General features: G+C 43.8%; 1 protein-coding gene across 11 annotated transcripts; it reads left to right on the top strand.

Moving 5' to 3' along the window:
- The first annotated feature begins 78076 nt into the window (after positions 1–78076).
- Positions 78077–267644, top strand: LOC122936250 (saxiphilin-like). 11 transcript variants are annotated; one of them, XM_044292356.1, is made up of 32 exons: positions 78077–78181; positions 78343–78506; positions 82763–82871; positions 90763–90993; positions 93088–93303; positions 97161–97379; positions 97725–97949; positions 109543–109761; positions 115815–116039; positions 119032–119250; positions 119596–119820; positions 132735–132959; positions 142534–142758; positions 144349–144564; positions 154426–154638; positions 155791–156006; positions 157297–157521; positions 185211–185426; positions 209523–209714; positions 211064–211199; positions 211972–212027; positions 213262–213425; positions 219032–219179; positions 219284–219432; positions 219538–219634; positions 222035–222076; positions 223011–223175; positions 225436–225586; positions 240307–240371; positions 247923–248107; positions 266785–266986; positions 267478–267644. In XM_044292356.1, the coding sequence occupies exons 1-32, from the start codon at positions 78100–78102 to the stop codon at positions 267510–267512; spliced, it is 5457 nt and encodes a 1818-aa protein (XP_044148291.1). In that variant the 5' UTR covers positions 78077–78099; the 3' UTR covers positions 267513–267644. The 11 variants fall into 11 exon arrangements, with proteins under 11 accessions (XP_044148291.1, XP_044148297.1, XP_044148293.1 ...); XM_044292362.1 differs by having other exon boundaries at positions 154417–154638; positions 155791–155999; positions 157515–157521; XM_044292358.1 differs by having other exon boundaries at positions 154417–154638; positions 157306–157521.
- The last annotated feature ends 8460 nt before the right edge of the window (positions 267645–276104 follow it).

Raw genomic sequence — 276104 nt, 5'->3', positions numbered from 1 at the left:
AATTACATTGTTATCTTCTATCCACAGGATAAGGGATAACTATTAGATAGTAAGGGGTCCTACCGCTAGGACCTCCACTGGTCACAAAAACAGGGGCCCTGGACCCCCTGCAGCCCTCTGAAATGAACGGTGCAGCCGGTCAGCTTGCGCAAGCTTCTCCATTCATTTATACTAAATGTACCCGGAACAACCCTTTAATGGAGTATTGTTTATGGTCTTAAAGAACCTATTTAGCTTTTGAGCTTCCTTAGATGCTACCTTTGTATCAAATTATGGTTTGTGGCAGGGATGCTCTAGTTGTAAGCCCTGTAACGGGGTAGGCTCCCCAAGATACAGCGAAGTCACGAACGAGGAAAAGCAACTCCAACACCAGCTTTTGCCAAAACACGTGGTAATAAACATAACCACAAATGTTAAGAGCATAAAATAAATTTACACACACCCAGCCCAAAGGCTGAGACCCCTGTGTTGCACAGCACGGCACCCTCTAATGGATGCCAGAGGAAATTTTGCAGTAATTTACCTACTGGCAGGCACAACTAAAACTGCCTCGCCGTACCTATTATTACCCTGAAGCAAACACAAACAATTGTTTGGGTGCTCAGTATGGGCTAGCCTGTGGTGCAACACAACAGTTTACAATCTTACTGTGCTCTATAGTATTCCCCCTCCCATAACTAGTCTGGTAGCATGTGCCTGATTATTACTAGTGTTGGTCGAGCACCAAAGTGCTCGGGTGCTCAAGTAGAACACCTCGACTTGCGAAAATGGACACACACACGGCACACCTTCACCAGTAGCTCAGGCAAATTGGGGTAGGTTTTGAGAAACCACTAGGTTTAAAACGTGGGCTAGGCATGGTATATGTGTGAGCTTGCTGAGCTCCTAAGCTGCCACCAAGTTACGGCCATTATCAGACACAACCATGACTGGTTGTAGGCTGAGTGGCGAGAGCCACAGCTCAGTCTGGTCCCTTATCCCCTGCCACAGCTCTGCTGCGGTGTGCTGTTTGTCACCTAAGCAGATCAGTTTAAGCGTGGCCTGTTGCCGCTTCCCCACTGCAGTGCTACACTGCTTCCAGCTACTGACTGATATCTGACTGGTGCTGCAAGATGATTATTCAGAGGTAGAAGTGGAGTAGGAGGTGGAGAAGGAGGTGGAGAAGGGGGGGGGTTAAAGCCACTAATGTAGGTGGTGGCGGAAACCCTGATGGAAGTAGGGCCCGGTAGCACCTGTGCCATCACAGGGTACGACTCGCTCCCGGCCTCCACAACGTTCACCCAGTGTGCCATCCGGGAAATGTAGCGTCCCTGGAAATGAGCACTTGTCCATGTGTCAGTCGTTAAGTGGACCGCCCCAATAACTGCATTGGTCAGGGCACGGGTGATGTTACGGGTCACATGCTAGTATAAGGCTGGGACTGCACACTGTGAAAAATATTGGCGGCTGGGGACAGAGTAACACAGGACGGCCACCACCACCTCCAGGCTGTGAAAAGGCTCAGTGTGCATAAGCCTAAATGGCAACATTTCCAGGGCCAGCACTTTGGAAATGTGCGCACTTAGTGCTATGGCCTGTGGGTGAGTGGCTGGGTATTTGCGCTTTCGTTCAAAGGCCTGGGTATAGACATCTGTACGGTGCGCTGTGACACAGAAGTGGATATGCTAGCTAATGGTGCTTGCAAAGGTCCAGGTGCATGGCGGGAAGCATCCGGGCCTGCGTCTTGGACAGGGGATTGGCCGGCACAGGGGAAGAGGAGGCAGTGGTGTGACCCACAGACACTGATTGTGGACCTAGGCGTTTGGCCCACCTATTAGGGTGCTTTGATGCCATGTGGCAGATAATGCTGGTGGTGGCGAGGGTGTTAGTGATCATGCCCCTGCTCATTTTGGTACGGCACAGGTTGCAAATGACAATTCTTTTGTCGTCCGCACTTTCCTCAAAAAAGCCCCAGACTATCAAACACCTACCCGTTGGCAAGGGAGATTGCTGCAGGGGGGTGCTCCGGGGGACAGTTACAGGCCTGTTTGGTGTGGCCACCTTCTTTCTTTTGCCACCCCACTGTCTCTTCCAGCCTGTTGCGGTGCTGCAGATCCCTCCCCCTCTGTACTGCTGTCCTCACTCGGCTTGCCACGTTCCCAGGTTGGGTCAGTGGCTTCATCGTCCACCACCTCCTCTTCCACTTCCTCACTCTGGTTATCCTCCTGACTTGTTGACCTGACAACAACCTCAGTTATTGACAACTGTGTCTCATCCTCATCATCCACCTCTTGAGACACTAATTGTGGTTGACTTATTGGCAACTGTGTCTCATCAACATCCACCTCGTGAAACACTAATTTGCACTCCCCACCGTCATCTTCTTGTGACTGTGGATGCTCAAGAGTTTGGGAATCAGGGCACAATATCTCCTCATGTCCCTCTTCAAGTGGGCTTGTCGAGAGGCTCAAATCAAGGAATGGCGATGAAAAGAGCTCCTCGGAAAATCCGAGTGTGGGATCACTTGCTTGCCAAGACTCTCTATGGTGGGAGGAAGGAGTATCAGGGTAAGGATTCTGTTGACCAGACTCTTGGCTACTGAGACTGGACTTTGTTGAAGTCCTTAACCGACTGGAAGCATTATCTGCTGCAACCCAACCAACCACCTGGTCGCACTGGTCTGACTTTGAGAGTTGTGTACTGACACCCTGCAAACTGGGACATGAAGCTAGGTATCGTAGATGTGTGTTTGGACATTTCCCTGTCCCTTACTGCTCGCCTTGCAGATATTAAATGGTATATATGCTTGCAAGTTAGCCACACGTACAGTAGAGCAGGTTTGCACAAATAAAGTACACAGAATGTTGCAGATATTTTTAGGATGCGCACACGTTAAACAGGAGATGTAGCACAGATAATGTCGCTGTCCGCAGTGTCTATGAAAAAAGTACACTGAATGTCACAGATAATTTTAGGATGCGCAAACGTTATACAGGAGGTATAGCGCAAGTAATGTCGCTGTCACCACCGCCTAATAAAAAATTACACTAAATGAATGTCACTGATATTTAGGATGCACAAATGTTATACAGGAGGTATAGTGCAAGTAATGTAGATGTCACCACCGGCTAGCAAAAAATTACACTGAATTAATGTTACTGTTATTTAGGATGCACAAACGTTATACAGGAGGTATAGCACAAGTAGTGTTGCTGTCACCACCGCCTAATAAAAAATTGCACTGAATAAATGTCACTGATATGTAGGTTGCACAAACATTATACAGAAGATATAGCGCAAGTAATGTCGCTGTCACCACCGCCTAATAACAAGTTACTCTGAATGAATGTCACTGATATTTATGATGCACAAACGTTATACAGGAGGTATAGCGCATGTAATGTCGCTGTCACGAGCGGCTAATAAAAAATGACACTGAATTATTGTCACGGATATTTAGGATGGGCAAACATTATACAGGAGATGTAGCGTAGGTTAAAATTTTTTGACTGAATGTCACTGATATTTCGGATACACAAACGTTATACAGGAGATGTAGCGCAATTAATGTTGTCCGTAGCGGACACCATCTACAGAAAAATTACACTGGATGTCACAGATACTTTTAGGCTGTGCACACGTTACACAGGAGATGTAGCGCAGATAATGTCGCTGTCTGCAGCGGCCAAACAATTCCAAGCTATTTAGCACAGGTTGCGCTAATAATTATATTGCTGCCAGATACAACAATAGTCTTTAAAAGAACTTTTGGGTCTCTAACAAGTTTAAAAAAATATATATATTAGTATTTCACTTCCGACACTATCTGTCCCTTCTTCAGCACAGCTCTCCCTGACTAAGACTGAGCCGAACACGTGTCATCGGGTGCTATATAGCACCTGATGACGCGTTCCGGCCAGCCAATCACTGTAATGCCAGTAGCTAACATGGCTACGGCATTACAGTGAATAGCAGTACTTACCTGCATGCTTATTGGCTGCGTAGCATCCAGCAAACGTGCGGGGAGGAGACTCTACCATGGCGCTCGAGCACACGCGGTGATCGACCAAACACTGTGATGTGCCAAGCATAGCGATGCTTGAGCCGAACGGGTGTTCGACCGATCATGCTCGCCCAACATTAATTATTACTCCTGAGCAAAACGCTGAACTGGATGGAGTTCCTTGGGGTGTTTATCAGCTCTGGAATGTGCAATGTCCTTTAAGTAATGGAGCCCTTGTAGTAACAATAGCAACACTTTAGGCCTTACACAAAGCAGAGACCCTAACTAGCTAACTACAGGCCTGGTCTCAGTCTCTAGGTGCCAATTCTGCAAAGAGGTGAGTGCACAATCTTACCGACCTGGGTCTGCTCTTCATCAGCTGATGACTCTGAACCAACCAGTCTCTCCAGCAAACATGAGGTCCCCCCAGGGTATGCAGCTTTGTTCCTCAGCTCTTATCAGTCTTCTAGGAAAAATTCCTCTTTTTCCTGGACAGGATTTGGGTCTTGGACAATGATCAGCTTCACTCAGCTGCAGCTGTGATCACTGAGAGGTCCTCTCACTCCTGGATCCAACAGATTCTCTGCTCACACATAGCTCCTCAGTCTCAGCTAGCTTCTAAGATGGCTGCTGTTTCTTTTCTAGCAATTTCTCAAACCCCACCTCCTTTGAATATTCAAATATCTGCAGTCTGTTAGCTATCTTTAAGAAACAGCGGCATCTTGTGGCCAAACAGCAGAATGCCAGTCCAGAATATTCAATTTAATACACTCAAACAATGTTCAAACAATGAGAGCTGTTTCCCATCTCACATAGTCCTGACCAGCCCTTAACCCTTAGGACACCAGAGTTTTTTTTGTTTTCACGTTTTCATTTTTTTTCCTTATCTTCCTTGAGCCATAACTTTTTTATATTTCCATTTAAAGTTGTACTTTGTAAGGCTACTTTCACACTTGCGTTTGATCGGATCCGTTCTGAACGGATCCGATCATATTAATGCAGACAGAGGCTCCGTTCAGTACGGATCCGTCTGCATTAATAACTTAGAAAAATTTCTAAGTGCGGAAGATACCTGAGCGGATCCGTTCAGACTTTCAATGTAAAGTCAATGGGGGACGGATCCGCTTGAAGATTGAGCCATATGGTGTCATCTTCAAGCGGATCCGTTCCCATTGACTTACATTGTAAGTCTGGACGGATCCGCACGCCTCCGCACGGCCAGGCGGACAGCTGAACGCTGCAAGCAGCGTTCAGCTGTCCGCCTGGCCGTGCGGAGGCGAGCGGAGCGGAGGCTGAACGCCGCCAGACTGATGCAGTCTGAGCAGATCCGCATCCATTCAGACTGCATCAGGGCTGGACGGAAGCGTTCTGCTCCGCTCGTGAGCTCCTTCAAACGGAGCTCACGAGCGGACAGCAGAACGCTAGTGTGAAAGTAGCCTAATGCCACCATTAATTACAATGTAGTGAGAAGCGGTAACAAAATTCTAAATGGGGTTGAATTGGAAAAAAAACTCAATTCCTCCACCATTTTAAGGGTTTTGTTCCCACTGCGTTCCATTAGCGGCAAAACTGACCCATGTCCTTCATTCTTTGGGTCAGTCTGATTACAACGATACCCCATATGTATAGTTTTTTTATGGGTAAGAGAAGCAAAAGAAAATAATGTCAAATTGGCAGTTTTTACCATTTTTTCCATTACTCCATTCGCCGTATTGTAAGAATATTTTTATATTTTATTAGTACGGGTGTTTTCGATCACGGTCATACCCATGATGTTTATATTTTTTATTTATTATTATTTTTTATTATTATTATTCTACTAAAGGGGGGTTGATTCAAACTTTTATATTTTTAATATATATATTTTTTACTTTTTTCTAATGATTTTGAAGCTTGGATTTGAACTTATAAAATCCACTTTTTAGTTTTAATTTTGAACAATCATGGATTTTTTTAATGCATTTATTACTGACTATTGCTTATTTCTTATGTTGGCCTGCCACCTGGTGGGGAAAATAAGAACTGCAGCATAAATGCCCTCAGCTTCTTCTGCGAGGCTGAGCGCATTCCAATCAATTACCGGCATCCTCACTGACCATTTGGATACCATGATCTCGCATGATCAGGGCATCTAAAGGCTTTAATTACTGAGATCAGCATTACTGCCGGTCATGGTAATTAGCCGCAGGTCTCTGTAGTTTGAAACAGCAGAGATCTGCCAGCCATGACACCCACTGCACATGCTGGTAGCAAAAGGGTTGAAGGTGCATTCTAGGAAAAGATTAATGCTAGGACTTGATACAGATAGCACAGTGTGGTAATCGTACAGGTAATGTAAAAGATGGTTTAATAAACATCAACATGGGCATACAGAAATGCTGATTACTTTGTGTGTAACCCTGACTTGGGTACCACGCATTCTGTTTAGATGTTTCAGCATAGTTCAAGGTCTTGAAATAAGAGCAGAGATTAAAGAGCTCTGTCACCTGGATCAACCCTATTAAACCAGACAAACGGCTGGTAGGGCTTATCATGCTGTTTAAAACAATACCTTTTTTTTTCTGTATGCTAAACAGCGGAAGAGAAATCTGTGCTTTATTCATATGCAAATGAGAATTTCGAGTACCAGGGGGCAGGACTGAACCCTTTGAGCACTGCTTTCAGGCCCGTCGCTAACAGACAGGCAAAACAAGCAATTGCTTGGGGCCCCGAGCTGGCCTGGGGCCCCAAGCAGAGCCGGTGCTTGTTTTGCTTCCTTTAAGGCTGCAGCCGCCTGAGCTCTCTATAGAGAGCCTCAGGCGGCTGCAGCACTCCTGGTTACCTCCCGAGTTCCTCCTCTGCTGTGCTGACTGCTGCTCTGTAGCGTGGCCGAGCTCTCCTCCTCGACCTCCTGGCTGTCACTCAGTCCGGCCGGGTACCGCGCGGTACAGGAACAGGGGATTCAGTTTCCTGTTCCCGGCCGGACTGACAGGAAGTGTAGACTGAGTGAGTGCTCACTCCCTTTTAGTCCGGCCGCGGCCGGGAACAGGAAACTGCATCTCCTGACCTGTAACACGCGGTTCCCGGCCGGACTGAGTGACAGCCAGGAGGTAGAGGAGGAGAGCTCAGTAGAGGAGGTAGAGAAGGACACAGGGAGGGGGAGAGGGGACTAAGAAGGACATGGGGTAGTGGAATAAGAAGTGAGGGGGGAGTAAGAAGCACACGGGGAGGGGAATAAGAAGGACACAGGGAGGGGGAGGGGGAGTAAGAAGGACAAACCCTCCATGACATTGATGCTGATGACTTGGCGCTTGAGATCAATTCATCTGTCTACACTTTTCCAGACCATGTAGCCACTTCCCCATTTGACATGCTTAAAGGGGTTCTGCACTTTCAATTAACTGATGATCTATCCTCTGGATAGATCATCAGCTTCTGATCGGCGGGGGTCCGACACCCGGGACCCCCGCCGATCAGCTGTTTGAGAAGGCAGCGGCGCTCCAGCAGCGCCGCGGCCTTCTCACTGTTTACCGCCGGGCTGCCCGCCCACTGACGTCATGACTTGTATCAATTAGAGTGGGTGCGGCTAAGCTCCATTCAAGTGAACAGAGCTTAGCCGCGCCCACTCTAGTTTATACAAGTCGTGACATCAGTGGGCGGGCGGCCCGGCGGTAAACAGTGAGAAGGCCGCGGCGCTGCTGGAGCGCCGCTGCCTTCTCAAACAGCTGATCGGCGGGGGTCCCGGGTGTCGGACCCCCGCCGATCAGAAGCTGATGATCTATCCAGAGGATAGATCATCAGTTAATTGAAAGTGCAGAACCCCTTTAATTACATATACAGTGAGAAGCTACTGGATTTGTACAGTAATTTAAGCATTGCTTTGCGTCTACTTCTGACTCTCCCTGTGTCAGTGGCCTCTGGTGAGAGGAGCTTTTGAGCTTTGAAGCTGATAAAAAATTACATGAGGTCCACCATGGGCCAAGAAAGGCTCACAGGACTGGCACTTACATCAATTGAGCGTGATGTTCGCCAGTCTTTGGACATGAAGGACATTGTGATTGCCTTTGCAGAAAACAAGGTTCGCAAACAGCAGTTTTAGATCATTTGCACATGTTTGTAAGAACTGAAAAATGTTAATGTGTGTGTTTTAAGTATGTTGGATTTAGTTATTGTGCACTTTTTTTTAATGTATATTGGATTGTATGGTACAGTGGTGTTTTTTGAAAATGTTCATTTGTTGAAAATGTTCAAATTTCATGCACATTAAATGCAACAGCAGTATTTGCACTGTAAACCTACTTTTTTATTTATATAAAGTGTGGGTGAACTTAAACTGTATGGCTATACTGTGGTTCCTGTAGGCTTTGCGTGCGTAAGGTGGGGAGGGCGTGGAGGGGGGGGCCTCCATTTCTATTTTGCTTGGGGCCCCCAAATTCCTTCAAACGGCCCTGACTGCTTTGTAACACATCCTGTGTTTTGCACACTCCCCCTTCCCCTTGATTGACAGGGCAAGACACGATGAGGGCAAAGCTGTTTCCTAGCATCTACATATTATATACTGTATGCACTATAGCTTCACCACATTGAGTAATATGTGTTAACTTATATACATAGAAAAAGCATGCATCTTTATTGTAATGACCGGTGTCACGCAAAGGGAGGGAAAAGGGAAGGCCCTGCCCAAGGGAGAGAGAAAGGTGGTGACTCCTGACTCACCTTGCGGCTGGCACCTGACTGCCCTGACGTCCCTAGACGGGTTCCTCACCCGTACGCCGATCACGTGCCTAAACCCTGGCTTTCCCTAAGATGAGCCCTAGATAGTGAACGGGGCGGTGGGATCACTAGTCCGCACCACTGACACTAACAGGAAAACACCAAGGAGAGGACAGACAATACAGACAAACATATAATCCCAGGTGGGCGACAACAGCAGACCACAAAGGCCCAACAGGGATCCGGAGGGTAACATTCTGGAACAACAACCAGGGAACGCAGCAACACAGCTCCAGTGGGTCAGTATAGAAGTCCAGGCAGGAAGCTCTATATCTGGCAACCAGAGAAGTGGGAGAGGGGAATATAAGGAGGTTGGGAGTGCTGGACAAGGAACAGGAGGAGAAGGAGCTACGGATCCCTGAGTGAGCCAAAAAGGGTTGCAAAGCAAACCCAGAAGGCTACCATAAAGAAACAGCCCTATCTTTCTACATAGAGCGCGCAGCCAACTGCTGCGATTTCCTGATCCCGGGTATAACGGAGTCAGGCGTGGTTCTTGACACTCTCGTGACAGTACCCCCCTCTCTACGAGGGGCCTCCGGACACTCAGGACCAGGTCTCTCAGGATGAGAGGCATGAAAAGCCCAAACTAGCCTGTCGGCGTTTACCTCAGACGCAGGAACCCACATTCTTTCCTCGGGACCGTAACCTCTCCAATGCACCAGATATTGAAAAGAGCGGCGGACCCGACGAGAATTAACAATTTTGGATATCTGAAACTCTAGATTACCATCCACAACAACAGGAGGGGGTGGCAGCGGTGATGGTTCTAGAGGTGGAACATATTTTTTGAGTACTGACTTATGAAAGACGTTATGAATTTTAAAAGTCTGAGGTAGCTCCAGGCGAAAAGCCATGGGGTTAATGATGGCTACAATTTTGTAAGAGCCAATGAACCTAGGACCCAGTTTCCAGAATGGAACCTTTAATTTAATATTCCTAGTAGACAACCACACATAGTCATTCACTCCTAGGTCCGGACCTGGCGACCGTCTCTTATCAGCCATGCATTTGTATTTACCTCCCATATTTTTCAAGTTAGCTTGCACCTTTTGCCATACCAATGAAAGAGATGACGAAAACCGTTCCTCTTCGGGAACCCCAGAAGACCCCCCCCCTCTTTGAAAGTACAGAATTGGGGATGAAAACCATATGCACCAAGAAATGGTGACTTGCCAGTGTATTCCTGACGACGATTATTTATGGCAAACTCAGCTAACGGTAAATATGATGACCACAACTCTTGGTTTTCAGACACAAAACATCTTAAATATGTCTCAAGGTTTTGGTTGGTACGCTCAGTCTGTCCATTCGACTGAGGATGGAAAGCTGAGGAAAATGACAAGTGTACCCCCAAACGGGAACAAAAAGCTTTCCAAAATTTAGAAATAAACTGGGTACCCCCGATCCGAAACAACATCGGAAGGGACCCCGTGAAGCTTCACGATTTCACTAATGAATACCTGAGCAAGAGTCTTAGCATTAGGTAGTGCGGATAACGCAATGAAGTGTACCATTTTACTAAACCTGTCCACTACTACCAAAATAACTGTTTTACCCGCAGACAAAGGTAAGTCAGTGATAAAATCCATTGACAGATGTGTCCATGGCCTATTGGGAATGACAAGTGGCAATAAAGATCCTGCAGGACGTGTATGAGAGACTTTCGCGCGTGCACAAGTAGAACAAGAAGACACAAAATCCATTACTTGGCCACCAAAAATGACGAGACAATAACTCCAAGGTTGCTTTACTACGCAGGTTCAACGGTACAAACAATTTCTCTGAGGGGCAAGAGACCGGGGTGTCCCCCTGGGCCTCTAACACCTTCCCCTCCAGAGCAGAGTGTACCGCAGAGACAACCACTCCTCTTTGTAGAATGGGTACCGGATCACTCACATTACCCCCTCCAGGAAAACAACGAGATAATGCATCAGTCTTGGTATTTTTTGCCCCAGGACGATAGGTAAAAACAAAGTTAAACCTGGTAAAAAATAGCGACCACCTAGCTTGTCTAGGGGTGAGACGCTTAGCTGATTCGAGGTACAGAAGGTTTTTGTGGTCCGTAATCACAGTGATGGGGTGGATTGCCCCCTCTAAAAAGTGACGCCATTCTTCAAACGCTAGTTTAATAGCTAATAGTTCCCTATTGCCAATATCATAGTTCTTTTCTGCTGCAGATAGTTTTTTTAGAAAAGAAAGCACAAGGACGCCATTTGCCAGGAGACGGACCCTGAGACAGCACAGCCCCCACTCCCACCTCTGACACATCTACTTCAACAATAAAAGGCTGGGAGACATCAGGTTGAATTAGTACAGGTGCCGAGGTAAACCTCTCTTTTAGAGAGGAAAAGGCAATTTTAGTGGCGTCAGACCATTTACAAAAATCAGTCCCCTTCCTAGTCATGTCAGTAAGGGGTTTTACAATAACTGAGTAATTTTTTATGAATTTCCTATAGAAATTTGCGAAGTCCAAGAACCGTTGCAGTGCCTTGAGGTTCTCAGGAAGATCCCAATCTAAAATTGCCTGGACCTTCCTAGGATCCATACGGAAACCTGAAGCAGATAATAAATAACCTAGGAATTGTATTTCCTGAACGGCGAAGACACACTTTTCAATTTTAGCATATAATTTATTAGTCCGTAGGACCTGCAGTACTTGTCTGACATGCACCTCATGTGTTTTCAGATCAGACGAATAAATTAAAATATCATCTAGGTATATTACCACAAACCTGCCGATAAGATGATTAAAAATGTAATTAACGAAATGTTGGAAGACAGCAGGAGCATTGGTCAGACCGAAAGGCATGACTAGATTTTCATAATGCCCCTCAGAGGTGTTAAAAGCTGTCTTCCACTCATCCCCCTCCTTGATACGAATAAAGCTGTCTTCCACTCATTCCCCCTAAGATCAAGTTTGGAGAACCACCTAGCACCCGCAATCTGGATAAACAGGTCAGGAATGAGAGGAAGAGGGTATGGGTCTCGGATGGTTATCCGGTTTAATTCGCGAAAATCTAGGCAAGGACGCAGGCCCCCCATCTTTCTTTTTAACAAAGAAAAACCCTGCAGCCACGGGTGAAGAAGAGGGTCTGATGTGTCCCTTAGCCAAGCTCTCGGAGATATAATCTTTCATGGCTTGTCTCTCCGGACCTGAAAGATTATATAACCTGGTCTTGGGTAATTTTGCGCCGGGAATAAGGTTAACCGGGTAATCATAAGGACGGTGAGGTGGTAACTTCTGACAACCTTTTTCAGAAAAAACGTCCTCAAAGTCCGAAACAAATGTAGGTAGGGTAGCTATGGAGGCGACTGAGCAATTGCTATTTAAGCAATTTTCTCTGCAATGCTCACTCCACTCCAATATCTCCCTGGCCTACCAATCCACCACTGGATTGTGCGCTACCAACCAGGGAAGGCCCAGCACCACCGGAGTGGGAAGCCCCTCCAGAACATAACATGAAAGCATCTCGTTATGGTGGTCCCCTACCCGAAGGTGTAAGTTATGGACAACGTGGGTGAGGTTTCTCTGAGACTGAGGAGCAGAATCAATAGCGAAAATGGGAATAGGTCTCTGTAGCGTACAGAGAGACAAACCCATAGTGTGGGCAAAATGGGCATCTATCAAATTTACTCCTGCTCCACTGTCTAGAAAAAAAGAAATAGTCTCCGTCTTAAGCCAAAAACAACAACCGCTGGCAACACAAATTGAGATGTTCGTATGGAGGAAACATATACCCCCCGGCTGACATCCTCCACACAGCCTGGGGTTAGTAGTTTTCCGACGGTCTTTTGATTTTGAGGAAAGAAGGACAGACATTAATGAAATGACCCCTCTCCCCACAGAAAAAACAAGCCCCACGCCTACGGCGAACCTCAGGAGGATGGACCAGACGAGTAGTACCTCCTAGCTGCATAGGCTCGTCTAAGTCCGTACAGACTAACTGCTGCTTGGGAGGAGTTACCAATTGCTCCGGGTCTTTCAATCTGTCCCTAAGACGTCTATCTATTCGGATAGAAAGGGACATAACCGCATCAAGGAAAAAGGGGGTCTCGTACAGCACAAGCGCATCCTTAACCCTTTCGGATAACCCAGAGCAGAACTGACTCCTGAGAGCCGGGTCGTTCCACTGGGTATCCGTAGCCCACCTACGGAACTCAGAGCAATACTCCTCTACTGGCCGCTCTCCCTGTAGGAGTCTCCGTAATTTTGATTCAGCCAGTGCGACTCGGTCAGGGTCGTCATATATGAGACCCAAGGCCCCAAAAAATTCATCCACTGACCGGAGAGCCTGGGAATCAGTGGGTAAAGAGAACGCCCAGGATTGCGGGTCCCCCTGCAGCAGGGAAATAACAACCCCCACCCGCTGTTCTTCATTACCAGAGGAGTAAGGGCACAGCTTAAAATATAATTTACAGGCCTCACGGAATGTCACAAACTTGTCCCTTCCCCCAGAAAATCTGTCAGGGAGAGCAACCTTGGGTTCCACAACAACCTGGTTACCTGTAGCAACCGCTGGGCTTGTGGTCAGTTGTAATTGCTGCTGTTGCTGAAGAACCCACTCCTTCAATCCTGCCACCTCCAAAGACAGGCCATTTTTTTTTTTTTACCTACACAAAATAAGGGCCAGATATAATGTAATGACCGGCGTAACGCAGAGGGAGGGAAAAGGGAAGGCCCTGCCCAAGGGAGATCGAAAGGTGGTGACCCCTGACTCACCTTGCGGCTGGCACCTGACTGCCCTGACGTCCCTAGACGGGTTCCTCACCCGTACGCCGATCACGTGCCTAAGCCCTGGCTTTCCCTAAGATGAGCCCTAGGTAGTGAACGGGGCGGTGGGATCACTAGTCCGCACCACTGACACTAAGAGGAAAACACCAAGGAGAGGACAGACAATACAGACAAACATATAATCCCAGGTGGGCGACAACAGCAGACCACAAAGGCCCAACAGGGATCCGGGGGGTAACGTTCTGGAACAACAACCAGGAAACGCAGCAACACAGCTCCAGTGGGTCAGTATAGAAGTCCAGGCAGGAAGCTCTATATCTGGCAACCAGAGAAGTGGGAGAGGGGAATATAAGGAGGTTGGGAGTGCTGGACAAGGAACAGCTGAGGAGAAGGCGCTACGGATCCCTGAGTGAGCCAAAAAGGGTTGCAAAGCAAACACAGAAAGCTACCATAAAGAAACAGCCCTATCTTTCTACATAGAGCGCGCAGCCAACCGCTGCGATTTCCTGACCCCGGGTATAACGGAGTCAGGTGTGGTTCTTGACACCCTCGTGACATTTATGTGGTTATGCTATAGCTTTGAATCCTGGGAGAGACTTCCAGGTTTTTCTCTTCAGATATTTTTTTTCTTCCCTATTTAACCCCTAATAAAAGTCTATTGGGGTCATTTATCAAACTGCTATAAAGTAGAACTGTCTTAGTTTCCCATAGCAACCAATCAGATTCCACCTTTCATTTTCCAAAGGAGCTGTCCAAAATGAAAGGTGGAATCTGATTGGTTGCTATGGGCAACTAAGATAGTTCTACTTTACACCATTTTGATAAATTACCCCTTATATCCATGTCATATTGTTTTTAGACTTAAAAATCTAATAAATATTGCTGGTTTGTTTAAAATCATATATTGTGCTAGTGAATAAGCCAGTAATAGTTTTCAGGTTTCTAAGCAAAAAAATAAATATATATATTCTCAATATATCCTTTCATTGTTATTGTATGATTATATATTTATTATAGTAAAGCCTTTTATTATGGGTTAAATAAGAGGGGAAAAAATTACAGAAAAAAGGGTGATATAATTTTGTCCTAGGATTCAAACCTTGGATCTCTACATGCAAAACCAAGCACTTATCATCAAGCTATAGCATTACCACATAGAGATATATGCTTTTTCTATACTTATAAGCTAACACATTACTGGTGTCTTTCTAATTAATGATGAGCGGCAGGGGCAATATTTGAATTTGCGATATTTCGCAAATATTTTGTGGAATATTCGTCATATATTCGTATTATATTCTTGATTGCGAAAATCGGCAATGTATTATTCACGTTATGCGCGCGAAAATACCGGCGTGGGGTAGGAAACTCTTCTATTGGTTGCTAGGGATGTTGCTAAGCTGTGACAAAGCCTTCTCATTTGTCCCACAAGCTAGAAGAAGGGAGGGATGATCACCTAATGTGTACTGTGTTAAAAAAAACAAATGCATATTCTTCATTACGAATATAAAGCACTAAATTCTAAATTTTCTCGAGTTCTCGAAGAGCCGATATTCATGAAAAAAAAATATAGCTTCTCGAATATTCGCGCTCAACACTATTTCTAATCATATATTGTGCCTGTGAATAAAGCAGTAATACGCATATTAGCTTTCTGAGCAGATCTTAGTGTGGTGAAGCTATAGTACATAGAGTATATGATATATAGATGCTAGGTCACATCTGTGCCCTCACCATGTCTATCCCTGTCAATTAAGGGGAGGGGGGAGTGTGCAAAGCACAGGGGGTGTTACAAAGCAGTCTTCAAAGGATTCAGCCCCGCCTCCTGGTGCTCAAACTTCTCATTTGCATATGAATAAAAACACTGATTTCTCTGCAGCTGTTTAGCATACAGACAAAAGAAAGGTATTGTTTTAGCATGAGTGTCTGGTTTGATAGGGTTGATCCTAATGACAGAGCTGCTATAAAAGTGAAGGCCACAATTGCACTTTTTTATTGCTCCAATGTATTTAGACTGGACAGTTAACATAGACGGTTACAGTCTATTTAGAAAAGATCATAAAAACCAGATAGAAAGAGGGGTTTGCCTATGTAAAGTCCTGTGTAAAGCCCACACTCCGTGAAGATATAAGTGAGGGACATGAGCATGTGGAGTCACTGTGGGTAAAAAATACATTAAGGCAAAAACAATAATAAAATACTGATAGGAATTTGTTATAAGCCACCTAATATAACTAGAGAATCTACTTCTCTGTCCACAGAAAATCTACTTCTAAGGGCTCATGCACATGGCCATAGCCATTTTGGCGGTCCACAAATTGTGGATCCTCAAAACACAGATAACGGTCGTGTGCATTCTGGAGCATCTGTAATGTCCTGGAGTGCCATTACCACTCCTTGGCACCGTGCTACCACTTCCTATAGGCTAATATAAAGTGTCATCTAATGCAGTAGTGTATTTATCCTCACCGTGCATATTTATTACTGCAACTGATATGTTCATGTCATTGCCTAGTCTACCACTAGGTGGCAGCAACACTTGGCAATGCAAGTTCCAGGGAATGGACTGGGAGAAGAAGGAGAGGAGGAGTTAGTTAGAGTATGTCAGTTCCAGCTTATCCCTCCTGGGGAGAGGTTGTGTGAGAGAGTCTAGATGTACCCCCTCATAGGGAATACCATTTATGCCAAGTAAAAGCAACTAATCAACTGGTTACCAAGTCTGGACTCAACATTGTTTTACACCATCCAAGTTAACTACCCCCTTTGCACCTGCTTCGGACCACTTCACGTCTGGGATACATGGATATCCAGGTAGGAACACCTTGACACGTGTACATAACATCTACAAAGACTGTAGGCCATCCCTGCACCACTCTGGCAATCCTACCCTCGGTACCAACACTACCATCTACAAAGGGGACTCCAAGTCCTCACTGCTTAACAGGCAGCTGGCATCATGTTTACTTGCTCTATAAGAGGGACACATTTCGTAGAAACCTCCCAAGGGGCAAAGGGATACCCCAGAGACCCTTGTGGTAGGCTGCTGCACATCCAGCCCATAATAGAATAGTCCTATCCAGGGTTTAGCTAAAGGCTTGTGGGCCCTGGTGCAAGAGTTAAGCATGGGTCCCCCTTTCCTTAGTGCTTTGTGTGTATTGTTATGCGGCACAAGGGTCTTTGGGCCCCCTCAGACTCCTGGGCCCAGTAGCGACTGCTACCTCTGCACCCCTATAGCTACAGTATGCCCCTGGTCCTATCCTTTTCCGTAATGCGGATAAGAATAGGAAATTTTTATCGCGAATATCGGAACTTCGAGAATTCGCAAATATTTGCAATATAGTGCTATATATTCATAATGACGAATATTATATATTTTTTTTAACACAGTACACATCAGGTGATCATTCCTCCCTTCTTCTAGCTTGTGGGCCAATGACAAGGCTTTGTCACAGCTTAGCAACATCCCTAGCAACCAATAGAAAAGTTGCCTGCCCCTTAAAAGTTGCACGTATTGCGAAAAAATATGCATATCATTAATTGCCAAAAATTTGCAAGCGCAAATATATTGGAACACTCTATATGCATATAAAGCTATTCTAAATGTTCTGCCATGCCAACCATTTTCTCAGTCTCCGGAAACTTCTACCAGCTTGAAAAATTTAGCATAAGTGAACCTTGCTGGTATTTCACGCGCATTACGCAAATAATACATTGCCTATTTTCACAGTCAAGAATATAATCTCGAATTCTCGAATTTGCGAATATATGATGAATATTCTACAAAATATTCGCAAAATGTCACAAATTTGAATATTTCCCCTGCTGCTAATCACTAATACAGATGTGTTGTCCGCATCTTTTGCAGCCCCATTGAAGTGAATAGGTCCGCATCCAACCTACAAAAAATGCGGATCGGATGCAGACAAAAAATACATTCATGTGCATAAGCCCTAAGGGAAATAGATGAGGTGGCAAATCATAATGAGGTTGTTATTATGAAACCTGTCGATCTCCTAAAGGAAAAAGGTTCTTGGTAATAATCAAAGGCAATTACCTTTCCCATCTGATTCAGGGACGGCAATACTGGACTTTGTAGTAACCAATAAACTTGACTTGAGTAACAGATATGCTGGTTCGGGGATACCTGGGAAATAGTGACCATAAAATATTAACCTTCCAATTGTTATTCAAAATAATGTTTCTTCTGGGAGGCACAAAAATGCAGAACTACTGATGCAGCTACTTTCACATTAGCATTCGGGGCTCCGCTTGTGAGTTCCGTTTGAAGGCTCTCACAAGCGGCCCCCAACAGATCCGTACTGCCCTAATGCATTCTGAGTGGATGCGGATCCGCTCAGAATGCATCAGTCTGGCACCGTTTGTCCTCCGCTCAGCAAGCGGACACCCGAACGCTGCTTGCAGCATTCGGGTGTCCACCTGGCCGTGCGGAGGCAAATGGATCCATCCAGACTTACAATGTAAGTCAATGTGGAGGGATCCGTTTGAAGTTGACACAATATGGCTCCATTTTCAAACGGATCCGTCCCCCATTGACTTTCAATTTAAAGTCTGGACGGATCCGTCTGAGCAACTTTCACACTTAGAATTTTTTCTAAACTATAATGCAGACGGATCCGTTCTGAACGGATCCCATCGTCTGCATTATAGGAGCGGATACGTCTGTGCAGACACCAGACGGATCCGCTCTGAACGCAAGTGTGAAAGTAGCCTTACAGAGGCTATTAGTCTCACTAACTGGGAACTGGGACAAAAACCTCAAAAAAAAATACAGCCACATAATGGAATATTTTTAAAAGCATCCTTAACTTTCATTTGTGAGAGGTACATACTAGAGATGAGCGAACCACTTGATATTCTTTCGGGTTTCCGAATTTTTGAAAAAGTTCAGTTGAGGCCGAACCAAAATTGCTCCAATGGCTTTGAAAGTTGGTATATAACACCCTCTCGCCTACTAGGACTCAGAATTTTTGGGAAAATGTATCTCTTTTTTCCCCCCTCCCCTCTCCCCAAGCTCTGAAACGCAGTGACAGCAATAGCAAATGATGTCTGAGTTATTACGACATACATCCAGTAGCTATGGGTAAATGCACATTTGACGACATTAACATACAAAGTGTTTAACCCCAGATGTGTCACTTTATGTGGTGATAACTTTAAAACGCTTTTACTTATCCAAGCCATGTTTTCTCGTCACATATTGTACTTCATGACAGTGGTAAATTTAAATCAAAATATTTTTATTTATAAAAAAATACAAAATTTACAAAAAATTTGGTAAAATTTGCAACTTTAAAATTTCAATTTCTCTGCTTTTAACTCCTTAAGGACACAGCCTTATTTCACCTTAAGGACCAGGCAATTTTTTTTGCAAATCTGACCAGTGTCACTTTAAGTAGTGATAACTTTAAAACTCTTTGACTTATCAAGGCCATTCTGAGACAGTTTTTTTCGTCACATATTGTACTTCATGACACTGGTAAAATGAAGTAAAATAAATAAAATAATTTTATTTTTTTTAAATACCAAATTTCCAAGTTTCAATTTCTTTACTTCTATAATACATAGTAATACCTCCAAAATTAGTTATTACTTTACATTCCCCATATATCTACTTCATTTTTGGATCATTTTGGGAATGATATTTAATTTTTTGGGGATGTTACAAGGCTTAGAAGTTTAGAAGCAAATCTTGGCATTTTTCAGAAATTTTCAAAAACACAATTTTTAGGGACCAGTTCAGGTCTGAAGTCACTTTGTGAGGCTTATATAATAGAAACCACCCAAAAATGACCCCATTTTAGAAACGACACCCCTCAAGGTATTCAAAACTGATTTTACAAATGTCGTTACCCTTTAGGTGTTCCACAAGAGTTATTGGCAAATGGAGATAAAATTTAGAATTTAAATTTTTTGGGCCAATTTTCCATTTTAATAAATTTTTTCCAGTAACAAAGCAAGGGTTAACAGACAAACAAAACTCTATATTTATTTCACCGATTCAGTAGTTTGCATAAATATCCCATATGTGGCTGTAAACTACTGTACGGGCACACAGTAGGGCGTAGAGGGAAAGGTGCGCCGTATGGTTTTTGGAAGGCAGATTTTGCTGGACTGGTTTATTTACACCATGTCCCATTTGAAGCCCCCCTGATGCACTCTAGAGTAGAAACTCCATAAAAGTGACCCCATCTATGAAACTACACCCCTCAAGATATTCCAAACTGATTTTACAAACTTTGTTAACCCTTTAGGTGTTGCACAAGAGTTATTGGCAAATGGGGATGAAATTTGAGAATTACAATTTTTTGACAAATTTTACATTTGAATCCATTTTTTCCAGTAACAAAGCAAGGGTTAACAGCCAAAAAAAATACTATATTTATTGCCCCGATTCTGTAGTTTGTAGAAACAGCCATATGTGGCCGTAAACTACTGTACAGGCACACAGTAGGGCGTAGAGGGAAAGGCGTGCCGTGTGGTTTTTTGAAGGCAGATTTTGCTGGACTGGTTTATTTACACCATGTCCCATTTGAAGCCCCCCTGATGCAGTAGAAACTCCATAAAAGTGACCGTATCTAAGAAACTACACCCCTCAAGGTTTCCAAAACTGATTTTACAAACGTTGTTAACCCTTTAGGTGTTCCACAAGAATTAATGGAAAATAGAGATACAATTTCAAAATTTTACTTTTTTGGCAGATTTTCCATTTTAAACATTTTTTTCCGTTACAAAGCAAGGGTTAACAGCCAAACCAAACTCAATATTTATGGCCCTGATTCTGTAGTTTACAGAAACACCATATATATAGGCGTAAACTACTGTACGGGCACATGGCAGGGCGCAGAAGGAAAGGAATGCCATACGGTTTTTGGAAGGCAGATTTTTCTGGACTGTTTTTTTTGACACCATGTCCCATTTGAAGCCCCCCTGATGCAACCCTAGAGTAGAAACTCCATAAAAGTGACCCCATCTAAGAAACTGCACCCATCAAGGTATTCAAAACAGATTTTACAAATGTTTACCCTTTAGGTGTTCCACAAGAGTTATTGGCAAATGGAGATGAAATGTCAGAATTTCTATTTTTGGTCAAATTTTCCATTTTAATCCATTTTTCCCAGTAACAAAGCAAGGGTTAACAGCCAAACAAAACTCAATATTTATGGCCCTGATTCTGTAGTTTACAGAAACACCCCATATGTGGTCGTAAACAGCTGTACCGGCACACGGCAGGGTGCAGAAGGAAAGGAATGCCATACGGTTTTTGGAAGGCAGATTTTGCTGGAGTAGAAATTCCCAAAAAAGTGGCCCCATTTTAGAAACTACGGGATAGGGTGGCAGTATTGTTGGTACTAGTTTAGGGTACATATGATTTTTGGTTGCTCTATATTACACTTTTTGTGAGGCAAGATAACAAGAAATAGCTGTTTTGGCACCGTTTTTACTTTTTTGTTATTTACAACATTCATCTGACAGATTAGATCCTGTGATATTTTTATAGACCAGGTTGTCACGGATGTGGCAATACCTAATATCTATACTTTTTTTTATTTATGTAAGTTTTACACAATTATTTCTTTTTTGAAGCAAAAAAAAATTGTTTTAGTGTTTCCATAGTCTGAGAGCCATAATTTTTTTCAGTTTTTGGTCGATTACCTTGGGTAGGTTATGATTTTTGCAGGATGAGATGACGGTTTTATTGGCACTATTTTGGGGTGCGTATGACTTTTTGATCACTTGCTATTGCACTTTTTTATTTTAAATTTTTTACGGTGTTTATCTGAGGGGTTAGGTCATGTGATATTTTTATAGAGCCGGTCGATACGAACGCGGCGATACCAAATATGTATACTTTTTTAAAATTTATGTAAGTTTTACACAATGACAGCTTTTTTAAAACAAAAAAATGATGATTTAGTGTTTTCATATTCTGAGCCATAGTTTATTTATTTTTTGGGCGATTTTCTCAGGTAGGGGCTCATTTTTTGCGGGATCAGGTGACAGTTAGATTGGTACTATTTTGGTGGGCAAATGCCTTTTTGATCACTTGCTGTTGTACTTTTTGTGATGTAAGGTGACAAAAAAATGGTTTATTTAGCACAGTTTTTATTTTTATTTTTTACGGTGTTCATCTGAGGGGTTAGGTCATGTGATATGTTTATAGAGACAGTTGATACAGACGCGGCAATGCCTAATATGCATACTTTTTTCCCCCCCTATTTTTTGCCAATTTTTTTTACCTTTAGTTGGGGAAAATGAAGTTTTTGTTTATTTTTACTGGAAACTTTTAATTTTTTAGGGGGAAAACTGAATTTTTTTTCAACTTTATTTTTTCACTTGAACTTTTGGGGGTCTAATCCTTTACAATGCATTCCAATACTTCTGTATTGGAATGCATTGGCTGTATGAGTAATACTGTGTGTATTACTCATAAAGCTTCAGGGGGCTGGATCTCACAGGCTCGTCACCGGAAGGCAGTGCCATGCCTTCCTATGGCATGGAGCTGCCTTCCATGCCATCGGGTTCCCCCCCACAGCCGCATGGGGACCCGATGGCACCACCCGCCACCGCTGCAACTGCAGGTAAAAGTCGCAAACCGCAGGTCTGAATTGACCTGCGGTTTGCGACAATCGCCGATACAGGAGGGGGGTCACATGACCCCCCCCGGAGTTGTGACAGGATGCCCGCTGAATGATTTCAGCTGGCATCCTGTTCCTATTAAATCCCGCCGTGCCGCAATGTACTTTTAAACTTAGGACATACCGGTACGTCCTGAGTCCTTAAGGACTCGGCAAACATGGTGCATCGGTACGTCCTAAGTCCTTAAGGGGTTAATACTGAGGCACAGTAATTCTATATAAGCTAATAGATTAACTGGGATTGTGACAGCAGTCCAACAAGATTCACATGGAGATTATACTAAACCTACAGGATCTTCAGCATAATCTATCATAAGTCAGTGTGAAAATGGACATGAGTTACACTCAGATTTTGACACAGATTTTATCATGGATTTGTAATGGATTTCACCCTGTGCCTTAAACTCAGTGCAAATCCACAGCATTAACTGGTTAAGAACCCAGGAGGAGAATGCTCGTCAGAAATTGCCGATACTTGGAGCCCCAGGATGAGCATTCTCGTCCTGCGGTCCTTCTGTTTCCTCATGTGCGGTTCCACGATCAGAGTCAGGGGTCCAGCTGTTACTGACAGCCAGACCCCTACTGCATCTATCAGCATTGGTGATAACACTGACCACGGCATATGGGAGGTTCATGCTCCTTCTTCTGATCCATCGGGTCCCCACGCTGCAGTAACGGGGACCTGATGGTTGCCATGGCAGCCCTTCAAGCCATTCAAAGGCCTTGGGGTCGGGCAGATATGGAGGCCTTTAAAGGTCCAGCCCCCAGGCTGGGTCTAATAGGCAAACTGTTAGTGTAATACACTGAGTCAATACAGTAAAATACAGATGTATTAAAAAGGGATCAGAACCTGTAATGTTGGGCCAAAAATTTAAAATTAAAAAAACGGATATAAAAGTGTTTTTAACAAAATAAAAAAAATTACAAAATAAAAAATGAAAGCTGCAAGTAAAAATAAAGCCCTTTTCCCATAAAAAGAGACATATAAAATTATAAAAAATTTTTTTTTTGAAAAAAGCCAGACAGATATCACCACGTCCATAACAACCTGCTCTACAGAAATATCACATGATCCACACCATCTGGTCAACACTGTAAAAAAATCTAATAAAAACTGTGCCAAAAAAAAAATCATATGTACCCAAAAATAATACCAATCAAACCAACATCTCATCCCACAAAAAAGACAATCGCTTTCAGAAAATGGAGACACTAAAACATCATTTTCTTGTTTCAAAAATGCTCTTATTGTGCAAAACCAAAGTGTATAAAAAAACAGACATATTAGGTATCGCTGCATCTGTAACAACCTGTATCTAATGATCTAACCTGAAAAAAATAAAATAAAAACCATGCCAAAAAGCCATTTTTTTTATCACCTTACATCACAAAAAGTGTAATACCATGTGATTAAAAAGTCATATGTAAACCAAAATGGTACCAATCAAACCGTCATCTCGCAAATAATTTGACCCTAACTAAGACAATTTCCCAAAAAATAAAAAAGATAAGGCTTTCAGTAAAAACAGAGACATAAAAACATGATTTCTTTTAAAAATGCTTTAATTGTGCAAAATAAAAAAAAATAGACAAACTATGTATTACTGCATGCTCTATAAAAATATCACATGGTTCAGCCTATCAGGTGAAAACCATTAAAAAAAAATTGAAAACCTGGCAAAAAAATCTCATGTTTGTCATCTTACATCACACAAAATGTAATACCAATTGATTAAAAAGTAGTATGTACCCCAAAATAGTGTTAATCAAACTGTCACCTCATGCCTTAAAAACTGAGCTAAATATAATTGCCCGAAAATAAAAAATTATATGGCTTTTAGAAAAAGGAGAAACAAAAACATGATTTTTCTTTTCAAAAATGCTTTATTATGTAAAACTGAAACAAAATAAAAATAGACATACCTCGTATTTGACATTGTTGCCTCCATAACAACATGCACTATAAAAATAGCACATGATCTAACCTGTCATCTGAACCAGAGTATATAAAAATCAAGCACAGTCATGGTGGGAGGTACAGACACTAGAAATATATATTAAAAACAAAATAGTGCCACGAGGTCTGAGGAGTTCGGTTTTACCCATTGCCAGAGTGAGATCAGAGGAGTTCATGAAAAAGTGGGAAAAGGAATCTATAGACTCTTGAGGGGAAATACTAGCAAAAAACACAATTGAGCTTCAGGAGTGTTTTGAGGCGGCAAAAAAGTTCTCTTCTATCTCAGACTTTGATAGAAAAGAACCTGCAGTAGATAGGTTCACTTGTTTTTTTAAAGAAAGAAAGCATTATCAGTTCATCAGGGACACTAAGGATTTCAGAGAAGGCAACATCTTTGACTTTATTAGGACTAGACAATAAAAAATTAGACTATAAAACGCATGAACACATGAAAAAAACGCATGAAAACCGCATAAGAACTGCATTGCTATAAGACAAAGTAATTTGCATCCTTAAATCTATTCCACTTTTTCCAACTAAACTAAAGACCAAGGATATAAATCTTCCACATATGCTAAGCAATAAAGAATTATGGACATTATTAGGACCAAATACGGATTTGATATACAATTCTCTACCTAAAGATTGGTGAAGCACTTCACAGAAATGTATCACATACAAGATATGTGGTTTTGAGAAACTTATATCTGGATGCTAAAGTGGACAATTGTGTTTATAAAAAAGGTCTCCAAGTGGTCCCAATTGTATGAGTGCCCATCTATGTTATTCTTTGATTAAATTTATTGATTAGGGTGCATCAAAAGATCCAGTAGTCCTATATATATATCTTCTTTTCTTTATTAGGACTAGAACAAAAGTAAATATTGAAAGTAAGACGGACCTATATTCCTCAGAGTACAAAACTGATCAAGAGAGCAGAACAGGGACTGGTGCTAGAACAAGAGGGAGAGGCAGAGCTAGGGGCCGGAGACAGGACAGTAATCGAGGCTGGGGTAGGGGGGAAAAAGTGAATAAGGAAGGTTTTTTATGGTCAGTTCAGCCCATGTCAGAGTACCAACTGAGAAACAGAAAAGTAACAAAACATACTGACAGTGTTGATGAGATGCAAAATATTAACCTAATTAATAGTCTAAACATTTCCTTAACATGGCAGACATTGACCTATTATGTAAGGGTCTTTCCTTTGTCCCTGACTGCAAATATAATCCCTTCAACTGAGTTAAGGACATTAACCTATTTGTCCACAAGCTAAAATGGTGCAAGTTATTCCTGACACACGACGAAGAACAAAGTCTGAAATTGGATATAGAACAGGAGGAACTACAAGACGTAAGGTTATTAGCGGATCTCTTTGAAGAGGGACAAAGGGACATAGGGCAGCACTATTCACTGACTTACGATTCCTATCCGGAAAGAATCCCCCTGCAAATTAATACACAGCCCTTGATGCATTCCTAATAGCGACCACAGAAAAACTGAGGTCGCTTCAGATTAAGGGCCCAAATATACCTAACCTGACTACTGAAGAACGTCATGCCCTGAACTCCCTAGAAACGGATCAATCGATCATAATCAAACCATCGGATATGGGTGGGATTATTGTTGTCTTGGATGTTACGGGATACACAGAGATGTGTATGCGTATCCTGGGCGATGAAACATGCTATAAAATACTGGAGTATAATCCCACTGAGAAGTTATGAAAAGAGCCAGACAGCAACATCTCATAAGCAAAGCAGAACACACATATATGCTACCACAATAGCATCATTCTATAGTCTACCCAAAATTCACAAGGAGATTGGGTATTGGCAGCCTTGCAGAGAAAATTGGTGTCTATGTAGATAAGATACTGAGACCCATTGTAGTGAATCTACCATCCTACATAAGGGACTACATGGATGTGTTAAGGCATCCTAATGACGTATACTGTAAGGGGGACATTCTATTGGCCAGTTTAGAAGTGGAAGCCCTTTAAAGCTCTATCCCCCATGACAGAGGATGAGAAGCTGTGAAAACATTCCTTGCAGAAAGAGGATCACATCTCTCCCTGCATAATCAGATTGTGGGGGAACTACTCCAAACTATATCACCAGGGGGGTCGCAATGGGGAGCCCTTGTGCCCCAACATTTGCCAACTTCTACTTGGGCTGGTGGGAAAAAGAAGTGTGTTCGGTAAAAGGATGCAAAAATGGACCTCGTCCATTGTTCTGTGGATGAGGTTCATAGATGATATTTTCATCCCTTGGAAAGGCAAAAAAAATAACAGTTTTGAGATCTTTGTCAGGCTACTCAATAATAATGACTTAGGTCTATTTTTCACATGTGAGATTAATGAGACCCATCTCACATTTCTTGACCTCTCTATTAGCATTGATCGGTCCAGGAAGATAGTGACAAAGGTATTTTGTAATCCTACAGCTACAAATACCTTACTGAAATGGGACAGTAGCCACCAAATGATGTTAAAACAGGGGATTCCCAAGGGCCAGTATTTAAGGAGCCGGCGTAACTTTTCCAAATGGATATATTTTAAGTTAGCTGCAAATGATCTCCAGAGGAGTTTCATACAGAGAGGCTACCACAATTTTCTCTGAAAAGAGCATATCAACATGCAGCGCTATGTGAAAGGGAGGGTCTGTTACATCCAAAAACACATGAGATGGAAGATACAAAGATAAGGAGTATTGGGACATATGACTTGGCGTACTGACCCTAAGAAGTGGGTCAGGTTCTAAAAGATTACTGGGGTATCTGAAAATCGGATTCAGATGTAGGAAGTCTTGTTGGGGAGTCTCCTTCAATCACTTACTGATGTGGAGGCAACCTGAGAGATAGGTTAGTGCATAGCACTTTCAATGCCCCTGTTCAAAATGTTCTTAAAAATCATGCGGGCATAAAGGAGCGCATACGATTTCAGGGGATAGAGCATGTACGGATGTCCCCCAAAAGAGGGGACAATGATAATCTGCTGCTATGTAAAGAAGCGCAGTGGATGTTCATGCAATGAGCCGGACCGTGGTATGGTTACACGGATGCCAAATTATGCAGTGGGTCAGGATATGGGTATAGTAGTCTATAGTTTTGTTTGTGACGCCAATTCCAGCATGCGCAGGGTACTAACACAGGGCCCTTTCAGGTGTTGTAACTCACGTACCAGGTTAGGAATGCCAGAGTGGTGTAATGTCTCTGTATGGTAGTAGTAATAGTGTTAACGGTGTCTCCTACCTGGGTATGGCTGGACTCCCGGATCCTGGTGTCACGGACGGTGTACAGGAAACAAGACAATGCAACATGCATATATGACTCACTGGATCCAAAGCTAAGGAACCAAAAGGGAGACCCCTGCACAAGACCTGGCACTTTCCCTGGCTGCTCAGCCTATGCAAAAATCCCAAAGGTGGATGGTTGCATATCCACGTACCTCGACTATATAACCCCTGAACACCCTACAATAGTGAGGGGACACGACCACCGGCTCCCTACACCAGACACGGAGGGAGTCAGGGTCACCTGGGATCCAGCAAACAGAAAATAACAGATAAATGTACAGCACTTAACTTTGTAGCAGACTGGGAAACAGGATCAGCATGCACGCACACTCCAGGAAGTAGTATAAGCCGCCCAGTAATGCATTATGGGGCGGAATTTAAAGGGATGCAATCAGTCCAACTACATGACAGCTGAGAGAGGCTAACGAGATGAGGAACTGAACACCACAACAAAGAAAACTCAAGGAGGAGGTTCTGAAAGGCTTCTGTCAGAGCTTCTCAGCTGTCTGGTTGTGGCAGTACCCCTCCCTCTACGAGTGGACTCCGGACACTCAGAGCCCACCTTCTCAGGATAGGACCTATGGAAAGCCCTGATGAGACGAGAGGCCTTAATGTCCGTCACTGGGACCCACATCCTCTCCTCAGGACCATAACCCTCCCAATGAACAAGGTACTGGAGAGAACCGCGGACAACACGAGAATCCACAATCCTAGAGACCTGAAATTCAAGATTCCCATCAACCATAATCGGAGGAGGAGGCAAAGGCGAGGGTACAATGGGTTGAACATAAGGTTTCAATAAAGACTTCTGAAAAACATTATGGATTTTCCAAGTCTAAAGAAGTCTAAAGAAGATCAAGACGGTAGGCAACAGGATTGATGACAGACAGGATTTTGTAAGGCCCAATAAACCTAGGACCCAACTTCCAGGAGGGAACCTTCAATTTGATATTCTTGGTAGACAACCACACCAGATGACCAACATTCAGGTCCGGACCAGGCACACGTCTCTTATCTGCCACCTGCTTATATCTCTCACTCATGCTCTTTAGATTATCCTGAATCTTTTGCCAAATAGATGACAAAGACTAGGAGAATCTGTCCTCATCAGGTAAACCAGAAGACCCCTCTCCCGAGGAAGTCCCAAACTGCGGATGAAACCCATATGCACCAAACAATGGTGACTTATCAGAGGACTCCTGACGACGGTTATTTAAAGCAAACTCAGCAAGGGACAAAAAAGAACACCAATCCTCCTGATTCTCCGCCACAAAACAGTGCAGATATGTCTCCAGATTCTGATTGACGCGCTCCATCTGGCAATCCGACTGCGGGTGGAAAGCAGAAGAGAATGACAACCGAACCCCCAAGCGAGAACAGAAAGCCTTCCAGAATCTGGAAACAAACTGCGTGCCCTATCAGAGACTATGTCTGAAGGAATACCGTGCAATTTGACAATGTGATCAATAAATGCCTGCGCCAGCTTCTTAGCATTGGGCAAACCAGGAAAAGGGATGAAATGCACCATTTTGCTAAAACGGTCCACCACCACCAGAATCACAGTCTTCCCCGAGGAATGAGGCAGGTCCGTTATGAAGTCCATGGACAGATGTGTTTAAGGACGGGAAGGAATGGGTAAGGGAAGGAGAGGACCTGACGGCCGTGAATGAGGGACTTTGGCACGAGCGCAAGTCTCGCAGGCTGCCACAAAACCCTCAACCGACTTACGAAGCGCAGGCCACCAGAATCTCCGAGCGATGAGATCCAGTGTGGCTCTTGCCCCCGGGTTCACAGCAAGGACCGTATCGTAGTGTTCCTTAAAAATCTTGTGTCTTAAAGCGAGAGGCACAAACAACCTCCCAGGAGGACAAAGATCAGGAGCCTCTGACTGGGCTGCCTGCACCTCTGCCTCCAATTCAGAAAAAAGAGCAGAGACCACCACACCTTCGGCCAAAATGGGACGTGGGTCTTCAAAATTCCCGCCTCCCGGAAAATAACGTGACAGGGCATCTGCCTTCACATTCTTAACCTCAGGGCGGAACGTGACAACAAAATTAAATCTTGAAAAGAACAAAGACCATCTGGCCTGTCTCGGGTTCAGACGCTTGGCTGACTCCTAGTAGGCCAGATTTTTATGGTCAGTAAACACGGTAATAGGGTGTCTGGCTCCCTCTAGCCAATGGCGCCATTCCTCAAAAGCCAACTTGATGGCCAACAATTCCCTATCTCCCACATCGTAATTTCTCTCTGCGGAAGAGAGTTTTTTCGAGAAAAAGGCACACGGACGCCATTTGGCAGGAGAGGAACCTTGAGACAAGACCGCACCCACACCCACCTCAGAAGCATCAACCTCAACTATGAAGGGTAAAGAAATATCAGGTTGCACCAAGATGGGAGCGGAAGCAAAACTCTCCTTGATATTAGAAAAAGCCTTACGCGCCTCTACCGACCAAGAAGAAAAATCTACCCCCTTTCTGGTCATATCAGTGAGTGGTTTAACAATAGAGGAATAATTCAAAATAAACTTCCTGTAATAATTGGCAAAGCCCAAAAAAACGCATCAGCGCCTTCTGATTCTCAGGAAGCTCCCCCTCAAGCACAGCGCGGACCTTCTCGGGGTCCATGCGAAAACCAGAAGCGGAGAGAGGAAACCCCAGAAATTGAATTTCTGGAACCGCAAACACACATTTTTCCAGTTTCGCATATAATTTATTCTCCTGCAGGATGAGCAAGACCTGACATAAATGTTCCTTATGAGTTTTGAAATCAGGAGAAAAAATCTAAATGTCATCCAAATACACTAATACAAATTTTCCCATCAAATGATAAAAAATGCTGTTCACGAAATGCTGAAAAACGGCTGGGGCATTCATCAAACCAAAAGGCATAACCAAATTTTCAAAATGGCCCTCAGGGGTATTGAAGGCCGTCTTCCATTCGTCTCCTTCTCTGACCCTGACCAGGTTGTATGCCCCTCTTAGATCTAATTTGGAAAAGACTTTAGCCCCAACAATCTGGTTAAACAGGTCCGGGATCAGAGGAAGCGGATAAGGGTCACGAATAGTGATACTGTTCAGCTCCCTGAAATCCAGACAAGGTCTTAAAGAACCATTTTTTTTCTTAACAAAGAAAAAAACAGCGGCAACAGGTGACTTCGAGGGTCGTATGTGTCCTTTTCTCAGACTCTCAGAGATATAAGCACGCATAGCGATCCTTTCAGGTTGGGAAAGATTGTATAAACGAGATTTAGGCAGCTTGGCACCTGGGATGAGATTAATAGGGCAATCGTACTCCCTGTGCGGGGGCAAATCCTGAACTCCACTCTCAGAGAAGACATCCGAAAATTCAGAGAGAAAAGATGGTACAGTCTTAGTAGCAACCTCAGAAACAGATGTCGTGAGGCAATTCTCTCTGCAAAAGTCACTCCAACCATTTATTTGCCTCGCTTGCCAATCAATGGTGGGGTTATGTTTAGTGAGCCAGGGTAGCCCCAACACTAGAGGAGTAGGCAAACCGCTAAGGACGAAACATGACACATCCTCAACATGAGCATCACTCACAATTAAACGGATATGGTGAACTATGCCCTTTAATGATTTCTGAGAAAGTGGAGCGGAATCAATAGCAAAAACAGGAATATCCTTTCCCAAAGTGCACACCTGGAAACCATGAGTTATTGCAAATTGATTATCAATGAGATTAACTGCTGCTCCACTATCCACAAAAATCTCACAACAAAATGCTCTTGCTCTCTAGCGCCACCCTAGCAGGCAGGACAAAACGGGAACTACAAGCAAACGGAAAACCTTCAATTTCCGCCTCAACCCTGCCAATAGTAACAGATGGAACATTTTTAAAAGATTTTTTCCTCTTTGTTTCTTTATTACTCCCAGAGAACTGCCTGCATCTCCTAGAGGGACAAACATTTGCCAAATGATTTATACCTCCACAACAAAAACAAACCCTCCCATGCGGGCTGAATCTTCTATTGTCAGAAGCAATCAACCCCAGCTGCATGGGCTCCTGCTCAGGGGGCTGACAGCGACTGAGACCCCTGCGCACAGAATGGAACCGCTGCACTGTCCTGGGACTGAGTATGACAGGAAGGAGAGATCTCTCCTCTCTCTCTAAGACGCCTGTCAATACGAACGGCCTGAGACATAGCAGAGTCCAAGGAAATAGGCCTTTCATGAAAGGCAAATGCATCTTTTAATCCCTCTGAAAGACCATGGCAAAATTGACTTCGGAGTGCAGCATCATTCCAACCAGTATCAGCTGCCCATCTCTGAAATTCTGAGCAGTATTTCTCTGCGGATTGTTTACCCTGGCATAATAGACGTAGTCTAGACTCAGCCAGAGCAATACGATCCGGATCATCATATATCTGACCCAGGGCTAAAAATAATTCATCCACTGAACGGAGGGGCCGTGCCCCCTCCGGCAGCGAAAAGGCCCAGGACTAAGCGTTACCCCTGAGCAGCGATATAATGATCCCCACCCTCCGTTCCTCATCACCACAGGAATGGGGAAGAAGGTGAAAATGGAGTTTGCAAGCCTCTCTAAAACGCACAAAATTCTCCCTACCCCTGGAAAACGTATCCGGGAGCGAGATCTTAGGCTCAGAACAAACTCCATGAACGCCAGCTGAACCGGTCACTTGAAGCTGAGAAAAAGTCCTGCGGAGATCAGCTACCTCCAATGAAAGACCCTGAAGGTGTTCAGCCAAAAGTGAAACCGGATCCATGCTTGAGACGGTTTTGGCGGCTTATAATGTCACGGTCGGTGTACAGGAAACAAGACAATGCAACATGCATATATGACTCACTGGATCCAAAGCTAAGGGACCAAAAGGAGACCCCTGCACAAGACCTGGCACTTTCCCTGGCTGGTCAGCCTATGCAAAGATCCCAAAGGTGGATGGTTGCATATCCACGTACCTCGACTATATAACCCCTGAACACTCTACAATAGTGAGGGGACACGACCATCGGCTCCCTACACCAGACACGGAGGGAGTCAGGGTCACCTGGGATCCAGCAAACAGAAAATAACAGATAAATGTACAGCACTTAACTTTGTAGCAGACTGGGAAACAGGATCAGCATGCACACACACTATAGGAAGTAGTATAAGCCGTCCAGTAATGCATTATAGGGCGGATTTTAAAGGGATGCAATCAGTCCAACTACATGACAGCTGAGAGAGGCTAACGAGATGAGTAACTGAACACCACAACAAAGAAAACTCAAGGAGGAGGTTCTGAAAGGCTTCTGTCAGAGCTTCTCAGCTGTCTGGTTGTGACACCTGGCTCACTTGCAATAAAATGAGTATTGTGCTAGTAGGAGTAATAGAGGAAATTGCAGCAGTAATTGAGATCCAGACCTTGGGTAAAGTTTAAACTTGTCTTTACTGAGAGTAGCTTTCATCCAAATAAAATACAGCTTTGTCTTTGGTCCCAGCAGGTATTGGCAATGGTTGGCAGGGATTTATCTTCTGCTCTATTATATACCTGGAGCTTTTCAGGAAAGAACGTCTGCTTAATAGCTCTAAACTGTGGCAGGAATTTGGCTTCTGCACTGTCTATCTTCTGCTGTCTGGGGACTGACTAGCTGGGGAGGTAATTGGCTTCTCCTGGGGTCTCTGGTCTCTACTCACAGTTATCTTCACAGGGTATGGTTTCTTCCTGGAACTGGAGTTGTCTGCTTGCTTCTACCAGCTGAGGCCGCAAGGCTCAAGCTGGGCATGATGATCAATGTCTCAGCCGAGACAAGATCCTGGCTTTGGATTCCTATATCTGGAAGCTCTTACACGCACAGCCTTCTCCATGCAGGGAGAGCTAGAACTGGCTTTAACAGTTTTTTTCTCCCTTGCTGCAGGATGTGAGAAATTCCACTTCCCTTAAGCAGGGGGGCAGAACAGAACAGGATCATTCCATTCTGAACGGCCATAACATAAAACTATTCCTACCAGGGATGCTGCCACCTGCTGGTAGACCTGAAACATTACAAGGAAAAATTACATTTAAAATGGTTTTATATGCACAGTTGCAAATGACATAATCAAGATCACATTAAATGACAATGCAAAGGCCCTTAACAGATGGTAGTGGGGTAAAAGCATTTTGTAACACAACTCTGGGGTGTTGCATCCCCCTTACTTTGAATCAAGCAGTCCTCGGCTTGTGCTTGGGATTAGAGGAATAAGCTCTGGGATACCCAAGTTAATACAAAGGGCTGCCTGAAATACACATAAGACAAACAAATACAAACATAAAACGGCTACCCTAAGGTTCCTGCCTGCATGAGTAGGGTGTCCTAATTAACAGTTTCCCTCTCGGTATAACCAGTGAACCAAGGTTTGCACTAAGCAATCACTACTGACTAACTTTAAAGTATTGTCCATCGATACCAAAGAAAGCATGGGGGTGTCCTTACTCTGTAGTCCCACTATGGTGTAATAAAATACTGGCAAATGGAAGGGTGGTGTTATACTGTATTCCCTTTCCTGCACCAAAGGAAAAAAAAAATGGTTTATAGCATGATCACTATGGTGACTATAGGTAGCTAAAAGGCTCTAAGGCTTGAGGTACCATATCTCAGGCAAAGGCTCAGAAGGGTAGATATTAGCGTCTATATGCACTTCTGGCAGTCACAGGAGGAGGGTATAGTAATCCCATGTAACTCCTGGAAGACACACCAGGATGGGGGTTTAGTAGTCCCATTACCAATCCTGGCACATATAACAAACAAGAAGGAGGGGTACCTTATTCCCCTAGCCGTTCCCGAAGCAGCGGGGATACCCTTGCTGGACCTGCCTGGGACTTACCACTTGGTCCTACCTTGGGTACCTAGGATATATAACACTGGGTGTAGGCCATTAGTATTAAGCATCCAGATAGGCAGTCAGTGTAAAGAGAACAGAGCTGTAAGGCAAGACACACAAAAGTAAGGTGCTGCTGCTCTAGCTAAAGGCAAAAGTTAGTGCAGTTTCACAAATAGTGCATAAATTCACATTGCAGCATCTGTAAAAGAGTCCATACAATGGGCATGAGTACTTGAACATTGCTCAACCTGTAAACATTTAAGCAAAATTAGTGCAAAATTAGAACAGTATAAGTCACAAAGAGCTCAGATACACGTTTGAGTCCTTTCTTTGGGTGCAAGCTTGTAACATTGCATAACTTGTAACAACACTATTCCACTAAATAGGGCACCTTTAGAGGTCGGGCGCCTAGTGTGTAGGGCCTCCTGTCGGGCAAATCGGGAGTAGAATATTGGCATCTCCGCATCTTCCCACTGATCATCGGTAGAAATTGGTTCTTTCTGGGCAGGTAGTCTAGACAAAGCGTCAGCATTGTCATTAGATTTCTAAGTCTGGTACTTAATGGTGAAGTTGAAGTTCATCAGTCTAGAGGCCCATCTTTGTTCTAGAGCTCCCAGACGTGCAGTGTTCAAGTGAGCTAGTGGATTATTGACGGTGTAGACCGTGAAAGGTGTAGCAGCTAGGTAGTCCTTGAATTTCTCAGTTACAGCCCAGACCAAGGCTAGAAACTCCAGTTTGAACGAGCTGTAGTTATGGTCATTCCGCTCTGGCTCTCGTAAAGATCTGCTGTCATAGGCGATGACTCTTTCAGTTCCAGCTTGTGTCTGAGATAGTACAGCTCCTAAACCTTTCTTACTTGCATCAGTATAGAGGCAAAATGGTAGGCTGTAGTCAGGGTAAGCCAGGACTGGAGGTTTGGTAAGTTTTTCTTTCAACAGTCGGAAAGCAGCCTCTCTCTCTTCATTCCACTCCACCGGTATTTTGGAATTCTGACATCCTTTAGGGTGACCTTTCACAAGCTCCTCGATAGGTTTTGCAATCTGAGCGAAGTGCTGGATAAATCTCCGATAGTAACTTGCAAATCCGAGGAAGCTCTTGACCTCTTTGACTGTTTTGGGAGCCGGCCAGCTTTGTACTGCAGCTATCTTGTCAGGGTCCGCTCTCACGCCTTTCACACTCGTAACATGCCCCAGATATTTCACTTGGGGCTTCAGTGACACTTTGAAGATTTCACTTTCAGTCCATGTTGGGTCAGAGTCTGGAACACTTCCGCCAGGTGCTGTAAATGCTCTTCGTAGGTCTTGGAGTAGATGATCACATCATTCAGGTACAACAACACAGTCTCAAAGTTTTTGTGTCCAAGACATCTTTCCATGAGTCTTTGAAATGTCCCAGGGGCGTTACATAACCTGAATGGCATGTTGTTGAACTCAAACAGACCCATGGGGGTGGCAAAAGCTGTTTTTGCTATATCTTATGGTGCCATGGGAACTTGCCAATAGCCACCGGTTAGATCCAGAGTTGAAAAGTAAGCAGCGGATCCCAGAGCTGCCAGGGATTCTTCAATTCGTGGCAGGGGGTATGCATCCTTGTGTGCAATGTTGTTGATCTTACGGTAGTCCACACAAAAAACGTATTGGTTCCATCCTTCTTCTTTACCAGGACTAAGGGGGTAGCCCAGGGGCTGTGACTATCCTGAATGACATTAGCTGTCTTCATATCCTGCACCATCTTCTTCCGCTGCTGGTACATGGCAGGAGGGATTGGTCGGTATCTCTCTTTGATTGGAGGATGAGTGCCGGTTGGAATGGTGTGCTGTATTAAGCGAGTCTGACCATAGTCCAGAGAATGTTTGCTGAAGACTTGATGGTGTTGTTTGACTAAGTCCAGCACACCACTGATCTGTTCTGCAGGGGTTATGGTATCCCCAATGTGTAATTCGGCCCACCAGGGCTGTTCTGGCAGGTCTTTGGCTTCCTCCACTGTTTGGAGTGATTGTTGAGCCGCAGCAGTGGGATAATCCAGGATATTCTGCTGACGGAGGTGACAAAGGCAGGCCACTGGATAGTGCTTTTTTAATTTCACAGTTTCATCACCCAGATTGACTAAGCGTATGGGTACCTTTCCTTGGGACATGGTGACCACGCTCCTAGCAGCTAGGACGAGGGGGTGATATTGAAGATGTATTGGTTCCACAAGGGCCTGATAATCTTGACTTTGGATATTGACGCAAGCTTTGCACCATATCAGAGTCTCTGCTCCAGGCTGGAGTTTGATAGGGTGAGCATCCTTGATGCGGACACGGCAGATTTCGCCCTGTTGATTGCTGAATTTTTGTTGGGCGGCTAGCACTCGAATGGTCTGGTGTATAACCCATTAAGTTTCATAGGGTGTAGTCAGTAGGGTTTTCTTTAAGGCTTTCAGCACTTCAGGGTAACAGTTGCAGAGTACATTCATTCCCAGGACCACAGGGCAATTGTCATCATCTGGGACCTGAATCACAACTACCCCTTGGCATAGAAGTTCAGTATCTTCAATCTGTAAGGTAAGTTCCCAATAACCTAGTATAGGCACTGGTTTGCCATTGGTAGCTATGATGCAGAGCCAAGATTCAGGAGGTTGCATCAGTTGGGCTCCGTTTCAGCATTTGTCAAATGCTGCTTGGCGGATGGTAGTTACTTGAGATTCAGTATCAATTAAAGCAGGAAACTTCACTCCGTTGATGTCAACTTCCACCCCGGGGCGGGCGCCCACATACCTAGGCATAAAGGCTGGATCTTTGAGACCTAGCATTCTTCCTCCCGAGGGGTGGTCCTCGACCTCAAGGGATACCCGTTTGACTGACGGCAGTCCTTTTCAGTGTGTCCATACCTCTGACAATGCAGGCATCGCTGTTTCCTAATGTTTTGATAACCGGGGTCTGACAACCTACTGACCGACTAGCGCCAATATTCTTGGGGACCGGGTGTAGAGCGGTCTCTGTTTGCAGCAGTCCCTTTCCCCACCTTGGGTTGCTGTTCGATGCGCTCTAGCTTTTTCCTCATCCTCTCCATATTCTCAGCTAAAAGGAAGACTTGAGTGGTCAGAGCTGCTACGGCATCTGGAACGGGTGCATGAGGCCCATGCTCAGCTATTTGTCTGTGATTAGCAGGTCATAGTGTGGGTCCTGCCTTCTTGTTTTCAGGAGGTTCAGCTTGGTGACTGTTCCCTAGAATGCCAATAGCAAGTTCCTTAAAGTCCAAGAAAGGGGTATCTGGGTGCTGAGCTGAAAGCATCTTCAGCTGACGTTTTAGGGATTCATAAGGACACCTTCAATAAACTGTTCCCTAAGGGTTTGATCCTGTCCCTCAGCTTCATCGGGATCAATCTGAATAACAGCCCGCAGGGCTTTCTCCAGAGACAGGGCAAAGTCTCTCAAGGTCTCCTTTGACTGCTGCCGCTTTCCAAAGAAGCTCAGAGGTGGTCCTAGTCTCAAAGGTGGTACTGAATCGGTCTAGGATCTGCTCAGCGGTTTTCCGCTCTGACTGGGGCCAGGACTTGACCTCTCGGAGCTCAGCTCCCTGTAACTGGCCAATCAGGATTTTTACTTTCTGATCCTGTGATACTGGATATAGCATAAACGTGGCTAGCATTTTATCACGGAATTCCCTGAGTGAATGGGGTTCTCCTGAGTAACTTGGGAGCCAGGGTGCCCCAAAATAGTATGGCATAGTGGGAGGCATAATGCAGGTGGCTGCTCCTGCTGCTGGTGGATTGCTGCGGTCCAAGTGGGTGCTATCTTCATTGTCAGACATGTCCCTTGATGCCCAGTACCAAATTAGAGGAATTAGTACTGGCTACAATGCAATTTTAGATGCAGGTTGCTATGGGTGACTGAAGCAGAATTGGTGCGTGGCTCCTTTAATAGGCACTGCAATTGCTCAATTTCGGGAAGTATGGTGCTCTGGCAGACATATTATAACTATTAACAGTCTTTAGCAAGGTTATTTGCACAATAGTACTCACTCAGATCCAAGGACAGACGCTTCTCCAACATTCAATGCAGAAAATGCTGTATTTTCCATTTTTTTTAAAGGCCACCACTTTATTTCCTTCTTCCTGTATGGGCAGTGATCTCTTTGTCCTCCTGGGAAATTGTATTCAGCACTTTTGTTCCTGCTGCTGTAGGACTGCTTTCTCTGTGGAGGCAGGCTGTTTGGTTCCCTCCCCTCTGCTGGGTGGAGATATCTGGGATAGTTTCTTAACCCCTGCGCTGCCACTGTGCTGCAGCTGATGCAAGCCAACACTCTTTGGCAATAAGTACATGCAGTAAGGCACAAAAGTAAATCCTGTTGAGGAACACAATTGTATCAGGTTCTGTTGGCACACAGTTGGATCCATTTATGCAGGGATAGGCACACAATTCAATCCGATCCTGTTCGTGATGCCACTTTATGCAATGAGCTGGACCGTGGTACGGTTACACGGACGCCAAAAATATGCAGTGGGTCAGGATATGGGTATAGTAGTCTATAGTTTTGTTTGTGATGCCAATTGCAGGGTGTGCAGGGTACTAACACAGGGCCCTTTAAGGTGTTGTAACTCACGTACCAGGTTAGGAATGCCAGAGTGGTGCAATGTCTCTGTATGGTAGTAGTAATAGTGTTAACGGTGTCTCCTACCTGGGTATGACTGGACTCCTGGATCCTGGCTCACTTGCAATAAAATTAGTGTTATGCTAGTAGGAGTAATAGAACAAATTGCAGCAGTAATTTAGATCCAGACTTTGGGTAAAGTTCAAACTTGTCTTTACTGAGAGTAGCTTTTATCCAAACAAGATACAGATTTGTCTTTGGTCCCAGCAGGTATTGGCAATGGTTGTCACGGATTTATCTTCTGCTCTATCATATACCTGGAGCTTTGCAGAAAAGGACGTCTGCTTAATAGCTCTAAACTGTGGCAGGAATTTGGCTTCTGCACTGTCTATCTTCTGCTGTCTGGGGACTGACTAGCTGGGGAGGAATATGGCTTCTCCTGGGGTCTCTGGTCTCTACTCACAGTTATCTTCACAGGGTATGGTTTCTTCTTGGAACTGGAGTTGTCTGCTTGCTTCTACCAACCGAGGCTGCAAGGCTCAGGCTAGGGATGATGATCAATGTCTCAGCCGAGACAAGATCCTGGCTTTGGATCTCTATATCTGGGAGCTCCAACACGCACAGCCTTCTCCATGCAGGGAGAGCTAGAACTGGCTCTAACTGTTTTTTTCCTCCCTTGCGGCAGGATGTGGGAAACTCCACTTCCCTTAAGCAGGGGGGCAGAACAGAACAGGATCGTTCCATTCTGAATGGCCATAACATAAAACTATTCCTACCAGGGATGCTGCCACCTGCTGGTAGACCTGAAACATTACAAGGAAAAATTACATTTAAAATGGTTTTATATGCTGTGAATGACATAATCACGATCACATTAACCACTTCAGCCCCGCTAGCTAAAACCCCCTTCATGACCAGAGCACTTTTTACACTTCGGCACTACACTACTTTCACTGTTTATCGCTCGGTCATGCAACTTACCACCCAAATGAATTTTACCTCCTTTTCTTCTCACTAATAGAGCTTTCATTTGGGGGTATTTCATTGCTGCTGACATTTTAACTTTTTTTGTTATTAATCGAAATGTAACGATTTTTTTGCAAAAAAAAGAAATTTTTCACTTTCAGCTGTAAAATTTTGCAAAAAAAACGACATCCATATATAAATTTTTCGCTAAATTTATTGTTCTACATGTCTTTGATAAAAAAAAATGTTTGGGCAAAAAAAAAAAATGGTTTGGGTAAAAGTTATAGCGTTCACAAACTATGGTACAAAAATGTGAATTTCCGCTTTTTGAAGCAGCTCTGACTTTCTGAGCACCTGTCATGTTTCCTGAGGTTCTACAATGCCTAGACAGTAGAAAAACCCCACAAATGACCCCATTTCGGAAATTAGACACCCTAAGGTATTCGCTGATGGGCATAGTGAGTAATCGAACTTTTTATTTTTTGTCACAAGTTAGCGGAAAATGATGATGATTTTTTATTTTTATTTTTTCCTTACAAAGTCTCATATTCCACTAACTTGCGACAAAAAATAAAAAATTCTAGGAACTCGCCATGCCCCTCACGGAATACCTTGGGGTGTCTTCTTTCCAAAATGGGGTCACTTGTGGGGTAGTTATACTGCCCTGGCAATTTAGGGGCCCATATGTGTGAGAAGTACTTTGCAATCAAAATGTGTAAAAAATGGCCTGCGAAATCCGAAAGGTGCTCTTTGGAATATGGGTCCCTTTGCCCACATTGGCTGCAAAAAAGTGTCACACATCTGGTATCGCCGTACTCAGGAGAAGTTGGGGAATGTGTTTTGGGGTGTCATTTTACATATACCCATGCTGGGTGAGAGAAATATCTTGGCAAAAGACAACTTTTCCAATTTTTTTTATACAAAGTTGGCATTTGACCAAGATATTTTTCTCACCCAGCATGGGTATATGTAAAATGACACCCCAAAACACATTCCCCAACTTCTCCTGAGTACGGCGATACCACATGTGTGACCCTTATTTTTTGCAGCCTAGGTGGGCAAAGGGGCACATATTCCAAAGTGCACCTTTCGGATTTCGCAGGCCATATTTTACACATTTTGATTGCAAAGTTCTTCTCATACATTTGGGCCCCTAAATTGCCAGGGCAGTATAACTATGCCACAAGTGACCCCATTTTGGAAAGAAGACACCCCAAGGTATTCAATGAGGGGCATGGCGAGTTCATAGAAATATTTTTTTTTTTTGCATAAGTTAGCGGAAATTGATTTTTTTTTTGTTTTTTTCTCACAAAGTCTCACTTTCCGCTAACTTAGGACAAAAATTTCAATCTTTCATGGACTCAATATGCCCCTCATTGAATACCTTGGGGTGTCTTCTTTCCAAAATGGGGTCACATGTGGGGTATTTATACTGCCCTGTCTTTTTAGGGGCCCTAATACGTGAGAAGAAGTCTGGAATATAAATGTCTAAAAATGTTTATTTATTTGGATTCCGTGAGGGGTATGGCGAGTTCATGGGAGATTTTATTTTTTGACACAAGTTAGTGGAATATGAGACTTAGTAAGAAAAATCAAACAAAAAAATATATATATTTCCGCTAACTTGGGCCAAAAAAATGTCTGAAAGGAGCCTTACAGCGGGGGGGGGGGGGGGGGGGGGTGATCAATGACAGGGGAGTGATCAATGACAGGGGGGGTGATCACCCATATAGACTCCCTGATCACCCCCCTGTCATTGATCACCCCCCTGGTAAGGCTACATTCAGACGTCCGTATGATTTTTACGGATCCATGGATACATGGATCGGATCCGCAAAACACATGCGGACGTCTGAATGGAACCTTACAGGGGGGTGATCAATGACAGGGGTGATCAGGGAGTGTATATGGGTGATCACCCGCCTGTCATTGATCACCCCCCTGTAAGGCTCCATTCAGACGTCCGCATGTGTTTTGCGGATCCGATCCATGTATCCGTGGATCCGTAAAAGTCATACGGACGTCTGAACGGAGCCTGACAGGGGGGTGATCAATGACAGGGGGGTGATCAGGGAGTTTATATGGGGTGATCATGGGTGATCAGGGGTTTATAAGGGGTTAATAAGTGACGGGGGGGTGTAGTGTAGTGTGGTGTTTGGTGCGACTGTACTGAGCTGCCTGTGTCCTCTGGTGGTCGATCCTAACAAAAGGGACCACCAGAGGACCAGGTAGCAGGTATATTAGACGCTGTTATCAAAACAGCGTCTAATATACCTGTTAGGGGTTAAAAAAAATCAGATCTCCAGCCTACCAGCGAGCGATCGCCGCTGGCAGGCTGGAGATCCACTCGCTTACCTTCCGTTCCTGTGAGCGCGCGCCTGTGTGCGCGCGTTCACAGGAAATCCCGGCCCTCGCGAGATGACGCATATATATGCGTGGTCGTGCGCAGGGCTGCCGCCTCCGGACCGCACATCTGCGTTAGGCGGTCCGGAGGCGGTTAAATGACAATGTAAAGGCCCTTAACAGATGGTAACGGGGTAAAAGCGTTTTAGTAACACAACTCTGGGGTGTTACATTCATGCTGTCAAACCCCTGGGACTCAGTGATTACATCTCTTATACCTGCTTTTCATAGATGATTACGTGTGTAAAAAACAGGCCCCTCTTGACAATCCTTTTTCAATATTATCCCTCATATTATGCTATTTTAAATACCTTATATTGTGACACTTTATATGGGTGTCTTATTAAGTAAGAGAAGTTAAACCTCTCTTCTCTGATTTTCCATAAAAAAAAACAGCTTGCTGTACTGATTACACCTACTAAGGAAACTGAATAAGAAACTATGTTGCCCAAGATTTGACAATAATTCAAACTGCCTTTGATCACTATATAAACACACAACCCATGGTATATATTGCTATAGAAGCGGCGGCAGTGTGGGAGGAGAGCAGAGGCACCTCCACTACGATAGGATAACTGCTGTGAAGGCCCGACCTAGGGAACGTGGCATGAGGCGGCCGCATTACGACCGACATAGTGCCGGAGGCTCTGGCTGCATGCACTCCATCAGAAGCATGCAGCATTCTTGCTACTTTGTTATTTTGATGATAAGCATCTATAGCTTAAATCGCTCCTGAGGAAACACGGGTGTGATCCCGTAGTAGAAACTCATCGAGCAGAGCAAAAGCAATGAATATGTATCAAATGTCATATAGCAACTTAAAATTATCCTAGTGAAATCTGCCCTCCAAAATCCATATACATATATTCCTTCTGCGTCCTGCTGTTTGCCCATACAGCAGTTTACAATCAAAAATATAGTGTTTCTGTAAACTGCAGAATTGGGGTAATAAATATTAAGTTTTATTGGGCAGTTAACTTTTGATCTGGTACAGGAAAAAATTAATTAAAATTGAGAATCTGCCAAAAAAGTTAAGTTTAAAAATGTCATTTCCTTTTTCCTTTAATTCTTGTGAAACACCTAGAGGGTTAACATAGTTTGTAAAATAAATATTGAATAACTTGAGGGGTGTAGTTTTTATAATGGGGTCCTTTATGGGTGGTTTCCACTATGTAAGCTCCACAAAGTGAATTTATAACTGAAGTAGTTTTGGAAATTTTCTTACAAAAAAAAATAAAAAAATTGCTGCTACAATTCTAAGCTTTATAAGATCCTAAAAAATAAAATTACATTTACAAAATAATGCAAACATGAACGTGGACATATGGGGAATGTAAGGTAATAACTCTCTTATGATGTATCACTATCTGCCTATCAGTAAATTTGGGATTTTTTAATAAATAAAGGTGAATTATATCGACAACATTTTTTCACTATCAGGAAGTACAATGTATCGAAAGAAAACAATCTCAGAATGGTTCGGATAAGTAAAGGATTTCTAAGCTATTACTACATAAAGTGAAACTTTTAACTCAAATTTACAAAAAACTGGGCTTATTTTCACCTTAAGGACCAGGCCGTTTTTTGCAAATCTGACCAGTGTCACTTTATGTGTGAATAACTTGAAAACGCTTTTACTTATCCAGGCCATTCTGAGATTGTTTTTTGTCACATATTGTACTTCATTACACTGGCAAAATAGAGTCAAAAAATGTAATTTTAATTTATAAAAAAAATAAACAAATGTACCCCAAATTTGGAAAAATTAGCAAATTTCCAAGTTTTAATTTCTCTATTTCTATAATACATAGTAATACCTCTAAAAATAGTTATTACTTTACATTTCTCATATGTCTACATGTTTGGATCATTTTGGGAATGCCATAAAAATTTTTGGGGATGTTACAAGGCTGAGAAGTTTAAAAGCAAATCTTGAACTTTTTTAGAAATTTTCAAAAATCCACTTTTTAAGGACTAGTTCAGGTCTGAAGTCACTTTGTGAGGCTTACATAATAGAAACCACCCCATTCTAGAAACTACACCCCTCAAGGTATTCAAAACTGATTTTACACATGTAATTAACCCTTTAGGTGTTCCACAACAGTTAATGGCAAATGGAGATAAAATTTCCGAATTTCAATTTTTGGGCAAATTTTCAATTTAAATCAATTTTTTCCAGTAACAAAGCAAGGGTTAACAGCCAACCAAAACTCAATATTTTTTACCCTGATTCTGTAGTTTACAGAAACACCCCATATGTGGTTGTAAATTGCTGTACGGGCACACGGCAGGGTGCAGAAGGAAAGGAATGCCATACGGTTTTTGGAAGGCAAATTTTGCTGAAATGGTTTTTTAACACCATGTCCCATTTGAAACCCCCCTGATGCACCCCTAGAGTAGAAACTCCAAAAAAGTGACCCCATTTTGCAAACTATGGGATAGAACACCAAAAAACAACTATCTCATAAATATCTCGCATGGAGTTATACGTATTATCGCCTACAAAGCTCAAAGAGCAGCCACACAGAGAGCAATTTTAATTAATTATTTCCTTTATTGGATATCCAAAAACATTGAATGGTATATCAGTTAAAACATATACAAAAACAGCACATAATGGGAACACTACGGTGTTACAAATAATTTGTATAAAAACAGAGTAAGCTCCAAACCAATAGGGGACTAATATCCCCCCATACACAAATATAGAGCAGTATCAGCCCAGTGGGGCACCTATAGTGGTAATAGCATCCAGGACATAAATACATAAACACTCCAAACATTAAAGGAGTGTGAGCCTGGGTGCAGCCAACACTGGGCAGGGACTGCAAAAGGAACGGGGGAAAAAGATCACAATTTAAAGTGCAAGTGCAATTTATACCTACTGACCCTGGTCTGAAGCAGCCGCCCGACGATCGTTTCGCTGAATTGCTTCCCCCAAGAGGAATTTTATATTTGTCTTACTGTGGGACTTCACCTTTTCAGGGTTTAATCTCTGTTTCAATTCAGTACAATACATTATATATGAATTGAACTATCAGCGTCTTACACAGATGCTGACAGTTGCCTAGAAAACCCAGCCTGCTGGCTGGATCTCATGCGCTTCTGTAGCTAGCAGGCTCCGATGCCTCTGGAAGGCATCAGGGCTGCCATGACAACCATCGGCCCCCTGTCAGCACAGTGCGGGGGGGGGGGGGGGTGATGGAATCAGAGGGAGCCCCCTCCCTCTGTAAACCCTGCACGTGCCGCGGTCAGCGCTGACCGCGGCATGTGAAAGGGTTAATCCGCTGCCATCACCACATACAGCAATGCCAGTGGATGCAGCAGGGGCCCGGCTATCAGTAACAGCCAGGCCCAGGCTGCGGATCATGTAATACATGGATGGTCCAAGTTCACAAGAGTGGGAGCTACTGCTTGTTGGTAGCTTTCTGCTCTGTCTCATAACGTATGTCGTGATTAGTGGAAGCCCCTATATGATGCCTAAATGGATAGTGGCTGACCAGATGAGAGAACCCTGTTAACATGTCAATAATTTATATGTAAAATAAGACATACATCACCTGTTAACTACAAAAGAAAAACACATTTAAAGGGTCTTTGAGACATATCAAATGTTTTGATCAGTGTGGGTGTGAGTACTGAGATTCCCACTGATTGCTTGAACGAGATGAGAGAAGTGCTCACATAGGCCTCTTTCACACGGGCGAGTTTTCCGCCGGGTGCAATGCGTGAGGTGAACGCATTGCACCCGCACTGAATCCGGACCCATTTATTTCTATGGTGCTGCGCACATGAGTGGTGATCTTCACGCATCACTTATGCGTTGCGTGAAAATCGCAGCATGCTCTATATTGTGCGTTTATCGCGCAATGCAGGCCCCATAGAAGTGAATAGGGCTGTGTGAAAATCGCAAGCATCCGCAAGCAAGTGCGGATGTGGTGCGATTTTCACGCACGGTTCCTAGGAGACGATCGGGATGGAGACCCTATCATTATTATTTTCCCTTATAACATGGTTATAAGGGAAAATAATAGCATTCTTAATACAGAATGCTTAGTACAATAGCGCTGGAGGGGTTAAAAAAAACAAAATATAATTTAACCCACCTTAATCAACTTGCTCACGCAGCCTGGCTTCTCTTCTGTCTTCTTTGTTGCTGTGTACAGGAAAAGGACCTGTGGTGACGTCACTCCGGTCATCACATGGTCCATCACATAAACTTTTACCATCATATGATGGACCATGTGATGACCGGAGTGACGTCACCCCAGGTCCTTTTCCTGAACACAGCAAAGAAGAAGACAGAAAAGAAGCCGGGCTGCGTGATCAAGTGGATTAAGGTGAGTTACATTTATTTTTATTTATTTTTAACCCCTCCAGCCCTATTTTACTAAGCATTCTGTATTAAGAATGCTATTATTTTCCATTATAACCATGTTATAAGGGAAAATAATACAATCTACAGAACACCTAACCCAAACCCGCGTGGAAAAATCGTGCATGTTCCCGCAACGCACCCGCACCTTTTCCCGCAACGCCCATGTGAAACCAGCCATACTGTATCACGCCTTTTCTCCTCGCTGTAGGAGTCTCAATTCCATCCTCTGCAGTGAGGACTTCTCTCGTCTTGTTCTAGCGAGGTCTCGGCACTCACACCTCACTGATCAAAACTAACTAATGACATATCAAAGTTTTTTCCAAACTTATTGACCATTTAACCTTCAAACAGAAGATAATATGCTGGTATTTTTACACAAAGGGCAATGTTATAAAATACCTGGGTCCTTCAACTGGATTGCAAACACTATCTTTTACACAAGACTATGTATGTGCAAAATACCTAATAGGTACTTTGATACCAAGGGTAATCTGAACAAATATTGACGATGTTGCTGACCGTTCACCTGCACACAGATACCACACAGCAGAGGATTTATTCAGTCCTAACACGTTTCTTCTAAAGACTTATATTAACACCTAAGCTGATAATAGAAAGAAACATTTTTAAGACAAGGATTCATAATTAGACTACAGTACGATGGAGCTGAGCAGAATTTAGTGATGCCCAAGCAGAACATTATTTTATGATAACCACTGACTTCCAGCAGGATGGCACCCATGTGACTTTTCACAGATGTGATGCTCATTGTTGTGCAGAGTTATGTCCCCTGATAGTAGTATTCAGCCATTATGAGTTGGAGACAGACTAAGGCCTCATGCACAAGGCCAATGTCCAGCCTTTCCGTGCACTGGGGACCGCAATTTGCAGTCCCCAATGCACATACGGCAGCTGCAGATGGATCCAGACTTATTCAACTTAAATTTGAATATATACACACCGCAAAAAAAAAATCTTCAGTAAAGTCCTTTACTCACCTGTTCGATGTTTCTGTCCCCTTACTGGGACTTTTCTCAAGCAATGCAAAAATGCAACGGTGCATTGTGTGTATGTACACAGTTGAACCGTAATTGAATAATAATTAACTATCAATAAAAAATGGATTTGTGCATAGATAAAAAATCAATACATGCCATGATTTTAGATCTATATACAGTACAGACCAAGGGCCAGATTTATCATGACTCTGACAGCTCACTCCACTTTCACATATGGCTAAAGTCAGTTTTAGCCAAGTCAGATTTATGAACGGCCCTTTAAGACTGTAATAAATGTGGTTTGACGGTAGCAGTTTATCCATGAGTAAGCAGCTTTACAAAAGTCGCACATCTTTACGAAAAAGTCGCACGTCTTTACGAAAAAGTTGCATGTTCTATTAAAAAGTCTCATAAGATAAGCATGGTCCTCACTGGAGTGAAATTGCGCAATTTTTTGCGACTTTTTAAATAGTCTCAATAGTAGATCTGTCTAGAGATTAATTTACATAAGAAAACACGCCCACTTTCAGAAAACTGGCGAGCATAGTGCAGAGCAGAAAAAAGTCGCAAATTTTTGCGCAGTTTTAGTGATTGCGCAAAAATGTGTGACTTTTTCACTCCATTATTCTGACTTGAGCTAATGATAAATCTGGCCCCAAATGTTTGGACACACCTTCTCATTCAAAGAGTTTTCTTTATTTTCATGACTATGAAAATTGTAGATTCACACTGAAGGCATCAAAACTATGAATTAACACATGTGGAATTATATACATAACAAAAAAGTGTGAAACAACTGAAAATATGTCATATTCTAGGGTCTTCAAAGTAGCCACCTTTTGCTTTCATTACTGCTTTGCACACTCTTGGCATTCTCTTGATGAGCTTCAAGAGGTAGTCACCTGAAATGGTCTTCCAACAGTCTTGAAGGAGTTCCCATAGATGCTTAGCACTTGTTGGCCCTTTTGCCTTCACTCTGCGGTCCAGCTCACCCCAAACCATCTCGATTGGGTTCAGGTCCGGTGACTGTGGAGGCCAGGTCATCTGGCGCAGCACCCTATCACTCTCCTTCATGGTCAAATAGCCCTTACACAGCCTGGAGGTGCGTTTGGGGTCATTGTCCTGTTGAAAAATAAATGATGGTCCAACTAAACGCAAACCGGATGGAATAGCATGCCGCTGCAAGATGCTGTGGTAGCCATGCTGGTTCAGTATGCCTTCAATTTTGAATAAATCTCCAACAGTGTCACCAGCAAGGCACCCCCCACACCATCACACCTCCTCCTCCATGCTTCACGGTGGGAACCAGGCATGTAGAGTCCATCCGTTCACCTTTTCTGCGTCGCACAAAGACACGGTGGTTGGAACCAAAGATTTCAAATTTGGACTCATCAGACCAAAGCACAGATTTCCACTGGTCTAATGTCCATTCCTTGTGTTCTTTAGCCCAAACAAGTCTCTTCTGCTTGTTGCCTGTCCTTAGCAGTGGTTTCCTAGCAGATATTCTACCATGAAGGCTTGATTCACACAGTCTCCTCTTAACAGTTGTTCTAGAGATGTGTCTGCTGCTAGAACTCTGTGTGGCATTGACCTGGTCTCTAATCTGAGCTGCTGTTAACCTGCGATTTCTGAGGCTGGTGACTCGGATGAACTTATCCTCCGCAGCAGAGGTGACTCTTGGTCTTCCTTTCCTGGGGCGGTCTGCATGTGAGCCAGTTTCTTTGTAGCGCTCGATGGTTTTTGTGACTGCACTTGGGGACACTTTCAAAGTTTTCCCAATTTTTCGGACTGACTGACCTTCATTTCTTAAAGTAATGATGGCCACTCGTTTTTCTTTACTTAGCTGCTATTTTCTTGCCACAATACAAATTCTAACAGTCTATTCAGTAGGACTATCAGCTGTGTATCCACCTGACTTCTCCACAACCAAACTGATGGTCCCAACCCCATTTATAAGGCAAGAAATCCCACTTATTAAACCTGACAGAGCACACCTGTGAAGTGAAAACCATTTCAGATGACTACCTCTTGAAGCTCATCAAGAGAATGCCAAGAGTGTGCAAAGCAGTAATCAAAGCAAAAGGTGGCTACTTTGAAGAACCTAGAATATGACATATTTTAAGTTGCTTCACACTTTTTTGTTATGTATATAATTCCACATGTGTTAATTCATAGTTTTGATGCCTTCAGTGTGAATCTACAATTTTCATAGTCATGAAAATAAAGAAAACTCTTTGAATGAGAAGGTGTGTCCAAACTTTTGGTCTGTACTATACAGTATACAATAAGATGTGACACATAATCATAATTAATATATCTTTCATGACATCCAATATACTAAATCTATAACAGTTTCCCCATAATTGATAATTTAAAAGAAATTAAAAAGAGCTGTGCACGAAATAAAACACATGAGGAATGTCTAACCAGTAATGATGAGAATTTTTTTTTTTTTAATTCGATTTGGCCGATTTGCCGAAGTTCACAAAGAAATTTGATTTGTTCAGAATTTCTCCCGAATTACTATAAATCAGATATAGCAAGGCCACTCTGCCTAATCATATTCTTCCTACTAGGTGGCCCAATCTCAGTGTGAAGGCTTGGAATTTAACTCTTTCCCGACCAAAACAGTTAATTTACTTCAGCAGCCAGCGGTATTTAAAAATGACACCAGCTGGCGCATGCAGCAGGCACCATGGCCACCGGGTATCTTCTGTTTTAAAGAGCAGATACCCGGCACTAATATTTGCAATCAGCAGTAATGCAGGTAGTGGACTTTGAACCCTCTTCAGTTGCCATGGTCATCTGGGTGTACTCCGATTCCTACTGGTGGGGATCGGGGGAGGCGGAGCATGTATGCAGCAGCCTTTGTCCTCCTGTGTGATGGTACACAGCATTGAAGTGGAAAAGCAATAAAATTGAGGGGTCAACAGGGATGACCATAATTCCATGTGGATCCCTCCACAAGGTCTGGGATGCCTCTCTACTATGAATCTAATGGTATTTAGTTTTTAAAATTATTAGGGTTAAAACCAGGTGCCGCACATGGTGGATGGATCAAACATGGCTACTGGATTATTGCAGCAACACTGTCCCTAGCACGTGAGCGCTTATCATGTCTGTCCCTATGCTCAGCTCACAGGACAATGACGGAGACCATACGGAATGAGGGTTTTAAAGGGCTGTGACATCACAGAGGATGGCTGTCTGCGGATTGGCTTGGCTGCACAGCATTATGGGTGATCTCTCATTCCCGGGCTTCTTACTTTCACCTTTTAACAAGTGCAGCTGCCATTTTAGGAAAACCAGATTTGTTATCATTAAGTGCAAGTATATTCAGCTTGGTTACGAATCAAAGTTTTCCTAAACTTTGAATGCTTCTCTCTACACTACTAACCCACATCATACACAAGTGTCATGGCACAATGGCGTCTTGTTTGATCTACTGCGCATGTCAGAACTACAAGAGATCGCAGCATGAACGTCATTGATCACATGGTACCTAGATGTCACCTGACCAATCATGTGATACTGAGAGCGCACTAGCCCTACCACAGGGATCGTATCAACAGAGAGCTTTAATGTTAATGTGGAAGACACATTACATTAATTGTAATTTTAATTATCAATTATGGGGGCACTATTAAGAATTTACTATATTGGATAAGAAATTATTCTGTGCCACAGACAATTGTATACTGTATATTGATATAAAATCATGCCATGTATTATTTTTTCATCTATACACCAATTTTTTGTCATTTTTAATTATTATTCAAGCATGGTTTGGAAATGTTCTGTCACGGAAGGTGTATAGAAAACTAGAAGACACAAAATGAAGATCCGACTAACTGGATCCAAAACTATGGAACCAAAAGGTAAGCCCTGTAACAGCCATAGCTCTCTCCTATACTGCTCAGCCTATGCAAAAATCTCTATGGTAGATGATTGCATACCCTCGTTCCTCGACTGTATGACACCTGAACACCCTACAATAGTGAGAGGACACGACCACCGGCTCCCTACACTTAATACGGAGGGAGTCAGGGTCACCTAGGATCCAGCAAACAGGAAAACACAAATGAATGAACAAACTTATCTGTAGAAGAATCAGTAGTAGCATCCAGCATGCACACACTCCAGGAAGTTGTATAAACTGCAAAGTGATGCAGTATGGGAGGGTATTTAAAGGGATGCAATCAGTGCAACTAGATGACAGCTGAGAGAGGGAAACGAGATGACAAAACGAAAGCAAAACAAAAGAACCTCAAGCAGGAGGTTCTGAAGAACGTCTGACAGAGCTTCTCAGATGTCTGGTGGTGACATGTTCAGACTGAAATGTCGAAGTGGTGAAAAAATAAGTATTGCACTCACCAGTAATCCGGCTTTCTGGAAGTCTATGACAGCACAATCGAGATTGCCTTCCACTGATAGGACAGGAAAAACACAGAGCTTTAAAACCCCTCCCCTTCATTTAAATGGACCACCAAAGATAGGATAACAAGGAAAATAAAAATAAAAACTTTTTAGAGTGGGGAATATGTGATGACATGGATAGAGATGAGCAAATCGAATCAGACAAAGTGGAATTCGATCCGAATTTCAGGAAAATTTTTATTCACAACTAATGCGAATTTCCTCATGCTTTGTGGTAATGAATCGCAATTTGTTCCTGAAATGGCGACTAGAATGGTGACTACATGTGTAAGGGCATGGGGCAAGGAACTCTGGGAAGGCGGGCTGACCCATAATGCCATGCATTCAGCCAATCAGAATCCAGCCAACCCTCTGATGTCACAGCCCTATAAATGCGGCGGCAATCTTAGAGTCAGACATTTTCAATCGTTCTGAGTGCACGGACAGTGGTGAGAAGGCGCTAGGGACAGCAATTGGAAAAACCTCATAGTGAAAAAAAGCTGAAAAAAATGATTTATAAGTGCAGGGAAAGGATATGGAGGAATCATTTCACAGCATCTTAGTGCAAGGAGAGACGTCAGAAGGCGTTTTACAAGTGCAGGGAAAGATAATTTGGGGATTCAAATAGCCATTATACAGCTCTGTCATTCCAGCAATTTGTTCTTGTGGTGCAAGTGCTACGTTGAAAATCCTTTAGCGGCTTATATCTTTTCAAGCAAGTAAAATATATTCTCAGTTCACGTCAGCGGTTATATGTGTTGAAAGCGTACAGAAAGAAAAAAGTATACCCACTTCACTGGTGCACTTATTTGTGGCAAAAGCATTTAGCGGCCTATTTCATTATAGAAAGAAAAAATATACGCACTTCACTGGTGCACTTATTTGTGGCAAAAGCGTTTGATGGCCTATTTCAGTACAGAAAGAAAAAAAATACGCACTTCACTGGCGCATTTATTTCTGCTGAAAGTGTTTACTGGCCTATTTCAGTACAAAAAGAATAATATATTCTCAGTTCATGTCGGCGGTTATACCGTGTTTCCCCGAAAATAAGACATCCCCCGAAAATAAGACCTACTTCTAGTTTTGCTTTGCGCTGTAATATAAGGCATCCCCCCGAAAATAAGGCCTCCCCGATAATAAGACATCCCCCGAAAATAAGGCCTCCCCGATAATAAAGCCATCCCAGTATAAGGCCCCTGAAGCTACGGTACCGTAAGGCGTCTGACTCCTCTGGACCCTACGGGCGCCGCCACACAGCTCACTGATTGGCCGCAGCACAGGCGGTGCGAGGTCTCTTTAAATCAGAGAGCCCCCGCCGCCGCAAGAGCAAGCTGGCGCCTTCTTCCGCCCGCTGCTTGCTCTGCCCTGACGGAGTCTGGCTGAATGACAACTTGGCTGGCAAGGACACACAGGGGTGACAGGTGGGGGGGGAATATTTGATGGAAGGTGGGGGATGTCTGGTGAAGGGGGGGACTAAATACCTGACACAGGAGAGGGGGATCACTTAAAATGGCGCAGGGGTATCAGGGTGGGTAGGGGGATCATTTAAAATGACACAGGGGGATCAGGGGGGAATCAAAATGACACAGGAGGATCAGAAGGGGGTACTAAAATGGTACGGTAATCCCCCCTCTGATTCTCCTGTGCCATTTGGATTCCCCCCCGATCCCCCTGTGTCATTTTAAGTGATCCCCCTCCCCACCCTGATACCCCTGTGCCATTTTAAGTGATCCTCCTCCCCACCCTGATTATTTTTGTTCAACAATAAAGGTATACCGTATTTTTCTTCATGGAAAAATAAGACATCCCTGAAAATAAGACCTAGCGAATGTTTGGGCGCAAAAATTTATATAAGACACTGTCTTATTTTCGGGGAAACAGGGAATGTGTTGAAAGCATGGCTAGGAGTCAGCAGGGTGGCTGCAGTGGGAGGTCAGGACTCAAACGTGCCCGGGGTAGACCACCCGGAAGTAGCAGCGGCATCAGTCAGTCAGTGCGGCGGTTACATGTGTTAGTTTGTATTTCAGTACAAAAAGAAAAATATATTCTCAGTTCACTTTGGTGGTTATTTGTGTTGAAAGCGTTTAGTGGCCTATTTCAGTACAAAAAAAAAATACATTCTCAGTTCACGTCATTGGTGGTTATATGTCTTGAAAGCGTTTAGTGGCCTATTTCAGTACAAAAAGAAAAAAACATTCTCAATTTACGGCGGTGGCGGTTATATGTCTTGAAAGCGTTTAGTTGCCTATTTCAGTATAAAAAGGAAAAAAATATACGCACTTCACTGGTGCATTTATTTCTGCTAAAAGTGTTTACTGGCCTTATTCAGTACAAAAAGAAAAATATATACGAATTTTAACTTCTTTAGTTATTATTATTTCAGTACAAAAACAAAATATATTCAGCTTTCACTTTTGTAGTTATATGTGTTAAAACTGCAGTAATATTTGTGGTAAAACCTTTATTTACTTATTTCGGTGGAAAAACTAATTTTATTCAGCGTTCAGCGCTGCGATTATATGCGGTAAAATCTTTATTGAAGTATTTCGGTTGAAAAACTACATTTATTCAGCGGTCAGCGCTGCAGTTATATGCGGTAAAATCTCCATGATGTCTCCATGATAAATCTGCAGCGTAGGGGCCCCGTTTGGCTTCTACACACTTTCACAATAATCCTTCAGCAGGGCGAATAGATGCCGGATGCCCGGGACGCTCCATGACCTTCCCAGGAGCTGCTGTCCCAGGAGCTGAGATGTCCGTATAGTGCAGGGGGGAATCCGAAAAACCTCTTCATCTCTGTGGTAAAATCTTTATTGACGTATTTCGGTCGAAGTTATATGTGGTAAAACCTTTTGGGACGTATTTTGGTGGAAAAACAAATCCTACTCAGTGTTCAGCACTGCAGTTATATGTGGTAAAATCTTTTGTGACGTATTTCGGTGGAAAAACAAATCTTATTCAGCATTCAGCGCTGTAGTAATATACGGTAAAATCTTTTGTGATGTATTTCGGTGGAAAAACATATTGTATTCAGCGTTCAACGCTGTAGTTATATGCGGTAAAATCTCCATGATGTCTCCATGATAAATCTGCAGTGTGGGGCCCTGTGTGGCTTCTATACACTTTCAAAATAATCCTTCAGCATATCGAATAGATGCCGGTTGACTGGGACGCTCCATGACCTTCCCAGGAGTTGTTGTCGGGAGCAGCGGTTCATTTTTGAGACATCCGTATAATGTGTGGGGAATCCGAAGACCCTCTCCACCTCTGTGCTCCATTATATGCGATCAAATCTTTTGTGACTTATTTCGGTGAAAAATCAAATTGTATTCAGCGTTCAGCACTGTACTAATATGCGGTAAAATCTTTATTGAAGTATGTCAGTCGAAAAACAAAATTTATTCTGCGGTCAGCTCTGCGGTTATATGCAATAAAATCTTTAGTGACGTATCTTGATGAACTTCGCAACTCTTCTGGGCTCAAAGCTATTTTACGCTTTGTCTTCTCATTGTCTGTAGCTACTAGAGGCCTGTTCATGCCAGACAGGTTCCCCCAGAAGTATCTTGGTTGATCAACACTCTGTCATTGTGCCATTCTGTGGCTTCCTCATGCTGCTGCTACCTCCAGACTCTGTCGTTGTGTCACTCAGTGGCCTACTCATGTTGCTGCCACCTTCAGACTCTGCTGTTGTGCCGTTCTGTGGTCTCCTCATGCTGCCGCCACCTGCAGACTCGGTCATTGTGCCATTCGGTGGCCTCCTCATACTGCCACCACCTACAGACTCTGTCACTGTGTCACTCGGTGGCCTTCTCCTAATGCTACTGCTGCTGCCGCCACCTACAGACTCTGTCATTGTGCCACTCAGTGGCCTCTTCATACTGCTTCCACCTCCAGACCCTGTCATTGGGCCACTCTGTGATCTCCTCATGCTGCTTCCACCTCACCACTATGTTATAGGTCCATTCTGTGGACTTCTCATGCTGTTTTCACCCTTCTCCACTTCATGACTGGTCCACTATTTTGGCTTTCGACCTGGCTGACATCATCATTTATTTGACACTTCTGATCTGTCAGAAGGAAGGAAAAATAAGACGCACAACGGATCCTGTCTGTGTAGCTGCTTTAAGGCCTGTATGGTCCCATCAGAATTGGCTTATGATTTGGTAGTCAAAAGCAGGGGTGGGTAGAAAACACAGAAGACATGCAAATATTCGGTTCACGTGTCATCTCTGTTTTAAATCCACTCCTGTTTTTTTTTTGGCATTAGCAATACTGATGTATTACTGACCAAATGCTGACCCAGTGAAGGCAAATGCTCAACAGAAAGAAGCCGTTTTTTGAGGGGTTATTGTTGTAAAGGATCAGGGGAATGGCAAAATAATCAGTGACGTCAACACAAACTTACTGCTGACACACTCTCCACTCTGTCGGGGGTCTATACTTGTATAAGCGTTTAATAGAACAGGTTCTGTTGACATCTATATGGAATCAGCTGACAAGGGTATAAAAGGAGTGCTCTTCTTCTTGGCGCTAACATCTACCTGTAAGGCCGAGTTGATACTTGAGTTATTTGGTGAGTTTTGGCCCCGTTACTGCCCAAATAAGTGAAGTATGCAGTGATTCTAAGAGCGACGCCTGTCATCTGCATGTCATACTGACTCACAGTATTGTTTCACTACCACAGCAGACTCCCTATGCGTGTTACTGCAAGGCACAGTGTTCTACACCCCAATAAAGACTCTCTGCAGCCCATAAATAGCCATTTTTTAACGCGATTCGCCGTGAATAAATTTGGATCGAAGATCATTTTTCGAAAAACTCGGCGAACAGGCCGAATCAATTTTTTTTCAAATTCTCTCATGTCTAGTCATGGAGATTTCCAGGAACCCGGATTACTTGTAAGTGTAAAAATAATTTTTCCCTTCGTCTCCATGACAGCACATCCGAGAACTAACAAAGAAAATAACCTAGGGAGGAGAATAGCACAAAGAACTTTGCATCCAAAAGCCATATCCTGGTTTGAAAACTATCTTTCCTCTAGCCTTATAACCTTCTAAAATAGCAGACTTTATCCACCTGGTGATGGAACTTTTCGCTGCCTTCTTGTCCACAAAATTGTACAAAGAGATTCTTGTCCACTCTCCACTGTCACCTCTAGGTATTGTAACACTGCTCTTCTTACGTCTCGTGTATGAAAATGAATCTCTTGAGTAGAGTTGAGCGAACACCTGGATGTTCGGGTTCGAGAAGTCCGGCCGAACTTCCCGAAAATGTTCAGGTTCGGGATCCGAACCCGATCCGAACTTCGTCCCGAACCCGAACCCCATTGAAGTCAATGGGGACCCGAACTTTTCGGCACTAAAACGGCTGTAAAACAGCCCAGGAAAGGGCTAGAGGGCTGCAAAAGGCAGCAACATGTAGGTAAATCCCCTGCAAACAAATGTGGATAGGGAAATGAATTAAAATAAAAATTTAATAAATAAAAATTAACCAAAATCAATTGGAGAGAGGTCCCATAGCAGAGAATCTGGCTTCCCGTCACCCACCACTGGAACAGTCCATTCTCAGATATTTAGGCCCCGGCACCCAGGCAGAGGAGAGAGGTCCCGTAACAGACAATCTGGCTTCATGTCAGCAGAGAATCAGTCTTCATGTCATAGCAGAGAATCAGGCTTCACGTCACCCACCACTGCAACAGTCCATTTTCATAAATTTAGGCCCAGCACCCAGGCAGAGGAGAGAGGTCCCGTAACAGACAATCTGGCTTCATGTCAGCAGAGAATTAGTCTGCATGTCATAGCAGAGAATCAGGCTTCACGTCAGCCACCAATGCAACAGTCCATTGTCAGATATTTAGGCCCAGCACCCAGGCAGAGGAGAGAGGTCCCGTAACAGAGGATCTGGCTTCATGTCAGCAGAGAATCAGTCTTCATATCATAGCAGAGAATCAGGCTTCACGTCACCCACCACTGCAACAGTCCATTTTCATAAATTTAGGCCCAGCACCCAGGCAGAGGAGAGAGGTCCCGTAACAGACAATCTGGCTTCATGTCAGCAGAGAATCAGTCTTCATGTCATAGCAGAGAATCAGGCTTCACGTCACCCACCACTGTAAGAGTCCATTTTCATAAATTTAGGCCCAGCACCCAGGCAGAGGAGAGAGGTCCCGTAACAGAGGATCTGGCTTCATGTCAGCAGAGAATTAGTCTGCATGTCATAGCAGAGAATCAGGCTTCACGTCACCCAACATTGGAACAGTCCATTGGCATATATTTAGGCCCTGGCACCCAGACAGAGGAGAGGTTCATTCTACTTTGGGTAGCCTCGCAATATAATGGTAAAATTAAAATAAAAATGGGATTGAATGAGGAAGTGCCCTGGAGTCCAATAATATATGGTTAAGGGGAGGTAGTTAATGTCTAATCTGGACAAGGGACGGACAGGTCCTGTGGGATCCATGCCTGGTTCATTTTTATGAACGTCAGCTTGTCCACATTGGCTGTAGACAGGCGGCTGCGTTTGTCTGTAATGACGCCCCCTGCCGTGCTGAATACACGTTCAGACAAAACGCTGGCCGCCGGGCAGGCCAGCACCTCCAAGGCATAAAAGGCTAGCTCTGGCCACGTGGACAATTTAGAGACCCAGAAGTTGAATGGGTCCGAACCATCAGTCAGTACGTGGAGGCGTGTGCACATGTACTGTTCCACCATGTTAGTGAAATGTTGCCTCCTGCTAACACGTTGCGTATCAGGTGGTGGTGCAGTTAGCTGTGGCGTGTTGACAAAAGTTTTCCACATCTCTGCCATGCTAACCCTGCCCTCAGAGGAGCTGGCCGTGACACAGCTGCCTTGGCGACCTCTTGCTCCTCCTCTGCCTTGGCCTTGGGCTTCCACTTGTTCCCCTGTGACATTTGGGAATGCTCTCAGTAGCGCGTCTACCAACGTGCGCTTGTACTCGCGCATCTTCCTATCACGCTCCAGTGCAGGAAGTAAGGTGGGCACATTGTCTTTGTAGCGTGGATCCAGCAGGGTGGCAACCCAGTAGTCCGCACAGGTTAAAATGTGGGCAACTCTGCTGTCGTTGCGCAGGCACTGCAGCATGTAGTCGCTCATGTGTGCCAGGCTGCCCAGGGGTAAGGACAAGCTGTCCTCTGTGGGAGGCGTATCGTCATCGTCCTGCCTTTCCCCCCAGCCACGCACCAGTGATGGACCCGAGCTGCGTTGGGTGCCACCCCGCTGTGACCATGCTTCATCCTCATCCTCCTCCACCTCCTCCTCATCCTCGTCCTCCTCGTCCTCCAGTAGTGGGCCCTGGCTGGCCACATTTGTACCTGGCCTCTGCTGTTGCCAAAAACCTCCCTCTGAGTCACTTCGAAGAGACTGGCCTGAAAGTGCTAAAAATGACCCCTCTTCCTCCTCCTCCTCCTCCTCCTGGGCCACTTCCTCTTCCATCATCGCCCTAAGTGTTTTCTCAAGGAGACATAGAAGTGGTATTGTAACGCTGATAACGGCGTCATCGCCACTGGCCATGTTGGTGGAGTACTCGAAACAGCGCAACAGGGCACACAGGTCTCGCATGGAGGCCCAGTCATTGGTGGTGAAGTGGTGCTGTTCTGTAGTGCGACTGACCCGTGCGTGCTGCAGCTGAAACTCCACTATGGCCTGCTGCTGCTCGCACAGTCTGTCCAGCATGTGCAAGGTGGAGTTCCACCTGGTGGGCACGTCGCATATGAGGCGGTGAGCGGGAAGGCCGAAGTTACGCTGTAGCGCAGACAGGCGAGCAGCAGCAGGATGTGAACGCCGGAAGCGCGAACAGACGGCCCGCACTTTATGCAGCAGCTCTGACATGTCGGGGTAGTTGTGAATGAACTTCTGCACCACCAAATTCAGCACATGCGCCAAGCAAGGGATGTGCGTCAAATTGGCTAGTCCCAGAGCTGCAACGAGATTTCACCCATTATCACACACCACCAGGCCGGGCTTGAGGCTCACCGGCAGCAACCACTCGTCGGTCTGTTGTTCTATACCCCGCCACAACTCCTGTGCGGTGTGGGGCCTGTCCCCCAAACATATGAGTTTCAGAATGGCCTGCTGACGTTTACCCCAGGCTGTGCTGAAGTTGGTGGTGAAGGTGTGTGGCTGACTGGATGAGCAGGTGGAAGAAGAGGAGGAGGAGGTGGCAACAGGAGGCAAAGAATGTTGCCCTGCGATCCTTGGCGGCGGAAGGACGTGCGCCAAACAGCTCTCCGCCTGGGGCCCAGCTGCCACTTCATTTACCCAGTGTGCAGTTAGGGAGATATAGCGTCCCTGGCCGTGCTTACTGGTCCACGTATCTGTGGTTAGGTGGACCTTGCTACAGATGGCGTTGCGCAGTGCACACTTGATTTTATCGGATACTTGGTTGTGCAGGGAAGGCACGGCTCTCTTGGAGAAGTAGTGGCGGCTGGGAACAACATACTGTGGGACAGCAAGCGACATGAGCTGTTTGAAGCTGTCTGTGTCCACCAGCCTAAATGACAGCATTTCATAGGCCAGTAGTTTAGAAATGCTGGCATTCAGGGCCAGGGATCGAGGGTGGCTAGGTGGGAATTTACGCTTTCTATCAAATGTTTGTGAGATGGAGAGCTGAACGCTGGCGTGTGACATGGTTGAGACGCTTGGTGACGGAGGTGGTGGTGGTGGTGTTGGTGGTACATCCCCTGTTTGCTGGGCGGCAGGTGCCATCGTTCCTCCAGAGGCGGAGGAAGAGGCCGAGGCGGCAGCAGCAGAAGAGGCCGAGGCGGCAGCAGCAGAAGAGGTAGCAGGGGGAGCCTGAGTGACTTCCTTGGTTTTAAGGTGTTTACTCCACTGCAGTTCATGCTTTGCATGCAGGTGCCTGGTCATGCAGGTTGTGCTCAGGTTCAGAACGTTAATGCCTCGCTTCAGGCTCTGATGGCACAGCGTGCAAACCACTCGGGTCTTGTCGTCAGCACATTGTTTGAAGAAGTGCCATGCCAGGGAACTCCTTGAAGCTGCCTTTGGGGTGCTCGGTCCCAGATGGCGGCGGTCAGTAGCAGGCGGAGTCTCTTGGCGGCGGGTGTTCTGCTTTTGCCCACTGCTCCCTCTTTTGCTACGCTGTTGGCTCGGTCTCACCACTGCCTCTTCCTCCGAACTGTGAAAGTCAGTGGCACGACCTTCATTCCATGTGGGGTCTAGGACCTCATCGTCCCCTGCATCGTCTTCCACCCAGTCTTGATCCCTGACCTCCTGTTCAGTCTGCACACTGCAGAAAGACGCAGCAGTTGGCACCTGTGTTTCGTCATCATCAGAGACATGCTGAGGTGGTATTCCCATGTCCTCATTATCAGGAAACATAAGTGGTTGTGCGTCAGTGCAGTCTATGTCTTCCACCGCTGGGGAAGGGCTAGGTGGATGCCCTTGGGAAACCCTGCCAGCAGAGTCTTCAAACAGCATAAGAGACTGCTGCATAACTTGAGGCTGAGACAGTTTCCCTGGTATGCATGGGGGTGATGTGACAGACTGATGGGGTTGGTTTTCAGGCGCCATCTGTGCGCTTTCTGCAGAAGACTGGGTGGGAGATAATGTGAACGTGCTGGATCCACTGTCGGCCACCCAATTGACTAATGCCTGTACCTGCTCAGGCCTTACCATCCTTAGAACGGCATTGGGCCCCACCATATATCGCTGTAAATTCTGGCGGCTACTGGGACCTGAGGTAGTTGGTACACTAGGACGTGTGGATGTGGCAGAACGGCCACGTCCTCTCCCAGCACCAGAGGGTCCACTAACACCACCACGACCATGTCCACGTCCGCGTCCCTTACTAGATGTTTTTCTCATTGTTATGGTTCACCACAACAACAAATATATTCTTTGGCCCAATGTATTGTATTCAAATTCAGCGGGATATAAATTTGAGGCCTAGTATTTAGGCGCTGGGTGACCGGTATGGATTTAGTGACAGAATTAGACTTGGAAATGCACAGTAGCGTGTGTGTGAAGTTATTCTGAATGACCCTATGTGCACCTTGAATATTATATACCCTTTTAGGGATAGATTTCAAATAGCTCTGATATAGCAGAAACCACTAAATTATGAAATTGCTAAATTGGGAATTGTATTTCAACCCAGAACAAAAAATGTGCTTTGACGGACACTAAATAACTTGCCCATCCACAACAGGACAGCGGTAACGACAGATTTAGCGGGATATAAATTTGAGGCCTAGTATTTAGGCGCTGGGTGACCGGTATGGATTTAGTGACAGAATTAGACTTGGAAATGCACAGTAGCGTGTGTGTGAAGTTATTCTGAATGACCCTATGTGCACCTTGAATATTATATACCCTTTTAGGGATAGATTTCAAATAGCTCTGATATAGCAGAAACCACTAAATTATGAAATTGCTAAATTGGGAATTGTATTTCAACCCAGAACAAAAAATGTGCTTTGACGGACACTAAATAACTTGCCCATCCACAACAGGACAGCGGTAACGACAGATTTAGCGGGATATAAATTTGAGGCCTAGTATTTAGGCGCTGGGTGACCGGTATGGATTTAGTGACAGAATTAGACTTGGAAATGCACAGTAGCGTGTGTGTGAAGTTATTCTGAATGACCCTATGTGCACCTTGAATATTATATACCCTTTTAGGGATAGATTTCAAATAGCTCTGATATAGCAGAAACCACTAAATTATGAAATTGCTAAATTGGGAATTGTATTTCAACCCAGAACAAAAAATGTGCTTTGACGGACACTAAATAACTTGCCCATCCACAACAGGACAGCGGTAACGACAGATTTAGCGGGATATAAATTTGAGGCCTAGTATTTAGGCGCTGGGTGACCGGTATGGATTTAGTGACAGAATTAGACTTGGAAATGCACAGTAGCGTGTGTGTGAAGTTATTCTGAATGACCCTATGTGCACCTTGAATATTATATACCCTTTTAGGGATAGATTTCAAATAGCTCTGATATAGCAGAAACCACTAAATTATGAAATTGCTAAATTGGGAATTGTATTTCAACCCAGAACAAAAAATGTGCTATGACGGACACTAAATAACTTGCCCATCCACAACAGGACAGCGGTAACGACAGATTTAGCGGGATATAAATTTGAGGCCTAGTATTTAGGCGCTAGGTGACCGGTATGGATTTAGTGACAGAATTAGACTTGGAAATGCACAGTAGCGTGTGTGTGAAGTTATTCTGAATGACCCTATGTGCACCTTAATTATTATATACCCTTTTAGGGATAGATTTCAAATAGCTCTGATATAGCAGAAACCACTAAATTATGAAATTGCTAAATTGGGAATTGTATTTCAACCCTGAACAAAAAATGTGCTTTAACGGACACTAAATAACTTGCTCAGCCACAACAGTACAGCGGTAACGACAGATTTAGCGGGATATAAATTTGAGGCCTAGTATTTAGGCGCTGGGTGACCGGTATGGATTTACTAACAGAATTACACTTGGAAATGCACAGTAGCGTGTGTGTGTGAAGTTATTCTGAATGACCCTATGTGCACCTTGAATATTATATACCCTTTTAGGGATAGATTTCAAATAGCTCTGATATAGCAGAAACCACTAAATTATGAAATTGCTAAATTGGGAATTGTATTTCAACCCAGAACAAAAAATGTGCTTTGACGGACACTAAATAACTTGCCCAGCCACAACAGTACAGCGGTAACGACAGATTTAGCGGGATATAAATTTGAGGCCTAGTATTTAGGCGCTGGGTGACCGGTATGGATTTAGTGACAGAATTAGACTGGGATATGGCCAAAAAATAACCACACTATTGCTGGTTAAATGCACTTGGTGTGACAGCTTGACCAACCACACTACTGAGGGTTAAATGCACTTGGTGACGGGCGCAGCTTGCCCCTGATGTAGTATTTGGCCAAAAAATGAACAGACTATTGCTGGTTAAATGCACTTGGTGTGACAGCTTGACCAACCACACTACTGAGGGTTAAATGCACTTGGTGACGGGCGCAGCTTGCCCCTGATTTAGTATATGGCCAAAAAATTTACAGACTATTGCTGGTTAAATGCACTTGGTGTGACAGCTTCACCCTGGTGTAGGCTTTAGCCAAAAAACAACCACACCATTGAGGGTTAAATGCACTTGGTCGCAGCTTGGATGCACTTGGTCGCAGCACCGCACAAGACACAAAATGGCCGCCGATCACCCCAGAAAAAAGTGACTGACAAACGGTCTGGGCAGCCTAAAAACAGTGAGCAATTGAATTTCAGCAGCTCAATGATGCACAGCTGCAGATCGATCGATTAATCAAGTCCTTTGGAGGAGTTAATCTGCCTAATCTCGCCCTATTGTCGCAGCCGCAACCTCTCCCTACGCTAATCAGAGCAGAGTGACGGGCGGCGCTATGTGACTCCAGCTTAAATAGAGGCTGGGTCACATGGTGCTCTGGCCAATCACAGCCATGCCAATAGTAGGCATGGCTGTGACGGCCTCTTGGGGCAAGTAGTATGACGCTTGTTGATTGGCTGCTTTGCAGCCTTTCAAAAAGCGCCAAGAAAGCGTCACAAAAGCGCCAAGAAAGCGACGAACACCGAACCCGAACCCGGACTTTTACGAAAATGTCCGGGTTCGGGTCCGTGTCACGGACACCCCAAAATTCGGTACGAACCCGAACTATACAGTTCGAGTTCGCTCATCCCTACTCTTGAGCGTTCACTGGATTGGCATAGAAGGAGGGTATTATTATGTCTTGAGACCTGTGAAAAGATGACACCACCTTTGGCAGGAAACTTGGATCTAAATTGAATACCCGTTTGTCTTCCAGAATTCTAAGAAAGGGCTCCTGAACAGATAATGCTTGAGGCTCACTAACCCTTTTTGCTGATATAATAGCTACTAAAAAGATTGCTTTTACGGTAAGCCACCTGATGGAAACCGTTTCTATGTGTTCAAAGGGAGAATCGGTTAGACCTAATAGGACCCCATTTAAATTCCAAGGAGGAGCTAATTTTTTTCATTATAGGTCTAATTCTGCTGCTTTGAATATTCTTGAGACCCAAGATACTGTACTTCCGCTAAACTCGCATTATAGAGGGCGCTTAATGCCGAAACTTGTACTCTGAGGGTGTTAGAAGAAAGACCTAAATTTAGACCACCCTGCTAAAAGTCCAAAATTGACGTTATATCTGGAGTGGTTTCATTAAATCTATCACCAGACCATGATGCAAATCTTTTCCACCTCTTGAGGTGGATTTTAGTGGTAGTAGATTTTATGCTGGGCAGTATTGTCTGTAGTTTTATAGTATGCTGTCCAGATTGGACCCAAAGGCATACTGGCCATGAAAGTAAAGAGAAATCGGCAAGTAATGTCACCAGACCATGCCTTTAACCATAACACTCTCCTAGCTGAATTAAAGAGAAATGCAGTGCAAACTAAAAGTCTAACAGACTCAGCAGAGGCATCTGCCAAAAGTGGCCATTTTCAGGAGGGGGCTTTTCTGATTCGATTCGCTCATCTCTAATAATGACATTTGTCTACCAATGAAATTTACTAAACTGTACAAAGAAATCAACTAACCTTTCCTGCACAGTTCAAGTGTTGGTGCGTGGGGAGGGATTAACCTCTATACAAGTGTGCAATCCAGAGAGTACCTTTTTAAAGGGAACCTGTCACCAGGATTGTGTGTATAGACCTGAGGACATGGGTTGCTAGATGGCCGCTAGCACATCCGCAATACCCAGTCCCCATAGCTCTGTGTGCTTTTATTGTGTAATTAAAATGATTTGATACATATGCAAATTAACCTGAGATGAGTCCTGTCCCTGACTCATCTCACGTACAGGACTCATCTCAGGTTAATTTGCATATGTATCAAATCGGTTTTTTTACACAATAAAAGCACACAGAGCTATGGGGACTGGGTATTGCGGATGTACTAGCGGCCATCTATCAACCCATGTCCTCAGCTCTATACACAAAATCCAGACAACAGGTTCCCTTTAAATCTCTGGATGAAAACACCTGAACTAGTTGGCCAAAATCTGTGACAGGGCAAATCCAGACAGTTTAAGTGTTGGTCTGAATTGCAAAAATAGCAATGCAAGTGTACAATGCACATTTTACAATCCAGAGGGTAATGTTTTAAATGTCTGGCTGAAAACACCTGAAAAAGTAGTCTGAAATCTGTGAAAGGTACCACAAGTGTTACTGGTGCTATACAGCCTGAGATATAGCCATTATTAGCAAGGAGGTATTTAATTCCTCCTCTGCCACCAAAAATCACCAACACTTCTATGTGCCAGTAAAAATAAAATAGCGGTAACAGCCTGCTGGTGGTAATACTGGCTGGCCAGGTGGAAACCTAAAGTATATGTTTCCCCACTCTCCTTGATTGCACAAATTTGTCGAAGAGAAAGATAGAGCATCTTTGATATCAACATGATGGATTGTTTTATTCCCAGATAAGCAGCTGAAAGCTGTCTTTCTCCATTCTTCCTATTCTGATCAAATATCCAGACATGCACTTGTATGTGGCAGTCAAGAGAGATCGCATGTGTATGGCCGGCTTTAGAATATTAGCAGTTCCACTCAAACATTTCCTGTTTTTTCAAAAACTCCCCTATAGTAAGACTAGGCTAAGAAAGAACAGTCTTTGCTTGGTTAGGTGGGACCTGGGTGAGTTGTCTTGTGTAGGACAGTGCCTATTTTAATGAATGCACTGGCGATTGGATGGCTTCCTGCAGTGCATAAGGTGCAGAAAGAGATAAATGAGCAGTGTGAGGAGTGCTCATGCAGGCTAACACTCAGACACAAATGGCCTTTTCATTTTACTAATAGGCCCACCCTCCTAAGTGTCCACCCTATTTTTTTTTAAACATGAAACATGAATAGAGATAATCGAATTTATTCAAAAATTAGATAGAAACATAGAAACATAGAATGTGTCGGCAGATAAGAACCATTTGGCCCATCTAGTCTGCCCAATATATCTGAATCCTATGAATAGTCCCTGGCCCTATCTTTTATGAAGGATAGCCTTATGCCTATCCCATGCATGCTTAAACTCCTTCACTGTATTTGCAGCTACCACTTCTGCAGGAAGGTTATTCCATGCATCCACTACTCTCTCAGTAAAGTAATACTTCCTGATATTACTTTTAAACCTTTGCCCCTCTAATTTAAAACTGTGTCCTCTTGTGGTAGTTTTTCTTCTTTTAAATATGCTCTCCTCCTTTACCGAGTTGATTCCCTTTATGTATTTAAAAGTTTCTATCATATCCCCTGTTTCTATCATATCCTATCATATCCCCTAATTCGGCTGGTTTGCCAAATTTTCCAAAACGATTTGATCCAAATTTATTTGTGGTGACTCGCATTTAAAAGCAGCTATTTCCTGGGTGCAAAGAGCATGTATAGTGGTGTAGAACACTGTGCCTTGCAGTAACATGTATAGGGAGTTTGCTGTGGTAGTGAAACGATACTGTGAGCTATGATAGCTATGACTGGGCAGTTAATGTACAAGGTTACAGTCTGTTTAGAAAGGATCATCAAAACCAGAGAGGGGGAGGGGTCTGCCTTTATGTAAAGTCTGGTCTACAGCCCACACTTCGGGAAGATATAAGTGAGGGACATGAACATGTGGAGTCAATGTGGGTAACAACAGTCGTTCAAGTTGGGGGACACCTGGGAAATAGTGACCATAAAGTAATAACCTTCCAATTATCATTCAAAAGAGCGTTTCTACAGGGAGGAACAAAAATACCAAGCTTCAAAAAAGCTAAATTTAGCCAACTAAGAGAGACCATAGGCCTAACTAACTGGGACAAAGTCCTCAAAAATAAAAATACAGCCACAAAATGGGATATCTTTAAAAGCATCCTAAAATCTCATTGTGAGAGGTACATACCGTATGGGAATGAAAGGTTAAGGAACAAAAAGAAACCAATGTGGATAAATAGAACTGTAAAGAAAGAAATGACAAAAAGAAAGCACATACAGACGTGGACAAAATTGTTGGTACCCTTTGGTCAATGAAAGAAAAAGTCACAATGGTCACAGAAATAACTTTAATCTGACAAAAGTAATAATAAATTAAAATTCTATAAATGTTAACCAATGAAAGTCAGACATTGTTTTTCAACCATGCTTCAACAGAATTATGTAAAAAAATAAACTCATGAAACAGGCATGGACAAAAATGATGGTACCCCTAACTTAATATTTTGTTGCGCAACCTTTTGAGGCAATCACTGCAATCAAACGCTTCCTGTAACTGTCAATGAGACATCTGCACCTCTCAGCAGGTATTTTGGCCCACTCCTCATGAGCAAACTGCTCCAGTTGTGTCCGGTTTGAAGGGTGCCTTTTCCAGACTGCATGTTTCAGCTCCTTCCAAAGATGCTCAATAGGATTGAGGTCAGGGCTCATAGAAGGCCACTTTAGAATAGTCCAATTTTTTCCTCTTTGCCATTCTTGGGTGTTTTTAGCGGTGTGTTTTGGGTCATTGTCCTGTTGCAAGACCCATGACCTGCGACTGAGACCAAGCTTTCTGACACTGGCTAGTACATTTCTCTCTAGAATTCCTTGATAGTCTTGAGATTTCATTGTACCCTGCACAGATTCAAGACACCCTGTGCCAGACGCAGCAAAGCAGCCCCAGAACATAACAGAGCCTCCTCCATGTTTCACAGTAGGGACAGTGTTCTTTTCTTGATATGCTTCATTTTTTCGTCTGTGAACATACAGCTGATGTGCCTTGGCAAAAACTTCGATTTTTGTCTCATCTGTCCACAGGACATTCTCCCAGAAGCTTTGTGGCTTGTCAACATGTAGTTTGGCATATTCCAGTCTTGCTTTTTTATGATTCGTTTTCAACAATGGTGTCCTCCTTGGTCGTCTCCCATGTAGTCCACTTTGGCTCAAACAACGACGGATGGTGCGATCTGACACTGATGTTCCTTGAGCATGAAGTTCACCTTGAATCTCTTTAGAAGTCTTTCTAGGCTCTTTTGTTACCATTCGGATTATCCGTCTCTTAGATTTGTCATCAATTTTCCTCCTGCGGCCACGTCCAGGGAGGTTGGCTACAGTCCCATGGATCTTAAACTTATGAATAATATGTGCAACTGTACTCACAGGAACATCTAGTTGCTTGGAGATGGTCTTATAGCCTTTACCTTTAACATGCTTGTCTATAATTTTCTTTCTGATCTCTTGAGACAGCTCTTTCCTTTGCTTCCTCTGGTCCATGTCGAGTGTGGTACACACCATATCACCAAACAACACAGTGATTACCTGGAGCCATATATAGGCCCAATGGCTGATTACAAGGTTGTAGACACCTGTGATGCTAATTAGTGGACACACCTTGAATTAACATGTCCCTTTGGTCACATTATGTTCTGTGTTTTCTAGGGGTACCATCATTTTTGTCCATGCCTGTTTCATGAGTTTATTTTTTTACATAATTCTGTTGAAGCATGGTTGAAAAACAATGTCTGACTTTCATTGGTTAACATTTATAGAATTTTAATTTATTATTACTTTTGTCAGATTAAAGTTATTTCTGTGACCATTGTGACTTTTTCTTTCATTGACCAAAGGGTACCAACAATTTTGTCCACGTCTGTAAATCACTAAAACAGGAGGGTAGCGCGGAAGCACTGAAAAACTATAAGGAAAAAAAAAGAACATGTAAAAAACAAATAAAAGTGGCCAAACTAGAGACCAAGAGATTAATTGCCAAAAAGAGTAAAACTAACCCTAAAATGTTCTTCAATTATATAAATGTTAAAAAGTATAAATCTGAAGGTGTCGGCCCTTTAAAGATTAATGAGGGGGGAGTCGCAGAGAGCAATGAGGAGAAAGCAAAGCTGTTAAATATTTTTTCTCTCCAATGTATTCACTGAGGAAAATAAACTGTCAGATGAAATGCTGAATGTAAAAATAAATTCCCCATCAAAAGTGTCCTGTCTGACCCAGGAAGAAGTACAACAGCAACTTAAAAAGATTAAAATAGACAAATCGCCAGGACAGCCCCGTATCCTAAGGGAATGAAGTTATGTCATAGCCAGACCCTGATTTCTGATATTTGCGGACTCTATACTGACAGGGAGTGTTCTACAGGATTGGCGCATAGCAAATGTGGTGCCAATATTCAAAAAGGGTCCAAAAACAGAGCCTGAAAACTATAGGCCGGTAAGTTTAACATCTGTTGTGGGTAAACTGTTTGAAGGTTTTCTAAGAGATGCTATCTTAGAGCATCTCAATGGAAATAAGAAAATAACGCCATATCAGCATGGCTTCGTGAGGGATCGGTCATGCCAAAACTAATTTAATCAGTTTCTTTGAGGAGGTAGGATCTAGACTTGACAGCGGCGAATCAATGGATGTCGTATATCTGGACTTCTCCAAAGCATTTGACACTGTACCACATAAAAGGTTAGTATATAAAATGAGAATGCTCGGACTGGGAGAAAATGTCTGTATGTGGGTAAGTAACTGGCTGAGTGATAGAAAACAGAGGTTAATAACGGTACACACTCAGATTGGGTCACAGTCACTAGTGGAGTACCTCAGGGGTCAGTATTGGGCCCTATTCTCTTTAATATATTTATTCATGATCTTGTAGAAGGCTTGCATAGTAAAATATCAATTTTCGCAGATGAAACTAAACTTTGTAAAGTAATTTACACTGAAAAGGACAGTATACTGCTACAGAGGGATCTGGATAGATTGGAAGCTTGGGCAGATAAGTGGCAGATGAGGTTTAACACTGGCAAATGTAAAGTTATACACATGGGAAGGAATAATGCAAGGCACCCGTTTATACTAAATGGTAAAACACTGGGTAAGGCTAGTTTCACACTAGCGTTCGTCGGTCCGCTCGTGAGCTCCGTTTGAAGGAGCTCACGAGCGGACCCGAACGCCTCCGTCCAGCCCTGATGCAGTCTGAATGGAGCGGATCCGCTCAGACTGCATCAGTCTGGCGGCGTTCAGCCTCCGCTCTGCTCGCCTCCGCACGGACAGGCGGACAGCTGAACGCTGCTTGCAGCGTTCAGCTGTCCGCCTGGCCGTGCGGAGGCGAGCGGATCCGTTCAGACTTACAATGTAAGTCAATGGGAACGGATCCGCTTGAAGAGGTTACCATATGGCTCAATCTTCAAGCGGATCCGTCCCCCATTGACTTTACATTGAAAGTCTGAACGGATCAGCTCAGGCATCTTGCGCACTTAGAAAATTTTCTAAGTTATTAATGCAGACGGATCCGTACTGAACGGAGCCTCCGTCTGCATTAATATGATCGGATCCGTTCAGAACGGATCCGATCAAGCGCTAGTGTGAAAGTAGCCTAACACTGACATGGAAAAGGATCTAGGAATTTTAATAAACAGCAAACTAAGCTGCAAAAACCAGTGTCAGGCAACTGCCGCCAAGGCCAATAAGATAATGGGTTGCATCAAAAGGGGCATAGATGCCCGTGATAAGAACATAGTCCTGCCACTTTACAAATCACTAGTCAGACCACACATGGAGTACTGTGTACAGTTCTGGGCTCCTGTAAACAAGGCAGACATAGCAGAGCTGGAGAGGGTCCAGAGGAAGGCAACAAAAGTAATAACTGGAATGGGGCAACTACAGTACCCTAAAAGATTATCAAAATTAGGGTTTTTCACTTTAGAAAAAAGGCGACTGAGGGGGGATCTAATTACTATGTATAAATATAATAGGGGTTAGTACAGAGATTTATCCCATCATCTATTTATTCGCAGGACTGTGACTGTGACGAGGGGACATCCTCTGCGTCTGGAAGGAAAGAAGGTTTGTACACAAACATAGAAGAGGATTCTTTACGGTAAGAGCAGTGAGACTATGGAACTCTCTGCCTGAGGAGGAGGTGATGGTGAGTACAATAAAGGAATTCAAGAAGGGCCTGGATGTATTTCTGGAGCGTAATAATATTACAGGCTATAGCTACTAGAGAGAGATCGTTGATCCAGGGAGTTATTCTGATTGCCTGACTGGAGTTGGAAAGGATTTTTTTATTCCCCTAAAGTGGGGAAAATTGGCTTCTACCTCACAGGGGTTTTTTGCCTTCCTCTGGATCATCTTGCAGGATGACAGGCTGAACTGGATGGACAAATGTCTTTTTTCGGCCTTATGTACTATGTTACTATGTAGTATGACACGCAGATGACAGGCGTCGCTCTTAGAATCACTGCACACTTCACATATTTGGGCAGTTACGGAGAAAAACTGACCAAATAACTCAAGTATGAACTCAGCCTTACAGGTCGATCTTAGCATCAAGAAGAAGCGCACTCCTTTTACACCATTATCAGCTGATTCCACATAGATTTCTACAGAACCTGTTCTATTAAACGCTTATACAAGTAGAGCCCCCGACAGAGTGGAGAGGGTGTCAGCAGTAAGTTTGTGTTGACGTCACTGATTATTTTGCCCTTCCCCTGGTCCGTCAAAACAACAACCGTCAAAAAATGGATCCTGTCTGTTGAGCATTTTCCTTCACTCGGTTAGCATTTGGTCAGTAATCCATTAGTAAAAAATAGAAAAAAGGATTGCGCTGCAAGAAAAGAATCTTCTCTGTATGTTACAGTTCTCTTTGTAAGATCTTCAGCTAATAGGACCACGTGCACACCTCACATCCCAACAATGGTATGGAAACCTGTAATGTGATAAGAAAACGCACTATGGTGTAGTAAGCCCCCAAACACCTATCGCACCGTGTGAATGAGCTATACTCACAAAACTCCGCCAGTGAACACGTGTGTAAAATCTTGACAGTGTCTCCTTTCGAAACTCTGTTATAAAGAAGAACACTATAGTGTAGTATGTTACAACACTTAAACGCCTTGCGAACAGATTGTACTCACAAAATTTCACTGGTGAGGTGCGTAGATAGAGATCTCACGGAGTCTTCTGAAAGGAGCTTAGTAGATGAAGCAGGCGTGGGTCAGAAGCCGTCGGTTCAAGGCATCTCATACCAAAAACCGGTCCAACAGGTTGAATGCCGCTACACCTGAATAACACCAGACTCCTGCTTCCAAGGATAAAAATACAGCTATAAAAACGTATTAAAATATCTCTGTAGTGCCCGACCCGGGTTTCGCCGTGATGCTTCGTCTAGGGCGTTAATTACTAATTACAGACGAAGCATCACGGTGAAACCCGGGTCGGGCACTACAGAGATATTTTAATACGTTTTTATAGCTGTATTTTTATCCTTGGAAGCAGGAGTCTGGTGTTATTCAGGTGTAGCGGCATTCAACCTGTTGGACCGGTTTTTGGTATGAGATCCCTTGAACTGACGGCTTCTGACCCACGCCTGCTTCATCTACTAAGCTCCTTTCAGAAGACTCCATGAGATCTCTATCTACGCACCTCACCAGTGAAATTTTGTGAGTACAATCTGTTCGCAAGGCGTTTAAGTGTTGTAACATACTACACTATAGTGTTCTTCTTTATAACAGAGTTTTCGAAAGGAGACACTATCAAGATTTTACACACGTGTTCACTGGCGGAGTTTTGTGAGTATAGCTCATTCACACGATGCGATAGGTGTTTGGGGCTTACTACACCATAGTGCGTTTTCTTATCACATTACAGGTTTCCATACCATTGTTGGGATGTGAGGTGTGCACGTGGTCCTATTAGCTGAAGATCTTACAAAGAGAACTGTAACATACAGAGAAGATTCTTCTCTTGCAGTGCAATCCTTTTTTCTATTTTTTTCATTGAGCGGACTTTTTACCCACATTGTCTTTGTATTTGCAGCACTCGAGGGGACAAGTATTATAAACAGAGACTTTATTTATTTTAGTAATCCATTAGTATTGCTAATGCCCAAAAAAACAGGAGCGGATCCAAAACAGAGATGACACGTGAATGGAATATCTGACAGATCAGAAGAAGGGTCAAATAAATGGTGATGTCATCCAGGCCGAAAAGACAAAATAGTGGCCCAGTCATGGAGGGTGGGAGAACAGCTTGGCCCAATGACATAGTGGTGAGGTGGAAGCAGAATGAGGAGACCACAGAGTGGCCCAGTGACATAGTGGTGAGGTGGCAGCAGCATGAGGAAGCTACAGAGTGGCACAATGACAGTGTGTGGAGGTGGCAGCAGCAGCATGAAGAGGCCACAGAGTGGCCTAGTGACATAGTGTTCAGGTAGCAGCAGCAGCAGCATGAGGAGGCCACAGAGTGGCACAATAACAGAGTGTGGAGGTGGCAGCAGCAGCATGAGGAGGCCACAGAGTGGCAAAGTTACATAGTGTGGAGGTGGCAGCAGTATGAGGAGACCGCAGAGTGGCAAGGTGACATAGTGGGAGGGTGGGTGGCAATAACAGAACCTGCTGATGATGGTTGGTGCAAGAAGTAGCACTTGGCATCAGATGTGTGGCATGAGGCAGGTCGCAGCATCATAATAGTAGCTGAGGCAGGTAGGCAGAAGAAACCGGTCTCTTTTGTCAAGGTTTGGGTGAGGCAGCATGAATGATCTAATCTGATGCATCAGGCATTGATGGGTGGAAATCCTGGCTGATCCACGCCTGATTCATCTTGACAAATGTCAGTCTCTCCACATTTTGGGTGGACTGGTAAGTCCACTCCGCTCGGATGACGCACTACAGGCCGGGAAGGACAGCTTTTCCAGGGCGAATTTGACCAGTTGTGGCCACAAATCCAGTTTGGCTGCCCAATAGTCCAGCGGATCTTCGATAACGGGTGGCAGGGTGCACTTCAAGTATGCCACCACCTGCTGGTTCAGGTTTTGCTCTATATCTAGCTGCTGGTGAGTAGTTTCTTCACTATGCGGGTTAAGAAAGAAGCTCATCAGCGACTCTAGACTCAGGCTGCTGCTGATGGAGCTGGTACTGCTCCTGCCCCCCCCCCCCCACAGTAGCCATGGCAGTGGAACATGAGTGCAGTGGGCCCCCTGGTCAGATCTGTGAGATGATAGACGATGTGGCAGATAGGCAGCTGCCCACTGACTACATAGGGTGTCTCTATAGTAGTTCAGTTTGTCCTCCCTCTCAGCGGGTGTAAAAAAGGACCCCATTTAGGACCGGTAGCAAGGGTCTAATATGATGGAGAGCCAGTAGTCATCCCTCTGGCAAATGGTGACAATTCAGCTGTCACTACACAAGCAAGTGAGCATGCATCGGGACATTTGCTCAAGTGACTCAGAGGGACTTCCTGCCTCCATCTCCACTGTATACTGCCACGGTGTACTTGGGCCATCTGCCTCGTCTTCCTCATCTTCCTCTTGCTCCTGCTCCTCCTCTCCTGTCACCTATGTAGAAAAACCACCCATTTCACTACACATTGTTTGTGCTCCAATGTCCTCCTCCTCCAGTTCAGCCCCCACAGGGCTCATGTGGCCGTGTCCCCTGATGAGCCAGATTTACCAGTATCTTATCCAGGATATGAATCAGTAGAATGACGTTGTTCATCCTGTAGTCCTGGCGAATTACAAATAAAGTGGCCTCCTCAAATGGCCTGAGTAAACGGCAGGTGTCACGCATGAGCTGGCACTGGCTAACATCAAAGTTACACAGGAGAGTACCTTTGTCCTCTTGGCTCATCAAAAAATCGTTTATGGCCTTTCTTTGTATGTATAGTCGGTCCAACATATGGAGGGTGGAATTCCAATGGGTGGAAACATAACGTATCAGCCTATGTTGGGGGATGCCGTTCTGCCGCTGCAGCTCAAGGAGGGTGTGCTTGGTAGTGTACGAGTGGCTTAAGTGCATGCAAAGTTTCCTGGCCATTTTTAGGATGTTTTGAGATGGGTGGAAGACTTCAGGAATTGCTTTACAACCAGATTGAACACGTGCACCATGCAGGGTGCATGGCTCAGCCCTCCTTGATGCAGCGCCGACACCATGTTCTTCTTGTTGTCGATCACCATGGTTCCGACATGGAGCAGCTCCTTCCCTGTGTGACTCAGTTCGCCCAGGCAAACGAGGTGTAGAACAGCGTAACACTGCCATGCCCTGCACATGTGGTATGCTGGAGGAGCACTGTGAATTGTCCCTGCAGTGGAGGCTGAGGACACGATGGAGGATGAGGAGGCAGAGGCGGACATTGTCGTAGGACCAATGGTGTGGAGGCGGAAGCGGCATCACCTGGCCAAGTTGCTGTTGTGGCTGGGCAGGAACCACATTTACCCAGTGCGCTGTAAAGGACATATATTTATAGACAAATATATATATTTAAGGACATATATATATATATATTGTCCTTGACTGTAGCTATACTCAGTCCCTACAGAAGAAAGTCTACATTCACCGACCAATTTTCCTAAAAAATGCTGTATCACAAACAAATTTCACCACTGAATGGCTAATCGACAAATTGTTAGTCCCTACGGAAGATACTCTACAATCACCCATCAATTTTCCCAAAAAAGGCTGTTTCACAAAAAATTCACCACTGAATGGCTAATCGACGCAATTACTCAGTCCCTACAGAAGAAAGTCTACATTTACCGACTACTTTTCCCATAAAAGGCTGTGTCACGAAAAAATTTCACCACTGAATGTCAATGCAAATTCACAGCAGAACGGCTAATAAGAAGTACTTATTTTTCCTAATAATAAGCACCAACAATGTAAATTCACAGCAGAACGGCTAATAACACATACTTATTTTTGCTATTAATACAGCGCAACAATGTCTGTATGACTATGTAAATTCACCACAGAACGGCTAATAACATATACTTATTTTTCCCATTAATACACCCCAACAATGGCTGTATAACAATGTCGGATCACTGCAGACCGGCTAATAAGACGTATTATTTTTCCTATTAATACACCCCAATCACAATTCATTGCAGAACGGCTAATAGGACGTACGTATTTATCCTATGAATGGCTGTAATACAATGGAACTTCACAGCTGAACGGCAAATAATATATATTTTTTGCCACTAATACACGCCAAAAAGGGCTGTAATTTTCCCACTTCACCACAAAACGGCAAATAAGCCCTTTTTTCTTTTCCCCCACTAATACACGCCAAAAAAAGGCTTTAGAACATATAACTGCGGCCGTGAACAGCAAATAAAGTTTTTTTTTTGCCACTAATACACGCCAAAAAGGGCTATAATTTTCTCACAATGCACAACGGCTAATAAGCCCCTTTTTATCCCCACTACTGCACGACAAAAAAGGCTTTAGAACATACATATAACTGCTCCGCACAATGGTTAATAAGCTGGAATTACAGGGGTATTGCAAACCTGAAATGAGCAGCAGTATAATGGCAATTTGGATCCGCAGTCAGTGCAGCAAGGTGTAATATGATTGTTCCTATTACCCAGGCTGTAAACACCCCTATTGAACCCTGTCCTGCTTCAATACTGTGGAATAATCCCTCCCTATCCTTTCCCTACACTTCTAATGCTCTTTCCCTAAACTTCTATTGAACAAAATATAAGTTTTCAAGTCATTCCTAGCACTGTCCCTAGCGCCTGCTTATGTCTCTCCCTGCACTAAGTACACTCGAAAATGGCTGAAGCCAAGATGGCTGAGGGCCTGAGGCTATTTATAGGGCTGTGACATCACAGGGCTGGCTGGCTGCGGATTGGCTGCATGCATGGCATTGTGGGTGATCCCTCATTCCCAGAGTGCCTTGCTTGATGTGCTAACATGTGCAGCAGCCATTTTAGGAAAAAATGTGATTCGTTACCACGAAGCGTGAGGAAATTCGGATTCAGTGCGAATCAAATAATTCCTAAAATTTGGATCAAATTCCACTTCGTCAACTTCGGTTTGCTCATCTCTAGATATGAACTCATTTCCAGTTTCTTTACATACAAGGATGAACTGGTGACACGGTATCACATTTCTCCAGATCTGATCATTCTGAGAAGCATGTTCCCATATAAAGAAGCTGAATGCTGCACACCACAAATAATACTCTAGTAGCTAATATTCCAAGTTGCAAAAACAAAAACTGTCTGCGTGCCCAAAACCAGAGTCTATCAATCACAGTGAGAAGGCAGTGAACAGGTTTTATTGAGAAATAGTTCTACAAACAAGATAAGGACAACTGATCTGCTCACTCAGCCACCCCCTCCTCTTATAAATAGGACACACGAAATGAGATGGGACGAGCAGCCACATTGCATGAAGCACTCTTCATCTAGTGCCCAGAAAGAAGTGAGGATGACTCCTGCTTTCCAAGTCTTACTATGTCTCTGCCTGTTGGGTAAGCACAGACATCCTTTACTACATGTTCATACAATGGCGCCAGTTAAAACAACTTTTTCAGAAAACCCCAAATTCTTGCCACAGTTAAACATTCCTGAATTAATTGGATAGTTTTCTATAAGAATATTATATTATTTTCTTGATTGATCCTAATCATAGGGATGAGCTATGCAGCACCCCAAGCAAGAAATGTACGCTGGTGTGTGACGTCAAATGCAGAAGAAAAAAAGTGCAATGATCTGGTGAACTCGTGCACTGTCAAGGAAATTGTCCTAATATGTGTGAAGAAATCCAGCACTGAGGACTGTATGAGAGCTATCAGTGTGAGTATGTCCTCAAGGAAGTCCATGAAAATTTACAGTATAGTGGCCATGAAGAGGTTGTACTTTTTGAGCAATGTCTTTTTAAAGAGAATTTGTACTGAGTAGTACTGCAGATTCCGAGTCCGGGTCACTATTTTTTATTTTTCTACTGCCCCCCATATCCCCACTGTCAAAACTGCCCCCCATATCCCCACTGACAAAAAAAGGGTCCTTTCACAATAAGCTGATCATAAATTGCCCCTTTCCTGCTGGGAACCCAAGATGCAAAATGCTTGTTCATAGGGTGAAGCAAACGTTTATGCAGCCACCTAAATCATTGTTTGTGCTGTCTAAACAGCGATCTGCTGCCCAGAAACAATGAATCTGTATGGAGTTGAGCAATGGCAGTAGCAATCAGTCATCCCCATACAGTGGAGGGAATCGCTGCACATAAATGCAGTGCTCATATCCACTGCGAGCAGGCAGATGTTGGGAAGGAAGCTCCTTCGAACTCCCATAGCAGTGAATGGAGAGTGCACCTCACAAGCGAGCGCAACTCTCAATTCACCCATAGAAAAAAAATTGAGGGTGCTCACAATTGTGTGGTGTACCTTCGTTCACTTGGGGGCCCCATTATAGAGATAGGTGCAGGTCCCAAAGGTGGAACCCGCAGCTATCGGACAATGGTGGCATATCCTAGCAATATGCCACCAAAGCATGAGATGAGACAACCTCTTTAAAACAAAGGTATAAAGAAAGCTCAACTCAAAACAGACTTGTACTGTAGAGGAAGTTATCTCAAATAGGACACAGGAAATATCAATGGGATTACATCTATTTAGAAATAGAGAAGAGAATTCTACAGTTCCAGCAAATAAAAGGATCTGGGTTAGGTTCAGTGGTATAATAATGATGTGACATTATGGATAGTATAGAAATATTATGGGATTACTCCAGTGTTGGACCAGGGGAGCACCCAGGAATTTTGCTTAGGGGGGGGTCCGAAAGGTAAAAAAATGTGGCATGTGTAGTGCGCTGTGCTAATAAAAATTTTCAAAGCCCCCTTTATATTTAAAAATGCGGGGGAAGGGGTGTAGTGTGTTGCGCTGATTCTTTTACTTGGCGATTCTAAAAGCTCTGTAGGAATAGAACAATGCGGTGACATCACTGGATGTAAGAGGTATCTGGCGGTATGTAGGAGAGGAGATGCTACGGCTCCCCCCCTGCCATTTGCAGAAGGAGGATTCAGAGCTGGGTGAGGACGGTCAAGGGGGGCAGCAGGCCACGGGCGGGTGGCAGATGGTGGGGGGAACCACAGGCCTTGAGCAGGATCTGGGGAGGGAGGAGAGCGGAGGAGATTCCTGGCTGTAGCCGGCTGTTTATTGTATGATGTGAAGCAGGCAGTGCAGCCAGGACAGACCTCCCCCTCTCTCCGTATGATGTGTAGAGACAGGCCGCAACTATAGAATGTCAGCTGTACAGTGTTTGTTGGGAGTGGCCTATTATATGTAGGAGGGGCTTTTAATAATGGGCAGGGCCCCATCCATTATTAAAAGCCCCTCCTACATATAATAGGCCACTCCCAACAAACACTGTACAGCTGACATTCTATAGTTGAGGCCTGTCTCTACACATCATACGGAGAGGGGAGGCCTGTCCTGGCTGCACTGCCTGCTTCACATCATACAATAAACAGCAGGCTACAGCCAGAAAGCTCCTCCGCTCTCCTCCCTCACCAGATCCTGCTCAAGGCCTGTGGTTCCCCCCACCAGCTGCCCCCCTTGACCGTCCTCACCCAGCTCTGAATCCTCCTTCTGCAAATGGCAGGGGGAGGAGCCGTAGCATCTCCTCTCCTACATAGCGCCAGATACCTCTTACATCCAGTGATGTCACCTTTGTTGTAGACGTTCTCTTTCTTTATCTTCTCCATTCACACCAGACCGCCATGATGATTTTTCAGCCATCTCCCATCTCTGCAGAGATTAACAAACAGACATTAGTTTCCCACATTTCCATCATCTTCACATCTTCTGAACACCCTTTCCTGCCACCCCCAATACTATACTGCAGAAACAGTCCCTCTGGAAATACTACTACCACACAGATAGTGCCCCCTTCAGCAATTATTGGCACACAGTGCTCTAAAAAATACCTGCGCCCAGACAATAATATTATAAAGATAATGTCCCCCAAAAATGATTGTGCTAAGCTGATACTGTGGCAGGGTGCCCCCCAAAGTAACAGGGCTCCCCAAAATAGAAATAATTCTCTGCCAGAGCACACTTAGTAGTAATAATGCCCCTATAGTGCCCATACTAGTAATCATGTTCCTCATAGCCCCCCCAGTAGTAGCAAAGCTACGCATAATACCTCCTAGTACTAATAATTCTCCCTACAATATGACAGTACATGAAATACCCCTGCTTAGCGCCCGCTGTTGAGATAATGTCCCCACAATGTATGCCAATATAAAATACCCCTATATAGTGCCCGAGTAAATGCCCTCATCGTGCTCCTCTCCCCCTTCCCCATAGTGTCCCCCATAATATGTCAGTAAAAAATGCCCCTTCTAAGTGCCACCATATGCCCCAATAGTGCTCCTCTCCCCCATAGTGCCCCCAAATAATGCCCCATAGTGCCGCTCTCCCCTATAGTGCCTCCCATAATGTGCCAGTAAAAAAATGCCCCCTTAGTGCCACCAGATGCCATAATGCCCCCCATAATGTTCCAATAAGAATAAAGGCCCCTTTAGAGCCCCCACTTCCCCTTAGTGCCCCCAAATAATGCCCCTATAGTGCCACCAGATGCCCCATAGTGCCATTATCCCCTATAGTGCCCCCATTATGTGTCAATAAAAAAAAAGCCCCTTTAGACCCCCAGATGCCCCCATAGTGCTCCTCTCCCCCATGGTGCCGCCCCATAATGTGCCAGTAAAAAATGCCCCTTCGAAGTGCCACCATATGCCCCAATAGTGCTCCACTCCTCCATAGTGCCGCCCTCCCCTATAGTGCCTCCCATAATGTGCCAGTAAAAAATGCCCCCTTAGTGCCACCAGATGCCATAATGCCCCCCATGTGCCAATAAGAAAAAAAGGCCTCTTTAGAACCCCCACTTCCCCATAGTGCCCCCAAATAATGCCCCTATAGTGCCACCAGATGCCCCATAGTGCCGTTCTCCCTTATAGTGCCCCCCATAATGTGTAAAAAAGCCCCTTTAGAGCCCCCATAGTGCTCCTCTCCCCCATGGTGCCCCCCAAATAATGCCCCTATAGTGCCATCAGATGCATCATAGTGCCGTTCTCCCCTATAGTGCCCCCCATAGTGTGTAAAAAAAAAAGCCCCTTTAGAGCCCCCATAGTGCTCCTTTCTCTCATGCCCCCCCCCCATAATGTGCCAGTAACAAGTGCCACCCCAAAAAAATGGGGCTGTAAGAATTGTCAGATGCCCCCATAGTGCTCCTCTCCCCCATGGTGCCCCCCCATAATGTGCCAGTAATAAGTGCCACCCCAAAAAAATGGGGGGGTTGTAAGAACTGTCAGATGCCCCCATAGTGCCAGCTCCCCCTCTCCAAAAAAAAATAATACACTGATACTTACCTCCTTCAGCAGCAATGTGAAGCAGGCCTCTTGCGGGCTGTGTCCCTGCTGTGTGCTGCCCGGCTCAGGCATGCACAGACCCGAGAGCCGGATCCGTTTTGCCGGAACACCTAGTTCCGGCAAACAACGCTAGTGTGAAAGTACCCTTACCAACATGCAAAGCATTGTGAGAGCTCTTATGGTAGAGCAAAGGTTTAGGTCAGATGTTTATTTGCTCTGACAACCAACAGAACATTCAAATATGTTGTGGAAGAAACAGAAACAAATAGAGACGTACTGTACCTTCAAACAGATGAGCAGCTAGGAGTCGAACCCCCACCTATCTGATATTGATGACCTGTCCTGATGCCATAGCAGTGAAATTGGTATTCTGGTGTAAAATAAATATTTTTAAATACCTTTAGGATATTTCAGTAGAGTAGATCCATTTTAGCTAAAGCGGAGACAGGCAATACTGAGATTCTCTTGCTTTTGACTGTTTACATGGGTAGTCCATTAATTTAACAGTGTCATTCTCAATCTATCCTGCTGAGGCACGACAGGGAAATTAAACATTTGTTGTTGGATTTACCCATAGATTCAGCTGATCACTGAGGGCTGCTGTGATCGACTGATTTTTGGGAAAACACTCTTAAAAATAATAGAAAAGTTCAATATCAACAATGAAAGTATTGTTTTTCAGGCTGGAGAAGCAGATGCTATTTCTCTGGATAGTGAAAATATTTACAAAGCTTCATTAAATCCTTTTGATTTGAAGCCCATCATGACCGAAACATATCCTTCCCAGAAAGGTAAGTAGTAACTGCATATGTCTGGATTTTTTTTTTTCATTACTGTGAAAAAAATTACTTAAAGTTAAAAAGTATAAAAACCAGCCTAAGTCTACAGCCTGAAGGTGCCTATATATGTTAGATTTCTACCTAATGTGTATGGTGGTCACCCAACTTTCTCTTGATGGCAGATGTCGGCAGAAAAAAGGATATTTCTACCTAATCCTTTATTTTCTCTCTCGCCATTGAAAACACTTTCATGCTGAGCTGAACATCTGAGCGTCTATTTATATGGGGGAGTCAGGTGGAAAATTTGTTCTGCTAAAAGAAAAGAAGTAGATAAGTAGATAACTGATGAACCCGCTCCACACAGGGGTCAGATCATAATAAAGGTCATTAGTGACCAAAACGTTGGGACTTCTTTTGACGGCCTCATATACTGTTACATATTCTGGATGAAAATTAAACACAAATTGATGTAACTACACAAATATGCATTAAAGCATCACTTGAAAAAGAGTCCTTGGTGTGCCATAGATCTTCCTTTCTATAACGGACTGACTTTTGTCCTCTATGAGCACCCACCACTAGAGGCTGTGCAGATCAAATTCTTATGAAAAAGGGGACAGTCTACTGGACATTGCTAGAACCTTGCACAAGCCAGCTTACTTTTTTAAAAAGCATTTCACGACTCAGTAAATGATGTGCGCCATGGAGGGAGTATTTGTTATTTCCCCCAGGTTCAGGATGACCACGATGTTGCGGCCATTGTCTTTGATCACCTTGCCCAGTTGGAGTCGGTGAGGTGACAGCCAGCAGGATGTTTGCTGCTTCATGTACTTTAGCAACTGCTCGCCTGTTTAGTTACCCTTTCCCAGCTTGATCAGCTTCAACACTGCATGGCAACGCTTGACTTGACATATGTGTTAGGAAGGAGGGGGAGCGGGAGCGATGATGTGCTCTGTAGTGTTGAGATCGAATATTTGAATCGCATATTTGAATCGTGAATATCGCACTTCGAGAATTTGCAAATATTTAGAATATAGTGCTATAGATTCGTATTCGCGAATAGTGTTAAATAATCGCGAGTTTATCGCAAATTTATCATGAAAATATTACATTGCAAATTTGAATATTGCCTATGCCACTCATCACTAGTGCTCTGCTCCTGTTGGGGATGGGAGTGTGTCCATGAAGGAGGAAGTGGAGGAGGCAGATAAGTTCCTGGTGTGGAAGCCAGCCAGATGCAATCATTGTGGGGGGGGGTTCAAAAGGACCCGGCCATGTTGCTATGGTGCTGCCTTGCCGCTACCACAAAAAAACATTGACCCAGTTGGCCATGAAAGACATGTACTATTGCTGTCCATAACAGCTGCCCTAGGTGTCATCCTGGAGCATCAGAATCAGAAGGAGTGACCCGCTTTCTTTGCCACGTGAGAGTACAATGCACTATTAAATGGTACGGCAGCGACTACACCAAAAGCAACTTGGCCAGGTTAGGGTTCAGCTTGTAGGAAAATTAATTGCTGGTCAAGAAAAGTTTTTTATATCATTCCGTTATAGATGTCTCACAATGGAGCAGAAAACAAGGAGGAGGAGGAGACTTAGGCTACTTTCACACTAGAGTTAATATTTTCCAGTATCGAGATCCGTCATAGGGTCTTAATTAGAGATGAGTGAATTGAATCCCACGAAGTGGAATTTGATCCGAATTTCAGGATAAATTCGATTTGCCTCGAAGCCGAATTTTCTTGTGCTTTGTGTTAGCGAATCGATTTAACCTGAAATAGTGCAAAAAATAAAAAAAATTATACTTACCTCCTCCATTTGCTCGCAACGGGCCACCAGCCGCCATCTTGATTGAAGATCTGTGCCAAAATCCTGTGCATGGTGACGTGTGATGTCACCATGCTGGCTGGCGTGATGACATAATCTGGCGCCGTGCGAGATTTCGCTCCAGATCTTCAAGCAAGATGGCGGCGGCCAGTCCCTCACGAGCAAATGGAGGCGGTCAGTTTGATTACATTTTTTAAATGTTAATTTCACACTGTTTTTACACTCATGTATGAACACGGCATCTGAGGTGTAAAATGACGGGGGGCGGGGGGGGGGGCGCTATTGCAGCTCCCTGTCATTGCACCCACTACTTACCAAAAAATGCTCTTCATGACAAAGTAATTCGTAACGGAGCAAATTTTTTTGTAAAATTCAGCGAATAAGCTGAATCGAACTTTTCATAAATTCACTCATCTTTAGTCTCAATACGGGAAAAAAAAACGCTTCCGTTTTGTCCCCATTCATAATTCAGTATCTGCACCACTATCAGATTTGGGCCTAATGTATTTTGTGTGTTAAAATATGCAGATTCAGAAAAAAAAGCTTTCTGTAGTGTAAAACACAAGTTGTCAACCTACTATGAGATTATTCCCCCCCGTAATAGAAATATTTGTAGTAGAAATTCACTTGCATCAGACTTTGTGTAAGGAAAGGTAAATCTCTTCACCACTCAGACAAAGGTGTTATTATGTTCAGTTCTGCTGAGCACTGCCTCCTCCTGCCCAGTCTGCTCACCTTTTATTTCTCACTCACAAAAGGATGTAACAATAGAAAAGGGGCCGGCCCGTCACCCGACCACTTACTTCATGTAATAAGGATACAGGAAGTGATGACATACAGGAAGTAATGATACCGGAAGATGAGAAACCACCATCATTTAAAATAAAATAACAAGGGACAACTTCCAGCCATTGCCAAAGCGTTTAGAGGATCTGTTGGGTTCTTGGGATATTCCATTTATTTCATGGTTCGGGCAAAGAACACTGATTAAAACAATACTGCTGCCCACTGTTCTTTACTATCTGCAAGCATTGCCGATCCCAATCCCAAAGGCTTATTTTGTAAAAATGCAAGGAATCTTATCTAAATTCCTATGGGGTGGTAAGAGATCTAGGCTACCTCTCACTCTTATGGTGCAACACCCTAGAAATGGGGGGCTTGGTATTCCAGATCGATATACCTATAATAAGGCAGTAATTGCACTTAGATGCCTAGAATGGTTGAGACCCTACTCAGAACGGTTAGCCCTAACTACAGAAGATAATATGTTAAATCTCCCACTTCATTCCCTCATTTTCTTAGACCAATCCCCAAAACACGCTAAATTACAAACATATACCATCATCACTAAGTATGCTTTGGACATGTGGAAAGACTCTAAATGGAAAAAGCATCTATTAACTAATTATCTCGCCTTGATGCAGGTTCGAGATGTACTTTGCCACTCCTCAACCCAGTTCTGGGAAACCATATCGGACAGAGCGAAAGCTATTGCCACTCCGGTTTCTTCGCTATGTCCAGATAATGATGTCCCAACTTTCGAAGACCTGGAGAAACACCCTACGGTAGCATGCCTTTCAAATTTCCAAAAAGCTCATTTTATTCACTCTATGAAGTCCCACCTCATAAATGTTAGTGTACCTTTAGAAAAATCAGTTTTTGAGAAAATGGCTCTGCAACTAAAAGACTCAAAGGGAAAGGTATCTAAATTATACAGCCTTCTATTGGCCCTATCATACCCGGACTACTTTCATATCAAAATAGGAGAGTGAGCTAAATATCCAGTTTTCAGCGAAGGAAATACATAGTGTCCTGAAAGCTCCTCATGGGGTGTCCAGGTGTGTCAAACTACAAGAGAATAGCTATAAGGTACTTACTCAATGGTACTATACGCCACAAAGAATTAACTGCATGTTTCCTGAATGCAGCCCCAACTGCTGGAGATGTGAGCGGGACATAGGCACCCACAGCCATTTATGGTGGAATTGCACTAGGATTGCTTCCTACTGGCGTGAGATATGTAAAGTCATTTCTGAGATCTGTAAGATGCCGTTTCCGGCCTCTCCGAAGGTGTGTCTCTTTGGGGTGTTCGGGGATCTCAGGTGCCCTAGAGATACACAAAGGTTGAGTCAGATTCTATTGGCAGCTTCCAGAATACTCATCGCAGTTTACTGGAAAAAGACTGAGATGCCCCTAATAAAACAATGGATTAATAGATGTGATCAATTGTACCGCCTTGAGCAGATAGCTCACTGGGAAGCCCAAACACCACACAGATTTGAGGCGATTTGGAAACCTTGGAAGAATTATAGAGGTTTTTCAAACTGATTTGCATAGCAATATGGTTTCGTGAACATCAATGATATCGCTGCACTAATTACTCTGGAACAAGTCCTACCTGTCTGCAATATTATTGATGCTTCCCCTCCCCTTCCCTTTCCTTCCCTCGGACCTTCCTACATCCCACCCTGTTTCTGTTTGTTATTCTTTGATTTGATTTTTCCCATTTGATTGTACTGTATCAGATGTATTCTTATATTGGCGCCCTTGCAGGGCAAGCAACGAGTGTACGTCCTAACTGTTGTAAAACCAATAAAAATAATTTTAAAACAAACATAAAATAAAATAACAAACACAGGTATACTATATCCTCCCATTACCACTGGAGTTAACTTTATCCAGCCTTGCTCAGTGATCAATGCCAATTAAAGTTACTATGATCCTCATGCATGTTTATTTACAGGACAGCGTCATTATCTCCAGCGGCTGATCAGGCGCACTAGAGACAACAAACGCACATTCCTTTCATATATAGTTCTCTTAACAAATGCATCCATGAAAAACCAATAAATCCGTGTCTTGCGCGGGGCGTTAGCCGGCGTCCATACATTCGGCAAGAAAACACTGATCTGCTGAACACACATTAGTCTCCCCCGGCCCACAGCCCAGCGCATAGTACATTGGACCATTCGCCGACGGAGACCACTGCGCCCAGCAGCCGTGTCTCCACATACACAAGAAGATATCCACTCCAATGGTTTACCCTGACACTGAGAGACATTATGACAATACACAATATATTAGAAACAAATCCTAATAAAATTTCCACAACACCACACACACACACACACACACACACACAAACCAACACAACAATTGTCTGGAGATGCACCAACACAGATTTCAGCCTAGTATTTAACATTATCACTCGGAGATATAAACCGCTACTCTTTTTTTTTATAAGACACACATAATGTATACTTTTTTTTTACCCAAACCCAAACAAAAAAATTAACTGTCTGGAGAGGGATCGACACAGATTTAGGCATAGTATTTAATGTTATCATTCAGAGATATAAACTGCTACCCTCTGTATAGTAAGACAAACGTATACACTATTTTCCCAAACCCAAAAAAATAAAAAAATAAATTTGAACTGTTTGCAGCTGCCCTGACACAGATTTCAGACTGGTAGTTCACCTTTTCACTGAGAGTTCAAATGCTATCTATACTTTGGATGGTAAAACACATGTTGTACAGTTATGAGCTTATTCCACTCCTCCCCTTCTGTTAAAAAGTCTTTGCAGGTAAGTTCTTTTTGAGGTTCTGCGGCAGCTGCAATTGTGTTAGAAGGCAGTAATTGCAGTTAGAAGGCCTTGCCAGGCATACCCAGCATCAGCTCTTCATGTCTAGCTCCCTGGCTGACAGCTTTCCCTGACTTTCCCTATTATATGCAATTCTTCTTCTTTCTAGCCTTTCCCTTCACTGTCCCTCACACTAAAATGCATACTTGATTGTACACTGTGCCTAAGGTCATTTTCTGTCAGACACTGCAAGACCAATGCACAGCCCAACACAGAATGACATTCTGCTTGTTCTGCAAGGGCATCACTGCCTTCTGTTGCACTAATTGGCTCATCCAGGCCATCTGTCAGCCTGTGAGCCAATCAGGGCAAGCCCCCACCCCCACTTCCTCTTATGGTCATGTGGGCATCCTTGTTCTTCTTTCCTAGTGCCTTTTCTCGCTGACTGTGTGCCATTTTACTGGATTTCTCTGAAACTAACCTGAAAAGCTTTGGGGTTGCCTGCTGGACTACATTTTGGGAAGTTACTAACTGTTCGCTCATCTCTATTTAAAAACAAACACTACAAGTAGCAGCAAAAGGTATAGACATATGTAAACACTGAAAACATGGATTATCATGAATTGTATTACTGGTATACTTACTATACATGAAAAGTTGAGATTATTTGCACACAAAAAAAAATGTGTGGGTTCAATGACAGTGACTCAATTATTTAATTTTTTTTTCCCAAAGTGAATAGAGAAAGACACGCATGCATGGCCACCTCTCCATTCCTAGAGATGCACATCAGCGCTTCTTTCTTGTAACAAGTGCAAGTCCCTGAGGTGTAGATATTACAAAAATTTACAGATGGCACAGCCTCTTTAAGAGATTTTTTGAAACTATCGGTGTAATTAAAACCTCTGGAGCAGTGTTAGCAAAAATAGGACAGCTATTTATGTCAAATTATAGATAGCAAGATTGAAACGAGGTGGAGGAGTGTGACCTATATTGTCTTCCACTTACAATGCTGTTCTAACACCTCTCCTGAGGCAGTTTAATCACATCTTCATCTATGCAAGTTGAAATCAACATCTTACTTCCATAAGGTTCTTGACCTCGTGTTGATCATGATAAACAGATTATGCAGACTAATTATATATCGCCAGAGAAAAGTCATTCAGATAACTAGTGAAACATCTTCAACAGAAAATTTAAGTCCAATTACTCTGACTTATTAATACTGACATATCATGACCGGGATGAATGGGATCCTCCATAAAATGAATACAATTTTTTGATTTAACAGCTAAAATCACAAATGTTAGAATCAACATAACAAATGAAAAGGAAGAAAAATGCTGCAATAGTTGACATTGCTTTTGACTTGTCCCCTAAAGAACCATAACTAATGTTGGGACATTGCTAGGAATGGACTCTGTCCTTGTGGTTCTTTATGTAATTTCTCTTGTACACCAGTGGATTGACATTGGGGGATGGGAGACTGGTTTTGCTATCTTTGTTGTCATTTCAGCTGGGTACTGATAATGGCAAGGCAGTGATTAGCATGCAGACTCTGAAGAGATTGAATGAAGCAATAGAAAAAAAATAGATAATCTTTCTATTGTGTCATGGGAAATAGGAAAGAAGTCAGTGGAATTATATTGTATTATGTTCTTTATTAAAGGGGTTGTCCAAGATATATTTATTGATGACCTATCCTCAGGATAGGTCATCAATATCAGATCGGCTGGGGTCACCCGGCACCCCCGCCGATCAGCTGTTTGAAGAGAAGGCACGCACCGTGCCAGCGCTGCCTCCTCTTCACTGTTTACCTTCTAGCCGTTGCATCTGCCGCGGTGAGCAGGTGTAATTACACCCAAGACGTTCCATTTATTACAATGGTACAGATCGCTTCTATACAGCGATCCGTACCATTGAAATGAATGGGACGGCATGGGTGTAATTACACCTGCTCACCGCGGCAGATGCAACGGCTAGAAGGTAAACAGTGAAGAGGAGGCAGCGCTGGCACGGCGCGTGCCTTCTCTTCAAACAGCTGATCGGCGGGGGTGCCGGGTGACCCCAGCCGATATGATATTGATGACCTATCCTGAGGATAGGTCATCAATAAATATAACTTGGACAACCCCTTTAACTCTTCATAACTCTTTATGAACTGCTTTTTTATTTTGAATGGTTTTATGCATTTTTTTTTTTACTTTTCCAGTCCAGGTTTTTGAGATCTCTTGGGTATGTGTTTTAAATAATGCCCCCTGTTCTATACTTTTGTTGTAACCCGAAGGAGGTGGTTCGTCCTCCAAAACGCATTGTACGTTAGAAGCAACTTCATGTCAATTGTTATTCATTTATTTAAATACAAGTTTTAAGATCCTGTGTCCAGAAACCTGCATTTTTCCTTTCTTGTACAGGTACAGGTGGTCCTGATTATATGGCACCTAACCAAATTTAGTTTATTTTAACAGAACTTTTAATTTTTTTCAATATAGAAATCAAGGTAAATCAGGGGCCTTGTCAAAAGGAACGCCAGCGGCAACGTGAACGAGGACGACCCCTACTGGGTGCTTTTGAACCCAAGTGTGATGAAAAAGGAAACTATCAACCAAAGCAATGTCATGGCAGCACCGGCTACTGCTGGTGTGTTAATGAAGAAGGTAAAACGATTGATGGTACAAAAACTCCACCAGGACAGAAGTCTGTAACCTGTGAAGACCATCAACGTAAGACACAGTTTTTAATTTTATTTAGTAATCTGCTGTACACATGCATAGAAAATATATATTACATGCCAATCTAATTGATTATTGAGGATCCTACCTCTGGGAATCCCACTGATCACAAGGATGGACACCCCATACTCATCAGGGACCTTTGAAATAAATGAATAAGCATGTAGAACATGCAGACTGCCACTCCATTCATCTCTACTGGAGTTCCAAAGACAGCTGAGTACAGTGCTCAGCTATTTCAGGAACTCCCACAGAGGTGAGTGGAGAGGCAGTGCACACGCTCATCCTGGTGCTCCATTCATTTTGGGAGACCCCTTGAAGTACAGAGTCCTGTTTCTGTGATCTATCTGGGTCTCAGTGGTAATACCCCCACCAATCTGATAGTTATCCCCTATCCATAATGTGTCACAACCAGAATATACCTTTAGGGCAGGCCTCTTAAACTGCGGCCCTCCAGCTGTTGCAAAACTCCAACTCCCACAATGCCCTGCTGTAGGCTGATACCTGTAGGCTGTCCGGGCATGCTGGGAGTTGTAGTTTTGCAACAGCTGGAGGGCCGCAGTTTGAGATCCCTGCTTTAGGGGACAGTGACACAACAGCTTTTTCAATGGCTATAGGCTGTCACTCACTGTGGCCGGACAGTTTGATGACATGTTGACACGTCAGAGGGCGTGAGATTTGGCACGTTTTCTTCAATGAAGATGGCCGCGTCGGCCTCTCTGCGAGCAAATGGATCAGGTATGTATTTTTTTGTTTTTTGCCGCCATTTCAGAAAAATAATTATTTGATACCATGAAGTACAAGGAAATTCGACTTTGTGACGACTCAAATTTTTTCACTCAACACTAGTTGTGAGTCATACTCTAGTCATCCCAATTTTTAAGAATAGCTATTTACTACTGTATGCGGTTCATTTACAATATATGGATTTGTATGTCTATTAAGGGTACTTTCACAGTAGCGTTAAAGTTTTCTGGTATTGAGTCCTAGGGGCTCAATACCGGAAGAAAAATGCTTCCGTTTTATCCTAATGCATTCTATATGGAGTGCAATCTGTTCAGTATGTATCAGGATGTCTTCAGTTCAGTCACTTTTACAGTATTTGGCTGGAGAAAATACTGCAGCATGCTGTGGTATTTTCTCCGGCCAAAATTCGGGAACACTTGCTAGAATGCCGGATCCGGCATTAATTTCCATTGAAATGTATTAATGCTGGATCCGGTACCAAGTGTTCCGGAAAAACGGATGCCGTTTGCCTGTCTGCGCATTTGAAGACTTTTAAAAATGCGGAAAAAATAAATACCGGATCCGTTTTCCGGATGACATCGGAGAGACGGATACGGTATTTCAATGCATTTGTCAGACGGATCCGCATCCGGCTCGGGAAAAAAATGCTATCCGTTTGCACATAGATTTCCGGATCTGGCAGGCAGTTCCGGCAACGGAACTGCCTGCCGGAATCCTCTAACGCTAGTGTGAAAGTATCCTAAGGCTAATGCACACAAACTTATTTTTTTCCTGTGTTGATTCCGGATTTTTTTCCGTCCATATGGGGAACCATGCACTTAAAAGAAAAAAGAAATTACCCAGTGTGCATTCTGTGTCCGTATGTCCGCATGGCCGTTCCGCCAAAATTAGAACATGTCCTATTATTGCCCACATTACAGTCAAGGATAGTACTGTTCTACTAGGGACCGGACATTCTGTTCTGCAAAATGCAGAATGCACATGAGCGGTATCCGTGCTTGGTAGATCCGTAGTCATATGCATGAGCCCTCATGGGATCCTTCTGTTACTGTATATGTGATTTTCTGTCTTAAATTTTTTTTTTAATGCATTGTAAAATAAAATTTATATTTATATATTTATAAAATATTTTAAATATAATATATTTTATATTGAGATACTGTGTGGTTGTATGTATAGGGGAATATCAAATTCAAGATTAGATAAGGGTAGACACATCTGTACTATGCAGGTCATAGGATACTGCAATCCACCATGAAACATTACATCTCTATCATATGAATAGTTCTTCCTGATTGTCCTTCTTGATTGTTCATTGTGTTTTTATATCTCATACAGAAAGTACCCCTTGTTTGAGGCATCGCCAGAGCGTGCTCGGAGCAAATAAACCCCAAATAGGGGCATTTGTGCCAGATTGTGATGAAAAAGGCAACTACAGTCCAAAGCAGTGTTTTGGCAGCACTGGTTACTGTTGGTGTGTGGACGAACATGGTGATGAAATAGAAGGTGTAAGAGCCAAACAGGGCAAGGTTAACATAACGTGTGAATATACAGGTACAGTATTAGACTGTTCAATACATGTTGCTGTAATTTCCATTGCTACATTGGGCTATGTAGGTTTCCTTATCTGATCTAATGCTACTTTTGATAACCACTTGTGCTGCTGCATTTTTTTTTCTTGCTTATTGTGAAAGATGCTTAAATATTACTTTATACTAGAGGACACACATACAGGGAGTGCAGAATTATTAGGCAAGTTGTATTTTTGAGGATTAATTTTATTATTGAACAACAACCATGTTCTTCATGAACCCAAAAAACTCATTAATATCAAAGCTGAATATTTTTGGAAGTAGTTTTTAGTTTGTTTTTAGTTTTAGCTATTTTAGGGGGATATCTGTGTGTGCAGGTGACTATTACTGTGCATAATTATTAGGCAACTTAACAAAAAACTAATATATACCAATTTCAATTATTTATTTTTACCAGTGAAACCAATTTAACATCTCAACATTCACAAATATACATTTCTGACATTCAAAAACAAAAACAAATCAGTGACCAATATAGCCACCTTTCTTTGCAAGGACACTCAAAAGCCTGCCATCCATGGATTCTGTCAGTGTTTTGATCTGTTCACCATCAACATTGCGTGCAGCAGCAACCACAGCCTCCCAGACACTGTTCAGAGGGTTGTACTGTTTTCCCTCCTTGTAAATCTCACATTTGATGATGGACCTCAGGTTCTCAATGGGGTTCAGATCAGGTGAACAAGGAGGCCATGTCATTAGATTTTCTTCTTTTATACCCTTTCTTGCCAGCCACGCTGTGGAGTACTTGGACGCGTGTGATGGAGCATTGTCCTGCATGAAAATCATGTTTTTCTTGAAGGATGCAGACTTCTTCCTGTACCACTGCTTGAAGAAGGTGTCTTCCAGAAACTGGCAGTAGGACTGGGAGTTGAGCTTGACTCCATCCTCAACCCGAAAAGGCCCCACAAGCTCATCTTTGATGATACCAGCCCAAACCAGTACTCCACCTTGCTGGCGTCTGAGTCGGACTGGAGCTCTCTGCCCTTTACCAATCCAGCCACGGGCCCATCCATCTGGCCCATCAAGACTCACTCTCATTTCATCAGTCCATAAAACCTTAGAAAAAACAGTCTTGAGATATTTCTTGGCCCAGTCTTGACGTTTCAGCTTGTGTGTCTTGTTCAGTGGTGGTCGTCTTTCAGCCTTTCTTACCTTGGCCATGTCTCTGAGTATTGCACACCTTGTGCTTTTGGGCACTCCAGTGATGTTGCAGCTCTGAAATATGGCCAAACTGGTGGCAAGTGGCATCTTGGCAGCTGCACGCTTGACTTTTCTCAGTTCATGGGCAGTTATTTTGCGCCTTGGTTTTTCCACACGCTTCTTGCGACCCTGTTGACTATTTTGAATGAAACGCTTGATTGTTCGATGATCACGCTTCAGAAGCTTTGCAATTTTAAGAGTGCTGCATCCCTCTGCAAGATATCTCACTATTTTTGGCTTTTCTGAGCCTGTCAAGTCCTTCTTTTGACCCATTTTGCCAAAGGAAAGGAAGTTGCCTAATAATTATGCACACCTGATATAGGGTGTTGATGTCATTAGACCACACCCCTTCTCATTACAGAGATGCACATCACCTAATATGCTTAATTGGTAGTAGGCTTTCGAGCCTATACAGCTTGGAGTAAGACAACATACATAAAGAGGATGATGTGGTCAAAATACTAATTTGCCTAATAATTCTGCACTCCCTGTAGTTCTCAACATGAAGTAGCCATTAACATAGTAAGATTTAACAAAAAAAAAGAGTCAAGTTCAACCTATTATCCAGCAATGTTGATCTAGAAGAAAGCAAGCTAGTTTTCTTCAGCTTGAGGGAAGGGGGGGAAAAAGACAAGAACTTCATTTTCTTCACAATCACTGAGTTCAATTCACATCAAAGACCCAGAACAGGTGATGGTTACAGGAACACACTTGATAGCAGGAACAGTTACTGACTGTGGACAGTGTTGTAGTCCAACAGGTTCACCACTAGTAATGAGCAGCATAGGCAATATTTGAAGTTCCGATATTTAGCAAATTTTTGGTCGAATATTCGCCATAAATTTGCAAATTTGAGAATTTGTTATCTCTGGTCATTATTTACTTGATTACGATTAGAATATTCATGAATACGAATATATAGCACTGTATTCTAAATATTCACGAAATTCTTGAAGTGGCGATATTCGCTATTAAAATTTGCGATTCGAATATTCGCGCTCTAAACTATTCACCACAGATGAAGTGTGCCTGAAGTGACTGCTGCCTTCCATCTGTTCAAATGTGCAACTCCCAGGTACAGCTTGCCTTGCCGATGCGTTCATTGTAGTGTTGCAACAGTTGTCACACTGCTACCTTTCATGGGTTTGCCAATCCACAGTTGTGTGAAAGGTGCACATCTCCAAAACACTCTGTGCAACAGGAGTTTAGTTCCAGACCACAGAGTGGTCCACACAATCATAGTGCAATAGTTGAACCTTTATTGTACCCTGGTGGATTTTTGAAAGCACCACTTGGGATTATTCCTGTCTCTCTTATCCCTGCCAGCACACTCACTTCACTTCACTAAATTTAAGGGCTTCTCACTGGGCCTCACAGCTTAGGTATATGTGACTCTTACACACTTAGTTTATCTTCCCCAAGCGAATTGGTGAAACTGTCCCTCTATCTTCCACCAGCGCACTTATTTCACAAGACAGCATAAATAGGTCCAAAGGCTTCAGAGCAGCTATGTTGGCTACTTGGAGGCCTCATGTCACGGTACCCAGCTTCTACTTGGGTACTCAGTCATTTGCTTCTATCCCCAGTCCACTGGCTGGCCTCTTAAGAAGCTGAATGTGGCCTAAGTCTTCTCACACACCCTGAGCAGACTCCTCTAGCACCTCATATGGCTGCAGCCACACACTGACTCTACTTATTGCTACCAGCATCTTATATCCCCTCCACTTGGTCTCTGTGATAACAGAGCCAAATAGTAGTAACAGCTAATTAGTAAAAGCTACTTGCAGTATACATTCTATACATTGGATGACATGACTACAATAACAAGGGTGGAACAATGGGAGAACATTAACCAAAAGTCATATTCATAAGGGTAAGAACTACCCTACCTACAAGTAGGTCCATCCCTTTTGCTGCTATTGTCAAGAACACATGCTGGAATTATCTCTTACCAATTAAAGGGAAGGAAAAAATTCCAAGGGTTATGAAAAGACTATGGAAGGAGAAAAGATGGAAGGTGAACCAAACAGTAGTTTCTTTTGCCCTGGTAGTCAAAATCCAGCAAGAAAATGGTAGTGGATCCATGTTCATCTTTACTATGGGGCCTTATTTCTTCCCTGAACATAATTAGTTGTATATAATTGTATTATGAAAAAAATAACTCCTACGTGGAACAATCTACCGGACCTCAAAACCTCTTACGTAGAAGAGTCTACCAGACCTCCAAATTCATGAAGAGATCTTTCTCTTTTGTATTCCATACAAAGCACTGCTTTTAGGTAAGAATATCTCCATACACAAGGACTACAATGGAGCCTGCACAGTAGTGCATACATAGTATACACTTCTGTACTAAATCTTTGTGTTGTGTTAAAATGTCCCATCAAAATTTAAGTATTAAAAAGAGGAAAGAATTAAACTGAATTCAACTGCAATCACTTAGCTAATTTAGAGGGGGAAAAACATGTGCATCACATTGGGACCCAATGTAAGCTGGAGGATACCAAATTCTTGTGAATAAACTATACTATTTGAAGATAAAACTGTAATGCATTTATATGATTAGTCAAAAAATAGAATGGACAATATGACTGTTGGTTATTATGTATCCATTTTTAGGAGGTGAAAAGCCCTGCATGAAAGAACGCCGAAAATCGCTCAGTGGAGGGCAACCTTTACCAGGGGCTTTTATGCCTGATTGTGATGAAAAAGGAAACTACAGTCCAAAGCAGTGTCATGGCAGCACCGGTTACTGTTGGTGTGTTAACGAAAATGGTAAAGAGATTTCTGGTTCAAGAACTCCACCTGGACAACAGGTTCCAACATGTGGAGCTTCTGGTAAGAATGTACTTTATCCTGCCTTACTCTCACAACCTCCACCCCCTGCATCTCCATTATTACTGGTAGTTATTACTGTTAAAAAAATACCACTACAATAACACAACAATATAATGATTTGTCACTAGTAAGACATTGTCTAGCTTTGGTTGTTATCGCATTTTAAAGTAACGAAGAGGGAGGCAGTCACTAGTTTTGGATCCATCTTTAAGACAAAAAAGAAAGTTGGTGTTAAAGCGGCTTCTGCAGATTGAAGAATATATTTATTTATATTAAATCAGTGGATGGACTGCATACCAGTTCTACATTATTCACACATGATTATTATTTGTCTTTCTACATTAGTCTTATCAGCTGAAACATCCTGCATAAAAGAACGACAGAAAGTGCTCGGTGCAGCGACACCAATATTAGGAGCGTTTGTACCGGATTGTGATGCAAAAGGAGACTACAGACCAAAGCAGTGTCATGGCAGCACCGGACACTGTTGGTGTGTTTCCAAAGATGGTAAAGAGATACAGGGTACAAGAACGGCACCTGGGCAGACACCCCCTACATGTGAGATTCCAGGTGAGAAACTATAGTCAATAAAGACTGTGTAATTCTTCCTTTCCCATGTCTGGATGATGTAAGGAAACTGAACAGTTGGTGTGGGTTCTGCCATAAATGACAACTAAAGCAGAGGGCTCCAACAACAGGAGACCTTGTGAGCAGCTTGTCATTAGGGATACTAATAACAAAAAAACTTCCAGAGCAGACATCCACTTTAAGTACGAGTGCAAGGAAAAATAATAACTATTTCTTTAGAAAAAACTTAGGGCCTTAAATTCATAAGATCCTTTTCTTCCTTTAATGATATCTACTGCTAAATTTTCACTTTCTTTCCCAAATATTCAATGCCCCCATTGTATATAAATTAAAGCAAGGCTTGGCCTTCAGAAAAGCTGTGTCTTTTTCCAGAGCCTTCTGTAGTGCCCTTAAAGGCAGTGTGGGCAGGAAAATAACACAGTCCTCCAAGGTCGAAATATGGTTGAAAAAAGCATAAGAGCTGCTGAAAACCCTTCAAGAATGCCAGAAATTTCTTGGGAATAGAAACCCCTATTGGAAGAGTTTGTACCACAGTGTGATGAAAAGGATCACTTCACGCCCAGCAATGTCATGGTAGCACTGATCACTTTTAGTGTGTTTATGAAAATAGTGAAGAAATTCCTTGTACAAAAACACCACTTGGACAACCAAACATAACAAGTGGAGCTCTAGATAAGAATAGTGAAGAATTAGCTTCAGCTCATATTTAACTTCAGTCCTGGAATGTTCACCATTCCACTGCTTATTTTAACACCATGACAAGTACTAAAGAGAATGTGTCATCAGAAAATGACATATTATTTAGATAAAAGTTTTTATGTCAAACATATTTTTTATTTTGTTTTGCCAATCTTACTTTTATTTTTCCATGTCGTTATCTAAATAAAAAATCCTAAAATCCTGCATTTTTCGCACTGGCTGCTAAGTCTAACAATAGTCACTACTTCTTGGTCTGTACAGATCCCTTTTCAGCAGTCATCTTGTTATCACAGACAGGATGATTACTAGTGTTGAGCGAATCGAAGTATCCGAAGTGGACTTCCATCCAAATTTCCGAGAAAATTCAATTTGCTGCGAAGCCAAATTTCCTTGTGCTTCATTGTAACAAATCAATTTTCCCTGAAATGCCGGTAAAAGAAAAAAAAAATCATACTCACCTCATCCATTCGAGGGCAAAGAGGCCGCCACAGCCATCTTGCTTGAAGATCCCGCACAAAAACTCATGGCCGGTGACGTCATCACGCACCGTACGTGATTTTGCACTAGATCTTCAAGCAAGATGGCTGCGACGGCCTCTTCTACGTAGCTCAAATGGATAAGGTAGCACATTTTTCATTTCATAACACGAACTGTTACCCCCAAAAGTGGGGGGGGGGAATGGCTGTGCGTCGTATAAAGTGAATACTATTGAGTGCTTCCATAATGGAATAGCTAGTCCACTGTGGTAATGAAACTGTGTGTGTCAGTATGACAGTATTACAGGCATCACTGGGTTCACGTCACATTTTATTCCTACGTTTGACGTATATTACAAAAAAAAGGTATAAAAAAGCAGCACACCAGGTTCTTGTAACCTGCACAGTCCAGCAAAAAAAAGTATACTTTTTTTTTATAATGGTAAAACAAAAGTATAAGTTGCACACCTAATGAGTTGACACTGGTGTGGTTGGGCGGTTTATATTCTTTATTTAACATTCATCTGCAATAGTAAGGGACATGCATCAGACATGGAGATTAGGACCTCCCTTTTTCTTGTTACCTGAGTGCACTCCAATAAGTGTCTTTTCATACTACATAGTAGTTGCACATTACCATCAAATCCTCAGTCATTACTTAACCACCTCCCGTCTGCCCGTTGACTATAAACATCCGGGGTGGATCTCTGAATGGACATTCTGAACGTCCATTAAGAGATGGCAGCTGCACGCTAATCGTGCAGCTGCAGAGCGGGTTGCCCGCTGTCAGTGACAGCAGGGCAACCCAGAGAGAAGGCAGGGACATTTCCCAGGTGTCCCTGCCTTTTAGATCGCTGTATACACGCTATAAGCTTCCTGTCCCGTTGTGTGAAAGGTGCACATCTCCAAAACACTCTGTGCAACAGGAGTTTAGTCCCAGACCACAGAGTGGTCCACACAATCATAGTGCAACAGTTGAACCTTTATTGTACCCTGGTGGATTTTTGAAAGCACCACTTGGATTATTCCTGTCTCTCTTATCCCTGCCAGCACACTCACTTCACTTCACTAAATTTAAGGGCTTCTCACTGGGCCTCACAGCTTAGGTATATGTTACTCTTACACACTTGGTTTATCTTCCCCAAGCGAATTGCTGAAACTGTCCCTCTATCTTCCACCAGCGCACTTATTTCACAAGACAGCATAAATGGGTCCAAAGGCTTCAGAGCAGCTATGTTGGCTACTTGGAGGCCTCATGTCACAGCTTCCACTTGGGTACTCAGTCATTTGCTTCTATCCCCAGTCCACTGGCTGGCCTCTTACCCTGGGTTCACACCTGAGCGTTCTGAAAGGAGCGCTCTGTATGCGCGATTGTACCGGCGTTTGCAATCGCGCATACAGAGACAAGCAAACGCCCATTGTCGCGCGTTCCTGCATGTCTATGTACGGGAACGCACGTCAAAACGCCCCAAAGAAGCTCATGTACTTTTTTGAGCGTAGGGCGTTTTGCAGCACGATCGTACGCGCCGTAAAAACGTGAAAATGTGAACCAGTCCCATAGGGAAGCATTGGTTTGCATCGGTTATGCGTTTTACAGCGCGTTCGAACGATGTAAAACGCGCAAGTGTGAACTTAGGGTTAAGAAGCTGAATGTGGCCTAAGTCTTCTCACACACCCTGAGCAGACTCCTCTAGCACCTCATATGGCTGCAGCCACACACTGACTCTACTTATTGCTACTAGCATCTTATATCCCCTCCACTTGGTCTCTGCGATAACAGAGCCAAATAGTAGTAACAGCTAATTAGTAAAAGCTACTTGGAGTATAAATTCTATACATTGGATGACATGACTACAATAACAAGGTGGAACAATGGGAGAACATTAACCAAAAGTCGTATTCATAAGGGTAAGACCTGCCCTACCTACAAGTAGGTCCATCCCTTTTGCTACTATTGTCAAGAACACATGCTGGAATTATCTCTTACCAATTAAAGGGAAGGAAAAAATTCCAAGGGTTATGAAAAGACTATGGAAGGAGAAAAGATGGAAGGTGAACCAAACAGTGGTTTCTTTTGCCCTGGTAGTCAAAATCCAGCAAGAAAATGGTAGTGGACCCATGTTCATCTTTACTATGGGGCCTTATTTCTTCCCTGAACATAATTTGTTGTATATAATTATATTATGAAAAAAAAAAACTCCTACGTGGAACAGTCTACCGGACCTCAAAACCTCTTACGTAGAAGAGTCTACCAGACCTCCAAATTCATGAAGAGATCTTTCTCTTTTGTATTCCATACAAAGCACTGCTTTTAGGTAAGAATATCTCCATACACAATTATTACAATGGAGCCTGCACAGTAGTGCATACATAGTATACACTTCTGTACTAATGCTTTGTGTTGTGTTAAAATGTCCCATCAAAATTTAAGTATTGAAAAGAGGAAAGAATTAATCTGAATTCAACTGCAATCACTTAGCTAATTTAGAGTGGGAAAAAACATGTGCATCACATTGGGACTAGGGATGAGCGAACTCGAACTGTATAGTTCGGGTTCGTACCGAATTTTGGGGTGTCCGTGACACGGACCCGAACCCGGACATTTTCGTAAAAGTCCGGGTTCGGGTTCGGTGTTCGTCGCTTTCTTGGCGCTTTTGTGACGCTTTCTTGGCGCTTTTTGAAAGGCTGCAAAGCAGCCAATCAACAAGCGTCATACTACTTGCCCCAAGAGGCCATCACAGCCATGCCTACTATTGGCATGGCTGTGATTGGCCAGAGCACCATGTGACCCAGCCTCTATTTAAGCTGGAGTCACATAGCGCCGCCCGTCACTCTGCTCTGATTAGCGTAGGGAGAGGTTGCGGCTGCGACAGTAGGGCGAGATTAGGCAGATTAACTCCTCCAAAGGACTTGATTAACTGATCGATCTGCAGCTGTGGATCATTGAGCTGCTGATCCTCAATTGCTCACTGTTTTTAGGCTGCACAGACCGTTTGTCAGTCTCATTTTTCTGGGGTGATCGGCGGCCATTTTGTGTCTTGTGGTGCGCCAGCACAAGCTGCGACCAAGTGCATTTAACCCTCAATGGTGTGGTTGTTTTTTGGCTAAAGCCTACATCAGGGTGAAGCTGTCACACCAAGTGCATTTAACCAGCAATAGTCTGTTCATTTTTTGGCCATATACAAAATCAGGGGCAAGCTGCGCCTGTCACCAAGTGCATTTAACCCTCAATGGTGTGGTTGTTTTTTGGCTAAAGCCTACATCAGGGTGAAGCTGTGACACCAAGTGCATTTAACCAGCAATAGTCTGTTCATTTTTTGGCCATATACAAAATCAGGGGCAAGCTGCGCCTGTCACCAAGTGCATTTAACCCTCAATGGTGTGGTTGTTTTTTGGCTAAAGCCTACATCAGGGTGAAGCTGTCACACCAAGTGCATTTAACCAGCAATAGTCTGTTCATTTTTTGGCCATATACAAAATCAGGGGCAAGCTGCGCCTGTCACCAAGTGCATTTAACCCTCAATGGTGTGGTTGTTTTTTGGCTAAAGCCTACATCAGGGTGAAGCTGTCACACCAAGTGCATTTAACCAGCAATAGTCTGTTTATTTTTTGGCCATATCCCAGTCTAATTCTGTCACTAAATCCATACCGGTCACCCAGCGCCTAAATACTAGGCCTCAAATTTATATCCAGCTAAATCTGTCCCTAGTGCTGTAGCTGGGCGAGTTATTTAGTGTCCGTTCAAGCACATTTCTTGTTCTGGGTTGAAATACAATTCCCAATTTAGCAATTTCATAATTTAGTGGTTCCTGCTATATCAGAGCTATTTGAAATCTATCCCAAAAAGGGTATATAATATTGAAGGTGCACATTGGGTCATTCAGAATAACTTCACACACACCCGCTACTGTGTATTTCCAAGTCTAATTCTGTCACTAAACCCATACCTGTCACCCAGCGCCTAAATACTAGGCCTCAAATTTAAATCCCTCTAAATCTCTCGTTACCGCTGTACTGTTGTTGCTGGGCAAGATATTTAGTGTCCGTCAAAGCACATTTTTTGTTCTGGGTTGAAGTACAATTCCCAATTTAGCAATTTCATAATTTAGTGGTTCCTGCTATATCAGAGCTATTTGGAATCTATCCCTAAAAGGGTATATAATATTGAAGGTGCACATTGGGTCATTCAGAATAACTTCACACACACCCGCTACTGTGTATTTCCAAGTCTAATTCTGTCACTAAACCCATACCTGTCACCCAGCGCCTAAATACTAGGCCTCAAATTTAAATCCCTCTAAATCTCTCGTTACCGCTGTACTGTTGTTGCTGGGCAAGATATTTAGTGTCCGTCAAAGCACATTTTTTGTTCTGGGTTGAAGTACAATTCCCAATTTAGCAATTTCATAATTTAGTGGTTTCTGCTATATCAGAGCTATTTGAAATCTATCCCTAAAAGGGTATATAATATTGAAGGTGCACATTGGGTCATTCAGAATAACTTCACACACACGCTTCTGTGCATTTCCAAGTCTAATTCTGTCACTAAATCCATACCGGTGACCCAGCGCCTAAATACTAGGCCTCAAATTTAAATCCCTCTAAATCTCTCGTTACCCACCGCTGTACTGTTGTTGCTGGGCAAGATATTTAGTGTCCGTCAAAGCACATTTTTTGTTCTGGGTTGAAGTACAATTCCCAATTTAGCAATTTCATAATTTAGTGGTTTCTGCTATATCAGAGCTATTTGAAATCTATCCCTAAAAGGGTATATAATATTGAAGGTGCACATAGGGTCATTCAGAATAACTTCACACACACGCTTCTGTGCATTTCCAAGTCTAATTCTGTCACTAAATCCATACCGGTGACCCAGCGCCTAAATACTAGGCCTCAAATTTAAATCCCTCTAAATCTCTCGTTACCCACCGCTGTACTGTTGTTGCTGGGCAAGATATTTAGTGTCCGTCAAAGCACATTTTTTGTTCTGGGTTGAAGTACAATTCCCAATTTAGCAATTTCATAATTTAGTGGTTTCTGCTATATCAGAGCTATTTGAAATCTATCCCTAAAAGGGTATATAATATTGAAGGTGCACATAGGGTCATTCAGAATAACTTCACACACACGCTTCTGTGCATTTCCAAGTCTAATTCTGTCACTAAATCCATACCGGTGACCCAGCGCCTAAATACTAGGCCTCAAATTTAAATCCCTCTAAATCTCTCGTTACCGCTGTCCTGTTGTAGCTGGGAAAGTTATTTAGTGCCCGTCAAAGCACATTTTTTGTTCTGGGTTGAAGTACAATTCCCAATTTAGCAATTTCATAATTTAGTGGTTTCTGCTATATCAGAGCTATTTGAAATCTATCCCTAAAAGGGTATATAATATTGAAGGTGCACATAGGGTCATTCAGAATAACTTCACACACACGCTTCTGTGCATTTCCAAGTCTAATTCTGTCACTAAATCCATACCGGTGACCCAGCGCCTAAATACTAGGCCTCAAATTTAAATCCCTCTAAATCTCTCGTTACCGCTGTCCTGTTGTAGCTGGGAAAGTTATTTAGTGCCCGTCAAAGCACATTTTTTGTTCTGGGTTGAAGTACAATTCCCAATTTAGCAATTTCATAATTTAGTGGTTCCTGCTATATCAGAGCTATTTGAAATCTATCCCAAAAAGGGTATATAATATTCAAGGTGCACATTGGGTCATTCAGAATAACTTCACACACACGCTTCTGTGCATTTCCAAGTCTAATTCTGTCACTAAATCCATACCGGTCACCCAGCGCCTAAATACTAGGCCTCAAATTTATATCCCGCTGAATTTGAATACAATACATTGGGCCAAATAATATATTTGTTGTTGTGGTGAACCATAACAATGAGAAAAACATCTAGTAAGGGACGCGGACGTGGACATGGTCGTGGTGGTGTTAGTGGACCCTCTGGTGCTGGGAGAGGACGTGGCCGTTCTGCCACATCCACACGTCCTAGTGTACCAACTACCTCAGGTCCCAGTAGCCGCCAGAATTTACAGCGATATATGGTGGGGCCCAATGCCGTTCTAAGGATGGTAAGGCCTGAGCAGGTACAGGCATTAGTCAATTGGGTGGCCGACAGTGGATCCAGCACGTTCACATTATCTCCCACCCAGTCTTCTGCAGAAAGCGCACAGATGGCGCCTGAAAACCAACCCCATCAGTCTGTCACATCACCCCCATGCATACCAGGGAAACTGTCTCAGCCTCAAGTTATGCAGCAGTCTCTTATGCTGTTTGAAGACTCCGCTGGCAGGGTTTCCCAAGGGCATCCACCTAGCCCTTCCCCAGCGGTGAAAGACATAGAATGCACTGACGCACAACCACTTATGTTTCCTGATGATGAGGACATGGGAATACCACCTCAGCATGTCTCTGATGATGACGAAACACAGGTGCCAACTGCTGCGTCTTTCTGCAGTGTGCAGACTGAACAGGAGGTCAGGGATCAAGACTGGGTGGAAGACGATGCAGGGGACGATGAGGTCCTAGACCCCACATGGAATGAAGGTCGTGCCACTGACTTTCACAGTTCGGAGGAAGAGGCAGTGGTGAGACCGAGCCAACAGCGTAGCAAAAGAGGGAGCAGTGGGCAAAAGCAGAACACCCGCCGCCAAGAGACTCCGCCTGCTACTGACCGCCGCCATCTGGGACCGAGCACCCCAAAGGCAGCTTCAAGGAGTTCCCTGGCATGGCACTTCTTCAAACAATGTGCTGACGACAAGACCCGAGTGGTTTGCACGCTGTGCCATCAGAGCCTGAAGCGAGGCATTAACGTTCTGAACCTGAGCACAACCTGCATGACCAGGCACCTGCATGCAAAGCATGAACTGCAGTGGAGTAAACACCTTAAAACCAAGGAAGTCACTCAGGCTCCCCCTGCTACCTCTTCTGCTGCTGCCGCCTCGGCCTATTCTGCTGCTGCCGCCTCGGCCTCTTCCTCCGCCTCTGGAGGAACGTTGGCACCTGCCGCCCAGCAAACAGGGGATGTACCACCAACACCACCACCACCACCTCCGTCACCAAGCGTCTCAACCATGTCACACGCCAGCGTTCAGCTCTCCATCTCACAAACATTTGATAGAAAGCGTAAATTCCCACCTAGCCACCCTCGATCCCTGGCCCTGAATGCCAGCATTTCTAAACTACTGGCCTATGAAATGCTGTCATTTAGGCTGGTGGACACAGACAGCTTCAAACAGCTCATGTCGCTTGCTGTCCCACAGTATGTTGTTCCCAGCCGGCACTACTTCTCCAAGAGAGCCGTGCCTTCCCTGCACAACCAAGTATCCGATAAAATCAAGTGTGCACTGCGCAACGCCATCTGTAGCAAGGTCCACCTAACCACAGATACGTGGACCAGTAAGCACGGCCAGGGACGCTATATCTCCCTAACTGCACACTGGGTAAATGTAGTGGCAGCTGGGCCCCAGGCGGAGAGCTGTTTGGCGCACGTCCTGCCGCCGCCAAGGATCGCAGGGCAACATTCTTTGCCTCCTGTTGCCACCTCCTCCTTCTCGGCTTCCTCCTCCTCTTCTTCCACCTGCTCATCCAGTCAGCCACACACCTTCACCACCAACTTCAGCACAGCCCGGGGTAAACGTCAGCAGGCCATTCTGAAACTCATATGTTTGGGGGACAGGCCCCACACCGCACAGGAGTTGTGGCGGGGTATTGAACAACAGACCGACGAGTGGTTGCTGCCGGTGAGCCTCAAGCCCGGCCTGGTGGTGTGTGATAATGGGCGAAATCTCGTTGCAGCTCTGGGACTAGCCAATTTGACGCACATCCCTTGCTTGGCGCATGTGCTGAATTTGGTGGTGCAGAAGTTCATTCACAACTACCCCGACATGTCAGAGCTGCTGCATAAAGTGCGGGCCGTCTGTTCGCGCTTCCGGCGTTCACATCCTGCCGCTGCTCGCCTGTCTGCGCTACAGCGTAACTTCGGCCTTCCCGCTCACCGCCTCATATGCGACGTGCCCACCAGGTGGAACTCCACCTTGCACATGCTGGACAGACTGTGCGAGCAGCAGCAGGCCATAGTGGAGTTTCAGCTGCAGCACGCACGGGTCAGTCGCACTACAGAACAGCACCACTTCACCACCAATGACTGGGCCTCCATGCGAGACCTGTGTGCCCTGTTGCGCTGTTTCGAGTACTCCACCAACATGGCCAGTGGCGATGACACCGTTATCAGCGTTACAATACCACTTCTATGTCTCCTTGAGAAAACACTTAGGGCGATGATGGAACAGGAGGTGGCCCAGGAGGAGGAGGAGGAGGATGAGGAAGAGGGGTCATTTTTAGCACTTTCAGGCCAGTCTCTTCGAAGTGACTCAGAGGGAGGTTTTTTGCAACAGCAGAGGCCAGGTACAAATGTGGCCAGCCAGGGCCCACTACTGGAGGACGAGGAGGACGAGGATGAGGAGGAGGTGGAGGAGGATGAGGATGAAGCATGGTCACAGCGGGGTGGCACCCAACGCAGCTCGGGTCCATCACTGGTGCGTGGCTGGGGGGAAAGGCAGGACGATGACGATACGCCTCCCACAGAGGACAGCTTGTCCTTACCCCTGGGCAGCCTGGCACACATGAGCGACTACATGCTGCAGTGCCTGCGCAACGACAGCAGAGTTGCCCACATTTTAACCTGTGCGGACTACTGGGTTGCCACCCTGCTGGATCCACGCTACAAAGACAATGTGCCCACCTTACTTCCTGCACTGGAGCGTGATAGGAAGATGCGCGAGTACAAGCGCACGTTGGTAGACGCGCTACTGAGAGCATTCCCAAATGTCACAGGGGAACAAGTGGAAGCCCAAGGCCAAGGCAGAGGAGGAGCAAGAGGTCGCCAAGGCAGCTGTGTCACGGCCAGCTCCTCTGAGGGCAGGGTTAGCATGGCAGAGATGTGGAAAACTTTTGTCAACACGCCACAGCTAACTGCACCACCACCTGATACGCAACGTGTTAGCAGGAGGCAACATTTCACTAACATGGTGGAACAGTACGTGTGCACACCCCTCCACGTACTGACTGATGGTTCGGCCCCATTCAACTTCTGGGTCTCTAAATTGTCCACGTGGCCAGAGCTAGCCTTTTATGCCTTGGAGGTGCTGGCCTGCCCGGCAGCCAGCGTTTTGTCTGAACGTGTATTCAGCACGGCAGGGGGCGTCATTACAGACAAACGCAGCCGCCTGTCTACAGCCAATGTGGACAAGCTGACGTTCATAAAAATGAACCAGGCATGGATCCCACAGGACCTGTCCGTCCCTTGTCCAGATTAGACATTAACTACCTCCCCATAACCATATATTATTGGACTCCAGGGCACTTCCTCATTCAATCCTATTTTTATTTTCATTTTACCATTATATTGCGATGCTACCCAAAGTTGAATGAACCTCTCCTCTGCCTGTGTGCTAGGCCTAAATATATGCCAATGGACTGTTGCAGTGGTGGCTGACATGAAGCCTGATTCTCTGCTATGACATGCAGACTAATTCTCTGCTGACATGAAGCCAGATTGTCTGTTACGGGACCTCTCTCCTCTGCCTGGGTGCTGGGCCTAAATTTATGACAATGGACTGTTGCAGTGGTGGCTGACGTGAAGCCTGATTCTCTGCTATGACATGCAGACTGATTCTCTGCTGACATGAAGCCAGATTCTCTGTTACGGGACCTCTCTCCTCTGCCTGTGTGTGTGCTGGGCCTAAATATATGCCAATGGACTGTTGCAGTGGTGGCTGACGTGAAGCCTCATTCTCTGCTATGACATGCAGACTAATTCTCTGCTGACATGAAGACAGATTCTCTGTTACGGGACCTCTCTCCTCTGCCTGGGTGCCGGGGCCTAAATATCTGAGAATGGACTGTTCCAGTGGTGGGTGACGGGAAGCCAGATTCTCTGCTATGGAACCTCTCTCCAATTGATTTTGGTTAATTTTTATTTATTTAATTTTTATTTTAATTCATTTCCCTATCCACATTTGTTTGCAGGGGATTTACCTACATGTTGCTGCCTTTTGCAGCCCTCTAGCTCTTTCCTGGGCTGTTTTACAGCCTTTTTAGTGCCGAAAAGTTCGGGTCCCCATTGACTTCAATGGGGTTCGGGTTCGGGACGAAGTTCGGATCGGGTTCGGATCCCGAACCCGAACATTTCCGGGATGTTCGGCCGAACTTCTCGAACCCGAACATCCAGGTGTTCGCTCAACTCTAATTGGGACCCAATGTAAGCTGGAGGATACCAAATTCTTGTGAATAAACTATACTATTTGAAGATAAAACTGTAATGCATTTATATGATTAGTCAAAAAATTGAATGGACAATATGACTGTTGGTTATTATATATCCATTTTTAGGAGGTGAAAAGCCCTGCATGAAAGAACGCCGAAAATCGCTCAGTGGAGGGCAACCTTTACCAGGGGCTTTTATGCCTGATTGTGATGAAAAAGGAAACTACAGTCCAAAGCAGTGTCATGGCAGCACCGGTTACTGTTGGTGTGTTAACGAAAATGGTAAAGAGATTTCTGGTTCAAGAACTCCACCTGGACAACAGGTTCCAACATGTGGAGCTTCTGGTAAGATTGTACTTTATCCTGCCTTACTCTCACAACCTCCACCCCCTGCATCTCCATTATTACAGGTAGTTATTACTGTTAAAAAAATACCACTACAATAACACAACAATATAATGATTTGTCACTAGTAAGACATTGTCTAGCTTTGGTTGTTGTCGCATTTTAACAACTTCAACCCCCCTAGCTGAAACCCCCTTAATGACCAGGCCACTTTTTACACTTCTGCACTACACTATTTTCACCGTTTATTGCTCGGTCATGCAACTTACCACCCAAATGAATTTTACCTCCTTTTCTTCTCGCTAATAGAGCTTTCATTTGGTGGTATTTCATTGCTGCTGACATTTTTACTTTTTTTGTCATTAATTGAAATATAACAATTTTTTTGCAAAAAAATGACATTTTTCACTTTCAGTTGTAAAATTTAGCAAAAAAAACGACATCCATATATAAATTTTTTGCTAAATTTATTGTTCTACATGTCTTTGATAAAAAAAAAATGTTTGGGCAAAAAAAAATGGTTTGGGTAAAAGTTATAGCGTTTACAAACTATGGTACAAAAATGTGAATTTCCGCTTTTTGAAGCAGCTCTGACTTTCTGAGCACCTGTCATGTTTCCTGAGGTTCTACAATGCCCAGACAGTAGAAAACCCCCACAAATGACCCCATTTCGGAAAGTAGACACCCTAAGGTATTCGCTGATGGGCATAGTGAGTTCATAGAACTTTTTATTTTTGTCACAAGTTAGCGGAAAATGATGATTTATTTATTTATTTAGTTTTTTCTTACAAAGTCTCATATTCCACTAACTTGTGACAAAAAATAAAAACTTCCATGAACTCACTATGCCCATCACAAAATACCTTGGGGTGTCTTCTTTTCAAAATGGGGTCACTTGTGCGGTAGTTATACTGCCCTGGCATTTTAGGGGCCCATATGTGTGAGAAGTAGTTTGCAATCAAAATCTGTAAAAAAAATGACCGGTGAAATCCGAAAGGTGCACTTTGGAATGTGTGCCCCTTTGCCCACCTAGGCTGCAAAAAAGTGTCACACATCTGGTATCGCTGTACTGAGGAGAAGATGGGGAATGTTTTGTGTTGTCATTTTACATATACCCATGCTGGGTGAGAGAAATATCTTGGCAAAAGACAACTTTTCCCATTTTTTTTATACAAAGTTGGCATTTGACCAAGATATTTATCTCACCCAGCATGGGTATATGTAAAATGACACCCCAAAACACATTCCCCAACTTCTCCTGAGTACGGCGATACCACATGTGTGACATTTTTTTGCAGCCAAGGTGGGCAAAGGGGCACACATTCCAAAGAGCACCTTTCGGATTTCACAGGCCATTTTTTACACATTTTCATTTTGATTGCAAACTACTTCTCACACATATGGGCCCCTAAAATGCCAGGGCAGTATAACTACGCCACAAGTGACCCCATTTTGGAAAGAAGACACCCCAAGGTATTCCGTGAGGGGCATGGTGAGTTCCTAGAATGTTTTATTTTTTGTCACAAGTTAGCGGAAAATGATGATTTTTTATTAATTTTTTTCCTTACAAAGTCTCATATTCCACTAACTTGCGACAAAAAAAAAATATTCTAGGAACTCACCATGCCCCTCACGGAATAACTTGGGGTGTCTTCTTTCCAAAATGGGGTCACTTGTGGGGTAGTTATGCTGCCCTGGCATTTTAGGGGCCCATATGCTTGAGAAGTAGTTTGCGATCAAAATCTGTAAAAAATTACCGGTGAAATCCGAAAGGTGCTCTTTGAAATGTGTGCCCCTTTGCCCACCTAAGCTGCAATAAAGTGTGCCCAAATTCCTTTAAGGAGGGCATTTTTAGACATTTGGATCCCAGACTTCTTCTCACGCTTTAGGGCCCCTAAAAAGCCAGGGCAGTATAAATACCCCACATGTGACCCCACTTTAGAAAGAAGACACCCCAAGGTATTCAATGAGGGGTATGGCGAGTTCATCGAAAAAATATTTGGGGCATAAGTTAGCGGAAATTGATATTTTTTTTTTTTCTCACAAAGTCTCACTTTCCGCTAACTCAGGACAAAAATTTCAATCTTTCATGGACTCAATATGCCCCTCAGCGAATACCTTGTGTGTTTTCTTTCCAAAATGGGGTCAGTTGTGGGGTGTTTGTACTGCCCTGGCATTTGAGGGTCTCCGCAATCATTACATGTATGGCCAGCATTAGGAGTTTCTGCTATTCTCCTTATATTGAGCATACAGGTAATGAGTATATATTTTTTTCCGTTCAGCCTCTGGGCTGAAAGAAAAAAATGAACGGCACAGATTTCTTCATTCGCATCGATCAATGTGGATGAGAAAATCTCTGCCAAAAAAAAAAGGAGGGGAAAGGCGTCTGCCAGGACATAGGAGCTCCGCCCAACATCCATACCCACTTAGATCGTATGCCCTGGCAAACCAGATTTCTCCATTCACATCAATCGATGTGGATGAATAAATCATTGCCGAGATTTTTATTTATTTTTTATATACAAAGTGTTTGCCAAAGCATAGGAACACCGCCTCCTCCTCAGCTCATATGCCTCGGCAAGCGTATCTTTTACTGCAGAGGAGAAATCTCGTCTTGCAGCGCCGCATACACTGACTTGTGTGTAATCTGACAGCAGCGCAATGCTTCTGTCAGAATGCATATCAGTGCTGCAGCTATTCGATCGGTTGGTCCACCTGGAAGGTAAAAAAAAAAAAAAAGAAAAAACCAGGCTGCAACGCAATCATTTTATTAACTTAGGAACAGAACATATAAACTTTAACTTTTTGAACTGAACATTAACCTTTTTGCTTACTGGTGATTTATTATTATTTTTTTTACCTTTATAGGACAAACCTCTCCTTCCCCATGGGACAATGTGCAAAGCACAAAGCGCCCAAAGATGTGGCGAAGTGCGTTATGCACTTTGTCCCAGGTGAAAGGAGACGTTTGCAGCAGCTCTGTGTGAATGGGCCCTAATATCCCTGTGTGCCTGTCCTGGTGAGATGTGATCCCTATGCTAGGTGTACCTGTGTGTGGTACTTCCGGAAACACTCCCCTAAGCATAGGGCAGGGTGGCCAGGGCAGTCAGGACAGAAATAGCGGGTGTCACGCCTTATTCCACTCCTGCTACAGACACGACATCTTTTTCGGGGTGATGGTTGGGTTGAGGTACCGGCAATGACATTGGGGAAATGTCGCTCGTGTAGACGGCTAACTACACTGGTGGATGGGGCCACGGAACCTCCTGGGTACAGGAGGTTCTCGATGATCTCTTCCTGAAATTTGAGGAAGGATCCTGTTCTCCCAGCCTTACTGTAGAGAACAAAACTACTATACAGAGCCAATTGAATCAAATATACAGACACCTTCTTATACCAGCGTCTGGTTCTGCGGGAAACTAAATACGGAGACAACATCTGGTCATTGAAGTCCACCCCTCCCATGTGAAGGTTATAGTCGTGGACTGAGAGGGGCTTTTCAAGGACACGGGTTGCTCGCTCAATTTGTATTGTCGTGTCTGTGTGAATGGAGGAGAGCATGTAAACGTCACGCTTGTCTATCCATTTCACCGCAAGCAGTTCTTCGTTACACAAGGCAGCCCTCTCCCCCCTTGCACTAGTTCGCGCGGTGCCATAGCAGCCAATCTGTTCTAGAAACAAATGCCTGAAGAGGGCCACACTTGTGTAGAAATTGTCCACATAAAGATGGTACCCCTTGCCGAATAAGGGTGACACCAAGTCCCAGACTGTCTTCCCACTGCTCCCCAGGTAGTCAGGGCAACCGACCGGCTCCAGAGTCTGATCTTTTCCCTCATAGACACGAAATTTGTGGGTATAGCCTATGGCCATTCACAATACACAATACAATTTGACCCCATACCGGGCGCGCTTGCTTGGGATGTATTGTTTGAAGCCAAGGCGCCCGGTAAAATGTATGAGGGACTCGTCTACGCAGATGTTTTGCTCTGGGGTATACAAATCTACAAATTTCTGGTTGAAATGGTCTATGAGAGGCCGAATTTTGAGGAGCCGGTCAAAAGCTGGGTGGCCTCTGGGACGGGAGGTGGTGTTGTCACTAAAGTGCAGGAAACGCAGGATGGCCTCAAAACGTGCCCTGGACATAGCAGCAGAGAACATGGGCATGTGATGAATTGGGTTTGTGGACCAATATGACCGCAATTCATGCTTTTTGGTTAGACCCATGTTGAGGAGAAGGCCCAGAAAAGTTTTAATTTCGGAAACTTGGACTGGTTTCCACCAGAAAGGCTGGGCATAATAGCTTCCCGGGTTGGCGGTTATAAATTGTGTGGCATACCGGTTTGTTTCGGCCACGACTATGTCCAAGAGCTCCGCAGTCAAGAACAGCTCAAAAAATCCCAGGGCCGAACCGATCTGAGCTGTCTCAACCCGAATTTTCAGACTGGGCGGTGAAAGGGGGAACTACAGGTGCGGCTTAAGTTGGGGACTGCCAATCAGGCTTTGCCAGCACCTCAGGGATTCTATGGGGTCTACGGGCCCGTCTTTGCGGTGGCTGCGACGGGGTAACTAATGCACGTGCCACGTACCAGCTTCAACTGCCTTTCTGGTGCTCGCCACTTCACCATGTTGTACGGCAGTGCTGGTACTAGGTCCAGGATGGGCTGCGCTGCTGGTTTATGCCTCACCACGTAATCCGACAGCGCCAGCCCCACTCTGCTGCTCTTGAAGCGGATCCTGCGCAACCTGTGGTCTAGCGACACGGGGCCGGGTACGCCTGGTGCTATCAGGGACCTCAACCTCCTCATCCGAACTTTGAGTCAGACTGCCACTGCTTTCTACAGGTTCATATTCTGACCCGCTAGATTCATCAGATGAGGGTTCCCATTCCTCATATGACTGGGTCAGAAGCCTGTAGGCCTCTTCAGAAGAATTCCCCCTGTTTGACATTTGGGCAACTAAATTTAGGGGTATTCCCTGAGACTACCCAAGAAAAAAAGCAAGCCTGTCTTACAAATGGGAGGCTAGCGAAGTACCGGAGGCCGCTGCGGTTGATAAAAAATATCAAAACAGATTTTTTTTATCGCCGCAGCGCATGTAAAGTGAATGTGCAGTGATCAAAAAATAATAATTTTTTGTCACTGCGGCGGGGCGGGTGTGGGCGAACGCACGTGTGGGCGACCGATCAGGCCTGATCGGGCAAACACTGCGTTTTGGGTGGAGGGCGAACCTAAAGTGACACTAATACTATTATAGATCTGACTGTGATCAGTTTTGATCACTTACAGATACTATAAAAGTACAAATGCTGATTAGCGATACGCTAATCAGCGAATAAGGGACTGCGGTGCGGTGGGCTGGGAGTTAACTGATCAATAAACTACCTAACCAAGGGGCCTAAACTATCCTAAAACCTAACGGTCAATACCAGTGAAAAAGAAAGTGACAGTTTACACTGATCACTTTTTTCCTTTCACTAGTGATTGACAGGGGCGATCAAAGGGGTGATCAAAGGGTTAATTGGGGTGCAGGGGGTGATCTGGGGCTAAAGTGTAGTGTTGGTGCTACTCACTGTGAAGCCTGCTCCTCTGCTGGATCCAACCGACCAAAAGGACCAGAAGGGGAGCAGGGCAGCCATATAACAGATCATATTTACTAATATGATCTGTTATCTGGCTTTTGATTGGATTTTTTAAAAATCATCAGCTTGCCAGCCACGATCATTGGCTGGCAAGCTGATGACGCGACCCCCCTTGAAGAAATGACGGCCCGCATTGCGCATGCGCGGGCCGGCTAAGCACGTTATCTCGCGTCACTCTGCCTGCAGCTGCCGCCTCCAGACCGCGGATCTGCGTTAGGCGGTCCGGAGGCGGTTAAAGTAACGAAGAGGGAGGCAGTCACTAGTTTTGGATCCATCTTTAAGACAAAAAAGAAAGTTGGGGTTAAAGCGGCTTCTGCAGATTGAAGAATATATTTATTTATATTAAATCAGTGGATGGACTACATACCAGTTCTACATTATTCACACATGATTATTATTTGTTTTTCTACATTAGTCTTATCAGCTGAAACATCCTGCATAAAAGAACGACAGAAAGTGCTCGGTGCAGAGAAACCAATATTAGGAGCGTTTGTACCGGATTGTGATGAAAAAGGAGACTACCGACCAAAGCAGTGTCATAGCAGCACCGGGCACTGTTGGTGTGTTTCCAAAGATGGTAAAGAGATACAGGGTACAAGAACGGCACCTGGGCAGACACCCCCTACATGTGAGATTCCAGGTGAGGAAACTATAGTCAATAAAGACTGTATAATTCTTCCTTTCCCATGTCTGGGTGATGTAAGGAAACTGAACAGTTGGTGTGGGTTCTGCCATAAATGACAACTAAAGCAGAGGGCTCCAACAACAGGACACCTTGTGAGCAGCTTGTCATTAGGGACACTAATAACAAAAAAACTTCCAGAGCAGACATCCACTTTAAGTACGAGTGCAAGGAAAAATAATAACTATTTCTTTAGAAAAAACTTAGGGCCTTAAATTCATAAGATCCATTTCTTCCTTTAATGATATCTACTGCTAAATTTTCACTTTCTTTCCCAAATATTCAATGCCCCCATTGTATATAAATTAAAGCAAGGCTTGGCCTTCAGAAAAGCTGCGTCTTTTTCCAGATCCTTCTGTAGTGCCCTTAAAGGCAGTGTGGGCAGGAAAATAACACAGTCCTCCAAGGTCGAAATATGGTTGAAAAAAGCATAAGAGCTGCTGAAAACCCTTCAAGAATGCCAGAAATTTCTTGGGAATAGAAACCCCTATTGGCAGAGTTTGTACCACAGTGTGATGAAAAGGATCACTTCACGCCCAGCAATGTCATGGTAGCACTGATCACTTTTAGTGTGTTTATGAAAATAGTGAAGAAATTCCTTGTACAAAAACACCACTTGGACAACCAAACATAACAAGTGGAGCTCTAGATAAGAATAGTGAAGAATTAGCTTCAGCTCATATTTAACTTCAGTCCTGGAATGTTCACCATTCCACTGCTTATTTTAACACCATGACAAGTACTAAAGAGAATGTGTCATCAGAAAATGACCTATTATTTAGATCACATTTTTATTTGAAACATATTTTTCATTTTGTTTTGCCAATGTTACTTTTATTTTTCCATGTCGTTATCTAAAAAATCCTAAAATCCTGCAATTTAGCAACTGGCTGCTATGTCTAACAATAGTCACTACTTCTTGGTCTGTACATATCCCTTTTCAGCAGTCATCTTGTTATCACAGACAGGATGATTACTAGTGTTGAGCGAATCGAATTATCCGAAGTGGACTTCCATCCAAATTTCCGAGAAAATTCAATTTGCTGCGAAGCCAAATTTCCTTGTGCTTCATTGTAACAAATCAATTTTCCCTGAAATGGGCGGTTTATATTCTTTATTTAACATTCATCTGCAATAGTAAGGGACATGCATCAGACATGGAGATTAGGACCTCCCTTTTTCTTGTTACCTGAGTGCACTCCAATAAGTGTCTTTTCATACTACATAGTAGTTGCACATTACCATCAAATCCTCAGTCATTACTTAACCACCTCCCGTCTGCCCGTTGACTATAAAAATCCGGGGTGGATCTCTGAATGGATCTCTGAATGGACATTCTGAACGTCCATTAAGAGATGGCAGCTGCACGCTAATCGTGCAGCTGCAGAGCGGGTTGCCCTCTGTCAGTGACAGCAGGGCAACCCAGAGAGAAGGCAGGGACAGTTCCCAGGTGTCCCTGCCTTTTAGATCGCTGTATACACGCTATAAGCTTCCTGTCCCGTTGTGTGAAAGGTGCACATCTCCAAAACACTCTGTGCAACAGGAGTTTAGTCCCAGACCACAGAGTGGTCCACACAATCATAGTGCAACAGTTGAACCTTTATTGTACCCTGGTGGATTTTTGAAAGCACCACTTGGGATTATTCCTGTCTCTTTTATCCCTGCCAGCACACTCACTTCACTTCACTAAATTTAAGGGCTTCTCACTGGGCCTCACAGCTTAGGTATATGTTACTCTTACACACTTGGTTTATCTTCCCCAAGCGAATTGCTGAAACTGTCCCTCTATCTTTCACAAGACAGCGTAAATGGGTCCAAAGGCCTCAGAGCAGCTATGTTGGCTACTTGGAGGCCTCATGTCACGGTACCCAGCTTCCACTTGGGTACTCAGTCATTTGCTTCTATCCCCAGTCCACTGGCTGGCCTCTTAAGAAGCTGAATGTGGCCTAAGTCTTCTCACACACCCTGAGCAGACTCCTCTAGCACCTCATATGGCTGCAGCCACACACTGACTCTACCCTTTTGCTACCAGCATCTTATATCACCTCCACTTGGTCTCTGTGATAACAGAGCCAAATAGTAGTATCAGCTAATTAGTAAAAGCTACTTGGAGTATAAATTCTATACATTGGATGACATGACTACAATAACAAGGGTGGAACAATGGGAGAACATTAACCAAAAGTCATATTCATAAGGGTAAGACCTACCCTACCTACAAGTAGGTCCATCCCTTTTGCTACTATTGTCAAGAACACCTGCTGGAATTATCTCTTACCAATTAAAGGGAAGGAAAAAATTCCAAGGGTTATGAAAAGACTATGGAAGGAGAAAAGATTGAAGGTGAACCAAACAGTGGTTTCTTTTGCCCTGGTAGTCAAAATCCAGCAAGAAAATGGTAGTGGATCCATGTTCATCTTTACTATGGGGCCTTATTTCTTCCCTGAACATAATGAGTTGTATATAATTGTATTATGAAAAAAAAAAAATAATCCTACGTGGAACAGTCTACCGGACCTCAAAACCTCTTACGTAGAAGAGTCTACCAGACCTCCAAATTCATGAAGAGATCTTTCTCTTTTGTATTCCATACAAAGCACTGCTTTTAGGTAAGAATATCTCCATACACAAGGACTACAATGGAGCCTGCACAGTAGTGCATACATAGTATACATTTCTGTACTAAAGCTTTGTGTTGTATTAAAATGTCCCATCAAAATTTAAGTATTGAAAAGAGGAAATAATTAAACTGAATTCAACTGCAATAAATTAGCTAATTTAGAGTGGGAAAAAACATGTGCATCACATTGGGACCCAATGTAAGCTGGAGGATACCAAATTCTTGTGAATAAACTATACTATTTGAAGATAAAACTGTAATGCATTTATATGATTAGTCAAAAAATAGAATGGACAATATGACTGTTGGTTATTATGTATCCATTTTTAGGAGGTGAAAAGCCCTGCATGAAAGAACGCCAAAAATCGCTCAGTGGAGGGCAACCTTTACCAGGGGCTTTTATGCCTGATTGTGATGAAAAAGGAAACTACAGTCCAAAGCAGTGTCATGGCAGCACCGGTTACTGTTGGTGTGTTAACGAAAATGGTAAAGAGATTTCTGGTTCAAGAACTCCACCTGGACAACAGGTTCCAACATGTGGAGCTTCTGGTAAGAATGTACTTTATCCTGCCTTACTCTCATAACCTCCACCCCCTGCATCTCCATTATTACAGGTAGTTATTACTGTTAAAAAAATACCACTACAATAACACAACAATATAATGATTTGTCACTAGTAAGACATTGTCTAGCTTTGGTTGTTATCGCATTTTAAAGTAACGAAGAGGGAGGCAGTCACTAGTTTTGGATCCATCTTTAAGACAAAAAAGTAAGTTATGGTTAAAGCGGCTTCTGCAGATTGAAGAATATATTTATTTATATTAAATGAGTGTATGGACTGCATACCAGTTCTACATTATTCACACATGATTATTATTTGTCTTTCTACATTAGTCTTATCAGCTGATACATCCTGCATAAAAGAACGACAGAAAGTGCTCGGTGCAGAGAAACCAATATTAGGAGCGTTTGAACCGGATTGTGATGAAAAAGGAGACTACAGACCAAAGCAGTGTCATGGCAGCACCGGGCACTGTTGGTGTGTTTCCAAAGATGGTAAAGAGATACAGGGTACAAGAACTGCACGTGGGCAGTCACCCCCTACATGTGAGATTCCAGGTGAGAAACTATAGTCAATAAAGACTGTGTAATTCTTCCTTTCCCATGTCTGGGTGATGTAAGGAAACTGAATAGTTGGTGTGGGTTCTGCTATAAATGACAACTAAAGCAGAGGGCTCCAACAACAGGACACCTTGTGAGCAGCTTGTCATTAGGGATACTAATAACAAAAAAACTTCCAGAGCAGACATCCACTTTAAGTACGAGTGCAAGGAAAAAAAATAACATTTTCTTTAGAAGAAACTTAGGGCCTTAAATTCATAAGATCCATTTCTTCCTTTAATGATATCTACTGCTAAATTTTCACTTTCTATCCCAAATATTCAATGCCCCCATTGTATATAAATTAAAGCAAGGCTTGGCCTTCAGAAAAGCTGCGTCTTTTTCCAGATCCTTCTGTAGTGCACTTAAAGGCAGTGTGGGCAGGTAAATAACACAGTCCTCCAGGGACGAAATATGGTTGAAAAAAGCATAAGAGCTGCTGAAAACCCTTCAAGAATGCCAGAAATTTCTTGAAACCCCTATTGAAAGAGTTTGTACTACAGTGTGATGAAAAGGATCACTTCACGCCCAGCAATGTCATGGTAGCACTGATCACTTTTAGTGTGTTTATGAAAATAGTGAAGAAATTCCTTGTACAAAAACACCACTTGGACAACCAAACATAACAAGTGGAGCTCTAGATAAGAATAGTGAAGAATTAGCTTCAGCTCATATTTAACTTCAGTCCTGGAATGTTCACCATTCCACTGCTTATTTTAACACCATGACAAGTACTAAAGAGAATGTGTCATCAGAAAAGGACCTATTATTTAGATCACATTTTTATGTCAAACATATGTTTTTATTTTGTTTTGCCAATCTTACTTTTATTTTTCCATGTCGTTATCTAAATAAAAAATTCTAAAATCCTGCAATTTAAATAACATTAGTCACTACTTCTTGGTCTGTATAGATCACTTTTCAGCAGTCATCTTGTTATCACAGACAGGATGATTAGTAGTGTTAAGCAAATCGAAGTATCCGAAGTGGACTTCCATCCAAATTTCCGAGAAAATTCAATTTGCTGCGAAGCCAAAATTCTCTGTGCTTCATTGCAATAAATTAATTTTCCCTGAAATGCCGGTAAAAAAAAAATAATAATCATACTCACCTCATCCAGTCGAGGGCAAAGAGGCCGCCGCAGCCATCTTGCTTGAAGATCTCGCACAAAATCTCATGTCGGTGACATCATCACGCACCGCACTTGATTTTGCACTAGATCTTCAAGCAAGATGGCTGCGGCAGCCTCTTCTAGCTCAAATGGATAAGGTACCAAATTTAACACAAACTGTTACCCCAAAAAGTGGGGGGGAAATGGCTGTGCGTTTTATGAAGTGAATACTATTGAGTGCTTCCATTATGGAATAGCTAGTCCGCTGTGGTAATGAAACTGTGTGCATGACAGTATTACAGGAATCACTCTTAGGGTAGGTTCACGTCACATTTTATTCCTACGTTTGAAGTATATATTACAAAAAAAAAGGTACAAAAAAGCAGCACACCATGTTCTTGTAAACTGCACAGTCAAGTAAAAAAAAGTATAAATTTTTTTTATAATGGTAAAAAAAAAAAGTATAAGTTGCACACCTAATGAGTTGACACTGGTGTGGTTGGGCGGTTTATATTTTTTATTTAACATTCATCTGCAATAGTAAGGGACATGCATCAGACATGGAGATTAGGACCTCCCTTTTTCTTGTTACCTGAGTGCACTCCAATAAGTGTCTTTTCATACTACATAGTAGTTGTACATTACCATCAAATCCTCAGTCATTACTTAACCACCTCCGTCTGCCCGTTGACTATAAATGTCCGGGGTGGATCTCTGAATGGACATTCTGAACGTCCATTAAGAGATGGCAGCTGCAGAGTGTCAGTGACAGCAGGGCAACCCAGAGAGAAGGCAGGGACAGTTCTCAGGTGTCCCTGCCTTCTAGATTGCTGTATACACGCTATGTGCTTACTGTCCCTGGCCGGGAGAGTGCAGGAGCTGTCGGGTCTTCTACAGTCCTCAATCAGCCCTGCACTGAGGCTGTACAGCATTGTATAGTGCTCTATAGCCTCTATGGGGGGTGTATTTCCCCTGTAATTGGGGCTACTATGTCAGCCCCAGTTACAGGAAAAATCAATAGTGGGAAAAAAAAGTGAAGTTAATTGTACTCCAGAGGTCTTGTATGAGCTTATGGGGGACACAAAGTGTAAAATAAAAATAAAGTGTTAAAATAAAAAAGAAAAAAAGGTTTCACATGTAAAAAAGAAAAATTCCCCAAGTAAGGAAAAAAAAAATTAAAATAGAAAAAATAAATAAAATAGACATATTTGGTATTGCCGCATCCGTGACGGTTGGCTTTATAAATATATCACATGATTCACCCAGTCCGACAAACACCATAAGAAGAAAGAAATTATAAACTGTGTCAAAAAATGCTATTTTTGTCACCTTACATCACAAAAAGTGCAACACCAAGTGATCAAAAAGGCGTATTAAACTGTCACCTCATCCCACAAAAAATAAGACCCTAACTAAGACAATTGGTCAAAAAATAAAAAAGACTATGGCTCTCAGACTATAGAGACACTAAAACATCATTTTATTGGTTTCAAAAATGCTATTATTGTGTAAAACTTAAATAAATAAAAAAAAGTATACATATTAGGTATCGCCACATCCGTAACGATCTGCTCTATAAAAATGTCACATGACCTAACTCCTCAGTTGAACGCTATAAAAATAAATAAATAAAAAAGTGTGCTAAAACAACCAATTTTTTGGTCACCTTGCCACATAAAGTGTTATAATGAATGATCAAAAAAATCATATGTCCCCAAAAATGGTACCAATAAAAACTTAATCTCTTCCTGCAAAAAACGAGCCCCTGAACGGCATAAAAAAATAAATAAAAATATGGCGTTCAGAATATGGAGACACAAAAATGCTTTATTATGCTTTTATTATGCTTTATTATGTAAAATATGCTTTATTATGTAAAAATTAATCAAAGAGAGTAGACATATTTGATATCATTGCGTCCGTAACCTGCTCTAAAAAAAAAATAGCACATGATCTACCCTGTCAGATGAATGTTGTAAAAAATAAAAACAGTGCCAAAAAATCAATTTTTTGGGTTACCTTGCCTCACAAAAAATTTAATAAATGTAAGAGCAATTAAAAATCATATATACCCCAAAATAGTACCAATAAAACTGGCACGTTATCCCCTAGTTTCCAAAATTGGGTAACTTTTTGGGAGTTTCTACTGTAAGGGTGCATCAGGGGGGCTTAAAATGGGACATAGCATCTAAAAAGCAGCACAGCAAAATCTAGAGTTTCTACTCTAGGGGTGCATCAGGGGGGCTTCAAATGGGACATGGTGTAAATAAACCAGTCCAGCAAAATCTGTCTTCCAAAATCCAAATGGCGCACCTTTCACTCTACGCCCCGCTGTGTGGCCGTACAGTAGTTTACGGCCACATATGGGGTGTTTTTGTAAACGGCAGAGTCAGGGCAATTTAGATACAGTCCTGTTTGGTGGTTAACCCTTGCTTTGTTGGTGGAAAAAATGTGTTAAAAGGGAAAATTAGGCAAAAAAATGAAATTCTCAAATTTCATCCCCATTTGCCAATAACTCTTGTGCAACACCTAAAGGGTTAACGAAGTTTGTAAAATCAGTTTTGAATACCTTGAGGGGTGTAGTTTATAGAATGGGGTCATTTTTGGGTGGTTTCTATTATGTAAGCCTTGCAAAGTGACTTCAGACCTGTAGTGGTCCCTAAAAATTGGATTTCTGAAAAATTTCAAGATTTGCTTCTAAACTTCCAAGCCTTGTAACATCCTTAAAAAATTAAATATCATTCCCAAAATAATTCAAACATGAAGTAGACATATGGGGAATGTAAAGTCATCACAATTTTTGGGGGTATTACTATGTATTACAGAAGGACAGAAACTGAAACTTTGAAATGTGCAAATTTTTCCAAATGTTTTGTAAATTAGGTATTTTTTTATGCAAAAAATAATAATTTTGGACTTCATTTTTCCAGTGTCATGAAGTACAATATGTGACGAAAAAACAATCTCAGAACGGCCTGGATAAGTCCAAGCGTTTTAAAGTTATCACCACTTAAAGTGACACTGGTCAGATTTGCAAAAAATGGCCTGGTCCTTAAGGTGAAATAAGGCTGAGTCCCTATGGGGTTAAAATAATTCCTCTGTATAATAAACAATATACATTCCCCTATATATTCTATCTGCTGTTTTGGCATCTCTCCTATTTTTATAGAAAAACTGTTGGGCAGCTTTGTTTATAGTTATCAATTACAGTATACAGTGATTTTACATCTAATGTGCTTATTATATATCCTGATTTCCATTCTATACTGCTTAGTATTTGCAACGTCTGTTTGGTGTCTTTTAAATATGTTGGAAGGGATTGGGCACATGGTTGTAAATATTGGTCAAATGACTTTTATTTAGAGTTTACACCAAGTTATAGTAAAGTTATAGTGATTAAACAGGTCTAACTTTTACTAAATATGACCCTCTGACCATGTAACATCACATTTTCTATACGTAAACAACTAGAAAAATTGCCATATTAACAGAAAAAAGTTAACAGCACAATTGCTTTGAATGTAAATAGTCTTTACATCAGCTCACAGTTCTCCACGAAACATGTGGATGGTAGGTACCATTCAGGTTGTTTCTCTTGGCCAATAGTTGTCACTACCTGTTTAGCATGAAAACTTCTTGGTACCATACTTGGTTCTCCTACGGTATCATAAGTAAGTGTAACAAGCCTTTGCCTTTCTCTCACAACAGAAGATCTTTCAACGGCTTTTGGTTTGAAGTTCCTGTTTCTTCATCTCTTACTGGATCTGTTGGTTCAGATTTCTTAATCAATTCTTAGTCATTGCAGATTCCTTTGATGACTTCTCTGAATCTGACAGTAGACCTTCAGGTGATGCCAAGATCTCTGATGAATTTTGTGATTCAAAATCCGCTGCTTCAGGATTAAGTTTACTGCTTTGTGCTGTACAGTTATCTTTCGAAGGTGAACTTAATGAATACATATCATCTTCTTCATCAGTTTCATATTCTACATGTGATGTTGGTTTTGGTCACGTTGGTTTGGAGGATCTTTCTTGCTTAATAATTCAGCAGTCTGCTGTTCATCTGGAAGATAGTCACAAGATAACAGATTATGGTGCAAAATCCTTGATCTGTTGCCACATGACTTCTGGTTTTGCCTCATACACTGTTTTCATGTTTTCGTCTCACAAAAACATAAATCTTATGTTCCCAATAAGAGAAAAGTTTTCCTGGTCCCCCTTTCTCATTTAAGTTCTTCACTAGATCTCTACTTCCTGGAGTAAGTTCAGCGCAATGACTTTTCTGGTCATAGTATTCCTTGCTTTTACCTGCTGACTTCTTTGCTGTTTCTGAAGCTATTTTATAAGCTTCTGTCATACTCTTTTTCCTGATAGTAACATAATCTGCGTAAGTTTTGTACTTCTCTGAAACTGTACTATACTATATCAATTGGAAGTCTTGGTGATTGACCATACAATAGGTAGAAAGGTGACTACCCTGTTGCCTTTTATACAATTGCAAGTGTAAACAACTTTTGACAAAGAGTTCTTCCAGTCTTCCTTTTCTTCTTCTGTAAGAGTCCTCAACATTGACAACAATGTACGATTGAAACATTCAACCTGTCCATTACCCTCTGGGTGATATGGAGTTGAATGAGAATTCCGAATTCTGCAGTATTTTCCAAGTCTTATCCAAGTCTTGACAAATAACTGATTCTCAGATTCTGTTCCCAGAGCATAGTGTAATTTTGTTGGAAACCCAAACTTTAGAGCAAAATCATGAAATATTTTGTCTGATGCAGTCTTACCAGACTTGTTTGTGGTAGCATATGCCTGTGCAAATCTTGTAAAATGATCCATTACAGCAAGGATGTACTCATATCCTCCTTTGAACTTTTCCAGATGCCAAAAAAATCTATGGATACCAGTTCAAAGGGATAAGTGGAGACAATGTTGTTCAATGGTGCTCTGGTTGGTTTATTGGGACGTTTATCTTTCATACATCTTTTAAGCACCATTCTCTGGTGACTTAATGGTCAATATCCTTCTGCATGTATGGCCAGAAGAAGCTTTCTCTCACAAGATTGACAGTTCTTTCTACTCCCAAGTACCCCATTTGTTTATGGAGTTCTTTGAATACTGTCCTGTGGTAGACTTTTGTCATGACTAATTGTACGTTATGGCTAGTCTTCCTATAAAAAATACCATCTGAGTTGAGGTATAATTTAGGCCATGCTCTGAATAAGGCAGTTACAGCTGGTGGCTCTGCTTTTCTCTTCCTCTTAGCTGAAAATCTATTTTGATGTTTTTAGTGTAGCAGTGTCCCAATGATCTTGTCTTCTTGTGCTTTTCTGATTGTTTCTTTTGGGAGCTGGTTAACGCTTGCTATGGGGCTTTGTTCAGCTTCCCCAACCGCACTTTCTAAAGTTACAGGACACCACCATGGCGTATGTTTCTTCTCTTGTATATGAACTGCTTGTACAGTGCTACCAATAGCTTGCAACTGATTTCTTGAGAGCATTCCTTAATGTATTGGTCAGGATATAGTGGCATTCTAGACAATCAATCAGCATCTGCATTTGCTTTCCCTGGATGGTATTTAATGCTAAAATTGAAGTCTGCCAGTTCTGATACCCACCTATGGCCAGTCACATTTAATTTTGCTGTAGTGAGAACATACCGTAGGTAAGTGGATTAGTGTCTGTTTATACCACAAATGATGGACTGTAGTAAAATTAGCCTCTAAAACGGTTGCATATTACCCATTTCATTGCCAAAAACTCAAGTTTACCAGAGTGCAAATGGTAGTTTTCTCTGCTGTAGTAAGAGTTCTTGAACCATAACTGATAACTCTCAACTTGCAATTTAGTTTTTCATATAGGACAGCACAAAGGCCTTCCTGAGATGCATCACAGTGCAGCATAAATGGGTTGTTAAAGTCCAGATATCCCATCATTTCTTGATGATGGCCAGTCAAATTGATTGGCTTTTTGATTTCTTTTCTGTGGTTGATGGGGAACTTGGCCCTGCAGACAGTAGATCATACAGTGGAGCGGCAATCTGGGAGAAATTCTGAATATATGTCCGGTAGTAGGACAGAAAACCTAGTCTTTTTCTAAGCTCTTCCACTGTAAATTGAGGCTTGTTTTTCACAGCCATTACTGGAGCAATTTCTGCTGCATCCATAGTATAACCATCACCAGAAACAATCTTACCAAGAAACCGGACTTGTCTTTTGAACAGCTCGCATTTTTTTGGTGTTAGCTTGTATGACGAATACCACACCTCGTGCCAGCTTGACGTCACCTATGTTGAGCTCACGAGCCGCGGTATGGTCACGGGTTACCAAAAAAATGTTACGCCCTCCAGAGGAGCAGGTAAGGTCAGCTTAGTAAAGTTTACACATACACCTCCTGTCCACGTTGGCACAGAGAGGCAACAAGCTGAGAGAGCCTTTTCACTGCGTCAGTGAAAACAGCGCTGTCTCAGCCCGGGTATCTGCCACCAGCTCTCGTTTTATATAAGCTCAGTCTGCTAACGGGATTATATAGGGTGAGAAACCAACCCACGGTAACTTATAACTAGGCACAAAACACAGACGTGGGGATTCGTGATCAAGATACAAGATAGCACAAGATTAAATTATATATTTAATCGTCGTAAGGGCACACTAGATATAACACAATATACACAAAGAATATATACAGTGGTCTTAGGTTACAGATACAGGTTATATGGGTACAACAGAGTTAAGCAGAGTAAAAGTCAGTTACCGGGTAAGATGAAAGTTCCTTTTGGTTGTGCTGTGTTCTTTGCTGCAGTCCACATGAAGGGCTGTGATTTCAGCTAGTTCCTGGGTCCCTCTAAACACATTTCATGATGTGACTTTTCTACAGAGGAAGACCCCGCCCTCTGGCTTGCATGGGATTATGACCTGTAGCCGGACGCTCCCCTCCTCGCCTATAGGTAGGGTCCACACCTCCTTCTCTGGTGCTGGGAGCAAATGACCCATAGGGCTCATAGCCGAAGACCAGAATGTCGCAGGAAGATGGTTCCAGGCCCAATTGATCCACCTGGGTTCCGGCTACAACTAGAGTCCAAACATGGTACCGGTATTGGGTTTCTGTAGGGAGATAGTGATATCTCCTTTCCCTGGCATCCCCCCATCAAACAAAGACCATGGGCACCTACATCGTGGCCACCGGGACATAAATATGTATCCGGTTAGCGCCTGCAATAGCCGGGCAAATTATAATTCCTTATGAAATGTAGGTGCCAACATGTCTGGAAGGTATCCTTGATCCTGGCAAGGGCTGATACCTCCTGCTGGGGGGGTTTCCTGCAGGATTTAGCTTGCCTCCAAACTGGCTGATAGAGGTTTGACATTCTCCACCTGAGGCCTCCTTGAAGCCTGGACCCCTGAGGTTTTCTTCCTTGCAACCTGACAATCAAATGGCTGGGGGGGTGGGAACTTATTTTGCATGTACACTGATGTACATGCCAAAAGGTGAATCAAGTGACAATCAGGGCTGCCAGTAAATAATAATCCATTTTCCTCACAGCTTGATTCCATGCTGTTGATAGCGCTGAAGCACAGTCCATAAATGTTCCACATGTTCAGTGAAAGACTTACTGTGAACCAGGTTATCATTAAGATATGGTTGATAGATACTATCTCTCAGTCCTTCTAAGCATTCTTCCATGCTTCTCTGAAATTCTGCAGGAGCTGAGCCGAAACATTTCTGGCAACATTTTCTGTGGTTAGTCTCTTTTTCTGACACTTTTTGCTTTGCTTGACTTGATGTCTCAGAAACTAGAGCTTTTTCTAACAGCTTGCTAGATTCCTGGAATGTTTTTTGCAATGCGAAGTATTGTGCCTTTAAATCTTCCAATTGAGTCTGTTCTGTCAGGGTCTCATTCTCTTTTGCCTGTGCCGCCGCCTTTGCCTCTGAATGCAGATCTGTAATGCACTTTTGGATGACCAGACAGGTAACATCTTTATCCTCTGTTTCTCCCACTTCATCAAGCAGCCTGTTGAGGTGCCTGCGGGTTCTGCCTTTGGAGATTTGCTCCCCTGGCCCTTTAATATATTTGCTAACAGCAACCAGTTCATCAAATGTTAACTGCAGGAAGCACTCACTAATGTCATTAATGCATCTCTCCACATCCATTGTCAGTCTGCTGTGCAGGACCTCACTGAGGGGACACTCACAGGATATCACTAAGATGGCTGCACTTTACAGTCGGTTCTTTTCTATCTCTGAGTTCTGCTCTGTATCGTCTATGAATTGTCACTCAATCCCATCCTCGCCGACATTTTTGTTGCACGCCTAATGAGTTGAGACTGGTGTGGTTGTTTTTTTTCGTTCATCTGCAATAATTAGGAACATGCATCAGACATGGAGATCAGGACCTTCCTTCTTCTTGTTATCTGAGGTACAATAAGTGTCTTTTCATACTACATAGTAGTTGTACATTACCATCAAATCCTCAGTCATTACTTACCGTATTTTTCGTTTTATAAGACACACTCTTTTCCCCCCAAAGTGGGGGAAAAGGTCAGTGTGTCTTATAAAGCGAATGTGCCTCAAATCAAGATGGCCGGCCCTATTGAAGGACAGTAGGAGCTATTACTAAGGCTGCTCCTGAGCGAGCTCATTAAGTGTGGGGCGGGCGGCGGCAGTTAGGCATTCACTGATGCTAAATGCTGCCAGCCCATACGTCCTTACCACAGATCTGCCAGCCGGGTCCGCTCCATACCAGAGGAGGAGAAGAGGGGAGAGCAGTTCCTCTCCTCTGCATTGCCGCCCGCATGCATGTAACGCTGATTGGTGGTGTGTGCCAGAGAGAACTACTGCTGCTCCCCTGCCTCTACCAATCAGCTTACTCCCTCCCATTGCCGTACCATGAGCGCCGCTGTTACAGAGCTCCGTCGCTTCTGCTGTGAGTGAGAAAGCAATAGAGTTTTACTGGCTCTCTGTTGCCCTGTGCTATTCCCTGGCCTGTCACCTAAAGTCCTGGGTGAGTGACAGCTCAGGGGCCGGTCTAAAAATTAAATGTGTGTTAAATATGACTATATCTATAGGAATCCGCCGATGTACTATGCATGAGGGAGCTTATAGTCATATTTAATATAAACACAGGCCAATAATGGCACAGTCCCTGGACAGTGTTTATATTTAATGTGACTATAATCCCCCTCATCCTTAAAAATACACCAATGTACAGTACTGAAGTACATGGGTGAATTCTTTAGGATGATGAGGGTTATAGTCACATACCAGTGCATCATCCACAGATTCCCCCATAACAGTATGTCATTCACAGATCCCCCATAACAGTGCTGCATTCACAGGTCCCCCATAACAGTGTGTCATCCACAGATCCTCTATAACAGTGCGTCATCCACAGATCCTCTATAACAGTGTGTCATCCACAGATCCTCTATAACAGTGTGTCATCCACAGATCCCCCATAACAGTGTGTCATCCACAGATCCCCCATAACAGTGTATCATCCATAGATCCCCCATAACAGTGTCATCCACAGATCCCCCATAACAGTGTGTCATCCACAGATCCCCCATAACAGTGTGTCATCCACAGATCCCCCATAACAGTGTGGTGTGTCATCCACAGATCCCCCATAACAGTGTATCATCCATAGATCCCCCATAACAGTGTCATCCACAGATCCCCCATAACAGTGTGTCATCCACAGATCCCCCATAACAGTGTGTCATCCACAGATCCCCCATAACAGTGTGTCATCCACAGATCCCCTATAATAGTGTGTCATCCACAGATCCCCTATAATAGTGTGTCATCCACAGATCCCCCATAACAGTGTGTCATCCACAGATCCCCCATAACAGTGTCATCCACAGATTGCATATAACAGTGTGTCACCCACAGATCCCTCTATAACAGTGTGTCATCCACAGACCCCCATTAGTTCAAAACTCACCAAAAGCACACTATTTGGTTCAAACTATTTATTTCCTTATCTTCCTCCTCAAAAACCTAGGTGTGTCTTATCATCACTGTACCTGCAATAGTAAGGGACATGCATCAGACATGGAGATTAGGACCTCCCTTTTTTATTGTTATCTGAGGTGCACTACAATAAGTGTCCCACCAGAAACATTCCCCTGAGATAGATGGTCCACTCTAGTGTCATATTATTCTGGCAAATGTTAACATAACATTTTTTATGGGGGTGGATCATTCTCTTTACATATATAACATATACCTTTTTTTTCTACAATGGAACTCTATGGTCAACGTGTGCCACTATACAGAATCAGTCTGAGGCATCCATTTAACCTATACGTTTTTTTGTATACGTTAAAAGGATGGAAAAAACATCATGTGAATCCAGCCTTAGAATCAATTCACACTTAACTTATTTGGTCAGTTACGGGGGCCAAAACTGACCAAATAGCTGAAGTGTGAACTTAGCCTTACAGGTCAATGTTAGCGTCAGGTATACAGAACCGTGCAGTGGCCCAAGAGTCTACTATAGAGAGAAGGAGTGCACTCCTTTTACATCATCTGCTGACTCCACATAGACTTTTTACAGAACCTGTTCTTTTACACCCTGATACAAGTAGTGTCCCCCTGACACAGTGGGGAGGGTGTTAGCAATAAGTTTGTGTTGACGTTACTGTTTATTTTTCCCTTCTTCTGATCCATCACAAGAACAACCCCAAAAAAATGAATACTTTCTTTTGAGCATCCGCCCTTACATGGTCAGCATTTGGTCAGTAATCCATCAGTATTGGTAAGGTAAAAAAAAAAAAAACAGGAGTGGATTCAAACCAGAGATGACACGTGATTGGAAAGTTTGCATGTCTTCTGTGTTTTGTACCCACTCCTGCTTTTGGCTTCCAAATCAAGAGCATATCCTGATACAAAATAGGGACCATGTGATAGAGGTCTTACGGATGCGCCAAAGACAGGATCTGTTGTGTTTTTAATTTTGCCATCCTTCTGACAGATCAGAAGAAAGATAAAATACATGGTGATGTCAACAAGGCCAAATAGGGACACTATTGGCCCCATCGCAGAGGGTGGCAACAACGAGAGAAGTCAACACATTGGTCCCGTCACATAGTGGGGAGGTGGTTGGCAACAGCAGTGGCAGTAACAGCACAAGATAGTGGCAGTAGGAGAATATGGCTGCAGGTGTGTGGTATCAGGCGGGTGGCAGCATCAGAATAGTGGCTGAAGCAGGTGGACAGAAGAAAATTGTCTTTTTTTTTAACAAAGTTTTGGGGTGGCACCCAGAATTCTCTAGTCTGATGCATCAGGCACTGGTGAGTTAAAATCCTGACTGATCCATGCCTGATTCATCTTTACAAAGGTTAGTCTCTCAACATTTTGGGTGGAAAGGTGAGTTCTCTTTGGGGTAACTATGCCCCCGCCGCACTAATTACTTGCCCTGATGCTACACTACTGTCTGGGCAGGAAAGTTTGTCCAGGGCAAACTTGGCCAGTTGCAGCAATAAATCACGTTTGGCTGCCCAATAGTCTAGGGGATCTTGGATCTGGGGTGGCAGGGTGCAGTCCAAGTATTCCACCACCTAGCTTTAGTTGTGGTTGCATTTTAAAGTAATGAAGAAGGAGGCAGTCACTGGTTTTGGATCCCTCTTTACAACAAAGGAGAAAGTTGGGGCTAAAGCGGCTTCTGCATATTAAGGAATATGCAATTAAATCAGTGGATGGACTACATACCAGTTCTACATCATTCACACGTGATTATTATTTGTTTTTCTACATTAGTCTTATCAGCTGAAACATCCTGCATAAAAGAACGACAGAAAGTGCTCGGTGCAGCGACACCAATATTAGGAGCGTTTGTACCGGATTGTGATGAAAAAGGAGACTACAGACCAAAGCAGTGTCATGGCAGCACCGGACACTGTTGGTGTGTTTCCAAAGATGGTAAAGAGATACAGGGTACAAGAGCTGCACCTGGGCAGACACCCCCTACATGCGAGGACCGAGGTGAGAAACTATAGTCAATGAGGAGTGTGTAATTTTTCCTTTCCCATATTGGATTGCTCTGAGGAATCTGAACACTTGTTCTGGGGTTCTGCCATAAATTACAACTAAAGCAGAGGGCTCAAAACACAGGACACTTTGTGATCAGCTTGTCATTAGGGACACTAATAACAAAAAAACTTCCAGAGCAGACATCCACTTTAACCCCTTAATGACTGGACCATTTTGCACCTTTGTGACCAGTAGTAATGGCCGAACATCGGCTGGGACAATTCGCGAATGCGCGTTTGCGTTTAAATGTTCGCAAACCATGCGTTCTTGGCGGGCCCCATTCACTTTAATGGCAAGCGAACCTGAAAAACCTTCAGGTCATATTTGCAGCCAGAAAACACTTACTAGAAGTACACAAATAGTCCCACAACATGGACAGTAATAAATTCATTGGCAAAAATTCCCACAAAAAATATGTATTTTAATCAGGGGCCATTTTTATGCGTCTTAAAGGGAAACTCTCAAAAATGTGCCCTGCTGGAGCCTAATTTTTTTTTATTTCCTCGGTTTGATGTATACAAATGTGCAGCACTCCACGTTTTTGTATCCTGCAGAGTCCATTTAAAAAATGCATTCGTTAACGTACATTTTTTTTTCTACCATGGAACTCTATGGTGAATGGACACCACTGTTTAGCATCAGTCTGAGGCATCTGTTAACGCATACATTTTTGGAATGCATTAAATGGATGGCAAAAATAGGATGTGAACCCATCCCTAGTGTCAGAATAAGGACCAGTACACAGCGGAGCAGCGTGGTGGAGAGGGGAGGCCGCCATGTACTGACAGAGCGCTAACTGGTCCTGGTGGTCAGGGATGAGGACTGTGTTTACCAAGGATCATTTTCTACTGAGAAATACAGGGCACAGTATAATACACTAGAATCTATATAATATAAAGATATTAGCCCTACCCCCAAATAGTAATACAATTAGGTGGTCATTTTTTATATATAAATACGTCTATGTTAGGCGTATTTCTGACACAGATTGTGGCGCAAAGGTACATAGCACTGCAATCTGCATATTTTTCATGCTCATGCCAGGTATAAAAAGGATGGCGTGGGCAGGGAAAGGGATATAGTTATGGCCATCCAGTTATTGGATACCACCACCATACATTGAGCAGATAATACCTCTGTACGGTGACCGGATAACACCACCATACCGTGACCGGAAAAAAGGGTATAAGAGGGCACAGGACAGCAAATGACTCGGGGCACTGCACTGGGTGTGGTAAGAGGTCACAATGCAGGGTATAAGGGGGCACAGTACGGGGTGAGGGGCACAGTACAGGGTGGGGGGCACAGTCACATGACCCTGCGACATTAGAAGGTCCTTTTGGTGAATGCGGTTCATACGCCACCATAATGAGAGGCAGAAGAGTGAGATAAGTGTGTGATTATGTGGCCAGTACAGGCCCCAAAAATTAGGCAATAGGCATTCATCTTACAGCAAAAAACTTTGAATTCTGTGGCTGGAGGTACATTAGGCAGTCACAGGATAAATATGTAACTGTTGGCCAGTGCAGGCCCCAAAAATTAGGCATTCACCTGACATAAAAGGCCTTTTATGCGACTGTATATACAAGGCAAGGACCATTCTTTGTTCTGGGTGGTGGCGGATATGTGTGGGCTGGCATGAGGAAATTCAATTACACGTAGTCACTAGTGATGAGCGGCAGGGGCAATATTCGAATTCGCGATATTTCGAGAATATTTTGGCGAATATTCGCCATATATTCGAGAATTCGCGAATTTGTGATCTGCAGGCATTATTTATTTTTTTTATTGCGAAAATTCGCATAAAAAATTGCATACACTGTTATTTCACAAAAAAAAACTAATATTCGCGATTACGAATATATTTTGCCATATTCAAAATATTCGCGAATTCTCGAAATGTCGATATTCGTGATTAAAATTCGCAATTCGAATATTCGTGATCAACACTGGTGGTCATCACAGGTGTTGAATTCCTCCCAGATCCATGCCTCATTCATTTTTTTAAATGTGAGATAGTCCACACTTTAGTGAGCTAGGCAAGTGCGCTTATCGGTCATGAACCCCCCTGCTGCGCTGAATGTTCTTTAGAACAGGACACTCGACAAGGGGCAAGCCAAGAGTTCCATGGCAAATTGTTCCAGCTCTAGCCACAGGTCAAGCCTGCACAGCCAGTCGACCAGGGGTTCCTCGCTTCTCAAAGCGTCCACATCGGCCATTAACCCGATGTAGTCAGACACCTGTTGGACTAGGCTTTCCCTGAGGCTGGATCCGGAAGGCGGCTGTCGATGGGTTGGCTGGAAGAATGATCTCATATCTGAAGTGACCAACACATCTTCAAACCGCCCTCTTTTTCCAGGCGCGGTAGGATTGGTACCCGCACCTGTTTCGCTGTGGGTGGAAATTCCTCTGCCAGTGCCCGCAACAACAGAATGCAGCATCTCTTGTCAGCAAGGCCTGGAAATGCTGCATTCTGACAGCCCTCTGTGATGTTGGTAACATGTCCGCCATTTTGTGTTTGTACCGGGGGTCTAAGTACGTTGCCACCCAGTACAGGTCCTTGCCCCTTATGCTTTTTATACGGGGGTCCCTCTTCAAACACTGGAGCATTAAGGCCTCCATTTGCACTAAATTGGAAGCAGTGGAGACCCATGGCTCCTTCTCATCACCCAGGAGAATGTCGTTCTCGGTCTCCTCCCCCCAGCAACGGACAACACCACGGATCCCCAATAAGTTTAAAGCCTGCTCTTTTTGCTCCGCCTCCTCCCCCCAGGCACCATCCTCCTCTCACTCCTCTTCAGACTCCTGCTGACTTGTCTCAGATGGAGTAGCTTCCCCCCGGGAATTCATTCAGCATTGCGACTTCCTCATCTTCCTCATCTTCCTCGACGGCTTGATCAATGACACGATGCAATGCACGCTCCAGAAATAAGGCGTAAGGTACGATGTCACTGATGGCGCCCTGGCCGCGACTGACCAGTTTGGTGATCTCATGAAATGGCCGCAGAAGTCTGCATCCGTCGGGCATGAGCAGCCACTGGTGTGGTGAAAAGAAACCAAGCTCCCCAGAACCTGTCCTGCCACAGAGTTCATAAAGGTAGTCATTAACGGCACATTTCTGCTGGAGCAGCCTATCAAGCATATACAAGGTGGAGTTCCATTGCGTTGGGCAGTCACAAATCAGACGTCGGACGGGCAAGTAGTGTCGCCACTGAATGTCAGCAAAATGAGCCATGGCCATGTAAGATCTTCTAAAATGGCCAGAAATTTTCCTGGCCTGCCTCAAGATGTACTGGACCCCGGGGTATTTGGCAATGAATCACTGCAAGTTCAGGACGTGTGCCATGCACAGCACGTGTGTCATTTTGCCCTCTTTTAGCCCGCTCAGCATATTGGCACCATTGTCGCACACCACTTTACCAACTGTCAAATTGAGTGGGGTTAGCCACTGATCGGCCTGTGGCCGCAGAGCTGAAAGGAGTGCAGGACCGGTGTGGATCTAGGCTTCCAGGTACAACAGCCACAGCACAGCATGGCAACGTCTCACCTGGCACGTCGAATAGGTTCTGGGGAGCCTGGGGGGTGCAGTGGAAGAGACGGTAGCAGTGGAAAAGGAGTCAGCCGAGGAACAGGTTTCCTGCATGCAACCTGTTGCAGTAACACCAAATCCACACGGGTGTCACGGGGTACATGCTTGATTGCTGTCGAGGTTCACCCAGTGGGCAGTAAAAATAATGTAACTTCCCTAATCAGGCTCCTGACAGAAACCTTTCAGGCTTACATACCATGGCAAGCCTGGATGCCACCGCAGAGTAGCGGCCCGATCGGAGGAGGAAGGAGGGAGCTCCCTCCCTCTGTTAAAATTAATCGGGACGTTGCCACAGCAGCGCAATGCCCGATAGGGGAGGGAGGGAGCTTACTCCCTGTTAACCCCTTCCATACAGCGGTCCCTATGGACCACGGCATGGAAAGGTTTAAAGAGTTGACATCAGTGCCAGCTCTGATGTTGGCTGTTACACTAGATTGTCAGCTGTCTGTTACAGCTGACAATCTACTTCCGCTCTGCCATACTGAATAATTGTGGGGGCGGGGAGGGGTGGGGGGTCGGCCCCCTCAGTGTTACCTGGTCCTGCTCGGCCATCCTAAAGGGGGTGTGATAGGGCACAGTAAACACAGCAGCGCAGCCCCAATCTCCTCAACACTCACTAAGGAGATTGGAGCTGAACTGCTGAATGCTGCTATTGGTCAGTCAGATCTGACTGACCAATCGCAGTGATCCAAAGGCAGGGGCCGCTGTGATTGGTCTCCTGCCGTTTGCCCAGACAGCTCAGCTGTCCGTATGAGCCGTCTAGATGCCGGTGTAACTGTGTGCGTCATGATGCGGTAACTAACACCACATGATGACGTACAAAGTACGTCATTAGTCACTAAGGGGATAAAGTAGAAGTGCAAGGAAAAATAATAACATTATTCTTTAGAAGAAACTTAGGGCCTTTGAGTGCAATCTTACTCCCACCACAGCTCCCGATTAGATAAAAGAATATACGAGCTCGGGAGAAAACACATAAGACCCAGCTATGTTCTCAAACAATTTCCCAACTTTATTATGAAAACATACAGTCTTATAGGTAATGAAAACAAAGGAGGCACATCGCCAAGGGGGTGGAAATCGAAACTAGTACCGTAATTTGAGTAGTTATTCATATAAGACAATACTTCCTGACCATACTAACAGCATTTTAGTAATTAAAAAGCATGTGCAGCATCTTATCTCAAGGTTAGCATTCTTTAGCAACATCATATGAAAGACAGAAAGAACAGGACCTGTCCAGCCTTAAAGCTACAGTTTACCATAAATAATACCATTTCCATCACAGACCTTAACCCCTTAGGGACCCATGACGTACCGGTACGGCATGGATCCCGAGTCCTTAAGGACCCATGACGTACCGGTACGTCATGAGTTTAAAGTGAGATTGTGGCTCCCCAGGGGTTAATCCGCACAGGATGACGGCTGAAATCATTCAGCCGGCATCCTGTCACAACGCTTGGGGGGGTCATGTGACCCCCCGTATCGGCGATCGCAGCAAACCGCTGGTCAATTCAGACCTGCAGTTTGTAGCGATTTCTGCTGTTTCTGACCGCGGCAATCAGAAGCTTTAGTGTGCCGAAAATATATATGTATCACCCCCCCCCCCCCTGCACCCCTGCATGATTTTAGCCTGGTGGAAGGTGCAGGGGGCGTGTTGCGGGCGGTGCGGGAGGCGGGCGGTGCGGCAGGCGGGATCGCGATCCCCCGCCCGCCTCCCGCCGAATAATCGTTGGCTTCTAGTGGGTATACCAGGGTGTTAGCACATTGCTGACACCCTGGTATAAACGGCTGACATCTGTGAATGGATGTCAGCCGTTTCACCCTTTCCATACAGCGGTCCGTACGGACCGCTGTATGGAAAGAGTTAACAGTAAGATGCGGCTCCCTCCCTCTCCCATCGGGGGGCTGCTGTGCCTTTGCAGCCCCCCGACAGGATGGGGTAACAGAGGGAGGGAGCCCCAGTCCTTACCCTTCCCCGTCTGCGAAGTTGTGGCCACAACTTCACAGCGGGGGAAGGTTCCCATGGCAACAGGACGCCGCTGTCCATGGTGCTGAACAGATCTATGCTAATATCATAGATCTGTTCAGACAAAGTGTAAGTAAAATACAGTACAGTACAATATATATTGTACTGTACTGTATTATACAAACATCAGACCCACTGGATCTTCAAGAACCAAGTGGGTCTGGTTAAAAAAAAAGTAAGAAAAGGTGAAAAAAAAGTGAAAATCAAAAAACACATTTATCACAAATTAAAAATGAAAAAAAAAAAAAATTCCCTACACATGTTTGGTATCGCCACGTCCGTAACGACCTGATCTATAAAACAGTCATGTTACTTTCCCCGCACGGTGAACGCCATAAAAATAAAAAAATAAAAACTATGAGAAAATTGAAATTTTGCCCACCTTACTTCCCAAAAAAGGTAATAAAAGTGATCAAAAAAGTCGCATGTATGCCAAAATAGTGCCAATCAAACCGTCATCTCATCCCGCAAAAAATGAGACCCTACCCAAGATAATCGCCGAAAAACTGAAAAAACTATGGCTCTTAGACTATGGAAACACTAAAACATGATTTTTTTGTTTCAAAAATGAAATCATTGTGTAAAACTTACATACATTTTAAAAAAGGTATACATATTAGGTATCGCCGTGTCCGAATCGACCGGCTCTATAAAAATATCACATGAGTTAACCCCTCAGGTGACCACCGTAAAAATATAAATGAAAAAAAACGGTTTAAAAAAGCAATTTTTGTCATCTTACGTCACAAAAAGTGCAATAGCAAGCGATCAAAAAGTCATATGAACCCCAGAATAGTGCCAATAAAACAGCCATCTCATCCCGCAAAAAATGAGACCCTACATAAGATAATCGCCCAAAAACGGAAAAAACTATTGCTCTTAGGCTATGGAGACACTAAAACATTTTTTGTTTTAAAAATGAAATCATTATGTAAAACTTACATAAATAAAAAAAATTGTATACATATTAGGTATCGCCGCGTCCGTGACAACCTGCTCTATAAAATGACCACATGATCTAACCTTTCAGATGAATGTTGTAAATAACAAAAAAAAAACTGTGCCCAAAAACTTATTTCTTGTTACCTTGCCGCACAAAAAGTGTAATATAGAGCAACCAAAAATCATATGTACCGTAAACTAGTACCAACAAAACTGCCACCTTATCCCGTAGTTTCTAAAATGGGGTCACTTTTGTGGAGTTTCTACTCTAGGGGTGCATCAGGGGGGCTTCAAATGGGACACGGTGTCAAAAAAAACAGTCCAGCAAAATCTGCCCTCCAAAAACCGTATGGCATTCCTTTCCTTCTGCGCCCTGCCGTGTGCCCGTACAGTGGTTTACAACCACATATGAGGTGTTTCTGTAAACTACAGAATCAGGGCCATAAATATTGAGTTTTGTTTGGCTGTTAACCCTTGCTTTGTTACTTGAAAAAAAATATTAAAATGGAAAATCTGCCAAAAAAGTGAAATTTTGAAATTGTATCTCTATTTTCCATTAAATCTTGTGCAACACCTAAAGGGTTAACAAAGTTTGTAACATCAGTTTTGCATACCTTGAGGGGTGTAGTTTCTTAGATGGGGTCACTTTTAGGGAGTTTCTACTCTAGGGGTGCATCAGGGGGCTTCAAATGGGACATGGTGTAAATAAACCAGTCCAGCAAAATCTGCCTTCCAAAAACCAAACGGTGCACCTTTCACTCTACGCCCCGCTGTGTGGCCGTACAGTAGTTTATGGCCACATATGGGGTGTTTCTGTAAACGGCAGAGTCAGGGCAATAAAGATACAGTCTTGTTTGGCTGTTAACCCTTGCTTTGTTAGTGGAAAAAATGGGTTAAAATGGAAAATTAGGCAAAAAAATGAAATTCTCAAATTTAATCCCCATTTGCCAATAACTCTTGTGCAACACCTAAAGGGTTAACGAAGTTTGTAAAATCAGTTTTGAATACCTTGAGGGGTGTAGTTTATAGAATGGGGTCATTTTTGGGTGGTTTCTATTATGTAAGCCTCGCAAAGTGACTTCAGAGCTGTAGTGGTCCCTAAAAATTGGGTTTTTGTAAATTTCTGAAAAATTTCAATATTTGCTTCTAAAGTTCTAAACCCTGTAACATCCCCAAAAAATCAAATATCATTCCCAAAATAATTCAAACATGAAGTAGACATATGGGGAATGTAAAGTCATCACAATTTTGGGGGGTATTACTATGCATTACAGAAAGAGAAACTGAAACTTTGAAATTTGCAAATTTTTCAAAATTTTGAGTAAATTAGGTATTTTTTTATGCAAAAAAAAAAAATTTTGACTTCATTTTACCAGTGTCATGAAGTACAATATGTGACAAAAAAACTATCTCAGAATGGCCTGGATAAGTCAAAGCATTTTAAAGTTATGAGCACTTAAAGTGACACTGGTCAGATACGCAAAAAATGGCCAAGTCCTTAAGGTGAAATAGGGCTGAGTCCTTAAGGGGTTAAATTCATAATATCCATTTCTATCTTTAATGATATCTATAGCCCAATTTTCAGTTCCTATCCCAATTATTCAATGCCCCCATTTAATATAAATTGAAGCAGGACTTGGCCTTCAGAAAAGCTGCGTCTTTTTCCAGGTCCTTCTGTAGTGCACTTAAAGGCAGTGTGGGCAGGAAAATAACACATTCCTCCAAGGGCGAAATATGGTTGAAAAAAAGCATAAGAGCTGCTGAAAACCCTTCAAAGAATACCAGAAATGTCTTAGGGATAGAAACCCCTATTGGAAGAGTTTGTACCTTAATGTGATGAAAAAGGTACCACAGAATCTACCATTCACAGTAGGTCATATCTACTCCATAATGACCTTTGCACACATCACTCCCTTTCCAATAGAAGTCAATAAGTCCCTTCCTGCTCATTGTGTCTATGGCCAATGGTGGCCGCTGTGATGGGGCATTACTACTGTTAGGGCTTTTATGCCCGATTGTAATGAAAAGGCAAGTACAGTCCAAAGCAGTGTCATGGCAGCACCGGTTACTATTGGTGTGCTAACGGAAATGGTAAAGAGAGTTCTGGTTCAGAGACTCCACATGGACAACAGGATCCAACATGTGTAGCTTCTGGGAAGATTGTACTTTACCCTGACTTACTCCTCTACCCCCCTGCATATACACTATTACCGGTAGTTATAAGTGTTAAAAAATACCACTACAAAAATATTACATAAAATGATTTGTCGCTAGTAAGACATTGTCTAGCTTTGGTTGTTGCATTTTAAAGTAATAAAGAAGGAGGCAGTCACTAGTTTTGGATCCCTCTTTATAACAAAGGAAAAAGTTGGGGCTTAGGCTACTTTAACACCTGCGTTAGGTGCGGATCCGTCTGGTATCTGCACAGACGGATCCGCACCTATAATGAAAACACTTGTATCCGTTCAGAATGCATCCGTTTGCATTACCGTTTTTGTTCATGATAATGCAAAGGGACCCGTTTTGACTTACACTGAAAGTCAATGGGAGGCGGATCCATTTGAAATTGCACCATATTGTGTCAGTGAAAACGGATCCGTCCCCATTAACTTACAGTGTAAGTCAGGACGGATCCGTTTGGTTCAGTTTCATCAGATGGACATCAAAACGCTGCAAGCAGCGTTTTGGTGTCCGCCTCCAGAGCGGAATGGAGACTGATCAGAGGCAAACTGATGCATTGTGAACGGATCCTTATCCATTCAGAATGCATTGGGGCAAAACTGATCCGTTTTGGGTTGCTTGTGAGATCCCTGAAACTGATCTAACAAGCTGACCCAGAAACGCCAGTGTGAAAGTAGCCTTAAGAGGCTTCTGTAGATTGAAGAATATGCCATTAAATCAGTGGATGGACTACATACCAGTTCTACATCATTCACACATGATTATTATTTGTTTTTCTACATTAGTCTTATCAGCTGAAACATCCTGCATAAAAGAACGACAGAAAGTGCTCGGTGCAGCGACACCAATATTAGGAGCGTTTGTACCGGATTGTGATGAAAAAGGAGAATACAGACCAAAGCAGTGTCATGGCAGCACCGGGCACTGTTGGTGTGTTTCCAAAGATGGTAAAGAGATACAGGGTACAAGAGCCGGACCTGGGCAGACACCCCCTACATGCGAGGACACAGGTGAGAAACTATAGTCAATAAGGACTGTATAATTCTTTACTTCCCATGTGGAGATGATGTAAGGAAACTGAACACTTGTTGTGGGTTCTGCCATAAATTACAACTAAAGCAGAGGGCTCCAAGTTACAACAGGAGACCTTGTTATCAGCTTGTCATAAGGGATACTAAGGCCCCTGTCAGATGAACGGGTGTCACGCTGCGGACTCGCAGCGCAGGATTAGGCCTGAACTCCCAGCACTGCCGGGGTCACATAGCATTATATTGATTTATGATCCTATGTAACCCTTACAGTTTTGAAATGTATTAGATAACACTGGCATAATGCTGGCATAATGCAGTACATTCCAGACATCTAACACTGGGTTCACACCTGAGCGTTTTACAGCACGTTCCTACACGCTGTAAAACGCTCAACAAGGAGAAACCAATGCTTCCCTATGGGAATGGTTCACACTTGGGAGTTTTACAGCGCGTACGATCGTGCTGTAAAACGCCCGACCCCCCAAGAAATACATGAGCTTCTTTGGGGCGTCTTGTCGCGCGTTCCCGTACATAGACTTTCGGGAACGCGCGACAATGGGCGTTTGCTTGTCTCTGTATGCGCGATTGTAAACGCCGGTACAATCGCGCATACAGAGCGCTCCTTTCAGAACTCTCAGGTGTGAACCCAGCCTAAGGGTTACGTAAATCAATACAATGCTATGTGACCCCAGCAGTTCAGGCCAGGTGCTGGGCTCTGAGTCCTCAGCGTGACACTCGCTCGTCTGAAAGTGGCTTAATAACAAAAAAACTTCCAGAGCAGACATCCCCTAAGCAGGAGTCCAAGGAAAAATAATAGCATTATTCTTTAGAAGAAACCTAGGGCCTTATTTTCATAACATTCATTTCACGAAGTGATGTCAACAATACCAAACAAGGACACTAGTGGCCCTGTCACAGAGGGTGGCAACAGCTAGAGGAGTCAACATAGTGGTCCCGTCACAGAGTGGGGAGGTGGGGGAGGGAGAGCAATGGCAGTGACAGCACAAGATAGTGGCAGTAGGAGAACATGGCAGTAGATGTGTGGCATCAGGCAGGTGGCAGCATCAGAATAGTGGCTGAAGCAGGTGGCCAGAAGAAAAGGGTGTTTTTTCAAAATGTTTTGGGGTGGCAGCCAGAATGATCTAGTCTGATGCATCAGGCTCGGCCATGTGGAAATCCTGGCTGATCCACACCAAGGTTAGTCTCTCAACATTTTGGGTGGAAAGGCGAGTTTTCTTTGGGTAACTATGCCCCCCACTCTGATGCCACACTACTGGCTGGGCAAACTTGTCCAGATGCAGCCACAAATTAAGTTTGGCTGCCCAGTAGTCCAGGGGATCTTGGATCTGGGGTGGCAGGGTGCAGTCCAAGTATTCCACCACCTAGCTTTAGTTGTGATTGCATTTCTAAAGTGATGAAGAAGGAGGCAGTCACTGGTTTTGGATCCCTCTTTACAACAAAGGAGAAAGTTGGGGCTAAAGCGGCTTCTGCAGATTGAAGAATATGCAATTAAATAGTGGATGGACTACATACCAGTTTACATTATTCACACATGATTATTATTATCAGCTGAAACATCCTGCATAAAAGAACGACAGAAAGTGCTCGGTGCAGCGAAACCAATATTAGGAGCGTTTGTACCTGATTGTGATGAAAAAGGAGAATACAGACCAAAGCAGTGTCATGGCAGCACCGGGCACTGTTGGTGTGTTTCCAAAGATGGTAAAGAGATACAGGGTACAAGAGCTGCACCTAGGCAGTCACCCCCTACATGTGAGATTCCAGGTGAGAAACTGTAGTCAAAGAGGACTGTGTAATTCTTCCTTTCCCATGTGGAGATGATGTAAGGAAACTGAACAGTTGGCGAGGGTTCTGCCATAAATTACAACTAAAGCAGAGGGTTTCAACAACAGGAGACCTTGTTATCAGATTGTCATTAGGGATACTAAGGCCCCTTTCAGATGAGCGGGTGTCACACTGCAGACGAGCAGCACAGCACCTGGCATTAACTTCCAGCACTGCCGGTGTCACATTTATGATTAGAGTTGAGCGGACACCTGGATGTTCGGATTCTACGGGTTCGGACGAACTTCACAAAAAAGTTAGAGTTCGGGACCTGAACTTGACCCGAACTTGACCCCGAACCTGAACCCCATTGAAGTCAATGGGGACCCGGACTTTGGAGCACTAAAATGGCTGTAAAATTGTTATGGAAAGGGCTAGAGGGCTGCAAATAGCATCAACATGTGGTTAAGAGCATGGCAAGTGCTCTGCAAACAAATGTGGATAGGGAAATTACTTTAAATAACATAACATACGTAAAAATAAAAAATAATAATCTTGATCTAGGCGGACGAGGTCCATATGGAGTAGGAGGTTGAGGAGGCAGTGGATGTGGCGGTGTAGGTGGAAGCGGCAGTGGAGGAGGAGGAGGTAGCCTACACTGCTTTTTGGTTTTAAATTTATTTTAATTTTTTAAAATTAGGGTACACCCCAAAACATTGGGAAATATAACCTGTGGTAACCCCCTCCAGTCATGCTAAACACACGTTCAGACAATACACTGGCTGCAGGGCAGGCCAGCACCTCCAAGGCGTAAAGGGCAAGCTCAGGCCATGTGCCCAATTTGGAGACCCAGAAGTTGCAGGGGGCAGACCCATCAGTCAGTTCGTGTAGGCGTGTGCAAACATACTCTTAAGATGCCCTGTTATTGGAATGATTAATAAAAAATTATAGGGAATTATTTTGGATTTGAAAGCATTAGACAGGTGATGCCCTGCTGCCGCTTTGCTGACTATAGATAACTTCTGCCCGATCACACATCCCCCTGATGTCCACGATCCATTTGGATATCTTCTCTATCAACTTTCGATGTTCTTTTCTTTGCCTACCATGTTGATCACGGTTATTGTCGAATCAGGGTTCCACGTCGGAGAGGGAGCGTAAGAAAGGGAGACCACATCCAAGGGAGGTCAAGGGCTGTAATGTGATCCAGCTGAAAATGTGGTACAAGTTATTAAAGCAGAAGGATCGAATGAAAGAGCCAATTAAGGACGAATTTAACAAATATAATATCCTGTCACCTATGCAGAGCAGGGGGTTTTCATCACCAGAAATGGGTTAATGTCACCCACCAATGGAACAGATGATTTTTTTTACATTTCGGTCCCTGTCACCTCTGCAGAGCAGGGGTTTATTCACTGCAAAAATAGTAAAATGTCACCCAAGAATGTAACAGAAAAATTTGTGAAATTTATTAGCCTGTCTACTGGGTAGAGCAGGGGTATATCACAGCCAAAAATTTGTGAATTTCACCCGAATATGTAACAGACAAATTAATGTGTTTTTTTTTTACCTGTCTGCTAGGTACAGCCGGGGTATATCACACCCAAAAATTGGTGAATTACACCCGAATATGTAACCGACAAATTAGTGAAATGTTACCTGTCTACTAGATAGAGCAGGGGTATATCACACCCAAAAATTTGTGAATTTCACCAGAAAATGTTACAGACAAATTAGTGAAATGTTTTTATCTGTCTACTAGGTTCAGCGGGGGTATATCACAGCCAAAAAGTGGGGAATTTCACCCAAATATCTAACAGACAAATTAGTGAAATGTTACCTGTCCACTAGGTAGAGCATGGGTATATCACACCCAAAAATTGGTGAATTTCACCCGAAAATGTAACAGACAAATTAGTGAAATGTTTTTACCTGTCTACTAGGTACAGCCGGGGTATATCACACCCAAAAAAAATTGGTGAATTGCACGCAAAAAATTAACAGACAAATTAGTGAAATTACATAAAATAAAATACGTACAAATAAAAAAAAATTTGATTTATGAGGTGGAGGTCCATATGGAGTAGGAGTTTGAGGAGGCGGTGGATGTAGTGGTGTAGGTGGAAGCGGCGGTGAAGGAGGACGAGGTAGCCAACGCTGGTTTTTGTTTTTAATTTTTAATTTTTTTTATTAGGGTACACTCCAAAAGAGTGTGAAATTTCCAAAATACAACAATGAGCAATTGCGCTGTAGTATAACAATGGCTGGTTAAGGCTGGTATACATGTCTATTTTGCACAAGGTACGGGCAAGTCCAGTGGGATCCATGCATGGTTCATTTTGATGAACGTGAGCTTGTCCACAATGGCTATGGACAGGCGGCTGCGCTTGTCTGTGATGATGCCCCCTGCCGTGCTAAACACACGTTCAGACATTACACTGGCTGCAGGGCAGGCCAGCACTTCCAAGGCGTAAAGGGCAGGCTCAGGCCATGTGCCCAATTTGGAGACCCAGAAGTTGAAGGGGGAAAACCCGTCATTCAGTACGTGTAGGCGTGTACACACATACTGCTCCACCATGTTGGTGAAATGCTGCCTCCTGCTGAGATGTTCCATATCAGCTGGTGGTGCTGGTTGTTGTGGTGTGCTGACAAAGCTTTTCCACATTTCGGCCATGCTAACCCTGCCTTCTGAGGTGCTGGTGGTGCCCCAGCTGTGTTGGCAACCTCTTCCTCCTCCTCTGTCTTCGCTCTGTGCTTCCACTGTGCCCCAGCTGTCAGGTGGAAATGCCACCAGCAGTGTGTCTACCAGCGTGTGCTCTTACGATTACGCTCCAGTGACGGAATTAAGGACGGTACATTGTCCTTGTAATGGGGATCCAGCAGCGTGGCCACCCAGTAATCAGCACAAGTTAGAATGTTGGCAACTCGGCGGTCATTGCAGAGACACTGCAGCAAGTAATCGCTCATGTGTGCCAGGCTGCCCAGAGGTAACGAAAAGCTGTCCTCTGTGGGAGGTGTATCGTCTGTGTCCTCTGTATCCCACCAGCATGCACCAGTGATGGCCATGAGCTGTTTTGGGTGCCACCCTGCTGTGAACACGGTTCCTCCTCCTCCATCTCCTCCTCCTCATACTCCACCTCGTCATCCTCCAGAACTGTGCCCTGGCTGGACAATTGTGTACCTGGCATTTATGGGTGCAGGAACCCACCCTCAGAGCCACTTGGGCAAGACTGGCCAGAAACCCTATGAAATGATCCCTCTTCCTCATCCTCCTGTGCCACATCCTCTTCTATCATCGCCAGAAGCGTTTTTTCAAGGAGGCATAGAAGTGGAATAGTAACGCTGAGAACAGCGTTATTGGCACTGGCCATGTTGGTGGAGTACTTGAAACAGCACAACAAGGAACACAAGTCTCGCATGGAGGCCCAGTCATTGGTGGTGAAGCGGTGCTGTTCCGCAGAGCGACTCACCCGTGCGTGCTGCAGCTGAAACTCCACTATCGCCTGCTGCTTGCACAATCTGGCCAACATGTGCAAGGTGGAGTTCCACCTTGTGGGCACGTTGCATATGAGACAGTGGAGCTGGAAGGCCGAAGTTACGCTGCACGCTGACAGGCGAGCAGCAGCAGGGTGAGAACGCCAAAAGCGCGCACAGACGGCCCACACTTTATGCAGCAGCTCTGACATATCGGGGTAATTTTTAAGGAACCTCTGCAGCGCCAAATTCAGCACATGCGCCAGGCAAGGGATGTGTGTGAAACCGGCTAGTCCCAGAGCTGCTACGAGATTTCGCCCATTATCGCACACCACCAGGCCGGGCTTGAGGCTTACTGGCACCAACCACTCATCGGTCTGTTGTTCAAGACCCGTCCACAGCTCTGCGCGGTGTGGGGTTTGTCCCCTAAACAGATACGTTTTAAAACTGCCTGCTGTCGTTTACCCCTGGCTGTGCTGAAGTTAGTGGTGAAGGTGTTACGCTGACCGGATGAGGAGGCGGTAGAGGATGAGGAAGCGGAGTAGGAGCAGGAAGCAACAGGAGGCAAACTGAAGTGCCCTGCAATCCTCGGTGGTGGAAGGACATGCGCCAAACTGCTATCCGTCTCAGGCCCAGTCGCAACTGCATTTACTCAGTGTGCTGTTATGGAGATATAATGTCCCTGACCTTGCCTACTGGTCCACGTATCCGTAGTTAGGTGGACCTTGCCACAGATGGCGTTGGCAGGGAAAAACCTGATTTTGTCCCCTACTTGGTTGTGCAGGGAAGGGATGGCACGCCTGGAAAAGTAGTGGCGGCTGGGCACGACGTACTGTGGGACAGTCACCAAGATAAGGCTTTTAAAACTCTCCGTCTCCACCAGATGGAATGACATCATTTCAAAGGACAGTAATTTTGAAATGCTGGCATTCAGGGTGAGGGATCGCGTTGGGTAGGGGGGTACTTCCTCTTCCGCTCCAGTGTTTGGGAGATGGAGAGCTGAACGCTTTAGTGGGACATTGTGGAGATGCTTGGTGACCCAGGTGGTGGTTTTGCTGGCAGATCCTCTGTTTGCAGGGTGCCAGGTGGCACTGTCACTCCAGAGGTGGATGAAGAGGCCGAGACTGCAGCAGAAGAGGAAGCAGGAGGAGCCAGAAACCTTTCTTAGTTTTTGAGGTGTCTACTCCACTGCAGCTCGTGCTTTGCACTTAGATACCTGGTCGTGCTCAGGTTGAGAACGTTTATGCCTCGCTTCAGGCTCTGATTGCATAGCATACAAACCACTTTTGTCTTGTCGTCAGCACATTGTCTGATGAACTGCCACGCCAGGGAATGCCTTGGAGCTGGCTTTGGTGTGCTCGGTGGGCAGTAGCAGGCGTAATGTCTAGGGGATGGCTGCTCCGCTTTTGCACCCTGCTCCCTCTTCTGCTGTGCTGGTGGCTCTGTGCGACCACCGCCTCTTCCTCTGAACTACACAGGTAACTCGCATGACCTTGATTCCATGTGGGGTCGAGGACCTCATCGTCCTCCACATAATCTTCCTCCCAGTCTTCACCCCTGCCCTCCTTGTCGGTCTGCACACTTTCGAAAGCCACAGCAGTTGGCACCTGTGTTTCGTCACCATCCGAGACGTGCTGCGATGGTCCTCCCATGTACTCATCTTGAAACATAAGTGGTTGGGCATCGGTGCACTCAATCTCTTCCACTTCTGGGGCAGGGCTATGTGGATGGCCCTGGGAAACCCTGCTAACAGAGTCATCAAAAAGCAGAAGAGACTGCTGCATGACTTGGGGCTCAGACTGCTTGGCTGATTTGCAAGGGCGTGAGGTGAAAGACTGATGGACATCGGCTGCAGGTGCCAACTCTGATCTTTCATCAGGAGACTGGGTGGGAGACAATGTGAAGGAACTGGAGGCACTGTCAGCAACCCAATCTACTATCGCCTGTACTTGTTCTGGCCTCACCATTCGTAGAGCCGCATTAGCCCTGACCAAATACCGCTGAAGGTTCTGTCGCCTACTCGCACCTGAGGAAGGTGTTTCACTTGTGCGTGTAGCTGGCACAGATTGACCACGTCCTCTCCCTGCAACAGGAGCTGCACAGCAGCACCACGACTGGGGCCAAGTCCCTTATTTGACGCTCTCCTCTTGTTTCTCAAATTTAGGATCTTGCCCAGAATAGAACAACAGTATCTAACGTGTGTATCTCACAATGACAGGTGCAGCAAAGGCTTCAAAATTTAGTTTTTTGCCCTAAATGGGTGTTTTTTTAATAGCAGAATAAAACCAGAGTAGCTAAAGTGTGTATCTCACACGTACAGATGCAGACAAGGCCGTAAATTAAGATTTTTGCCCAAATGGGGTGTTTTTTTAATACCAGAATAGCACAGCAGTATATAAAGGGTGTATCTCACAATGAGAGATGCAGCAAAGGCTGCAAAATTAAGATTTTTGCCTAAAATGGGTGTTTTTTAAAATACCAGAATAGCACATTGGTATCTAAAGCGTGTATCTCACACTGACAGATGCAGACAAGGCCGCAAATTAAGTATTTTTCCCAAAATGAGTGTTTTTAAAAACCCAGAAATTTATTGAAATATTTCAAGCTTGTTTTAACAATAATAGATGCAGCAAAGGCTGCAATATTAAGTACTTTTCCCCCCAATTTTTTTTTTAGAACAGAATATGACAACAGTATATAACGCTTGAATTTCACATGTACAGAAGCAGACAAGGCCGCAAATTAAGAATTTTGCCCAAAATCTGTGTTTTTTTTTTATACCAGATTAGCACAGCAGTAAGTAAAGCATGTATCTCACACTGAAAAATGCAGACAAGGCCGAAAATTAAGTATTTTTCTCAAAATGGGTGTTTTTTCAATAACAGAATAGCACAGCAGTATATAACACTTGAATTTCACACGTACAGATGCAGCAAGGGCTGTAAAACCCAGAAAATTATTGCTGGATTTCTAGCTTAAATTGCAGACTGACTAATGCGGCAGAGGCCCCAGATGGAGGGTATTGCCAAAAATTGGTGTTTTTTAAAACCCAGTAAATTATTGAAGTATTCCAAGCTTGTTTTAACAATAACAGATGCTGCAAAGGCTGCAATATTAAGTATTTTTCCCAAAAAAGGTGTTTTTTTAATACCAGAATATGATAGCAGTATATAACGCTTGAATCTTACACTGACAGCTGCAGACAAGGCTGCAAATTAAGAATTTTGCCCAAAATGGGTGTTTTTTTATTAACAGAGTAGCACTGCAGTATCTAAAGTGTGTATTTCATAATAAAAAATTATCTGATTTAAAAAAAAAAGTGTGTATTTCACACTGACAGATGCAGATAAGACTGCTAATTAAATATTTTGCCCAAAATGGGTGTTTTTTAAAACCCAGAAAATTATAGCTGTATTAATAGCTTAAATTGCACACTGACTAATACGGCAGAGGCCCCAGATGTAATATATTGCCAAAAATGGGTGTTTTTTAAAACCCAGAAAATTATTGAAGTATTTCAAGTTTGTTTTAACAATAACAGATGCAGCAAAGGCTGCAATATTAAGCACTTTGCCCATAAAGGGTGTTTTTTTTATAACAGAATATGACAGCAGTATATAACGCTTGAATTTCACACTGATAGATACACAGAATAGCACAGCAGTATCTGAAGCGTGTATCTCACACTGACAGATGCAGACAAGGCCGCAAATTAAGTATTTTGCTACAAATGGGTGTATTTTGAAACCAAGAAAATTATAGCTGTATATCTAGCTTAAATTGCACACTGACTAATGCGGCAAAGGCCCCAGATGGAGGGTATTGCCAAAAATTGGTGTTTTTTAAAACCCAGAAAATTATTGAAGTATTTCAAGCTTGTTTTAACAATAAGAGATGCAGCAAAAGCTGCAATAATAAGTACTTTGCCCAAAAAGAGGGATTTTTTAATAACAGAATATGACAGCAGTATATAAAGCTTGAATTTCACACTGACAGCTGCAGACAAGGCTGCAAATTAAGTATTTTGCCCAAAAAGAATGTTTTTTTAATACCAGAATATGATAGCAGTATATAATGCTTGAATTTCAAACTGACGGATGCAGACAAGGCCGCAAATTAAGAATTTTGCCCAAAATGGGTGTTTTTTTTATTAACAGAGTAGCACAGCAGTATCTAAAGCGTGTATCTCACACTGACAGATGCAGGCAAGGCCGCAAATTAAGTATTTTGCCCAAAATGGGTGTTTTTTAAAACTCATAAAATTATTGAAGTATTTCAAGTTTGTTTTAACAATAACAGATGCAGCAAAGGCTGCAATATTAAGTACTTTTCCCAAAAAGGGTGATTTTTTAATACCAGAATATGACAGCAGTATATAACGCTTAAATTTCACACGTACAGATGCAGACAAGGCCGCAAATTATGGAGGGTATTGCCAAAAATGGGTGTTTTTTAAAACCCAGAAAATTATTGAAATATTTCAAGCTTATTTTAGCAATAAGAGATGCAGCAAAGCCTGCAATATTAAGTACTTTGCCCAAAATGTTTTTTTTTTTTTACTAACCGAATATGACAGCAGCATATAACGCTTGAATTTCACACGTACAGATGCAGCAAGGGCTGTAAAATGTTGTATTTTGCCCAAAAAGGGTGTTTTTTAAAACCCTGAAAATTATTGCTGTATTTCTAGCTTAAATTGCACACTGACAAATGCTGCAAAGGCACCAGATATAAGATATTGCCAAAAATGGGTGTTTTTTTTAAACCCAGATTATTATTGCAGTATTTCAAGCTTGGATTTGAATGTCACAAAAGCACATATGCTGCGCTGGTGCACTGAGCTTGCATAAAATGGCCGCCACCGCGTACCTAACTAACAGACGGATAAAAGTTTTTTTTCTCTGTCACTGGGCTCAAGGCAGGGTAAAAAGATTGTGCACTGCACCCACAAAACTAAATGCACTTCTGAATAAATATTCTTTCCTATTCACTCCCTCACAGCAGCAACATCCTCTCCCTACACTAGTAACAGCAGAGTGACGTGCGGCGCTACGTGACTCCAGCTTATATAGATGCTGGGTCACATGCTGCACTGGCCAATCACAGCCATGCCATTAGTAGGGATGTCTGTGATGGATACTAAGGGCACAGAGTTAAACGCTTGTTGATTAGCTGCTCTGCAGCCTTTCAAAAAGCGCCAATAAATCGCCGAACACAGAACCCGAACCCAAACTTTTACTGAAATGTTTGGGTTCGGGTCCAGGGTTCAAAAATTCTAAAGTTTGGTACAAACCTGAACTTTACAGTTCGGGTTCGCTCAACCCTATTTATGATCCCATGTAACCCTTACAGTTCTGGAATGTATTGGATAACACTGACATAATGCCGGCATAATGCAGTACATTCCAGATCTCTAAGGTTACATAGCATTATAAATCATTATGATGCTTTGTGACCCCGGCAGTGCTCGGAGTTCAGGCCGGGTGCTGGGCTGTGATTCTGCAGCGTGACACCCGCTCGTCTGAAAGCGACTTAATAACAAAAAAACTTCCAGAGCAGACATCCCCTAAGTAGGAGTCCAAGGAAAAATAAGAACATTATTCTTTAAAAGAAACCTAGGCCTTTATTTTCATAAAATCCATTTCACGAAGTGATGGAAAACCACACAAGGACACTAGTGGCCTTGTCAAAGAGGGTGACAACAGCTAAAGGAGTTAACACAGTGGTCCCGTCACAGAGTGGGGAGGTGGGAGGCAACAGCAATGGCAGTGACAGCACAAGATAGTGGCAGTAGGAGAACATGGCAACAGGTGTGTGGCATCAGGCAGGTGGAAGCATCAGAATAGTGGCTGAAGCAGGTGGCCAGAAGAAAAGGGTCTTTTTTCACAATGTTTTGGTGTGGCACCCAGAATGATCTAGTCTGATGCATCAGGCACTGGCATGTGGAAATCCTGGCTGATCCACACCTAATTCATCTTTACAGAGGTTAGTTTGTCAACATTTTGGGTGGAAAGGCGAGTTCTCTTTGGGGTAACTATGCCCCCCACTCTGATGCCACACTACTGGCTGAGCAGGAAAGCTTGTCCAGGGCAAATTGGCCACAAATCAAGTTTGGCTGCCCAGTAGTCCAGGGGATCTTGGATCTGGGATGGCAGGGTGCAGTCCAAGTATTCCACAACCTAGCTTTAGTTGTGATTGCATTTTAAAGTAATGAAGAAGGAGGCAGTTACTAGTTTTGGATCCCTCTTTACAACAAAGGAGAAAGTTGAGGTTAAAGCGGCTTCTACACATTGAAAAATATGCAATTAAATCAGTGGATGGACTACATAATAGTTCTACATTATTCACACATGATTATTATTAGTTTTTCTACATTAGTCTTATCAGCTGAAACATCCTGCATAAAAGAACAACAGAAAGTTCGTGCAGGGAAACCAATATTAGGAGCGTTTGTACCGGATTGTGATGAAAAAGGAGACTACAGACCAAAGCAGTGTCATGGCAGCACCGGGCACTGTTGGTGTGTTTCCAAAGATGGTAAAGAGATACAGGGTACAAGAGCTGCATGTGGGCAGTCACCTCCTACATGTGAGATTCCAGGTGAGAAACTGTAGTCAAAGAGGACTGTGTAATTCTTTACTTCCCATCTGAAGATGATGTAAGGAAACGGAACGCTTGTTGTGAGGTTCTGCCATAAAATACAACTAAAACAGAGGGCTCCAACAACAGGAGACTCGCAGCACAGCATCTGGCCTTAACTCCCAGCACTGCCGGGGTCACATAGCATTATATTGATTTATGATCCTATGTAAACCTTACAGTTATGGAATGTATTAGATAACACCGACATAATGAGGGCATAATGTAGTACATTCCAGACCTCTAAGGGTTACATAGCATCATAAATCAATATGATGCAATGTGACCCCAGCAGTGCTGGGAATTCAGGCTGGGTGCTGGGCTGCGAGACCACAGCGTGACACCCGCTCGTCTGAAAGCGGCTTAATAACAAAAAAACTTACAGAGCAGACATGCACTAAGTAGAAGTCCAAGGAAAAACAAAAACATTATTCTTTAGAAGAAACCTAGGGCCTTATTTTCATAACATCCATTTCACAAATTGATGTCAACAAGAAGAAACAAGGACACTAGTGGCCCTGTCTAAGAGGGTGGCAACAGCTAGAAGAATCAACATAGTGGTCCTGTCACAGAGTGGGGAGGTGAGGGGCAACAGCAGTGGCAGTGACAGCACAAGATAGTGGCAGTAGGTGTGTGGCAACAGGCAGGTGGAAGCAGCAGAATAGTTGCTGAAGCAGGTGGCCAGAAGAAAAAGGTCTTTTTTCACAATGTTTTGGTGTGGCACCCAGAATGATCTAGTCTGATGCATCAGGCACCCCCCACTCTGATGCCACACTACTGGCTGGGCAGGAAAGCTTGTCCAGGGCAAACTTGGCCAGATGCAGCAATAAATCACGTTTGGCTGCCCAATAGTCTAGGGGATCTTGTATCTGGGGTGGCAGGGTGCAGTCCAAGTATTCCACCACCTAGCTTTAGTTGTGGTTGCATTTTAAAGTAATGAAGAAGGAGGCAGTCACTGGTTTTGGATCCCTCTTTACAACAAAGGAGAAAGTTGGGGCTAAAGCGGCTTCTGCAGATTGAAGAATATGCAATTAAATCAGTGGATGGACTACATACCAGTTCTACATCATTCACACGTGATTATTATTAGTTTTTCTACATTTGTCTTATCAGCTGAAACATCCTGCATAAAAGAACGACAGAAAGTGCTCGGTGCAGAGAAACCAATATTAGGAGCGTTTGTACCTGATTGTGATGAAAAAGGAGAATACAGACCAAAGCAGTGTCATGGCAGCACCGGGCACTGTTGGTGTGTTTCCAAAGATGGTAAAGAGATACAGGGTACAAGAGCCGGACCTGGGCAGTCACCCCCTACATGTGAGGACACAGGTGAGAAACTATAATCAAAGAGGACTGTGTAATTCTTTATTTCCCATGTGGAGATGATGTAAGGAAACTGAACGCTTGTTGTGGGTTCTGCCATAAATTACAACTAAAGCAGAGGGCTCCAACAACAGGAGACCTTGTTATCAGATTGTCATTAGGGATACTAAGGCCCCTTTCAGATGAACGGGTGTCACGCTGTGGACTCGCAGCGCAGCACCTGGCATTAACTCCCAGCACTGCCGGGGTCACATAGTAATATATTGATTTATGATCCTATGTAAACCTTACTGTTCTGGAATGTATTGGATAACACTGACATAATGCTGGCATAATGCAGTACATTCCAGACCTCTAAGGGTTGCATAGCATCATAAATCAATATGATGCTATGTGACCCCGGCAGTGCTGTGAGCTCAGGCCGGGTGCTGGGCTGGGAGTCCTCAGCGTGACACCCACTCGTCATCCACTAAGTAGGAGTCCAAGAAAAAATAATAACATTATTCTTTAGAAGAAACCTAGGGCTTTATTTTCATAACATCCATTTCATGAAGTGATGTCAACAAGACCAAACAAGGACACTAGTGGCCCTGTCACAGAGGGTGGCAAGAGCTAGAGGAGTCAACATAGTGGTCCAGTCACAGAGTAAGGAGGTGAGGGGCAACAGCAGTGGCAGTGACAGCACAAGATAGTGGCAGTAGGAGAACATGGCAGCAGGTGTGTGGCATCAGGCTGGTGGCAGCATCAGAATAGTGGCTGAAGCAGGTGGCTAGAAGAAAAGGGTATTTTTTCACAATGTTTTGGTGTGGCACCCAGAATGATCTAGTCTGATGCATCAGGCACTGGCATGTAGAAATCTTGACTGATCCACACCTGATTCATCTTTATAAAAGTTAGTCTTTCAACATTTTGGGTGGAAAAGCGAGTTCTCTTTGGGGTAACTATGCCCCCCACTCTTATGCCACACTACTAGCTGAGCAGGAAAGCTTGTCCTGGGCAAACTTGTCCAGATGCGGCCACAAATCAAGTTCCACTGCCCAGTAGTCCAGGGGATCTTGTATCTGGGGTGACAGGGTGCAGTCCAAGTATTCCACCACCTAGCTTTAGTTGTGGTTGCATTTTAAAGTAATGAAGAAGGAGGCAGTCACTAGTTTTGGATCCCTCTTTACACCAAAGGAGCAAGTTGGGACTAAAGCGGCTTCTGCATATTGAAGAATATGCAATTAAATCAGTGGATGGACTGCATACCAGTTCTACATTATTCACACGTGATTATTATTTATTTTTCTACATTAGTCTTATCAGCTGAAACATCCTGCATAAAAGAACGACAGAAAGTGCTCGGTGCAGCGACACCAATATTAGGAGCGTTTGTACCGGATTGTGATGAAAAAGGAGACTACAGACCAAAGCAGTGTCATGGCAGCACCGGGCACTGTTGGTGTGTTTCCAAAGATGGTAAAGAGATACAGGGTACAAGAGCCGGACCTGGGCAGTCACCCCCTACATGTGAGATTCCAGGTGAGAAACTATAGTCAATAAAGACTGTGTAATTCTTCCTTTCCCATGTCTGGGTGATGTAAGGAAACTGAACAGTTGGTGTGGGTTCTGCCATAAATGACAACTAAAGCAGAGGGCTCCAACAACAGGACACCTTGTGAGCAGCTTGTCATTAGGGACACTAATAACAAAAAAACTTCCAGAGCAGACATCCACTTTAAGTAAGAGTGCAAGGAAAGAAAATTACATTATTCTTTGGAAGAAACTTAGGGCCTTATATTCATAAGATCCATTTCTTCCTTTAATGATATCTATTGCCAAATTTTCACTTTCTATTCCAAATATTTAATGCCCCCATTTTATATAAATTAAACCAGGACTTGGCTTTCAGAAAAGCTGAGTCCTTTTCCAGATCCTTCTGTAGTGCTCTTAAAGGCAGTGTGGGCAGGTAAATAACACAGTCCTCCAGGGCCGAAATATGGTTGAAAAAAAGCAGAAGAGCTGCTGAAAACCCTTCAAGAATACCAGAAATTTCTATAGAAACCTCTACTGGATGAGTTTGTACCACAGTGTGATGAAAAGGATCACTTCACGCCCAGCAATGTCATGGTAGCACTGATCACTTTTAGTGTGTTTATAAAAATAGTGAAGAAATTCATGGTGGGTAACACGTGGAGCTCTAGATAAGAATGGTGAAAAATTTTCTTCAGCTTACATTTAACTTCAGTCGTGAAATGTTCACCATCCCACTGCTTATTTTAACACTACGACAAGTACTAAAGAGAATGTGTCATCAGAAAATGACCTATTATTAAAATCAAACTTTTATGTTAAAGATATTTTTAAATAATTTTTGACAATCAAAAATCCTAAAATCCTGCAATTTTTGCACTGGCCACTAAGTCTAACAATAGGCACGACTTCTTAGTCTAGATGTTTAGTAGTGCTGAGTGAATCGAAGTTTCGCTAGTCCGCTGTGGTAATGAAACAGTTACTCTGCACCAGTATGACAGTATGACAGGCATCACTGTTAGGGTGTGTTCACATCACGTTTTATTCCTCCATTTAATGTATATGTTACAAAAAAAAGGATACAAAAACGCAGCAAACCACGTTCTTGTATCCTGCACAGTTCGGTGTAAAAAAATGTATACATATATTTTTTACAATGGAACTCTATGGTGAACGTGTGCCACTATATAGCATCAGTCTAAGGCATCCATTTAAGCTATACGTTTTTTGTATACGGTAAAAGGATTTGAAAATCATGATGTGAACCGAGCCTTAGAATCAGTTCACACTTCACTTATTTGGTCAGTTATGGGGCCAAAACTGACCAAATAACTGAAATGTAGCAGGGTTAAGACACATGCTTTATGAGACATGTTAGTTAAACTAAATGCAACGAAATGCGTTAAGCAATTGCTTTTCAATTGCTTTTGTTTCAAGATAACGCGATGAGTTAAGAAATTTGAGTTAAGAGTGTGAGTGTTACCCCTGCTACATCTGTATGTGGAATCAGCTGGTGACGGTAAGGAGTGCGCTTCTTCTCGGCACTAACATTGACCTGTAAGGTTGGCTTCATACTTGAGTTATTTGGTCAGTTTTGGCCCCGTGACTGCCCTAATAAGTGAAGTATGCAGTGATGCTAAGAGCGACGCCTGTCATCTCCATTTTCATACTGACTCACAGTATTGTTTCACTACCACAGCAGACTCCCTATGCGTGTTACTACAAGGTACAGTGTTCTACACCACTATAAAGATCCTCTGCAGACAGGAAATAGACGTTTTTTAATGTAATCACCACTAATATATTCTAATCGAACCGAATTATTCAGAATAATTCGGTGAATTTTGAAAAATTTGCTCATCTCTAATTCTTACCAGAAGCTCCACATGTTGGAACCTGTTGTCCAGGTGGAGTTCTTGAACCAGAACTCTCTTCACCATTTTTGTTAACACACCAACAGTAACTGGTGCTGCAATGACACTGCTTTGGACTGTACTTGCCTTTTGCATCACATATATGTCTACAGAACCTGTTCTATGTACGTGCATACAAGTAGAGCCCCCCCCCCTGCACAGAGTGGAGAGGGTGTCAGCAGTAAGTTTGTGTTGACATCACTGATTAATTTGCCCTTCCTCTTATCCGACAGAACAATAACCCGCAAAGAACGGATCCTGTCTGTGGAGCATCCGCCTTCACTCTGTCAGTATTTGCTCAGTAATCCATTAGTATTGCTAATGCAAAAAAAAAACAGGAGTGGATTTAAAACAGAGATGACACGTGAATAGAATATTTGCATGTCTTCTGTGTTTTCTACCCACTCCTGCTTTTGGCTATCAAATCATAAGCATGCAAACAGCATTAGGAGACCACTGAGTGGCACAATGACATAGTCTGTAGGTGGCGGCAGCAGCATTGGGAGAAGGCCACCGAGTGGCACAATGACAGAGTCTGGAGCATGAGAAGTCCACAGATTGCACCTATGACATATTCATGAATGGGAAGCAGCATCAGGATACCACAGAGTGGCAAGGTGACATAGTGTGGAGATGGCAGCAGCAGGAGGATACCACAGAGTGGCAAGGTGACATAATGTGGATATGGCAGCAGAAGGAGCATACCACAGAGTGGCAAGATGACATATTGTGGATATGGTAGCAGTAGCAGGAGGATACCACAAAGTGTCAAGGTGACATAGTGTGGATATGGTAGCAGTAGCAGGAGGATACCACAGAGTGGCAAGATGACATATTGTGGATATGGTAGCAGTAGCAGGAGGATACCACAAAGTGTCAAGGTGACATAGTGTGGAGATGGTAGCAGTAGCAGGAGGATACCACAAAGTGGCAAGGTGACATAGTGTGGATATGGCAGCAGCGTCAGGAGACCACAGAGTAGCAAGGTTACATAGTGTGGAGATGGAAGCAGCAGGAGGATACTACAAAGTGGCAAGGTGACATAGTTTGAATGGGAGACGTGGCTGACACCTATTTGGTCATGCACTCCTGTGGCCTGTTTTGCGTCATGGGCTGATTTTAATTAGCATGAGTACATAGTTTTCTCAGCATGCATGCTGGTATTTGTAGTCCCTGGATTCATTGGAGGCCATTTTAGCACTGTAGAGATATACAACAACAATGAAGAGCAAGGTAAAGAAAGGTATACATCCCTATAATTGGTATCAGAACAAACAAATAAATAAAGGGACGTTAAAATGGAGCAAAAATAATAAATACTTTATTAGTGCTAGTAGTGGAAAATTATGTGGGGTGAAAACCTACAATTATTATAACAAGGCACTAAGTCGGTGCCGTATATCCAAAAATGGGTACCTAATCCTGTAGTGGCAATGTCCTTCACGTGTATGGTGTATTAGAGGAACACTGTAGATACCCTATATAGATAAAACGGACAACTAAAGTATATGTATACAGTTCCACCGCTCTAGTGATCGGATATGGTACTCCAGAAGGCAGAGTACTGCCTATTAACTACAAACCAGATTCCCAAAAAGTTGGGACAGTATACAAATCATGAATAAAAGCTGAATGCAATGATGTGGAGGTGCCAACTTCTAATATTTTATTCAGAATATAACATAAATCACGGAACAAAAGTTTAAACTGAGAAAATGTATCATTTTAAGGGAAAAATATGTTGAATCAGAATTTCATGGTGTCAGCAAATCCCCAAAAAGTTGGGACAAGGCCATTTTCACCACTGTGTGGCATCTCCCCTTCTTCTTACAACACTCAACAGACGTCTGGGGACCGAGGAGACCAGTTTCTCAAGTTTAGAAATAGCAATGCTCTCCCATTCTTGTCTAATACAGGCCTCTAACTGTTCAATCGTCTTGGGCCTTCTTTGTTGCACCTTCCTCTTTATGATGCGCCAAATGTTCTCTATAGGTGAAAGATCTGGACTGCAGACTGGCCATTTCAGTACCCGGATCCTTCTCCTACGCAGCCATGATGTTCTGATTGATGCAGAATGTGGTCTGGCATTATCTTGTTGAAAAATGCAGGGTCTTCCCTGAAAGAGATGACGTCTGGATAGGAGCATATGCTGTTCTAGAACCTGAATGTATTTTTCTGCATTGATGGTGCCTTTCCAGACATGCAAGCTGCCCATGCCACACACACTCATGCAACCCCATACCATCAGAGATGCAGGCTTCTGAACTGAGCGTTGATAACAACTTGGGTTGTCCTTGTCCTCTTTGGTCCGGATGACATGGCGTCCCAGATTATCAAAAAGAACTTTGAATCGTGACTCGTCTGACCACAGAACAGTCTTCCATTTTGCCACACTCCATTTTAAATGATCCCTGGCCCAGTGAAAACGCCTGAGCTTGTGGATCTTGCTTAGAAATGGCTTCTTCTTTGCACTGTAGAGTTTCAGCTGGCAACGGCGGATGGCACGGTGGATTGTGTTCACTGACAATGGTTTCTGGAAGTATTCCTGAGCCCATTCTGTGATTTCCTTTACAGTAGCATTCCTGTTTGTGGTGCAGTGTCGTATAAGGGCCCGGAGATCACGAGCATCCAGTATGGTTTTACGGCCTTGACCCTTACGCACAGAGATTGTTCCAGATTCTCTGAATCTTCGGATGATGTTATGCACAATTGATGATGATAGATGCAAAGTCTTTGCAATTTTTCGCTGGGTAACACCTTTCTGATATTGCTCCACTATTTTTCTGCGCAACATTGTGGGAATTGGTGATCCTCTACCCATCTTGGCTTCTGAGAGACACTGCCACTCTGAGAAGCTCTTTTTATACCCAATCATGTTGCCAATTGACCTAATTAGTGTTAATTAGTCTTCCAGCTCTTCGTTATGCTCAAATTTACTTTTTCCAGCCTCTTATTGCTACTTGTCCCAACTTTTTTTGGGATTTGTTGACACCGTGAAAATTTGAATCAACATATTTTTCCTTTAAAATGATACATTTACTCGGATTAAACGTTTGATCTGTCATCTACGTTCTATTACAAAAAAAATATTGACATTTGCCATCTCCACATCATTGCATTCAGTTTTTATTCACAATTTGTTTAGTGTCCCAACTTTTTGGGAATCCGGTTTGTAGATATGTGCTAGTGGAATGAATACTCAAAGCATGGTATATCCTCTGGGAGATGTGACCAGTTTGTCTACATTTAGATTCCCAGGAACATACAGAAGTTGCTGGTTTGTGTGCGATTGCACACAGTAGGGTATTTGTTTGGCGCACAAAAGGACGACCTCAGACAGTGGACTTTGGTGAAATAGCTGTTTTTATTGTTCAGTAGACAACGCGTTTCGGAGTTTATAACTCCTTTATCAAGTCTAAAACAAGGGTATAAAAGAAAAAAATGCCGGAGGCAAGAGATGTATCCCCACCTGGTTAGATGGGTGTGGACATGCATTAAACAGTGGAATATTTAGAGAGTTTGTGCGCGTGCCTTTAAGCATTAAAATGTGCATAGTTATATACAAAAAAATTATTTATATATAAAATAATGATGATAAAGGCAATAATAAGATCTGTAGTTTGCAGAGAAATAAAAATGCAAATGTCAGTGACAGCTGCAGCAGTTGATTAAAAGCGAAGGAAGTCAGTAAGTATTTGGTGGTCCGCGTATGAGGTCACTATTGGGCCCAGGTGTGTATTATTTCTGCTGGCATAAAAGATTGTGTGCTCAAGTATGTTTCAGGAGGACTGTGGTTATCGGATGAGTGAATGTATATGGCGTGTGAAGGCTGGTGTCCCTAGTGCGGTATGTGTGTGTGTTATGACGGTATTAGGTTGAATGTGGTTGTGGGGGGGGGGGGGGTTGGGGGTTTACCTTAATCGGGCATCAGCAGAGAGACAGGCCAGATGGCTGTGGGAATAAAAACACAACAAATGAAAAGACGGACACTGGGCAAAGGGGCATGATGATGTCTGTGTGTGTGGTGATGGAACTGGGGGGGGGGGGTGCGAGGAAATATGACAGGTGGCAGGTTGGGGGGGGGAAACGTGGTGCAGTGAAATGTGATGTAGTGTGTTGTGTTTGGAATATGGCTGTGGGGGTAATAAAGAAGGTGGGGGTAATATAACCTCCCCACAGCACTACAGCCCGCCCCTCCGAACACCTCCAAACACACACCAAAAGGCCCCACAGACCCACCTCCATAAAATGGTTCATTCCCAATGACCACGGCCCAACCCCGCCTCCGGACCTTCATCACCTATCCAACAATCGCCTACATTTCCCCCCCACCACATTTTGTCCTCCCCCCACCTCACCCCCCACTCCCAGCCCTATGCCCACCACCGACCTCCCACCACGGACTCCCGAACACGCCACCACAACACCCGAAAACTGTGCTCTCTTTGAAGATTCCCTTATCACCATCCATAACCACAGCAATCTTGGTACTATGGAACCCCCGGACCACCAACAGAACTGCTCCTCAATCACTGTCCACAACACCAGCAACCAGGATATCACCGCATCAGTCCACCAACATTCATCTTCTTTTTTACCCCTCCCCGGGGCCCTGACCCCGGAAGCAACATATGCCTTGCGGCATCCGTCAGGGACAACCATGATCACCGATTTCTTCAGACCAGTCCCAAACAGAGGAATAAAAAGACAAATAAACCTAGAAGAGGACGACGAGGAGGAAGAGGCAGAACAAAAACAGAAAGAAAAGAAAACTGGGGCAATCCAGAAACAGACCCCAAACCAGCTAAGTCCCAAACGGAACAAAACGAAACATCAGTAAGGATCTTCAACCTCTCATCGCACAAACCCAATGAAGCGGAAATAAGCCTGCTACAAAAAGGGTTGTCATTTTGCCCAAGCGGAAAATTCAATGAATTTGATCTATTCGGTGACCTCAATTCCTATATTCGGAAATTAACATTAGCTAGGCGCTTCGAAATCCAGTCCGCAAAACCAAAAATCGCCGAACCAAGTAGCACCGAAAATGCACAACCTGACGAAATCATAAAAGCCATCACCACAGGACTGAAACCCAAATCCACTTTCAACCCGATATACCATAGGGGGAGCCACATCGAAACCTTCTCTGCACTCGTAACAAAGGACCTCAGAACCATTAATAAAGATCTTAATACAACAAATAACCTAAACAAAAAAGAAAAAATCGCCCTCAAAGAGCTAATGGATAATAACAGCATCATCATCAGAAATGCTGATAAAGGAGGCGGCATCGTGATCCAGGACCGCGAGGATTATTTGGCCGAAGCACAAAAAATCCTAGGAGACAAAAACTACTATGAAATCCTATCCCACAACCCGATAAAGGAAGACACCAAAAAACTATTGGGTCTTCTGGAAAAAGCAGAATCACAGGGAATATTAACCAAAAAGGAAAAAGAATACATTACCATAGACCACCCGAACCTGGCACTTTTTTACCATCTACCAAAAGTACACAAATCCACCCACAATCCGCCAGGGAGACCGATCATATCTGGCATCTCCTCACTCACATGCAATTTATCACACTACATCGACATTTTTCTACAGAAATATGTCATCCAACTACCCTCCTATCTGAAGGACTCCGCCACTCTAATCACCTTGCTCAAAAGGGTACATTGGAAAAAATCATACATTTGGGCCACACTTGACGTAGCCTCATTATATTCCAACATCCCACACAATACAGGGATAGACGCCATACGGCAGTACCTACAACTAGAGTTGAGCGAACACCTGGATGTTCGGGTTCGAGAAGTTCGGCCGAACTTCCCGGAAATGTTCGGGTTCGGGATCCGAACCCGATCCGAACTTCGTCCCGAACCCGAACCCCATTGAAGTCAATGGGGACCCGAACTTTTCGGCACTAAAACGGCTGTAAAACAGCCCAGGAAAGGGCTAGAGGGCTGCAAAAGGCAGCAACATGTAGGTAAATCCCCTGCAAACAAATGTGGATAGGGAAATGAATTAAAATAAAAATTAAATAAATAAAAATTAACCAAAATCAATTGGAGAGAGGTCCCATAGCAGAGAATCTGGCTTCCCGTCACCCACCACTGGAACAGTCCATTCTCAGATATTTAGGCCCCGGCACCCAGGCAGAGGAGAGAGGTCCCGTAACAGAGAATCTGGCTTCATGTCAGCAGAGAATCAGTCTTCATATCATAGCAGAGAATCAGGCTTCACGTCACCCACCACTGCAACAGTCCATTTTCATAAATTTAGGCCCAGCACCCAGGCAGAGGAGAGAGGTCCCGTAACAGAGGATCTGGCTTCATGTCAGCAGAGAATCAGTCTGCATGTCATAGCAGAGAATCAGGCTTCACGTCAGCCACCACTGCAACAGTCCATTGGCATATATTTAGGCCCAGCACCCAGGCAGAGGAGAGAGGTCCCGTAACAGACAATCTGGCTTCATGTCAGCAGAGAATCAGTCTGCATGTCATAGCAGAGAATGAGGCTTCACGTCACCCACCACTGCAACAGTCCATTTTCATAAATTTAGGCCCAGCACCCAGGCAGAGGAGAGAGGTCCCGTAACAGACAATCTGGCTTCATGTCAGCAGAGAATTAGTCTGCATGTCATAGCAGAGAATGAGGCTTCACGTCAGCCACCACTGCAACAGTCCATTGGCATATATTTAGGCCCTGGCACCCAGACAGAGGAGAGGTTCATTCAACTTTGGGTAGCCTCGCAATATAATGGTAAAATGAAAATAAAAATAGGATTGAATGAGGAAGTGCCCTGGAGTCCAATAATATATGGTTAAGGGGAGGTAGTTAATGTCTAATCTGGACAAGGGACGGACAGGTCCTGTGGGATCCATGCCTGGTTCATTTTTATGAACGTCAGCTTGTCCACATTGGCTGTAGACAGGCGGCTGCGTTTGTCTGTAATGACGCCCCCTGCCGTGCTGAATACACGTTCAGACAAAACGCTGGCTGCCGGGCAGGCCAGCACCTCCAAGGCATAAAAGGCTAGCTCTGGCCACGTGGACAATTTAGAGACCCAGAAGTTGAATGGGGTTGAACCATCAGTCAGTACGTGGAGGGGTGTGCACACGTACTGTTCCACCATGTTAGTGAAATGTTGCCTCCTGCTAACACGTTGCGTATCAGGTGGTGGTGCAGTTAGCTGTGGCGTGTTGACAAAAGTTTTCCACATCTCTGCCATGCTAACCCTGCCCTCAGAGGAGCTGGCCGTGACACAGCTGCCTTGGCGACCTCTTGCTCCTCCTCTGCCTTGGCCTTGGGCTTCCACTTGTTCCCCTGTGACATTTGGGAATGCTCTCAGTAGCGCGTCTACCAACGTGCGCTTGTACTCGCGCATCTTCCTATCACGCTCCAGTGCAGGAAGTAAGGTGGGCACATTGTCTTTGTAGCGTGGATCCAGCAGGGTGGCAACCCAGTAGTCCGCACAGGTTAAAATGTGGGCAACTCTGCTGTCGTTGCGCAGGCACTGCAGCATGTAGTCGCTCATGTGTGCCAGGCTGCCCAGGGGTAAGGACAAGCTGTCCTCTGTGGGAGGCGTATCGTCATCGTCCTGCCTTTCCCCCCAGCCACGCACTAGTGATGGACCCGAGCTGCGTTGGGTGCCACCCCACTGTGACCATGCTTCATCCTCATCCTCCTCCACCTCCTCCTCATCCTCGTCCTCCTCGTCCTCCAGTAGTGGGCCCTGGCTGGCCACATTTGTACCTGGCCTCTGCTGTTGCCAAAAACCTCCCTCTGAGTCACTTCGAAGAGACTGGCCTGAAAGTACTAAAAATGACCCCTCTTCCTCCTCCTCCTCCTCCTCCTCCTGGGCCACCTCCTCTTCCATCATCGCCCTAAGTGTTTTCTCAAGGAGACATAGAAGTGGTATTGTAACGCTGATAACGGTGTCATCGCCACTGGCCATGTTGGTGGAGTACTCGAAACAGCGCAACAGGGCACACAGGTCTCGCATGGAGGCCCAGTCATTGGTGGTGAAGTGGTGCTGTTCTGTAGTGCGACTGACCCGTGCGTGCTGCAGCTGAAACTCCACTATGGCCTGCTGCTGCTCGCACAGTCTGTCCAGCATGTGCAAGGTGGAGTTCCACCTGGTGGGCACGTCGCATATGAGGCGGTGAGCGGGAAGGCCGAAGTTACGCTGTAGCGCAGACAGGCGAGCAGCAGCAGGATGTGAACGCCGGAAGCGCGAACAGACGGCCCGCACTTTATGCAGCAGCTCTGACATGTCGGGGTAGTTGTGAATGAACTTCTGCACCACCAAATTCAGCACATGCGCCAAGCAAGGGATGTGCGTCAAATTGGCTAGTCCCAGAGCTGCAACGAGATTTCGCCCATTATCACACACCACCAGGCCGGGCTTGAGGCTCACCGGCAGCAACCACTCGTCGGTCTGTTGTTCAATACCCCGCCACAACTCCTGTGCGGTGTGGGGCCTGTCCCCCAAACATATGAGTTTCAGAATGGCCTGCTGACGTTTACCCCGGGCTGTGCTGAAGTTGGTGGTGAAGGTGTGTGGCTGACTGGATGAGCAGGTGGAAGAAGAGGAGGAGGAAGCCGAGAAGGAGGAGGTGGCAACAGGAGGCAAAGAATGTTGCCCTGCGATCCTTGGCGGCGGAAGGACGTGCGCCAAACAGCTCTCCGCCTGGGGCCCAGCTGCCACTACATTTACCCAGTGTGCAGTTAGGGAGATATAGCGTCCCTGGCCATGCTTACTGGTCCACGTATCTGTGGTTAGGTGGACCTTGCCACAGATGGCGTTGCGCAGTGCACACTTGATTTTATCGGATACTTGGTTGTGCAGGGAAGGCACGGCTCTCTTGGAGAAGTAGTGGTGGCTGGGAACAACATACTGTAGGACAGCAAGCGACATGAGCTGTTTGAAGCTGTCTGTGTCCACCAGCATAAATGACAGCATTTCATAGGCCAGTAGTTTAGAAATGCTGGCATTCAGGGCCAGGGATCGAGGGTGGCTAGGTGGGAATTTACGCTTTCTCTCAAATGTTTGTGAGATGGAGAGCTGAACGCTGCCGTGTGACATGGTTGAGACGCTTGGTGACGGAGGTGGTGGTGGTGGTGTTGGTGGTACATCCCCTGTTTGCTGGGCGGCAGGTGCCAACGTTCCTCCAGAGGCGGAGGAAGAGGCCGAGGCGGCAGCAGCAGAAGAGGCCGAGGCGGCAGCAGCAGAAGAGGTAGCAGGGGGAGCCTGAGTGACTTCCTTGGTTTTAAGGTGTTTACTCCACTGCAGTTCATGCTTTGCATGCAGGTGCCTGGTCATGCAGGTTGTGCTCAGGTTCAGAACGTTAATGCCTCGCTTAAGGCTCTGATGGCACAGCGTGCAAACCACTCGGGTCTTGTCGTCAGCACATTGTTTGAAGAAGTGCCATGCCAGGGAACTCCTTGAAGCTGCCTTTGGGGTGCTCGGTCCCAGATGGCGGCGGGCAGTAGCAGGCGGAGTCTCTTGGCGGCGGGTGTTCTGCTTTTGCCCACTGCTCCCTCTTTTGCTACGCTGTTGGCTCGGTCTCACCACTGCCTCTTCCTCCGAACTGTGAAAGTCAGTGGCACGACCTTCATTCCATGTGGGGTCTAGGACCTCATCATCCCCTGCATCGTCTTCCACCCAGTCTTGATCCCTGACCTCCTGTTCAGTCTGCACACTGCAGAAAGACGCAGCAGTTGGCACCTGTGTTTCGTCATCATCAGAGACATGCTGAGGTGGTATTCCCATGTCCTCATCATCAGGAAACATAAGTGGTTGTGCGTCAGTGCATTCTATATCTTTCACCGCTGGGGAAGGGCTAGGTGGATGCCCTTGGGAAACCCTGCCAGCGGAGTCTTCAAACAGCATAAGAGACTGCTGCATAACTTGAGGCTGAGACAGTTTCCCTGGTATGCATGGGGGTGATGTGACAGACTGATGGGGTTGGTTTTCAGGCGCCATCTGTGCGCTTTCTGCAGAAGACTGGGTGGGAGATAATGTGAACGTGCTGGATCCACTGTCGGCCACCCAATTGACTAATGCCTGTACCTGCTCAGGCCTTACCATCCTTAGAACGGCATTGGGCCCCACCATATATCGCTGTAAATTCTGGCGGCTACTGGGACCTGAGGTAGTTGGTACACTAGGACGTGTGGATGTGGCAGAACGGCCACGTCCTCTCCTAGCACCAGAGGGTCCACTAACACCACCACGACCATGTCTACGTCCGCGTCCCTTACTAGATGTTTTTCTCATTGTTATGGTTCACCACAACAACAAAAATATTATTTGGCCCAATGTATTGTATTCAAATTCAGCGGGATATAAATTTGAGGCCTAGTATTTAGGCGCTGGGTGACCGGTATGGATTTACTAACAGAATTAGACTTGGAAATGCACAGTAGCGTGTGTGTGAAGTTATTCTGAATGACCCTATGTGCACCTTGAATATTATATACCCTTTTAGGGATAGATTTCAAATAGCTCTGATATAGCAGAAACCACTAAATTATGAAATTGCTAAATTGGGAATTGTATTTCAACCCAGAACAAAAAATGTGCTTTGACGGACACTAAATAACTTTCCCAGCCACAACAGGACAGCGGTAACGAGAGATTTAGCGGGATATAAATTTGAGGCCTAGTATTTAGGCGCTGGGTGACCGGTATGGATTTAGTGACAGAATTAGACTTGGAAATGCACAGTAGCGTGTGTGTGAAGTTATTCTGAATGACCCTATGTGCACCTTGAATATTATATACCCTTTTAGGGATAGATTTCAAATAGCTCTGATATAGCAGGAACCACTAAATTATGAAATTGCTAAATTGGGAATTGTACTTCAACCCAGAACAAAAAATGTGCTTTGACGGACACTAAATAACTTTCCCAGCCACAACAGTACAGCGGTAACGAGAGATTTAGCGGGATATAAATTTGAGGCCTAGTATTTAGGCGCTGGGTGACCGGTATGGATTTAGCGACAGAATTAGACTTGGAAATGCACAGTAGCGTGTGTGTGAAGTTATTCTGAATGACCCTATGTGCACCTTGAATATTATATACCCTTTTAGGGATAGATTTCAAATAGCTCTGATATAGCAGGAACCACTAAATTATGAAATTGCTAAATTGGGAATTGTACTTCAACCCAGAACAAAAAATGTGCTTTGACGGACACTAAATAACTTTCCCAGCCACAACAGGACAGCGGTAACGAGAGATTTAGCGGGATATAAATTTGAGGCCTAGTATTTAGGCGCTGGGTGACCGGTATGGATTTAGTGACAGAATTAGACTGGGATATGGCCAAAAAATAACCACACTATTGCTGGTTAAATGCACTTGGTGACGGGCGCAGCTTGCCCCTGATGTAGTATATGGCCAAAAAATGAACAGACTATTGCTGGTTAAATGCACTTGGTGTCACAGCTTGACGAACCACACTACTGAGGGTTAAATGCACTTGGTGACGGGCGCAGCTTGCCCCTGATGTAGTATATGGCCAAAAAATGAACAGACTATTGCTGGTTAAATGCACTTGGTGACGGGCGCAGCTTGCCCCTGATTTAGTATATGGCCAAAAAATGAACAGACTATTGCTGGTTAAATGCACTTGGTGTGATAGCTTGACCAACCACACTACTGAGGGTTAAATGCACTTGGTGACGGGCGCAGCTTGCCCCTGATGTAGTATATGGCCAAAAAATGAACAGACTATTGCTGGTTAAATGCACTTGGTGACGGGCGCAGCTTGCCCCTGATTTAGTATATGGCTAAAAAATGAACAGACTATTGCTGGTTAAATGCACTTGGTGTGATAGCTTGACCAACCACACTACTGAGGGTTAAATGCACTTGGTGACGGGCGCAGCTTGCCCCTGATGTAGTATATGGCCAAAAAATGAACAGACTATTGCTGGTTAAATGCACTTGGTGACGGGCGCAGCTTGCCCCTGATTTAGTATATGGCCAAAAAATGAACAGACTATTGCTGGTTAAATGCACTTGGTGTGATAGCTTGACCAACCACACTACTGAGGGTTAAATGCACTTGGTGAGGGGCGCAGCTTGCCCCTGATGTAGTATATGGCCAAAAAATAAACAGACTATTGCTGGTTAAATGCACTTGGTGTGACAGCTTCACCCTGATGTAGGCTTTAGCCAAAAAACAACCACACCATTGAGGGTTAAATGCACTTGGTCGCAGCTTGGATGCACTTGGTCGCAGCACCGCACAAGACACAAAATGGCCGCCGATCACCCCAGAAAAAAGTGACTGACAAACGGTCTGGGCAGCCTAAAAACAGTGAGTGAGCATTTGAATTTCAGCAGCTCAATGATGCACAGCTGCAGATCGATCGATTAATCAAGTGAAGTCCTTTGGAGGAGTTAATCTGCCTAATCTCGCCCTACTGTCGCATCCGCAACCTCTCCCTACGCTAATCAGAGCAGAGTGACGGGCGGCGCTATGTGACTCCAGCTTAAATAGAGGCTGGGTCACATGGTGCTCTGGCCAATCACAGCCATGCCAATAGTAGGCATGGCTGTGACGGCCTCTTGGGGCAAGTAGTATGACGCTTGTTGATTGGCTGCTTTGCAGCCTTTCAAAAAGCGCCAAGAAAGCGTCACAAAAGCGCCAAGAAAGCGACGAACACCGAACCCGGACTTTTACGAAAATGTCCGGGTTCGGGTCCGTGTCACGGACACCCCAAAATTCGGTACGAACCCGAACTATACAGTTCGAGTTCGCTCATCCCTACCTACAACAAGACACGAACCTGCCAACCTCACAGGAAAATTCATTCTGGACGGCATCGACTTCATTTTCAAACACAACATCTTCAATTTTGAGAACAAAATCTACAAACAGACCAGAGGGACCGCTATGGGGACGCGATTCGCGCCCAGCTTCGCGAACCTGTACATGGGAATCTTCGAAAACCAATTCATCTACAACAAACACCCTTGGCAAGACAAACTAGTCTTCTACAAACGTTATATCGATGACTTGCTTTTGATCTGGGATGGCAGCCTAGAAGAGGCCAACAATTTCACCACCCACCTAAACAAAAATAACTTCAATCTCACCTTTACAGCCAACTATTCCGAAACATCTATAGAATACCTGAACCTAGTCCTATCCACTAAGGAAAATATCATCGAAACAAAGACCTTTTTTAAAAAAGTAGATGGAAACAGTTATCTGGACTATAGGAGCGCACACCACAAAAAATGGAAAAATAACATACCATTCAGCCAATTCAAGCGGATCCGTCGAAATTGCACAAAGGATGAAGACTTCAAACTACAAAGCCAGGTAATTGAAAAAAGATTCCGCAACAAAGGATACCCATGCGGCGTCATCAAAGCAGCACTACGGCAGGCACAGAAATACACCCAGGATGACTGCCTACCATCAGAAACAAAACCACCAATCACCAAACCAAGTGATCCAGATACCACCAAAAAATACAAGACATCCTTCATAACCACATTCAATACCAACCACACGACCCTGAGAAATATACTGAAGAAGCACTGGCAGATACTACAAGCGGATCCCTTCCTAACGAAACATATACGACCAGAACCACACATAACGTTCAGAAGAGCCCAAACAATCAAAAATCTCATCGCCCCTAGTCGCTTGCGCATTCAGAAAAAACATCCCCCAGCCATTTTGAGCCTCTTTCCCAAAATGCTTGGAAGTTATAAATGCGGACACCAAAGATGTAAGTGTTGTCTGAACATCTCAAATCGGACCACCAAATTCTCCAGTAATGTAACAGGAGAAAATTTTGAAATAAAGCACTTCCTAAACTGTTCATCATCATACATCATTTATTTATTGGAATGCAGCTGTGGATTACAATACGTTGGCCGGACCACCCTCACTCTGAGAGAGAGGATGAACAAACACCGTTGGAACATCACGAACGGCTTCCTCAAACATGGAGTATCCCGACATTTCCTGCAGGCACACAACAAGGATGCAGGAGACCTCTCCCTACTACCCATTGAAGAAATCCCAGCCACCCATGGTAACCGCTACCAGAAATTGAGGAGAAAAGAAATGTACTGGATATTCAAACTACAAACCATAGAACCATACGGCCTAAATGAATCGCTAGAAACCAACTGCTTCTAAAACCCAGATTGCCTAAACGAACTGTTAGAAACCAACTGCATCTAAACAAACCCGGATCCCTGCCCTTCAAATCACACCACGCACTCTGCCACGCACCACTCCATATTGTTTCACACACACCACTGCCCTTTCCTTCACTGCCTCCCCTCCACACCCATCCACTCCCCTCCCCCATCTCCAATCATCCTACCCCACCATGTCAAACCCCCGGCGTGCCCACCACCTCCAGCACCCACAGCACTCACGCTCCCACCTCTCCGTTCCCACCCACCTTACCACCATCCATCCCAATAATTCCCCCCCCCCTTCTCTCCACCACCACATCCCTTCTGCCCACCTGCCAACTACCGCGCCACTCTAGGTCATATACATGCCTCAAACCAGCCACCCTAGTACACTCCCCACCCTATTTCAAATGAATCAAACCAGCCACAACACACCAGCCCCTTCATCACATCACATCCCATCAAAACACCCCATCACAGCCACCCCATCAAAACACCCCATCAACACATAACATTACACAGCACCAGCCCCCCCCATTTCCCCTCTCCCCCCCGTGCTGCCAACATAACACATTAAACTGTCCACTACTCATCACATTACATATTCCCTCACTGCCCAGCGCCAGCCGAGCAGCACTCAAGGACGTCACAACCCCGCCCCCAGCACACCAGCTGATCGGCATAACAACCATGGACACCGCCCTCCCCCGCCCCCTTAGCACATCAGCTGATCGGCGCAGCAATACCAGTAGCCTTCCCGCCTGACGTCACCACCACGCCCCCGTCTGACGTCACAACCCCGCCCCCGCCACCCGAACTCAAAAAGCGCGCGCTCAGACACATGGAGAGCGGCGTTCCCAGCACAAACCAGACGCTCCAGGTAAGAGGCAGACAGCCACAGCGCTTGTGATGTCCACATCCCCCATTGCACCCCAAATAACTTGGTCAGCCTATCTAACCACCATGTGGGGCCACATTCCACCAGCACAGCTCACAATCCCCACCATTATACAGGATATCCATCCTCCTCCCTCCAGCACCATCAAAATACCACCACACACTGCACCCACCCTTCTCATCACCACCGGCCACCCGCCCCCTTCATTATATTACCCCCACCTTCTTTATTACCCCCACAGCCATATTCCAAACACAACACACTACATCACATTGCACTGCACCACATTTCCCCCCCCCCCAACCTGCCACCTGTCATATTTCCTCGCACCCCCCCCCCCCCCTCAGTTCCATCACCACACACACAGACATCATCATGCCCCTTTGCCCAGTGTCCGTCTTCTCATTTGTTGTGTTTTTATTCCCACAGCCATCTGGCCTGTCTCTCTGCTGACGCCCGATTAAGGTAAACCCCCAACCCCCCCCCCCCCCCCACAACCACATTCAACCTAATACCGTCATAACACACACACATACCGCACTAGGGACACCAGCCTTCACACGCCATATACATTCACTCATCCGATAACCACAGTCCTCCTGAAACATACTTGAGCACACAATCTTTTATGCCAGCAGAAATAATACACACCTGGGCCCAATAGTGACCTCATACGCGGACCACCGAATACTTACTGACTTCCTTCGCTTTTAATCAACTGCTGCAGCTGTCACTGACATTTGCATTTTTATTTCTCTGCAAACTACAGATCTTATTATTGCCTTTATCATCATTATTTTATATATAAATAATTTTTTTGTATATAACTATGCACATTTTAATGCTTAAAGGCACGCGCACAAACTCTCTAAATATTCCACTGTTTAATGCATGTCCACACCCATCTAACCAGGTGGGGATACATCTCTTGCCTCCGGCATTTTTTTCTTTTATACCCTTGTTTTAGACTTGATAAAGGAGTTATAAACTCCGAAACGCGTTGTCTACTGAACAATAAAAACAGCTATTTCACCAAAGTCCACTGTCTGAGGTCGTCCTTTTGTGCGCCAAACAAATACCCTACTGTGTGCAATCGCACACAAACCAGCAACTTCTTCCTTCACAGTCCCTAGGAGTCCCTGGCAACTCCACCTAAGGGACCGAACGGGTATTGGCAGCACCGACCTTTCCAAAATAACCAACGCCCCCTTATTTCTCCACGTGTACCTACCTTCACGGACGTTGAGCTCCAACCAGCACAACACCAAAAGGTGAGCACACTTCGACCATTACGCAGAACAACACAACCGCTACCCACCACCCTATGAGCGCCTCTCCCCTTTCTTTTCTCTCTCGCCAAACTGCAGGAACATACAGAGGGATACCATACGCAGCATACAAAATGAACTGACCAGTGACAGGCGTCTCACTGGGCAGTGATGGTTAGTGAGAGGAACAGCAGTGCGCTATGCCGTCCCTCAAACACTAGCCCTCGTGCAGGTGCACAAAAAAACGCAGGTGCTGGTGTCGGCTTATGTACATCCAGCACTCAGCAGCCCTGACCACACTAAGCTACGGCTCTACGTGTTTCCGTGCATCTAGTTCGTGCACTTCATCAGGAGCCGACGTAGCTAGTACACCCAAACAGCTTGAGCCGAGACCCTAAACTGGGAGACGGCGTGCTACACAAAGATTTTGCTGAATAACACCGAATCCTGATGTGGGAGACGGTGTGCTGCTATATACAGACATAGCCCCGGCACTGTGATGGCCGCTAAGCGGCCAGCCAGACGCCGTGATTTAAAGGGCAAACACCACGCCCCCATGAACACGCCTCCCATCGGCAGCCAATCCACCTCATGAAATATTCATACTGGGCTGGTCAGCTGCCGACAGGGGAGGAGCGAAGATGTGTTGCGGAGGTCAGCGCACTAGCGCTGCATCATAACAGTGTATCAGGGAATAAAACAGCGGCCTCATACAAGAATCGGCAGCAGTGACAGAAGAGCAAAAGGGGGATCATCAAGCTGAACAATATACAGCAAGGCAACGGTAACAGTGACAATATAGAGGTGGCAACTGATGATGTAATAACATATGACCAGATGTAAACGGTCATGAAGTAATACAATCAAAAACTGTTGTAAAATATTAATAGAAAATAAGATGTTAACATTTACCAATATAGAACAATTTATGTAGTAGCCCCTCCAAATCATGCAGGGGAGAGCCAGTAGCATATGAAACCTCTCCAGGTAATGAACAACGCTTCACACACGTATGAATAATCTACCTAAGGGAGATTGGAAGAAATGGGATAGTAGTGGCGAGGAGAAAGGGATAAAATTAATATTCAATAAGAATATAAAAGAGATGGATAATAACCACATCAAATGAACGAAACATAAGAAATGGCATTGTTTAGACCATTGGGTTTAATAGTCCCAAGCCTAAAGATCCATTGTGCCTCCTTTTGTAGGAGAATGCGGTCTACGTCCCTTCCTCGCAGTGATCTCTTCACCACATCAATGCCCTGGAATTTTATGGAAGCAGCATTTCCACTGTGGCATTCAACCACATGGCGAGCAATCAGTGTATCTTGGGATTTGTTGATATCAGACACGTGTTCGCCTATACGCCGTCTTAGCTCCCGTATCATTTTCCCAACATACTTAAGGCCACATCTACATGTCATCAAATAGACCACGCCAGTCGATTTACAGTTCGCAAATGGTCTAATAAAGAAAATGTTGTCAGATAAGTTACCGGTAAATGATTTGTTCTTATTAATGTAGCCACAAAACTTACAGGTATCACAGGGAAAGGTGCCTGAGACAGAGTTATGCAGCCAGGTATGTTGTTTAGGGCTCTGATACATACTGTGAACTAGGATGTCACGTACGTTCTGGCTACGACGGAAAGTAATTGCTGGTTTGTCAGGGATTAGGTGACCAATATCCGTGTCGGATCTGAGAATATCCCAGTGTTCTGACAGTACATGACGTACTTGATCATGGGCACTGTCAAAAGTCCCAATGATCTGCACATTATCAACCCCTTGTGGATTTTGTTTGGGGGATAATAGCGAATCTCTATTCAAGCTCAAGGAGTGTTGGTAGGCTTGTTTGAGTAATTTAGAAGGATATTCTCGAAGTAGGAATCTGTCCTGCAAGTCAGAAGCAGCTTTTCTAAAATCCGACAGTTGGGAACTATTCCTATGGGTTCTTAAGTATTGCCCCTTGGGAATACCTCTTTTGAGAGCTTTAGGATGACCACTTTCCCATCTCAATAAATTGTTTGTGGCAGTTGGTTTTCTATACATACTGGTCACAATGTCCCCAGAAGTATTGAGCGTGATGGTCAAATCATGAAACGAGATCTGACTCATTAATTTCTGAGGTAAGAAATAGGCCCAACTCGTTATTCAAGGCAGCCACAAATTCCTGGAACAAAGTAGTGCTAGCCCCCCAGAGAATCAGCACATCATCAATGTACCTGATCCACAGGGGGATAGCTACAGTAAATTGTTCCATGTCGTCAGAGAAAACCTGTTCCCTCTCCCACCAGCCCAGGAAGAGATTCGCAAAAGTGGGGGCACACGGACTACCCATTGCGACTCCCCTGAGCTGGTGGAAGATCTTCCCATTAAAAAAGAACACATTATGTGTCAAAATGAACTCAAGAAGCTCCATGATGAATGCATTATGACCCAGCAGATGTTCACCCCTCTGTTGTAGGAATGAGAGAACCGCTCTACAGCCCAGATGGTGAGGAATAGAGCTGTAGAGGGCCTCAACATCTAAACTGGCCAACTGAGTACCTTTGTCGCATTGGATACCATTTAACCTTGCTAGCACGTCCATGGTATCTCTAGCATAGGACGGCGAGCTGATAACGAAAGGTCTCAAAATGGCATCCACATACGTACTGATATTCGCAGTAAGACTGTCGGTACCAGATAGAATTGGCCTCCCTTTCAGGGGGTCATAGCCTTTGTGTATTTTGGGCAGGCTGTAAAAAGTGGCCAGAACCGGATGATCAGGGAGCATAAAAGCAAATTCGGCCTTGTCAATAAGTTTATTGGTCAAAGCACTCATTAAGATGGTTCGTAGTTCGAGTCTGAACCCCACTGTGGGATCTGAAGGGAGTTTTCTATATGTGGATTCATCACTAAGGATGTTCAAACACATCCTTTGATATTTCTCATGTCCTAACACCACAATATTACCCCCTTTATCAGATGGTTTAATAACCAGTTCATTGTCCACCTGTAGTTCTTTCAAAGCTTCCCTTTCTGCCCATCTCAGGTTCTCAGCACCACCCTGATACATGTCTAAATGACGGAGCTGTCACGGACGGTGTACAGGAAACAAGACAATGCAACATGCATATATGACTCACTGGATCCAAAGCTAAGGAACCAAAAGGGAGACCCCTGCACAAGAGCTGGCACTTTCCCTGGCTGCTCAGCCTATGCAAAAATCCCAAAGGTGGATGGTTGCATATCCACGTACCTCGACTATATAACACCTGAACACCCTACAATAGTGAGGGGACACAACCACCGGCTCCCTACACCAGACACGGAGGGAGTCAGGGTCACCTTGGATCCAGCAAACAGAAAATAACAGATAAATGTACAGCACTTAACTTAGTAGCAGACTGGGAAATAGGATCAGCATGCACACACACTCCAGGAAGAAGTATAAGCCGCCCAGTAAAGCATTATGGGGAGGAATTTAAAGGGAAGCAATCAGTCCAACTACATGACAGCTGAGAGAGGCTAACGAGATGAGGAACTGAATACCACAACAAAGAACACTCAAGGAGGAGGTTCTGAAAGGCCTCTGTCAGAGCTTCTCAGCTGTCTGGTTGTGACAGTACCCCTCCCTCTACGAGTGGACTCCGGACACTCAGAACCCACCTTCTCAGGATGGGACCTATGGAAAGCCCTGATGAGACGAGAGGCCTTAATGTCCGTCACTGGGACCCACATCCTCTCCTCAGGACCATAACCCTCCCAATGAACAAGGTACTGAAGAGAACCGCGGACAAGATGAGAATCCACAATCCTAGAGACCTGAAATTCAAGATTCCCATCAACCATAATCGGAGGAGGAGGCAAAGGCGAGGGTACAATGGGTTGAACATAAGGTTTCAATAAGGACTTATGAAAAACATTATGGATCTTCCAAGTCTGAGGATGATCAAGACGGTAGGCAACAGGATTGATGACAGACAGGATTTTGTAAGGCCCAATAAACCTAGGACCCAACTTCCAGGAGGGAACCTTCAATTTGATATTCTTGGTAGACAACCACACCAGATCACCAACATTCAGGTCCGGACCAAGCACACGTCTCTTATCTGCCACACGCTTATATCTCTCACTCATGCTCTTTAGATTATCCTGAATCTTTTGCCAAATAGATGACAAAGACGAGGAGAATCTGTCCTCATCAAGTAAACCAGAAGACCCCTCTCCCGAGAAAGTCCCAAACTGCGGATGAAACCCATATGCACCAAAAAATGGTGACTTATCAGAGGACTCCTGACAACGGTTATTTAAAGCAAACTCAGCAAGGGACAAAAAAGAACACCAATCCTCTTGATTCTCCGCCACAAAACAGCGCAGATATGTCTCCAGATTCTGATTGACGCGCTCTGTCTGGCCATTCGACTGCGGGTGGAAAGCAGAAGAGAATGACAACCGAACCCCCAAGCGAGAACAGAAAGCCTTCCAGAATCTGGAAAATTTGACAATGTGATCAATAAATGCCTGGGCCAGCGTCTTAGCATTGGGCAAACCAGGAAAAGGGATGAAATGCACCATTTTGCTAAAAAGGTCCACCACCAGAATGAGGGACTTTGGCACGAGCGCAGGTCTCGCAGGCTGCCACAAAACCCTCAACCGATTTACGAAGCGCAGGCCACCAGAATCTCTGAGCGATGAGATCCAGTGTGGCTCTTGCCCCCGGGTGCCCAGCAAGGACCGTATCGTGGTGTTCCTTAAAAATCTTGTGTTTTAAAGCGAGAGGCACAAACAACCTCCCAGGAGGACAAAGATCAGGAGCCTCTGACTGGTCTGCCTGCACCTCTGCCTCCAATTCAGAAAAAAGAGCAGAGACCACCACACCTTCAGCCAAAATGGGACCCGGGTCTGCAAAATTCCCGCCTCCCGGAAAACAACGTGACAGGGCATCTGCCTTCACATTCTTAACTCCAGGGCGGAACGTGACAACAAAATTAAACCTAGAAAAGAACAAAGACCATCTGGCCTGTCTCGGGTTCAGACGCTTGGCTGACTCCAAGAAGGCCAGATTTTTATGGTCAGTAAATACGGTAATAGGGTGTCTGGCTCCCTCTAGCCAATGGTGCGATTCCTCAAAAGCCAACTTGATGGCCAACAATTCCCTATCTCCCACATCGTAATTTCTCTCTGCGGAGGAGAGTTTTTTCGAGAAAAGCACACGGTCGCCATTTGGCAGGAGAGGAACCCTGAGACAAGACCGCACCCACACCCACCTCAGAAGCATCAACCTCAACTATGAAGGGTAAAGAAATATCAGGTTGCACCAAGATGGGAGCGGAAGCAAAACTCTCCTTGATATTAGAAAAAGCCTTACGCACCTCTACTGACCAAGAAGAAAAATCTACCCCCTTTCTGGTCATATCAGTGAGTGGTTTAACAATAGAGGAATAATTCAAAATAAACTTCCTGTAATAAATGGCAAAGCCCAAAAAACGCATCAGCGCCTTCTAATTCTCAGGAAGCTCCCACTCAAGCACAGCGCGGACCTTCTCGGGGTCCATGCGAAAACCAGAAGCGGAGAGAAGAAACCCCAGAAATTTAATTTCTGGAACCGCAAACACACATTTTTCCTGTTTCGCATATAATTTATTCTCCCGCAGGATGAGCAAGACCTGACGTAAATGTTCCTTATGAGTTTTGAAATCAGGAGAAAAAATCAAAATGTCATCCAAATATACTAATACAAATTTTCCCATCAAATGATAAAAAATACTGTTCACGAAATGCTGAAAAAACGTCTGGGGCATTCATCAAACCAAAAGGCATAACCAAATTCTCAAAATGGCCCTCAGGGGTATTGAAGGCCGTCTTCCATTCGTCTCCTTCTCTGACCCTGACCAGGTTGTATGCCCCTCTTAGATCTAATTTGGAAAAGACTTTAGCCCCAACAACCTGGTTAAACAGGTCCGGGATAAGAGGAAGCGGATAAGGGTCACGAATAGTGATACTGTTCAGCTCCCTGAAATCCAGACAAGGTCTTAAAGAACCATCTTTTTTCTTAACAAAGAAAAAACCAGCGGCAACAGGTGACTTTGAGGGTCGTATGTGTCCTTTTCTCAGACTCTCAGAGATATAAGCACACATAGCGATCCTCTTAGGTTGGGAAAGATTGTATAAACGAGATTTAGGCAGCTTGGCGCCTGGGATGAGATTAATAGGGCAATCGTACTCCCTGTGCGGGGGCAAATCCTGAATTCCACTCTCAGAGAAGACATCCGAAAATTCAGAGAGAAAAGATGGTACAGTCTTAGTAGCAACCTCAGAAACAGATGTCGTGAGGCAATTCTCTCTGCAAAAGTCACTCCAACCATTTATTTGCCTCGCTTGTCAATCAATGGTGGGGTTATGTTTAGTGAGCTAGGGTAGCCCCAACACTAGAGGAGTAGGCAAACCGCTAAGGACGAAACATGACACATCCTCAACATGAGCATCACTCACAATTAAACGGATATTGTGAACTATGCCCTATAATGATTTCTGAGAAAGTGGAGCGGAATCAATAGCAAAAACAGGAATATCCTTTCCCAAAGTGCGCACCTGGAAACCATGAGTTATTGCAAATGGATTATCAATGAGATTGACAGCTGCTCCACTATCCACAAAAATCTCACAAAAAATGCTCTTGCTCTCTAGCGCCACCCTAGCAGGCAGGACAAAATGGGAACTACAAGCAAACGGAAAACCTTCAATTTCCGCCTCAACCCTGCCAATAGTAACAGACGGAACATTTTTAAAATATTTTTTCCTGTTTGTTTCTTTATTACTCCCAGAAAACTGCCTGAATCTCCTAGAGGGACAAACATTTGCCAAATGATTTATACCTCCACAACAAAAACAAACCCTCCCATGCGAGCTGAATCTTCTATTGTCAGAAGCAATCAACCCCAGCTGCATGGGCTCCTGCTCAGAAGGGGCTGACAGCGACCGAGACCCCTGCGCACAGAATGAGACCGCTGCACTGTCCTGGGACTGAGTATGACAGGAAGGAGATATCTCTCCTCTCTCTCTAAGACGCCTGTCAATACAAACGGCCTGAGACATAGCAGAGTCCAAGGAAATAGGCCTCTCATGAAAGGCAAATGCATCTTTCAATCCCTCTGAAAGACCATGGCAAAATTGACTTCGGAGTGCAGCATTATTCCAACCAGTATCAGCTGCCCATCTCCGAAATTCTGAGCAGTAAATCTCTGCGGATTGTTTACCCTGGCATAATAGACGTAGTCTAGACTCAGCCAGAGCAATACGATCCGGATCATCATATATCTGACCCAGGGCTAAAAATAATTCATCCACTGAACGGAGAGGTTGTGCCCCCTCCGGCAGCGAAAAGGCCCAAGACTGAGCGTTACCCCTGAGCAGCGATATAATGATCCCCACCCTCCGTTCCTCATCACCAGAGGAATGGGAAGAAGGCGAAAATGGAGTTTGCAAGCCTCTCTAAAACGCACAAAATTCTCACTACCCCCGGAGAACGTATCCGGGAGCGAGATCTTAGGCTCAGAACAAACTCCATGAACGCAAGCTGAACCGGTCACTTGAAGCTGAGAAAAAGTCTTACGGAGATCAGCTACCTCCAATGAAAGACCCTGGAAGCGTTCAGCCAAAAGTGAAACCGGATCCATGCTTGAGACGGTTTTGGCGGCTTATAATGTCACGGACGGTGTACAGGAAACAAGACAATGCAACATGCATATATGACTCACTGGATCCAAAGCTAAGGAACCAAAAGGGAGACCCCTGCACAAGAGCTGGCACTTTCCCTGGCTGCTCAGCCTATGTAAAAATCCCAAAGGTGGATGGTTGCATATCCATGTACCTCGACTTTATAACACCGGAACACCCTACAATAGTGAGGGGACACGACCACCGGCTCCCTACACCAGACACGGAGGGAGTCAGGGTCACCTGGGATCCAGCAAACAGAAAATAACAGATAAATGTACAGCACTTAACTTAGTAGCAGACTGGGAAATAGGATCAGCATGCACACACACTCCAGGAAGAAGTATAAGCCGCCCAGTAAAGCATTGTGGGGAGGAATTTAAAGGGAAGCAATCAGTCCAACTACATCACAGCTGAGAGAGGCTAACGAGATGAGGAACTGAATACCACAACAAAGAACACTCAAGGAGGAGGTTCTGAAAGGCCTCTGTCAGAGCTTCTCAGCTGTCTGGTTGTGACAGGAGCTTGTTGGTCACTACCGATACAAAAATATCAATGGGTGTATTGTCATTTAGAGGGGGCATCTTTTTAGAGGGAGGGCGCAGATCCGTGAATGGGCCCTTGCCAGGATTACACAAGGCTTCAGAGTATAATCTGTCAGAATTTGCACATCCGGGAGATCATTCAGATCTATCCCTAATTCTTCACATTTGTGTCGATCGTGAGTGGCAAATTGTTTTCGCCATTTCAACTTGCGTGCGAAAAGGTGCAGATCCTTCACCCACCCGAACAGATCAAATCTACGGATGGGCACAAAGGACAGTCCCTTTCGAAGCACTTGAATTTCTAAAGTGGTGAGGGGGCGAGGTGAAAGATTGATGACCTGCAATTCTTCCATGTTCGTGGACGAGGGAATATGAGGTAAGGCTAAGGTCTGGTTTATGCAGAATTTTTGTTTCCAAGTAGGTATTGAGACACCGGAGGAGTATTGTCTAAAAAACCACCCCTCCCACCAGTGTTGCCTCCTCTACCTCTTCGTCCTCTACCTCTGCCCCTACCCCCTCCTTGCCTCCCAAAGAATTGAGTGGAGTTAACCCTGGCTGATGTCTCCTGTTCAGTCTCACACTCTGATGATGATATATCAGTGTCCAGTTCTAGTACATCTGAGTGCTTGACACTTTTGTGTATTTATTGAAAAGAGAAGTTTATACTCCTTAAAGGGACACTGAGAAGCCCAATAAGCATATTTAGGTATATATATGACAGTACAGGTCTTATAAAGTGTATTAAAATCATCTAAGTATCCCCCCTGTCCACCTTATAAATACAGTAAACTGAAGTTTATAACCTGCTTGACTCGTCTTCAATCTGCCCAAGGGGCGACGTTTCATCTCCAATTGCGCCCAGCCAGCCGCCCCCAACTGCCGTTTTGAAACGCCGCCCAGCTCATCAATATTCACTTTGCTGGGCGGCTACTACTCTCCCCGACGCAAGATTCGGCACATGCCCAATACAATCCTATGGGCATCGTTCTCCGTCTAATCTTCAGCGCATGCGCCCGGCACCCTCACTGGCCGGGATCACATCACGCCTGCGTACAGACAGGGGTTAAAGCGACTTCTGCAAATTGAAGAATATGCAATTAAATCAGTGGATGGACTACATACTAGTTCTATATTATTCACACATGATTATTATTTGTTTTTCTACATTTGTCTTATCAGCTGAAAAATCCTGCATAAAAGAACGACAGAAAGTTCGTAGTCCAAGGAAACCAATATTAGGAGCGTTTGTACCGGATTGTGATGAAAAAGGAGACTACAGACCAAAGCAGTGTCATAGCAGCACCGGACACTGTTGGTGTGTTTCCAAAGATGGTAAAGAGATACAGGGTACAAGAGCTGCACGTGGACAGTCACCCCCTACATGCGAGGACCCAGGTGAGAAACTATAGTCAATGACGATTGTGTAATTCTTCCTTTGCCATATGGGGGTGCTGTGAAGAAACTGAAAAGTTGGTGTGGCGTTCTACCATAAATTACAACTAAAGCAGAGGGTTCCAACAACAGGAGACCTTGTTATCAGCTTGTCATTAGGGATACTAAGGCCCCTTTCAGATGAGTGGGTGTCTGCTGCGGACTCACAGCCCAGCACCCGGCCTGAACTCCCAGCACTGCCGGGCTCACATAGCATTATATTGATTTATGATGCTATGTAACCCTTACAGTTCTGGAATGTATTGGATAACACTGACATAATGCTGGCATAATGCAGTACATTCCAGACCTCTAAGGGTTACATAGCATCATAACTCAATAGTGCTGGGAGTACAGGCCGGGTACTGGGCTGGGAGTCTGCAGCATGACACCCGCTCATCTGAAAGCGGCTTAATAACAAAAAAACTTCCAGAGCAGACATCCACTAAGTAGGAGTTCAAGGAAAAATAATAATATTATTCTTTAGAAGAAACCTAGGGCCTTATTTTCATAACCTCCATTTCACAAATTGATGTCAACAAGACCAAACAAGGACACTAGTGGCCCTGTCTAAGAGGGTGGCAACAGCTAAAGGAGTCAACATAGTGGTCCCGTCATAGAGTGGGGAGGTGGGGGGCAACAGCAGTGGCAGTAACAGCACAAGATAGTGGCAGTAGGAGAACATGGCAGCAGGTGTGTGGCATCAGGTAGGTGGCAGCATCAGAATAGTGGCTGAAGCAGTTGGCCAGAAGAAAAGAGTGTTTTTTCACAATGTTTTGGGGTGACACCCAGAATAACCTAGTCTGATGCATCAGGCACTGGCATGTGGAAATCCTGGCTGATCCACACCTGATTCATCTTTATAAAGTTTAGTCTCTCAACATTTTGGGTGAAAAGTGAAAACGCCATACATCCACTAAGTAGGAGTGCAAGGAGAAATAATAACATCATTCTTTAAAAGAAACTTAGGGCCTTATAATCATAAGATCTATTTCTTCCTTTAATCTTATATATATATTTGTGTGAGGCGCTTACGGTAGTACAGTGAAGAACCCTAGGAAATCAGGGAATAAGCGTAGTCGGTTGTGGTGTGCCGAAACCGAGGATGAGGTAGGCCTGAGAAAGAAGAGGGCCCACCCAAGGATAGAGATATGGAAGAAATGAGTTGTAAATGAGTGGAGTGGTGGGAGGGTCAAAGCTCAGACCTCGGACGGTGCAGGAGCCAGGTAAAGGGGGTGCCCTAAATAGGCTGGAGGCGGACCTCAGCCCCTCCCACAAATCCAGGCAAACTGCCTTCACACTTGTGTGAGGCGCTTACGGTAGTACAGTGAAGAACCCTAGGAAATCAGGGAATAAGCGTAGTCGGTTGTGGTGTGCCGAAACCGAGGATGAGGTAGGCCTGAGAAAGAAGAGGGCAAAAATGAAATAACCAGTTATTGTAGTCAAATATACATGAATAGCTCAACCCGACATGTTTTGGAAAGTATCTCTTAACTCTTGTGGTGGATTGGGAATGTATCGCGAGTAAGCGGATGACTTCCAGCGCCCCCAATTCCCGATGACATGAGTGGACGCGGCTCCAAAGCGAAAGGAGTGCCCTGAGTAGTTGGCTGCGTTGAGGCCCAGTTGTGTGAGGGGTGACCTGACATGGGTCATGAAGGTGGTGGTGGTGAGTACCGAACCATGTAGTGAAGTAGCAGTTGAGAGGGTAGAAACTTGTGACGTTGTCTGTAAGCATCCAGAACCCTGACTGGACACCCTCTGTTGTGCGTGGGGTGATATGAAATGTTGACGGGTAAGTGCTGACTACTCTTGGAGTGAGGTAAGGTCAGGACGTAATGATCCATGTGTTTTGCCAAGTGGGAGACAAGAAGACAAGGTGTGGCTTGGGTCGTGTAGGTTGTAGTGAATTCCCCGGGCCTCAGGAACCGTAGAAGGCCAAGTAAATTGCTGTTTTGAGGATGGAGTTGGTATCTGCTTCAGAAGGCTTGGCGTCTAGTAATTCGGATAATGCCTTGAAAATATGATTGTTAACGGGTAGCCTCTGGGCTGGACGCGCGGGTTCCGTTTCTGAATACCTCTGAGTATGGTTTTGATTTGGTGAGAGGCCACGCAACTGATGTTATTAGGGTGTAAGATTAGCATGTGGTGTAAAATGCCAGTGAGATAGAGTATGATGGCGTTGTATGACATTTGAGTTTAAGGTGGCAAAAAGAAGCAAACCCCAGAAGAGAAGACATGACAAAAGTGGGCGTGATGTTATGCTCCAGGAGGAATCTGACAACCTAGAAATTAAAAGTCAGAGAAAATGATAACGTGAGAGAGACTCTAATGGCGCAAGCCACGCGTGCGAGTCACCACAAGATAATTGTATTGCAAGCCACAGATGACCGAGCCATGCGAGCGGGTCTGAAGGCAGAAAAGACATGGAACCTGCTGGTTGTGGGACCACGCAGCCGGCCTCGACTGGCAGAGTTATGTGTGTGGAATTAAAATGGGGAAGCGATACGTGAGAGACTCTAATGGCGGAGCCATGCGTGCGAGACTCTAATGGCGGAGCCATATGTGTGAAAATTGACACGGAGAAGCCATGCGTGAGAGACTCTAATGGCGGAGCCATGTGTGTAAAATAATACGGAGAAGCCATGCGTGAGAGACTCTAATGGCGGAGCCATGCGTGAGAGACTCTAATGGCGGGGTCGTGTGTGTAAAATAATACGGAGAAGCCATGCGTGAGAGACTCTAATGGCAGAGCCATGCGTGAGAGACTCTAATGGCGGGGTCGTGTGTGTGAAATTAATACGGAGAAGCCATGCGTGAGAGACTCTAATGGCGGAGCCATGCGTGAGAGACTCTAATGGCGGGGTCGTGTGTGTGAAATTAATACGGAGAAGCCATGCGTGAGAGACTCTAATGGCGGAGCCATGCGTGAGAGACTCTAATGGCGGGGTCGTGTGTGTAGATATAATACGGAGAAGCCATGCGTGAGAGACTCTAATGGCGGAGCCATGCGTGAGAGACTCTAATGGCGGGGTCATGTGTAAGAGATATATGCGGAGAAGCCATGCGTGAGACTCTAATGGCGGAGCCATATGTATAACATTAATACGGAGAAGCCATGCGTGAGACTCTAATGGCGGAGCCATATGTATAAACATTAATACGGAGAAGCCATGCGTGAGAGACTCTAATGGCGGAGCCATCTGTGTAAAATAATATGGAGAAGCCATGCGTGAGAGACTCTAATGGCAGGGCCGTGCGTGAGAGATTCTACTGGTGAAGCCATATGTGTGACACCAAACGGAGAAGCCATGCGTGAGACTAATGGCGGAGTCATATGTGTAAACTAACACGGCAAAGTGATGCGTGAGAGACTCTAATGGCGGAGTTATGTATGTAACACTGAAACTGAGAAGCCATGCGTGAGACTAATGTGGAGTCATGTGTGTGACACTAAAACGGAGAAGCCATACGTGAGAAACTCTAATGGCGGAGTCATATGTGAGAGACTCTAATGGCGGAGTTATTGTGTGAAACCAAAACGGTGAAGTGATGCGAGAGAGTCTCTAATGGCGGAGTTATGTGTGTGAAAGTAACCGGCGAAGTAACGCGTGAGAGACTCTAATGGCGGAGTTATAAGTGTGACCTAAAACGACGAAGTAATGCATGAGAGTCTATAATGACGGAGAAATGTGTGTAAAACTAAAAACGGCGAAGTAATGCGTGAGAGTCTGTAATGGCGGAGAAATGTGTGTGAAACTAAAACGGCGAAGTAATGCGTGAGAGTCTGTAATGGCGGAGAAATGTGTGTGAACTAACCGGCGAAGTAATGCGTGAGGGACTCTAATGGCGGAGTTATATGTGAAACACTGAAACGGAGAAGCCATGTGTGAGAGACTCTAATGGCGGAGTTGTATGTGAAACACTGAAATGGAGAAAGCCATGCGTGAGAGACTCAAATAGCGGAGTCGTATGTATACAACTGAACCGGAGAAACCATGCGTGAGAGACTAATGGTGGAGTCGTGGGTGCGTGCTAAACCGGAGAAGACACGCGTGGGAGACCAAATGGCGGAGTGCTGTGAGTGAAACTAAACGGAGAAGCCATGCGTGGGCGACTAATGGCAGAATAAAAATATATATGTATAGATTTTTTTTTTTTGTGGCCATGGACTATATTGCGGGATTCCCTTTCTTTTATCTGTTTATTTGTTTACTTTGGACCATGGGGCACGCGGGTGATGTGGCGGGTTTGTGTTGGACGACCGTGCTGCCTAATTGAGTGTGGGGTAGGAAGCTGACCGCCTGCTCCGGGCTCTGCCGGCAGCTGGTAGAGACGGACAACCCTGGATGCCAGCGGTCCCCCGTACTTAGCCGCGGCCGCATTTTTTTTATTTTTTTTTATTTTTCCATGGGGGGTTTCACAGAGATATTAATGTAGCAATGAAACCGGGGGTATTTTTGATTTTAATAAAAAATTTTTTTTTTTTTTTTTTTTACATATGGCGGGTTTATTATTATTATTTTTTTTTTTCTTTTTTTTTTTTCATTATATGGCGTTTTTTTTTTTTTTTTTTACATATGGCGGGTTTTTTTTCTTTTTTTTTCCATATGGCGTTTTTTTTTTTTTTTTTTCATATGGCGGGATTTTTTATTTATTTTTTTTCCCTATGGCGGGTTTCTTTGGTGGTTGTATGATGCGTTTTGAATGGTGTGGATTTTGTGGTGGATTTTATGGGTGCATGGATGTTGGCATGGCGGGTGTGTTCCCTGATGCAGGCTCTTGTGATGATTAACTTGCACCCCCCCCTGAATGCGCTGGCTGATGGAGGGGAGCGGTAGCTGGATCTGTGGTGCTGGTGCAGGGGTGTGCACGCGGCACCCCTCGGCTCCCCACCCTTGCACACACGCAGCGCACGTGCGCGGCACCTGTGGCCGGCCGCCAGGCTACCGCGCATGCGCCGCCGTGGCCGCGCACGCGCAGCGCCCCCGCCGCGCATGCGCAAACCGGGCGTCGGGACGCGGCGGTCGCCATCGGCAGCGCGGCAGGAGGACGGAGGCGCGGGGAAGAGGGGGACCACGGCACTGGTGTTGTCTTGTGGAGGGGAAGCGTGTGGAGCGGCCGGGTTGCGGCGAGCATCTGGTGACAAAGAGGGCGGGCGTGCCGCTGAGCTGGGCGAGGGGTGTGAGGGGAAGGAATGTGTGGGATGATTGGTGAGGAGGGGAACGGCGTTGGTGGCTGCCATGGGAACCTGGTACACGTGTTTGGCAACGCTAGGAGTGGGGATGCGGTCAGGAATCCGTAGGTGGTCAGACCGGGGCCGAGCAGAACTGTGGCGGAACCCCCCACAACCAGCCGCACTGCGGGCGGCCGCCGGGCTGCTGCGCACGCGCCGCCGCGCATGCGCAGAACCACCGGCCGCGCGTGCGCAGACCAGGTACTGGGACGCGGGCGGCCGCCATCAACAGCGCGGCAGGAGAAGCGGCGGGGCGGGCCGGTGCAGCGGTGGGGAAAACGAGGAAGTCTGCAGCAGCAGCGCTGACTTTGGAGGGGGGTGTGTGTGGTGCGGCCGGTACGAGCAAACCATGTGGCGGGTGTGTGAGTGCGGGCATGCCGCTGACCTGAACCGGGGGTTGGGGGGGGGGGGGGGCACGTGTGTAAGAGGTTGCCGTGGAGATGGAGGAAAACTGAAAAGGTGGCAGCCATGGGAATGATAACCCGTGCTGGCTGGTGACTTGGAGTAGGGCTGTGGCGCAGTCGTGTTTTTGCATGACCCCAAATATGACAGACATGAAAAATGGCCAGTGGTTTGTGAGCGACAAATAGCGTGACATGAGTGAACGAATGGTGAATTGACTTGAGCTAGTACAGGGGGCAACCGTGAGGCCCCGTGCTGTACCGCAGACATGAAATGATAGTGACTTGTAACGAGAATTTGTGACATGAGTGCAAAGTTTGGTGAAATGAAATGAGCCGGTACAGGGGGCAACCGTGAGGCCCCAGCTGTACCGTATGGATGATTCATAGTATACCGGGCAAAAACGTGACCCACAGTGAACCGACTGACGCAAAACTTCCAAGACTCAGCAACTCGCAGGTAACTCTCCAGTAACTCCACAAGCGACTTCCTCCCTCAAAGCTCAGACCTCGGACGGTGCAGGAGCCAGGTAAAGGGGGTGCCCTAAATAGGCTGGAGGCGGACCTCAGCCCCTCCCACAAATCCAGGCAAACTGCCTTCACACATATATATATATATATATATATATACATAGAAAACGAAAAATAGAAGGCAGCACTCAAAATAGTGAAAAAATGGTGGACGTTTTATTCACCCAACCAGCAGCAACGTTTCAGCTCTCACAATGGAGCCTTTGTCCAGCTGAGTAACATGTGCATAATAACATATATAAATAGTGGCAGTAATTTACATAAACTGCATGAATTCATTATACAATAAAGTGCAAATGCGTAAGCAATACAATAGCAGCAATAGTGAGATACATGCCAAGTCATAGCATAGATCTATATATACATAGATATCTAAATAGCGATTCCATAATAAATCTATACAGTGAAAACCACATCATAACTTCCATAATAGGTGATAATGTGAAGGTGAATACAGGTGATACTCATTAATTAAAGTGCACGTTTAAAAACCTTTTGAATGGATCCATGTTGGTTGAAGACACAAGGTGAAAGCTGTTGGCGTCCGGAAAAGACCACGGCGCATGCGCCGCTTAATCGTTTGTCACATGATTCATTGCTTGTAAGAAACCACATCAAAGATGGCCATACTAGAGACTTATCTTCAGGGCGCATGCGCAACCGGCGCGGCCGCCCACATAGCAACAGTAACTACAATCTTGATAAAGGGAACACCGCAGTACATAGCAGAACGTGCTGGTCCTTAGATCGGGGACCAACAAATCAATGTCGGTCACCGAAAGGATGTCTGTGTGCGCAGGGGGGCGTGGTTGTCAGACCATCGTCACCCTGCGTCCCAGACTTGCCCGCATATCCGCTCCATGTCACCTTCTCACGTACCCAGTGGAGTGCAGAGTACATACCCCACATGGGCATGGTGGGAGGTGCGTGGAAAATCTGCATCAGTGTATAATGATAATTCCAAGATAAATGAACAGATTATGACCAGAGCCCGTCAGTCAGATGCGACCCCAGTCCCAAATAAAAAGGGGGGGCTGGAGTTGCAACCGAGTCAGACAGGGACTGTCAAATGTGGCTCATCAAAGATGTGGAGATATAGTTGTATAAAAAATATACATATGCAAAAAGTAGAACAAAGAGGATCGCCGGTACAGTTCCTCCGATCTTCACCATATGGATCCATTCAAGATACTGATAATTAGTATAATCCTAAACCGGAAAGAAGAAAAAATAATAATTATTATATAGCACAAATTGTTATCCCATACGCCATGAACAAAGAAGAGGACACACGCGAGCAGTAATTAGACAACCCTAAATTCCACATTTAGGCCATGTGGTTTCAAAGTACCCAGGGTGTAAATCCAATAAAGTTCACGTCTCTTTAATATTTTCACTCGGTCACCACCCCGCCTAGAAGGGGATATTTGTTCCAGAATTCTGAATCTTAAATCGTTTTGAGTATGTTTTGCCTCTGTAAAGTGCTTTGACACCGGGAGATCCATTTTTTGTTTCCTGATGGAATACCGGTGTTGGTTGAGTCGGGTCTTAACGTCCCATGTGGTCTCACCGATGTAAAGCAGATCACAGGGGCAAACCAGCAAATAAACTACGTATGCTGAATCACACGTTAAGTATTGTCTAATATTGAACCTCTGTCCTGACAGCGGATGGACAAAGGAATCACCTTTCAGCATCAGTTTGCAATTGACACAGTTATAACAGGGGTAGCAACCCTTCCTGGTCGACCCAAAATAGGTCTCGCATGTCTCCCTAGCTGTACCTATGTCTGATTTTACCAATCTATCTCCGAGATTGCGGCTACGTCTATATGAGTAGAGAGGTGGGCACTTGAATTCCTCAATTTTTTCAAAACTACTACCCAAGATTCGCCAATGTCTTTTAATAATGGCTGCAATACTAGCACTATTAGTACTGAACTCTGAGACAAATGGGATCCGTGGTTGGGATCGTTTCGACCCACCCAATCCCCCTTGGATGACCTCTTTAGTGAGGGGTTTAACACGATTGATGTGTTCTCGAATTAGTTTTTTCTTCTTTCGAATTAGTTTTTTCTTCTTTCCGGTTTAGGATTATACTAATTATCAGTATCTTGAATGGATCCATATGGTGAAGATCGGAGGAACTGTACCGGCGATCCTCTTTGTTCTACTTTTTGCATATGTATATTTTTTATACAACTATATCTCCACATCTTTGATGAGCCACATTTGACAGTCCCTGTCTGACTCGGTTGCAACTCCAGCCCCCCCTTTTTATTTGGGACTGGGGTCGCATCTGACTGACGGGCTCTGGTCATAATCTGTTCATTTATCTTGGAATTATCATTATACACTGATGCAGATTTTCCACGCACCTCCCACCATGCCCATGTGGGGTATGTACTCTGCACTCCACTGGGTACGTGAGAAGGTGACATGGAGCGGATATGCGGGCAAGTCTGGGACGCAGGGTGACGATGGTCTGACAACCACGCCCCCCTGCGCACACAGACATCCTTTCGGTGACCGACATTGATTTGTTGGTCCCCGATCTAAGGACCAGCACGTTCTGCTATGTACTGCGGTGTTCCCTTTATCAAGATTGTAGTTACTGTTGCTATGTGGGCGGCCGCGCCGGTTGCGCATGCGCCCTGAAGATAAGTCTCTAGTATGGCCATCTTTGATGTGGTTTCTTACAAGCAATGAATCATGTGACAAACGATTAAGCGGCGCATGCGCCGTGGTCTTTTCCGGACGCCAACAGCTTTCACCTTGTGTCTTCAACCAACATGGATCCATTCAAAAGGTTTTTAAACGTGCACTTTAATTAATGAGTATCACCTGTATTCACCTTCACATTATCACCTATTATGGAAGTTATGATGTGGTTTTCACTGTATAGATTTATTATGGAATCGCTATTTAGATATCTATGTATATATAGATCTATGCTATGACTTGGCATGTATCTCACTATTGCTGCTATTGTATTGCTTACGCATTTGCACTTTATTGTATAATGAATTCATGCAGTTTATGTAAATTACTGCCACTATTTATATATGTTATTATGCACATGTTACTCAGCTGGACAAAGGCTCCATTGTGAGAGCTGAAACGTTGCTGCTGGTTGGGTGAATAAAACGTCCACCATTTTTTCACTATTTTGAGTGCTGCCTTCTATTTTTCGTTTTCTATCTCAATTTGGGACCTTGGTCTCTGGTCCCTCAGGAGGATTTTTGCACCCCCATATTAATTTGTGTGCTGCTATTTAATTTTTCTCTTTATATATATACATATATATAAATTAGTTTCTGTCTGCCAGTCTGTCTGTCTGCCTAGACGTCTGTCTGGATGTTCTTTATGCGCGACCAAACGACTGGACCGATTTTCACCAAATTTGGCCCACAGGTACATCAGGTGTCCGGAAAGGTTTTAGACCGAGGTCTCAGCTCTCTAGGACGTATCGTTCCTGAGATATTCCCCAAAAATGAGCCCCCCCCAAATACAAGCCTGCAAGTCTTTCTCTTCAAATCCCAACTGCTATAAACACAGTTTTACTCATGGTTTCCATAGCAACCCAGCCATTTTTCTTTACTGCTTAAAGGGACGGGCACTGTGGAGGTCACTGTTTTTAAAGGGGCGGGCACAGTGGAGGTCACTGTTATTAACCACTTAAGAACCACAGGTTTATACCCCCCTAGTGAGCAGGCTCTTTTTTACAAATTGGCACTTCACAACTTTAACGGTTTATTGCTCGTCCATGCAACTTGGCACCCATTACATTTCTATACAAGTTTGTGTCAGAATTTATTGTGCTACATGTCTTTGATAAAAAAATCCAATAAGTGTATATTTATTGGTTTGCGCAAAAGTTATAGCGTTTACAAACTATGGTACAAAAAAAGAAGACACCCCAAAGTATTTGCGGAGGGGCATGGTGAGTTCATGTATGATTTAATTTTTTTTCACAAGTTAGAGGAAAATGACACTTTCTGAGGAAAAAAATAAGGGGGCATGGCGAGTTCATAGAAGATTTTTTTTGGCACAAGTTAGCGGAAATTGATTTTTTTAATTTTTTCTCACAAAGTCTGCCTTTCCGCTAACTTGTGACAAAAAGTTCAATCTTTCAATATGCCCCTTAGCGAATACCTTGGGGTGTCTTCTTTCCAAAATGGGGTCATTTGTGTGGTGTTTGTACTGCCCTGGCATTTCAGGGTCCCGCAATCATTACATGTATGGCCATCATTAGGAGTTTCTGCTATTCTCCTTATATTGAGCATACGGGTAATGAGATTTTTTTTTTCCGTTCAGCCTCTGGGCTGAAAGAAAAAATGAACGGCACAGATTTCTTCATTCGCATCGATCAAAAAAAAAAAGAGGGGAAAGGACATAGGAGTGCTTGCGAAGTAAAGCTGCGATCGCTAATAAAGATCAAAAAAGCTCAAAAGTGGTCTTTATAGCGAGCAGCGATTTTACGGTGTTTTTGCAGTGATCAGAAGAAAAAAAAATTCTGTCACTGTGGTAGGGCGGACTGAACACAAGTGTGCGCACAAGATCAGGCCTGCGTTTTTTTGTAGAGCCTAAGGTGACCCTAATGTACTGATATAGATCTGATTGCGATCAGTCTTGATCACTTACAGATACTATATAGTACTAGTGCTGATTAGCGACAGCGATGACATTGCCGGTGTCCGTGTTTTGAGGATTCGTGGATCCGCAAAACACATACGGACGTCTGAATGAAGCCTTACAGGGGGATGATCAATGACAGGGGAGTCTATATGGGGTGATCAGGGGTTAATAAGGGGTTAATAAGTGACAGGGGGTGTGTGTAGTGTAGTGTGGTGCTTGGGGCTACTTACAGAGCTGCCTGTGTCCTCTGGTGGTGGATCCAAGCAAAAGGGACCAGCAGAGGACCAGGTAGCAGGTATATCAGACGCTGTTAACAAAACAGCGTCTAATATACCTTTCTGATGCGATTTTTTAAACATCTACAGCCTGCCAGCGATATTTGAAGAGGCAATTCGACAAATCTTATGGCTCTATCACAATTTATCAATGGTCATTTGGGGTATTTAATTGGTTAAATCCCCCAAAAGACCATTGATAAATTGTGATGGAGCCATAGGTTTTGTCAAATTGCCTCTTCGAATACCATCTGCCGCTCGAAAGGGGCCTAAACGAAGCTGCAATAAAGACTGCTATTCAGACCTAAGGTCCACGTGCACACAAGCCGCCAGCATGGGAAGTCAGACGGGAACAGCTCGCAAGACATCGATCTTTCCCAATATATGACCAACGTCTAGAGCGACATCCGGGCATAGACAACTACATATGGTAAGAATGTTCTTAAATTTATGCCGGCAAGAGAAAATCTACTGTTAAAGCACTTAGTCAACTCTGCTTCAGTGGGACGCCGCTGTTGATTGTATTCTTGGTGGAGAAGTGATAAGCACAGTCCCTTATATGTGCTTCTGTTCGGAGTGAATGGACTTTTACTATTAACTCAGATTCAAATGACTGTACTACAAGGGACTTAACATTGGAATAAGAGTGAGTGACTCATTCAATGAAGAAATAGACATTGGGCCAGATTTATCATTACTCTGACAGCTCACTCCACTTTCACATATGGCTAAAGTCAGTTTTAGCCAAGTCAGATTTATGATTGGCCCTTTAAGACTGTAATAAATGTGGTTTGACGGTAGCAGTTTATCCGTCAGTAAGCAGCTTTACAAAAGTAGCACGTCCTTACAAAAAAGTTGCATGTTCTATTAAAAAGTCTCATAAGATGGTCCTCACTGGAGTGAAATTGTGCATTATTTTGTGACTTTTTAAATAGTCCCAATAGTAAATCTGTCTAGAGATTCATTTACATAAGAAAACACGCCCACTTTCAGAAAACTGGCAAGCATATTGTGCAGAGCAGAAAAAAGTTGCAAATTTGTGTGCAGTTTTAGCGTTGGCGCATTTTTCACTCCATTATTCTGACTTGAGCTAATGATAAATCTGGCCCAATTGTTTCTATTGGTTACACTAAGCCAATATTGGCTACCACAAACTAGGTGCATCTTACTATTTTCTGCTGGGACTCATGGTTGTGCTTGCTGTGTTGTGCTACTAGTCACACTCTGACTGGTGTCTAGTAGGAGCTCTGATTTATTTTATGTTTTGATTTCACCATTGACTGCATTTGTGGTTTTATGTATTTATATACACCGATATATTGGTTTTAATATTAAATTAAGTGTTGGTTTCAGTATCGGAGAGTGCCCAGTTCTTCTTTTTGTATCCAATGTCTTATAAAGCATGTGTGTTAACCCTGCTACATCCGTAGATGAAATATACCCGTGCAAAGCCGGGTCCTTCTGTTAGTGATATACAGTGGGATGAGAAAGTTTGGGCAACCTTGTTAATAGTCATGATTTTCCTGTATAAATCGTTGGTTGTAACGATAAAAAATGTCAGTTAAATATTTCATATAGGAGACACACACAGTGATATTTGAGAAGTGAAATGAATTTTATTGGATTTACAGAAAGTGTGCTTTCAAAATTAGGCAGGTGCATAAATTTGGGCACTGTTGTCATTTTATTGATTCCAAAACCTTTAGAACTAATTATTGGAACTCACATTGGCTTGGTAAGCTCAGTGACCCCTGACCTACATACACAGGTTAATCCAATTATGAGAAAGAGTATTTAAGGGGGTCAATTGTAAGTTTCCCTCCTCTTTTAATTTTCTCTGAAGAGTAGCAACTTGGGGGTCTCAAAACAACTCTCAAATGACCTGAAGACAAAGATTGTCCACCATCATGGTTTAGGGGAAGGGTACAGAAAGCTGTCTCAGAGATGTCAGGCTGTCTGTTTCCACAGTTAGGAACATATTCAGGAAATGGAAAACCACAGGCTCAGTTCAAGTTAAGGCTCGAAAGTGGCAGACCAAGAAAAATCTCGGATAGACAGAAGCGACGAATGGTGAGAACAGTCAGAGTCAACCCACAGACCAGCACCAAAGACCTACAACATCCTCTTGCTGCAGATGGAGCCACTGTGCATCGTTCAACCATTTGGCGCACTTTACACAAGGAGATGCTGTATGCGAGAGTGATGCAGAGGAAGACCACCCTCCACCCACAGCACAAAAAGTGCTGATTGAGGTAGGCTAAAGCACATTTGGACAAGCCAGCTTCATTTTGGAATAAGGTGCTGTGGACTGATGAAACTAAAATTGAGTTATTTGGCCATAACAAGGGGCATTATGCATGGAGGAAAAAGAACACAGCATTCCAAGAAAAACACCTGCTAACTACAGTAAAATATGGTGGTGGTTCCATCATGCTGTGGGGCTGTGTGGCCAGTGCAGGGACTGGGAATCTTATCAAAGTTGAGGGACAGCATGGATTCTACTCAGTATCAGCAGATTCTGGAGACCAATGTCCAGGAATCAGTGACAAAGCTGAAGCTGCGCCGGGGCTGGATCTTTCAACAAGACAACGACCCTAAACACTGCTCAAAATCCACTAAGGCATTGATACAGGAACGATTTATACAGGAAAATCATGACGGTTGCCCAAACTTTCGCATCCCACTGTATATAGCCCAATTTTCAATTTATATCTAATATATTCAATGCCCCCATTTTATATAAATTAAAGAAGGGCTTGGCCTTCAGAAAAGCTGCGGCCTTTTCCAGCTCCTTCTGTAGTGCACTTAAAGGCAGTGTGGGCAGGAAAATAACACAGTCCTCCTGGTTCAAAATGTGGTTGAAAAAAGCAGAAGAGCTGCTGCCTTCAAAGAATACCAGAAATTTCTTAGGGATATAAACCCCTATTGGAAGAGTTTGTATCACATTGTGATGAAATCGTTAATTTCTAATGATAATTTGTTTTCCCTTAGTCCTAACAGCAGCACAGATGGGGGTTAACTACCCCCCCGTGGACTGGTAGGACCGGTGGAATTTTAATGAGCCCAAGAACCAATAACAAAGCTTTACACCCCTACAAAAGGAGGGAACACCCCCCATCCCACTGTGTCTATAGCAAGAATAACTTACTAGGGTGGGAAATTTGTGTGCTGCTGTTAGGACTTAGGGAAAACAAATTATCGTTAGAAATTAACGATTCCCTTACGTCCTACCAGCAGCACAGATGGGGAGACAGCAAGAAGAACCCCTAGGGAGGGCCCTCATGCCTGGCAGAGCTAAGGATAGCCTGCCCAAAGGCTGAAAACTCAGCTACCCTTGCGTCTAGTCTGTAGTGGGAGAGGGAAGTGGATTCAGTGCTCCAGGAGGCAGCTTTACAAATCATCTCCAGAGGAAGGAGACTTCTTTCAGCAAATGAAGTAGAGATGGCCCTTGTGGAATGGGCCTTCACAAACTCTGGAGGATCCAAAGCCTGAGAAACAAAAGATTCTCTAATGGCCTCCTCAATCCAGCGACTAATCGATGCCTTGGACGCCTTGCGGCCTTTGGACTTACCGGCAAACAGGATGAAGAGATTCTTATCTATCCTGAACTCCTTGGATCTATCCACATAGATCTGGAGGCATCTTGAGATATCCAACGGATGCATGACAAGATCCCTGGAGGAGGTAGAAGGATAAAAAAAACTGGCAAAGAAATCACCTCATTTATGTTCCGAAATGAAGGGACCTTAGGCCTGAAATATGGAAGGAATCTCAGGAGAACCCGGTCTTGAAGAAAGATGATATAGGGTTCTGAGGCAGAGAAGAGTCACAAACTTTAAATCTACCTCCTCCAAAGGCTCAAAGGGGGGAGATGCCAAACCCCTGAGCACGACTGATAAGTCCCACTAAGGGATGGGCCTCAGTATTGTAGGCTTCAATCTTTCGGCTCCTTTAAGGAAGCGTTTGATAAGCGGGTCCCGAGATAAGGGTCTGTTGAGACAGGCTGAGATGGCAGAAATCTGGACCCTCAGAGTATATGGAGCAAGGCCTCTATCTAAGCCGTCCTGTAGGAATTGAAGTATCGTAGAGAGGGGCGGATCTGCAGACGCCACCTGGTTTGAAGCACACCATGACGAGAAGATTCTCATGATTCTGGAGTAAGCTTTCTTAGTAGATTCTGCTCTTGAATGTGACAACGATCTCAGGACCGACTCTGAAAGTGATCAATCTCCAGGCTGTCAGGTTGAACCTGTGCAGATCTGGGCAGAGGTGAGTGTCCCATGACACCAGGGTCTGCCGTGGGGGGAGCCTCCAATAATGTCCCCGACTCATCTGAATGAGCTGGGTAAACCAGGATCTCTTGGGCCAAAACGGTATGATGGCTATGAAGCAAAGATAGGTTACTGAAGTCGACGGGCTCACGTTCGACTTCTGCCAGTTGATGATCCACCCTAGGCGGAGCAGAAAAGAGATAGCCACATGAAGATGGTGGGTAAGAACTGGAACCGAGGAGGCTTTTAGGAGCCAATCGTCCAGGTAAGGAATTAAGGTCAGCCCTTGAAGCCTCAGAGCTGCTACCACTGAAACCACCACCTTGGTGAAGGTGATAGGAGCAGAGGAAATCCCGAAGGGTAAGGCAACAAATTGAAGGTGCCTGAGGACCCCCGAGACCTGGACCACGATCCTGAGATGCCTATGGGAAGCAGGATGGATGGGGATGTGAAGATAGGCATCCTTGAGATCCAGGGTAGCCATCACGTCTCCTGGGTTGAGAACGTGGATCACTGACCTGATAGTTTCCATGCAAAACTTTGCCTTCCTTATAAATCGAATGAAAAATCTCAAATCGATAATCATCCGGAGGTCTCCGGATTTCTTGGGAACTAGAAAAACCGGAGAATAGATCCCTAAGCCCCGCTCTCCTGCCGGAACCTCCTTCAGTGCGCCCTTGAGGATATAGTCCTGGATATAAGCCTCCAGAATCGCCTCCCTGGCGGGCGGTAGGCGCTGGTTGATGACAAATCTGTCTGGAGGAGGCGACTTGAGGTTTATTAAGTAACCCTCTGAAATAACCTCTAGGACCCAAGGGTCCGGTTTCTCCTGAGCCCAGACATCCTTGAACTGGGCAAGACGCCCCCCGACAGGCACCAGGGGATAAGGAATAGGAAAATCTTCTGGAAGGATGGCAGGAGTAGCGGGGGTTAACCAAGAGCCTGTGAGAGGCCCATAGTCAGGAGGGCTTAGCCTCCTTAGCTCCTCTGCGAGGGCGCTTCGTGAATTTTCGTTGCGCCCCCCAGTCTCTACACAATCTATTTTGTGCTTGTTGGTCGGATTTACCGCCGCGCTCTTGTCTGCCCCATCCCTGAAAGGGCTGCTGGGGAAGACTTTTCCCCGAACAAGCGGTCAGGCTCAAAGAGGAGACCGCACAAATTATATTTTGATGCGTTATCCGCGACCCATGGTTTGAGCCATAAGGGCCTGCGGACTGCATAGACCAGGGCCATGGACTTAGCTGCCAATTTTAGCTGTAACTGTGCCGTGTTGCACAGAAAGTCCGTCACCAGATTGATAGTCTTAAATGCGGCCAGGATGTCGTCCCGGGACACCCTCTGGTCCACATCCGTCTGGATTTGATTTAGGCAGGAACGGAGGAAGGAAGAAACTTCCGTAGGCGCGATAGCGGTTGAAGCAGAGGCTGCAGCGGCCGAGTAGCCTCTTCTTAACGTGCACTCTGCCCTTCTATCAAGGGGGTCTTGCAGACTAGACCCATCGTCTGCTAGCACCAGAGTGCGTCTGGACAGTTTGGCGATAGCCATGTCCACCTTGGGAATGGCACCCTACGATTCCACCAAGGAGTTTGCCATGGGAAACATGGTCCTGAATTTCTTAGTCAGGACTGGACCTTTCTCAGGTTTTTTCCATTCCATCCGCATAACGGAAAGAAGGGTCTCATCCACCTTGAAGACACGCTGTGCCCGACCAGCGGGATCGGAGGACTCCCCGGTGTCAACATCATGGTCCCCCGACCTGATGGACTTTAGCAATTTCAGAGTTTTCTCTGGTGGATAAAAGCATGATGTTAACTCCTCTTCATCAGAAGAGGAGAAGACCAAAGAAATTGCGGCGGGTCTTTCCACAGGCGCGGAGGTATCCATGAGAGCTTGAGTAGCGGCAGGAAGCCTCTCGTCCAGCAGGTTAACCACGCCTTTCATGGATTCATCCACATATCCCTTGACCCACTGGTACATTTCTTGCATGGTGGGTTCCGTGGCCGACTGGGATCTACGGCAAGCCTCGCACCTCGAAAAGGGACAATTGCCATCCAGCAGCGTACTGCAGTCAAAGCAGGCCAGATGCTTCCTCTTTGAGACCGATTTACAGGTCTCCGGGACCTTAGGTGAAGCCATCGCTGCAAAGAAAAAAGAATTAATATCTCTGACAATTTGAAAACCATCAGGAGAAAGGGCATTGCAGAGGCCCACCGAAGTAGAGCAGCAGAAAAAAACTGCAATGCGAACAATAGAAGAAGTACCAGCTACTAATGGGCTCTGGGAGCTAGCTTAGAAGGCGTGTGCTGCCAGAGGACGATTGAGAGAGAAAAGGAGCTTTAAATAGGCGGAGCTCCGCCCCTAGGAAGGTATAAACTAGATCCTAACTCTGAGACAGAATAAGCCTATTATAATTTGATAAACTAGGCTAAACTACTCCCCCTCCCCTAGCGTAGCCAGAATACAGACAGAGCATCTATCGCCTCAAAAAAATCTGGCCGAAAAAAGGAATATACTCGGCCAAAGCCGAAAACCGGAAGTGGCGTCAGCCGAACCAGAAGTGATGCTGGGAAGGGGCCGACGTCACTTCCAGTGATGGCGGCGCCCATCGGAGACGTGCCGCCGGACAGAGAAGAGGGGAGGTAAGGAAGGAGAAGCCCCGAAACTAAGTAAAGGGGGTCTAAGAGAAAAAAAATACCAAAGTAGGCAGAAAGAAACCGCAAAACACAAAAAAACACTTCCCCCCAAAAAACGGAGGGGAACCGCCAGTCCACCTGTCCGGAGGACAGAAAAGAACACAGTGGGCTGGGGGGTGTTCCCTCCTTTTGTATGGATGTAAAGCTTTGTTATTGGTTCTTGGGCTCATTAAAATTCTGCCGGTCCTACCAGTCCACAGGGGGTAGTTAACCCCATCTGTGCTGCTGGTAGGACGTAAGGGAAAGGGTGGATTCACGCCCAGCAGTGTCATGGTAGCACTGAGCACTTTTAGTGTGTTCATGAAAATAGTGAAGAAATTCCTGGTACCTATTATTTAAATCACATTTTTAGCATTTCCTTGGCTGAACGAGGAATAATTATGTACCTCTTCTGCATAGAGAACATAATAGCAATGCAATAGCAAATAGTAACCCATGTTTTGTGATGCTTTGTTCAGCCTCTGGGGTAGGTACAAAATCTTGATTATTTCCTACTATCTGAAGGACCCGGCATTGCACGGGTATATTTCATCTATTTAATTTAATGTTTGTGTGTGTCGTTAAAATATATCGACATTATCCACTATAACAGTGACATCTACAGTATTCCGCCCCCTTAACAGTGACCTCCACAGCCCCCACCCGTTAACACTGCCCCCCCCCCCACAGTGCCGCGTTTCCTTAAAATGGGACGTTCACAGCAGCCCAGCCTCTTAACTTTGACCTTCACAGCAACCAACCCCTTTAACAGTGAATTCCACAGAACCTCACCCCCTTGACAGTGATCTCCACAGGGGCCTGCCCCCTTAACAGTAACCTCTACAGCACCTGCCCCTTAACACTGACAATAGGTTACCGTCCCCTTAACTGTGACCGCCACCATTCCTGGCCCCCTTAACAGAGAACTCCACAGCAATCGCCACAATACCCCACTCCCTTAACAGTGACCTCTCAGTACCCCGCCGCCCCTTTAAAAGTGGCCTCCACAGTCCCCTCCTCCCTTAACAGTGACCTCCACAGTGCCCGCCCCCTTAACAGTAACATCCACAGCGCCCTCCCCTTTAACAATTACCCCCACAGCAGCCACCCCTTTATTAGTGACTTCCACATTACCCCGTCTCTTTAACAGTGATTTACACAATAACCCGCCCCCTTAACAGTGACCTCCACAGAGCTCCTTTCCCTTACAATTTGACCTCCACAACACCCACCCCCTTAACAGCAATCTCTACAGCACCCTGCCCCTTAACACTGACCTACATAGCGGACCGTCCCCTTAACTGTGACCTCCACTGTTCCCTTCCCCCTTAACAGAGACCTCCACAGCATCCTTTACTCTTAACAGTGACCTCCACAGCAACCCACCCCTTTAACAGTGACCTTTACAGCATCCGCCCCTTTATTAGTGACCTCCACATTATTCCATTTCCTTAACAATGATTTCCACAACACCCCACCCCCTTAACAGTGGCCTCTACAGCAATCTGCCCCTTACCACTGATCTCCATTGCGGACCATCCCCTTAACTGTGATTTCCACAACAGCCTGCCCCTAGGGTGGCCAGAGCTTCGGTTTTAGGCAGGACAGTCTGGCTTTCAGACTCCATGTCCTCAGTCTGGCACAGGGATGTCCTTTTGAAAAGCTCACTGTGGGTCTGAGCATGAGCTGCAGGGAGAAAGTCACCCTCCCTCCCACCTCTGCAGCTGACAGAAGTTGATTTTTACCTTCATTTTTCAATCTCTGTCGGCTGTGGAGTGGGAGCGGCGTGGCCTAACTAAATCAGGGTGTGTGGTTTAACGGGACCTGGGGGTGGGGTTTTTAAGTCCCTATCCTACCTCCCCGTGAACTGTGACCTCCACAGCACTCCGCTACCTTAACTGTGTCATCCACAGCGCCCTGTCAACCCCCAGAATGCCGCCCTCCATCCTAGGAGTTAGTGGGAAGATTGTGTGGGAGTTACTGCACCCACTGCTGGATAAGGGTTACCACCTCTATGTGGATAACTATTATACCAGCATACCCCTATTCAGGTCCCTAACTGCCAGGGGTACTGTGGAATGCGGCACAGTACACAAAAATTTGAGAGGCCTCCCTAGATCCCTGGTAGGGCAACCACTGAGAAAGGGTGAAAGTAGGGCTCTCCTCCATGATAACATGGTGGTGGTTAAGTACAAAGACAAGAGGGACATCCTTGTACTGACCAACATTCACACTAACGCCAGCTCCCCTGCCCCTCTAAGTGGTACCACAACCACTACCCCCAAACCAGTTTGCATCCTGGACTACAACAGGCACATGGGAGTGGTGGATCTTTTAGATGAACTTATAAAGCCCTACAGTGCTACACGAAAAACAAAAGTGTGGTACAAAAAGCTGGCCGTGCACATTGTACAGATGGCAATGTGCAATGCATACATGCTATTTCATTCTGCAGGCCACAGAGGAACTTTACTTCAGTTCCAAGAGGTGGTAATCAAGGCCCTAATTTTTCAAACCCGTGTTGTACCAGGGCAACATTTTCTAGCTCATGTCCCCCAGAGAACAAGGAAGGGAAGGACCCAAAAAAGACGCAGGGGTGTTCCAAAATGGCAATAAGGAAAGACACAATATACCACTGTGAAACCTGCCCTGAAAAACCTGGCCTGTTCACGTAGGATTGTTTCAGATTCTACCACACATTCATGGAGTATTAATTTAATTTCATCCTTTAGGCTCCCTGAAATATTTCTACTTTATATTTCTGATTTATTCCACCTTGCTTGCATATTCACTTTCCAACAACCACAACTTATTTTTTTCTGTGAGACAACCATGCCCTTTCCACCCCTTAAAATGTTTGTACGGGGGTGCACTTTCCAAACAGGGGTCACTTCTTGTTTTTTATTTATTTCTGGAGACGTTTAGGAATTTTTTAAATGCGACATGACACCTAAAATCCATGTCTGTTTATTCAGACCTGCAAAAACCATATTTTGCACTTTGCCTCTAGAGTCCTGCTGTGCACCCCCTAACAGCAGGCTGCAAGCACACATAGGGTGTTTGCAAAATGTGGAGAAAATGTAGAACATATAGTGAGGTGCAATTTCTCCTTTAACCACTTGTGAAAGTGAAAAATTGGGGTCTGCTAGTAATTTTTCATTTTTACAAATGAGTACTTTGAAATCCTTTCTCTAGTATTTATGCCTTCTGTGAGACACCTGTTTGCTGAAAAGTACCCTTTCCATGACTTAAATGTTCGTACGGGGGTGCTCTTTCCGAAATGTGGTCGCTTCTTGGGGTTTTTCATTTCTGGGGACCTCAGGAAATGTATTTAATGCGACATGGCAGCTAAAATCCATGCCTACCAATTCAGGCCTGCAAAAAACATATTTTGCACTTTGCCTGTAGAGGCCTGCTGTGCGCCAATACATAAGAGGTGTTACCTGAATTGGGAAAAAAGATGGAACACAACCTGGGGTGCATTTTCTCCTTTAACCTCATGTGAAAGTGAAAAATTGGGGTCTGCTAGTAATTTTATTAATTTTTTCACAAATATGTGCGTTGAAATTTTTTCACCAGTATTTCTGCATTCTGTCAGACACCTGTTTGCTGCAAAGTACCCTTTCCACCACTTAAAATGTTCGTATAGGGGTGATATTTCTGACATGGGGTTGGGGTTTTTCATTTCTGGGGACCCCAGGAATTTATTTAATGCGACATGGCACCTAAAATACATTTCTGCCAATTCAGGTCAGCAAAATCCATATTTATCTGTTTGACTCTAGAGCCCTGGAATGCGCCCATACATCATTTTTTTTAGCACATATGGGGTGTTGGCGTATTCAGGGGGAAATGAGGAACAGAATGTGGGGTGCATTTTGTCCTGTTTCCACTTGTGAAAGTAAAAAATGTGGGTGTAAAGCAACTTTGTTTCAATTTTCATTTGCACAGCCAAGCGTTTCCTAATTCTGTGAAACGCCCGATGGGTCAAAGTGCTCACTACACACCTTGAAATATTCCTTGAGGGGTGTAGTTTCCGGAATGGGGTAACTTTTTGGGGATTTCTACTATAGGGCCACGTCAGGGTGTCTTCACATGCGACATAGCTCCCAATTACCATTCCAGCTAAATCCGCTCTCCAAAAGCCATATGGTGCTCCTTCCACTCTGAAACATGCTGTGCGCCCACACATCAGTTTTTGAGCACACATGGGGTGTTTCTGTAAACTCCAGATACAGGGTAATAGATTATTTAGAGAGTTTTTTTATTTATACAGTTTTTTTGGGGGGCTGTTAACCCTTGATGTGTTGCAGAAAAAATAGATTAAAATTGAAAATCTGAAAAAAAAGTGAAATTTTTAAATTTCATTCCCATTTTCATTTATTTATCGTGGGGCACCTAAAGGGTTAAAGGGGTTGTCCGAGTTATGAAAAAAAAATATATAGCACAGAAAATCTGATGGGCAGCAATATATAACTTAGCTAAGCAAGTTTTATACAAAAACTAAATATCTCTTTCCTCATTTCCCTGGTTCTTTTCTGGCCCTTTATTTACCTGCAATAAAAACAATCTCTGCCCCTCCCCCTGTTCTGCTAAGAGAGTGAATACAAGTACTGCCCTGGGAGACTCTGCAGCATGTTGTACTTGTAGGACTACAAGGGCCAGCTGTATAATGACACTGCTGAGGGAGTGAATACAAGTGCTGTCCTGAGTGACATGTCTGCCTGCTGGGAGAATCAGCAGCATGTTGTATGTGTAGGACTACAAGTCCCAGCTGTATAATCACACTGCTAATACACACAGGATCTTCCCCCTACCTTCTTGTGCAATGCTCTCTCTAGTCCTTCAGCTCCTGTGCCCAGAATTGTCACTGCCTGCTGCAGATACCCAGTGTGTGCAGCTAAAGGGGGTTAAGAATCCTAGGAGAGAGCGCAGAGGGCAGTGAAGGGGGGCGTGGCCAGCACAGTGACATCTCGTTTACAGGCTTGTAAATGAACAATATCAGAGCAGAGAGAGAAGCTGACATCACAGGTCATGTGACCCTCAGTGAAATCTGAGAAACCAGCCACCGGAGATAAAGTGAGTGAATTGGAAAGCTGTTACTTTTGCCTAATTAGGAACATAGAAAGAACATAAAAATAACTCGGACAACCCCTTGAACAAAGTTTGTAAAAATCCGCATTGAATAGCTTGAGGGGCGTAGTTTCTAAAATGGGGTGATTTATGGGTGGTTTCTAATATGTAAGCCCCAGAAATGTTCATGAAAAAATTAGGGTTTGGAAATGTTCTTAAAAATGTTAAGACTTGCTTCTAAACTTCTAAGCCTTCTAACATCCCCCCCAAAAAATAAGCCAATTCTGCAAAATCTGTCCTCCAAAAGCCCTATGGCGCTACTTCCATTTTGAACCCTGCCCTGCATCCATACATCATTTTTTGAGCACATATAGGGTGTTGGTGTATTCGGGGGAAAATGGGGAACAAATGTGGGGTGCATTTTGTCATGTTTCCCCTTGTGGAAGTAAGAAATGTGGGTGTAAAGCAACTTTGTTTGGAAAAAATGTGAATTTTTCATTTGCACAGCCAAGCGTTTCCTAATCCTGTGAAACGCCCGATGGGTCAAAGTGCTCACTACACACCTTGAAATATTCCTTGAGGGGTGTAGTTTCTGGAATGGGGTAACTTTTTGGGGATATCTACTGTAGGGCCACCTCAGGGTGTCTTCATATGCAACATAGCTCCCAATTTCCATTCCAGCTAAATCCGCTCTCCAAAAGCCATATGGTGCTCCTTCCACTCTGAAACATGCTGTGCGCCCACACATCAGTTTTTGAGCACGCATGGGGTGTTTCTGTAAACTCCAGATACAGGGTAATAGATTATGATTTTTGGGGGGGGGGGGTGTTAACCCTTGATGTGTTGCAGAAAATAAGCATAGTGATAGACTAGCTCCCTTTTCTAGTTTGAATTAAATAAAAAAAATAAGCATAAAGCAAAAGGAATGTTTATTACCATCTTATACATGTATGTAATGTTTCAGATCCTGTGACATGCCATTATGCAGTAGCTGTGGTGAAGAAATCCAGTACATTACAGTTCAACCAACTAAAGGGCAAGAGATCTTGTCATTCTGCGGTGGGAAAGACAGCCAGTTGGATCGCTCCTTTGTACAAACTCTATAAGAAGAACTTACTATTGTGGGAGAAACCTGAAGAAAAATCTTTTGAAAAAGGTACCACCGAGTACACTTACAACAAAATAAATATGAAGCAGCAACCACAAAGTTAAACGCCATCGTTGTACCTTAAGTATGTTTAAAGGGAGGATCTCAACCAAAAAATGGATGTCACAGTGGGGGTCTTAAATTCAGGATTCCTTCTAGCAATGACCAGCTTTTGTTCTGGTGGACTCAGACTGCCAACCAATGACATAATTGTCCATGTATTTTAATGTGGCCACTAGACTAGACATGTATTGTGGTCAGTTTTGTGGACCTGTAGGGATCAGTAGAGACAACCCATGGAAGTTATGGCCATATTTTGGCTATATGTCAATCCATAGGCTCCTGCCATATCTCCATTTATGTAGTGAAAATATGGTGCCTCACAGGGCATCATATGGATCTCAATTTCCAGCAGACAGGTTTATGTACGTTGCATTGTTAGGTACACGGAGCCTTAGGTTCCATAATGATTCCTTAAGCCTCATCTAGAACTGACTATACTTTAATAAGACTAATACTAGCAACATAAGCCAAATTCCCACAATTACTTTGATCGAATCCACAGATCTTTGTCGTGAGGAGATCTCCCACCATGTTGCTTTAATTCCCAATAAAAGTATTGCTATGCACTATAAGGCCTCTTTCACACTACAGTATGTTGCATTCAGTGTTTTGCGTTCCGTTTTTCACGGATCCGTTGTTCCGTTTTTTGCTTCCGTTGTGGTTCCGTTTCCGTTCCGTTGTTCCGTTCCGTTTTTCCGTATGGCAAATACAGTATACAGTAATTTCATATTAAAAATTGGGCTGGGCATAACATTTTCAATTGATGGTTCCGCAAAAAACGGAACGGATACGGAAGACATACGGATGCATTTCCGTATGTGTTCCGTTTTTTTTGCGGCCCCATTGACTTGAATGGAGCCACGGACTGTGATTCTCAGCCAAATATAGGACATGTTCTATCTTTTCAACGGAACGGAAAAACGGAAATACGGAAACGGAATGCATACGGAACACATTCCGTTTTTTTGCGGAACCATTGAAATGAATGGTTCCGTATACGGACCGTATACGGAACGCAAAAAACGGACCGTATACGGAAAGCAAAAAACTGTAGTGTGAAAGAGGCCTTATAAGGTGCTGTGCACTATTAGGTCCTAAGACGAAGGTTCTTATTTTTAATACAAGAGAATTGATGTTCCTAAAGTTTCTATATGCTATTGGAAAATACCTTAACGTAGAATGATTTTCTAGAGTGCAGGAAGATCTTTACTGGGTGGTCATAATTAGGTAATACATGACATACTGCGCTTCTATGTTTGCTGGTGATATTTGATGACACTCCATTTCCACCATAGCCGCTTCAGAGTTCTTCTCAGTCAGCTGTGCCCCAGGAGCCAAAGAGGAAAACTTGTGTAAGCAGTGTGCAGGAAAAGAAGAGAAGTGTAAGCGCAGTCCTGGAGAACCATACTATGGGGATGAAGGAGCACTTAGGTGAGTTGGAGTATTATAGTAGAAGCCAGTGACAGATTTATATTTTTGGACTCTGCAGGCACAGATAGCATTTTAGACTTAACTTAACAAGTAAGCCACACCTAAAACGGGTTTCCACAAAAAAAAAAAAAAATGATTCACTCCCCCAAGAAACATGACCTGTGAAGTGGTCTTTATTTACTTGTTCCCTGCTTCCCTTGGGTTCCAAAAAGCATGTGACCCAGCCTTGATGTGCCACTGGTTGCATGCTGATTGGGGATATGTCACTGTTGAGGTCAGTCATTGGCTGTAGCAGTGCATGTAAACCCATCTGTGCAGAACTGGAAGTGCAGTGAGGACAGCCCAGAACCCAAGGAGCCAGAACCGAGTGGTAGACAGCAGGAAAGTATAGCTCCCATCAAACTTTCTGCTGGTTTGGGGCTTAAAAAAATAAATAAACCACGGACAACCCCTTTAAGTTATGTATGACCTGCTCATACAAAATAAGGCAGAACATGGCAGTTCACTCCTTACAACATCCGGGATTCTCTGCGGCCCTCCCTTACTTTGGCCTGGTTGCTCCTCTCATCTCAACAACAATACTGTGGTCAGCTAATTGAAATATAACTATACAATTTACACCTGAAGACTGCCTGTAGACCTGCTGTGCCTATAAGTGAGTCTTTCGCTGGCATTCTCTATTTCATGTATTCCTTATAACAGTGCTGTTTGCAGCAGGTTTGTATAGAATTATTACAGTTTTATGGCTCCATAAACTTTTTTCTTTGGTCAGGTGTTTGAGAGATGATAAAGGAGACGTGGCTTTTGTGGAACACACCGCTTTATCAGGTAATGGAATCCGATCTAAACTGTTCACTTGTTGAGTTAGCCTGATGGAAAAAAAACAGCTTAGCATCCCTCCTCATCGTTTCTAATATTGTCCATCAGCCTTTTATAGACCGAGTGCCCAAACTGCAACCAACTTATTTATCACAAACTGCCAACACGGCAACTTACCCTGAACACTACAGTCCAGTATAGTATATCTTCCATGTTCTTTATCACTTAGCTATAATAGCCTTCCTACATTCAGTGTGGTGACTGTGCTGTTCATGGTGCGCCCTGCGCTGATGAATGGCAGGAAATGTCTAAGGCATATTGGTACACCATAGACTTTTTCCAGGGTGCAGGTGCCCACTAAGAGGGCTCAGAGTAGCGGCTCTGGCACCCGTGCCATAGGTTCGCCACCACTGCCCTTTTATAACCCCTCTGTAACAGGAAAGATCAGTAAGACCTCTTATCTCCATTGTTTAAGTGTTCATGCACACAAATATGTACCCACCCTGCCTGTGCTATGCAGACGCGGACCCATTCACTTTTTTGTGGCCGGAAGCATGGTCAGAAAACCTAGGGAAGCACTCCGTAGTGTATCTGTGGGCTTCCAATCTGTACCTCCGTTCTGCACCGCAACGCATCTTCCGGATTGCAGACCCATTCAAATGAATGGGTCTGCATCCGTGATACGGTGTGCACATGGCCGGTGCCCGTAAATTGCAGACTTACTGTTTGCCGGCCACAATATGGGCACAGCTGGCACATGTTCATGTGCATGAGCCCTAACCCCATGAAATCAAACCTGCACAGAAGCAAAAAAGAAAGAGGGACTCCATCTTAATGTATCACAGGGCATGTGTACCTATAACCTATGTCGGCGGCCAAGGGTTCATGGAAGAATTTGGGTGTGCCAGATGTGACACTCCCCATGTATTGTGGGTAGTCGCAAACACTGTGATACAAAATATGTGGAGGAGATTTTATTTTTGCAATTTTTTCCATTGAAAAGCTTTTTTTTTAGTGGAAATGTGGATTTTTTTACGTGCAGTTTTTTTGCTATTGAATAACTTTTTTTTTTTTTTACCATTTACTAGTCCCACAAAGCAACTTTAACAGGTGATCTGCTTATAAAGTACAGTATATTATACTGTCAGTGCCCATCTGACTGGCACCATCAAGGTGTGCCAGAGGGACATAGCCTAATAGTATATATATTTTTACTGTATCATTTCCATGTATTGTTTTTTAGGGCAAGACTTGGACAATTTTGAACTTCTGTGCCCAGACAATACTAGGAGTCCGCTAAGTGAACATAAACATTGTCACTTTGGAAAAGTCCCCAGACATGCTGTGGTGACAAAAAGCACTGGAGACAAGAGTAAGGATATCATTGAGTATCTTCTTGAAGCTCAGGTATTTAATATCCTAACATTATACAAAATAGTTGGTATGACCATAAATGCAGTTGTATGTAATGGGCAGGCAGCAGGTGAGTTTTATGCTGAATAATTGCCATGTGACGAGGGAAAATCCTCTGCGTCTGGAAGGAAAGAAGGTTTGTACACAAACATAGAAGAGGATTCTTTACGGTAAGAGCAGTGAGACTATGGAACTCTCTGCCTGGGGAGGTGGTGATGGTGAGTTCACTAAAGGAATTCAAGAGGGGCCTGGATGTATTTCTGGAGTGTAATAATATTACAGGCTATAGCTACTAGAGAGGGGTCGTTGATCCAGGGATTTATTCTGATTGCCTGATTGGAGTCGGGAAGGAATTTTTATTCCCCTAAAGTGAGGAAAATTGGCTTCTACCTCACAGGGGTTTTTTGCCTTCCTCTGGATAAACTTGCAGGATGACATCCGAACTGGATGGACAAATGTCTTTTTTCGGCTTTATGTACTATGTTACTAAATTACTGTAATACATTGTCGTAAGTATCAGAAATTCAGTTTACTCCATGATCAGAAAAACATGAAAGAGTACAATTCTGGACCACCCCGGACAAAAGGATTCTCTGTTTAGTGTTCTTTAAATCCCTGAGTCATACGCTTCCACGCAAGTCTAGCATGATGAGTAATATAATGCATAATCTTTGCCCTAAGTGTTTTTTACCATGTCTATACCCCCAGCATTATTTAAATCACTTGTGTCCTCTTCGCTGGTGGGGCTGTTGGGCTCACACATCAGATGTTAGTACAACCTCCGTAACCCTTATTATTACACATACATAATTATTTTATTTAACTTTTTTAACATTTTTATTTAGGAAACACGAAAACCAAAACAAATACATATTTAGACCTCATGCACACGACAGTATTTTTTCACGGTCCGCAAAACGGGGTTCCGTTGTTCCGTGATCCGTGTTTGTTTTTTCTTCCGTGTGTCTTCCTTGATTTTTGGAGGATCACCAGACCAGAAAAGTGAAAAAAAATCGAAGTCAAGTTTGCCTTGAAAAAGATAGGAAAAATACGGACACGGATCACGGACGCGGATGACAATCTTGTGTGCCTCCGTGTTTTTTCACCGTTGTCCGTGAAATAAATAGGACAGGTCCTATTTTTTTGACGGACTGAAAACACGGATCACGGACACGGATGACAAACGGTGCATTATCTGAGTTTTCAACAGACCCATTGAAAGTCAATGGGTCCGCAGAAAATCACGGAAAATGGAACAACGGACACGGAACACAACAACAGTCGTGTGCATGAGGCCTAAATCAAAGACACCATAATTCTTATTCTTCATTTTCCTTTTTTTTATTTTTTTTATTCCCTACCCATCCTAACCAACCCAAACCTACCCACCCTCTCTTGCGGTACGTCTCAAAGAGAAAAAATTTATAAACAAACAGTCAATACTCGGAAAGTGGGGGAAGGGGGGGAGAGTCATAGAAACAAACTATCACTTCCAACCTCCCCATATCTTGGACCATTTACCCTCAGAATTTCTTTGTTTATATAAAACCTTCTCATATCTCTTAACTTTATTAACCAAGTGCAACCATTCATTGAGCTTAGGAATATTTTGTGAGATCCAAACTCGAACAATCAACAGTCTGGCAAGAAACTAAACTAAATAATTCTAATCAAAAGAATCTTTTTATCCTTATTGTAGTTTACCCTGGTTAAGACACTCAATATCCAACATTCGGGTGCAAACGGAATTACTAACCTTAATTTTTGGGTGACAAAATTCAGAATTGAATCCCAGTAAGCTTTGAGATCCGGACATAACCAGAGCATGTGTAAAAAATCTGCCTGCTGTTCATCGCACCGTGCACACTTCGAAGATTCTCTTAATCCACATTTATTAAGCCAGCTCGGCGTGATATACTCTCTATGTAAAATATTGAACTGTACCAGAATGTGATTCGCATTATGTGATACTAATCTTAAAGATGCATATATATTTCAACATTCCTGTGACGTAACCCTTGGACAGTCAATTCCCCAAGCCTTCTGACCTGGGGAAGCGACCTTGTTAAATAGTGACCTAATAATTTATAGAATTGGGAAATCTTGCCCTTCTAGCCTAACATCCCTGTCAAAACATTTGAATGTGAAGAAGTGTCTATCTCCAACAAAGAGGCTTCTTTTACACTAGATAGTGCTGAACGTACCTGGAAATACCTAAACCACCGTAAGTTACCCATACAAGCTAAATCAGAAAAAGGAAGTACTGTGTCATCAGTATGACAGTCAGGTATAATTTATCGCCGTGTACATAAGTGTGCAGTGCACCAATATTCATAGTTAATCCCTTCTGTTAGCTGTAGAGTTACTGTCCGTCAGTATAGCAGGCGACTGTTACCTTTAGGCAGATTGGCCTGGGTACACCTGATTCATAGCAATTAGTGACAAATTAATTTTTAATGACTCATATTACTTGACAAACTTCAGAGAAGCTGACAAATTTTTCAAAACTTTGCTCATCTCTACTCAGTGCCATTATGGTTACAATATGGTGATGCCACAGGTTTAGTAGCCATACCTGTAGGTGTTAGCTGTATTATACAGTAAGGATACAGTAAGGATATCTGCTTCTTTCACTCAAGGGGATGGGAGACTAGTTAAGTAGGAAAGGCACTGCTCTTCCGAAGACATAATTAGCATATGCAATAAAGTGCAGATTTCTCTACAATGGGGCCACCAATTTCAAATACATTCATTAGCAGTTGATTTGAAGTGCATTTCTCACTGGCACCAGTAAGGATATGGAGGTAGTTTGGATGGCTGCAGTTTAGCTCTTATATTGCACTGGCCTTGTAGTGTTTTGTGTGATAGGTGTCTTACCCGTACTCCCTCACCTCATTGCAGTGTATTTAGTGCTATTTCTGGCTGCTCAATCTGCTGTCTTCCCAAAGATTTACTTGAGACAGTCACTAGCTATAGTTCTCTTTGGAGAAAATACTGTCACAAAGGTGTCAAGAGCCACGTCTGACTCTGTTTATACACTATGTCTAAAGATCGCGCTGTTTCTTAATGATAGCTTTCTGTGTTTGCCTTGCAATCCTTTTTGTCTCACTCAGGTATCCGTAGCTTCTTCTCCTCACCTGTTTCTTGTCCGGCACTCCCAACCTCTTTATATTCTCCCTCCCACTTCTCTGGTTGCCAGATATATAGCTTCCTGCATGGACTTCTATACTGACCCACTGGAGCTGTGTAGCTGTGATTCCTGATTGTCGTTCCAGAGCGTTACCCTCTGGATCCCTGTTGGGCTTTTGTTGTCCGCTGTCGCCCACCTGGGATTATGTGTTTTGTCTGTATTGTCTATCCTCTCCTTGGTGTTTTCCTTTAGTGTTAGTGGTGAGGACTAGTGTCCCCACCGCCCTATTCACTACTTAGGGCTCTTCTTAGGGAAAGCCAGGGTTTAGGCACGTGATCGGCATACGGGTGAGAAACCCGTCTAGGGACGTCAGGGCAGTCAGGTGCCAGCCTCAAGGTTAGTTAGGGGTCACCACCTGTCCCTCTCCCTTGGACAGGGCCTTCCCTTTTCCCTCCCTTTGCGTCACGTATCTGATCGGCACGCCGATAGTGATACAGACGTGTGCTTCCTCTCCAGTCTGAAGTCTCTCTTGAATTCCCCCTCCTGGCAGGAAGCAGGACCAGCCCACTCCTACCAAGAGAGGAGGAACAGGGTGGTTAGCCCTGTTCCTTGCCAACCTTTGCCATCCATTCCTTTGGTAGATACGGCCATAACAATACAATATACAATACATAACATTATATAACATAATTTTATATACAGTTGCAAATGTGATCTGATCTTCATCTAAGTCACAACAATAGACAATCACAGTCTGCTTAAACTAATAACACACAAAGAATTAAATGTTACCATTTTTTTTATTAAACACACCATGTAAACATTCACAGTGCAGGTGGAAAAAGTATGTGAACCCTTGGATTTAATAACTGGTTGAACCTCTTTTGGCAGCAATAACTTCAACCAAACGTTTCCTGTAGTTGCAGATCAGATGTGCACAATGGTCAGGAGTAATTCTTGACCATTCCTCTTTACAGAACTGTTTCAGTTCAGCAATATTCTTGGGATGTCTGGTGTGAATCGCTTTCTTGAGGTCATGCCACAGCATCTCAATCGAGTTGAGGTCAGGACTCTGACTGGGCCACTCCAGAAGGCATATTTTCTTCTGTTTAAGCCATTCTGTTGTTTATTTACTTCTATGCTTTGGGTCGTTGTCCTGTTGCAAAATCCATCTTCTGTTGAGCTTCAGCTGGTGGACAGATGGCATTAAGTTCTCCTGAAAAATGTCTTAATAAACTTGGGAATTCATTTTTCCTTCAATGATAGCAATCTGTCCAGGCCCTGGCGCAGCAAAGCAGCCCCAAACCATGATGCCCCCACCACCATACTTCACAGTTGGGATGAGGTTTTTATGTTGGTGTGCTGTGCCTCTTTTTTTCCACACATAGTGTTGTGTGTTTCTTCCAAACAACTCAACTTTGGTTTCATCTGTCCACGGAATATTTTGCCAGTACTGCTGTGGAACATCCAGGTGCTCTTGTGCAAACTGTAAATGTGCAGCAATGTTTTTTTTTTACAGCAGTGGCTTCCTCTGTGGTATCCTCCCATGAAATCCATTCTTGTTTAGTGTTTTACGTATCGTAGATTCGCTAACAGGGATGTTAACTTATGCCAGAGACTTTTGTAAGTCTTTAGCTGACACTATAGGATTCTTCTTCACCTCATTGAACAGTCTGCACTGTGCTCTTGCAGTCATCTTTACAGGACGGCCACTCCTAGGGAGAGTAGCAGCAGTGCAGAACTTTCTCTATTAATAGACAATTTGTCTTACCCTGGACTGATGAACAGCAAGACTTTTGGAGATACTTTTATAACCCTTTCCAGCTTTATGCAAGTCAATTCTTAATCATAGGTCTTCTGAGAGCTCTTTTGTGCGAGGCATCATTCAAATCAGGCAATGCTTCTTGTGAAAAGCAAACCCAGAACTGGTGTGTGTTTTTTATAGGGCAGGGCAGCTGTAACCAACACCTCCAATCTCATCTAATTGATTGGACTCCAGTTGGCTGACACCTCACCCCAATTATCTATTGGAGATGTCATTAGTCTAGGGATTCACATACTTTTTCCACCTGCACTGTGAATGTGTTCAATAAAAAACATGGTAACATTTAATTATCTGTGTGTTATTAGTTTAATCAGACTGTGATTGTCTATTGTTGTGACTTAGATGAAGATCAGATCACATTTTATGACCAATTTGTGCAGATATCCATTTCATTCCAAAGGGTTCACATACTTTTACTTGCAACTGTACATATAGGGGTACTACATATAGATATCAGGAGACTTAGGAATGCAACACATCACAAGATGTTAGTATTCCTGTACTGACTACAGTAACTAAGTGCAGGAACCTTCATCCGGAATAAGGTCCAAGACCAGCCCTTCAAGTTTTGTATTTAGTTGTTAGCTTTAGTTAGTGGTGGTTTATATTATTTTCAGCTGTCTTTGTGTTTTTATCTAATCTCAGAAAAAAGGTTGCAAACTATTCAGCTCCACTCATGGAAAAGATTTGATATTTGAACACACTACAAAAAATTTGATTGCTCTTCCATCAGCAATGAACACTTTTCTGTTTTTGGGACCAGAATTGTTTGATGCCATGAAAACACTGCACGGTAGGGGACAATTTTCTGGATAAAGCCTGTTATTGCCTACATTCAAGAAGCTTGAATGTGAATGATTTAATATTCTTATAATGAAAATGTAATTTTTTCATTAGGAGCACCTCTTCCATCCAAGAACGAAGTGCGCTGGTGCACCCAAAACAAGAAAGAAAAGACCAAATGTGATGACTGGTCCTCAGTAAGTGGTGGTGCTATTAAATGCACAGAGCCATCTTCTGTACAGCAGTGCATTGAGAAAATTCTGGTAAGTAATCTTTACCAGCATGTATAAGCATTATCTGGGCTGGCTCAGAGAAGATAGGCAGAGCTCATAAGGGCTGTGGACATTAGTAACTTTTTTTTTTTTCAGAAACATGAAGCTGATGCAGTAACTCTGAGTGCAGAACACATGTATACAGCACTGAAATGTGGACTGGTTCCAGCAATTGATGAGTACCACAATAAAGGTAACTAGTGTTGAGCGAATCGAAGTGAAACAAATTGAATTCGCTCTGAGTTTCAGAAAAACTTTGATTGGCAACAAACACGAATTTCCTCTTGCTTCGTTGTAACAAATAGATTTTTTCCTAAAATGGCAGGTACGCGTGTTATAAAGTAAGAAGCCTGGGAAGGAGATATGATCCATGATGCCATGCAGCCAGCCAATCAGCAGATAGTCATCCCCTGTTATGTCACATCGCTATAAAAATCCTATTCCCGCCCACTCTCCGCCATTTTAAAGTGAACTGAGCATAGGGACAGAGTTTAACAAAGCTTTAATTGTAGAAACTTGGATAGGGACAGTGCAGGGACAGTGTAGGGAGATCATAGGGAGAGTTTTCAGACACTATAGGGAGAGCCCAGGGAGACTGCAGGGAAGGTGCAGGCTCTGTGTAATCACCATGTGCATCTTGTTCCACTGCTGTGCCATTCATTCTTAATCTGTTCTTTTACATATAGACTGACTTTGCGTCAGACTCAGTGTCAACAAACAGCTGGTCTATTATGGAAGGGGGGGGCACCCTGGCACAGTATCAGCTTAGCACAACTATTTTTGGGGCACATTATGCTTACACTATTATTGTCAGTGGCACTATTTTCTTCGAGTAATTATTTTTTTAGGGCACTGAGTGCCAATAATTATTGAAGGGGGCACTATCTGGATGTAAGATATATGGGGCGCTGTATTATCCTGTATGTTTTGTAGTGCTGTATGTAATGTTAAGAGGGAAGGGGTTTGTTTGAGAATTTGGCATGGGAAGGGAGGCTCGTTTCAATTTTAGGCTCAGGCAGCAGAAAGGCTAGGTGCACCCCTGACCATTCCAGTATTATTCCTGCTAAGCATTTACCAATAAATTGCCAGCAGTCTGCAGTAAAGGTACTGCTGGATGTTAACAGTGGTGGGTGTGTCTGACTACCCAATCAGTGCTGCTGGTGTCAGACTGTGCAGGAATACATCCCCAACTGGTAACACCCATCTGTACCTTTACCGCAAACAGCTGGTAATTTATTCATAAACTTCTAGTAGAGATATACGAGTAATGGCACAACATAAAGTCAGAAGGGATTAACTATGAATATTGGTGCACTGCACACTTATGTACATGGTGATAAATTATACCTGACTGTAATACTGATGACACAGTAACTCTACAGCTAACAGAGTAAATTATCTTATGACTCTTAGTGCACTGCACAGTTACATACATGGTGATAAATTGCAGCAGAGTCTGTAGTTCAGCAGTCCACTACACTCTCCTTGCACTCTCCCTCTCTAATATTGTCTTACACTCTCTGTTAGCGGCAACATTGTCCCTAGTGCATGAATGTCTTGCCACATCTATCCCTATGCTCAGCTCGCAGGAAAATGTCGGCGACTGCGCGGGATAAGGGTTTTATATGGCTCTGCCCAGTTGTGACATTACAGGGGGATGGCTACCTGTGGATTGGCTGGCTGCACGCCATTATGGGTGGTCTCACATTCCCAGGCTTCTTACTTTCTCTTTCTAACACTTGCAGCCGCAATTTTAGGAAAAATGTATTTGTTACCATGAAGCACAAGGAAATTCGGATTCTTTTAGAATCAAAGTTTTCCTAATCTTTCAACCAAATTCCGCTTCCGATGCTTCGCTGAACACTAGCACTCAGCATTAACTAATTTTGCTCAGTGATGTATATCACTAAGTGGGAGGGGGTTAAATATTTTTTTTTATGAACTAGAAACTTCACAAAAGCCAGTTAATGTCATAAAATAACATTTCAGCCTCTCCTGTTGCACTCCTGCTGTTTCTAGCATCGCAGCTATAATCCTTCACACTTTTTATATGTACAAGGCTGCAGCCGTGACAAAGAGGTATACAGAATTTGACCACTGCAACCAATCACTGGCATCAGTGACATACGAGTCAGCAGAGGCCACAACATATAGTTGCAGGAGGACTTTTTTTGCAAGACGAGTTGTATTTTGTAATAGCATCCTTTTGTGATATATAATGTATTTAAACAATATATTTTTTTGGGGGGGGGGGGTTAAAAAAAATAAGTTGCACAATGTTTTGGGTTGGCTTTTGGGTTTCATTTTTTGCAGCATTCTCTATGAGGTGGCCACATCTGAGCAAAGAATGGAGCAGTGGCTGTACATATGAATAGCTTACTCCATTCACTTCTATGGGTGTTACAGAAACAGCTGGGAAGTTAAAACTACGGTAGTTAAAAAAACAGACAACCAATTTTATGGAACAACCAAATAAACTGAAATGTAGATAATTGTATACAATATTGTCATAAAATATCCATAGGTTGGCAGGCACTAATTTCTTACTTGGTAATTTTAGGTTTATAATATATTATGTCTCTTTTTTTGGTAGATGACTTAGCTCCATGCAAGACGCTTGGAGACATATATACAGGTAAACATTAATAAAAAGACACAAGCTGTAGTGAATAACTACAGTTCCGGATATGAATGACACAGGGCCATTAAAGCTTAAAACATAAAATTATTTGTAGACTTCAAGACAATTCTGTTGTTTTTGCTCCATTTACAATGAATAGGTGCTAAACATATTCACTAGTTCTGAATTACAGATCTACATAACATAGTCATTCTTATACTATATATCATTTCAAAGAATAGAAACCAATATGTTGAACTAGATGAACAATATAGAAATAATGCATTTTTTTATATTTTAGCTATCTCCATCACTTCTCTTCCTACCCTTTCCGTAGACTTCTATAGGCTACCAATATCCCATGTTTTAGTCATAAGTTAAGGGAAGCTGATATATGAGTAGTTGTTTGCAGGGCACTTGCATACAAGAGTTGTTGATCAGCAGTGATTTTCTTTTCTTACCTTAGCTTATAGCCTTACATGTTAAATAATACTTTTTTTATTGTCTCACGCCTGCTGATCACCAGCTCTCCAGCATAAGAACTCAAACCCCCTATCTCTCAGCTTCATGGTCCACTGTGACTTTGACATGATGGACTACAGTCACATCTGACTTATCATGACTTAGGAGAAAATACGAGCACTATATACTGGTAGTTTCAGCACATACTATTTAAGAAGACTACAGTGTGAGATTCGTCTATGTGTAATCTGTTTTGATGCCTATGCTGAGAAGTCTTGGAGGAATCAACCAACTGGACATTTATATGATCATGTTAGAAAGGACTAGTCTCCTTGTAATGTGGTTGTATTATGTTAGGGGATCATTGAGGTGTATTAGTGGTCTGCAAACTGTAAATGAGGCAGGAATGATGAAGGATGATGATGAAGGAACTGTCTGGGTTATTTGGTAGGTGCCCTTTATTCACTGTATGTTTTGTGTGGTCTAGATTTTGGTACACCCAGGGCCGTAGCCTTAGTAAAGAAGAGCGACAAAGGCATCACATGGAACAATCTTAAAGGCAAAAAGTCCTGTCACACTGGTGTTGGTCACATGGCTGGATGGGTCATACCCCTGAGCCTAATTAGTAAGCAGACTAACAATTGTGACATGGGTGAGTAGAATACAGAAATATCCGTTCATACATTTCCTACATATTCAGTAATATTCAATAATAATGCAATGCAGGAGATTTATCAAAAGTGTGCAAAAGAAAAGTGTAGTATTTGCCCATAGCTCTCTTTTTTTAAAGACTTTTCAGAAGATTAACGAGAACCTTATTGGTTGTCGTGGGAGGCTACTCCACTATTCCTCTGCACAGGTTTTGATACATCTCCCCCAATATGCACAATATATCGCCTTAAAGGGAGGCTTGCTGGTTTCAAGAAAAAAAAAATCCAAGCAGTATTACTCACCTATTAGGTCCAGAGCCACCTTTTCGGTTCCCCATACTAGGATTTGTGTACTTAGCTGCAGTAGTTACGTCATACCTTATTTTTTTATTAGACAATGCCTTTATCAGGCATACTACCTGTGGAAACTTGACTACATCTTAATAGCTCCATATATAAGGGCTAAAATGTGTCCTGCAACTTAGATATCCTGGAAGATGTGTGGACAATAAAAAGAAGTGGCACCAAGTAAAGCTGGTTTAAAGGGCTTCTGTCACCCCCCCTAAAGTCATTTTTAATTTTTGGGCGACTTAAAATCCTTATACTGCGATTTTTCACTATATAGTGCTCATACCCTTTTTCGTTCAGTAGTTTCTTCAAAAACCGCACTTTTATAATATGTAAATTACCTCGCTACCAGCAAGTAGGGCGGTTACTTGCTGGTAGCCGCCACATCCTCCTTTCAAATAAACGCCCCCTCCTCCTGTTGATTGACAGAGCCAGCGAGCGCTCTCCTCCTCTGGCTGGCCCTGTCTGCGTTCTAAATCTCGAGCCTGCGCCGTACCGGTCTTCAGTCGGCGCAGGCGCACTGAGAGGAAGACGCTCGCTCGGCCGCTCCTTCCTCAGTGCGCCTGCGCCGGATGTAGATGTGATGTCATCGGCACAGGCGCACTGAGGAAGGAGCGGCCAAGCGAGTGTCCTCCTCTCAATGCGCCTGTGCCGACTGAAGACCGGTACGGCGCAGGCGCGAGATTTAGAACGCAGACAGGGCCAGCCAGGGGACGAGAGTGCTCGCTGGCCCTGTCAATCAACAGGAGGAGGGGGCGTTTTTTTGAAAGGAGGATGCAGCTGCTACCAGCAAGCAACCGCCCTACTTTCTGGTAGAGAGGTAATTTACATATTATAAAAGTGCGGTTTTTGAAGAAACTACTGAACGAAAAAGGGTAAGAGCACTATATAGTGAAAAATCACAGTATAAGGATTTTAAGTCGCCCAAAAATGAAAGATGACTTTAGGGGGATGACAGAAGCCCTTTAAGCGTAGAAAATGTAAGACAGTGAGGAAGCTATCATACGTTTAGAAGCAGCGGTGGATCCTCCGAAATTTATATAGAGGCCTTCGCCTCTTCATAACTCTGGCGAATCCACCGCCAGCTTTAGGGGTTATTATGACTGGCGTCTAAAACGCCAGTCTTAATAAATGACATCCTAGATGACCTCCTAGATTTTTTTTCTTCTGTCCTTATGTAGATGATGCAGAGATTGGTGAGGCTCTGTAGCCTTTTGGGACTAAGAAGACAGAGCACAAGTCTCAGCTTTGTCTCCCTTCAAACTCCAGTCTAGACTCTCCTACGGTAAGGGGTGGGGACAGCCCACACCTGACCTCCTACAAGGGCTGAGCCAAGATTGTTAACCCTGTCTGTGTCATTCATACATAGTTATGCTGGATACAATGCATAACATGACAAAACATTTGCAGATACCCCCTGCTTTGGGGTACTGCACTAGCAGTCCCAAATTTGCTCAGATTGCCCCACATTTTAACAAACACCCCTGCCAAATCCAGAAGCAGATGTTTGTGTGTAGTTTGGGGCTGGAGGGGGTGGAACTTAAATGCCCCCAATGTAAGAAAAATGTTGGTAATTATTTTATTAGTAATTAATGCAAGAATCCACACAGTGTCAAAGAGTTCACTTAAGTTTTCTTGCAACTTTACTTTATTTTATTTTGTAAATGTATAAACCGTAGATGAAAGTCACATAAGTCTATAGTTCAGATACTAATATGAACACATTATGACTATAACCACTGTAACCTGTTCAAGCTCCACAAGGTACAAAGAAAATCAAGCACAAGGCAATTTTTTCAATCTGAACCCTGGCCAGTCCCTATAACATAAACAAGTCACTCATTTTTAGACGGCTGGAAACCTGATCTGAAAATAAATTAATATGTTTAATTTTTTTTAATCTGTACCGAACAGGGTCCTACTTCAGTCAGAGCTGTGCTCCTGGATCAGCCATTGATTCCAATCTCTGCAAACTGTGTATTGGGGATCCACAAAACACCAAAGCACAAACAAAATGCTCCCCAAGTGACAAAGAGGCTTATTTCGGCAGTGCAGGGGCCATCAGGTAAAATAGTGAGACTGTACCAACTCTTCTGTTCTTGTTACATTATTGTCTGTTGAAGGTTGATTGAGCAGCATTGATATTAACCACTGCCATATTGCTATTGCTGCTAAAATTATTTCTATATTTATTTATATATAATAATTTTTTTATATGAGCATTGTGATTGTTTGTGTCTATAAATATTTTTAAACATTTAATAAATTGTCCTCCATGTACCCATAAATAGAGTGCCTGCTCATTAATACTTTATTTTCTAATTATCTACAAGTGACGAGGGTGAGTCATAATTGAGCAAGAGCACTTGTTTCCAGAAAACCAGTGGAGAGCCGCCTTTTCTGTTATATATATTATATATAGCCGCCAGAAAAACCTTTACCTCTCACGCATACAGTGCGTAAATCGCACTCCTGCGTATCGAACAGCATTCACGTTCATAGAAAAAGACGCATTCTTCCTACTACATGTAACTTCCAAAATTTTTTACATTGTATCAGTTATCCCTTAAGACAGGTCTTAATATAAAACTCTACATTAAACCTGTAATATACCCAAACAGTAAATCCATTCAACCTTTTTTTTGGCAGATTTTTGTAATAAGGTCCTCCCCTCTCCATTTTATCCACACTTTTTCCAAGCCCACAAACTTTAACCCCTTAAGGACCGGGCTCATTTTCACCTTAAGGACCAAGCCATTTTTTGCAAATCTGACCAGTGTCACTTTATGTGGTAACTTTAAAACGCTTTGACTTATCCAGGCCATTCTGAGATTGTTTTTTCATCACATAATGTACTTCATGACACTGGTAAAATGGAGTAAAAAAAATCATTTTTATTTATAAACAAATACCAAATTTACCAAGAATTTGGAAAAATTAGCACATTTTTAAGTTTCAATTTCTCTACTTCTATAATACATAGTAATACCTACAAAAATAGTTATTACTTTACATTCCCCATATGTCTACTTTATGTTTGGATGATTTTGGAAATGAGATTTTATTTTTTGCGGATGTTACAAGGCTTAGAAGTTTAGAAGTAAATCTTGAAATTTCTCAGAAATTTTCAAAAACCAACTTTTTAAGGACCAGTTCAGGTCTGAAGTCACTTTGTGAAGCTTACATGATAGAAACCACCCAAAAATGACCCCATTCTAGAAACTACACCCCTCAAGGTATTCAAAAAACGTTGTTAACCCTTTAGGTGTTTCACAAGAATTAATGGAAAATAGAGATACAATTTCAAAATTTCACTGTATTTGGCAGATTTTCCATTTTAATATTTTTTTTCCAGTTAAAAAGTAAGGGTTAACAGCCAAACAAAATGTATTATTTATGGCCCTGATTCTGTAGTTTACATAAACACCCCATATGTGGTTGTAAACTGCTGTACTGGCACACGTCAGGGCGCAGAAAAGGAATGCCATACGGTTTTTGGAAGGCAGATTTTGCTAGACTGTTTTTTTGGACACCATGTCCCATTTGAAGCCCCCCTGATGCACCCCTAGAGTAGAAACTCCATAAAAGTCACCCCATCTAAGAAACTACACCCCTCAAGGTATTCAAAACTGATTTTACAAACGTCGTTAACCCTTTAGGTGTTCCACAAGAGTTATTGGCAAATAGAGATGAAATTTCAGAATATAAATTTTTTGGCAAATTTTCCATTTTAATCCATTTTTTCCAGTAACAAAGCAAGGGTTAACAGCCAAACAAAACACAATATTTATGGCCCTGATTCTGTAGTTTACAGAAACACCCCATATGTGGTCGTAAACCACTGTACAGGCACACGGCAGGGCGCAGAAGGAATGGAATGCCATACGGTTTTTGGAAGGCAGATTATACTAGACTACAGATTATACATTTTTTTACATCATGTCCCATTTGAAGCCCCCCTGATGCACCCCTAGAGTAGAAACTCCAAAAAAGTGACCCCATTTTAGAAACTACGGGATAGGGTGGAAGTTTTATTGGTACTAGTTTATGGTACATATGATTGTTGGTTGCTCTATATTACACTTTTTGTGAGGCAAGGTAACAAGAAATAGCTTTTTTGGCACAGTTTTTTTTGTTATTTACAACATTCAACATTCATTTTTGGGCGATTATCTTAGGTAGGGTCTCATTTTTTGCGGGATGAGATGACGGTTTGATTGGCGCTATTTTGGGGTGCATATGACTTTTTGATCGCTTGGTATTACACTTTTTGTGATGTAAGGTGACGAAAAATGGTTTATTTAGCACAGTTTTTACTTTTTATTTTTTACGGTGTTCACCTGAGGGGTTAGGTCATGTAATATTTGTATAGATCCGGTCGATATGGACGCGGTGATACCTAATATGTATACTTTTTTTTATTTATGTAAGTTTCACACAATAACAGCTTTTTTAAAACAAAAAAATTATGTTTTAGTGTCTCCGTATTCTAAGACATAGTTTTTTTTATTTTTTGGGCTATTGTCTCAAGTAGGGGCTAAATTTTTGCAGGATGAGGTGACGGTTAGATTGGTACTATTTTGATGGGCGTACGCCTTTTTGATAGCTTGCTGTTGTACTTTTTGTGATGTAAGGTGACTTTATTTAACACAGTTTTTGTTATGTATTTTTTACGGTGTTCATCTGAGGGGTTAAGTCATGTGATATGTTTATAGAGCTGGTCGATGTGGACGCAACGATACCTAATATGTCTATATGTCTTTTCCTTTTTTTTTTACAATTTTTTTTAAGTTTTTTTGGGGAAAATGACGATTTTGTTTTTTTTTACTTGAAACTTTAAATTTTTTTGTAAAACTTAAATTTTATTAACTTTTTTTTCACTTTATTTTTTGTCCCACTATGGGACTTCAACATTACAGGGTTTGATCCTTGTATCAATACAGCACAATACATCTGTATTGTGCTGTATTGAACTGTTAGTGTCTTACACTGTAAGACACTAACAGTTGCCTAGGAGACCCAGCCTGGGGACTGGGCCTCTTAGGCTTCCATAGTTAACAGGCCCCAAGCCTCGGAATGGCTTGGGGCTGCCATGACAACGATCGAGTCCCCGCCACAGCACAGCGGGGACCCGATCCATCAGGTGAGGGAGCGCTGACCGCGGCATATGAGGGGTTAATCCACTGGCATCGGCGTTATCGCCGATGCTGGTGGATGCAGCAGGGATCCGGCGGTCAGTAACTGCCGGAACTCTGCTGCTGACTTGGGGGGGCCGCACGCGGGGGGAGGAACGGCTCCAGGATGAGATAGCTCGTCCTCGAGCGCTAAGTGCCGGCGTTTGTGTCACAACCAGACAGCTGATAAGCTCTGACAGAGGCCTTTCAGAACCTCCTCCTTGACTTCCTTTGTTGTGGTATTCAGTTACTCATCTCGTTAGCCTCTCTCAGCTGTCATGTGTTGGACTAATTGCTTCCCTTTGAATTCCTCCCCAGAATGCTTTTCTGGGCGGCTTATACTTCTTCCTGGAGTGTGTGTGCATGCTGGTCTTGTTCTCCTCTCTGCTACAAAGTTAAGTGTTGAATATTTATCTGCTATTTTCTGTTTGCTGGATCCCAGGTGACCCTGACTCCCTCCGTATCTTGTGTAGGGAGCCGGTGGTCGTGTCCCCTCACTATTGTAGGGTGCTCAGGGGTTATATAGTCAAGGTACGTGGATATGCAAACCTCCACCATTCGGATCTTTGCATAGGCTGAGCAGCCAGGGAAAGTGCCAGGTCTTCTGCAGGGGTCTCCCTTTTGTTCCTTAGCTTTTGGATCCAGCGAGTCATTTATGCATGTTGCTTTGCCTTGTTTCCTGTACACCGTCCGTGACATTATAAGCCGCCGAAACCGTCTCAAGCATGGATCCGGTTTCACTTTTGGCTGAACGCCTTCAGGGTCTTTCATTGGAGGTAGCTGATCTCCGCAGGACTTTTTCTCAGCTTCAAGTGACCGGTTCAGCTGGCGTTCATGGAGTTTGTTCTGAGCCTAAGATCTCGCTCCCGGATGCGTTCTCCGGGGGTAGTGAGAATTTTGTGCGTTTTAGAGAGGCTTGCAAACTCCATTTTCGCCTTCTTCCCCATTCCTCTGGTGATGAGGAACGGAGGGTGGGGATCATTATATCGCTGCTCAGAGGTAACGCTCAGTCCTGGGCCTTTTCGCTGCCGGAGGGGGCACGGCCTCTCCGTTCAGTGGATGAATTCTTTGTAGCCCTGGGTCAGATATATGATGATCCGGATCGTATTGCTCTGGCTGAGTCTAGACTACGTCTATTATGCCAGGGTAAACAATCCGCAGAAATATACTGCTCAGAATTTCGGAGATGGGCAGTTGATACTGGTTGGAATGATGCTGCACTCCGAAGTCAATTTTGCCATTGTCTTTCAGAGGGATTGAAAGATGCATTTGCCTTTCATGAGAGGCCTATTTCTTTGGACTCTGCTATGTCTCAGGCCGTTCGTATTGACAGGCGTCTTAGAGAGAGAGGAGAGATGTCCCCTTCCTGTCATACTCAGTTCCAGGACAGTGCAGCGGTCCCATTCTGTGCGCAGGGGTCTCAGTCACTGTCAGCCCCTTCTGAGCAGGAGCCCATGCAGCTGGGGTTGATTGCTTCTGACAATAGAAGATTCAGCCCGCATGGGAGGGTTTGTTTTTGTTGTGGAGGTATAAATCATTTGGCAAATATTTGTCCCTCTAGGAGATTCAGGCAGTTTTCTGGGAGTAATAAAGAAACAAACAGGAAAAAATCTTTTAAAAATGTTCCGTCTGTTACTATTGGCAGGGTTGAGGCGGAAATTGAAGGTTTTCCGTTTGCTTGTAGTTCCCGTTTTGTCCTGCCGGCTAGGGTGGCGCTAGAGAGCAAGAACATTTTTTGTGAGATTTTTGTGGATAGTGGAGCAGCGGTCAATCTCATTGATAATCAATTTGCGATAACTCATGGTTTCCAGGTGCGCACTTTGGGAAAGGATATTCCTGTTTTTGCTATCGATTCCGCTCCACTTTCTCAGAAATCATTAAAGGGCATAGTTCACAATATCCGTTTAATTGTGAGTGATGCTCATGTTGAGGATGTGTCATGTTTCGTCCTTAGCGGTTTGCCTACCCCTCTGGTGTTGGGGCTGCCCTGGCTCACTAAGCATAACCCCACCATTGATTGGCAAGCGAGGCAAATAAATGGTTGGAGTGACTTTTGCAGAGAGAATTGCCTCATGACATCTGTTTCTGAGGTTGCTACTAAGACTGTACCATCTTTTCTCTCTGAATTTTCGGATGTCTTCTCTGAGAGTGGAGTTCAGGATTTGCCCCCGCACAGGGAGTACGATTGCCCTATTAATCTCATCCCAGACGCCAAGCTGCCTAAATCTCGTTTATACAATCTTTCCCAACCTGAGAGGATCGCTATGCGTGCTTATATCTCTGAGAGTCTGAGAAAAGGACACATACGACCCTCGAAGTCACCTGTTGCCGCTGGTTTTTTCTTTGTTAAGAAAAAAGATGGTTCTTTAAGACCTTGTCTGGATTTCAGGGAGCTGAACAGTATCACGATTCGTGACCCTTATCCGCTTCCTCTGATCCCGGACCTGTTTAACCAGGTTGTTGGGGCTAAAGTCTTTTCCAAATTAGATCTAAGAGGGGCATACAACCTGGTCAGGGTCAGAGAAGGGGACGAATGGAAGACGGCCTTCAATACCCCTGAGGGCCATTTTGAAAATTTGGTTATGCCTTTTGGTTTGATGAATGCCCCAGCCGTTTTTCAGCATTTCGTGAACAGCATTTTTTATCATTTGATGGGAAAATTTGTATTGGTGTATTTGGATGACATTTTGATTTTTTCTCCCGATTTCAAAACTCATAAGGAACATTTACGTCAGGTCTTGCTCATCCTGCGGGAGAATAAATTATATGCGAAACAGGAAAAATGTGTGTTTGCGGTTCCAGAAATTAAATTTCTGGGGTTTCTTCTCTCCGCTTCTGGTTTTCGCATGGACCCCGAGAAGGTCCGCGCTGTGCTTGAGTGGGAGCTTTCTGAGAATCAGAAGGCGCTGATGCGTTTTTTGGGCTTTGCCAATTATTACAGGAAGTTCATTTTGAATTATTCTTCTATTGTTAAACCACTCACTGATATGACCAGAAAGGGGGTAGATTTTTCTTCTTGGTCAGTAGAGGCGCGTAAGGCTTTTTCTGATATCAAGGAGAGTTTTGCTTCCGCTCCCATCTTGGTGCAACCTGATGTTTCTTTACCCTTCATAGTTGAGGTTGATGCTTCTGAGGTGGGTGTGGGGGCGGTCTTGTCTCAGGGTTCCTCTCCTGCCAATTGTCGACCGTGTGCCTTTTTCTCAAGAAAACTCTCCTCCGCAGAGAGAAATTACGATGTGGGAGATAGGGAATTGTTGGCCATCAAGTTGGCTTTTGAGGAATGGCGCCATTGGCTAGAGGGAGCCAGACACCCTATTACCGTATTTACTGACCATAAAAATCTGGCCTACTTGGAGTCAGCCAAGCGTCTGAACCCGAGACAGGCCAGATGGTCTTTGTTCTTTTCTAGGTTTAATTTTGTTGTCACGTTCCGCCCTGGAGTTAAGAATGTGAAGGCAGATGCCCTGTCACGTTGTTTTCCGGGAGGCGGGAATTTTGAAGACCCGGGTCCCATTTTGGCTGAAGGTGTGGTGGTCTCGGCTCTTTTTCCTGAATTGGAGGCAGAGGTGCAGGCAGCCCAGTCAGAGGCTCCTGATCTTTGTCCTCCTGGGAGGTTGTTTGTGCCTCTCGCTTTAAGACACAAGATTTTTAAAGAACACCACGATACGGTCCTTGCTGGGCACCCAGGGGTAAGAGCCACACTGGATCTCATGGCTCGGAGATTCTGGTGGCCTGCGCTTCGTAAGTCGGTTGAGGGTTTTGTGGCAGCCTGCGAGACTTGCGCTCGTGCCAAAGCCCCTCATTCACGGCCATCAGGTCCTCTCCTTCCCTTACCCATTCCTTCCCGTCCTTGGACACATCTGTCCATGGACTTCATAACGGACCTGCCTCGTTCCTCGGGGAAGACTGTGATTCTGGTGGTGGTGGACCGTTTTAGCAAAATGGTACATTTCATCCCTTTTCCTGGTTTGCCCAATGCTAAGACGCTGGCGCAGGCATTTATTGATCACATTGTCAAATTGCACGGTATTCCTTCAGACATAGTCTCTGATAGGGGCACGCAGTTTGTTTCCAGATTCTGGAAGGCTTTCTGTTCTCGCTTGGGGGTTCGGTTGTCATTCTCTTCTGCTTTCCACCCGCAGTCGAATGGCCAGACAGAGCGCGTCAATCAGAATCTGGAGACATATCTGCGCTGTTTTGTGGCGGAGAATCAAGAGGATTGGTGTTCTTTTTTGTCCCTTGCTGAGTTTGCTTTAAATAACCGTCGTCAGGAGTCCTCTGATAAGTCACCATTTTTTGGTGCATATGGGTTTCATCCGCAGTTTGGGACTTTCTCGGGAGAGGGGTCTTCTGGTTTACCTGATGAGGACAGATTCTCCTCGTCTTTGTCATCTATTTGGCAAAAGATTCAGGATAATCTAAAGAGCATGAGTGAGAGATATAAGCGTGTGGCAGATAAGAGACGTGTGCTTGGTCCGGACCTGAATGTTGGTGATCTGGTGTGGTTGTCCACCAAGAATATCAAATTGAAGGTTCCCTCCTGGAAGTTGGGTCCTAGGTTTATTGGGCCTTACAAAATCCTGTCTGTCATCAATCCTGTTGCATACCGTCTTGATCTTCCTCAGACTTGGAAGATCCATAATGTTTTTCATAAGTCCTTATTGAAACCTTATGTTCAACCCATTGTACCCTCGCCTTTGCCTCCTCCTCCGATTATGGTTGATGGGAATCTTGAATTTCAGGTCTCTAGGATTGTGGATTCTCGTCTTGTCCGCGGTTCTCTTCAGTACCTTGTTCATTGGGAGGGGTATGGTCCTGAGGAGAGGATGTGGGTCCCAGTGACGGACATTAAGGCCTCTCGTCTCATCAGGGCTTTCCATAGGTCCCATCCTGAGAAGGTGGGTTCTGAGTGTCCGGAGTCCACTCGTAGAGGGAGGGGTACTGTCACAACCAGACAGCTGAGAAGCTCTGACAGAGGCCTTTCAGAACCTCCTCCTTGACTTCCTTTGTTGTGGTATTCAGTTACTCATCTCGTTAGCCTCTCTCAGCTGTCATGTGTTGGACTAATTGCTTCCCTTTAAATTCCTCCCCAGAATGCTTTTCTGGGCGGCTTATACTTCTTCCTGGAGTGTGTGTGCATGCTGGTCTTGTTCTCCTCTCTGCTACAAAGTTAAGTGTTGAATATTTATCTGCTATTTTCTGTTTACTGGATCCCAGGTGACCCTGACTCCCTCCGTATCTTGTGTAGGGAGCCGGTGTTCGTGTCCCCACACTATTGTAGGGTGCTCAGGGGTTATATAGTCAAGGTACGTGGATATGCAAACCTCCACCATTCGGATCTTTGCATAGGCTGAGCAGCCAGGGAAAGTGCCAGGTCTTCTGCAGGGGTCTCCCTTTTGTTCCTTAGCTTTTGGATCCAGCGAGTCATTTATGCATGTTGCTTTGCCTTGTTTCCTGTACACCGTCCGTGACAGTTTGAGGACGAGCTATCTCATCCTGGGTCCTTAAGGTGTTAAACCCTGTGGATTTTTGTTGTGCACCTTTTTAAAGTAGGCTGATACACTATGTGTATCTAGTGATGAGTGGCAGGGGTCATATTCGAATTCATGATATTTCGCGAATATTAGTAGAATATTCGTCATATATTCGCGAATTCGTATATTCGTTATATTCTACATTCTTTTTTTTTTTTATGTGAAAATCTGTAAGGTAATGATTGCCTAATATGCGAATATTGCGCGCTCAATACAGGCGTGGGTCAAAAATGAATATATAGTACTATAGAATATAGTGCTATATATTTGTTTTTAGAATATTCACCATTTTTTCCATCTGAACACGATTCCTCCCTGCTTAAGTTGCTTGTGGGCCAATGACTCTTTGGCCCACAGGCAAGAAGCAGGGAGGAATCATGTGTTCAGATGGAAAAAATGATGAATATTCGATATAACGAATATATAGCACTATATTCGAAATATTTGTAAAATCTAAAAGTGGCGATATTCACCATAGAAATTAGTTTTTCGAATATTCGTGCTCAACACTATGTGTATCTACTCCTTTTTGATGTTACGAATATGTTCTTGCATGCGGGTTTTAAATTTCCTCAAAGATCTTCCTACATACTGAAGGCCACATGGGCATGTGGTAGATGACCCCCATGCATTCACAAGTTAATTTGCCTTCTATTTTGAAAGTTGTTTCCTTGCTCTTGGAGGTAACCTCCTCAGTCCGAAGTTGCTTATTTCCCTTTGTGCGATTTTTACAAGCTACACAAAAGCCGTACCATGTGAATCAGTGCTTTTTATTTTTCTGTTGATGCGTGGGTAAACAGCTATGTACCAATCTATCTATTATATTAGGAGCTTTTGTATAGATAACAACTGAGGTTGCACTAACAGTTCCAGTAAAATGGAGATTCCACGTATTATCATTTATAAATAGTAGAAAATCTTCCAAGTCGTGTGTATTTCCTTTCCATATAAATATTTCCAAGATAATAGACCTTTTCCCTCTTTATTGGTACATAGCTTCGGGCTAATCAACATCTCCTCCCATATAGAGATTTGCAAAACTGAGGGCGAATTTCGCCCCCCATCGCCGTCCCAGTGCATTACAGGTAAAAGCTGCCATCAAACCAATAATTATGCGATAAACAACATTTTAAACATTACATTAAAAGCTCCCTTTGTTCAGATGGCGTTCCGGTATCTTTTTTCAACACATAATTGACCACAGTGATCCCCTTCTCCATTGGGATCATTGTTTACAATGATGTCAGGTCTACGTTCGTTATAAGAGTATCTTCAGTACAAGATCCAAAAATGTTTCTAGATGCTTAATCGTATCTCCTGTGTCTTTCAAATACGAGGTAATTTTGACAACATACTTCTGTAGGTAAAAATCTATTCAGTATATTCCGATAAGAGGCTAGTGAGGGAGTTGATAACGGAGACTATTGGTCTCCCAGGGGGGTTGGGAATACTTTTATGAATTTTAGGAAGGTAATAAATGACCGGCATTACTGGGTGTTTAATTCCCAAATATTCATATTCCTTTTTATTTAAAATCACTTCCTCTCTTCCTTTTTTTTTATAATATCTCCAGATCTTTTTTTAAATTGATTGTCAGATCTTTTTTTAATTTCTTATATGTCTTTTCATCCTGTAACAAACCCCTAATCACCGCTTCATAATTTTCAATTTTCTTTATCGAAAATAACAACTCCCCTCCCCCCCCCCTTTATCGTCTGGCTTTAAAACTATTTTGGTGTTTTTTTCTAAAGATCTTAAACCTTGTTTCTCTCCATAAGTCAAGTTCGTATATTTTGGTTTTGTGTCTATTTGTTCTAATTCCCTTAGTAAGCCTCTCTTAAAAGCATCAACACATTCATTATTTTTCGGTTGGGGGAAAAAAACTAGATTTTTCCCTTAAACCTGTGTGGATGATGTCACATTGTTTAATCTCTACCGAATCAAGTTTAGGATTCAATGCCATATATTTGGCAATATTAATTTTTGTAATGGACCGATGTATATCTAAAAAAGTTTGAAATGTGTTCATCTGTTTGAATGGAGCATACAGTCAGGTCCATAAATATTGGGACATCAACACAATTCTAACATTTTTGGCTCTATATACCTGTCACGACTATGTTTATAGCCGTGACTCCTTGGGAGCCGCATACAGTTGCCCGCGGTTTGGGTTGTAGTGTCAACCGCAGCTGGAGGCATAATGTGGTTAGCCTAAAGTGCGGTTGCCGCGGACAACAGCTATGTGTGCGGTTCCCTTGGAGCTGTATGCGTGTATGTATGCACTTTTGTATGTCTGTGTGCACTCTGTGTTATGTTTGGTGTGCACTGACATCTTCCCTTCACTGTGGCTGTCCGTGGCAACGTTTGGTCGTATGGTGTACATGTGGTGGCAGTGTCCCGGCCTTCGGGCTGACTCCCAGGACACGGTTGCCACCCATGTCGTTGCCTGCGGCAACAGCCACAGTGTGTTCGTTGTTTGGACACTTCCCCTTTAAGTTGTGTTTTCCCTTCTGTGGTATTGGAAGGGTTAACTCCCTTTCTGTGTGTGTGAGTCACGGGGTGTGTCTGACTGTTGGGTGTGGCCTCTTGGCCCTATATAGCCTCAGTTGTAGGCAGTAGTCAGAGAGGGTGCTTCAGCCATGCTTGCTGGAGACATCCTCCTGGTTACTTACCAACTGCCAGTGGGGGCCATCCTTCTGGTCATAGCAAAATAATATCTCGTTTGGTGTCTTGAAGATGGGCATAGAAGGGGTTAATCCGCCGGAATCGCTGTAAACAGGATGTAGAGGTAAAGGAGATAGGCAGCCCAAAAATCAAGAAAGCAAAGGGGTAGTAAATGGACTATATAATCTAAGCTCCCATATATAGGATAAAAATGAAATTGCGGTGTTGTCAAAAGGGCTAAAATATACACCCAAATGCTTCAGAACTCATTGGAAGGCGCTTCACGGCGATGGACAATGACCCAAAGCACACTGCAAAAGCAACCAAAGAGTTTTTTTAATGGAAAGAAGTGGAATGTTATGCAATGGCCAAGTCAATCATCTGACCTGAATCCGATTGAGCATGCATTTCACTTGCTGAAGACAAAACTGAAGGGAAAATGCCTCAAGAACTAGCAGGAACTGAAGACGCAGTCATAGAAGGGGTTTGCTGCGGGTGAGGGTGCCATTCGGGTCTCCGCGCTGCTGTTGCGGGGACCGATGTGCATGGCATTGGGACATGCCTTCTATGGGTGCCGAGGAGATCCAGCCTCAGGCTGCGTCTCCTAGGCAACCTCAATGTAATACACTAACAGGCAATGCATTACAATACAGATGTATTGTAATGCATTGCAGAGGCGATCAGACCACCAAAAGTTGAAGTCCGAGAGTGGGACAGAAATAAAGTTTTTAAAAAAAAGTTAAAAAATGTGTTTTTAATAAAAAATAAAATAAAGTTTCAAGTAAAAAAAGAAAAAAATGCCCCTTTCCCCAGATTTTGTTTCAAAAATGCTATTATTGTGTTAAAGTGAAATACATAAAAGACAAATTAGATATTGCCGCGTCTGTAACAATCTGATCTATAAAAAGTTCAGATGACCAAACCCTTCAGGTGAACAACGTGAAAATAAATAAATAAAAACAGTGACAAAAAAAGCAATTTTTTGTCACCTTACATAACAAAAATTGCAACACCAAGCGATCAAAAAGGCGTATGCCCCCCAAAATAGTACCAATAAAACCGCTACCTCATACCGCAAAAAATGAGAATCTACCTAAGACAATCGGTAAAAAAATTTAAAAAAACTATGACTCAGACAATGGAGACACTAAAATATGATTTGAAATAAATAAATAAAAAGTAGACATATTATGTATTGCCGCATCCGTAACAACCTGATCTATAAAAATATCACATGACCTAACCCCTCATATGAACACCATAAGAAGAAAAACTGTGCCAAGAAAGCAATTTTTTGTCCCCTAACATCACATAAAGTGTAACACCAAGCGATCAAAAAGGCGAATGCCCCCCAAAATAGTACCAATAAAACCATAACCTCATCCCACAAAAAATGAGAACCTAGCTAAGACAATTGGTTGTAAAAACATAAAATAAAAATGGTGCCAAAACAGACAATTTTTGGTTACCTTTCCTCACAAAAAAACATAATATAGAGCAATTAAAAATTATGTGTACCCCAAAATAGCACCAATAAAACTGGCACCTTATTCCCTAGTTTCCAAATTGGGTCTCTTTTTGGGAGTTTCTATTTTAGGGGTGCCTTCATGGGAGCCTTCAAATGCGACATGCATCTAAAAACCAAAAGCAAAATCTGCCTTCCAAGAACCATATGGCGTTCCTTTTCTTCTGCGCCCTGCCGTGTGCCCTTACATCAGTTTACGACCAAATGTGGGGTGTTTATGTAAACCACAGAACCAGGGTAATAAATATTAAGTTTTGTTTGGCTGTTAACCCTCAATGTATTAAAGAAAACAATGAATCAAAATAAAAAATATGCCAAAAAAGTAAAATTTTGAAATCTCCATTTTCCTTTAATTCTTGTGGAATACCTAAAGAGTGTAACTTGAGGGGTGTAGTTTGTACAATGGGGGTCATTTATGGGGGGGCTTCCACTATGTAAGTCCCACAAAGTGACTTCAGACCTGAACTGGTCTTTAAAAAGTAAGTTTTGAAAATTTTCTTGAAAATTTTAATAATTGCTTCTAAAATTCTAAGCCTTCTAACGTTCCCAAAAAATAAAATGACTTTTACAAAATGATTTCAACATAAAGTAGACATATGGAGAATGTTAAGTAATAAATATTTTATGAGGTATCACTTTCTGTTTTAAAAGCAGATAAATAGAAATTTTGAAAGTGGCGAATTTTTCATAAATAAAGGTGAAATATATTGACTCAAATTTCTGACTATCATGAAGTACAATGTGTCACGAGAAAACAATCTCTGAATGGCTTGAATAAGTAAAAGAGTTCCAAAGTTATTACCACATAAAGTGACACATGTCAGATTTGCAAAAATCAGTCTGGTCCTTAAGGTGAAAAATGGCCCGATTATTAAGGGGTTAATAGGGTTGATCCTGGTGACAGAGCCTCTTTAAAATGATACCAATAAAAACTACAGCTGGTCCTGCAAAAAAAATTAGCCCTCACACAGGACAGAATGACATGGCATGAATGACATTTTTTATACTTTCTCCCACCCTTTTTTTTTTTATTTTCCAGTACAAGCTAAACTAAATTAAATGGTGCCGCTAAAAATACAACGTATCCCTCATATGGCTATGTGAACAGAACATATAAAAAGCTATTGCAGTGTAGAAAGGAAACAATGAAAGTGCAAAAACAAAAATTGGCCTGTCCTTAAAGGCTTTGGGCAATTTTTTTATGATTGCATTTTACTCATTTTGTGTAAAAAAACTTTTTTAATCGCTTGGTCTTTATTAAAAATGTTCACCTGTTTTTGAGATAAGAGGGTTAAAAAATCAGCAGAGTATCACTTCTGAGTCCCATTGGCTGATGGCTCATGTGAAGCCTCATCTCTGAGGTCTTGGCCTCATAAACACTCATTTAAGCTATATTCTTACCTGTTTGATAAGAGTTTAGCTAAAATAAGTGTTTATGAGGTCAGGAGATCAGAGATAATCTTTCACAGGAGCCGCCAGCTGATGGGACTAAGAAGTGATACTCTGTAAACAGACAGATTTTCTTCCCATGTATATCATAAGTGGCTAAAAATGTTTAAAGAGCTGAAGGCACCATGTTATAAAGCAGGAGGAGCTGAGTAGATTGATATGTAGTATAGGAAAGATTTAGTATAATTAGTTTTTCATACATTTAAATTTGTCTTAATTCTGGGCTTTGAAGTGAAGGAAGAGTTCCTATCAGTAATTGACAGCTATCTCTCCATGAATGTAAATATCACTAATAGCACCGCCTCCTTGACTTCAAAGCCCATAATTAATTAGCATTTTTATAGTGACAGCTTCCCTTTAATGAATACCAACTGAAAAAATGGTTTTAAGCCTAAAAAGCTTACATTCATTTTAACTACTATTTGTATTTTGACTCCAGGTGTCTAGTGGAGAAAGGAGATGTGGCTTTTTTGCCTCACACTGCTGTAATTGAAAACACAGATGGTAAGAGAAGAATTATCTTGCACGCTTTTTCACAAACATGGCGGCATTACAATGTTGAGCCCTGTAGTCATTTTTGATTGTTTGATATTTAAACCCTTCCCGACATTATAAACCACCTAATATACCAGAGTTCACAGAAAATCTGCTGCTAAACGAGATAGACGAGGCAGCAAATCATAATTAAGTGTTTATTATGGGGGACTTCAACTACCCAGATATAGACTGGGAAACTGAAACTTGTATATCTCATAAAGGAAACAGGTTCTTTGCAATAACTAAACACAATTACCTTCCCAACTGGTTCAGAACCTGACTAGAGGGACGGCCATACTGGACTTAGTATTAACCAAAAGACCTGACATAACTACAGATGTGCAGGTCGGGGGACACCTGGGAAATAGTGACCATAAAGTAATAACCTTCCAATTATTATTGAAAACAGTGTTTCTTCAGAGAGGAACAAACATACCAAACTTCAAGAAAGCTAAATTTAGCTAACTAAGAGAGGCCATAAGTCTAACTAACTGGGACAAAAGTCTTAAAAAAAAAAAATGCTGCCACAAAATGGGATATTTTTAAAAGCATCCTAAAATCTAATTGTGAGAGGTATAAACCTTATGGGAATAAAATGTTAAGGAACAAGAAGAAACCAATGTGGATCAATAGAACAGTCAAGAAAGCAATAAATTACAACAAAAAAAAGCATTTAAATCACTAAAACAGGAGGGTGGTGAGGAAGCACTGAAAAACTATAAGGAAAAAAAAATAGAATATGTAAAAAATGAATAAAGGCAGCTTAACTAGAAACCGAGAGATTAATTGCCAAAGAGAGCAAAACTAACCCTACATTTTTTTTCAATTATATAAATTGTAAAAAGTATATATCTGAATGTGTCAGATGAAATGCAGAATGTAAAAGTTAATTCCCCATTAAAAGTGCCCTGATTTTATATGGAGATTCCCTTCCACCCTCATCCGAGACGAGGAGTTCAGAGATATGTTAAAGGGATGGTGGTTAGAGTATAAACAAGACAATGAAGGAACGGAAGACCCCCAGATACTTTGGGATGCGGGCAAAACAGTTCGGAGAGGGAGAATAATGGCGTACATGTTCAGTAAGAAGAAAGCCATTAAACAGAAAATAGAGATCCTAAGCAATAGTCTAAGGACAGCCTATACGATGTTTAAAGATAAGCCTAACACCTCAACGCGTAAATATTAGATACAGGCCAAACAGGACTATGAAACATGGGTACAGAAATGGGAAAACCTAGCCCAATCAAAATGGGAGTCGCAGCTATATAAACATGGAAATAAAGCAGGAAAGTTACTAACCAGATTGGCCAGGGGACGTAGACCATCGACTAACATTCTGGCCCTGAAAAATGACAAAGGGGAACTGAGAACTCACCCAGGAGAAATAAACGACATACTCAGAGGCTACTATAGTAAGCTATATAGCTCTACTTCCCTGCCTAACTCGGAGAAGCAAGATTGGCTACAGTCGGTGCCCCTTCCAATATTGACCGAGGAGGAGAAGGCTATTTTAAATGCTCCCATTACAGCTGGGGAAATCATAACTACCATTAAGGCACTGTCACTGGACAAGGCCCCGGGGCCTGATGGGTTTAGTGGGGAGTTTTATCGTATCTTAGCAGAGGAAGTGACCCCCTTATTGTCCCAGCTATACACGGGCTATATGCAGGGTTCTCAGATGCCCTCCCTCACCAACACAGCATTTATCAAGGTGTTGCCCAAGCCCGGTAGGGATCCGGTTAACGCAGCCTCTTACCGACCTATTTCACTGATTAACGTGGATCTTAAAATAGTGTCTAAAATACTTGCAGATAGGTTGGCGGGCATCTTACCACGACTGATTACCCCCAATCAGGTGGGATTTGTACAGGGGAGAGCGGCGGTCACCAACATTCGCAAAGTGCTGACGGTACTGGACGAAGTAAGGCTGAGACCCAGTGCACATCCATCCTCAGCCATCATCACGATAGATGCTGAAAAAGCATTTGATAACATTGATTGGGGATGGATGGGCGCAGTATTAGATGCCATGGGTTTTAATGGTCCTTTCAGACAATACATCACTAATTTGTATTCAAATCCCCTGGCAAGGATACATACACCAGGATTCTTATCAGAAAACATCCATTTAGAGAAAGGAACCAGGCAGGGTTGCCCACTTTCCCCGCTTTTATTTAATCTTGCAATTGAGCCACTCTCCCGAAAGATAGAGCGAGATAATAGATTAGAAGGGATTAAAGTGGGTAACATCCGTGTGAAACATGCCCTATTTGCAGATGACCTGCTGGTGTTCCTTGAAAACCCTTCCAGAGATGTACCGAGGCTATTTCAGGTACTGAAGGAATTTGGCAGAGTGGCAGGATACAGGGTAAATGAGGATAAATCAGAAATCATATCTTTAGGTAATAAGTCCCAGAGCTATCCTGACCAGGCTCCCGGCTGTGCCATTCAGGTGGCAAAGAAATCTATAAAGTATTTAGGGATACATATTGGCAGAACTCCGGAGTCTTTATATTTACTTAATTATCCCCCATTGATAAAAAAGATTTTAACAGACATTGAGAGGTGGAGGGAACTTCCTCTTTCACTAGGAGGGAGAAATCAACTACTAAAGATGATGAGTGTATCTAAGCTACTCTACCCCCTACAGACGATACCGCTTCTCATAAAACATGCGGACATTAAAATACTGGAAGCGGCCTTCAGATCCTTCTTATGGAGGGGGAGGAAATCCAGGATCTCGATGGCCAAACTACAGATCCCTAAACATTTGGGAGGAGCAAATTTCCCAGACATACGTAGCTATAATCTAGCCAGTCTTATAAGACATTGTTCTGACTGGATATTTAAAACAAATTTCTATTCTAATTACACGCTAGAGGCTCAATTAGTGCAGCCGTGGAATTTAGCCTCATTATTACACACTAAACTAAGTGCAGTTCCCCTTCCTACTAAAAATAGTCTAATGATCAGGGACACAATTGCAGCTTGGAAGGCAACGCGGAAGTTATTTGCGTTAACCTTCTTACTGTCTAAATATATGAGCATATGGGGACACCCAGAATTTCCAACAGGCCTAGAGGCGAAACATTTTGGAGCTTGGAGGCAATCAAACATAGTCACAGTGAAAGACATGTGGAACGTCAGGGAGGGGAACTATCACTCATTCACTGACCTCACAGAGAAATACCACTTAGATAGAACAAAACAAATGCTGGCTTATTGGCAGGTTCAGGGTTTCCTTAAAAAGAGGGTAATAAACCTATCGAAAGAAATGTCTGGCAATGAATTTGATTCCCTCATAGGCAAGGGAAAAGGGAAAAAATCTCTATCAGAATTATATCAAGGTATTAGGGACAAGAAGTTATCCTCAGTGGCGGAACGGATGTTCTCCCATTGGAACAAGGAATTCCCTTCAATGGACCATAGGGATATCATTGTAAGAGGCTGGAACACAATTAGAACTATCACACCTAACGAGATCTGGAGGGAGACGCACTTTCGAATGATCCATAAAGCTATATATGGATTTCATGGTACCTTACGCACTGCTACTCCAGAAAGGTTAGATAGCTGCCCCAAATGCAAGCTGAAAAACTCGGACCTATTTCATGGTGTATGGGCATGCCCAGAATCAGAAAGGTACTGGAAAATGTTCAGCTCGCAGGTTAAACAGCATCTTAAGGTACAACTCCCACTAGTACCTGAGCTATTCCTATTTCATGTGCCTCCGGATAGGGTGACAGTAACCCCGTTAATACATATCCTGATCCTGGCAGCAAAAAGGTGTCTTTTTAGAGAGTGGCTAAACAAGAGCGTGCCTATGGCTGCTGAGATATTTAAGCACACGAAAATGTGTTTTGAGATGGAGAAACTACAGGCAGAGCAACTAAAAGGAAAACAAATAAACACATTTTTCCACAAATGGGAAGTGTTTATAAGCACGGTCTTCTCGGATGAAGAAATGAAAGATGTCATGAGCCCCTTTATACAGTCAGAGTGGTACCTCAAGGAAAAACTAGCCAAGAGATTAGGTAGGCTTCTGATAGATTGAAGATATAATGGAGGAAGGGTGTGCAAGAAGTGTACCTGAGGTGGGGGGAGGGGGGACGGGTTATTGGGGAGGGGGGAGTTTAGGGGATGTTCTGCTGGATGATAAGTTGGAAAGTGTACTTGATCAAAATCTGGAGCTGTATAACTTGACTGATGTTCGCTATACCTATGTGATCATCTGATGACTATATACTGTCGTATGATTGTAAATGCTTACAAAATTTCAATAAAAAGTATATTTAAAAAAAAAAAGTGCCCTGTCTGACCCAGGAAGACGTATAGCGGCGTCATAAAAAGATTAAAATAGACAAATCGCCTGGACCAGATGGCATACACCCCCGTATCCTAAGAGAATTAAGTAATGTCATAGCCAGACCCTTATTTCTGATATTTAAGGACTCTATACTGATAGGGAGTGTTCCACCGGATTGGCGCATAGCAAATGTAATGCCAATATTCAATCAAAAAGGGTCCAAAAACAGAGCCCGGAAACTATAGGCTGGTAAGTTTAACATCTGTCCTGGGTAAACTGTTTGAAGATTTTCTAAGAGATGTTATCTTGGAGTACCTCAAGGAAAATAGGCAAATAACACCATATCAGCATGGCTTTATGAGGGATCGGTCATGTCAAACTAATTTAATCAGTTTCTATGAGGAGGTAAGTTCTAGATTTGACAGCGGCGAATCAATGGATGTTGTATATTTGGACTTCTCCAAAGCATTTGACACTGTACCCCATAAAAGGTTAGTATATACAATGAGAATGCTTGGACTGGAAGAAAATGTCTGTATGTGGGTAAGTAACTGGCTCAGAGATAGAAAACAGAGGGTGGTTATTAACAGTACACACTCAGATTGGGTCACTGTCACTAGTGGAGTACCTCAGGGGTCAGTATTGGGCCCTTTTCTCGTCAATATATTTATTAATGATCTTGTAGAAGGTTTGCACAGTAAAATATAAATTTTTGCAGATGACACTAAACTATGTAAAGTAATTGACACGGAAGAGGACAGTATATTGCTACAGATGGATCTGGATAGATTGGAGGCTTGGACAGATAAGTGGCAGATGAGGTTTAACACTGGCAAACGTAAGGTTATGCACATGGGACTGAATAATGCAAGTCACCCGTGCATACTAAATGGTAAAACACTGGGTAACACTGACATGGAAAAGGACCTAGGAATTTTAGTGAACAGCAAACTAAGATGTAAAAACCAGTGTCAGGCAGCTGCTGCCAAGGCCAGTAAGATAATGGGTTGCATCGAAAGGGTCATAGATGCCCATGAGGAGAACATAGTCCTACCACTTTGCAAATCACTAGTCAGACCACACATGGAGTACTGTGTACTGTTCTGGGCTCCTGTGAACAAGGCAGACATAGCAGAGCTGGAGAGGGTACAGAGGAGGGCAACTAAAGTAATAACTCGAATGGATGGACTACAGTACCCTGAGAGATTTTCAGCATTAGGGTTATTCACTTTAGAAAAAAGACGACTGAGGGGAGATCTAATAACTATGTATAAATATATTAGGGGTCAGTACAGAGATCTATCCCATCATCTATTTATCCCCAGGACTGTGACTGTGACGAGGGGACATCCTCTGCGTCTGGAGGAAAGAAGGTTTGTACACAAACATAGAATAGGATTCTTTATGGTAAAAGCAGTTAGACAATGGAACTCTCTGCCTGAGGAGGTGGTGATGGTGAGTACAATAAAAGAATTCAAGAGGGGCCTGGATGTATTTCTGGAGCGTAATAATATTACAGTCTATAGCTACTAGAGAGGGGTCGTTGATCCAGGGAGTTATCTGATTGCCTGAATGGAGTTAGGAAGGAATTTATTTTCCCCTTAAGTGAGGAAAATTGGCTTCTACCTCACAGGTTTTTTTTTTTTTGCCTTCCCCTGGATCAACTTGCAGGATAACAGGCCGAACTGGATGGACAAATGTATTTTTTCGACCTTATATACTATGTTACTATGTTACTAATACACAGGAAGGTCCAACAGACATGCAGCATAGTTCTGAGCACATAGAATAAGCAAGAACCAGGACAAAATCTCAGGCAAAAACAAGCTGCAAATACTAGACTTAAAGTGTCTTTGTCACCAGAATTAACCCTATACAACAGGTATATAGCCTGGTAAGGTTGCTGACACTGTTTAAAATGATTAGGGATGAGCAAATCGACTTCAGATGAAACATCCGAAGTCGATTTGCATAAAACTTCATTTTAATACTGTACGGAGCGGGGGCTCCATACAGTATTAGAATGTATTGGCTAGAATGTATGTTTTTTTACAGTACAAATTAATTTATGAAGTTATTACACAAAGTCACGAGACTTCGCAAAGCAATAACTTCAGCTCATCGAAGCCAATACATTCTAATACTGTATGGCGCTCCTGCTCCGTACAGTATTAGAACGTTTTATGTAAATCGACTTCGACTGTTTCTTCCGAAGTCGATTCGCTCATCCCTAAAAATGATACCTATCTTTTATCTGTAGGTAGTAGCATTGTGGAGAAATTTAAACTTTTATAAATATGTTATTGAGCTATTGGAGCACCAGGAGGAGGGCTTATGCGGTTAGAGCACCACTCCAGAGATGCCCCTGGTGCTCCATACTGACGTCACTCTCCTTCAAATCAAGCCCCCCACCCTTTAGATTTATTTATTTAATACACTTATATAGAGCTACTATATTCCGCAGCGCTTTACAGACATTAGTATCCAACTGTTCCCAATGGGGCTCACAATCTAAGGTCCCTATCAGTATGTCTTTAGATTGACAGTGCTGGACCTCTGGTCTACTGCTGAGATTTCGCACTTGCGTACTTGCTGTCTATAATGGCGCGTGCGCACAACATAAAAGTGTAGCTATATGTCCACTTGTGTGTGTGTATGTCACAGTCAACTTGTACCAGCCCGTTTTTCACAATAAACATATCCTTTTGCCCTATTAGTGTAATCCCTCACATATATCATCAGCACAATCACACAATCATTTGATTCCAACAACTTCTTCTTGGTGTGTTATTTTTTGTCATTGACAGTTAAAGGGATTGTCCAGACAATATAAAACAGTATATTGATGTATATAAGTATATCATTAGTATCTGATCGGCGGGGGTCCAACACCCAACACCCCTGACGATCAGCTGTTTGAAGAGGAGGCGGCGCTCTATGCTAGCACTACTTCCTCTTCATTACACTGCCCATCATCTCGGAAGTCTCAGCGGTGCAATGTAATTAAAAATACTTGCTCCATTCACTTGAATGGAGTGAGTATCTGCATTTACACTACGCCGCCACTGCAAGGGAGATGACCCGCAATGTAATGAAGAGGTAGCAGCCTGCACAACCCCTTTAGTACTAATTTCGGAGTCTGAATAATGGGTGATTCCCACAGTATATTACTGGGTAATTTACTACAAATTATATCATTTATCCTCCAGGTAATAATCCTGCACTTTGGGCAAAAGATTTAAAATCAACAGATTTTGAGTTATTATGTCCTGATGGCTCTCGAGCCCCTGTCACTGACTACAAAAACTGCAAACTTTTAAGTATCTCCTCTCCATCTGTCGTTACCCGGGAGGAGAGCGTCAGTGATGTTGTAAGAATTGTTCTTAATCAACAAGTAAGTGTCTCAGCATGACTTCAGAGAAATTGCTGAGCCAATATAAGCAGAATTTTATAGAAGTGAAAAGTTGTGTATTTTGTGTTTTTGATCTCTAATATCTATCTATCTAATATTTATCTATCTGTATCTAATATCTATCTATCGTGTTATAATGCTGTGTTATAGGTTAATAGGTTGTGATATGTATTATTTCACAATAGTTTGTGTAGTTATTGGTAAACCTTGGTCTCCGTGCAAAATTTACCATGTGCCGTTTTATAATACTAGACACTTATGTGGCAGCGGGGCCTTAAAGGGATTTTCAAGGCTTTTAATATTGATGACCTATCCTCAGGATAGGTCATCAAGATCAGATGTGCGCGCGTACCGTCTCCTGTCTCTCTTCTTGCTCGATACTGCTATGTCTATGGCATGCAGGGAAAGAGACAGGAGACGGCCATCAATATTAAAAGTCTGGAAAACCCCTTTAATTTTTCCTCTTAGGCCAGTTGTGAAACACCTATATATAGGTGCTCTTGTTGTGATGATGTATGAGTGGTGTATGTATATGAATGTCTGGCATCTCTTTTTTGTGTTGGAATAACCATAGTTTGTGCATCGGGAGGTGTTGCTCAGTAGTAGGGATGTCACTTTAGTGCAAAAAAAGGAGAAACATTGGCGTGAACATCAGATATTTACAGTGATCTATCACTGCTCAAATGAACACGAGGACAATTAAAAAAAACAATTGTCAATATTATTATTGCATTTACAGGCTATAATTGCCTCACTTGTGCTGCACTATGGTGGTGATGGGAGTGCACCCCTATGTTGAGGCTGCACCCTTCTGAGCATATGGCAGTGGTGTCGTTGTGTATCTACATTCTGTATATGTCATGAGTAAGGGTCACATATTTGACATCCGAAACGCGTAGACTTTAGCGCAATTTTACCACATTGTGTCATAAAGGTTTTATTATGTCATAAGGCTGTGTTAGCATTTATTAATAGGTGGCATTCTATAGTAATGATCATGTCTGTACTGTATTTATAGGCTGGGTTCTAATGTGATATCTCAAATCTATCATTTGTTTATAGACTCGCTATGTAGCACTCTATACTAATGATGATGATTTTATAAGTTTGTATTTTAATCTGTTAGCTGCAACTTTCCAGACAATATACATTTTTTATGTTATGTTTGTTTAATTCTATCATTTATTGTGGTAACGGCATAATACTGTGTGGGTTTATAGGCTGCATTCTTTTGTATTCTGTCTGTATTTACAAGCTATCATTGTAAAATAACATGCATTTATTATAGGATGCACATCATTGTGCTGCTGCCACAATTGTGTGTGTGTGCATGTAGTTATGTACACTGATTAATCATGACATTAAAACCAAAAGAAGTAAATAAAGCTTATATTACACCTGCAATTAATCATGAAGATCATCCCTAAAAAGCGTTAGCATTGTTAGCGATGATCTGGCAGTGTAATACTGCCGCCGATTACCTAATGAACAAGAACACTTTCATTCATCGAGTAATTTTGGAATCTTTCAACAGATTTAAAAGGGAGTCTGCTTTGGTGGTGAAATAATACTGTGAGTCAGTATGACATGCAGATCACAGGCGTCGCACTTAGAATCACTGCACACTTCATTTATTTGGGCAGTCATGGGTCCAAAACTGACCAAATAACTCAAGTATCAATTCAGCCTTACAGGTTAATGTTAGTGCCAAGAAGGAGCGCACTTCTTTTACACAGTGTTTAGCTGATTCCACATAGATGTCCACAGAACCTGTTCTATTAAACGCTTATACAAGTAGAGCCCCCGACAGAGTGGAGAGGGTGTCAGCAGTAAGTTTGTGTTGACATCACTGATTAATTTTCCCCATTCTCTGATCTGTCAGAACAATTACCCATAAAAAATGGATCCTGTCTGTGAATCATATGCCTTCACTCGGTCAGCATTTGCTCAATAATCCATCAGTATTGCTAATGCCAAAAAAACAGGAGTGGATCTAAAACAGAGATGACAAGTAAATGGAATATTTGCATGTCTTCTGTGTTTTGTACCCACTCCTGCTTTTGGCTACCAAATCATAAGCCAATTCTGATGGGACTATACAGGCCTCACAGCTGTTGCACAGACAGGATCCGTTGTGCGTCTCATTTTTCCTTCCTTCTGAAAGATCAGAAGAAAAGTCAAATAAATGATGATGTCAGCCAGACAAAAAAGCAAAATAGTGGCCCAGTCAAGAAGTGGGGAGGGTGGAAAGAGCATGAGAAGTCCACAGAGTGGACATATGACATATTAATGAGGTGGAAGCAGCTTGAGGAGACCACAGAGTGGCCAAATGACAGTGTGGAAGTGGCAGCAACAGCAGCAGCATCAGGAGGATACCCCAGAGTGGCAAGGTGACAGAGTGTGGAGATGGCAGCAGCATCTGGAGACCACAGAGTGGCAAGGTGACATAGTGTGGAGATTGAAGCAGCATGAGGACACCACAGAGTGGCAAGGTGACATAGTATGGAGATGGCAGCAGGAGGATACCATAGAGTGGCAAGGTGACATAGTGTGGAGATGGCAGCAGCAGGAGACCACAAAGTGGCCAGGTGACATAATGTGGAGATGGCAGCAGCAGGAGGATACCACAGAGTGGCAAAGTGACATAGTGTGGATATGGCACCAGCAGCAGCAGGAGGATACCTCAGAGTGGCAAGGTGACATAGTGTGGAGATGGCAGTAACAGCAGCATTAGGAGACCACAGAGTGGCAAGGTGACAGTGTGGAAATGGCAGCACCAGGAGGATACCTAAGAGTGGCAAGGTGGCATAGTGTGGAGATGGCAGAAGAAGGAGGATGTCAGAGAAGATTGCAGGAGGATAACACAGAGTGGCAAGGTGACATAGTGTGGATATGGCAGTAGCAGCATCAGGAGACCACAGAGTGGCAAGGTGACATAGTTTGGAGATGGCAGCAGAAGCATCATCAAACCACAGAGTGGCAAGGTGACATAATGTGGATATGGCAGCAATAGCAGCAGGAGGATACCACAGAGTGGCAAAGTGACATAATATTTATATGGCAGCAGCAGGAGGATACTACAGAGTGGCAAGGAACATAGTGCGGAGATGGCGGCAGCTGCAGCATCAGGATACCACAGAGTGGCAAGGTGATATAATGTGGAGATGCCAGCCGCAGTAGGAGGATACCACAGAGTGGCAAGGTGACATAGTGTGGATATGGCAGCAGCAGGACAATACCTCAGAGTGGCAAGGTGACATAGTGTGGAGATGGCAGTAGCAGCAGCATCAGGAGACCACAGAGTGGCAAGGTAACATAGTGTGGAAATGGCAGCAGCAGGAGGATACCTCAGAGTGGCAAGGTGGCATAGTGTGGATATGGCGTAAGCAGGAGGATGCCAGGGGAGATGGCAGCAAGAGGATACCATAGAGTGGCAAGGTAACATAGTCTGAATATGGCAGTAGCAGCATCAGGAGACCACAGAGTGGCAAGGTGACATAGTTTGGAGATGGCAGCAGCAGCATCATCATAACACAGAGTGGCAAGTTGACATGATGTGGATATGGCAGCAGCAGTAGGGTACCACAGAGTGGCAAGGTGACATAGTGTGGAGATTGCCGTAACAGCAGCATCAGGAGACCACAGAGTGGCAAGGTGCAATAGTGTGGGGATGCCAGCACCAGGAGGATACATCAGAGTGGCAAGGTGACATAGTGTGGAGATGGCAGAAGCAGGAAGATGTCAGAGACGATGGCAGCAGCAGGAGGATAACACAGAGTGGCAAGGTGACATAGTGTGGATATGGCAGTAGCAGCATCAGGAGACCACAGAGTAGCAAGGTTACATAGTTTGGAGATGGCAGCAACAGCATCATCAAACCACAGAGTGGCAAGGTGACATAATGTGGATATGGCAGCAGTAACAGCAGGAGAATACTACAGAGTGACAAAGTGACACAAAGTGGATATGGCAGCAGCAGGAGGATACCACAGAGTGTCAAGGTGATATAATGTGGAGATGCCAGCAGCAGCAGAAGGATAACACAGAGTGGCAAGGTGACAGTGTGGATATGGCAGCAGCAACAGGAAGATACCTCAGAGTGGCAAGGTGACATAGTGTGGAGATGGCAGCAGCAGGATAACACAGAGTGGCAAGGTGAAATAGTGTGGAGATGGCAGCAGCAGCATCAGGAGACCACAGAGTTGCAAGGTGACATAATGTAGAGATGGCAGCAGCATCAGCAGGAGGATACTACAGAGGGGCAAGGTGACATAGTGTGGAGATGGCAGCAGCATCAGCAGGAGGACACTACAGAGGGGCAAGGTGACATAGTGTGGAGATGGCAGTAGCAGCAGCAGGAGACCACAGAGTAGCAAGGTGACATAGTTTGGAGATGGCAGCAACAGCATCATCAAACCACAGAGTGGCAAGGTGACATAATGTGGATATGGCAGCAGTAACAGCAGGAGAATACTACAGAGTGACAAAGTGACACAAAGTGGATATGGCAGCAGCAGGAGGATACCACAGAGTGTCAAGGTGATATAATGTGGAGATGCCAGCAGCAGCAGGAGGATAACACAGAGTGGCAAGGTGACAGTGTGGATATGGCAGCAGCAACAGGAAGATACCTCAGAGTGGCAAGGTGACATAGTGTGGAGATGGCAGCAGCAGGATAACACAGAGTGGCAAGGTGAAATAGTGTGGAGATGGCAGCAGCAGCATCAGGAGACCACAGAGTGGCAAGGTGACATAATGTAGAGATGGCAGCAGCATCAGCAGGAGGATACTACAGAGTGGCAAGGTGACATAGTGTGGAGATGGCAGTAGCAGCAGCAGGATACCGCAGAGTGTCAAGGTGACATAGTGTGGATATGGCAGCAGCAGCAGTAGGAGGATACCTCAGAGTGGCAAGGTGGCATAGTGTGGATATGGCAAAAGCAGGAGTATGCCACAGGAGATGGAAGCAGCAGCAAAAGGATACCACAGAGTGGCAAGGTAACATAGTCTAGATATGGCAGTAGCAGCATCAGGATACCACAGAGTGGCAAGGTGACATAGTTTGCAGATGGCAGCGGCAGCAACATCATAACACAGAGTGGGAAGGTGACATAATGTGGATATGGCAGCAGTTGTAGCAGCAGGAGGGTACCACAGAGTGGCAAGGTGACATAATGTGGATATGGCAGCAGCAGGAGCACAAAGTAGAAAGGTGACATAGTGTGGAGATGGTAGCAGCATCAGGATACCACAGAGTGGCAAGGTGATATAATGTGGAGATGCCAGCAGCAGCAGGAGGATACCACAGAGTGGCAAGGTGACATAGTGTGGAGATGGCAGTAGCAGCAGCATCAGGAGACCACAGAGTGGCAAGGTGAAATAGTGTGGAGATGGCAGCATCAGCAGGAGGATACCACAGAGTGGCAAGGTGACATAGTGTGGATATGGCAGCAGGATACCTCAGAATAGCAATGTGGCATAGTGTGGAGATGGCTGCAGCAGGAGGATGCCATGGAGTAGCAAGGTGACATAGTGTGGATATGGCACCATCAGGAGATTACTGAGTGGCAAGGTGACATAGTTTGAAGATGGCAGCAGCATCATCAGATCAGAGTGGCAAGGTGAAATAATGTGGATATGGCAGAAGCAGTAGCAGCAGGATATGGATATGGATATGGCGGCAGCAGGAGGATACCACCGAGTGGCAAGGTGACATATTGTGGAGATGGCAGCATCAGGATACTACAGAGTGACAAGGTGACATAGTGTGGATATGGCAGCAGCAGGAAGATACCTCAGAGTGGCAAGGTGACATACTGCAGAGATGGCAGTAGCAGCAGCCTCAGGAGACCACAGAGTGGCAAGGTGGCATAGTGTGGAGATGGCAACAGCAGTAGGATACCACAGAGTGGCATGGTGAAATAGTGTGAAGATGGAAGCAGCAGCATCAGGAGACCACAGAGTGGCAAAGTGACATAATGTGGAGATGGCATCAGCAGCATCAGCGGGAGGATACCACAGAGTGGCAAGGTGACATAGTGTGGAGATGGCATTAGCAGCAGCATCAGGAGACCACAGAGTGGCAAGGTGACATAGTGTGGAGATGGCAGCATCAGCATCAGGAGACCACAGAGTGGCAAGGTGACATAATGTGGAGATGGAATAAGCAGCATCAGCTGGAGGATACCACAGAGTGGCAATGTGGCATAGTGTGGAGATGGCAGCAGCAGGAGGGTGCCATGGAGTAGCAAGGTGACATAGTGTGGATATGGCAGCATCAGGAGACCAGAGTGGCAAGGTGTGAAGATGGCAGCAGCAGGAGGATACTTCAGAGTAGCAAGATGGCATAGTGTGGATATGGCAGAATCAGCAGGAAGATACCACAGATGGCAATGTGATATAATTTGGAGATGGCAGCAGCAGCAGGAGGATACCACAGAGTGGCAAGGTGACATAGTGTGGATATGGCAGAAGCAGCAGGAAGACACCACAGAGTGGCAAGGTTGACATAGTGTGGAGATGGCAGTAGCAGCAGCATCAGGAAACCACAGAGTGACAAGGTGACATAGTGTGGAGATGGCAGCAGCAACAGCATCAGGATACCACAAAGTGGCAAGGTGAAATAGTGTGGAGATGGCAGCAGTATCAGTAGACCACAGAGTGTCAAGGTGACATAATGTGGAGATGGCAGCAGCAGTATCAGCAGGAGGATACCACAGAGTTGCAAGGTAACATAGTGTGGATATGGCAGCAGCAGGAGGATACCTCAGAGTGGCAAGGTGGCATAGTGTGGAGATGGTTGCAGCAGCAGGAGGATGCCACGGAGTGGCAAGGTGACATAGTGTGGATATGGCAGCAGCAGGAGAATACCACAGAGTGGCAAGGTGATATAATGTAGAGATGGCAGCAGGAGGATACCACGGAGTGGCAAGGTGACAGTGTGGATATTTCAGAAGCAACAGCAGCAGGAGGATACCTCAGAGTGGGAAGGTGACATAGTGTGGAGATAGCAGTAGCAGCATCAGGAGACCACAGAGTGGCAAGGTGACATAGTGTTGAGATGGCAGCAGCTCACACCTAGTAGTGAGCATGAGAGCGTCTGACGTGTGATGCTGGGGCTCCGCCCCCCCCCTTGCACGCTGGCCGCCCGAACTACCGCCTGAAACACCGGCATGCCGACCTGGCTGTGAGCTGCCCTGTGGAGCGACAGTGTCCTGGACTCCTGTGCCTGCTCCTGATGCGGATGCCCGGATCTTGACTTGACTCGAGTTTGCCTGCCGTTGCTGGGAGCCGCCGGGTGGTGAGTTGATGTGGTGGCTGGAGGAGTGATGAGGACCGCCAACAAAGTTGTCGGGGTGCTGTGAACCGGAGGCCACGATGTTTGGGGCTGTGCGCATGGACATCGGGAGATAAGAGATAAGACGGGGGACTCTACGGTGGACAAATGTCTAATATTTAATTTGTGCATTTTTTTTTTTTCTCGGCTCTATTGTTCAAAAGAAGCAGTGATAACTGGTTTGTGGATTTTGTGCCGTTGTTTCTATTATGTGTTTTGTTGCAGCCCGGATCTACGCCATCTTGTTTTTTTTTCTGGAAAAGTGGACATAATTTTGCCTGTCTGTATTTGTTTGATTTCGTTTTTTCCTCCAACAATAGGAAGCAGTGATAACTTGTGTATGCGCTTTGTGCTGTTGTTTCCTCCCTTCCGTTAAGAGCTGTTTTTTTTGTGTGTTTTGTACATGTGATATTGTTGTTTTTTTTTTTTGGGGGGGGGATACTGGGAAGGACTTACTGGGACTGAGAGACAGGGAGTACAAAATGCCACCAAAGAAACAACCCGCCCCTGTGGGCGGTAGCAGCAGTAGGAGATCAATAACAGGTCCGGAAAGTGGGTCCAAACAACAGGGTTTAAATAAATTTTTAGCCCCGAGCTCACCAGGATTTAAAACTCCACAAAAACAAAATACTATAGACCCGGGTTCCCAAGCTCTGACCCATGATAATGAATTGACGAGGGAGGAGGAGAGAGGCCGGCATCAGCGTCTTCTACACCCTCAGATGCAAGGATGATAAAGGACATACTCTGCACTGTCTCACGGATGGAGAATGCAATGGGTAGTATAGCAACTCAGATTGGGGCAGTGCAGATGGATGTCAGTATAATAAGGGATGATATGGAGAAAATTAGACAACGTTTATATGAGATGGAAAAAAGGGTCCCCGGGTTAGAACAATCGCTTCAGAATTTAGAGAAAGAGGTCCTCTCTTTAAAAGAAAGGAATACTAAGATGGAGCAAAAACTAATAAGCCAAGAAGATAGATCAAGAAGATCCAATATAAGATGTGTGGGGATCCCAGAGCGGGTAGAAGGAGACAATTGCACTGACTATATGGAGAAATGGATAAGGGAAAATTGTAGGGTGGATACTCTCTCCCCCCTTTTTGGTGTCGAAAGAGCACATAGGGTCCCCATGAAAAAAAGGATTCCGGGGGAGCACCCCAGACAGATATTGGTTAAATGCCTATTGGTCAGGGACCGCGACGCAATATTATCTGATGCTAGGAATTCTGAAAAATATCAAATAGATGGTAAAAAGATGAGACTGTTTCCAGACTACTCTGCGCATACCAATGCCCATAGGAAAGAATACATTACAGTTAAAAAAAAGATTGAGGGAAGCAGGTTTAAAATATAGCCTACTTTTCCCGGCAAAATTAAGGGTAGAGTACAAAGGCAGGATTGTTTTTTTCCAGGCGCCGGAGGAGGTTAGCGAGTGGGCGGACGAGGAGGGTCTTTGAGGCTGGGGGGGAGGGTCAAAAGAGTCCATATGTTGAGATATGGAGTCGCCCCGACTGCTGTATAGTCGAAGGGGGGGCTATTTAGGGAGGGGTGGTATATTGGGAGGGAGGGGAGAGGGGAACGTGTTTCTTTTTTTTTATTTTTTTTCTCTGCTCCGCCTCTGCTAGATGCTTAGGATTCTTTCGTTGAATGTGAGGGGTTTATGTGAGAGAGTAAAGAGATATGCTATCCTTGAGTGGTTGAAGAGGTTCCTGCCAGCCATCATCTGCCTCCAAGAGACACATTTGGATAAAGAATCCCTAGGATGGTTGCAGAAGAGATGGATAATGGAGGGTTACCATTCAGTGTATACTACTTACTCTAGAGGGGTCTCAATTTTGATACACAATAAGATCAGATTTGAGTTTTTGGCAGTGGAGGTGGATGACTGTGGCAGGTACCTCTTTTTATATTGCAATATAGAAGGTGTTAAAATGGTAATCGCAAATATATATATCCCACCGCCATATAAAGCAGATGTCTTGTATAAATTGCATAGATTTATGCTGAATAGAAAAGAAGCTAAGATGATTGCGATAGGTGACTATAATGCGGTAATGGACCCACTCAGGGATAGAACGTCTGGCAGAGGTGGAGGAGCAATAAAGGTGGATTTTTTTAAATTAGCCCAAGAGTTTAATTGGGTGGATGTCTGGCGTCTTCAAAACCCAGACGGAATCATGTACTCCTGCTACTCTAAAACACACCAAACTTGGTCAAGGATTGACATGTTTTAATATCCCAAAATGGGATTAAGATAAAGTATTTGCCTATGGCCCTATCAGACCACAGTGCAGTAGTAATCGAATTAAATTTGATAAAAAAAAATACCTTGCCACCATTTAAATTTAACTCCCAGTGGTTAACAATGATTACAGATAAAGAGAACATAATGGAAGAACTAAAAAAAAAATTTCTAGAGAATAATGGCACTGCTAGTAGATTAATTGTATGGGATACTGCTAAGGCATATCTGAGAGGATTGCTTTTTAAAAAGGTGAATTATTGGAAAAAGAGTACTAGAGAATTGAGTAATGCACTAGAAAAAAAAGTTGAGGTAGCAAGAATGACCTATATAGTACATCCTACAGAATACAACAGGAAAATATGGGAGGAACATCAAGAAAAGTTAAAGGTATATCAAATGGAGAGAAGTAGGAAAGAATTACTTTTTCAGGGGATCAGCCTAGCTTCAGAGGGAGAAAAGGTGGGCAAAATTCTGGCAAGTATAGTAAGAAATCAAAGAGGGAAATCATGGATAGGGGCAATTAAAGATAAAACGGGTGAAATAATCACTACACCGGAAGGAATTAAAGAAGTGTTTCTGGACTATTTCCAGGAACTTTATAAATCTAGGGCACAATATTCAAAACAAGATCTGGACCTATACCTAGATAGGATACCTCTTAAACAGATATCTCAGCCCCAAAAAGAATATTTATAAAAAGAAATACTGATGGCCGAAATAAAGGAAGTCCTGAGTAAGGAAAAGCCGAATAAGGCACCGGGGGGTGATGGGCTCCCTTTTGAAATATATGAAGCGTTCTCCCAGGTGTTACTACCAGAGTTAAAAACAACATTGAATGAGGCCAAAAGAATTGGGAATTTACCAGAATCCATGAAAGAGGCAATTATAACTTTAATTCCAAAAAAGGACAAAGAACAACTTGATTCGGGATCTTATAGGCCAATATCTCTCCTAAACACGGACGTTAAAATTTTGGCAAAGATTTTGGCCGAGAGGTTGTCGAAAGTGATTGGGGGAGTTATAAATCCGGATCAGACAGGCTTCATACCGGGGAGAACAATTTATTCAAATATAAGAAGGTTGTTTTTAAATATCGAAGCTAATAAATTACAGTCTGGGGAAAAAGCGGTGCTCTCATTGGACGCCCAAAAAGCATTCGATTGTATAGAATGGGACTACCTATGGGCCGTACTAAAAAGGGTCGGTATAGGTGAGGAATTTATAAGTTGGATTCAGTTGATATACCACAATCCTAGAGCTAGGGTGATGGTGGATGGGAGCTTGTCCCTGCCTCTTGCCCTATATCGGGGCACTAGGCAGGGATGCCCTCTCTCACCATTATTATTTGCCATTGCAATCGAGCCGTTAGCATGTATAATAAGAAATGATAGAGAGATTAAAGGTTTTCAATACGAGGGTGGAGAAGAAAAACTTTTGATGTATGCGGATGATATTCTTTTGTTTATGTATAACACTGGGGATCAGTTTAATAGGGTGCTCGATATAATAGATAAGTTTGGTTCTTTTTCCGGTTTAAATATTAACTGGGGGAAGTCACATATGTTGATGTTAGGCGACGCACAATTACAGAGGGATTTAAGGGTTCATGTGTTAGAGAAACATGACAACTTTAAATATTTAGGTATACAAATTTCCGGAAATATAGCTGAATACGAAAGATTAAATATACTCCCCTTACTAAAAGAACTTAGGACTAAAATACACATCTGGCGTTGTTTACCGATGTCAATACAGGGCCGGGTAAATTTGATAAAAATGATTCTTCTCCCTAAAATACTTTGTTCTCCAAAATGCCCCATTGAGGTTACCGCAGAGTATTTTTAAGGTACTCGATAGTCTAATGGGGGACTTTCTCTGGAAAGGTGCCATCCCCAGGATAAAAAAAGAAGTGTTGCAGCTCCCAGTAAGCGAGGGTGGTTTAGCTGTTCCAAATTGTTTTTTTAATTATTTAATAGCACAATATGGTCACATAAAAGGTACTTTAAATGGTTTGGTCGTTAGACAAGTCAGAAATAGATTAGGGTGGAAAGAAGAGTGGAATCACTTGGAGGTTTTAGAATCCGGTATGTTGGCTAAAAAGAGCACAAGTAATAGAATACAGAATTTATTAAATTATATATGGGTGGAGATCAAAAAAATATTAGAGAGTAAAGGGTTTCTGCACTATACACCCATTTGGAAAAACATAAATCTTAAGGAATTAGACATGATTAAGAGCTATATAGACTGGGGGAAAAAAGGGATAAAATACCTTAGTCAGATATTGGAACAGGGTAAATTGAAAGACTTTAATACAATGGTTGGTGAGTTTGGGATCCCCCAAAAAGATATGTATAAATATTTTCAGCTTAGGAATGCCCTGCGGATAGCCCTTCAAGAGGACAAATATAAAATAGAAAAATCGGATATAATACACAAATTTACTAAAGAGGGGGAAAGAGGTGGTATAACTGCAAGAAGATATAAGATATTGATGGAGAGCAAAAAGAAACGAATTCTAATACTTCCTAGAAAAAAATGGGAGGACGAACTCCAATCCCTTACTGAAGATAAATGGGAAGATGCCCTCAGAAGTTACTCAATGGTTTCCAATAGGGGCTCACATAAGATCTCACAGTTTTTTGTAGTGCATAGGTTGCATCGATTGAAGATAATGGGTGTGAGAGTCTTGGATGCATGTTCAAAATGCGGGGGAGAGAATGCTGATTTAATACATTGTTTCTGGAGATGCCCAAGGTTGATTAGATATTGGAGGGAAATTTTGGAGACAGTACATTTAATTCTGAAGGTTTATATACCGGAAGACCCGGTGATTTGCATTTTAGGGGCAACTAAACATCTGAATCTAAATAGAGATATACGAGTGGTTCTCTGTAAAGTGCTATTTCAAGCTAGACTCCTTATACTTAAGAAATGGATGGGGGCAGATCCTCCGACGGTGAGACAATGGAGGAAAGTGGTGGATTATTTTATTAAGGAAGAACGATTGATGGAGGGCCACAGAAAAAAAAATATTGAGGATCTTTGGAAAAAATGGATGCTTTAGGGCAGGATTTACCTAATTTTTATTATTATTTATTTTTAATTTTTTTATGTATACACGTCGTCGTCGTCCCCCCCCCCCCCCCCCCCCCTCTCATAAGGGTGGGGGGAGGGTAAAGGGAAAGCAAAGCGAAAATATTGGGGGTAATGGGGGAGGGGGAGAAAAATAGCATAAAATAATTGTTCAGGAAAAAATGGAAATGTACTTTTGAAGATGTGACTTGAAGATATTTAAATCTATGATGTGATTGGAATGTGTACGTTTCTTTTTGTATAAATGAAAATAAAGATATATTTAAAAAAAAAAAAGAGATGGCAGCAGCAGGATACCACAGAGTGCCAAGGTGACATAGTGTGAAGATGGCAGCATCAGGAGACCACAGAGTGGCAAGGTTACATAATGTGGAGATGGCAACAGCAGAAGGATTCCACAGAGTGGCAAGGTGACATAGTGTGGATATGGCAGCAGCAGGAGGATACCTCAGAGTGGCAAGGTGGCATAGTGTGGATATCGTAGCAGCAGTAGCAGCAGGAGGATACCACACAGTGGAAAGGTAACAAAGTTTGGAGATGGTCGTAGCAGCAGCAGCATCAGGAGACCACAGAGGGGCAAGGTGACATAGTGTGGAGATGGCAGCAGCAGCTGCATTAGGAGATCACAAAGTGACCCAGTGACAGAGTGTGGCGGTGGGTGGCAATACCATTACCCGCTGACGAAGGTGGCTGAAAGAAGGAGCACTTTGCATCAGATGTGTGGCATCAGGCGGGTGGCAGCATCAGAGTAGTAGCTGAGGCAGGTATTCAGAAGAAACCAGTCTCTTTTATTAAAGTGTTGGTGTGGCACCATGGATGATCTAGTCTGATGCATCAGGAATTAGTGGTTAGAAATCCTGGCTGTTCCACGTCTGATTCATCTTGACAAAGGTCAGTATCTCCACATTTTGGGTAGACAGGCGAGTTCTCATTGGGGTAACTATAGCCCCCGCAGCACTAAACACCCGCTCTGATGCCACACTACTGGCCGGGCTAGTTGCGGCCTCTGCTAGTTGTGGCCACAAATCCAGTTTGGCTACCCAGTAGTCCAGCGGATCTTCAATGTGGGGTGGCAGGGTGATGTACAACCATGCCACCACCTGCTGGTTCAGGTCCTGCTCCAGGTCTACCTGCTGCTGGTGAGTAGTTTCTTCACTATGCGGGGGAAGAAAGCTACTCATCAGCAACTGTAGACTCAAGCTGCTGCTGATGGAGCTGGTACTGCTCCTGCCACCCCACCCCTTCCCAGCAGCCACGGCAGAGGAATGTGAGCGCAGAGGGCCCCCCCCGGTCAGACCTGCGAGTGGATGGACGATGGCGCAGATAGTCAGCGGCCAACTGACTACATAGGATGTCTCTGTAGTAGTTCAGTTTGTCCTCCCTCTCGGTTGGTGTAAAAAAGGCCCCCATTCTGGACCGGTAGCAAGGGATCAACAAGGTGGAGAGCCAGAAGTAATCCCTCTGCTGAATGGTGACAATTCGACTGTCACTACGCAAGTGAGCATGAATCGGGCCATTGAGCATGACTCGGAGGGACTTCCTGCCTCATTCTCCACTGCATACTGCCACGGTGTGTCCGGGTCCTCTGTCTCGTCTTCCTCATTGCCCTTTAGCTCCTATGGCTTCTCCTGCTCCTCCTGTCCTGTCAGCTGAGTAGAAAAACCACCCATTTCTCTACACATTGCCTGTGCTCCAATGTCCTCCTCCCCTCCGCCTCTTCCAGTTCATGTGGCCGTGATATTGAGGCGCCACGTCTCCTGTCCCCTGACCAGCCATTGCTACCAGCATTTGTTCCAGGACATGAAGCAGTGGAATGAAGTAGTTTATCCCGAAGTCCTGGCAACTGACAAATAACGTGGCACCCTCAAAGGGCCTGAGCATGAGCTGCCACTGGCTGACATCGAAGTTACAGAGGGGAGTACTCCTATCCGCTTGCATTATCAAGAAATCGCCGATGGCCTTTCTCTGTTCATATAGTTGGTCCAACATATGGAGGGTGGAATTCCAACGGGTGGAAACGTCGCATATCAGCTTATGTTGGGGGATGCCGTTTCGCCGCTGCATCTCAAGGAGGGTGTGCTTTGCTGTGTACGAGTGGCTGAAGTGCCTGCAAAGTTTCCTGGCCATTTTTAGGATGTCTTGCAGATGGGTGGAAGTCTTCAGGAACCGCTTGACAACCAGATTGAACACGTGTGCCATGCAGGGTGCATGACTCAGCCTTCCTTGATGCAGTGCCGACACTATGTTCTTGCCATTGTCGGTCACCATGGTTCCGATTTTCATTTATCGTGGAGAAAGCCAGGATTCGATTTCTTGATGAATCACACGGAGCAGTCCTCCCCTGTGTGACTCCATTCGCCCAGGGAAGTGAGGTGCAGAACAGCGTAACACCGCACATGTGCCCTGCACATGTGGTATGCTGGAGAAGCACTGTGACTTTTCCCTGCAGTGGAGGCTGAGGACATGGTGGAGGATAAGGTGGCAGAAGCAGACATTGTCGCAGGACCAACAGCGTGACAATGGGGAGGCAGAAGCGGCGTGACCTGGCCAAGTTTCTGTTGTGGGTGTGCAGGAACCATATTCACCCAGTGGGCCGTAAAGGACATGTATTGTCCCTGCCCATAGTTACAGCTCCACACATCGGCACTCCCGTGCACTTTGGAGGACACCGACAGGGTCTACATGTTTGTGCAGGGATGGTACTGCCTTTTTCGCAAAGAAATGACGGCTTGGGACTCTCCACCTCGGCTCTGCACAAGCCATCAGCTCTCTGAAAGGTGCAGAGGACACCACTTGGAAAGGGAGGGACTGAAGCACCAGCAACTTGGACAGGAGCACCTTCAGCTTATGCACTGTTGGATGTGTGCACGCATACTGTTATCTCTTGGCAATCACTTTGGTGATCGATTGCTGACAGAATGACTGACGAGGAATAGGAGCAGGAGCATCTGGACCAGCAGGAAATGGGAATGATAGACAGCTCCCTTCGGCTGAGGTGGTGGAGCCTTGACTTGCTGAAACCCGGGTGCGTGCCACTAGGTGATGCAGCGGTAGCTGCGGCAGGCTGGACCACCAAATCAAAGCCACGGTTCGCCCAGGGCACTTTATGGTGATGCTGTATATGTTGTTTACACAAGGTCGTGGTGCCACACTTTACCTTCTGCCCACATATTCTACATATGGCCATGTTGACCTCCTCCGGCGACTTTACAAAAAACTGCCACACCGCTGAGTACCTGATTTTACCCCCAACACTAATGATTGGCTGACTGCTATCGCTGCTGCTTCCGTGAACCTGTGCACCACTCCTATCAGGGTCGGTAGGCTGCTGAAAAGCGGGTGGACTACCCCATGCCGTTTGGCTCCCGACCTCCCACTATTGCCACGCTGCTGACTCCCGGCCACGCTAGTGACTTGCTGGCTCAGCCGCTACCTGATGGTCAAGCTGCCACCCTCTTCTCCTGATGATGACGAACCCCCTTATTCACCCGGCTCCAAGTGCGATCGGCTTCATCATTATCGAGTAGTGTCTGCACGTCACTGATGTCCCCCTCAACGGTCTCTGGGTCAGGAGCCTGACTGCTCGCAACACAAGCTCCTGCGCCACTCTCCTCATCACTACTTGCCCGCCTAGCTGAGGAAGCGGCGGATGTCTCCTCCAGATCTTGGCTGGGCAGTAGCTGCTGACTGTCCTCTAGTAGCTCTTCCTCACTGAAAAGTGGAGCTGTGCCCACAGCATATAGTACTTCTCGCGGTAAAGGAACAGAAAAGAACAGAGGCAGGTTGAGGACAGGTGAGGGCAAAGGGCCTGCTCCCGGGCCATGCCAACTAAGGGTTGTGTCTGACAAACCCGACTGTTGGCTGGGGTGTCTGATGGGAAGAAGTGGATGACCGAGTTAATCAATCAAGAACCGCTGGGTTTCTGGTCAAAACACGACCGCTAGAGGACACTGGGAGCTCAGGTCTCTCGCTGTGACCGCTGCTGCCACGCCCCTTACTCTGCTGCGACCTCTGCTTGGGCCAGAAACATTTAGGCCTCTGCCACTCCTCTGTGCATGGCATGGCACTTCTCTGTCTGACATACCTGTAGCTGAACTAAACAAATTAAATGGAAATTTAAAAAAAACAAAAAGCGATGAATATATTTTTCTTTTTGTACTGAAATAGGCCACTAAATGCTTTCACCACAATTAACTGCAGAAGTGAACTGAGAATATATTTTTCTGGTTGGACTGAAATATGCCAATATACGCTTTGACCAGAAAAAAAGTGAAGTGCGTATATATTTTTCTTGTAGTACTGAAATATAGACGCTTTTATCAGAAATAACTGCAACAGTGCAGTGCGTATATATTTTTATTTTTGTACTGAAATATACCACTAGACACTTTCAACAGAAATAACTGCAGAAGTGAACTGAGAATATATTTTTCTTGTTGGACTGAAATAGGCCACTATACGCTTTCACCAGAATTAACTGCAGAAATGCACTGAGAATATATTTTTCTTGTGATACTTAAATACGACCCTATACGCTTTGACCAGGAAAAACTTAAAGAGTGAAGTGCGTATATATTCTTCTTGTAGTACTGAAATACGCCCCTATACGCTTTCACCAGAAATAACTGCAACAGTGCAGTGCGTATATATTTTTCTTTTTGTTCTGAAAAACACTATACGCTTTCACCAGAAACACCTGCAGAAGTGAAATGTGTATATATTTTTCTTGTAGTACTTATATAAGATACTAAAAATACTAAGATATAAGCCACTAAAGGCTTTTTAACATAGCACTTGCAGCCCAATAACAAATAGCTGGAATGACAGAGCTGTCTAATGGCTATTCGGATCCCCAAATAATCTTTCCTTGCACTTTTAAATCGCTTTCCTATCAATGTCCATAGCACCTTCTGACGTCTCTCCCTGCACTAAGATGCTGTGAAATGATTCCTCCCTATCCTTTCCCTGTACTTATAAATTGTTTTTTCTGTCTTTTTTTTCCACAATCAGGTTTTTCTAATTGCTGTCCCTAGCACCTTCACACATCTGTCCCTGCACTCTGAACGCTGGAAAATATCTGACTTAAGATGGCCGCCGTATTTATAGGGCTGTGACATCACAAGGCTGGCTGCTGATTGGCTGCATGCAGGCATATCAATCTGGGTGATCCCGCCTTCCCAGAGTTCCTTGCCCCCTGTCCTCAGTCCTCACACGTGTAGCCGCCAGTTTAGGAAAAATGCGATTCATTACTACGAAGCGCAAGGAAATTTGCATTCGTTGCGAATCAAATTGTTCCTCAAATTCTAAACGAATTCCATTTTGTCGGCTTTGATTCGCTCATCTCTACTTTAGACATGTGAAGTGAATAACATTGATTACCTCATTACAATGACTCCTGTAAAGGGATGGGATATGTTAGGTAGCAAGACATTTCTTCAAGTTGATGTCTAAGAAGCAGGAAAATTAGGAAAACTTAAGGATCTGTGTGAATCTGAGAAGGCCAGATTATGATGTCTAAATGCGTCAAGATGGACTGATCAGTCATAGCACCTCCAAAATGAAAGTTCTCCTAGTATGCTGCTAGGTTAGAACCTGCCAAAAGAACAAGTGGTAAAAAGCTACAGAGTTATGGGTGCCCAAAGTTCTTTGATATGTGTACGATCCATGAAGGCCCTAAAACAGGGCACTTCAGGGATCTTGTGGAGTTCATGTGCTGCTGGATCATAGCTGTTTTGGTGCCACAAGCGACCTACACAATATTAGGCTTGTGGTTTTAATGTTATCATTTAGGGGTATACAGTATATGTATGTAAAGAACACACATCCATGACATAGTAAAATGTAAGTATGCAATATCTAGAAAGAGATATACTGCATGTCCTAGTCACTTAGTATTGACTGTCTGTCTTCCTATTGATGCATTGAATATGGTGAAATGCTGCTGGATTTCTGATCCCAATACTTGCTCTTGTCTAGTCTCTCTTTGGGCAGAAAGGATTTGAGAAGGATATTTTTCAGATGTTTTCTTCAAGTAATGGCAAAAACCTACTCTTCAGTGATGGCACACAATGCTTGTTAGAATTTGACAGGATAATCGGAAGAGACATTATGGAAGATTATTTTGGCAAACGGTTTCACACAGCTGTGCACAGAGATAACCAATGCTTACCAACATCAGGTACATTATACCCTTACAGTCATTTTTATCTAAACAGGAAAAAGGTAACTTATTGGAAAATAGTTTGTTTTATCATTCCTTATTCATTATTTTATATTATTATTACTATGTCTTTGAGAGTTATTTCATTGTTCACCATTTTTAAATGGCCCTGATTTAAATCTTATATTTAGGTAACTGCTTCCAAAAATGTGTAGATATTTGTATAATATAGAGTATTTATAAAAATGGTCATATTTGATCCTGGAAGAATAACTTACAAAAGTTGACAAGTATGTTCTTGATATAGGACTTCAACTTATCTCAGATATCTAAAGTATGGCATATCTGATCAATATCGAAGTGGTAGATTCCAACAGGATCGGCCAAAACTCAAGATAAATCAGCACTCCAGGATAGGGGGCTTGTCTGTCATGTTCCCATGTAAGCAGTGCATTTGAGGATTTATTAATTCATTTATATATTAATTTTGGTCTTCTTATTATCTACAGAATTTGCCTCTGCTTGTGCATTTCATCACTGCTGACAAGACTTAGTAATGGAGACTTTGTCAAGTAATGGAGACTTTGTCATCAAGCTGCTGTCATTCTTTTACTTTTAAGTGTTTTCATTCTCCATCTTACAAATGTCAGTTTTTCCAATAAATATTTGGAATTTACTGGGTGTGTTTTTTTCTTTATACAGCTTATTATTCATGGTGCAAAATAAGACTTCGCTGTATTATAATAATCCTATCTGCTTACTGAAGAAAAATTTATAACATGAGGAGCTAGGCTTTACACAAAAATGTGCTACTCTTTTCGATTTCACATTCACGGCACTATTTTAAAAAGTTGGTGGGGCTTAGTGAGAGGGTTAATCAGGTTTTCAATCAAATGTTAATCAAACCTCATCAGCGGCCATGTTATGGTCAGGACCTCTGTGTGGACTGCACAAAAGATTTGCCTAACAAGGGGCAAGACTTATGCCATATAGCAAATGGTAAAGAATATCAACAAAGAATATATTAGTAAGTGCCCTATAGTAAGCTAAGCTACACATTGGTCACAAGTAGCCCGAAAGTGGCCAACCCCTTTAATATTTTGTTGCGCAACTTTTAGAGGCAATCACTGTAATCAAGCGATTTCTTTAACTCTTAGTGAGACTTCTGCACCTGTCCATAGGTATTTGGCCCACTCCTCATGAGCAAACTGCTCCAGCTTATCAGGTTTGAAGGGTGGCTTCTCCAGACTGCATGTTTCAGCTCCGTCCACAGATGTTCAATAGGATTTAGATCAGGGCTCTTAGAGTCACTTCAGAATAGTCCAATAATTTCCTCTTAGCCATTTTCGGATGTTTTTATCTGTGTTTGTGGTCATTATGCTGTTGGAGGACCCATGGCGTGTGACTGAGACCAAGCTTTCTGACACTGGGCAGCACATTTTTCTCCAGAATACCATGATAGTCTTGAGATTATATTGTACCCTGCACAGATGCAAGACACCCTGTGCCAGATGCAGCAAAGCAGCCCTAAAACATAACTGAGCCTCCTCCACGTATCACAGTAGGTACAATGTTCTTTTCTTTGTATGCTTCATTTTTACATCTGTGAACTTTGAGCTGATGTGACTTGGCAAACAGCTCCAGTTTTGTCTCGTTTTTCAAAGAAAATTCTCCCAGAAGCTTTGTGGCTTGTTAATATGCATTTTGGCAAATTCCAGTCTCGCTATTTTTAAATTTGATTTCAACAGCGTAATCCTCCTCGGTCATCTGCCATTAAGTCCACTTTGGCTAACAGAGCTATGGATGGTGCAATCTGACACTGATGTATCTTGACTTTAGAGTTCACATGTAATCTCTTTGGAAGTTGTTCTGGGCTCTATTGTTACCATTCGTTTTATCAATCTCTTCAACTTGTCATCAATTTTCCTCTGGCGGCTTGAGAGGTTTATATATGAAACAGGAAGTGAGATGGCACCTAGCTGAGACACAATCCACCATCTTAACTGAGGGAAAACTAAAGGGCAAGACAGTCTGAACTAAACAGACATAGCAGGATGATTCCTGACAACATGTCCCTATGGTCAATTATATTCAATCTTTTCTAGGCGTACCGTCATTTTTGTCCAAGACAGTTTTATTAGTTTTTTATTTTTTATTATTCAGTTGAACCACAATTGAAAAGCAATGTTTGATTTTCATTAGATGATTTTCATTACATTTTTGTCAGTTTCAAGTTATTTCAGTGACCATTGTGGGTTTTTCTTTCTTTATCGGAAGAGTACCAACAATTTTGTCCATGTGTGTAGGTGGCATCTTGTGCTGCATACTCGCATCTGAATTTCAACTTAAATTTCTCATTATTTTAATATGTCCCTCCTTATTTAGTCAAGCCTGACAAAGGCTATGATGTAGCCGAAACATTGCTGTCTGTTTTTATGGTACACTTTCTGTGAAGTCTGCCAATAAGTAATTCACTAGTGATGCTACCATTACCTTTTTTCATTTACTATCCTCTGGTTAGGTCATCAGTTTCTATTTGGTGGGGGTCTGACTCCCGGACTCAGCTGTTCGAGAAGGCAGAGGGCCGCAGCAGCCATCTCTCTGCTTTTCCTAGGCCAAGTGATGACATGTTCATCAGTCATGTGGCCTAGGAGCAGCCCCATAGAAGTGAAGGGGGCTGAGCTGTGATACCAGACACATCTTCTATACAATGTACAGCGCTGTGCTTGGTGAGCTGCGAGAAGGCAGCAACGTTCAGGGTAGCACTGATGCCTTCTCAAAACAACTGATCGGCGGGGGTCCTGGGTGTCAGACCCCCACCGATAAGATACTGATGATCTGTCCTGAGAATAGGTGATCAGAAGAGATGAGCGATGTTTTAAGAAATTCGATTCGGACGATTCGTTTAATTTTTCCCCAAAATTTGATTTGATCTGAATTAATTTGTCATAAAGCAAGTTATAAATCAGCTATTTCCCGGCTGCAGGGGCGTGTATCTCAGTGTACATCACTGTGCATTGCAGAAAAATGCATAGCTAGTCCACTGTGGTAGTGAAACAGTTACTGTGCGTCTGTCTTAGACTCAGTTCACAATTCACTTATTTGGTCAGTTACTGGTTAAAAACTGACCGAATAATGGAAGTGTGTACTCAACCTTGTTAGGCTTAGAGTCAGGTATAAAGGACTTAACCGCGCAGTGGCCCAAGATTGTACTATAGCGTGAAAGAGCACACTCCGTTTACACCGTCGTCAGCTGATTCCACATAGATTTCTACAGAACCTGTTCTATTAAACACTTATACAAGTAGAGGCCCCTGACACAGTGAAGAGGGTGTCAGCAGTACATTTCTGTTGACGTCAATGTTTAACTTTCATTTCTTCTGATCCGTCACAAGAACAACCGAAAAAAAACGGATCGTGTCTTTTGAGCATCTGCCTTCACACAGTCAGTATTTGTTCAGTAATTCATCAGTATTGGTAAGGCCCAAAAAACACGAGTGGGTCCAAAACAGAGATGACATGTGACTGTAAAAATAAAGAACTATTTCAACCCAATTACAGAATCAAGGTGTTATAGTTTGACTTATCTATAACACAATGTGGACACCCCAAAAGCAGTAGTATTAGAGTGCTTTTTCACCCCAATTACAGAATCAAGGCATTATAGAATTTCTTATCTCTAACACAATGTGGACACCCCTATAGCAAGAGTATTAGAGAATCACGGCGTTATAGAATTACATACTGTATGTAAACAACAATGTGGACATCACAATAGCAGTAGTATTAAACAGATTTTTCACCCCAAACAGTGCATCGAGGTTTAATAGAATTGCTTATTTATCAACAAAGGGGGACACTGTCCAATAAGTCCCTGCACTCTCCTGATGCTCTCCCTATAGTGTGTATAAAGTCTCTATGATCTCCCTACACTGTCCCTGCGCTGTCCCTGAACTCTTCCTAACTAAAATTATACAAATAAAGGCTTTCTTAATCACTGTTCCTAGCACCAGTCACGTCTCTCCCTGCATTACGTTCACAGTAAAATGGTGGAGATGAAAGTTTTTATATGGCTATGAGTCCATCACAGGGGCTGGCTATCTGCTGATTGGATGGCTGTATGGCATTATGGGTGATTCTGTGTAACATGTGCAACAGGCATTTTAGAAAAAATCCAATTTGTTACCATAATTAGTGACAAATCAATTTTTTCTTGAAGTTCGGATTAAATTTCACTTCATCAACTATAATTCGATCAACACTAGTCATCAGTACAAAAATCTTGGAAAATCCTTTTTAAAATAAGTACTTCCCCTTTAAAGGGAATTGGCCTCCAGTTTTCTACTGCCCTCACTTTTTAATTCTAGTAGCTCCAGCGCATGCCAATCAGTCCCCATGTTCATGATCTCACTGCTCCCCCCACCTGCCTCTGATTGACAGTTTCCATATGTGGGCGGAGGGAGCCAGGAGCTTATGAACTGTTTAGAGCAAACTAAAGAAAGTGACCCAGCATTTTGCTAAGGAGATCTACCACTTGTTTATGTTGCCCTTATGTCTCCCCAGTCATTGTTCAAATTGCTTTAATAGATTTATACCAATCTGGCAACTCAGGGAGTGTTTCCTTTCTGCTGCAGCTCAGGGGTGTGTGTCCTTTCTACTGCAGTTCTCTCTATTACAGCTCACGGGGTGTTTCCTTTCTGCTGCAACTCAGGGAGTGTTTCATTTCTGCTGCAGTTCTCTCTTTTACAGCTTATATGGTGAGTCCTTTCTGCTACAGCTGTCTCGCTATCACAGCTCTGGAGGTGTGTCCTCTCTGCTGCAGATGGGGGTGGTCTTTCTGTGTCAGCTCTCTGCCTCTGCTATTGGTATTTCTGTAACCCAAAATAGTAGGGATTGGTGGTGTAATTTTTATTTTTCTAATATAAAAATAAATTAAAAAAACAACCAAAAATGATCAGGTAAATGTGACACATGCATGGAGACACCTGAACCCTTTAAGATGGCATTTCTATCACAAGTCATAAGTCTATCAGATATCAGATCATAAGTCTGTTTAGTGCCGTATAACATTTTGCTGCTGAATGACAATACATACACACTTTGATTTAAAAATTCCTGAAACTACTTTTCAAAGAGACAAATCCTGGAATGTGAATAAATGAATAGAGAAGTACGGTATGAAGCTCTACCCTCACAGAGGTTCTGTACACTTTCCAACTAGTAAATCGCTCTGTGTCTTTTGGCCAAGGGAACAAATACTAGTAAAAACATTTGCAATTGCATAACTTGTCCAACAGGTCGTAAATTACAAAAAAAAAATACTGTATTGGTGGGTGTGCCTTTCCTTTCTCCCAAAAACTTTTTTACTTTACTTTTACTCTGGAACACCCCAGGAGCTACTGATGGGAACATACGATTTAGGGTTGTACCATCCATGAGGCAAGAACTATGAATTATGCAGCACTTTTCCTACGGATGTAGCAGAGTTAACAGTAATAATGTATTAGATGTGATAACTCTGTGTGTGTGTGTTAACTCTGCTTCATTCCTATAGATTTGCATAATAGGTACAAGTACAGTGTTAACAGCCACAGTGATAACGCGTTAGCTAGATGTGATAAGTCACCAAGTGTGACTGTTAACTCTGCTACATCCGTACCTATACGGGGCAGAATTTTGGAAAATATGCATTTAAAGAGATATCCTGTTTGTGGGTCCTCAGGGAATAATGCTTATTTAGTACAAGGTATTTAACATGAGGAAGGTGTACTAGGTGAGTGTACTGTCCTACTATTTTGCCTATGCTCTCATTTGTATATTAGGACCCAGTGCTTGAGTCTCATCTTGTGGATATGCACTTAGGTGATGATCACAGTTAGAATTATTTTTCAGGGGTTTGTGTATGATATAACCCTCTTTTTTCTGTGAATCACCATATAGCATACTTCCTACACACCTGACATGTGTTCCATCTTTTGGTGGGTTACAGAGACACCGGCCGGGGGACTGCGGCATCTGGGTTTTTTCTGCTGACTCTTCAAATCTCTTCTTTGTTATCCTTAATATTCTAAGAATTATGTATTGTCTATTATTATGAAATAAAAAATATATATTTTCAATACATTGGGCATCCATTTGTTGTTTGTCCTACTATTTAGCCTACTGTATCTAATATATATATATATTTATATATATATTTATATATATATATATATATATATATATATATATATACAGTACAGACCAAAGTTTGGACACACCTTCTCATTCAAAGAGTTTTCTTTATTTTCATGACTATGAAAATTGTAGATTCACACTGAAGGCATCAAAACTATGAATTAACACATGTGGAATTACATACTTATCAAAAAAGTATGAAAAAACTGAAAATATGTAATATTCTAGGTTCTTCAAAGTAGCCACCTTTTGCTTTGATTACTGCTTTGCACACTCTTGGCATTCTCTTGATGAGCTTCAAGAGGTAGTCATCTGAAATGGTTTTCACTTCACAGGTGTGCCCTGTCAGGTTTAATAAGTGGGATTTCTTGCCTTATAAATGGGGTTGGGACCATCAGTTGCGTTGTGGAGAAGTCAGGTGGATACACAGCTGATAGTCCTACTGAATAGACTGTTAGAATTTGTATTATGGCAAAAAAAAAGCAGCTAAGTAAAGAAAAACGAGTGGCCATCATTACTTTAAGAAATGAAGGTCAGTCAGTCCTAAAAATTGGGAAAACTTTGAAAGTGTCCCCAAGTGCAGTCACAAAAACCATCAAGCGCTACAAAGAAACTGGCTCACATGCGGACCGCCCCAGGAAAGGAAGACCAAGAGTCACCTCTGCTGCGGAGGATAAGTTCATCTGAGTCACCAGTCTCAGAAATCGCAGGTTACAGCAGCTCAGATTAGAGACCAGGTCAATACTACACAGAGTTCTAGCAGCAGACACATCTCTAGAACAACTGTTAAGAGGAGACTGTGTGAATCAGGCCTTCATGGTAGAATATCTGCTAGGAAACCACTGCTAAGGACAGGCAACAAGCAGAAGAGACTTGTTTGGGCTAAAGAACACAAGGAATGGACATTAAACCAGTGGAAATCTGTGCTTTGGTCTGATGAGTCCAAATTTGAGATCTTTGGGTCCAACCACCGTGTCTTTGTGCAACGCAGAAAAGGTGAACGGATGGACTCTACATGCCTGGTTCCCACCGTGAAGCATGGAGGAGGAGGTGTGATGGTGTAGGGGTGCTTTGCTGGTGACACTGTTGGGGATTTATTCAAAATTAAAGGCATACTGAACCAGCATGGCTACCACAACATCTTGCAGCGGCATGCTATTCCATCCGGTTAGCGTTTATTTGGACCATCATTTATTTTTCAACAGGACAATGACCCCAAAGACACCTCCAGGCTGTGTAAGGGCTATTTGACCATGAAGGAGAGTGATGGGGTGCTGTGCCAGATGACCTGGCCTCCACAGTCACCGGACCTGAACCCAATCGAGATGGTTTGGGTGAGCTGGACCGCAGAGTGAAGGCAAAAGGGCCAACAAGTGCTAAGCATCTCTGGGAACTGCTTCAAGACTGTTGGAAGACCATTTCAGGTGACTACCTCTTGAAGCTCATCAAGAGTGTGCAAAGCAGTAATCAAAGCAAAAGGTGGCTACTTTGAAGAACCTAGAATATGACATATTTTCAGTTGTTTCACACTTTTTTGTTATGTATATAATTCCACATATGTTAATTCATAGTTTTGATGCCTTTAGTGTGAATCTACAATTTTCATAGTCATGAAAATAAAGAAAACTCTTTGAATGAGAAGGTGTGTCCAAACTTTTGGTCTGTACTGTATATATATATATATATATATATATCATGTGGTTGGATGACTAGATGACACACTAACGCATGGTCTGGGGGCAGTGGCGTACATAGAGAAGTAAGGGCACCATAGCAAGGATCTAACCAGGCCCCCCCCCCCCCCCCACACAGGACTGAAGGGTTTCTGGCTAAACCTTTTTCAATGACTCTTGGGTCATTTTCCACTGCCTCATTTGCTAAACGTTGTTCCTTTAGAGGGTAGAGTCCTGACCAGGTTTTCACTTCCAGTAGAAGAGGGAATGATCCCAACTAAGACTGGGCCCCATAGCAGTCTCAAGGTCTGCCGCTATGGTAGTTACGCCCCTGTCTGGGGGAGCTCTCATACAGCGCTCTGCTGGATTAATTTTTTATCTAAATTTAGGGTGTGTCTTAGATTCTGGAAATTTGGTATGTACATATATGTATATGGCATATATGTGGGTCAATAGAGGGGGACTTGACACCCAATTGTTTATACTGTAGAGGACACTGTGGTCTGCACTCATCAGCTGGGGGGGTTTGGGGTTAAGGGAGATACCATGCCACATACCCACCAGTGTAGCAAAGAGCAGTTCCTGCAGCATTCAGCACCCAGACCGAAGCGGTGTACAGGAATGTACAGCATGATGTGAGTGGTACCATGTGGGGGCAGGAAGCCATCTCACCCAAACTCACTCGGCTGTGAGAACACTGCCCTTAAGTGGATGCTTTTTCTATAACAGTCCCTGTTCTGGTACGGGCTATCTACTAGTTATATAGATTACATATATACAGGGTGGTCCAAAAGTATGGAGACACCTGAATAAATGGGTAACAGTGGTTGAGCTGCACATAGGCCACGTGACCGATAAACATGAAGTCATTGGCCTAGGAAGAGGCCACATCACTCACTGGGGTACCTCTCCAAACAGCTCATTGGCAGGGGTGCCGGGAATCAGAGCCCCACTGATCAACTGCGATTGTTCATCCCATTACAGATTGTCGCCAGTGCTCCCTATTTACGCAGGAAAACGTGCAACCACCAAACAGTGATTTTATGTGCCACCTAAATGACGGCTCATCCAACAAACAAGCATTTTGGTAATTTGTCAAGTGAATGTGACACCGTCACACTGGGCAAATATCACAAACATTCACACAAACATTAATTCCTGAATCCCGATAATTGGCACGATAATCTGACCATGTAAATGAGCCTTTGGACGTAGAGGAAGAGATAAAAGTTGCTTTGCAACAAACACACCATCTCGTGCTGAATGCTTAGGTAAACCATGCAAAG

This window comes from Bufo gargarizans, chromosome 4, assembly GCF_014858855.1.
Source record: "Bufo gargarizans isolate SCDJY-AF-19 chromosome 4, ASM1485885v1, whole genome shotgun sequence".
NCBI lineage: Eukaryota > Metazoa > Chordata > Amphibia > Anura > Bufonidae > Bufo > Bufo gargarizans.
This window is presented reverse-complemented; position numbering and strand designations above follow the sequence as displayed.

Bases quoted from the DNA above. Each gene is read 5' to 3' on its own strand.
- LOC122936250 (XM_044292355.1), top strand. From the start codon at position 78,100: ATGAAGCACTCTTCATCTAGTGCCCAGAAAGAAGTGAGGATGACTCCT. The intron at 90,994-93,087 runs GTAAGACACAGT...TATCTCATACAG, and splicing joins AACCTGTGAAGACCATCAAC to AAAGTACCCCTTGTTTGAGG. The intron at 132,960-142,533 runs GTGAGAAACTAT...TTTCTACATTAG, and splicing joins CCCTACATGCGAGGACCGAG to TCTTATCAGCTGAAACATCC.